Genomic DNA, 288,358 nt, shown 5'->3' with positions numbered 1-288,358 from the left:
GGGCAAACCTGTCAATAACTTTTAGCTCTTTTCTCTAGCTGATCTTTTGCAGGATCAGTCTGGAATATATTTTTCATCAGTCTTTTTCTCCTATCTATTAATAGTGAGGACATTCAGAGCAGCCTGTTTATTTTCATGAGGACTTCTCTTATGGTATTTTGACATTTTTTACCTTTTACTGCCTATCCTCAGGAAATCACAAAACTCTGCAATATTCACATGTGTGCCTGGCATACATTATTGAGAACTGGATCCCATGTGGATAAGTTGTTTGAGGGCTGAAGTTCAAGTTCTCTTGTATGTCTTAGAAGTTTTATTTGTTTGCTTTTTATAAAATTACTTGGGAGGTGGTGGGGAGAAGCATTTGGGTTCCTGGCAATATTGTCCAGGGCTGCCTTGTATGCTTACTTAAGCTCTTTATAATTATGAGAAAATTGACCTGGTAATAAATGTTTCACTTTTAATTTTTCTTGGGCAGCGAAGTTAGAAGTTGCCAGTGATTTGTTGGTAAAGTTCCTGTCTTTATTTCTAATGTATGAAACAGTTCCCTGTGGCCCACTGATGTTACTTATTTCATCCTTATCTATCCTTACTTGCACGGTCACCTTGTCTGTGAAAGGTTTGGTATTATAACCTTGCTGTAACAAAGTCTTTGCTGACATGATAGCACTTGTCTCTATCTTCTTCACTGCACTCTTCTTGTTTAGGAGTAGTGCTGGATGATTTTCAACAGCATAATCCATGTCAAGAGTCTTGCTCCTATTGCTGGTCTTCTTTTGCACAGTGTCGCTCAGAGGCAGGGCAGTGTCCCCTCTTCCTCCAGCCAGGGTGCCTCAGTGGTTCATCACTTTCTTGGTCTTCAGTTTGATGCAACCTACTCCTGGCTGTCTGCAGTCACTCATGCTGAGCAGGTCACTGTTCTCTTCATTTTGCCTATGACTTGAGCTGATTTTCCAGCTGGTGTCTCTGCAGGTACATTCTGGAAACCTATCTGTAATAAGTCTATTGCTCCAGGCTTGCTCTTCGAGGTCCTGACTTTTGGCCAAGACAGTTTGGTTAGGACCGGTCAGTAGAGGACCACTAACTGCTCCAAGGCTCATAAATAGCCATCGGCATGCTCCTTCCTCCACCTGAGAAATATCTGCTGACAGGCTGAGTTGTCAGCCTTGTCCTCCATCTAGAGGCTCCAATCCTCATCTGCATTTCTAGACCTGAGAAACCAGTTTTGCCTGGCCTGTGTGCTTGTATCTCCTAGATCCCTGTCACTGTCAAGGTTAGAAATCCCCCTGGTCCTATGCACTGGGAGTGCGAGGAGGGTGACGCATCTTGAAGTAAAGTGTAAGTAAGTCCCATGTGCTCCTTTCTCTTACGCTTACGGCAAGAGTAATAAGTAGCAAAGAATATGCAAAGCTAAGGAGAAATGGGCACTCAGTCAACTTCTTTGTTGTGTGAGGATGGTACAAAATTTGTTTTGTTTCTTGTTTTTACATTAGCAATTCAGGTCTTGTCTACCCTGTTTGTTTTTTCTTCACTGGAGAACTAATAGTATTATGACAGTGCAAGTAAAAGCTGACGAATTTCGAGTAGAATTGCTTTTCCTACAAAATGTTTTAAGCAGTCTGTATTTAGCTAACATTTATCTAACTCCACTCCTAACCAACAGTTGGAAGAGAAAATCTTTGCAGTTCAACACCTCCTCCTCTCCTCCTTTCACTAGAAGCTGCAAAACCTCCCACTCCACTTCTCTAGATCTTCCGAGGAGACCTCTGCCAAAACACAACTTGATGTTTGATATTTTTTTTTTTAAGTAAGAAAAAGCAGAAAACAAAACACTTCCAGCCTCTCATACACAAAGAATCAGAACAGGGCACGAGTCCAATTTGTTTCCCTTCCCATGTTTCCTGAGCATGTACTCTCGCAGAGGCAACCAAGGCACTCGGCTACATGCTCTACCCACCAGCCTTGCTATGGCTCCCTGGCAGGAGCAGTATCAAGGCTATCATCTCCAATGTGACCCTGTTCTTCAGGGTGGGCACCAAAGCAGGGACTTTCCCAGGCTCCTGAGTGTTTGGCAGCAAATGAGACCCTGTCTTTGACAGCTTGGGACGAACTCTTCGGTGATGCCACCAGCCCACAGTGAAGACTCTGGGTGTCCCTTGTAGTCATCATTTCTGTAGCCGTTAACTGTTTCTCATGCAATTTGTGGGTGTGGAGGCTTTTTTCCAAAGCAGAGCATGGCCAGGCTTCCCAAGGGCTTGCCCAGGAGGTGGCAGGCAGAGAGCATCTGCCCCACAGTCACCTGCCAGCATCGGGGAGAGGCTGCACTGGGGTGAAATGGGCTGTGACCAGGCCTTGGGAACTGGCCTCCTCACTCCACTATGGGCAAAGTTCACATGAAGGAAATGGAAGAGGCTCCCAGTCCGGGTTCCCAGCCAGCCCATGGGTGAGGTCTCAGCTGGGACAATTGAACGAGCCCTGTGCAATTAGATCCTGGCTGGTGTGGGGCGATGCCTGTGCCAGGGCCACTGAGCAGTCTGCAGGGCAGCAGCCTGTGCATGCCAGGCCAGAGCTGCTGGCAGGAAACTGGAATCCTACTTTTTTTTAAGAGCCTATTTTGCTTCTCTTTCCTGTCTAGAAACTCTTTTCCTTAAAACCTGCTGATCAGTTGGGAAACTTCACTGCAGGCTCCTAACCACTAACAGCAGCCAGGCTTGCTTTCTTCCTACCGTGCCCAAGAAGTTAAATCCTGTTCCCATTTACATGTAGGCAATGTCAGTTCCAAGATGGCAGAGAAGACCTCCAAAAGGTCTTTTTTCCACAAGTTTCTTTACCTACAAGACCACAGCTTCCAGGAAGGCTGTTACCATTTTCTAACCTTTACCAGCCACAGGTGAGCAGCAGCTCTGGCATCTCACTCATGCTGCACAACTGGTCCCTGCTCAGCCAAAGCTGCAGGGACAGTCTTGGACAACTCAAAACTGATTTGCCTGGGAGGTGGGCTCACCTCTTCCTCATTTTCAGTCTCTAGACATCCTGAAGGATGCCATAGGAGGCTTTCTTGCATGAGAAATCTCTTGTGCACACCTGTGGATTGGCTTTCCAGTCTCCTTGTCTTGCTACTGTTCCCTTACAGGGCCAAACCATAGTTTGACTGATGGTCAAGAAATACCAGTGCTTCCAGTTAACTCTTAAGAAAGTGGTGTGAATCCATCAAACTCCCATGAGAGACCCTCATCAGGTGCTACAAAGTAAAATGAAAGCTTCAGCATGTGGTAAGCAAGGGAATGCAGAGTCCTGGTGCATCTCTGAATTGAGCATGTGTCCAATTCGCAGTGCTTCTACTGCTAGAAAATGAAATGTCAGCATCTCCTGCTCTTCTCCTTTCTCCTTAAATACCCCTTGGAATCCCATTGTCCCACTATGTGAAACCTGATTCAAGCCTGACTTCTTCTGCAATCTTTCCACGAGCAATAGTGCAACCTGCCAAACATCCCACATCTCCCAGACTTGTCCCTGAAAAACTCAGATGCCACTCTAGGGCTTGCAGGCTAAACACACAAATTCTTACACAAATTTCATTACGTTAGGAAGCACGGGCAAAAAATGCCCCAGTCACTGACAGCTCACACCAGTTGTAGGACCCTTCTTCCCCATCACAAAGGCTGTCAAAAGAGCCCCTCTCCAGAAATGCTTTCTCTGAAGCTCCAGTTTGCAGGTTGGAGGTGGTGGCTGCTGCCTTTCTGAGTTGACTATTCTCTGGAAATCATGCCAGTAACTACATTAGGAGGACAGCCCTGGAGCTTTGCCCTGTCCTATTTAGCTTTCTGAGTGGCTTGCAAAGAAAACCTTGACAGCTTGCAGGTGTAGATGCTGGGAGAGTGGTAACTCATGAAGAGGACCTTGATGCTGAGTGGACCCTCTTGGTAAATTAGGTTAAAGAATGTAGTTTATGTCAGCACGGCCAAATATAGGGACCTTCATCCAGAAGCAAAGAGTTGGAGCCAGGCTTATTGTTTGGGAGGGGGTTTCAGGGAGGCCAGCACTTCTGAAAGCTGCTGGAGATGCAGAGGAGAAGGTAATGGTGGAAAATAAGAGTGGGTATGGGTGCGTGCTGTGCTGATGACTGAGAGCTAACGCAAGTCTCTGGTGCATAAAGCAGACAGCGAGTGGGAGTGGTGAGATTGTGTTTCCTCTGTGTTCAGCGCTGGTGCAGATGCAGTTTGGATGCTGCATCCAGCCCTTGTGCGCCTGGGTTTCCTGATCTGTCCTACCTGCCGGGGGAGGGCAGAGCGGGGAACGGGGGAAAAGATAGGAGACTGAGCCTCGTATTAGGCACCAAACTATAGTCTCAAAAGTAGGAGCAGGATTGCCTTGTATAGTTGGTTGAGAGAGAAGGTCCCGGCCCTGCTCAGCCCTGAGGGGGTGCAAGTCAGCCATAGCTCTGGCTGGGGCACCCTGCTCAGTGCCTAACCCAAAGCACTCAAAGTGGTTAAGGGAAGACGGCATCACACTGCACGTACACATTCACCGGGACCGGGCTGCTTGGTGGTGGAGGAGGTGACAGATGAGTGCATGGCTACATCCATTCACTCGCCATTGCGCTGCCCATAGTGTACTGTGAATTGAATTGCCATTAACCTCTGCACTGTTAACTGCTGCTCATCCATCTTAATTACACGCGGAAGAGATGATGGTGCCTTACAGAGGGGGAAGTGATGCACATAGCAGTTATGGAGCACGGACCTGACATGCACTGGATCTAGCCTGAAACCAGAATGAAAATGTGATTCCCTTCTGAAACAAAATCAAGCCCTTTAAAGACAGAGAGGACTGGAAAGCTCTGAGAGGAGCCAGCTCAGGGCAGGGAATATCCTGGTTTCGGTGGGGATTTTCCATGCCCACAGGGGGACAGTGGCTTGAATGAGGATTTGTCATGGAGCTGTCTGGCTTTAATGGGAGATTCTGTCCTGGGCTGAAGGAGAAACTTCATCAAGAACTTTTATAGCCACAACCGGCAGTGGAGCATTGGCTGGGAAGATGGTGTTTCATGAGCACATTAAGTGCCTTGTCATTTTTTTGATTTTTAATTTTTTTTTTTAAATGGGTTACTCAGATTCTTCCCTCTCCCTCCTGTAGGGTGATGTACTGTGAAGTCTGCGTGATATGGAGACAGATGGAGGGAGGGAAACTTCTGTCTGACCATGTGGTTCTTCACCTGTTGACTTTCTCTTTTCAAGAAAAGAAAAAAGTCAGTTTCAAAGTAAAAATGCCATTTAGACGCTTTTTGTCAGAAACGCTGATATAAAGCTTTGTTATTTTTTTTAAAAATACTTTTTTTCACCTGGAACTGTCGACTTGAACTCAGCGTGTTTTCGTTTGGAGCAGCACAATATGTCAAACTTACAATTCACTGAATAATGTTTTTCTGGCCTGCTCTGACTGAAGAGCCTCCGTCCCAGAGGCTAACGAGGCAGACGAGCTCTGGGACGGCCAGGATGAGAGTGTGGCAAGGCACAGCACACTGCCAGGACAAGCGGCTGGTGCTCGAGGTGATGGGGGGTGAGAGCAGGTGTCGCACAGGCTCATGTTTGTCACCTTGATGAGTGACCTCCAAGGGAGGGCCAGGATGGAGCTGGCAAAGCTCTGTGCCTAGGTTAGCGAGGGACCAAATAAGACTCAGATGAAATTCAGCATTGACAGAGGCTAACTAATGGCTCTTCAGAAGATTAATTTGAAAAGCTTACACTTTATTGGGTTTCCCAATTAACTGTGACAGCCCAAGGAGAAAACAGACCAGCATGTTGCTGCGGATAGCTGGCTCCAGCTCCCTGAGCAGTAGTGAGGCGGGCGCAGCAAGCAGCGTGTTAGGCTGCCGAGGAGATGTGGAAACTCAGGCTGAAAAAACACCACACTGCAGGACTTATAATGGCTGTGATCAAGCGGGTCTTTGATCTTTATCCACAGGCTGGTAGGGGGTGACAGATGTGCTGAGCACCTCTTTCCCCACTGAGAGCCTGGCACGGCCAGGTGCTGTCACTTGATGGCCAACATGATGAGCAAGCATGGCCTTGCAATCCAAGCCCAGGCCAGCAGGAGCCTTGTCCAGGGGAGCAGTGAGTGGCAGGGCTTTTCTTTGGGATTGTAATCACAAGGTCACAGGGATTAATTAGTCATAGCCTCATGTGGTTGAGAAAGAAAGCAGAAGAAATACTTCTGCTGTCCATCAGGGATAGAGCTCATTGGAAACCCAGACCTGCTAATGGAGTGCAGCTTTGGACAGCTGAAGCTGATACTCCTATAGCATCCTGGCATCCTTTCCAGCTCCTTCAAGACCGCCTTGGCAGTCTGATCAGATCCTACATATCCTAGACAAGGGGGGCAGACCCACACGGCCGGGGACCAAGGATGGGGGAAGGCAGGGTGGCAGCAGCCTCCATTTAGATAGCTATAAGCTGCCATGGAAAACGGCACCTTTGGCAAATGGGAGCAAGAAAACTGCTCTTTTTGTTGTTGTTGTTATCTTTTTTTGTTCTTCCACACTTGACAAAACTAGGCTCTGTACTCAGTTGCCGTAAATAAACAGAATTGCACCTGGGACATATCTTAATTGGATTCTCAATTTTTCCGGTGGAGAAACAACCCTATGAAGTCCTGACTATTAGCTAATAGTTCACTCCAAGAGAGTAAGACTATAATAATGCTATTAAATAACTTGCTTTCAGCGTTTACCTACAACTGGGCGTGCAGCTCCGTGACCGTGCTTCCTGCAGGAGCACATCAACCAGGCTCCTGGAGGTAAATGGGGTGGTCCCAGGCTTTGCTTCAGGCCAGGTTTCCCTCCAGGTTTGGGCACCTGTGGGCATCAATGGAGGCAGATGATGTCTCCAGAGGTGACGAAGGTCTATACTGGGAGACTACCCCATGTCTCTATCTTGGAAGGCAAGTGTGAAAAGGGGTCAGGACTGCAAACCATCAGGGCAGGCAATAGGCGCGTAATGCCAACCTGTACAGAGGCAGCAAGTCAGAAATAATTAACCTTATGTAATGAGGCTGAAAGGCAATACACATAAAATTGCTGAAGGGAAACAGTCTTTCCCTGATATGTTGGCTGTGGAAGTCATTAGCTCAGTGCTGTGGTGGCAAGTCTGACAGCAGAGCAGGTAGGTGCTGCCCCTCATCCCTGCTGCAGGGGTCAGGTTCAGGCTAGATGATGTTAGAATCCATTTGAAAGCATTGCTTTATTTTTTTCTATATACTGGAGAATGATACATAACCAATATTGAATGCTAAAGGTTTCCATATGTTGTGGTTTAACCCCAGCCAGCAACTAAGTACTATGCAGCTGCTCACTCCTCCCCGCTCCCAGTGGGATGGGGAGGAGGATTGGGAAAAAAAAGTAAAACTCGTGGGTTGAGATAAGAACAGTTTAATAACTAAAGTAAAATAAAATATAATACTAAAAATAATAATAATAATTGTAATGAAAAGGAATATAACAAAAAAAAGAGAGAAATAAAACCCAAGAAAAGACAAATGATGCACTATGCAATTGCTCACCACCTGCTGACCGATGCCCAAGCAGCGATCCGCCCCTCCCAGCCAACTCCCCCCTGTTTATATAATGAGCGTGACGTTCTATGGCATGGAATATCCCTTTGGCTAGTTTGGGTCAGCTGTCCTGGCTGCGCTCCCTCCCAGCTTCTTGCACACCTGCTTGCTGGCAGAGCATGGGAAACTGAAAAGTCCTTAACTTAGGATAAGCGCTACTTAGCAACAACTAAAACAGCAGTGTGTTATCAACATTATTCTCACACTAAATCCAAAACACAGCGCTGTACCAGCTACTAAGAGGAAAATTAACTCTATCCCAGCTGAAACCAGGACACCATACAAGTCCGTTTCACTGATAAACAACTTTTGAGATTCAATTGCAGTTATAGGAAGGTGATTTCTTGGGATTTGTTGGTAAGGGTAGTGGTCAGTAGAGATATTTGAATACTAGACCTAAGAAGTGGTGATGTGTGGCTGATCTAGGATAGGCTGGATAACCTTATCTCCTGGCACGTTGTTACACTGCCGGGTTCTCTGCTCCGTCCCTGTGGTGGCGAGCTGCTGGCCTGGAGGGGTTTCAGTGCAATGCTCCCTTCCATGCTGACATTTCAGCTGGGTGCAAATGGCATGAAGGTATCCTCTGTTTAATGGGGAAGGTCATGTCTGGGCACTGTTTCAGGCTCTCTGCAGTTCCCAGTTGCTTTAGCAAACATAACAGCTAGGGGATGATGTTTTCATTGCAGCTCGGGCTGTTAAAATAGCTGTCTCCTGATGCCCAATGGAGGCAGGACAGCCGGTTGGGGATTAATCCATAGTGTTTGAGGGGGCTGTATTTTATTTTATATTTTATTTTATATTTTATTCATTTTATATTTTATTTTATTTTAGATTTTTTTTTTTTTGCAGTCTCCTGACATCGTGCACCCGCTTTTACAGGAATGTGTCGCGGCTTTTAAAATACGCGTGGCAGATGTGGAACAGAGCTGTATGACTGGGTACGGCTTGTGTGCAGGCAAAGCTGGTTCAAAAAACTCCGGAGGTAAATCAAGCATGTGAAATTCAAGATTTTGTAAAAAATTTGGCTGAGTTTGCAAACAGTATAGCTAGCTTTAAAAAGACTTGAGGGTTTTTTGGTCTTCAAAATAGCACAACCAGATGGCAATAGGCTATTTTTGAACTTTAGTTACATAATTTTGCTAAATATTTTTCTTCCCTCTGCAATTCGAAATTATCTGTAATTCAGACCGTGCTGGTGCTGTGTATGGTAGTCTCCTGATATAAAGGCATTCATAATGTGGTCCCTGTGTCATGGAGCAGCCAGAGCCAGGCTGCCTGCGAGGGGAGCGGAGCCGGGAGCCGAGATGGCCCCAGGTGGGATGTGCCCTCCCCAACAGCACGGTCCCCTGGGGACCAAAGGCACAGACAGAGTGGGGCTGGCTGTGGGGTCCATCAACAGTCCCAAACACAGCAAGCAATGAGCCAGGTCTGGGCAGGGTGTGGGTCCCACGTGAGACAAGTTGGGGCCAGGAAGGAGTTTTGGTGCCCAGGGAGAAGGTGCATGGACTGTTCAAGTTGTCTGAGGGGAACAGCAACAGCTGGGAGAAGAGAAGGTGATGGATGTGCAATTAAAAAGGGCCTCAGGGGGTCCATAAATGGGACCAATGCAAAAGGACCATAAATACTGCTTTAGGGGAAGGCATGAAGCCGTTTGTTCTCCCCACACCATTCTCCCGCACCAGAATATGATGGTTTTTGGAAGAAAAAACATTTTGTTCCCCTAGTCTTAAGCATCCATTGCCATTACTTGAATGGTGAGAAAGGAAGAAACTGTCCCTTTTCAACTCTGAAGTGACAGGGCTGCAAAGCTCCAACTGAAGCAAGCCTTGCCTGAGAGCATAAGGGCCTGCTGACAAGGTAGAAATCACACTTCTCTGAAAACAATGTAAATAGCTTTTATAGAGCTTTTTTCTTCTTTGAGAGACCTCAGAGATCTTTATGAGAGAGATCAATGTTTATTTTTCTTGTTTCAGCCTTCAACGTGACTAGAACTGAGGAGTCATTTCAGATAAGGAGGGTTTTCCTATTTTTCAGTCTGTTTTTTGCATGTAGCTGCAGTGGGTGCAGTTTGCTTCACTGCTTCCACTGTGCAGTTGGTCACCAGCTTGGTTTCTCCCATGCTGAAGATACTTGCAGACCTTCAGAGGAAGTGAAAACTCAATTATGTTTTAAAGGAGTAGCTTAAAACAAATTTTAGTAAATGCCAGTTAAAGTGTGCTTTCTGAAAGACTGAATTTTGTTTTAATAACGTAAAAAAAAAAAAAAAATCAGGTTGCCAGAATCCTATTACTCCATAAAAATAACCACGACTCATGATAATACAAATAAAATTTGTACCTGGTTTTCCCTCTTCCTAGTAATATTTTCCTGTTGACTAGGTCGTATACATGCATTTGTCATGGGTTCCCTGTTGTGCTGTACATTCATCATACAGAACAGCAAATAACTCCTAGTACTACACCAAGCTGAAAAAATACCAACAGATAATTTTCCCCCAGAAAAATAAAATTTTTTGCAGAAATACTTTTTTTAACGACAATATTTTGATAATCTAACTGATATCACTGGAATGGAATTGCTGAGGATGGAGAATGGTTCAGAAAAGCTTTGTTCTCAAATCGAAATGAATTCCCTAAAATTCTTTCTTAAGTATTTGCATCAAATTTTTGATTGAAATCAGGTCTATTCTTGAGATTTTTAAATAGGCCATTTGCTACAAAGCAGAATTTTGGTTTCCTGCCCAGTGGTGATAAGCTCTCTTCCTCAGGTGGCCCAGTTCTGACCTCTTCACACCAGTACTCCTATATAATCACCCTGCAACAACTCCTGGGTCAAGTCAGTACAAACCCCATCAGTCTTTGGATTTGTGAGACTAGGGCCTCCTTTTAAGCATGGGCTCAGTCTTAATTTTTCCATTTCTCTGGACTCCCTCCAAGGTTACCATTACCTTCTATGTGCTTGTGAGTTTAGCGCTGGCTCTAGTGTTCCTGACCCTGATCTGCACGGTGATAAAATCTTGATCGGGCCAAGAGCCCCAAGACACCAGCCGCTTGCCATGAAGAGCTCAGGGAGGGAAGGCTCTTGCAGTTATTTGCAGCAGCAGGGAAGACAGCCCTCTTTCTTTTTTTCTTTTTTTTCTTTTTCTTCAGGTGTCCCAAAATAAATACATCCATACACAAATATTTCTGCAGTATCACTGGAGAGAAGGAGAGGGATGGGTGACTTAAACCAGTCTACTTAGCCCAAAAGAATAACAAATTTTTTTTTCAGGTTGCTCTGATTCTGATTTCTTAAAATATTTTGATTTGGGATTAAAGCCAAAAAACCTCTGGTATTTGCACAGCCCTAATCTGAGCTCTCTGGAGTGGGGTGTTGCCTCTGTCTACTGGAAAGAGAGATGATTCATCAAGACACAGAAGTGTCATTGCTCAAATCTCCCCATAACATGTCTCTGCTGTCACCCACAGCATAACATTCCCCCACACCACACATTGTATGTGGATCTGCCAGCTCTCTCAAGGTCTTCTGCCTTCTCCATGTTTGTGAGACTACTGACTCTGTACAGGTTGGGCTGTGTTTATGTTTGCATCTTTAGCACCTCATGACAGCTGAGGGCATGGTAAAGTGACTGTGCAGCTGTGAAAATCTTGTCTGGATTTCTAGGTCTGTCCTCTCTCCTCATCTCTTCCTGTCTTCTTCTGTAGTTTCACGGCCCAGCTCAGACCACACTGCCAGTGGCTGTGCAAACTGCTGGCACTTACCTCCTGGGAGCAAAAACACGGACCCTCTGGAGCTGACTTGGCTCAAAAAGGGTCGCCCAGAAACAGTGTCTCCCTAGAAAGGAAACGGTTACTCCTTGGCCCTACTGCTGGCACACCACTGTTCCAGGACCAGCTGAAGCAGTGTGCTTTGCTGCTTTTCTGGCTCTCCTTGCTCATTTGAATCAGCTGGAAGGTGATAAGCAGGCGCGCTCATGTCTCCTCCTTGCAGTTACTACGAGCTCTTTGCCCCTATGTCACACTCAGGCTGGACCTTCTTCCTGCTTCCTTTTATACAGCAAGTAGCCCACAGCCACAAACCAAAACAAAAGGGCTTGTGATCGCACCAGAAAATTTAGAAGAAAAAACAAAAGTTGGTGGCGCTGGGTGAGAAAGCAGTGACACAGGGATCTACAACATCGTGGGAGGACCACAGCATTGCACACAAGCCATTGGGTTTCACGAGCCTGGGATGCTGGTGTGAACAAGCTTGCAGCCAAAGCGGTGGGAATTTGCACTGGAGAAAGGGGAGAGCCTGGCCCACCGCCTTGGGGCGCAGGAGGAGCGGTGTGAGGATGAGCACCTTCCCCTGGGGCTGCTCATCCCACCACCCAGTGAGAATCAGTTGTGGCATGTGAAAAATTTGGGTAAGAGCACACCGCAAGTGTAGGACCAGGGCTTGGAGCCACAGCTCGTGCTGCAGGGAGCGGGAAGGAGAGGCTGCGAGGCCCTGGGACAACATGTGGGGCTCACCATGGAGGGCAAGTCACCTATGGCAAAAAGTGGACGTAGGCCTTCATTAGCATGTTCGGTTAATGTTTTACTGTGTTTGGTGGTGAGGAAGCACCCCACCGTGAACCAGCTGTAGGACTTGTCTGTAGACAATGTCCCTAGGTTATACTTCAGAATGGCCAGGGTGTTAAAAAAATTGGACAACCCATTTGTCTGAGCCTCGGCAAGGTGGGAGTTGCTAATTACCTTCAGGAGAGTGCCCTCAGAAGTGCACTGACTGCTTGCTAACAGGGTGCAGAGCCTTTCTCCTCCACGCCTACAAAGTTTCTTCAGTCTAGTGAATATGGGCTGGATCTCCTTTCTGCCCAACACCTCACAAATGTGCCATTTTCCAAGCTCACTGGCCTGCTCAGAGCTTGTCTGTTTGGAGTAACTCAGGACTAGTTTTTTCCATAGCAGCTATCTGTTTTTATGCATGATCCATTTTATTCTAGGTTGAATGCCCTTTTCTGTTTTAGCATAACACACGTTGGATGAGTTGAGATATATAAGAATGGGGATTGCACTTACAATTAACACCCTACTTGAATCTGATTTGCCTTTCAAGTATAGGCATGGCCCAAAAGTAAGGGCAGGAGCTATGGAGCTGGTGGAGACGGTTGCCGCAGAGGGAAGCCTTTGCTGGAGCGGGACTGAGCTGTGCTGATGTGGTTGGATCAGTCATGTTTGGTGTCAGAAAGATAAATAGGGGGTTTCATTCATAGTGATGGTGAAGAAGAAGTCTTTCACCAGCTTCAGGGCTATGCCATTTTTTTCAGAAGCCAAGTTTTTTTTTAGATGCAGCAGGGCTTACTGATGAGCAGATGACCTCATTGCAATGCTTTACTGAAGCAGTTACGGATAGAGCATGGCTGTTTGCTCCTGGTCTCAAAGCCTATCACTTGGTCCATCACCCAGGTGTCCCTGGGCAGTGACAAACCTGTAGCAGACCTGGCCTGAAGTGAGACAGCTGCAGCTGGAGATCTGTGCTGGCCCCGTGCCTATGAATTGGGAACGCAAATTCTCCAGCACAGACACACTCACCGTTTTGAGCTGTGACTTTGGCAGATGACTTTTCTATTTTTTTCAGGGAGAGGCTCATATTTTTTTTCCCTGGTGGTGTTTAAACCTGTAGGTGAGAAGACTGCTTATTTTCCACCTGTGAGAGGCAGCTACCTCCGCTCTGGTGAGGATGAGTGTGTGGCAGCAGCAATCAATATCTGTCTCTGTCAGGTCAGCAGTAAAACAGCAAGAGACTGAGCTGTGTCATGAAGATGATGGCTGGGAAGGGGCTTAGACTGAGCCTGGTCCCTTCGCTTTCCTCTCCCAAACATAGGTGCCCGTACGGCAGTCAGTCAGTCCTTCAGGGAGAACGATGGCCAGAAAGCATCAGAGATTTGCAGCCCTGGGAAGCGACAGGGCAGAGGCAAGGCCCATGATCAATATTAATGCTGGCCCCAGGGGGCTGCTGGGTCCTCGTTAGAGAAAACAGCGAGTGCTGATAATATTCTCACCCTTATGCTAATGTCTGATGTTTCATTCCTCCATCAGCAACACCTCGCACCCCATCTGAGCTCAGTGTCCTGGAGAAGAGCATGCTTAAAGGTGAGGTCAAGGTAATTTCAAGAGGTGCTAAAAGAAAAAGCAAGGGCAGGCTGGCAGCCAGGAAAGGGAAAATTGGCCCCATTGTTAAAGGAAGAAAAGAACATCAGAGGGCTTTTTAAAATGTCAAGAGTGGAGTATCGCTGTGTGCTCTTTGCTTATTGAGTAGAGTTTGAGGGAGGTTTGCCTTAAATATACCTTCCATACAAATATACAGAAACATGTTTTTTAGTGAACTTTAAACATTAGCTGTAATAGTCTTTGGATAAAAAGGCAGTCATTATTTCTTCGAACACACTCTCTACTGCCGAGCAAATGTTCCAATGTGGCAGGATGGTGGCTTTAAAAATAGCTGTTCACTCCAGAGCCTCCAAGTGTGGCTGGGAGGTAAATTAAATGTTTGACTGTGAGCAGTCATTGATGTGGTCCAAGAGCTGCAGCCGGCAAGCCCTCGTTTCACTGAAGCCAGTGGAAATACGAGGCAGTGGGAAAAGCTTGCAGAAAGAGGGAAGGTTTGGGCGTCTTCAGGAAGCTCCAAGCCTTTCGGGAGCTATTTTTAAAAATCATAACTTGCTGAACTGTTATGACACCTGTCATAAAAATCACAGGAAACTGAGTGGAAGGGCACTGACAAGGTGTTGTCTCAGGTGACATACCTGTGCCATTTCTCAAGGTACTTGTCCAATCTCTTCTTAAATGTCCAGTGACAGAGACCCACGCACCTTGGCTCAGCAGCTCCAGTGTTTCGCTGCTCCCACCGACCCAAAGCTCTGCTGGGTTTTGTCTGAATCTCCCTTGCTGTAACTTATACACATTATTTTTGTCCTACCCACAGTAGAAATGGGGGAAAATGTATTTCTTCTTTTCTTTATGTCCTTTGAATTCATCCTCTCTTCTCCAGGCAGAACAGACCCACTTCTTCTGACCTTCCCACACAAGTTGTGTTTTTGGGTCCTTGCTCACCCAGCTGTTGTCTCCTCTGAACTCCCTCCAGTGAGCTCACGACCTTCTTAAATTGCGTCCAAACTGAATGCAGTAACTCAAGCTAAAATCTTACCAGTGTTGGACAGACTAGAATTACTTCATGTTTGTATGTTTGTATGTCCTCCTGTCATCCTGTTTGTATGTCACAGTACGGTATTCGACTTTTTTGCAACAGCAATGTTGATTCGCGGTCAAGTTGTGACCCACTAAAACCTTCAGATCCTTTCCTACCCAGGTGATACCAAACGAGCTTCTTACGTCCCATAAACATGAATGCCTGTTCTTTCCTACAGTTGGGACTTTGAATTTGTCCTCATTGAATTTCATCCTACCTTTTTTCAGAATATTTCTCTGATTTTTTGAGGTTACTTTGCATTCACTTATGGTCCAGCATGGAGCAGCCTGCCCCATGCTGAAGCTATTTGTGAATATAATAAGTATCTTTTCTATCCCATTATTAATGTTAGTGATGAAGATACTGAAGGATGCAGGACCCTGCAAAAATGTCTTTTGGACTGTAAATACCTCCAGTCTCACCATGAGCAACTGGTCACTGAGTACAGTTGAGTACAGTCATCGAGTACTGTTGTACCCCTTAATTATAGCTGTCTGGTTACTGCAGACTGTTCCCCAATGTGGGGGGTCTCCTGGACACCAGCACCACCGAGCTGGCTAGGAAAGCTGCGAGCCCGCCAGCCCAGGCAAGCAGCATGCCTGCTGTGCTGGCCAGCTCTCCTATGGGCATGCCAGCAGCCCAGCTCACCACTGCACCCACCCCCTTCCCTGGGCTCAGCGCTCCAGCATTATTTTGTTCTTCATCCTGGACTTGATATACATATATTTTCCAATGGGAATATACTTTACTGTGACAAGAGGGAGGGAAGTCATGGGAAAGTTTCTTTTTTGGCAAAACAGCAGTTTCATGAGAAATTTCAGGAAATGTGAAAATATTGATTTTGTCTCCACTTGTCAATTTTCAAAATAATTCATTTTTTTTTTCCTTTCAGTCAGGTTTTTCTTTTCCACTCCCTACTCTCATCACCACCTCCCCTCAACTTTTCCTCCATCTGCTTGCCAGGGAAAGTACAATGTTCAGATATTCTTTCCAAATCTTCCTTTTTCCACTGTCTAACCTTTCAAAACTTCAATTTGGAGAAGTTAGAGAATGGAAAAAAAAAAAAAGGACTGTGAAAATAAAAATGCTGATTTTTCTAGGACATGTGTGGAGCCATTCTTGTGCAGGGACACAAGTAGGAGAGTCCTAGTTAAGAAAAAAATAACATTAATGTCACTCAGTGGCCAAGAGGAAGCAACAGGGAAGAAGGGAAAGCAATGCAAAAGCACAATGCATTAAAAGGTGGGGAAGGGGAGGTGTTCTGCTCTGACATGGCAATGCATGAACACATTCACAATTTGAAAAGGGTTGATATTCTTCCTTCTCTCCCCCTTTCTTTGCCCTGACCAGGTTCCTCTGACGGGCTATATCTCCTCAGTCTGGTTCTGCTGCCCATGGGGGTGCCTGTGATGGAGAGACAGGTCTCAGGCATACTCTCCCTTTCTCGCCCATCTCTGTAGGACTAAATACATCATTTTCATACCGTAGCAGCATTAAGGGTTTTCAGTGACCATACCACAGTATAAAAGCCTATCTTAAGCCTTTTTTTTCCTAATGTTTCATGCAAAGAGCCAAGAAACAACTGATTACAAAAGTACAAGGGATAAACTCTTCTATAAATTTAAAAAATAGCACTATTACTTTTGGAGAGGGCATAAAACATGACTCAGAGCAGGACTGCCGACTGGAGTTCAGCCGGCCAACATGTCATCCCCGAGAGCAACAAGGCTGCTAATCTCATCCACTAGATAATCCCACTCCCTGCCGAAGGCGGTAATTAAGGGCCATGTTTTCAGCAGCCCTACAAAAATAGGTTTATTTGACTGCAGGAACTGGACAAAGTGCCACATACATAGATAGCACCATGGCACAAATGCTGATTTCCCTCGTGCAGACACATGCACCCAGAGACACCAAGGGTTTGTTCCGGGAGACCTGCTGGAAATGTGGCCGGAGCTGCCTGCGTACCCTGCACTAAAGGTTGCAGCTGTATGTACAACCCACGCTCCCGCAGGGAGCACTCGCTGCACTGCCCAAGCTGGAAGGATGACTGTAGGGGTGGCAGGATTTTAGGGCCCCCCTTGCCACCTTGAAACAGAAGTTAGGCTTTGCAAAGTCCCAGTTTGCACCAGTGCAGCACGGGGGGATGGGCTGCACTGCAGTAGGTCCCAGTTCCTGAGGACGGCGTCTCTGAGAATTATTCCTCCATATCCCCATGCTCTCTACCCTTCCATAGGCTCAGGCGGAGGCTATTTATGGGTTATTTTTCTTCCTTTTCCTTCCTTCCTTGCTTGCTGTTTAGAGGATATCTTAACTAGAAACATTTTCTGGTTAAAAATATAAGATGAATGTGAACTGAGAAGCTATGTACCAAGATTCCCTGAAATCTGTGCCAGTTTGGATCAAGGCCTGTCCATGCTCTTAAAAAAAGCAAACCAAGGAGCTCCATTCTCTTGACGGATGGAAATGCCTTCCTTGTTTTGCCAAACGGGAGGCAAGGAGGCAGCTCCTCATGTGCAGCGGTGAGGACAGGAGAGGGTGTGGTGGTGCAGCCCCCCTGCCCCGGGCCATGTTGCGATATCAGGACCAGCCAACATTGTGTGCAGTGAGTTGGGACAATCTGGTCCTTTCTTATCCTGGCTACGGTACAGTGAGTTAGGATGATTAGGCACTCCCTAACCATACCTGAAACTCCTGTTGCCTGGAACCATACCTGAAACTCCTGCTGCTTGGATCACGGTGCGCCTTGGAGGGTGCCAGAATTATCTGACAAGAATTATGGCCAGAATGGAAATCCACTGACCAAAGTCAATGATCTCACGATCCTATAAATAGTGATCCTAAGTAAGACCCTTTGAGCTCTCCAGGATCACAGCAGGCTGTGACCCAGTATCTCCCCCTGAGTTGGGATGCCTCTCAGGGTAGATTTTGTGAGGATTTTAAATGGTAGATTTCACGACGATTTTAAAGAGTAAATTTTGTGAGGATTTCCAAGATTGTCTGCTGATAGATGCCGACGAAGAAGAAGGGGTCAAAGATCGTCTGCTGACAAATACTGACAAAGGAGAATAGTGAGTAATTCACTACCATTAGATTTTGCAAGGTTTTTAAAGATCATTTGGTACCAATAATTTATCATAATTGGCCAAGAGAGAAAAATCTTGATTATAGGTTAACCTCTATATCTCTGTGTGTGTGTGTTTGTGTGTGCGTGCGATTTGTTTTAGGAAACTTTGTAGTGCTGATAGCAAACTTTATTAAATCACTCTAATAATTGGCTGATGATTAAGTATTGTTAAAAATCATGTAACCTAATCTTGTGATTTATCATAACAGTGTTAATAAATCTTAAATTGCTGCTACCTCAAAGTCATATAGGATCCATAATCACTCATTCCCCGACAAATTGGCATAGTAATTTAATGGAAGGTTTTCCTTACCCTTGTATCAATTCCATTAGACATAAACTGTTGTCCAAGTCTGGAACTAAAATTGGATCTAGCTGCACCTAAGCTCCATCAGGAGTTTAGAAAGCAAGGGAGTTCACTCTGAACCTCGTGACTCGACAGGAGGGTCTCCCTTACCCTTTTGCATCTCCGTTCTCTGTGTAAATCATTCTAAATCGATTCTGATTCAATTTTCCTTTGTATGTTTCTTCCATGTAGTAAGTAATTGTCGTGGTTTAACCCCAGCCGGCAGCTAAGCACCACGCAGCCGCTCCCTCACTGCCCCCCCACCCCTGGGATGGGGGAGAGAATCAGGAAAAAAACCTCGTGAGTTGAGATAAAGACAGTTTAATAGGACAGAAAGGAATGAAAAACAATGATAATGATAATAATAATATGACAATAGTAATACTAAAAGAATTAAACTATACAAAGCAAGTGGTGCACAATGCAATTGCTCACCACTCGTTGACCGATGCCCAGTTAGTTCCTGAGCCGCGATCCCCCTCCCAGCCAGCTCCCCCAGTTTATATACTGGGCATGATGTCATATGGTATGGAATAGCTCTTTGGCCAGTTTGGGTCAGCTGTCCTGGCGGTGTCCCCTCCCAGCTTCTTGTGCCCCTCCAGCCTTCTTGCTGGCTGGGCATGAGAAGCTGAAAAATCCTTGACTTAGTATAAACACTACTTAGCAACAACTAAAAACATCAGTGTGTTATCAACGTTCTTTTCCTACTAAATCCAAAACACAGCACTATACCAGCTACTAGGAAGAAAATTAACTCTGTCCTAGCCGAAGCCAGGATAGTAATAGAGTGAAATTTGCGATCAAACTTTGTTAAGTCACACTTTTACAAATACACTTTATGAAATCACTTTTGCTAGTATCTTTGACGGTGATCCTTTAGGTGACCTAAACCACTTCATTCGCGACAGAGGGAAGGGAATATTTCATGGATTTTATCCTGACTCTCTGCCAGCTTCTTTGAAGGCCCCGTTTTGCTCAGATGGGAGTGCATAAATACAGCGGCTTTTCTCTTTGTGCCCTACAAGTGCCGAGGCGCAGAGCTGCATGTTTGGGCGTGTGAATGCTGTTTTGCACAGAGCCACCTCCTGACCCAGCTCACGGCCCCAAACATTGGTCCCCAGGTGAGCTCTGTTGGTAGCCCCTGCGGTCCATCATCCTTCACTTTGACCCAGTATTCCTGTGATAGGTGCTCTCTAAGAAGTTTTCAGTCTTATTTCTCAACCACTATTTGTCCTAATGTTTGCTCTTTACACATTAACACCTCGCCATAGGTGGTAGGTCCTGTTGAACTCTTCAGTGCTCTTACATGGAGCTCTTCTGTGCAGTGGTAGCACAAGAGTAAATGGCTCCAGAGTGCCCTGGCACTGCTCAGGTGGCTCTGTGCAGCAGAGGAAGGCACACCAGGTTTTACGATGTTTGAGCAAGCTGTATGTTGTAGACTGGCTACTGCATTTTATGAACCTATTTGTACTTTCATCTTCAGCCTCTTCCCCAGTACCAAATAAAGAAATCAGGGAAAGCTTATTGCACCAAAGCTTTTGCAATTCACAGCAAAAATGTTCTATACAGAGACAGATAAAAGATGATAATAACTAATCCTACTTGGCCAAATCTTTCTGTTATTACACTGGTGTAAATCACAGTCCAGCCATTGGTTCTTGAGAGGCCTCCTCAGTTTCTCGCCACTTGAAATGACTGCCTAGCTGAAATGTGTGCCCACTGTGGTTGGATTTGCTTGTCCTCCAGTGCTTAACCAAGTACTTGGTTAAGTTGCTTGAGCAATCTCTCTAACATCCTGCCTCCACAGAGGCCATGGCCGAGAGGGCATCATCTTTGCTGTTGATCTCTCTTGGCCCCAGCCTCCACGTCATGACTAAACCCTCTGGATTTCTTCTCACATTACATCTCTACAAAAGGGTGCATCTAGCTGTGCTAGGACCAAAGCTCCTGCCCAGACACATGTTGTTTTGTGTTTTGCTCCTTGCAAGCCCCCTTCTCCTTGATCTGAACAAATGGTCTGTGGCCCTGCCCTGATCCATTCGCACTGCTGCTGCAGAGATCACCATCCTCACCATTGCTTTGAGTATGCCACTCCCTTGGCATCCTTCCCATGCCTCCCTCTTCTCTGTGCCACTGCATCTGACCTACCTGGCTTCCTTTGCAAGGTCCTTCATAGCCCTCAAGGGAGGAAAGCTGGTGCCCTTTCTCTTTCAAAGGGTATGTCACTGATGCTGACCTCTGTAAGCCTTCTCGAAAAACCGTGACCGAGCATATCTATGTGTTATCCCTTCTCACCCTCTCATTTGTGAGGTGCTCAAATAAACGCCCATAAAGAGACATCTTCCTCTTTTCAGATTCTCCTGCAAACCTGGGCAGTGGGATTCAGGATACTACAATAATGCTGTTGCACTACAATAGTACAGGAAATATAAATAAAGACAAGTCTGTTTTCAGGCAGTCTTAGAAGTGGGAATTGTTTCTGTGGTGGATTGCCACAGTTTGGAAGGAACTGTCTTTCAAGAAAAATGGCCTTTCTTTTCTTCTGCTGATTTCTGTCTGTCCTAAACATTTTCTGTATTTTCTGTGTGATTCTGTAAGAACATTTTGCTGCTCTCCAGCCTGATGAAACGTATAGCTGGAAAATCTTACACAAATGGAAGAGGTCAGGTTAGTCTGTCCCAATGTTAAGTAAAATAATTTTATTCCATTTTTATCCCATTTTATCCAAGTATTTAATTGTTCCTTTCTTCAGAAAGTGTTCTAAAGCCTTTCATACCTTTTTTGCCACCATCCTGGCATCCTGGCATCTATGTGCCACATTTGCTCTTGCCTAGTCAGGTGTGACTGCCCTGACTGCCCTGAGGAGCCTTGCTACTAGGATAATGATTTCACATGCCAGAAGGCTCCAGTGGAGATTATTTGTTCTAATTCTCTGTCCATTCCTCCCACTACATTTGCTGACTCTAACACAACAGCATCTTGGATTTATGCTTTTACTTTAGATATGATTTCCATTTTGTTGTCTTTATTCCCATTACCTAGCCCACCTTCTCTATTATTTTCAGCGTCAATGTTCTCACTCAAGCAAAGCATTCACTTGGTTTTTGGGAGACAGATACCTCTGTTACCTTTAATCTACCACGCTCTCACCACATAACAGAACAGCTCTGTCCTTATTCTCCTTTTATTTATGTACCTGAACGACTTCTGTATTATTATTTCCTGTGCAAGGTTTAACTCAGCCTGATACTTGGCAATCCTCATTGGTTCCTGAGCCATGACAGTCAGAAATATCATCACCAGTTACACTTACTTTCTAGGCTGCTGCTGGGGCAGTAGAGCCTCCCACAGTGGTACGACTCTTTCAGTATGTCTCTGCCTGGTATCATTACAGTAGGGGCCCAACACAGTCCCAGTAGACCGTCATTCCCTAAAGTAATATGACTCAACCAGTTTTTACTCTGTTGCATATTCTGCCTCCTTATTTCTCTACAGTCTTTCATAGCATGACCAGAAGTTATACCTTCACCTCCTGTAGTTTCACTATTGCATCTCCAGGATAGTGTGTTTCCTTCAGTGCCCGTGTTGCAGTCAGAACCTCCATTTCTCCACACCCCACAAGCAGGAAATTTTAACTCTGTATTCAAACATTTCTATCAAAAGATGTCTTGCACACAAGGCATCTGTTTCTTCCCACTCTCTCCTAAGCTCAGCCTTGACTGTGACTGAACGCCAGAAGAGGCTGCTCAGGGAGGTTGCGGTGTCTCCATCCTTGGAGATATTCAAAACCTGACTGGGCACGGCCCTGAGCAACCCGCTTGCAGTCACCCTGCCCTGCACAGGGGGTTGGACAGATGGTCTCCAGAGGTCCCTGCCAGCCTCACCCACTCTGTGAGTGGCTCCAGAAACCCCTATGCACTGTCTCCAGCCAGCTGTGTGTGAAAATGCTCCCCTTTGCTGCGGCTATCGCCCTGCTGAAGGCATGCTGCCAGCACTGCGGCTGTTCCTCTGGCTTGCCAGATGATGAAGATCACAAGCTCTGGGATTTTCTGACGCTGAACAACTTGAGTTTCCACCACCTTTTTTCAAAAAGACTGATGGGTTTTATGATGACTGTCGATAAACTGCACTTATTTCAGAGTCATTGGAAATGCCCTGGTGATTTTTTTTCATGTCCCTGTTAGAAGTGTTTTATTTTCCATTTCTAGCTAAGCAAGAAAAAACATGACTCCCCCAACTCTGTTTTCAGATTTGGTATAATCAAGTTAATTACTGACATTCTTTTAGATACTCGGTAATTTCAGCCTAAAGACATGTTGAACTCCACAGCTCTAAATACACAGATATAATGGAAAGGCTGATCCATTCTCAGCTAGACCAAGGTGAAGGCATGGTAACAAAATAAAACTTTAAATATGCTGCTTCATTTAACTATATCTCAGCAGCCATCTGTTTACCATGTAGAAAATAATTTGTAAGGTTTCTTAAAGGTTTGTCCATTGTTTTGGGCATGTTTCTCTTCTTGCTGAATGAAGATCTCATTCTCTCACCTCTCAATCTGATGGAGCTGGAGACTTGGGATAGGTACATGTATAGTAATTGCACAAGACAACATTTACGGAATAACCTGAAGCACAGAGAGGTAAGTGACTGCAGACATCTCTATCGCCTGCTACTAATTGGCATACCTGTTGCACAGACCTGTTGGTACCATGGGATGTAACAGTGAAAGATGAAATCATGGTAATTGCAATCTTCCCATAAGCTATCATTTAATTTACATTTTAATTAATTTTATAAGTCTTTTAGTTATGAAATATTGAAGCAATTAAACGCATGAAGGAAGGAAGGAACATGCCAGTGTCAATTAAGGACAGTGAGTCAAAGAGGAGAGTTTGGTTCAAGACAAAGTTCATATGAAAAATAATGCTTTGTAATTTATAGTTCTATGTGACGCTTTCTAAGTTCTTTGGAAACTTGTATAAAATAAGACATAGTTTTAGAGTCTTAGCCATTGTGAGAGATCACTAGTTTCCTTAGTTTTCAAATGGGGAAAGTGAAGCAGAAAGAGTTTGAACATCAGTTTCCTGAGCTCAGGGAGGAAATCTGCAGTGGAGCTGGGAATCAAATCCTGAGCTGTTGAGCAATCCAGGTAAGTATCTTCCTTACAAGAGCATTCTTCCAAATGGCACTGTCGTGGTTTAACCCCAGTCAGCAACTAAGCACCACGCAGCCGCTTCCCCCTTCCTCCTCCCAGTGGGGTGAGGAGGAGGAAAGAGGGAAAAAAAAGGTAAAACTCATGGGTTGAGGTAAGAACAGTTTAATAACTAAAGTAAAATATAATACTAACAATAGTAATAATGAAATATAATAATAATAATAGTAATGAAAAGGAATATAACAAAAAAGGAGGGGGAGGAAGGGAAAAAAACAAACAAACAAAAAAAACCCCACCAGTGATGCACAATGCAATTGCTCACCACCCGCTGACCGATGCCCAGTTAGTTCCCGAGCCACGATCCGCGCCGCCCGGCCAGCTCCCCCCGTTTATATACTGGGCATGACCTTCTATGGTATGGAATATCCCTTTGGCTAGTTCAGGTCAGCTGCCCCGGCTGTGCTCCCTCCCAGCTTCTTGCACACCTGCTTGCTGGCAGAGCATGGGAAACTGAAAAGTCCTTGGCTTAAGATAAGCGCTACTTAGCAACAACTAAAACATCGGAGTGTTATCAACATCGTTCTCACACTAAATCCAAAACACAGCACTGTACCAGCTACTAAAAAGAAAGTTAACTCTGTCCCAGCCGAAACCAGGACAGGCACACAAAAAGGAATTATGAAAGACGTGTGTGTTTTTGTGAGTAGGGCGATGCCTTCGTTACACAGATCTCATAACCTGGCCTTTAGCTACCCAACCGTTTGGTGTTCTCAGAAAATGGCTGTTACTAATGAGAGTGTTGCTAAGTCTTGTGATTTTCATCTTTATTGTTTTCTTAAAATCCCAGTTCCTAGATGCAGAAGCTTCACTTCTGTTTAAATTAAAAAGAAGTTTCCAGCTGTCAGAGCTGTATAAAATATAAAGCACTGCTCCTAACTGCACAGAAACCAAAACATCAAATTAAAAAGAACTTAAATGTATTTTTGAATCACACCCAGTGTACCGTATCTTGAGTTTTTTAAGCCACCATGATTCTGAAGGACAGATTTGGGACTTTCGGTGTTGCTGATGTTGCACATCAGACGGGAATGAGCCTGGAGGCGCTGAGGTGCTCTGAGCAGTCGTGGTCACACCAACAGTGCATCATCTGGAAGATGCCAAGAACTGGCTGCCTAAGAGTCGGGGACAGCAATGCTGATTTCACCTTTTTGGACTATATATCGGTGCAGGTTTGAGTGCTAAAGTGGGGAAAGAAGGGAGCTGGGTTTGCTATCATGAGAAATGCAAATGTCTGAGAATTAGGTGTTTTCAAAGCAGCAGCTAACACAGGTGACAGCTTACGCTGGTGAGGGGGCTCAGCCACCAGCAGGTACCAGGCTAAATCTGTGCTGAGGTGCAGCAAAGATATGACAAATGATTTATGGTCTTTTCACAGGGAGTTGTCTGTTCCTATGTTATATTCCTATGAAGCCTATGAGGGATGACACAGAGCAGAAAACTTCCTGTTTGCTTGGTAAGGGCAGGGATGGCACACACCCTGGCCTTGGAGGTGATGGAGAGAGAGAGAGCTGGTCCCCAGAAAGGGCTGGTCTCCATGCAGGGAGACACAGCCGCTGGACTGGGGAAACCCGGGGAGGAAAACCATCTTTGCAGCAGCAGTCTGAATTGCAAACACCATTTACTTTTATTCTGACTCATTTTGATTCTTCTCTGTGCCAAAGGGTTCTTTGTTCTCTTCTGCTCACAAAACCTGGCTCTTGAATTTTGGTTTATTTGGAGAGCTCAGGGTGGGGAAAAGGGCCAGGATGGTCCCTTGAAGATTCGTCTGACTAGAGGCTGGGCTGCCACGAGAGGCACCAGCACCTGTGGGGACTGGTCTGCTCCAGGTGGCCGGGAGCCCCATGAGCAGCCAGACTGCAAGGGCACTTCTGCCACCGGCGCGGACATGCTCAGGGCTTGCTCGGACACCCTGTGCACGCTTGCTTGGGCACAGCGTCAGTCCCTTGGGGAGGCAGGATGTTCATGCTCTCACGGAGGGGCTTGCAGAGCCATCGGTGTAGGAGCTAACCCACTTTTTCTGGTTTTCCTCACGGCAGTGTGCCTGCAGGGAGTGTGTCTCCATCGTCCCCTGCTGCTCCTTGTCCTGGGCAGGCTGCAGGTCACTTTACCGGCGTTTGCTGTCTGCCTCCTCCCAGAGCCCTAGCGATGCTCTCCCCCTGCCTGGCTGCTGCCTGGATGGGGCTGCTCTTGCTGCTGTGAACCTCTGGTTAATCAGTATTTTCACACTATTATAACCAGAGAGACGTGGGATCCTGGACCAGTCCTGGGCTGGGGAGAGGCTGTTCTTTACCTTCACAGCACCACGGTGCACAAAGCTGCTAAAAACAGGCGACTCCCGGCTAGCGAGGGATGGGAACAGGCGTGAGCTTCCTGCGGGGTTTCAGGTTGCGTCCCATGGCAGGCTGCCGTGCTGGAAAACAGGAGCCGTGGTGGCTCCGGCGGCTCTGCTAGCACCTGGGGACGCATGCGTGGCACCAGCTTCTGGAAGGGACAGCGAGGGCAACCGCAAGGAGCAGCCAGAGACGTTTATCTTTGTCCTGGAGGGAGGAGGCTGGGTGGAAAAAAACACGAGAGATGGGATGAAAACCAACCAGGAGAGCAAGCTCCATGGGCCAAATCTGCCGCAGCTGCCAATGTCATCAATGGCAGGCCTGGCGGTGGGGTGGGAGCCATCCTTTCCAAACACGGCGGAGGACGTTGGATGCTCTCCCAGAAGCAGTGCTGCAAACCCACCCAGAACGCTCCCGACACAGGCAAAGAGAAATATTATTCTCCCATTTTAAAAATAAAAAGTCTGATAAGATATCCAGAAAACAGTGCCGGCTCAGCCCTGCTCCTGCTCCCGGGGCATCCAGGGTGTCACCTTGCTTTGGGGACAGGGACATGGATGTCGCACTGGGTATGGCAGTGCAAGTGCCCAGGGAATGAAGGGATGCTCTCGCCTGCCCAGGGAGCTACCGGGAGAGTGAAGGCAGAGCAGGATGCACGGGGCCTCTTGGATCCTCCATCTGCAGAAACAGAGCTGCAGCTCAGCCTCGCAGAAGTAACCATCAGCTATGAGCTGCCTGGCTCGCTGCTTCAGCGTAGGTCTGCGTGCAACTCTTCTTGTTAACGAAGCACCCTTTTTCGATATTGCTTATGTCCTGATCCTGTTTCCACGTAGACGGCCCCGGGCCGCTGCTGCAAGGGAGGAAGCTGACCTCCCAAGTCAAGCTGGACACAGGGCCTGTGAGTGTCTGCTTGCATGACTCCCTAGTTCCCCCCCTAGATTTTAAGCCATGCAAAGCCGTGTGCGGCCAGGCCCTGAGCTGCAGAAGGTGTTCCCAGCCTTTTCTCCTCTGCCCCTGCTCCCATGCCATCCTGCCCCTCACCTTCCTTGCTGTCTGTGGAGGGATCCCCACATCTTCCAAGCTCCAGACACTGCGAGCGCTGACACTTGTTCAAATCTAACACTGAAGATCATTAACATGGGAGAGCAGTTTAGTGAGGAGCAGAGAAAATTTTATTAATGTTCTTTTCATGTTGAAATTATGCTTCGGCTCCATAGGCTGAGCGATGAAAGAGAACAGCTGTGTCAATAGTCCATAACGGGAGGGAAAAAGAGTTGTTTACAACAATATTGGCTCTTAGAAAAGGTTTAAAGGCTTTGTTTGAAGCTGGCTCCACCATTAAAGTATCCCCCAGCCACTGTAATGCACCTGTAAAACTGAGCAGCAGAAGGGTCCTGCTCTTCTTTGGTCTAAAAGATGAGACCAAAGTGCCAGTGAAGATCAGAGCTCAGAAGCCAACCAAGATTCCCCGTTTGGGACTTGTGGAATGCAAAATGTGCTCATCTGTGCTGCTGATAAAGTGCTGCTTATGGGGGAAGAGGAGCAGATATGGGCAGATGTCACTGAAGAAGGAAAGAGAAATGTATGAAGAAATTTCATGCAAGAGGTTTATCCTTGTGCTGGCCAGAAGGTTCTGGACCCTATGTACCAGAGCAGAGGCGAAGAGCGGTGGCTGCTCAGTCCTGCAGGGACTGCAGCCTGCAAAAGGGACCTGAATCTACATCCCCTTCAACTGATTTGTGTAAGCTGAGGAGGATTTTGAAAAGAACCAAATCTTTTTTTTTTCTTTCGGATTTTTCAGCTCCTTATTTACCCTTTTTTTCCCCTGAACGCTTACCCTTGCAGTAGCTCTTCCTTGTTTATTTACTCCTCCTACAATCCCAGGGTAATAAGAATTGCTTACATTAGAGTTCAGGTTGTTTATCCACTGCTTTCTTTAGCAGACAAAGCCTTAGAAACACTTTTGTAGGTAAAATACTGAAGCTGCACATTTTAAGCAAGTTGGCAGGTGATGCAGAAAGTTTTATTCTGAAATTTAGAGATGTCAAATTAAAAATGGCATCTCTCTGTCATCTAAATGAATGTTTTTCCATGTCATGCCCAAGGCGATTATGCCAGAGAGGGTAGAGAGAAAATATTTCTATGTTCTTTTCAGTTTTCTTGGAAATCCTTTAAGACCCCCGATGTCACAAGCATTGCATGTAGTTTTCTTTGTATCTTATGTAGTGAGCCTCTTTGTTTCCCTTCATTTTAAACATCTACTGGAAGATGAGATGGATCTTCCTCTAGAAATGTCTGGTTTTCTCCACTGACTACAAAGGGAGTAGCTTGGTGTGTGCAAATCATTGAAGTTAATGCAGGGGGCCTGCCTGCCTGCCCGGACGCCTGCCCTCTCTGGGCTCCTCTTTACCTGCTTTCCAAGAGCTTGCTCCATATCTCAGCCATCGATTTTACCAAAGGCACTAAAGGAAGGTTGACTCTGCTTTGTTGTGTGTGTGTTTTGGGGCCATCTCTCTTAGGAAACCACTGTGTTTGAATGTGCTTGGAGACAATAAAGCCTGAGACATTCAGTAGCCTATTTCTGTCCCTCCCTAGGCAGTTGCTGAAGGCAAATCTCACCCCGGCTTGTTATTTCCAGCTTTCCAGCCCGTCGATGCCTGAGCAGCGAGCGGGTCCAGCAGCAGCCTCTCTTTCCAGCTGCCGGTGCCCTGTGCGGCCGCCTGTGAGCGCGGCTGGTTCCAGCTCAGCCGGTGGCCAGGTACCGGTGTGCTGCCAAGGCATGTCACCATGGGTCAGGGAGCGAGCAAACAAGATGTGCAGAGAGAAAGCCCTCCCTGACCACAGTTATGTCTGAAAACTTTGTTTTGTGTGCCCTTTATATTTCTGTCCTGCCATCGGCACGATTTCATGCAGCTCCTTGGAGGTCCTGAGTTATTTATTCTGGTAGTTAAGCTGCTTGCTGCTCCTCCGGGCAAATCCGCACTGACTCTCCATGGGCTGCGAGAAAGAGAGGAGCCCTTCAGAGCAGAATGGCAGAAATGAAGAAGATGATTGTCAAAGATGGCACTTGATTAGTAACCTCCTTCATGCCCTATCCTCTGCATTTGATGTGGGCAATCAGGAGAAGGTGTTGCCAAGGCTACGAGATCTTGTCAGTCTGCCTTCCAGGTCCTCTGTGGCTTCCCTCTTTCCCCCGATTGTGCCCAGACTTTCTGTTTAAATACCATCTGCTTCAGCTGCAATTTGCACAAGTGTCCCAAAGGGCTTTGCTCTTGATTTTCCGGTAATCTGACTTTTGTATGCTAACGCTCTACAAGATGGTCCTGTTGTTACAGAGAAAATACACTTGTCTTTGAAGAATGATAAAATAAGGATGTGAAGCAACAAAAGACAAGCAGGTCGAATCCGAGATCAATGCTGCCTGAGCCAGATTCTGCTGCGGATAATTCCTGAAGACAGCTTGCGACCAAAGCAGTAAAGCAAAAATTTGTCATAACCACTGAAAGGGTTAATGGAAGATCTAGTCTGTAATGAAGTATCTATCTATATCTGCTGCACATTCCTGCTCACATTCTGCAAGCAAAATACCTGTTGGTGTCAGCAGGGGTGTCAGGTGGGGAGTAACGACTTTGCCATGGTGATCCACAGCACTGATGTGAATCAAACCAGGTTTAAAACTGGCTGAGTTTCAAAGGTTAGATGCTGATTCCTTTCTGCTTTCACCCCCTCTTCCCCCAAGTTTTGTCTCGTTTACATAAAACCAAATTTGAGGTAGGCTAGTGGGGTTGTTGCTGGCAAGAAACATCCCTTAAACAACCAGTCTGATCCCAACACCATTAGAAACTAATTAAAAAGTAGGATTAGTCCCTTCCCAGCAGGTTCACAGTAAGGTATTTTTCACAGTGTGTGACCAGTACCTGTGCACTTCTTGCAGTATTACAGGAGGAACAAGTATTATCCAAATCGATAGAATTTATTAATATTTTCAGGTTCCTTCTTTTTGTTCTCTCTCTTGTACTCCTACAGCACATTTAGGAACACTTTTGCTGACAGCATCATCTTTGGAAAGGCCCATCAGCATTCTGCTGCAGGCCGTCCTGCTAACGCTATCTGTTATTAAAGCTGCTTGCCTGATGCTTTCGATTATAAGACCCTTTTTTTCCCTTTTGTTTAGTTTGCAGCCTTTTCCTGTTTGGGCTGAAATGTAACACTAAGAGCATTCTGGTTGAGCCAGGTAATTTGATATTTACTGTATATGTAAAAATATTAACCTGAAGTAGCAGTTTCTGAGAATAAAGCATAAAAAAGTGTATAGTTTTGCCCATTTTATGAAACAATTGCAGGAGTGATTTGAAATTTGATGGGTGTGTTGTATCAAGACTGCCTTTCTCTGTGAAAATTCCCCCAAAATGGAGCTAAATGTGTGAACCTTCAAAATAATCACAGTTTGCACAGGAAAGGCTTGCAGGAATTTCACAGCTGAATTCCTCGAGAGACTCTCCTTTCCATGAGCTCTGTGCACTGCAGGGAAGGTTGCCTTGAAACTGTCAAAGCAGCGTTGCACTCTCAGTTCCCTGCAGCCACTTCTGCACATCACCAGAGCTTTGGGTCCAGTCTATGTCGGCTGGAGCTTCCCTCAAGATCCAGCATGAGCAGATGTTTTCTTCAAATATGGCCAGCAAAGAGATTTTCGCTTGATGTCCTGTCTTGTATCACTTTGTATCCTGCAAACCAAGCAGCGTGCCTTGTGGCAAGTCAAGGAAGGGCGGTTAGGGAAAAGTTAGAGCTGCTTCTCACAAGGCTTCTTGTCTGAGTGCGACTCAGTCAGCCCAGCAGGGTCTCCCCTGCCTCTTGGACTTGTCCACTGGTGGTCCCATGGATCAAGGCAGGAACAGACCACTGGACAAGGAGCACATCTCACCTTTTCTCTGGCTATTGCCTGAACTTGCTCCTGATGTCTCTGTATGTTCAGTTGGCTCCCTGATTTGTGAGGTGCCTTCGTTCCTGTGTGCCCTGGGTTTTTTCTCTCAGCTAAGGAGGTGGGAGAAGGAGTAATGATGGACAGGAGACACTGTGAGAAGTAGAGATGAGCAGGAGGCACCTCTCTCAGTCATCTGCATGGCTGAGGAGAAGAGGGCATGAGACCCGTGCAGGAATTTCTTAAGTACTTTCCCTTTGGTATGGGACTGTATGTTCAGCATGAGACTAAGGATAAAATGGTCCCTGATCAAGGGAGGCTCTTAAACCATAGGGGAAACAGAAGAGTTGGTTATATAGGAAGAAATTAGTTGCAGGGATCGGGGCTTCATGGGCCTAAGCTTTGACAAACACCTAATAGACTTTGCCTCTTCAGGGGTGTTAGGTGTTTATCAGTGCATTGGCCAGCAAAGCCCTGAGCAGGATGGAGAAGTGCAAACCAGGGAGGAAAAGGGGGCAGAAAGGTCAGAAAGCTGGACACCCTGCCTGAGCAGGACTGGGAATGGTCTCCTGGCTCCCATCTGCCATCCAGGTCCAGGTCTGCCTCTGTGCATGGAGGAGGAAACAGTTCAAAAGACATTTACGGTTGTGACTGGCTCTGGGTCACCTAAAAAGGTCACAGCAATGGGGCAGGTGGTGGCACGCTCTTACAGACCTCTCTTCTCCTGGAAGACCAGACTGTCTTCCCAGGTGGGGCTGACATCTTTCTCCCCTTCAGCACAGGACCCAAGGGGACTGAAAGCAAACGGGACTGGACCCAAGTGTAGTAGCAGTCAAATGGAAGAGATGAGTGGAGGGAGGTTTGCTCTGCACACCCACAGCAAAGGGATTTCTACACTGGTGGATTCTGCTGGGTGTGCTGAAAGGGCAGCAATACTTCAAGTCAACCAGCCAATAGCTATTTTTGGCTCCCATTTTGCAAACACCACATCAGAAACAAAGAGTTATTTTGGTCCATCAGGGTTGCTCTGATAACTTTGCTCAGTACAATGTTAAATAATCAAACCCCACAGGAACAACAGCACTGTTTTATAATCCCATATTATCAGATATGTAGAGGCACACAGGGGTGGGTATGTGCAGGGGAGAGCTTAAATCTTAACGACTACAAAGGAATATTTATATTATTCGTATCATCTGAGTCCACATATTGCAATGATTTGGAGTATTGTGTAGGTGTGCATAGAGGTGTGGATTTTTAAACAAGGGGGTACTTGTCCCAACAGGAGAAAATAGCAATAGCTATTGTCCTCCACCGCTTTTTAGCAATGCCGGTGCACAATGTGGTTGGTGTGACAAGGAGCAGCTGAGGTGCCTGCAGAGCCCCACTCCTACACACACTGTCACCATGGCTTCCTCCACATCTGTGTTGTGGAAACACCTCCTTTGCCCATGAAAAGCCAGGTGGAAGTGGAGCGTATTGATTTGTGAGTCACTGCTAGCACTGCTACAGCAACAACCAAGGAGACAAAGTCCCAGTTTCTGACTTTCTATGTTTTATGTCACATAGGGCCCAAATAGGACCAGAGTTTCCTTTTGCTAAACACTGCATGGACTCAGGAAAGACAGCTCTTGCCCAAAGACCTTGAAAATGTCCCTGGAGAAGACAGATAAAGGTAAGAGAAAGGGAGTTTTATAATGTCCAGTTTATGGTTGGAGAGGATAAGCACAGAGACCTCGCAGACCATCTGCTCCGCACCTATCGCATCCAGCATATTTTTTAAAAATTGCTATTTAGGTGTCAAAGAAATACCTGTATTTTCAAGCATGATCTTCATGGCAGGTGATCATCACATGGAAAAAATCTGCTCCAAAGTGTCCAGATAGTAGCAGTGAGAAACTGACCTCCTCTAGGAACGCAGAGGAGCTGTTCCTGTGAGAGCTGGACACTTTGGAGCCACATTCCTCTGATTACCTGCCAATGGTGTCAGGCAGGCTGGTGTTGGAGCGAGTCACTAAGCCAAGACATCCTGAGCACCAGGCCTGGGTCAATGGTTCATCTTTTTATTAAGCCCACCTTTGCAATCCTCAGAAGGCTCAAGGGAGACCTCCTTTCTGTCTTGTCTTGTCTAATCACCAGTGGGTGGTTATGGAGAAGAGGAAAACTCTTCTCAGGTGTGCACAGTGAAAGGGCAGAAGGTGACAGTCGCATACTGTAGCAAGGGATAGGACATAAGGAAAAAAACTTCTCCAAGAGGGTGGTCAAGCAGGAGAGCAGGAGCCCAGAGAGGGTGTGGCGATTCTATCCTTGAAGGTGTTCAAGATTCAATAGGACATAGCCATGAGCAGCATGCTCTACCACCAAAAGTAGCTGTGCTTTGAGCAGGGGTTGAACCAAATAAAGTCTATAGATCCCTCCCAGTCTAAACTATTCTGCATTTTTTCTCAGTTGAAAAAGGTCGCTGGCATGCTTCCCATCCTGTCTGAGTGGCTCAGTGTTTTCCCCAGGAGGCAGCATCAGGATGGAGCCATCACTTTCAGACCCGGGGCTCAGCTGTCTGGTGCACACAGTGGGATGTGAGGAAGCCTCAGGAGTTTTCATGCCTGCCTGGGGGATTTGACCATGTTTCCTGCCTGAGAGGTGATTGCTCTGTAAAGCACTAGGGAGTTGTGAGGCTGCAGTCTATTTTCAACACCTTAAAAAGCAAAAATCTTACTGCACTTTGCATGCAACATTGAACAGCTGTTCGTCTGAGAAGGGAAGAGAAAGACCCTGTAGGCTGCTGCTTAGGGCAGCCAGCTGGAAGATAAGTGTGAATTAAAAAATATTTTGCAGTGAGGATTCACTAGAGCAAGGGCTGAAATCCTAGAGTCTCACTTTCCCTTGTCCCCAAATCTCCCCAGATACCAGCCCCTGAGCTGTGCTCTTTCCAGCTGAGCTGGTGGAGGGGAGGCCCTGAAATGCCTTTCCCTGCCGGCGCGGGCTGCCCCTCTGTTGTGCTGGGAGGAGGGGAACACTGGGGTGGCCCTAAGAAGGCTCCTGGATGCAAGCACTGAGCAGAGGCAAACACCCCTCGACACCGGTGTGGAAGTCGCTGGGAGAGGTGGAACCAGAACCACCTCCTTCCTCAGGACTTCCTGCAGCATAACTTGGGCTTCCCCATGCGTATCAGGCTGGCTGTAATGAGTCCTGTTTCCCAGGCACTACATCTTCCCGTGTGCCTCCTAGGGAGCCTCCGTGTCTCCTTTGGTGAGTCTACTGGTTTGCAGGATGCACAGCAGTCTGTCTGGCCCTGGGGCTGATGTTTTCGTGTGGGTTTAGCGCAGAGGGACCCAGCGACTAGCCCAGCATCACAGAGCAGGCTTGAAATGGTGGGGGAACGTGGGCTTCCAAGGCAGTATCACTGACTTAGGGATTATTGCTCACTAGATCACTAGATCACGTTCTCTCATTCTCTCTCTGGAAATCCAGCACCTGGAGTCATGAGACTATCAAAGAATCTCAATTTGGGGATTTTCTAAAGGATGTTCTCAGCCCTTTGTGCTGCAACGATTGAAAATGCAGTACCTCTCCTCTTCCCCTGCTGCAAAAAGCAATTAGGGAGCCCAGATCCACTCATTTTAAATCTTGTCATTTTAAGCCAATCGTAGAACTTTTGAACACCTGGAGTTGACAGTCGTACAGCCCAGAGATCCTTGTGCCTAGACCACCCAGCCTTTGCAAATATCTGCACAGATACACATGTCTTCAATTTGTAATGTATTTTGCAAAAGCTGTTTCAATTTCTTGAAACCGGCACTTGATACCTTGAACATTCACATTCCTAAGCACTGGCCTCTTTTGGAGTATTCATGTGCTTTTTGTCTGTGTGATGGAGAGGCTGCTGTCACTCGGTCAGAAGGAAGATAATATATGCAGTTGCATATTTGAGTTGCTCATCTTCTGGAGTGTTGAACAGACTTCCTAAATGATGCCTCAGTCCTTTGTTCAACTTTCAAAATGAATATCCCAGAGAGGTCTGCATTTTCTGGCTCCGAAAGACTTTCAAGCACAATGAATCAAAAAGGGGATGATTTTTGAAGCACTTGTATGGGAAATTTATAGCTTTGCTTCTTCCAAGATAAAAAAACCTGGTGTAGGCTATAAATTTACTTAGAGATTTGCCTTTAAAACTCAGCTTGTGGCTTCTCATGGGAAACAGAGGATGGGTAGGTATAAATCAACCTGCGCTAAATGGAATGGCTAAGAATTCAGAAAGAGAAATCTGGTCCAAAGGACATGCTCTTTGTTGTGGAGTTAAGCTGAGCTCGAACCCAGTGTTATTTCACTCATCTGTGCACACAAGACCCTGTAGCATGAGTTTGGTGGCACTTCCAGCCAGGTGAGCTGGTGTGAGGAGTAGAGTCAGCTTGCAGAGAGGATGCAGGCTAAAAAACCCTGCTTGGAGCACTCCTATAATTTTCCACCTGTGCCAAGAAAGACAGTTTTCCCAGTATTGACCAGGGGAAAGAGCAGGATAAGTTGGTTTGGGGCAGCACAAGAGGCTGGTTACCCCATGACTCACACCCAGACCTGGCTACCCCACAGCCAGTGATGGTCATCCAGCATAGCTGATGTGAAAGCAAATCCTGAACTGCTCTGCTGGGACAGAGAGCAAAAAAAAGTTAAACTGCTATGGAGAAACAATCCCATGTTTATTCCTGATTAGCTTACTTTGAAACATGGCTGCTGACAGGTTATTTTGGTGAAAAAGGCAAGAGCTCATTGTGTCCCTCATTCTGCTGCCTACTCTGCATGGGTGGAGTTTCACTGAAATCAGCTGGAGCCCTTCCACAATGGCAGGATTAACAGCGATGTTTTGCAAATATCCCTCTTACTCAAATAACCTAATAACTAAAATGCTCCATTGAGCTGCAATCACTAGTAGAGTTGTTTTAGTTTATAGTTTCTATGGTGAGTAGTGTGTTTCTGGAAGCTGGGCTAGGTATTTTTTTTCCCTCCACTTGGAAACATCGTGTTGAAGAAAGTGGAGACTGTTAGATGTTTTGAAACATGTTCTGCAAAAAAGTTCCCTTTTGAACCTTTGATAATAAAAATTCATTTGCATGATGCTACAGGGTGTGGGCTAAATTGTGTGGCTGGATGGTTATTTAGCAAGCTATGGAGCTGCCACAAAACTAGAGGCAAGTTCAGAAAACAACCAGGCATTGCCCGAGTTTGCAGCTCCGGTGAATCGTCACAGAGCAGAGGGATGGAGAGCTCGCAGGGTGCTGGGCAGTGCTGGGGCTGAACGCCACACGAAGCAAATCTCAGCATTACAGCACAGGCCAGGAAGCTGAGAGGCAGGTCCCATTGATAGCTCTGACAAAAAGTTTGCTGTCTGTCCCTCCGCTCTGTAGTCTGGAGCAATGGCTCAAGCCAGCCCCAGAGGGGTCCCAGGGGTGTCACGAGCACCTGCCAATGACTCTGGTGGTGGGCGACTGCCGTTGTGTCAGCCCCTTCGGCAGACAGGGATGGAGAGGAGACAGTGCAGAAGGGTGTTAGGTACATGTGGGCTGCGAAAGGGCAACAATTCGGTTTGTAGGTGTTGGTTTGGTGGCACCTGGGGAGGGCTGAGCACCAGCACCTGCTCGGGGCCGGCAGCAAGGTTACTGCCAGCGGCAGGGTTTGGCCGACCATCGCTATAGCCGCAGGTTTGGCTCCTCAGCTCTCTCTTGGCTGTTCATGTCCAACAGAGGCAGCTGCGTCCTGGAGAGGAGAGATGGGTGTGTAGCAACATCAGGCGACTGCTGATAGGAATGTAGAATATTTGAGCTATTTCGCTTTTTGCGTATAAAGTTCAGCATCAGCACCAGAAATGCAACATGAAAGCAAATGTCAAAAAGGAGAAGAGTCAAGAACTGAAGAGTAACAGCTTCTGGTAACTACATGCATGTTTCCACCCTTTAGTTTGAAGATGTAATCCCTAAACCATACCATCCTCACCGGTACGTTTTATGCAAACCGTTACTGTCTCCAGGAGCTGTGAGTAAAAACACTGTTGTTATACTGCTGCTCTTATATCATGTATAATGATTCTTGTCCAATTTGCTAAGCAGCAGTGTTCAGTGTCACATTGTGTGGGCATTAGACGTATTATTTGGTAGTCTTTTTTAATTTTATATATTTCTGAAATGCTAGGCAAATAAATTGCTGCTTTTAAGTTTGGGGTGAAAAGGGAAAAAAAATGAGAAGAGTGTCACTGCTTTTAACCCACGTATCATCTCGATGCCATGCTCTTAGCGGGGAACACTTAACAGCTGCTCAGCAACCTTCCTCCTGCCCTGAGAAGAAGCAGCCAAAATCTGTCCTGTGGGGACACTGTCTCCTGGACCCGACCCCACTGATGAGAAAGTTTGTGAATCCCACAGGTTTATGCGACTGTGGATGTCAGATGTAAAAATGCAGAGCACTTTACTGAAGAAAGGTAGATACTCCCAGGAGACTAAAGACGGAGGAGTTGAAAATTTGGGGACCGAACATATAAATCTCCTTGTGTGACTTCAGCTCAGATAGATGAAGTGGCTACGCCTAAGTTTGTGGTGAAACAAGAACCAGAACAGAGGTCTAGGGACTCCTACAACCCAGCAAGCGACACTTCGCCCCCCTGGTTAATCCATCTTCTTCTGAATCATTTATGGATGTTTTGAGGCTGCTTACGAAGTTCAGAGGCATCAGGCTGGAGAAGAAAGTGCGGAGAGGCGTTGCATGTGCTGTCAGCCCCCCGGCGGTGTGCCCATCTGCTCTCAGGCGCTAACGAAGACCTGCTGCGTGATGCCTTTCAGGAAGCTCCAATCTTCAGGGCCTTTTGCATTAATCTTTAACATGCTCTTTGTGTGCTTGTCATGTAGGAATTCAAAGACAGAAAATAAGCTGCTTAGCAAAGATGGGGCATATTAGCTGATTTCTACTCCAGGCTGTGGGCCAAATCCACCAGCCTCTGGTGCAGAAGAGACCAGCTCGGGCTAACATGCCCTTTTGCAAAATTTTTCCAAAAAGGAGAGGGAAACACACATTAGCACCTTAAGGGATCCCATCCTGTGTTTTTTAATCCTTCCTTTGAGCTACCTGATCTCTCCAAGAAGACACATGAAGAAAGTTCTCAGTGGAGGCCCAGCAAAGCTGCCAAGAAATGCACACCAGATGAACAGGGCCACAACCACTTCAAAAGTCAGCTCCAATAACAGTCCAAATGCCCAAACTCACTGTACTACCCATCTAGAAGCAGGTCCACAAATTCAAAGGAATTACCTCTGTACATACCTGATCTGAGAGGAATATTGGGCTGGAGGTTCATGAGCACAACCTCACCAGACCTAGCCTAGCAGCATGGACACAGCTGGGGTTGGTTTATGCCTTTGTGATAAAAGTTGAGTATCTGCGTTAGCTGTTTTCACATTAGACATCGGAGATTCCTGCTCTTTCATGTATATTGCGTCCGGAGCGTTTCGCTTTGAGTTGGTAGCAAACCACTACTCAGAGGGTAATGGTATCATTCTAGGTAAAAAAATAAATCCACGAAAAGGAGATCTAGCTTAACTATGGGATAATTCAGTGTACAGAGTGTTATGTGTTCCTGGTAGCCTGTAGAAAGACTGGTATATGCAAGTTTTCTGAATTAGTGCTGGCATATACAGTCCTGATAAAATTCAACTTGTGAATTCTAGTCATGATCTTAAAGTTTATTAAAATGGACTGAAAAGAAAAGTGACATTGTAAAACAGAATAAATAGTGGTGCCTTGTAAAGCCTGAAATATCAACACGAGTGTCTTGAGTGCAGTGCTAATCACAGTAAATTTGGTGTGGAAATGAGCTCTTCCGGTTTCTTCTGAAGTCTTTCTCTGGAGCAGAGCTGGTGGTCACTCTAGGAACGTTTAATATTTGATGTTTGGCATCATATGCTCTATGCCAGTATGTCTCATTCAGTTTGTGTGTGTTTAACTTGTGTAAATTAACTACTCTGCAGTGGTACAGTACTTACAAACCTACCTACTGCGATGCATCACCTATAGCATATGTTGCTACAGAAGCTCTGTTGTTTATGAACACTCCAGGTGTGATCGCATTATAGTGACAGCTGTATTCTGCTCTGGTGTAAAGCACGGGCCTTATCCTGCCACCTGCAGTCATGCTTCTGCTAAGAGCTCGCATCCTCTTGTGTTCAAGGCACAAAAAATGTTGCCTGTGGAATTTTCCTTGTAAGTAAGAACAGTTCCATGAGCAGGAAGATTTTGCTAATATGTAGCAGCATCTGGTTCTCATTTTGGGAATCAGTCATTTATCCAGTTTTCTAAGACTGAGACACAAGAGGTCAAATGACTTCAGTTCAGGCACTGAGTTGGTGGATCAGGTTGATTTACATCTCAAGATGCTCTTAGTTCTCTTCTTTGGCCAGCAGATGTTTTACAAACTGATACACAAAAGATAGTTTCCAGCGTTAATGTAGTATTGCCTGTCTCTTCTCCTGTAACCTATGCACGCCCATATATTAAGACTCTGTAAGATCACATCATGGTGTTTCCCAGGCCTGTGTATGTTTTCTGATTAGATATGTATGCTGGATTTAGCCAAATCCCCACTTAAGTGCTGTACTCTATGTGTCTGGGTCATTTGCACGACAATTTTTATCATAAATCTGGAATAACAAGCACAGCTCTTGGCAGAGTTCTGCATGGCAGAAATACTTTATGTCTTTGTATAAATGCATGTGAGCTTTTCTGGAGGGGAAACAAAAAACTCAAACCAAATTAGTTAATTTGTCTATGGTTTTCCTGGCAACTCAAGAGTAACCTGGAAAGATAACTGGAGAGACTCAGAGCTGTTACTTTTACTCTACTTTTAGGCAAACGTGTTGGGCAGCTCTTGGGCCATTTCACCTGCCTCCTTTGGTCTCAGCCCACTCTCAGTTTGGCCCCAGGCACCTGCAGAGGGGAACGCAGCAAAAAGCTGCTGCTTTTGTCCTTGCCAGAGCCAGCTCGCCCACCCGGCTGGGCTCTGCTGGCAGCCCCCTCCCTGGACAGGCTGCGGGGGGGAGCAGGGCTGGTGGCAGCGGGGAGAGGAGCAATATGCCAAAAGCTGCCCCAAAGCGGGGCGGGCACAGTTCGAGTCTCGGGCAGGGTATGGTCCAGGCACCTCTGCGTGGGTACAGGCACCGCTGGCATCTCCTGACGGCTTCCTCCCACCGCAGGGGACCCTCCTGCTTGCAGACCAGAGCCCGCTGCCGTAGGCACTGTGCCGGTATTTCCAATACAAAGCAACAAAAAGGCAGTTGCTACCCTAAAGAGTTTAAAATCGAATCACTTGGAAGGAAAGCTTTGGCTCGGTTACATTAGTGGTTGTCACGACTGGAGCCAGATGCTAGGTTGTGACAAAATCACCTATTGCCAAAACAAGGTAATTACGCATCTGAGTTATTTGTGAGTTGAATCAATTCTTTCCTATTTGCTGAAATGAAATGCAAACACCTAAGCAATGTAGTCCGCTGCGTTGTTCAAACACTGAAGCACGTCCAGCAGCACTGCTGCCCAAACACGCTGTGGCTCTGCGTGGTGAGAAGGGCACACATTACTGTTAGAAACCAGAAAAACTTCGAAGAATGCAATAAAATCTGTACTGCCACAGAGGGCTGGCCTTGCTTGGGACAGCAGCTTAGCATGATAATCACCATCTCTCGCTCTGCTTATTTCAATATATTACTGAGCATTTCTATAAAGCAGGGGTTAAAATACCCTCATTTTATTCCTTTTTTCTTCCTCTTGGTACACAAACTCATCTCAGCTGCAGTGGACCCAAAGCAATGCCTGCAAATTTAAAGGATTTCTATCGGTGGATCTGCAAGCAGGGTTTGTACCCACATGTCAAAACTTGGTATTATTTTAATAGCTTCTTTTTCTCAGAATGCATATGAAAATCAAACAGATGACTTCTAGCAGGACAGTGGTTCATGCTGAGCCAGCAAATAATTTTCTAGTCTTATTTTGAATCACTCTTGGAACAAGTCTTAGCTCTGCATGTACAAACTAGGCCAAAAAAAAAAAAAAAGGGTGGGGAAAAAGACACAAGGCCCTTTGTCCTCTCTGGAATTTGTTTAAAACCTCAGGGATGAATAAGGCACTTTATTTAACCCAGCCTGGCTATAAATAGGAAGCAGCACCTTAGCCTCTGTGTGAACTAGGGAATTCAGATGTGTCTCTTCAGTTACGATCCCACTTGAGAGGCACAGCTTCAATCTGAGACATGTCCCTATGCTAAAGGGTCATTAAAGGTAACTGAGGGCACCGGGTTTGGTCCAAAGAGAGACCTTGAGCTAGAAGGAAGGTGCTGGGGCCAGCAGGAGTCAAATGGCTGCTTTGCCTTTGCTCGTGTTTTCTGGCTGTGCTTTAAGCACCAAGTCCTCCTGGTGTTTAGTGTCCCAAACACCATCGTAATTTTTTTCCTTGTTCCTACTGCAGCAAAATTGGTTTCAGCATGGTGGGAGTGACTGTTCATCCCTGTGGTACCTCAAGGGCTTCATGGTAGAAAAGGCACCAGGAGCTGCTCTTCCCTGTCTGCAGAGGCCCTTCGCAGGAGTGGGGTTAGTTCCTGTCCCCCCAAGGAACACTGTCCCAGCACCTCTGGGCCACACCACTGGGCCAAATTACCCAAAACCAGGATGGACAGGAACACCTGAGATTTAGAGAAACCTCTTCTGCAGCAGGTCCCAGCCCTCGGGCTCATGAGGAGGGGGAGGATGAGCTGCCCCAGCCGCATGTGTATCCTGCTGGGGAACAGGAGGGCTAGTGGCTGGACATGGCCATTAAGAATTAAAAATTCAACCATGCTGCTTCCAGAGCCAGTGCACTCCACAGTTACGTGGAGACCATTTTTGTGTCCAATTCACTTTGTTCTGCCTCATTTGTAAATTTTGGGAAAAAAAGCTACCTGCTACCCCCCGCACAGCCAAGCTAGGAATTAAAGACCAGTACCAGTGAAATAGCACCTGAGTTGCTGGTTTTCATCCCATGTTCAGTTTATTTTGTTCTGCCCATGTTTTCATTTGCGGTTCTGTACTTGCAAGACCTCACCAGCCTGAAGAGCTAATCCAGGAGGACGTACAGGGCTGCCAAGGGAAAGCTGGGTTGGTGAGACAGGTGCCTGTGTTATTTCTTCCTGCTCGAATCATCATCAGTGCATAGTTAACAGCAACAATAAATTATTCTTAGGTTTCCAGCGCTGTGGTATCTGGAGCTTTCCCCAGCTCCTGGGTCTGGCTGTACATCCCAGCAGCGTCCCAGTCCCAGGGGTTTTCATGGCTTCATCACCTACTGAATAGTAATGCGTGGGGGTACAGTTGTCAGGGGTATGGAGGACACATGGGTATGTGACAATATCCAACCTACGTTTCATAAATTAAATGACTAATTCATAAAGAGAATTTGTCACACTCCAGGAGCCATGCCGAAGCTGAATGCTGGCTTGATTGCAAATATCCATTTAATGGCTGGACTCACTGCAATCATGGGCATTTTAAACAGATTTCCTTTGGTGTGTGAGCACGAATTGTCAGGCAGGATGAAAAGATCCTTGTCCTTCGTAGTGTGAGGTCTGGGGTCTGAAAGCTGAGTGTGAGGAGAATAGCTCCTGGTCCGTGTCCCCACCTCCCTGGAGGCTCCTCCACTCCTGCCCACCCTCCTAGCTGGGCTCAGGGAGGGTGTCCAGAAGGGAAGTCTGCTAAGGTTAGATGTGAAGTTTTTGGATTCTTCATGGCAGAAATGTTGGAGAAAATGGAGGAAAATATTTTATCAGCATTCTTAGAGGAAAATTGCAACTTTTTAATGTTTCAAGGGATTTTTTCAATGATTTTTTTCTTTTTTTAAAGAGAGAAAACCAGAAGCTTTGTTAAAATCCTAGTTTTCCAGAACTGAGTGAATTTAAACTTTGGAGAGTTACTGTCTCTGAAATGAAAGCCGCAATGTGTTTTCAAAGACAAAGGGAAGAAGGGTGCCCTGCTCTAATTTGTGGTGGAAGCAGTGCGTATGAGTAACAGCTTTTATAACATGAATGTGAGGGATGTGCTGTTTGTTATGGGAGTCATGCCTCCCTGTAGCTGCCAGGGATCACCTTTCTCCGCAAAAGAATTCACACAAATATTGGATTAGGAAAAAAAAGATGGTAAAAACACAAATTAGGATTGATTTGATTTAGACGTGACATTTTTCATTCTAATGTCATAAAAGCCAGTTTCCATCTCTTACTAGTGGTTTAAATAAAGGCTAATTCCACTGAAAATGTTATTTGCTCCTTTAGACAGGAGTGTCAAGCAGAATACATCTAAAAGAAAGAACTACTAAGCAGATGTCTGATTAAAGATAAATGAAAATGTCTCATAATATGTCCATGGGATAACATTAAACGAACCTGAGGATCCAGTAGGTTTAAGTTTAAAATATAAATGTTAGGAGCAAGACAACAGTGTTCCCATGCTCATCCTATATAATTAATTACAGATAAACTCCCCCTGCCTTCAGACTCCAGAGAACAGGCAGGACTCGGCACAGATCTCACAGCGACATAAAATCGGCACCAGTTGAAATTGCATCCCCTGGAGCCATCAGGTAGCACCTGTTGCATCCTTACGTGGCTGAACACCACGCAGGAAAACCCCAGAAGCAAGAGATGGCTCCTGGGGAGGTGAGGAGGAGGCAGTGTCAGTCCCTCTACCACCCCACCCCCAGGGTAATATATGCCTGGAGATGAGATTTTCCATGCACGGTGCATGGAAATTCCAGTACTGAGTGACATTAAGCATCAGGTTTGCAAGCGCTGCAGTGCCAAAGCTGGGCTCATTGTCTCCAGCCTGGGATACAGAAGATTTCCCTAACCATGCCACCACTGCCCACCAGGCACAGACCTGCAGCGGCAGGTCCCCAGCCCAGCTAGGGAGAAACTGGCTTTGACCCCAAGCAATGCTTTTTGCCATGCTGATATACCCATCCCAGCGAGCAGCAGCTGCTTTTGAACTGGGAAAGTAAGAGGGAGCCTCACCCTCCAGTTATCCGATCCTTTGCTTTTTGGCAATTTGGCATTTTGGGAAAAAACTGGCTGTTCAGTGGCAGACTATCTCTGCCTCTCATCTTCTCTGCCATATGACCCCGCTCTCCTTGCACGGGGTGTAGGCTTCTAGTAATGTGAGTTCCGGCTGGGCTCCACAATAGCCTTTCCAGAAAATGTTAAAAATGTGCATTGCATTAAAAGGTGAATGAAGATGAGCCAACTGGCTCACTGCTAGCACAGCATGCAAGGCAGGGTACCACCCAGGGCAAACGGGCAGCGCCAAGCAGGGCAGCAAGAAAATCCCAAGACAGAAGCAGTGAGCATTGGGCTGCCTGGTCTAGGAAGGGCTCGAAGTAAAGAGACGGAGACGGCAACTGCCATTGATGTAAATCTGAATTTATCTGTGCAGGAGCATGTGGGATGGAGGGCCAATGCGAGTATTTGCATGCCACGGGCCAAAGGCAGGCTTAGAGCGGGCTTTGTTCCCCTGCATTAGCTGTGTTAGTGGTAGGACAGGAGCTGCACACCACCACAAATAACCCTTTGCATTTTTAAACCAAGACACTGTAGGTACACCACTTCTTCCAGTCGGTCCAGTATAGGCATTTAATAGGCTAAATGGTGTAATACATCTACAGGACATACAATAGTTGAGTATTATGTACAGGTGGCATTTTACAAAATTAGAAAGAACTGAAATAGAGCAAAATCCAACAATGTCTTACTCCATAAAACCTCCTTTCTGCACTACATGAAATATTCTACAAGCTAGACTAGAAAAATATGACTGAATGTCTTTTTTTTTCCTTTTTAGTTTCTACAAAGCTTTTAATCCAGAAAAAAATACAAAACAACTATTGAGTTTATTAGAGAGACAACACTTGCACACAGACAAAGTAAGTGGACATTCATAGACCTGCAAGTTGAATAAATAGGACTTGTTTGCATAAAACAATTTTCTCTCTATCTTGCTCTCCTATTTTAGGGCCTCTGGCCCATGTTCAGAAAAATAAAAATGGGAGGAGGAGTTTGGCTTTGCGTGGTTTTTAAACTGAGGCCACACGGCTGTAGGAGAAAGCTTTAGTTTGAAGCATCCATTTCCTTCAGGTAAAATACTTTAAGGGAGCAGCGCAAAAGAGGGAAAAGGAAAGAGAGGAGTAATTAGGCTGGAAGGAGGAAATCTGGCATTTCTATATGGGCGGTAGCTTTACGTACTAGGATGAAAAAAGTAGTGCTGCGTGGTGTTTTTTCAGGGTGTATGCAGAATTTTGTTCTTTCTTTGGGAAACTTATTTAGGGAAGTGCCATTGACCTCAGGTGGAAATAGGATAAGGGCCATCCAGAGCAGGAAGGGAGGGAGCGTCTGAAAGCAGATAGAGAGCACATAAAATTGGGGGAAGTGTTTCAAACAACTGTTTTTCCTTTTATAAAGCAAAAAGCAAATTAAGTGATATGTCTAACGTCATTTCTCACAGAGCTGGGCAGATGCAGATTGAAAGGAAATCACACAGCTAAAAATATGTCGTCACCGTCGTCATGTTCCCCCCAGAGCTTTGCAAAACTTCTTGATGGTTGATGCAAAAGCCGTGTTTAAGAGCACCTCGCATCCGCCCGGCCACCTCGCCAGCGCGGCTCTCCTCCTGCCACGACCAGCTGCAGACGGGTCCGAGTCAGGGACCTGCTCTCGCTGCTCGTGTGCTACCCAAACACGTAGCTTGAGCTTGTTCTCGCTTAATTGGCTTTACCAGAAAACTGTCACCAGTGAAAGGAGTGACGGGGATGGCAGCCAGATTTAGGAGGTGCTCCTGAAACCTTGTTACTCCGGTGAAATTTGGTGCTCTGACCAGAATCCCACTCATCCAACAAAATAATTCCGTGACAGTGTAGGTAAGAAAGTCTACATCAAGAAGGCAAAACAGATTGTTATATAGGTTGAGAGAGCAAAGTTTAACTTAAGTATCACATTATACTATACTACACTGCTTATAAAAAGGGTCCTAGATCCCAAACACCCCAAATAATGAGCTATAGTTTTGTACATAAATTAATGTTGCTTTGAAGTAAAATAGTCTCTTTCCTTTGTATTAAACATTCATTGCACAGAATTCTTTGTAAGTAAATATATTAAATTTGGTTGCTAAGAAGGTATAAACTTATTTCATTAATACATCTGGCCAGTAAATTTTATCCACCATCACACAATTAAAAGTTGCCGTTAGAGAAAATTATTACTGGAGAAAAGAAAGCACTGGGAAGTCAACTTAGGAGTTAACGCTGGAAGAAATCCTGTTATTACATTCCACCTACAGCGAGCAGCTTCTTCCGGCTGCAACATTAATTGGAAGTACAGACCCCATCCAGCCCTGCAGAGATGGAGAAAGCCAACTTCGTAGCTTATGGGACACTCATCACTGACACAGTCAAACCCTTCTGAGTACATGCATTATCTATCTCCACCGACACTGTCCAAAGGGTAGCGTTTTGGGCCAAGATGGGTGCTTCTCCTGGGACGGTGGGAGGGAGTCTCTGGGAGGTCCCCGTGCAGGAAGGGGTTCACCCCTGTCAAAACGGCCCAAGGAAAATCCACTGGAGGCCCGAGGTATCCAGAGACAGCTTATCCCACCGTGAAATCTGGTCTCCAGGAGGTGGCCGTGCGACCAAAGCCGAGGGGGCCGTGCTGTGGGTGAGGGCACCGCCGGCGTATGTGCTCCCACCGGCAGCGCCGCTTGGGCAGGAGGGAGGCGGGTGTGCATCCTGCCACCTCGGCCCTCCTCCATCCCCTCCTACTGCAGGTGGCTTGGCGGGGACCTGGCATCAAGCAAAATGGAGGGCAGGTTTGGGCCGTGCTATCCCATCACCCACCCCCAACCACCACCCGGCTCAGGTCGAGGGAGGAACAGCTGGGCCTCTGCACCTAGGTTATACACAAAACATACCAAAAGAAGAATTGTCACAACAATTTCTATTAACAAGGTGGGACAAATCCAGCCCTGGCGGAAGCGGGAGCCATCTTGTTGGCTTCAAGGGAGAGGAGCGCGTGCCACGCCATGGCTGGACCTGGGCCTGAAGAATGCACGAACAGCACGATCCACCCGACCAAGCCTACAACAGACAGCCTCACTCCACAAACACCAGCGACTAGCTAATCCGCTTTGTCAATGTACAGCGAGAAAGCGTTTCCGAAAGGCGTGAGCCTTATTGAAAAGGCGGCTAAGAAAAGGCTGGTTCATCCAAATTTGCACAGGTTAGCCAAAGGGAGAGAACTGCTCTGGGCCGCCCCGGGGCGGCAGCCTGGAGGCAAATCTTACACTTGTGTCTCTATACAAAAGTTACAAAATCAAATGGTGACATTATATTACATCTATTGTCCATAATATCACAGTGCTAGTTTTAAATGGCTAAAAACAAGAAAGGTTTTAGATTTAAGACATCCCTCCTGTAGAAATGTAACCCCTTTGTCCTGCTGTTGATACCTGAAAGCAGCCTTGCTTGAAAAAGGTAAAACCAATGAAATGTGCTAATTGAAATTAGGAGCATTTTTCCCTTGATAATCTCATATTTCCTAACACATCCCATTATTTCCCAAGGAAAAATTAAACAAATAATATGAATCCCAGCCTGAAAATCAAAATGTTGAAAAGAACAGTTCTAAAGCCCAGATGCTTCTTACCAGGTACTAACTAAATAAAACCCTTGCAGATTTAAATACAGATTACTTTGACATGTCTTCAGAGTGTGTCAGCTTTCCAACAACAACCACAATGAAGTTTCACTTCTGAGGCCATGGAGTCCCTACTCGTCCTCTTCAGTTCTGCTTTCCAGAGTATCTGTACTGTCTTCCACTTCTTGAGCTGCGTGCGCTGAAGTATCTGCAAAGAAATGGCTCATCAGTATTTATTTCCCCATACAGGTACAACAGCCTTCATTTGATTCCCTGCTCCACCAGGCAGTTGATCTGTTAAGGTGATCAGACCTGACATGAGCAATTTGCTCTACTTGCAAACCAGTAGTTAAACCTGGAGTAGGGAACTCTGAGTGCATCACAGGCTGACTTTACAGGGGACTTGAGACCTCAGGACAGATATTAGTGAGATGAGGTGATGATCCCTATGGACTGCCACCGCAGTGGGAGGGCTACCTGCTGTCTTAGTGAAATCTGCTCAAACTCTCAGTCCTGAAGACACGATGAGTCCTAACATCAACGCACAAAAACAACACAGAGGCCATAATGTGCAACCTGGAGGTCAAGCCATAGATTTGGCTCATATTTCTTCTTGAATGATCCAACCCTGTGGTTGCCACCACCCAGAAATGCCAGCTGGAATAGCAGGTGATTTGACACTTCAAGATCAGACCATTTGTCATCGCCCCTTTCAAGGTAAGGGAAGGTGCATCTTGCACCCCATCCTGGCTGCTGTCTCTGGGCGTTTGGGTGGCAAATGTTGGTGCACTGAAATGGAAACCGTGTCGCTCTTTAAGAGAAAAGGAAAGCACTGAGATGAAAAAAAACAGAAATAAATAGACCAGTTCCACACTGGAGCATTCCCTGTGCAGGCTACACTCCAACAAGCTCTTATCTTTAGCCATATTTACCCCACAGTGACCCTACTAGTCATATCTACATATTTGTGAGCTCCGGCTATACTAATGCACTCCTTGGGACACCATGATGCTTTGAAAATGTGCAGCTGTTAAACACTTCACTTCTAGGCTAGGAGATAAGGAGGTAGATAGATGCTATTGAACAGGATCACTGTTTCCTAGAGTGAACTGCTAACGTGCAGTAAACTGCCTGTTGGCCAGGTGAGTGGCCAGCACTGAGACTGATGCGGATGAAAACACCATGTGCTCAAAGCTACAAGGAAATTTTCAGTCCACAGGACTCCCTCTCCAGTGCAGGTGTTTCTGGGCACCTTCAAGCACCTACTGCTCTTTGGTACACTATTAACTTCAGTGCGTGGCATAGCCTGAAGCTGCTATTTTCCTATGGGGAACAAGGATGAAAATTACTCATTCAGACCTTCCAGATCCATCTGCTGCTGCTGCTGCTGCTGCTGGACACAGACTCTTTGGTCACCATGAAGACCCTTGTCTTCTGCTGATTTCAGGTCATCAGGAGGCCAGCGCAGCTCCCCGCTCTCCACCTCCCCAGACTCGGTCGGCTCCACCACGATTGATGGCAGTCTTTTCGACAGCTTGGGGTACTTCTCACGTGAATCTGGGAAGGCCTGGTGAGACATTTGGGGACACGTTATGTCAAAGCCTTGCCCAAGGATGCATATTCAGAGCAAACAGAGTACATGCTCCATCTTAGCATCCTTTCTACATTTGACATGCACTCCCATGTCCATTAAAAACCTCCTTCAAACTGGTGCAGGGCAACAGTCCTGCACAGGGAGGATTTCAAAAGCAGCTGAATCCAGCTCCTTGCTGGCCAAGCATGGATGCAGAGGGGCTATAGGTCCCAGCACACTCTCCTCTGCACATGCTCTCCCTTCCTGGGCAAAGAACCAACTTTGCTCGCCAGCGTGTCGGGCAGATGATTGCCTTGACTTGTGTGATCCGGCACGCGTACTAAAAATGGAGACTTAGGCAACAAAATTCATTATGTTGCCGAACACTCGTGTTTCAGTTCTGGTGGGTTTTTAGGACACTAAGGTCATTGCTGTAACACTAAGCTAAATGGCTGCTGCAGCCCTTCTAGCTGCTGTCCTTTTACTCTGATAGGATATTCATGTTTTCTTGCAGTGATAGTTTATTAAGAAGCCACCATTCTGCAAAACTATTTTCTGTAATGTGAAACACTGTATTTTATGATGCATTCATGCAAAACAGGTAGCCCCAGAGATCATCTTTACACAGAGGATGGTGCCAGCTATTATTTTCATTTGTCACATTGAAGCTGCAGGTCAAACACTATGCAGCGATTAGAGCTTGAAGCTGAACTAGGTCTTTTTAGTGAAGGATATCGTAACACGTTAAAGTGCTTTCTTGTTTTCAACGCCGCTGGTTCATTTAAATCTCTCAGGGTACTTTGTTTTGGATTGGGTTTTTTTCTGGGTTTTTTTTTGAGGAAAAATCATTCCAGCTCCTCCAGGATGTTAACATAAGACAAACTCTGTTGTTGCTTCACTGAAACCTTATCTCCTGGCTCCTCAAACTGCCATATAGCTGCACTAATGGGTTGTAAATTTCTCTGTGCTAGCTGAGTTTTATTTTATTTTATTTTATTTGTAACAATAAAATCAAGGTGCAGACTAGGGGACTGAACTAGGGGTTGAGAGCAAGAACCATCCCAGTTTAACTCCAGGCACTGCCACAGGTTTGCTGTGTGCTGGTGGGAACCTCCCCACACAGCTGCAACATGTTCATCACTGAATCCGGGGTCTCTGGTTAGACTGAGCACTGCTGGTTATGTGAGCCAGTCTCAGCACAGCTCCTGCTACGAGCACAGGCAGAAACACGCAGATATTCCCTAACCACCATAAAAGTGGGCATATCCCCCAGGACATTGCCAGGGACCCGGAGGTGTCATAACCCACTGGAGGTGTTTGCTCCGTGGCTTTTGCAACCTTCCTTCATCCCAGTAGCTGCTCTCTCTAAGAGCTTAGGGTTTAGTTGTCCCACTTGGCATTAGAGCTGGCATGGGGAGGCAAGCCCTTGGGAAGGGCAATTCTCTTCCTATGTGTCCGGGAAGCAGCAAGCACATTTTTATCATTGCTGCGATGCCTGTATCTGACTTCTGGAGATGGGGAAGGACAATAATTCTCATCCTCACGCCCTCGCTCCCCATGGTAGTGTTGCAGGGATTCATTACTCTCTGCAAATCTACACGAAGATGAAAAATGTTGTAATTATTGTTAGTGTTGCAAAGTGAGACACAATTAAGAAGAAATTTCTTTTGTGAGAAACCCCCTTCAGTGCAACTAGACCAAGTGAATCACTGAAGGTAAACCTTTCTAACGTCTCCCTGAGCTGCACCCACATGGGCATAACTCGTCCTGATCAAGCAATGCTGCTCATGCTGCCTATCAGAAAAGTTCCCCCCAACTTCCCATTATACAGCCTCCTCCTGAGTGGTTTATAATTTTGAAAGACATTTCCATGGCAGCTGTCTTGACTGGAAGGAATTTTTTAGAAGCTGCTAATACAATCCTGCTATTTCCAAATATGAGACAAGGTAAAATCTCCTTGGCCAGCACAGATCCAGAGACAACCCTCAGCAGCAGTGTGCTCTTCTTCAGACCCATGGTAGAGCTCAGCTCCCTGAGCCTCACGGCTCAGCTGGCAGAAAACAGCCATAAAATTGTGGGCAGATTGCCTTATTTCCTCCCATGGCTGCACATGCAGGTGCCAGTGACCTCTTCCCCCAGCTGCTGCTCAGCCTCCTCGGGTGGCAGAGGGCTGTGTGACAGCCACCCCATCCCCAAGCCTGCTGGCAACCCCTGGATGGGGGATCCAATACAACAAAATTTCTGCTTTTTCATCTGCTTTCTGAAGCCCTAGGAAATGACACACACTGACCTAAAAATGTGCTAAGAGCCAATTATTACGGCTGCAACAAAATTTAGGAAAGGCACCTGTGCGGCCTCAGCTTGGCTATTTTTGTTTGTGTCATTCTCATATGGTCTTTTCTCACACCAATCACATAATGTTTTTTTCCACCAGAGCCCAGTATTTACCACTTCCCTCCAGGAATGAGTCAGGACTGGCAGGAAGCAGAGCTGCCTGTCAGGCCTCGCTGTGTTTTTCTGCGGAAGCTGGAGTGTGTGATGAGTGGGCAGGAGACTGCAGGAAGAGAAGGATCGGTCTCCTGGCCAGAGCGCTTGGAAGTTGCTGGAAGAAACCTAGTTTTCCCACTGAGTCACTGACTTTGTGCTACCTCTCATTTCTTTTTGCTTTTTTGCCTCAGGTGGCCATCACTAAAATGTGGATGGTACCACCTTCTCCCAGAGGGGAAGGGTAAAGGAGCTGGGGGAAACCTCTGGAGCATATGATCAGGGGCACCATAGAACAGCCCTAAATACATAGGTGGAGTCAGAGCTGGCACAGAGTTTGGGCAGCGTACACTGACACAATAATGAAAACCTGGGACTCAGTGAAAAAGAGGAAAGAGGACATTGAAAATGTGTTCTTTGAGTGAGCAGCATCTATCCCGTGCGGTCGATGAAGCATGGGAAAGCCTATGGTACGCTCTTTAATTGCATACAGCCTTTCATTACATGCACAAGTGATCTGAAAGGAATTTGCAAAATTTCAGTTCTGACTTCCCTGGCTTCCAAATGCTTGATTTTAACCTGCAATAGGCTGCTCCTAGAGTAGTTTTCTAAGTCTGCTTGCAATAATACACCTTGTGTTGAGAAGCAACTCAGGTCCACCAGGACACGTTTAGGTGGTTTGTCCCTGGCAGTGACACTGAGAGTAACGAGCACAACCACAGAGCACAAACCGAGGCACAGAGGTTGTCACAAGGGGGGCTCGGGACATCGTGATCCCTCCTGCTGGAACCAGCACCGCAGGCAGGTACACGAGTGGGTGTGTGAGATGGCCTGGGGACAGAAAATGCTCTTGCACCTGCCAGCAAATGGCCCTGACCAGTGCTACTGCTACGATGCCACAGCCATTTATGCGGATCACACAGTCGTTTCAAATGGTTTCTTTTCTAAAAAGGGAGCTCCCTCTGAGCCTGAGGAAACTCAGCTCATTACAAGGGTGGCTGCATAAAAGCTGTGGTACAGTATTGGCTGGATGTCTTCATCACACGATGGTTGCTCAGATCTGAACTTTTGGTGACAGCCAGCCTCTTTGCCTGCATCCTCGCAGGGGCCGGGTATCGCTGTCACTGTCCCCCGGAGACCTGGCACCTGACAAAACCCTCCTGCCAGAACTCTTACCTTTTAAAAATAAAACCTAAGTAGGATCAAACATGTATTTCAGGCCTTGTTCTTCTGGCAGCTGCACTCTGCAATTCAACATCTACATGTATGGCAGTTATTAGTTGCATGAAATTGCTTTTGAAAAGCAACTCAGGATACTTTCCAGTTTTTCTGAAGTTACCTGGCTTGAAGGGCCTCCTTCTTCCTCAGGAGTCTGGCTGAGCACGAATTCCTCCATCACCGGTTCCCGTGTGTTCATCACCTCTGTCATGCTGCGAATATTAAAGCAGAATGGGAAAACCCAGCTCTGAGCTTTAGCCCCACAGTTACTTTAACAAAAGACACTGGCTTTTCGTATTTGTTAAAATAATTGTGTTACAGACTGTCCTTTCTAAACAGCCCACCGAGAATTGTTTCCTTGGCCCTCCAAGCCAACTGCTACCGCTGTGTGCTGTGACACAGAGCAGGGCATTGACCCCAGCTGCCCCCCCCCCGGGACAGCAGAGAGGACCCCCATAGAGTCCCAGAGTCGTCAGCAGGAAAATGGGAGTCCTCCAACGTTATCAGCAACCAGTTTATTACTGATATATGAGCTCAGAAATTGCATCTGTTGAACAAAAAAAGTTACTCATGGAAATATCAGCCTTGAATTAAATTCTCATTCTAATTCTTCGTAACATCTTCAATATTTGCTCTTCCCGGATGTCTCTTCCACTTAGTCATGAGCCAGCACTTCTTTTTAAACTGTTAATTCCAGACACACCAGCTGTAGCAGCGTCTAAGGGCCAGATTTTCAGTAGTCTTTACTCGCCTGAGTATTCAGAGAGGTGTTGAGTGGGATTTTCAAATGCATCAGGAAAGGTTTGGCACCTAAATCTCATTTAAATCAGGGACTTAGGAACCTAAGCTGCTTATGTGCCCATTAAACATCCCCCTGTGCTGTTTGGCACCGGAGGCACTACAGCACTGGCCCTTGCACTCTCCTTGTTCCGCTGGGCACTTCAGCACCCCGGAGCAGAGGGATGAGAGCCGGCTGCAGTCCTTGCTGCAGGGAGCTCAGCCCAGCCCATGGCTGGGTAGCTGCACGTCTCTATGGCATTAGAATTTTCCTCACATTTGAGATTTATGGATACAGCATTCTATTGAAAAATTTGAGGACGCCTGAAAACTTCATAACACATATTAAGTGTTATGCCTGCACCACTCTGTTTGACCTACAGACTGAAGGGGCCACGTTCATTTTGGATGGGAATACATCAGCCCTGGATGGGTTTGGCCCCAGGCATTTCACTCTCTCTAGCTGGAATTTGTCAGGTACAGCAGCTACTGGCTGCTGGAGCCTCCTGCAGCACGCAGAATGTAGGCATCCTCAATTACACTGCCCTGTCACCTGCCACAGCAAGCACCCCTTTAGGCACGACTAAATGCTGCCATTAATTCTGGTCCTGTTTCACACACAAAAGCCTTCTTTGTAAAGGCTGCTCCTACTGAGAAATGCCAACTAAAACATCTTAAGGATAACTTGTTTCAGGCTTACATTACCAATTACCCCACAAAACTAAATTTTACAATATCTGCAATTACTACAAAACCCTTCACAATTACTTCAATTAGCTGTAGCACAGAGCAGCGTGATATCGCAGAGACTTTCTCTCCCACTGCATCATATTTTAAAAAGAGCACGGCAGACCCAGGAGACACTTGAGCTTAGCTGTGGGCCAGGACCCGACCCCATAGGCATCCATCAGCTTAGGGAAAAGCCCTGAAGCACCAGCCTTGGACCCTGAATTAAATAGCCCGCTGCCTGGTAAACACACACACAACAGGAGAGCAGAACCAGGCTCTGAAATTCAGCAAGAGGCTGAACCAAACCCCTGATCTGGTCATCCCCCAGCTTACACAGCCTGAATCCTCCCAGAGCCGTGGTACAGTAGAAGAGGGACAGATTCTGCCTGCTAGGAAGAGAGTTTTGAGCTCCCTGCCCTTGCTTGGACCTGTACTCCTCTCCAGGGACACCACATCAGGACATCACAAACCACCTAATCAGGAAAATACATTTATTTTCTGGACACATGCTTTTATTCCTGCAGCATCCAGCGGGCCATACCACTGGGCACCCATGGACAACAGCACCAAGGGAGTGGTGATCTGGAAATCGGAGACCCTTTCCCGGAGCGGTGACCATGGGCCCAGCTGTGCCAGCTGTTCCTGCCACCCGAGACAGCGCTTAGAAGTACAGAGCTGTGCCCTTGGACCTTTCCTTGCCCAAAAGGAAAGCAGGACTCCCTCCGTTGCCTCCTCCCTCTGATCACCCGTGGTGCTCATGCAGTTCTTGCCTTTTTTCCCCGTCCTCGTTGTGGTCTTTCCCTTGGTCCCAGAGGGACCCTTTTGCATCCCTCCTGCTGCCCCTCCAGTGCTGCCTCTGCAGATGACCATACTGGGCCATAGCAGGACCCCTCTCTCCCACCCCAACTCTTTGGGAAGAGTTGGTTTGGGGGTTTCACACTGCCTGTTAGCCAGACCCAGTCGTGAGCCTGGAGGAGCACAGGGCCCACCGCTCTGACCATGTCCAAGATGAACATCTTTCTTTTCGGATCCTTTTTGGGGTTCAGTGCCCCATCCCCAGCTGTCCTGGATTGCAGGGAAAGGGAAATGAGAAAGTGTGTGTCTGGATGGAAATAATCTTTGAGGCTTTTTGGGGGCCAGGATTTATGAAGTCTTGGGCTTGGCTACCACAGAGAAGACATGTCCCACTGCTGTGTGTCCTGGGGGTTGGTCCTCACTAGCCAGCGGCAGACTCCTGCAGTCGCCCACAGCTGGCTGGTTTATGTTAGCAACATTTCAATACATACTAAGTGTTTAAAACACTTCTCTGTCCTTGTTCCATGGGACATTAGAGATATACATCCACACATGCACAGTCAAATGTGTCATATGAGCTCAAAGATGTTGTTAAGACCTCATGAAATTCTATTATTGAGCAATAATGGGCTCCGTGCTTCCCTAAGACCACATTACACCCCGCAGATTATTTCTAAATGACAAAGACAAATTATTCTGGCTAGGGAAATGGTGACAGTCCTGCCAGTGTTACAGCAGATGCCTCAGTGAATCAGCTCCCAAGCTGTTGAAGCCCAGGCCATTTCACAAAATCTGTGCAACTTAAGGCTTTGATTGAATAGGATGGCAGAAGTGATTGTACTTGACGTGTTTCAGAAAAGAACATGGGGCCATGCAATTGGCAAAAGAATTAGACTTTAACTGGAATAGATTAATTGTTCTCAGTCTCCACTTAGAAACAGTACAGGAAAGCAGAAGAATCTATATGGGCTGTGAAAGCAGTGATGCTTCTAACAAGCTTAACTAGGTATTTAACGCTAAAAATAACTAGAAGTAAAATAATTGAGAATGCCACTGCAAATCAGTTCATCTGAAACTTCAAAATCACCTGTAGGACATCACTGAATTGTTTATAAAGCCACAGAATCTGAAAAAGGGGTTTAGTGGCTGCTTAGGGCTTTTTTAACTATGATACGATTTATGTGCAGGAGAATTTTTTACTTTACAGCCAGTTTTGATGGAAAAATATTGAGCCACTTTTAGTGCTGCTTATATGTGAGACATACTAACATACAGCAGAAAAGTGGCTGATACAGGCAAATTATTATAAGAACTATATCTCTTTTAAATTTGGTCTTGCATTCATTTTATGTATGGTAGATGCTGATATCACCAATGACATACAGTAGCCATAGTGATGCAAAACAAGGCAATAAATAGCATTTACAAACAAAGAATAAATTCTGTTCTGGTGGATGAGTCACCTACTCTGAACCTTAAAATTCTTGTGGCAGTGAATTAAGAGATGCATTTACTTCCCCTAGGTTTAATTAAGCGCAAATATACCAATTGGGGCGGGGGGGGCAAAATCTGTTCTTGCTTTTCTGTGAGAAAACTACATTTAGAGAAGATTATCTTAAATGCAACTGCTACAGTTGCAGGACCACGCTATGCTGGTCTTTTTCCAGGGGCGTGGAGCAAACGCACAGCTCACTTTCTGCTGTTTGTAATGGTACTAACAAGGTCAGTAACATACAGAGCAATATATAGGTTGACAAGTGCTAAGCCACATGAGAAGGTGCTCAGAAACAACGCACGCATTTTTATTTTAGGTTTTGAACAGAGGGCAAAACTGACCTGTGAAATTCCCGGTGGCAAAACAGTATTTGAATGAAGACTAGCTTCAGGATTCAAAAACTTGAAGCATTTATGCGGCTATGGAAAACAGGCAGGTTGCGTGACGCAAGCAAAGATTTCCTTAAGAAGAGGGGCAAAAACACGTTTTATGGGACAGGCTGAGCCACGGTTAGGAAGAGCTGTTACCTGCAGCAAGGATCAGCCTGGAGGATGCTCAGCCATGCACCAAACTGAGGCCTGATCCTGCTCTCACCTCACCAACCAGGACGGGCAGCAAAAGGCCCCGCCAGAGCATGAGGCTCCGTGGGGGATAAACGGCAAGTACGGGGCAATGACAGAAGAGAGCGCGTTACCTTCAATCACATCAATGGATGTCGCTTCCAAAAACTGTCCTTGCTGCAGGCGTTCACGTTGTTGATGAAGTGTCGTACAAACTCTATCAAATCCTAAAAGTGCCTGAAAGAGACAATACAACAGAGTCAGAGTGTGCAACCAAAGCGACAACGCGGGCAGTGACCAGTGTGAAAGAGTGCTACTGAAAACTTGCTGCAGAAACTCCTACTGTGAAGGTCTGCATAATTTTCTATGCCAGATGGGACTTGATCTCACTAAGGATGCAGCTCGTAGCATACCTTGTGAATTACCGAGGCAATTAATGTTCCAAAAACACCCAAAGCTCTTAGCTGAAATACCTTGCAATCTGACTCTTTTTGTGATGCTAAACCTTATTCCTTAGTGTAAGCTACATAAAAACTGCTGAAACTGGGACACTCTGAAATTCTCCCATACAGGAATTTTGATGATAGTTGGAAAATCAGAAAATAAAAATGTATACCCTTATTTGGCAGGATCAGTATGCTTAGTGAGACATGGTTCAAAACACCAAAGAACAAGATTCCTGCTCAAGAAGCGACTGGTCAAGATACAAAGAAGACAAAATACGCTGAAAGAAGGATACCTTAGGATTACATTACTGCACGTTTCTTTCAGATGTCACAGGAGAAGTGATTTTTGCAAAGGTCTACTCCAAACTGAAGGTAATACTTCCACTGGTATCAGGACAGGGAGCCTGGTGAGCAGAGGTGAGTATCCTATCATTTCAAAGTGTGAATCACTGATTTCTGATGACTTCTCTGTCAGAAAGTCTTAGCTGAAGAGCTTGAGGAGTTACAGTGCTCTGAAATACAGTCAGTATCTTGGCCAAAGATGATTTTCTGAGAAATTTGTTTAGCCCTACAGCTTGCCAAATATATATTCATGCCAGCCACAGCTATTTCCTTGGATGGGAAAAAGGTGTTTTCAGTGAAGTGAATGGCACTAGTGTATATATTTTATATCCTCCAGTGGTTTGGATTCCAGCCCAAGTGATTAAACAAATCTACCTGCTCTGGAAGCCTTCCTACCAAGATTTATAACACTGGATTAACTGCACACTGTTTTTACTCAAAAACAGTGACAGAGGAAAAATTGTGCATTGCATTCTGGAGTTTCTTCTCATGCCACAAGCCACGCATATTGCAAATTAGGGAAGCAAGAAATCACATCTCCATCCCCAGGATTCAATTCAGAAGGTTTAATTCTTGTCTGGCAATTTTCCTTCCTAACCAATGATCAAACCAACTTCAGAGAGGCTAATGTTTTGTCCCTTAAAAATTCACGACTACACTCAGTGCTTGTCTCTCGTATGGAAACCGGACAGCATCCGATACTGTGCTATCCAATACTCTGGGAAGAAGATTTTTATCCCACTACTCATTACAAAACTGTTGCTATTAAACCTATGAAAATTCAGCACAAACTTGTCTACCTTCAATCTCTCTTTTAGAAAAGACTAGATATAATAAGAACAGTTATTACACGGAGTCATCTGTCAATGAGAGACAAAATAGTGTAAGAGATAACGAACCAGGCACCACATGGCCACTGGTTGGAATCCAAGCCAGGCCACTTGCTGTTTAGAGGTATCTTCAGATGCCTGGTTAGCGGTATATAAGGATCCATGCAGTACTGAATGAATTAAACCCACATCCATTGCTTTTCCAGTCTCAGCAAAGGACTTCTGGATTGAGCTGACCCAATCTCCTCTCCAGCGTTTTGGGCAACTCTGTCCTATGGTGCATGCAATGTTTGAGAGGGGATGTCAGCCCCTGGGGCTCAGCTACTTGAAAGCTGTAATAAAAAGAAAATCACTTAAGGACTGCAGCGTGGAAGAAATCCCTTCTCCCAACCCCACAGCCATATTTAAAAATAGAAAAATTTCTTCCCAGTCAAGATTGTTGAAGAGTTCAGTGTTCCCAGTGTATAAAACTACCAGAATGCATGTATTCTCTGAAGAGGAAATACTCACTTCTACCTGATAGATCAAATCTATATATACCTCAAATCTACCTGATAGATGTGATTAGCTTCTTTGGCTGACACTAGAGGAAACAAACTAATACCCTTCCTTCTACGATACTGCTTAATCTTTTAAAAAAAAGGCATGGCTACTGAGACCACGCGACGAGCCTTTACTGCAGTGGAAACAGTCTGGAAATTACTCAAGTGAAGCCCTTCTCTGCTTATCTCTTCTTGTCCCTTCTTACTTTTACCCACCTTTGCTGCTTTGCTGATCAGTCCAGCCTGGAGCGCGTTTGCTCAATGCAACCTCTCCCAACCTACCCCTCTTCCGCCCCCAAAATAACTTGCCCTCCTTTGCCTCAGGTTGATAACCAGCTGCTTCTCTGGCTCCAGGAGCACCAACACAGCTGTGCTGCTATTAACAGTGACCAAGAAGTCTCAAGTTTCAGAGACCAGTGACACTGCCTGGCCACCCCTCCTCTGGGCTTGGAGAGCCCTGCTACACCTCCCAGTAAAGAACAGTTGATTTAGGGACTACTCCAATGAGCTGGTCGTGTCCTGCCTCTTTAGGAGCCGTAGCACCAAGCAAAGAGTGAGGAGATACAACCAAGGGAATGATAAGAGAGCTGGTTCCACCAAGTGAGGCCAAGCAACACTTCAGTGGTGGCCCCTTTGCCCAGATCAAGGGCCCTCAGCCTCCCACCCCACACAAAGGGATGGATTTCCACCTGTGCTGCCTGGCACGGGCCAAAAGCCCAGGCACCGAAAGGTGCTCTCCAGCCTTCTCTCCCACTTCGGAAAGCATCTGGGATACATTCTGTGTTTGGAGTTTCTGCACCACAAGGACACGGTCTGTCCCGGTGGGGTGGTCTTGCCACCCACGGGAGGACAACCAGCGCCAGGGAGCAGAAGCAGGATGCTGTGCTGGCCAATTCTGGCCAGCTGGGGTGTGTGGGAAGCCCAGCCTGGCTGGCTCTCCTGGGTCGTGCCTGGCCTTGCCGTGCAGGGAGAGGACTCCACCACGCACAGCAGCGGAGGCCTTTCCTTGGGATAAATCCACTGTGAATTGCAAAGTAGATGTTTTTAAGGCGAGCGCACTTCATTGGGCAAAAGAGAAATAGGAACCGGCCACAGCTTGCAATCCTAGCACCCCGCAGATCAGCTGCTTGATAAAGGAGCCCCGCATTTCAGAGGCGCCGAGCCCTGAATGCTTCCCCAGGAGGCAGCAGCACCTCCAACATCAGGTCACTTTTATTTAGAGATGCCTCCTACTCTGAAAGCATCACCCCTCCTCTCCCGGCTGCCCCAGTGTTGGAGACAACTGGGTGGCAGAGGGAGAGCTGACCTCAGGGTGCCAGGGCTGCTGCTAGATTAGCAGGGGCTGCGGGACAGCCTCCTCCCCTCCCAGGCTTCTGGAGTTAATCATTCCCCCACTGAGCAGTCATGGAAATATTATGATAACAGCCTAACAATACCACATTGAAGGTGCACCTTCTAACAAATAAGTGTAGATAGGCGGCAGAAATTGGCCTTGAACCACTGCTCCATGTGCAAATTTATCATTTTTCTGGCACCGCAGAAACAGGAGTCCTCCCCTTCTTATTTCAATGGGACAATCCCAGAGGCTTTACCGGCCCCATATTTAAATTGTGCTGGAGAGATGTCCCTCGCATGGTTCTGTGGGCTCAGCCTCACACACAGGAGGGCTGTAAAGACCAAGCTCTGGGAGCTCGCCCATGCAATCGCAGCGCACACGCGGTTCCCACTGATTTCAGATAGCGCCTCAAACAAACCAGGAGTTCAGCCTTGGGCGTCCGGTCCCCCCCGCTTCACCCCACTAAAGCCTCTGGATAAATGCAAACTTTTCTTCATTCAAGGAGTCTAGTCTTTGTGTGTGCTACAAAAAGAAACCCCTGCTATTGATTACAAGGAAAATTGGGACAGGGCATGCATAAGAATGGTGTTAGGCAGGAGAAGCAATGGTCTACTGCTTGATTTTTGCCAAGTGGAAAATTTCAACGGGCCACAGTACACCCTGCTGAGCAATTCCCCAAAAACAAACAGGTCCAAGGAGGTTTTTCCACCCAGAAGAAGAAAGGGTGCCTTATTTGGGCCACTTTGCTGCAGCAGATCGGGCTGCCAGTTCAGCCAGGGTGGATGAGTGGGCGATCTAGGACAGAGCTACGGTCGTTGTGGTGGGTGAAGCCATGAAGGGGCTGCTCACACGGTACCAGAAGGTACACGTCCCTGAAACGAAATGTCAGTTGGCGTTTTCGAGGGCCAGGTGCTTCTGTGGATTCAACTCTTCTATGCCTCAGTCTTATGTTAGTGTCCTAGGAGGATGGAGCTACAGCTTAGGCCCTGCAGTGCTTCAGGCCATGCAGGTGGCCTGGGTCATCCATATGTAGGACCATGCCCAGTACCTCTGCTGAGGGTGGGACACTAGCTTCAGCATCTTGGCACAACTCAAAATAAGCGCCTACCTCAGCGACACCCTGCAGCCTCCAATTTCCGTGACTGCCTACTGAGCTCAACTTTTGGACACTGTGGATAGGAACTTGGACAGCTTCTTTGTTTCCCCTGGTTGCGCATTTGTAATGGATGCACTTTATGAACTGTTGTGGATTCCATGGGACTCGTGAAATCTAAATTACCGCATGGACCACAGAAGATAAATGCGCGTGTGTATGAACTCCTATTTAAACCTCCCACTTCTTTTTGGATGCAAATCTCTTTCCTAAGCAACTGAGAAAAGTGCGATATGTGTCAGAGTCTGGAGATTAGAGATCTGTTCTGTTCCCTCATTTCAGAAGCTCTTGTCTTCGGCCACCCACGCAGTACTTGAGTTCTGCTCTCCGCAGGCCAAAGCTGCCTTCCTCTCCTCGGCAGCGTGTGCTCTGCAGAAGATGTCGATCTCTCTCAGGAAGCAGTGAGATGAAATGACTCTCTATGTGGAGGAGCAGGCATTTCAGCATGAGACACAGCATGCAGTTTGGGAGAGCGAAAAGGGGTAGGAGGCTGCTATTTCCAGACCGTGCTGCCTCTCACTGCTAACTTTGCAGCGAGCTGCAGTTTTTACTGTTCCTGCTCCAAAGAAGCTACTGGGGTAAACATCACCCTGGGGAATTTCTCAAACACTCATCTGTGGACTACCAACACTAGAAAACATAGGCTCGCAAAGGGCACGGTACTGGCAGATCACTCTAACTCAGCCTCCTTGACTCCTGGTGTTGCACAGTGAGGCATCAGGGAGCCGTTGTTCCTACATCCCCAGCTCCTGGAGCGCCATGACTACACACAAACCTCAACTGCCAGTTTGTTGTAGTTGTCCAAGTTCCTACTGTCCCTGTTTGCAAAAAGGAGCTAGAAACTTGACTCATAAATGGTCAAAGAAGGAGGAAAAAGAACTAAAATGTGCCTGTGTTTAACTATCACCTTTTTTAAAGCAATCTCATGATTTGGGGGTGATTTAACTCAAAGGTTTTTGCAAATGATGTTTGCAATGCTGCTTGCTATGGGTGCTTCCCTTGGTGGGATTTTCTTTTTTCCTTTTTCTTTTTCCTGGCTGCTTTAGAGAAGCTCATTTATTTCAGCTCTTTGATCTCAGCACTAAACTACCTGAGCTTCCTTGCAGAAGATGCCACAAGGGATAGGTATGGCAAGGGAGGAGAGCGGAGCAGCCAGCCAGGACGCTCGGAGATAGGGATGAGGAGCAGCCAGCCAGGAAGTATGTGCAGAGCAGTGGAGGGAGGAAGAAGCAGAGCAGATGGGAAGAATGACTAAGCCAGCTCCTCCGAATGCCGGTAGACCTCGGTATCATGGAAATCTCCACAGAGTCCTCATGGAACCGTGTGCCAAGAGAAAGTTTGGATTTATTTTTTCTAACATCAGATTCAGCAGCTAATTGATGGGAGAGGACCTCATTAAGAAAACAGCCCCATCAAAATTAGAGATAAGCCTCAACAAGCTGTTAAATGTTTTTAGAGGTATCTCTTCTGGTACTTGCTGCACAAATACTCTCTCATCTGAGAATTTGCTGTTGGGATTGGAAATGCCTGTGCTCAGCAGAGTGTTTCTGAGCTCTGCTCACGCAGTGAACCTTGCATTGGCTTCAATTTCTCAAAACAACCTTACAAAGCCAGCACCTTACAAGTAAGTATATCATTCCTTCTAATTCAGAGCAACTGTTACTAAAGGGTCTCAGAAAGAAATGGTTTTGCTTCTGGGCTCTTCCCTGGAAGGTGACGATTCTCTCATCCCTCATATTTCATGCCACAATTGTCCCTCACCTTACAGCACCCATGGGAATTGGTGATAGATGAAAATTGGCTTCCTGTGCTTCTTTCTACTATTCCCTAGGTATTTCTGGATGGTCCTGAATTCAGGCCACAGAACCATGAGCAGAAGATGAGTGGGAAAAAACGTATCTTAGAGCATCAACACAGAGTAGGTGATTCTTAGATGGAAATGTCACGGGAAATGGATCACAAAATGTCTGATGTCTTTCTGGCACTGTGAAAGAATACTCCGGATAGTCTATCACTGGGCTCATTTCTAGGTAACAGAATAGGATAAGAGGTTAGGTACAGTCAGGTAGAACAGTATTTACTTAAAAGATAAACTAATTCTTTCCTTGTAACTTTGGGGAAATTAGAGTATGGTGCTATCAGTGCTGTAATATGAGGCAATATTGAGCATTTAGTACAGAATTTAGTAAAGCCAGCGCAACAAAAGTGTTAGATTTAGGAAACAAAAACCCACCAGACACTCCTAAGAGAGCAAAGACAATGAAGAGACTTTTAATGTTCCCTCTTGGTAATTAACAGCACAACTGCAGGTGTCACAGCATCACAACCTAACACCAGAGATGCAGCTGGTTTTCTCTATGAATTAAAACTCCGTCACCTTAATTGAATTTCCAAGTATGGAAAGTTGCCCCAGCCTGAGATGGAGGATATGAGAGCACCGCGTGCTATCGCAGTAGGGATGGGCACAATGGAGGGTGAGGACAACACACAGCTAAAAATAAAGAAATTATTAAAAAAATAAAAATGCAGTATGGTTTTTTTTTGAATGAGTCATTAACGCTGAAAGCAGATATGCATTAATAGGGCTGAGTCTTCCTGCCAACCAATTAACATGCACCTTCCGGATCTAGAGGTCTCCTAAACATTTGCACAGAGGCAGTTTATGCGTGTGCATGTCAGAGACAGGACTCGGCTGAAAATTCAGGTTACATCTTAACAGAAGTTGCAGTGGTCTCAACAGAGGACCTGGACTTGGGCTATTTTCTCCTAGTCCTATGGGGACATGGGCACTATGGGGCAAAACGCTGTGGGATCAGCCAGCGCACCCTGATCAGAGCAGGGGATTGTCCTGCTGGACCACAGCTTCTTCCAGCACTGGTATCTGCTCTGCAGAGGACGGCACTGGTCACACTCTCCCCAAACCATGAAGGAGAGGTGATCCCAGCCCCTAAGGACTTGCGATCAAAGAGGGACAAACGCTGAAACAGGGGGCTGAGACAAGGTTTTAAGGACCTGTTGGTATCAATCAGTCTTTTTCATTCTACGTGGTTGTTATTGGTTGGCAGTTTTCCTGGGGTTTGCAATAAAGCCTTCCTTTGAAGATGGAAAATGCAGGAAATTGATTCATTTACAGATTTTTCCAGAGAACGTATACATGTCTGAGGAGCAAAGGGAAGGGCTGTTGCTGAGGCAGGTGCTGGTCTCCCTGAAGTCCCAGCAGGGCTCCTCCTGTCTTACATGACATAGGATCCGCCCCAGATTAAGGCTTTTCTCACCAACCCCTCCAAAATAGACAGATGTGGTTAAATAGGCTCAAACGCAGGGGCATAATTTCAGAAATGAGAGAGAAGGAGCAATTTCAGCCTGTGACACTGTGGGGTTGATACCTGATCTATGCGAAAGCCTGTTGCTTAATACAAAGAGATCATTGTGAGAAGTGAGGGAAAGTAGTGACTATATTTGCACATTCATTTCTTCTGCTAAAGTAATGTACCAGAGACGTTAGAGGAAATTCCACTTGATTGACAAATTGTCAGGCTAGATTGGGAAAGCAAGGAAACCAGGTCAAGTCGTTCCCTGTTTGCTTGTTTTCTCTCTGTAATCATAATGTTGACTCTGAAAACATGTTTTTTAAATGGAATATTAATTATCGAAATCCTGAGCTGTGAGCTGGATTCTTTTCTGGGCACAAAATTTGTTGCTCATTAAATCTAAGAGATGGAAAACACTGGCTTGAGCCTGGTTGTGTGTAGGCAGATTTCCCTGCTTCACCTTCATTTTCAGGCTATTCATAAGGAGGCATTGTGCAGAGAGCCAGGCTACAGGACAGGTGTGCACACCAACTTCTGGGTCCTTCAGTAAGATTTGAACCTATAACGACGAGGGCTTCCTTCGCTGTACTGACTATACAACTGCAGTAAAGATCTCAGTCAGGAAAAGACTAATGGAAACAAATTTCTCTCTGTATATCGCTTATTGTGGCTTGAGGGGTTAATGCTACATCCAGGCTACCCTAACTCCCCTCCGCGACTGTAGCGGTATTCAGAGATCTACAAACACGGCTCTGTCCCAGATGAAAAGAAAATTTTTGTGGTATGTTCATTTGGCAGCAGGAAAATATTCACACCCCTTGCTCAGAGTGAAACATAGTCCTCATTTACAGAGCAAAGTAGGTTCTTTCTTTCTCTACAAGTAACCATATATGTGGTATTTGCTACCTGATGGGAAAAGCAGGATTTCAGAGTTCTTTTACCCAGTTCAGCTAGGCTGCAAGCAAAAGCACCATTGTCTTAAACTTGCGCTTTGTTACCCGCTTCCTCGGCTCAAAAGTTGCCTTGGAAAAAAAAAAGGAAAAAACGGACAGCTGAGGCGATCGCAGACCACAAACCAACAACTCCCTCAGTGCTACGCTCATTCATCAGGATTCCTTCACACAGCCCTTTCGGCTGCCGAACAAGTTGAGTGGTTTTTTTTAAAGGAGAACCCGTTTTTCAGTGAATTCTCCTTAACATCCTTCACTCAAAAGAACAAGCATCTGGAGAAACAAGCCAACGCAGAGCCGCACCTTCTGCCCGCCCTTCCCCTGTAACTCCCCGCAGCCACGCGTGGAAGCGAGACACTTTTCCCCGGACCGCGCTCGGCCGGCTCCCGCGCCCGGCTCCCCGCCCGCACCGCCCCGACCCGCCGCGCCGCCCCACCGCCCGGCTCCGGCTGCCGGCTCCGCCACCGGCGCGCTGCCCCACGGCGGCAGGCAGCAGCTCCGCGGGGTCCGGGACGCCGCCGCGGGGCTGCAAGCGGAGGACTTACAGGTGGCGGCTCTTCCCCGGGCTGCCGCCGGACCCCGCAGGCGAGCCTGGGGCGGCCGCCCCCCGCCCGCCGCGCCCCGCCACCCGCACCTCCCCCAAGCCCGGCGGAGACCCCCGACCCCCCCCGCCCGCCGGCCCGGCTCACCGGTGGGGCAGGCGAGACGAGGCGAGGCGGCAGCCGCCCGCCGCCCATGCACGGCGGCAGAGGGGAGCCGGCAGCTCCGTCAGCGCGTCCGCATCCTCCCGGGCCGGGCGCTGCCACCGCCGCCGCGGCACCTCCCCGCCCGCAGACCGGCCCCGCCGCTGCCAGCGCGGGGAAACCACTCCCCCGGCAGCGCCGGCGGGGCGGCGCGCAGCCACGGCCCCCCCCCGGCACGGCACGGCCCCCCCGCCGGGCCCTGGGCCGCCCCGCGGGGGGAGGGGGGGCCGGCAGCCTTCGCGGTCCCGGCACTTTCTGCGGACACGCGTGGAACCGCGGGGCCCCACCCAGCCCCGGCCTCCGCACGGTCCCGGCTCACACAGCGCGGGACAGAGGGGCGCAGGAGGGGACACTGCCCCGGAGCAGTTCCCCGCCTTGCCCCGCTCACGGGTGTGGGGCTGGCACGACCTCTCCCGCAGCAGTCCCTGCTGAGAAAACGCTGAATTCAGGAGGCACAAACTTTTTTTGGTTCTTTTTTGGGGGGGTTCTTCTGGCGGGGGGCGGGTGCTCCACCCCAGGGTGAGTTTCCCAGCTGCATCCCCTGCCCGCGGCAGGGACACACTCGCCTGTGGGCAGCATCCCATCACCACCTCGTCCAGAGGGGCCACTAAGCTAGGGCTGGCAGGCAGACTATGCCAGGGCTGTGATAAGGGGCTCCCCCCTGCCAGGGGGCTGTCGGGAGTCCACCTCAAACCCACTGGAGAGCGGCTGTCGGGAGCATTTGCAGCTCCACTTGTATTTGTGATGCTGGGGAAAGAGGCAGAAAACACCTGCAGTGGAGTGAGGCATTCGTGGCAGGAGCCTGGGGAGCAGTGGTGGAGGGATGTGGCCCCGGAGGGCTGTACAAAGGAGCATGGTCCTCCCTGCTGCTGTGCATCCCCCTGGGAAGCAGCTCAAGCGCAGGCGCTGAGAGGTGCGAGGGGGGCCGAGACCTGCCTTCCTCCCTCTGCACATCCAGCAATTGCAGCTGCAGGTTCAGCCAGCAGAGATGCAGCCCCTGGGGTGCTCTCTTCACTTGGCACCAGGGACAGTGGGGCTCTGAGAAGGGACGTGCACCACGGCTGCCAGAACAGGCCTTTCCTTTGATGCCTTTCCTGAGAGCGGCACTTCCAGCACGAGCACACGAGAGCACGATGCAGTAGCATGAGCACTGAAGGGGAGATGGGTGTCAACCAGAGGAGGCCCTTCCAGCGTTTGGTTCATGTGAGATCCTGCGAAACCACTGCAAGCACGCGTGGACAGCACAGGGTGCGTGGAGCATCCAGGGGAGGCACGGCTGCCGGCGCTGGAGCCTCTGCCCGGCCAGCAGCAGGCAGGGGAAGAGGAGGCGATGTGTAACCTCCTCTTTGATCTCCTCTGCTCGGGCTAACATTGAGTTGTCAGGAAACAAGGAGCTCGGCCTCCATTTCAGCATGATTCATGCTTGGCTGGTGGGGAGAAAAGTGTCAGCTGCTGCTGATTTAAGGGAAGATACCCACCTGTTTCTGTGGGCAATGCTGAAAGGTAATTGAATTAGGGCAGTGGGACAGTGCTGGCACAGCTGCGTTCAGCTCTTCATGCACCCAGGATGGTGGAGCGGAGGGATCCATGCCCGTGCCCAGTGAACCCATTTAGGAGTGAAAACAGCTCCTTCCAAAGGATATATGTACACTCTCTGTACAGAGAGTGTACCTACCAGGATATTTGCCAGTGCCAGGGTTATGGGCATGGACTCCAACTCAACAGCCACCCAAGAACTGGTTGTGTCGGCGCTCCTTCGGGAGGTGCTCCTGAACTGTGAGCTTTTATACACTGCGTGCTTTTTACGCGCTCCTTTTGCAAGTGCATATAAAATGTAGCTGTCGGTTTAAACCTATATATGCAATATATAGCTTCAGTGTATAAAGACAGGGTGTTCTGAGAATGAACTCTGCTGTGGCAATGGGCTGGCCATTTGTTTCTGGCAGTTTTGTTCCCAGACTCGTAATAGTGAGTTATTCTTGTCTGAGGACAGAACAGCTGTAAGGGGAGATTTATAGGGTGAATGTTAAAACTGACTACCTAATAACATTGGGAATTGCAGGAAATCTTTAGGAAGGTCTCCCTGTGACTGGAACCCCAGGGTGATATTAGGGAGCCTGGGTACCCCATCAGGCACTCGTGCAGTGCAGGTGATGGCTGGGACGTGGCAGGATCCAGCCATGGGGCTGGGCAAGCTGCTCCACTGGGTGAAAAAGAGAAACTGCTGCTGCTGCTGCCCTCCGTACCTAATGGCACCAGAATCTCACAGGGAGGTTGGTGGGGACAGTGCAGTGCCACCGAGGGACCTTTCCTTCTGCTTCCACTTCTACTCTCCACTCCCCATGAGCAGGTTCCTGCCTGCACTTTTTCCTGAGTTGCTTCACTAGGAGCTGCAAAAGGCAAGGGGGAGAGCAGGGACAGGGGGTGACTGCTGTCAGAAAAAAGATGTTTTAAAGCTATTTTGAGTTTTGCGGAAACAGCTATTTATTTTCGTTTTGTGGCCACAAGGAAGGAAAGAACAAGCTTCTGTCTCCACCACAGGATCTGTGTAGTCCCGGGTGGCAGATGTGCCTCGGTGGCACCCAGCGACTGCACCCAGTACTGTGGGACACGCTGCCTGCCTTCAGCCCCCACGGTACCCTGCAGAGTGTGGTGGGGCTTTGCTCCTGCTCCTCACAGAGATCGTGGCGGGGAAGTGGGCAGTTGTGCCTCTTCCTGAGGGGCTTTCAGGTAACAAGTGCAACTCAGAGCCTCTCTGTCCTTCCTCCCCACCAGCATGCCAGGGTCTTCGAGGGCTGGGCACCGGTCAAGGGCTCTCTTCCCTTCTTTGGATGTCACTGGGCAATGGGCAACTGCTAGCTGAGACTGATTTAAGAGTAGCTGGCTGGAACACTACCCAGATAGAGCAGCAGGGATAATAAGGAATGATGCAGACAACCAGAGGGGATGGTTGAGGTCCCTTTGAATCATGAGAAATCCCCAGATGCTGTTTGATGGTCCTCTTGTAGCAATACCTCCACTGGGTGTTTACCATGTATCTGGTGAGGAAATGTGACCCTTCTTTTCTCACACGAACACTTGTGATATGGTTCGTGCACCTGTTGGCTCAAGATGTGTCCATGGCAGCTAGTGAAAACATTTAGATGAAGCAAACAGCATCTGCCTGGTGCTCTCCAGGAAGGCTTTAGAGTTGTGTTTGCAACCTTTGAGGCCCCGAGTGGGGAATTCACTTCCCCCCATGGGCAAGTTGATCAGACACCAGCTGGGAAAGCAGAGGATGTGGATGGGATATCCCCTGCGTGGGCTCCTGGAAGCCCCATACTGGTGGTTGCTGAAGCCCACTGCAGTTTCTAAAATAGGCTGGATGGCAAAGGCTCTCTAGATGATGAACAGGGTAAGTGCCAGTCAGCCGGTGTCATTCCTGTGGAATTGATTTGAACACTGCAAAGACTGAATTTAATTTCATGATTAATTATGCCAGGAGACCCAAAGTATTGGATAGGTGCCTTTATTACATAAATATCATGGAAATAATTCTTGGCTCCAAGAGAAGGGGCTTGCATTTTCAGATCTGGAGTAAGACTGGTGTGGGAAGGGCACTCATCCTGTACACTAAATCAAGATGAAAACCCATGGTCAGGAGGCTCGGTGAGACATGCCGGTGCTGAGGCCCTGGGTGACACCAGCTGCACACGCCGCCTCTGGTTTCTCGGCAGGGGACCATGTGCAAGCCCCCGGTGCCAGCACTGCTGCATCAGAGAAGCCCCTGCCTTGAGCCTCTGCCAAAATCTGACTTGTTATTATGGCCAAAGGCACCCAGGTTAGACGTGCAATTTCCACAAGGTGGATGTCTACAGAGGCGCTTGCACATGTATGTGTCCATCTTCTGTACCTGCCTGTAGAGCTGTGTGCAAGAGATGCAGCTATCAACTTGCTTGTTCATGGTGTGTATGCTGCTTTTTTCACGTGCCTTAACTAGTCAGTGCATCAGCTGAGCAGTGGCAACTGCCCATCTGCACAGCATATATACAACAGTGTGTCTTACCATAAACCTTTTTGCTATAGATTAAAAGAAACCAATTTCTTTTGCTTCTGTTGCAGGGTAATGTCAGAAGCAGGGACAACCGTGCTGGCTCAGCCGAAGTGAAGGAATCAGATAAACATGCATGATGCTAAGGCGTTATTAACCTTGTGAATTTAATGTTGTAAATTTGACCTTTCCTCTCCCATCTCTCCCCTCTCTGTGGATCGCTGCTGTCCCTCCTGGACACACCTCTCATTGTGAATTGTGAGATGTCGTGCCTTGCTGTTTGCCGTGCAGGTCACCTTGTGAGTGCTCCGAGACAATTAATCACCCCAGTCCTGATTGAAAATTCTCAGTCCTTCAATTTTGTGGTTGCATTCGACTGAGTAATGTCTTGCAGAGACAGGGGAGAGAAGAGTTTCCAATTCATTTGCAGATATTTGATTATTTTAAAAGGTGTTTTTGTGAAGCATCTCGTAATACGTAAAGTCCCGTGGCTACATATCCTGAAGGAAAACCCGGGGAGCACAGCTCCTCGGTCCAAGCAGGCATGGGTGAGCTGGCCAACGGCAGGCTCAGCTCTCACACAAATCAGGCAGCAGCAAAAGGGATCAATTCCTGCCTGGTACAAGGGCTTTTGGGTCAGAAAATCTGGTCACGCCATGGTGCTGCTTGAACCGGAGAAGGTAAGGTGTATTAACATGCACTGAGCATGAGAATCACAGAGGCTTCAGATGCCAGGGTTTCAGGCTGGGAAAGTAATAAAGAATCACACAAAGCTTTCTGATATTAAATATCAAAAACTTACTGGAAGGAGGAGAGTAACTTTTTATTAAAACACCTGTCTTTCCTTGGCTGCAGAGCTCCTCTTACACCCTTTCCCCATCCCTTCAGGCTTCACTCCCTGATACACTTTTGAGGCCACACATCTTCATCCCTTGCTGCTGTGCAGGGAACGTGGCCCTGCATACCCCACCCATGGGTGTGGAACACTGCAGGGGTTGTTCGGGGGATAAGACCTGCAGGGATTGCCATAATGGGGGCCTCTCTGTATAGTACCAAAGGTTCATTTCAATTATTATGCTTAATGTTGGCTATGATAATGAGTTACTATGTATTATGGTACTGGCTTCATTTCCTTCTCCAAATTTGGTCCCTTCTGGTGTTGGAGCAAGGTTTTTTCCGCCCGAATCACTGTATCATCATCAGAGGTGGTCTATAGGCACAGGACTGTCCTCCAACAGCCCGTCTCCCCTCCTGGAGGCTGTCGTTGGGAGTATGGTTGCCATGGTGGTAGCGAGACAATTAAAATGGCTTTATAACCAGCTGAAAGTACCGACTGTTTCCAGGATACCATATATCCTAATCAATCTCAGCTCTGACAGACCTTGGAGCAAAGCCAGGTCCAACGACAGCAGTTGGTGGCATTTAATTTTTTTCTTCCTTCTTCAGTCCTCTAGGGTTACCTCTCCTGCATGGGTTTGAAGCTGCAGTTCAAGGTGAAAAAAACCTCCATCCTTTCTGGATGTGGTATCTTTCATTCCGCATCCTTTTATTTGGGCCATGCAGCACAAGAAATGTATAAAGTTATCACCACTCTTCGGATCTCTTGACCTGCAAGAAGCTGAACTGGCTTCTTTGCATTGACTGATGTGGGTGCTGCCCTTTAGCTGAGTGCAAGGAATAAGGGATCTCTTTGTTAGAGGCTCCTCCTAACAGGCTGTGCTGCTCCCCCTGCCAGGCCATTCCCCGTGGGTGGTGGGGGCTGGAAGCAATATGTTGGAAGTCACACTGTATCCCAACAGCTTGGGATTCAGAGCTGTCAAGCAGTGGCTCATTGTTAGTACAACTTCTTCCAGAACACCAGAAAAAGAAAAGGCAACTTAAAACTTTTTATGACCTGCTGACACATGAGTCTGGTAGGAATCTGACTGTCTGTGAATCCGGAGGAATAGTGGGGCAGTTTGGAGATCTGCTGCTGCTAGTTACAGGGTTATTTTTCCCTACAGGTAGCAATGTGAGCTGGAGAGCTCCTCCACTTTGCATCTGGTCCTTCCAGCTGGCTTACATGGATCTTCTTTGTGGTGTAGGTACTGCCCTGTGCTGGGTCAGCACTTCAGATGGATGTATAGTATTTTTCTGAGGGCTTCTTGTATCTTTGCCATGATTCAAGAACAGTTGAATTCCCATTTTAGAGAGTTTCTGACTTGTACAAGCCCTGAGGTGACTATGTAATCCCAGGTAGGCAGCTGAGCCAGCCGTGTCCTGCAAGTCTGGATGAGTTTGCAGCGTGAGGCTACAGGATGGCACAAAATGGCACTCCTGATTGCTACTACTGTTCCCCACATTTCTAGAGAACTTAGCTCAGGGTTGCTCTGTGTGGCACTGGACACTTAACCGGTGCAGGTGCTACAATGTGTTTCAGTTTCAGGGCTCTTCTGCATTTCATGGTGACACTGTCTATCTCAATGTTCTCAACTTTTCTTTTTCTTGAATCCTCACTTACAGACAGAATGCTTAAAACAACCACAATTATCAGCATTAAAATAAAATTAACCTGCATCTAACTTAGGTTTATGGCTCTGCTTAAACCTTCTAGGGTTGTGAAGCCTGTTTTGGAAGCTGCTGGTCTACATCTTTGCAATCAATCAATAGCATGCCATCAATCACTGTATATCATTCGCTTTAGATTACCAGACCTTGCACAAGTCTCCTGAATTTCTAGCATGCCCATAGATTTGCTAGCTCTTCACTCTCTGTTTGGATTTACCTGATCCCTCCAGCTGGAAGAGTCTGCAAACAGCCTTCACTTCACAGAAGGGGCACTCCACCTGGACAAACGCTCCTGGCATCTGCTGAAACAACAGATTTGGAAGCATTAGCCTGCTCCATTAGTCTCCAGGTTAGAGGGTCATTGAAAGTCCCCAAAGTAAACCAAAAACCTTGTCTGGAGGCTTTTTCTCCCATAGGAACCAGCTACCTTCAACACTTCCTCAGGGACCAAAGAGAACAGCTTGAAAAAGCCGTAATTTTCCAAAGATAAGCAATTTAGCTATGTAAATGGAAAGTTATGGGTTTCTTTAAAGGCTCTGAATGTATTTTTTCCAAGCCTCCCCCTTGACACCATTAGGTCTTCCTGGCTGTGGATGATTTTGTTTCAAAATGTTTAGAAACTTAGGTTCTAACGAAGGACAATAATTACCCAACTAACAATGAACTTAACCAACCACCCGAGGAGTTGGAATGATTTACAGCTTTCAAAGGAGCTGATGCTAGCTTGCCTTTTGTCTTTCTACTTAATGCCTCTCTAATATTCTTCTCTGGACACAATGACTCTCAGAACTGTTTTTTCTCCTTTTTTTTTTTTTCTTAAATAGAATGCTAAGTCCGTCCACCACCTAATTCTCTGCATACAAAAGAAGATTTAATATCCTCTAAATGACTATAAAGAACAAACCTACCAGATGGCAGACTTCGTTGCTCAAGGGGAATGCAGGCTGCTTTTCTTGGAGAAGCATTTCAATGTGGTTTTGAAAGAGAGAGTCACTAGACGTATTAATCTTTTCCTTAGTGGGGTGCTGTGATATAACTCAGGAGAGGTGCAAGAAGAGGGAAATACAGTTTGTGATCCAACAGAGGAAACAAACGGAGCTGCATGAGGAACCTTTTTTTGCTAATTTCTTGAATCTCTTTGAGAAACATGTTAAATATGACCTTGAGCATCCCTGCAGAAGTTTTGAGATGTAGCGCCTGGATCCTACGCATAACTACAAACCTGAAGAAAGATTTAAGAAAGTTACTAGTATTCAAAGACTACTTCTCCAGATTTAAAACAAGGATGTTGCTGACATATAATCAATGCTTTTCAGGAAGAAACTGTTCTGCTTCATTCTCTTTCCATTTTTCCTATGTCAGAAGCCAACTTGCTAACAAGATCAGTTGATTAAAAGGAGGACTTCTTTAAGAGCAGAAGTTTTGCATCTCACTTATTTTCCAAGTATTCGGCTAAATAATTCATCTGACACATAGCTAAATAATTTCTCTTCATAGATTATCTGAGAAGAGATCACAATATTTACATATGGACCTATTGTTCAGACTTATTTTCTAAATAATTTATTGGAATAATCTGTGCTCTGTGTCTCATTTGTGGCCAGTTCCTTGGGAGATGTTGATATTCTGATGATGTGATATGTTTCTGTTCCCAAGTGGGTGAGTGTAACTTTCTGGAATTATTTTGTGATGTAAGTGGTTGTTATTACGAGTTTGAAATGTGTTTTCACGCTAAATTCACACTTGGTGAGTATTCCTACCAGAAAATGTGTTCCCTAGGATAACTGTGGAAAGCAAACATGAAAAAGGAAGGAACACAGTCAAAGAAAATCCATAAAAAGATTCAGATGAACAGAAATGTGTTTGCAGGACACACTTATCTCTGTTGTGAAGCAATGTGATAAAGGAGGAGACCTCAGATTTACAAGGTAGAAATCGCTATACACCAACCAGCTACATATCCTGTATGGACAACTTGGAAGACAATCAGCTGCCAGACCTGCTACCAAACAAATATGACCCACAGTCACTTGTGTTCTTCTTGAGATATAGGTTACACAGTGAAGTGTCAAGCAAAGTGTAAAGTTACATATGAAATGAAGAAAAGCAAGAAAAGATAAGAAGGGCATATTAATGGGATGGCAACAATCTCAGTATTAGGGATGAAGAAAATAGGGTATTTTATATGTCTCCAAACTAACACAATAGCTTGTAGTAATGGCCACTACCTGATACCTTGAAAGCAAGAGAATAATTTCCATCATGATCTAGTGATCAGCTTTCACCCTGAGTTCAGAGATCTGATCCCCTTATCTTTGCAAGTGCTACTGGGAGACCTGCTTGGTAACAAGAAAAGAATTCAACCTAACAACAGCCCATTCATCCTGGTGCTGTGGCAGGCAAAAAATAAGCATTTATCTGGAACATTAATTCTCTGCAGACCTTTGCTTCAAATCATGTTTGCTGTACGCTGGTATGTATATTAATATAGCCAGAGAGAGGCCTTACTCTCACAGAAAGTCAATTGAACTATGTTTCTCCCCACCATGAAAAAGTAGATTCAAATGGTATACCTGTCACAATACGGTCATATAGTTCAATGGGGAAAAACAACTATTGCAGATTTAATCCCAGCCATCAATTGGGAAGACAGGTTGCAGTTTCCCCCCTTTCCAGTATTCACATCTTTCTCTAAATTTGGAAGGATGTCTTTGGGCCAACTAGAAAAGAGATTGACTTTTTTAGAGCTTTGGCCATGTCTATACAGGGATGGTATTTTTCTGTGTGTATATATGTACATTGTACACACTATATCAAACTCCCTGGTCCACCTTCCTTGTTATGATAGTCTAAGATGCTTCTCTTGACAATCCTTGTGCATACACTGTTTGCTCAGTACTTGGGAGATGTCCTGAGATCCGGCAGTCCCTTGCTCTATTCTGTGCTCTGCAAATTTACTGGCAGTACATTGTGGGATGCCTTTCCAAAACTACAGGAATACTGGTCTGGAGGGGTAAGCGTACTAAACTGCCAAACTCCCGTGATTCACATCCTTTCCTGCCATCCATTAATGTTCCTGGCACCATTTTCAAATTACTATTGGGCAGCAGATGGAGGACATGCTGCTAAGTGCTATGATTATGAGATTCATTAATATGGATGGGATTATGCACATGCATTTGTAGTTGGGCAAGCAGAAGAATTTGCATCTGGGGTTTCCTAACACATTGGATACTGAGGTGATACAGCTGTAGGAAATGATGCTGTAGGAAGATGAGACCAAATTTTGTGGAGCGCTTATGTGAAGCAGTTTTACTTGACAAAATTTTTGTTTCAGGGCTCACATAGGCAGCAATGACTGGTGGGACACAGGTAGTGGTGCAGAACTGGATGGCCGCTGCCAGTGGCAAAGCTTTTGGATGACAAAGACCAATTAGAGATGTGAGCAGAGCCCAGAGCTACAAGAGAAGAGCGTAGCCATGAATGTGCCCATCCAAGTGGGCAACCATGCCACCATTACCTCTGGCATCTTACTGCTGATCAGGAGCTCACCAGCTGGGCTTGGGAGATCAGCTACAGCAAACGTTGTCGTGGGGATTTGAAATGAGGAGGTTTCTGCTCCGTCATGTTATAAGCCTGGAAATGTGTAAGAGTTGGTGCTGGCTTTAAAGGGTTGTAAATGATAGGCACACATGTCTAGTCTTTGCCAGCAGGAACAGGTATTTTCCATGGGTTTGCAGAGGCTGACTGATCACTATAAAATATTCACTGACAGTAATGTGAAGTGGAAAGTCTGTGATGCTGTGTTATTGCAAAAATCGGGTCTGGGTGCTGGAATGGAGAGGGACTATCTGCTTCTAGAGAGGATATGAACATTATGGTTCCCCTTCTTGTTCTGGGCATATGGATTCCGTGTATGCTCTCTTTCCCTGGCCAAGGAAGCTCTTTGTTGGTGGTTTCGGCATGAAGGAAGAATTATTTAGCTTTGTGCGGAGTGGTTGCAGATGATCGCTGGCATGTACTTCAGGAAGATGGATAGGAGGGAGGTGGTACTTCATGAGAAGGGTGGGTGTTTCTCATCATGATGTGCCTCATGTGATAAGTGCCTGCAGTTTTTTTGCACATCCGTAAGAAGAGAGACATCCTGAAGGAAATATTGGAGCAGGAATGTGAGTGGGAGCAGGAGGCAGAAATTTAATATTTTAGGCAGATGGGGAAAGCATCTCTGCAAAATGACCAAAATAGTCATGACCACAATATAATGGATGTTTGGTGTGCTGAGGACAGAGAGTGATTTTTGGCCTATGAATGCATTGTAACCAAGGAAATGTCTTCCTATTTGATGTATGGATGGTGTGTGGGCATGATCTGTCATTTACGGGTTGAGCTGGATCTACATGACCTTTTCTAGTCAAATGCACCAAAATGAATTTGAGTGAGGAAAGTAATACACCATGTGTTGAATAAAAACCCAAAGACTGCAGTGAGGAAACATACAAACACAACAGCTGTGAAAGAGATGCCTGGTTGGACTAAGGATGTATAGGACCACAGAAAGGTGCCAAAGCGGGGCTGGCAGGAACGAAAGCCCCAGGATGGTATGTGCCTGGGGTTGCATGGCGTTGTCTGTGCCAAATCCAGTCTGCCCAGATGTTTGGCTCTGCGCTGCCCATACAGTCCCTCCTTCCAGGATGCCCCGTTCCCGTTCTTTGGGAGCACCTCAGGAAGTGCCATCTCCCTGCTGTCTCTGCAGCCCCTCTGCTGCGATGTGTTCAGTCGGCCCTGGCACAGATTCTCTCACAGAGGTTTTCCCATTCAGCTATCTGTCAGCCTCCCTGTGTGTGCTAATGCTCCTCTTCACACAGGTTGTGTGCTACAAGTGCTAAGGGAAATTATAAAACCTCTAAGTGCTTATTGTCCATTCCCAGTTTCCATGGCAACCATGACAAAATGTTTCTTTTCCCACATTTCAGGAATGCCATTCACCTCCTTTCTTCCCACTCTTCAGTTCCCTTCAGGAGGAGGCGATGCTTACCCGGCTGCTTCCCCAGGGACAGACCCCTACAGCAAAGGCTCAGTGCTGCCCGCGCCCCCAGGGCAGATGTCAGAGCGAATGGGGCAGTGCTGGGTAGCTAGAGGACATCACCTTGGTACAAACTCCCCAGACCGCAAACTTGTCTCATCTGAAGAGGCAATGGTCACGCCAGGACCACACCGGGAGCCAGTGTCTGCCAGGCTGGCTCTCCTTGCACCTGCAGGAGTGGAAGGGGAGAGCCAGCTCTCTCTCAGGAGAGCATCTTTGCCTTGCAGGGGTGTGCTGTGACATACGGGCTTTGATTTCCCTTACACAGGACCTACAGATCAGCACAAGGGCACTGCAAATTAAATGAGTTTCCCAGCGGTCTTCCTAAGCACTTCACAGCACCTTAAAATCTGCATGGACCTCGGTCAGCATCGGTAGCTCAGTTGCAGGAGCTCACCGCTGATAGCTCACCTTCTTAATCAGCTGAGTGAAATAAAGAGCTAGAGAACCTTTTCTAGAGAGTTTTTCTGCCTGGGATGTATTACTATTATACACATACTGGGTTCACAGTGTGCTTAATTATTTAACCAATGTGTTGCTGGTGCACTGAACCCTGCATTGTGTGAGCTGCTGCGGGTGTACGCGGCTGAGCAAACTGCCAGTAACGCAGGAATGGGATGCGAGGGCAGCGAGTCTGGCTAACGGCTGCAGGGTGGACAGGGGAGGCAGCAAACCTGTAAGTCTCGGATGACTTCATTTTGAGTTGTGTGATGCATGTACAGAGGGAAAGAGGGTTGAATGCTAAGCAAATAAAGAGCCAGTACCTGGAGAACAGAGGTTTTATATACTGTCTAAATATATATTATATAATTTATATGTATTTATACATATCTAGTACTGGAGGCTGTCTCTGCACCATTTTCAGCGAAGCTCTTCTCAAGGCATTTGAATGCATTGCTCAAATCTGCTAGGTCTTTGCCCATCACTGGCTGCCTTTGCTAACGTCCACCTTGGCAGACCCTGGGGCACTTCTGAGGTAAAAAAAAAGATGCTGGGTGTTACTTTTGTCTTGCTCCTCACTGGCAACAGGGTGGTTCTGGGAAAACAGTTTATCCCACCACTATCCTATCTGACAGCATAATCTTTACAGTGCACCTGTAATATCAGGGATGTTATCTGCAGAAATATAGTCCAGCTCCTCATAAGCTGAACAAAGAGTGGGATCACTGTCTGCCTGCAAACACTTCTGCCAGAGCGGTCTTGCCTTCCCACAGCACCGGACCAGCTCCAGGAGGGCCACCCCTTTCCCGTGGCTCTCCTCATCCTGGCGGTGCTTCTCCAGTTGGAGACCAAAGGTGCAGCTCTGGAGAGGCAGCCTCGTCAGGCCTCTCCAGGGTCCATAGAGGAGCTGTGCAGCGCTGCTAAATGAACACACTCCTCTCAACCACTGGGAAACGATAGCACGGGAGAGCTGGCATCTAGTCAAGAGCTGACATCTAGTCAAGATGTTGCTGAAGCTGTGACACTGGAGAGCTGGCATCTAGTCAAGATGTTGCTGGAGCTGTAGTGGGCACGCAGGGATACCAAGGAGGTCAGTCCCAATAAGGAGCAGTATCACTTGGTTAATGTTTGGAAACCTACCAGAAGTGGCAATGTTAGTACCAGAGCTGGCTGAAGATCAGGAGTTCTGGTTCACCAAAATTAACATTTTTCTTGCCTTTTTTTCCCCCGCCTAGAGTTTCAGCAAGTTGAGGCTAAAGACCCATAACCTCAAGTCTCTTAGCCCAGGAAAAGACTTTCCAAATACATCTTTCTCACTCCACAGTTTGCAGTACCCCCAGCCTGGGGATGCTGGGGATCCAGAGGAAGGCACCCCAGAGCCTGGCCTCAGATTTGGTCGGCTGAACCTAACACGTTCTACGTGAGACATTCAAGACCTGAAGAAAGCAGCTGTTGGCCTGAAACTTTGCTGGAAAGTTTCCAGCCAACCATAGTCTGAAATGAGCCTTCATGAACCCTAGAGACCAAACGACCTCACTGGGAAGTCAACCAGCACCTATTCATGAATGTTTCTTATGGGTCCATGGCATGTGCAAATGAAAGGCCCCAGGTGCAGGCCATCATCCATGCTGTTTAATTGTTGTCTTGCTCCCTGGCCTGGTGCTGGCTGGCGCCAGCCAGTGCTCTGCTGGCTGGTGCCCTGGCATGGCATGGAGGGCAGCATGCACCGAAGACCGTTCCCAAATGAGCAGCGGGGGCCAGGCTGCACCAGCTTCAGTACCGTCCTCCCCACACAGTCCTCCATCAGTGCCACACTTTTTCCACACCCCCATTTTCATAGTAATAAAATATCACCCTGCTCAACTGCAACACTATTTCAGATGCTTTGAACTCGGGGAAAAAAAAAAAGATAATACTAGTAATATCATATTAGGGCCACAGGGGCAGCACGTGGGGACCAGATGAGACCCAGAATCAGATGTGTTATGGACTGGAAGTGGCTAATCTGTGCCAGTTGGCTTCAGGGCCAGAGAATGGTCCCTGACCTGATTTTATTTATTATTTCAGACCTAGACTAGCCAGCAAATTTAGTATGGAAGTGAGCAGCATGAGGACATCAGGCACTTTTTATGCAAACTAATTTAGTTCCTCTGGTGTAACATCTCCTTAATGAAGGTTTTGTGGAAGCACCTGGAGGTACAGATGTGTTGTTTTGCCTGCATAATAGGTTCATAAGGGTGCTCAGGATGAAGTATGCTACGCTAGAGGTTCTTCAAATTGCCAAGGTGACCAAAAACCTCAGAGCTGCCCAGCTCTTCTGTATGTATTGATTGTCATTTCAGTGGTGGTGTTATAGACTGCCCATAATTTGCCAATTTCCTCACAGACTCATTATGGGACAGTTTCTACACAGACTTACCCCTTAGATGGTCAGTGTACAGAATGGGGAGTGGGGTGATCCAAGGTTGGAGGATATTAACTGACATTATTTCGGATTGTCACTCCTCTAGTTTATGAGTAGTTCTTTGTTGAAAGAAAGGTATTTGAAGAAGAACTTGAAGAAGAGGGCTAAAGAAGGGATTGGCTGCACAGCTAATTCCACATCATAGCCATGAGCATCTCATCTATCTCCCAGCCATTCCCATTACATCTAAATAGACTTGTTGTAATGAAGCACTGAGAAGGGAAAGAGGGAGTTAATGTACTAGTCTGTTACTGCTGGAGATATCGTTTCCAATTTTATGGAGGTCACACAGGAAAATAAGTGTGGTTGTCTCAGCTGATTCTTCAGGGCACATGTGGTGGCTAATTTTCCTGAAATCTCCTGGTTTTGCATTAGTTAAGAATCTGCATGAGTGACTTTGAGAGAAGAGATTTTGTTTATATCTTCTTGGTTTTATTTAACATTGTACTTTTATTACCTGGGGTTTACTCTTCTGGTGTGATGCATTTTCCTCCTCTCAGATAAAGCAAAGTAATAGCTACCCAGAAGCCTGTAAAGTATACAAATGGGGCTGAGTTGGAAAGGTCAGCCCTACAGATATGTTGGACCATGCCAAAGAGCAAGGTGAACAGATTAAGCTATATAAATATTTAAAGAGCTGTAATTAGGACTAACATGGCCTCACTCCCAAGGTTCATTATTATACATGCACATGGCAGAAAAGTAACTAATAATGACCTTTTTCCACTTGCTTTTCCTTATGTTTTTGACAGAGTGTTTTTCACTCCCTAAGATGTTCCTGGCTGGCACTGCCTCCCTGGGAGGGGACAGGAGATTTGTCATGGCTTTCTGTGAGGCCAGAAAAAATCCCAGAGAGGTTTCAGAAGCAAGTAAGGGGGAGATGTTGGCTTTCGCCCAGGCATCACCCTGTGCTGCTGGGGTCTGGGGCAAGGAGGCAGAGGTTTCCCAGCATGGCGGAAGCTCTCGTCCAAAGCTCAGCAGGACTGAGGAGCCCTTGCTAAGGACACCAAGTGTGTCAGTGTCACAGACACACACTCTCCTCCTGGCTTGATGACTCCAGCTCCTCCTTGGCCTCAAGACCACGTATTTGTGACTCCTAGACTCAGCTGTTACAACTCTCCTCAAGGCATGCAATCTCACAAGCTAAAAATGCTCTAGTTGGTACAAAGCACAATATCCTCTTTGCTTAGCAACGCACGTTTCCGTGAACACCTCACACCACGAGGCTCGCTGTTGCCTCATCGCTCATCAGCCAAGCGCAATGCAAGGTCTGCATCCTTGGATGGAGGTAACGGGTGGCACAGCACCCCCCCGCTGCTGCCGTGTCCTGCAGCAGCGGCCACCTTCCTGTGACACAAGAACCAGTGGGACAGCCCAGGGACTGGGCCACCATGGCAGCCGTCCTGGGTTTTATGCTCCTTGAAGTGCAGCAGTAGCTCACCACCTTGGTGCCACCACCTCCAGGCAAGGAGAGCATGGGGGGCCGGACGCTGAAGGAGAGTTGCCTTCAGAAGAGGTCTGAGCTGTCTTCCTCAGAAGAAGAGGGTGAGTGAGGGTCAGAGGCTTTTTCCAGATTGCCCACAGGCAGACTCTGGTGCTGGGTGGGGAACAGACCCATAAATGCTCTCTGCAGCAACCCACGGGGGATGCTTTCAGTGGGGACCAGCCCCTGCAGGGCTGCTGGTGTGGGTCAGGGCTCAAGGCATACACCCACACCACATTTTTAGACCTCCTGCTTTTCCAAACACAGCATTTTAAGTCTGTGCCTATGCCCCTTCCCACCACGCTCACGGCTCAGGAGGAAGAACCAGATTTACCAGCTCTACAGCACAACAGGCATGCCTGTTTTAAACCAATATGTGTTGGGTTTGCGTAGTCGGGGAGGGGCTACAGGGGTGGCTCCTGTGAGAAGCTGCTAGAAGCTTCCCCGGCTACAAGTTGGACCCACCACTGGCCAAGGCCGAGCCAAGCAGCAATGGTGGTAGCACCTCTGTGATGGCATATTTAAGAAGGGGAAAAGACTGCTGAAAAAGGGAGGAGGAAAAAGAAGATGGAGGAGGAAAAAGAAGATGGAGGAGGAAAAAGAAGATGGAGGAGGAAAAAGAAGATGGAGGAGGAAAAAGAAGATGGAGGAAGAGGAAAAGGAGGAAGAAGAGGAGGAAGAAGAGGAGGAAGAAGAGGAGGAAGAAGAGGAGGAAGAAGAGCTACAGTGAAGAGAGGAGTGGGATGTGAGAGAAACAACCATGCAGACACTGAGGTCAGTGAAGAAAGAGAGGGAGGAGGTGCGCCAGAGCAGAGATTCCCCTACAACCCGTGGTGAGACGGCAGGCTGTCCCCCTGCAGCCCATGGAGGTTAAGGCTGGAGCAGAGATTCCCCCGCAGCCCATGGAGGACCCCACGCCAGAGCAGGTGGCTGGACCTGGAAAAGGCTGTGACTCCGTGGGAGAGCCCATGCTGTAGCAGTTCGTGGAGGACTGCAGCCCGTGGAAAGGACTTGTGTTGGAGAAGCTCGTGGAGGGCTGACCCCCGTGGGAGGGACCCCACGCTGGAGCAGGGGAAGAGTGTGAGGAGTCCTCCCCCCGAGGAGGAAGGAGCAGCAGAAACAGCGTGTGATGAACTGACCCAAACCCCCATTCCCATCCTCCTGTGCCGCTGGGGGGGAGGAGGTAGAGGAATCGGGAGCCAAGCTGAGCCTGGGAAGAAGGGAGGGATGGGGGGAAGGTGTTTTTAAGATAGGGTTCTATTTCTCATTTTCCTACTCTGATTTGATTGGTAACAAATTAAACTGATTTCTTGTTTTTCCCCACGTGGAGTCTGTTTTGCCTGTGACCATAAGTGGTGAGTGATCCCTCCCTGTCCTTATCTCGACCCATGAGCCTTTTGTTGTATTTCCTCCTCCCCATCCCACGGAGGAGGGAGGAGGGAGCGAGTGGCTGCATGGTGCTTTGTTGCCGGCTGGGCCTAAACCACGACAACGAAACATGATGGTGTTGGAAAACATCAGCTGGACCAAAGCAAAACTTTTGATGGCTGTGAACCAGTTTTCATGACATTTCCATTGAGAAAGACTTACTGGTCATCTGACCAAAATGAAAGAAAGAAAGAGGCAGAGTAAGGGAGGACATGTCCCCAGAGGGCCTGGAAGCCTGCAAGCACACCTGTACTGCACCAGCCAGCAGCCTGCACCCGGACACACGTCTCTGAAAGTGTGCATGGAACAAGAAAATTCACATACATGCTGGGGGGGGGGGGGGGGGGGGGGGGGAAGAAAGGAAAAAAGCTTGTTTGTTGCCCTGCTCTTCCCTGCAGCTAAATTAATTGAGTCTTACTCCTGCCGTCTGTACGCCGGCAGTACTCCCACAGCACTGAGTTTAATAGGAGTGCAGATTGCAGGATCAGGCCCACAGTGTCTTGGAAAAGATGAATAATAATCACTATGTGGAGAAATACTGCGGTTTGCAACTCAAAGAACATTTTAAATCTGCTTAGCAATTTGTAACGCCCACAGTAGCACACTGTGTAAAGCTGCAGTTATGAGACAAATCACTTCTCCATTAACCGCAGCTCCAGGATGTGCCTGATGGCAGCGTACACAGGGAGCGTGGAGGGATGGGGGGGGGGGGACACCGCACGCGGGGCTGTGCGAGAAGCCGAGAGGTTTGCTTTTTACGGCAGCAGCTGTGTTACCCCTTAACGATTATTTTCTGGGCTCGCAGCAATTAATCCCCATACGGCCTGACTCCAATGTCCGTCCATCTGCAGACAGTTGTGCCGCCTCTCAGATCTAACCATCTCTCAGTACTGATGACTTTCCTTCAACAGCATGCCTGGGAAAAGCGAATTATGTGAATTTTTCCAAATTATGGTATTTTTCCTAAGTGCAAATCTCAGTGTTGTTTGATGAAGCCTTCCCTGCCCAGCCCATCGGTGTTCCCTCGGCCACCCAGTGTGCTGCCAGCGGTTATCCGACCTCACCTACACCTGAAACATCCCTCTGCCATGCCAAAGTGCAACAGCAGGGCTATAAAAGCTCATTTGAAGGGCCTTCCTCTTTCTTATTTAAGCCTTTGACATCCTACTGATCTTCTGGAGGCAAAAAAACCTCTCCAGATGCAATATGCCCTTGTTTGACTTGGGGCTGTTTCACACTAGCAGCAGGCATTGAGCTGCTCAAGACAGGAGTAAGCGGCAGGTCCTAGTCTCGGCCACCTCACACTGCTGTAATCAAACGGCGTTTGATCTGCATCCGCTGCCAACCTCACCTGGACCACGTCGAGAGCAGGCAGCCCAGGCAAGCGCTGGGAGCCTGTGGGGAGAGGAGCGCTGGGAGCCCATGGTGGGGAGTGAGGAGTGTTGTTGTCGGAGCTAATCCTCGCCATTGTCGTGGGAGGGCTGGTTCTGGGGAGCCTTGTGATGGCTCGCGAGTGAGAAAAGTCTCAGGAAAGAGAGCCAAAATTGAAGAGGTCACACTGAAATAAGCCAAGAGAAGCCGAAGGCAGACTGACTCCGATGTTCAGCCTCCAAAGCAGGTAAAGGCAGTATGTCATGGGAAAACATCCTGATCCGCGGGACTGAAGCCTGAACCCACTCTCCCCAAATGGCCAGCTGGCATCTCAGGGGACCTCTCAGATTTGTGGGGGGCAGCAGTAAGGGGAGATCTTCCCTTGTAGCCTACAGGGAGGGAGCAAAGCTGCTAATTCTGGAGCCAGCAAGCCCTGCAGCTGAACACCCATCACTGCCACAGTGGTGATGAAGGGTGGATTTAACCCACCATCACCAGCTCAGACCCTCTTGTCCCCAAACTCCCCCACATGCCAGGTGCAACAAGCCTCCACAACCCTCCAGTTATAATTCGATGGGTACCAGGTGGTGACAAAAAGCATCGGCAGAGACACTGCCTGAACCACAGCCATCAGTGGCAGAAGGCCATTTAGAACAAATTCTTCACCGAAGGCTTGGCCAGGGTGACCTTGCTCTGAAGTGCCACCAGAGCAGAGTGGCCTGCTGAGCACAGCTCTCTACTGAGAAAAGGAAAGACCTCGGACACACTGGAAATAAAAGTGTGGTTTGAAATGCAGGGAGAGGGAGGACAGTGAGCTATCTTGAAGCATCTACATGAACCGTACGATGACATTTAAGCCTGACAAGGCCGTTGAGGAGATCTAGGCAGACTGGGGAATTAGACAAAAGGGCCAGGGTTTCAGTGCAAGCTTTTATCTTATTCCTAGGGAAGGTGTTTGGAGACCTTGAATGGGAAGAAAGGGTAGCAAGATAAACAGAGCAGGCAGCTGAATCCTCTCAAGATTTTGAAACAACGATCAAAGGAAAATGCAAAAGAGGAATGTGCCCTCAGAAAGTCAGAGGAAAAAGATTCATAGCTCAGCGGTGGGGATCAGGTATTAGAGGAGGTATTTCAGCTCCTCCAGGGAATCCAGCCTGTCCCACGCCAGGAAAGCACACGCTCACGCTGCAGGGAGAGCATGGACAGGGCTGAGCAGAAAGGCCAAGTTTCTTCCTGCCTAGATTATGGGAAATGCCGCAGGTCCCAAGTGTTGGATCTGGGATGGCATGGAAGGATGTGTAAAAAATATTATATGTAAAGGAAAAAATTTTCATGGCAAGGGTGTTCAAATGCTGGAACAGGTCACCTACAGAGGTGGTGGAATCTCCATCCTTAGAGATTTTCAAACCTTGACTAAGAAAGGCCCTGGGTAACCTGGTTTAACCTTGAAGTTAGTCTTGCTTTGAATGGGGAGTTGAACCAAATGATCTCTGGCACTTCCTTCCAACCTAAATTGCTCCATGATTCTGTATGATCTGAAATGATCTCAGGGTAACATTTTAAAGTTTTAAGATGTTTGCCTGGTATACTGGAAACCCAAGCACTGCAATACTTGGACTTAGAGAGCTGGAAGGGAGCTTACAAGAAAACGCAGGCCATCTGCCAGCTCAGCAAAACCTAAGCCATTCCTAGAATGACTGACAACCAAAGTCAAACTTCCCCAGTTTGCCTGCAGACTGGGGTAGATCTGTGCTTCTGTTGTGAGTGTGAGGGATTTTACCAGCCAGCATTTCCACCGGGCAATGCATCTCCACTTGCAAAGGAGCAAAAGAGCATCTCTACTTCTTCCAAGCAGTCAGATAATTTTACTTTACATCCCATCTTAAGACAAGTTTTAGTGCTGGGTTTGGGTAGTTCTGTGCTGATGGGGGAGAAGCAGGAACATTTTGTACACTCAAGGTCTCTTTGCAGACTTCATCCTGCCAGCCTCAGGAGGCAGTGTTTGGGCATAACGTGTTTCAATCAGCCTCGTGGAAGAGTAAGCCCCAGGTCATGAACCCTGTAGCCCTGGCTCAGAGTAGGAGCCAGAGAAATAAAAATTAAAATAAACCTGAAAAATAAAAGTGGAAAAAAAAAAATCCCATGACACAGGCTAGTCCTCAGTGACACCAATGGCAACATTTGATTTCAAGCTGGTCATGCCTTGCATATCGAAGCATGGCCAGGATGGCTTACCTTGCAGCTGTCAGTCACCCAGGAATGAATACCCCAAACAGATCACATTTGATCATTATTTCTTCAGTAGTATCTTGAGGCTTCACTACAGGACAAGCACCCTACACAGCCAGATATTATGTGCACAAAATATACCCCATCTCCTCCATCATCATAGTGAAATTTCCAGTCTATTTTCTCCCTTGACCCACATTTTTATAGCAGGTGCTTTTAAACGAAGGAAAGAAAATGAGAAGCAGCTGTTTGGTGGCTACTGAAGAGCCCGGGATGGCAGCAGCAGCCCAGGCTGAGAAGGATTAATAGGCAGTATGCACGTGAGGAGGTCAGAGGTGGCAAATAAATGCAGTTTATCAGAGAGTTACGGAAATAAAGGAATGAATCACATTGCTCTCATCACCATAGATGAGGTATAAATAGAGTTAATCAGCACTGAATGAAAGCATATTAACTCAAGGAGAATTATTCATGCACTGCAGGTGTTTTCCCAGTCCCTGTCCACGGAAGTAATGAGTGAGAGCAGTAATTGGTGTCCAGCCCATCTCTAGCCAGCAGCTATTGCCCCTCTGGACTGAATTAATCTTCCAAATTGCTATGCTGCTTTACAACACATATTTCAACATAATGATCTTTTACTTATTATTTTTGGTAGCTAGTGAGTTATCGAGATTGATAGCATCCTTTGCAAGAGAAATAAAGAACCCGAGGGGAACTGATAATTCATTGAACTTTTGAACTACCTCCAAGTCACCTCTCTGGGACTTGAAAATTATGATGTATTATTTATCCAGCCCTGGCTGTGCCTCTCCCAGTGTGGTAGGAAGCTTCAGGAGAGTAATAACAACATGGGCCCTATATGCTTTCCCTGAACACTCGCTGGAGAGAGCCTGCTACTAATTTGCCTTTCAATAAGGGCAGTATTTTTCCTTTTTAGCCACCTTTTAAAACAGCAGTTTCTATGTGTCAGGTTACCAATGCAGCCTCAAGAGTTTCCTTCACTCTGGTCAGCTGAGCTGCTGCCTCCCTGCTGCGGCACAGGCAGCGTTTTGTAGCCCTCACAGGGAGGTGCACAGGTACTGCCGACCTCCCTGCTCTCTGGGCCAACACCACATCTCCCACAGACTTCAGCAATACAAGGACTGATCCCCTTATAAGTGGATGTAGCTCCTCTGAGTCCAGATCTCCCCCTGCAAGGTGCTGAGCTCTGTAGCCCAGACTCAGAAAAGTGCTTAAACAGAGGCTTAACACAAGCATGTCCTCACCTTCCTCACGAGCTTAGAGCTCAAATGATCATCTCTGGGCAAGTCCAAATCCCATTTAGTTCCCAGCAAAGTAAAAAAGTGAAGACTTCAGTGGATGCTGAGAAAGCAGCTTTCATCCATACCAGCAATGCTGAGTTTTCTCACACTCACCTCCTTATCCTCCCTTCATCATGCCAGGCAGGGGGAAGATGATGGCTTAAGGGCTGCTAATGGGACCATCCCCAACCCGTTGGCCCCTGCGCTGGGAGCAGGGCCATGGCAGCGGGACTGAGACCGCACTGCTTTGCAATGGCAAACTCCCATTTCTCTGAAGACCTGAAGTAGTGCAGCAGGAGGAAGAAGGGCGAGAACGAGAGGCATCCACCTTTGCCACTTGCATCAGGTTTAGCCTTTGACAGCAAAGGTTACATACTAAATTTATTCCGTGGGTATCCACGGGGATGTCACCGAGCCCGCCTGCAGCTTTTATCTCGTACTTAAAGCACCAAATGGTGTGTAAATATGTTATTAACCCTTTGGGGGCCAAACCCCAGCTGCGCAGGTCATGCATGGCGCGATGTGGATGGTGCCGGCGGGGTGCGAGGCGTCCCGGGTCCCTCCCGCGGAGCCCCCCGCCCGCAGCCGCAGCCGCAGGCGCCGCCGCCGGGCGGGGGGAACGGAGGCCCCGCGGAGGCAGCAGCCGCCTTTCCTTTACTGCTGGCTCCCTCTCGTGGGCCGCCCCAAAAAGCACAACTTCGGCGGCCCCGCAGCTCCGGCCCCGCGGCCGCCGGCGGGGATCCCCCCGCCCCGGGGAGCCCGGCAGCCCTCCCCGTCTCCTGGCCGTCATTCAGCCCAGGGAGCTCCGGGGCTGGATGGGAAATGAAACTACAGTTTGGGCTGCGGTACCCAGCCAGGTGCATCGTTCTGGTTGCAAGGTAAAATACAGTAATTTGAGTTTTCCAGGGTGTGTTCGGCTTCAAAGCTATGGTCATGCCCCCAGCTATGGGGAGTTGCTCATTTAATGCTCTTGCTTTCATGTCTTACCGCCAGTTTTAGGGACAGATATGCTTTCCCCCAAGCAAAAAGACCATCCATAGTTGTCACTCCTCTGCCCTTTCCGGCACTCCTTCAAGCTAAAGTCTGCAGTAGCTGTGTCCCTGGCAGTGTCGCTGCATTTCCTTCCCCTGCTGCTTCCCTCTGTCCCATGGGGTTGGGCCTGCCTGTCTCTGTAGCATCCACCATCTACCCCACAACCTGGCTTAAATCTTCATCTAAGTCTTCAGCTTGCAGTGCTTTCAGAGAGCTGTCACTTCCTCCTCGTTCCCAGCCTGTCTGCCAGCTCCTCTGCCCCTTCTCAACCGACTTCACCCCGGCTGCCAACTCCTTTTTCACTAGCCATGGCCCTGCGCCTGCTTGGCAGCCCTTTCACCCCTCTTCCTTCTCTCTCAGCACCTTCTACGCTGGTGTCTGCCAGGGCACTGTCAGCACTGCTGTCTGCCTCTGTCGCCTGACCCCTTCCTTTCATCCCTGTGACCCCAAATCACCTGAAAATGTGCTCATCCTCCTTCACTCCTTCCCTTTATTCTTTCCCCTCTTGTGTTTTCATGTTTCGGTCCCAGCTGTATCCCTTATTCCAGCCGTAACTCATTCTGGGACGCAAACGAAGAGAGACAAGCCATGCCACTGAAAGCTGTCCAAGAGCTGGTGTGAGGCTCAGAACGTGCCTGCAGCTGCGGGGCTGTGAATTAGGGTCTGCTGCTTTGCTGCATGAACTCAGGTAGGTAACTGAACCTTCCCGTGCCTTTCTTTCCCTCCTTCGTCTGTCCTCTCTATTTCAAACTTAAGCTGCCGAGTGCAGGACAATTTCTTATTCTCTTGTGGTAAGGTGTCAGATTCAAAGAGGTCCTATTTTCTGTGCAAATCTAAGGCCTGATAACAATACAAATAATAACAGCAGCGTATAGAGCTTGTAAAATAAACCTTTGGCAAATGGATATCTTGTAAGTGAAGTGATGCTTGCTAGACTTTTACACATTAAACACCCGTGAGCCTGCAGCTGCCTCCAGGACAATTTATTTCAATTCCACCTCATTTTCCACTTGTGAGATACTCCATAAGACTTAGTGACAGTATGTGAAAAAAGAGCTAGAAAGCATTTTGGTGTAGAACCGAGCCACTGAGCTATCCAAGACGCCTGATGTGCTTTATTCAGAAACATAAATCACTGAGTACTGAAAATTTGTGGAGAACGATACCATTTGATGATGCTTCTGCCTTGCCCTTCTCACTGGTTAGGTTTCTTTGGGCTCCCTGGTGCATTTAGCAAGGAAGAGCGTGCCCAGCCGCAGCTGGGTCTTCCATGCCCCAGATCCATCCAAGAGCTCCTTTGCCTCACGGTACAAAGGGTGTAAGTAAGTGAAGTGGAAGACACACGTTCTTTCTCTGCAAGAATCACTATTTACATGTCACTTGCTCAGAAAATTTAGCAAGGAATGCGTGTGTTAGAAATGTCTGAAGTCTTTGGAAAACCAAGCAAGGCTATTTCCGAATGGTATCATTCAGACCGCTGGGTTTCCCCATCAAGATGGAACTTGGCTATTAGATAGGAAGATAGTTCACAGCTGACAGAGGAAATAATTTTTGCTTTGACTGGTTTGGTGTCTCTTCGGTCTGGTCATCCAGATCTCAGCAACATCAACTGCACATGAGCTGTCGTGAGGCTAGAAATGCCTTTGTGTTGACCTCACTCATTAACCATTGAAAAGACGCCAGAGGAAGCCCCAGCCCGGTTCTGCTCCAGCACGTCAGGCATTCAGTGAGAGGCAGGATTTCCTCTGAGGAGAGCTCACAGTGGGGAAACAAAGTCCTTGTACAGAAAATGTCAGCAGACAAACATCGGTGGCTCAGCGGGAGAGCTTGCAAAGTTGCTGCCCCCACCCAGCTCAGCATGCCTGGGGACACCTTGTCCCCTCTGAGTCCAGGTGCCCTCAGCTTTGCACTTTGAGGCCCAGCTGTGCTAGAGACCACAGACTAACCCTGTGCAAGGTGGTGCAGAGATGCCTAGCCCTAACCCAAATTTCTAAGCCCATGTAACAGATGTCAAGGGCTTTATGTGCCTTTACAGTCTTGCGCACCCTGTGGGACCAGCCAAAAGCTGAGACAAAATTTTATTAAAATACAGGGTAGAGTGCTGGGCAGCTTATGGGATGGCCGCCCAATGGACCCTGTGATGTCCTCCCACAGCACAAGCCAGCACTTGCACACAAAGGTACATATGCATGAGGACCAAAAAGCCAATGTGTCTATTCTCACCGTATACGTTATTCAGTGAAGTGGCATTGCCAGGATCTGAAAGAAGTAGCCTGCAACAAAATGGAGAGCAAGACAGAAAAGCTGAACTGGGCTGTAAAAGGAGCAGCTATCTGATTGCCTTAAGACTTGCCTGAAAAAGAGCAAAAGCAGAGGAGACAGGAGAGCCCATAGCCTTTGGGAGAGGGGAAAGAGGAAAGGGCGATGGGAGTAAGCTGAGCCGCACGCCCAGAGCAAGAGGCAGATAAGCTAGCTGGGCCTGAGCAAGCAGGGTCCGCACAGGGCAGAGCACAGGCAAGAAGCATCTCCCTGGCTCGCCACCACTCCGATGACGTGTTTTGTTTCTGCAGCCCCCAGGCACTCCGCCGCGCAGCGAGGCCAACCTCACTGGTGAGAGCCACCCGTGGCCTTGAGGGCTCTACACACCATGGGCAACAAGAGCAGCTGGCTGCAGCAGAAGGTAAGTCAGAGGGCAAAAGAGGAAGGTCAGGCAGTTATTTAAAGCATGTCCAGCACTGTGAGTCAGTTGGAAGATGGCTTGAAATCTTTGGAAGTCAAAGCAGTATAAATATCTATCTGCTACAGGTCTCTTCCTTCAGTCTTTCTTTGTTTTGTCTGTTCCCACAACTCCACCTTTTCTTACTCCTTCTTCTCTCTTTTCTGGCAGTCCTCTCTCTCTCCTGTTTCTGGGTTTCTGTCTTCTTGTTCTTAGACTCTCTTCTGCCCTCCCTTCCTCTTGAGCCCCATGCTCCCTCTCGACAGAAAGCTGCCATCTTTTAGCAAGACACCTCACACCCAGCCTTGGCCTCCTGCTCTGCCAGCTGAAAGGAGACAAGATGCAAGGTGCCGGGCTGAAGGCAGGATAAATATGCCTTTCCAACCACCCCAACGAACAATCAAAGCCTGAAGAAGTGCAGGAGAGAGGTGAACAGAAAGACTCAGCCTTTTTTTTTTTTTCCTCGCTTGGTGCTAGTCCTTTTCTCCAACAGATCCTTCCAAAGCTGCCACCAGCGGAGAGCTGACCTCAGGCAGCACAGCACCAGCCACTGCCCACTGCCCAGCCACTGCCGTGAGAGTGCAAACTCTTTCCTCTTTAAGCAGAGATGGGATGCCTCTCATCTCTCATGAGATGCCATCATGAGATGGGAAAGAGGAGCCTGCTCCTGCTGTCACTGCCATCAGTGTGGGGCTTGTTTTCAGTGCTGATGGCACGGGCTCCAGCTCAGAGCTGGCCATGTCAGGAGGACCCAGGCGACTAGCTTAAAGCATCAGCTTGGCTCCCACTGAGTCCAGCTGCCAGATTCCCACTGCAGTCTGCAGACACGGGGTTTGACCACTGCCAGAGCAAATGCAGCGAGCCACAGCCCCTTGCAAGGCCAGCGCCCAGCAAACTCCTTTCCTTGCCCTCACTCCTGCTGCTGACCAACTCCCGTTGGAGAGCCCCATGTGGCTCGGGCACAGGGGAAGGTGTGTGACATTCATTTGCCAGTGTTTGCCAGAGAGAGTAGCCACTCACGTCGCTGCCCTCTCCATCCTGGCAGCCTGCAATTCACTTCCCAACACATTCTTTTATTGGAGGGACAAATGCTGGCCAGTGGCTTGGCCGCTCGGTGCATTTCAAGTAGGGAATGTGCTGCTAAACGAAGCAGCATGTGCTCTCCGTCTGCCTCTCACCATCTCCCTTGTCTTCAGCAGGAGTTATTTATTGCCCAGGAGCAGCAGTGAGGGGCTGGGTGTTGGTCTCCCAGTTGGAGAAAGCCCGCGGCCAGAGCTGGGCTCTGCCTTTTGATTCCTTTGCTGTTGGATCCATTTTCATTTCAGAGGACCAGATACTCTCTTGATGTATAACAGAAATGACTGAAGACATAGTGTTTACCCCAGGATCAGCCTCTCTGAATTCAGATGTTTGATCAGCAGAAAAAGGGGCAGAGAGCAGGGGAAGGAGGGGAGATCGCAGGACCATAAGGGTCCTGAGGAAGCCTTGGCATCTTTGCGCTGTTTCCATCAGTGCGGGAAGTCTGGAGATTTTGATTCTGCACATCAAAGTCAAAGGTGAAGGCAAGTAAACGGAGCTTATTCACTTCTCATTTGGGTGGTAAGAGTTTACTCATTCCTCACCAGGTGCCTAGAGCCCCAAGCAGGGACGATTGCTTACTTTTATTCACCACTGTAAGCACTGATCCTGTTTCAAAGGCAGGTTATTTTTATTTTTTTTTCCTACTTATTTTTCAACTTAATGTTACACAAAATGGCCAAATAAAGTCCTCTCTAGCCTCTGCCCAGGAGAGGCAACCAGCAGGTACTTAGAGGAGACACAAGCACACGCTTTCCTTGGCTCGCAGCTGCAGGACTTTGTCGATGGTTGTGCTCAGACCTTGGCGCTGAACCCCCCTTGGTGATCCCTCTGAACCTGCTGGGTGTGCATGCCACCCACCCTTGCTGTGCCTTGGTGGGCTCCTTTGTGGGCCATGCGGGGTGAGGTGCTGCACAAACACACCCCCAGGGTCGGTCCCGTCCTCCCCCAGGGTCTTCATGCCAAAGGATGGGACAGGGGACTTCAATATGGCCACAAAGCAGAGGGCAGCAGCAAAACCAGCCCCTTTGCTGCCCGTGGTTTGCTGCTCCACTTGTCCTGGTTCACCACAAAACCTCTGTTAGAAAATTGTGGAGATGACTTAAGAGAGACCGGTGCAGCCGGCAGACAGATTTGGGGAGGGCTTTCTAGCAGCTGCTGAGGGGGGAGGCAGAATCATAACCACAAACAGCAGAAGACCACAAATCAGACATTAATATTGCCTGCACGGGGGAAGCAACGTGGCAGAGGCGGGACACAGCAGGGTGCATGATTTCAGGACAGAGCCTGGGGTGTGGCTGGAGGAAGGCTTCTGAGCCAAGAGGCACAATGGCATGGCCTTGGAGTTATGGCAATCTAATGATGCAGCACAAAAGTTACCTTTCCTTCCCTTTTATACTTACTTTTTATTAATAATTTGCAAGGGGGAGGTGGGGAAACTATTTCAGCCTACATCTTTGGTGGCAAGCTGCAAAACTGGACTGTTGAATCTATAAATTCAGGGCTCCTTAGAAGAGCCGGTGGCTGCGAGCTGGATGCCCTGCTCATCCCCACGGCCAGGCTTGTGCTCACACGTCGGCTTGCACGAAACCAGGAGTGGCACCGTGTCTTCATCTGCAGCGATCCTGAGTGCTGGAAACTCTGACTAATTCCCCAGGGACTCGTGGGCTGCTGACTTAGGAGAGCATTTGCAGTTAGTCAGGCTGGAGAAGTCCAGTCACAGGCAGCAATGTGGCATCTTATTGCTCAATTCATTCATCTTATTCGATAACCGTTACAGAGGGAGAAACATCCTGGAAAGACATAATATCTGACAGGCGGAAAGCAGCCAGAAGCCTTGCCAACACGGTTCCTGCTCCCGCTGCAGTTACAACGCAGGGCTGCAGTTACGATACCCATCACGGTTAGAGGGCATGGTTATAGTTTCCTGCTGCAGCAAGCAGGGTCTGCAGCAGACAAGGAGAATCCTGTGCCACCTTGGCTTGCGCTGAGCAAGACACTGTAAAGGCCACTGGATTTGGATTTAAGAGTGGGGAAAATGGCCCTTTGGAAAGAGGGTTCTGGCTGGAAATGATGGATAAATCCTATCACAAGCTCCTGTCCTCTCCCTGGGCTGCTGCTGAGGTGATTTATGAGCTGGTTTATGGACACAGACATGCAGTAGTGATTGCCCGTTCCTCTCTGCAGTACAATGCAGGCTGCAGCTGGCAGTACCTGAAGGGCAGAAAGCGCTGCTGTGCAGTCCCCATGGCTGGGAAGAGACAGGCCCGCCGCTCCTGACCCCAGAGAGACCCACCCTGGGGTCCTCCTCCGGGATAACACCCAGCCCAGCAGTCACAGCCATCACATCCTGGCCTCTCACGGGCAGTCAGGGCTTGAAAAATCATATTCACAAGGCAGCTGCAATATTCAAGGGGTCAGAGCTGCAAGGATGCTCTTTTATAAATCAAGTGCATCTACTGGCTACATCTTCCCAATCAGAGTTCCCAGGGAAAAAAAGCTTTTTGTCTGGAATTAATGTTTGGGGGTTTGCTTTATGGTTCCAAGTCAATATGTTTAAATGCTTTGCAAAAGAGCAACGGAAAAGAAAAAGCTCTGCAAACTGGCCATGCATATTAAAAATCTCATCCTTCAGCAGACTAAAGCCAAGTAATAATCCACTCAGCTCTCGCTTATTTTAAGCTCCTTTTTAAAACAAAATGTGGAAAACCATCAGAATACTCAGAGTGCATTAGACAGCCTAGTATCTCTGACTGAACAGGTTGCAACCTGCAAACCTTCCCAAGGAACTGTGTGTGGCTAATTTGAATGTCCCCGTCTTTCTGCCACTGCGCAGGGCTGTGTGTTGGGACTGCAACCCACTTAGGCCAGGGACAGTTTACAGGATCAGCTCAGCAGTGTTTCGTTCTTTTCTTGCTTTGCCATAATAAACACAATAATTACAATCAGTATTATCACCCTAGCTATTTATTATTGTTATTTGACTTATGATGATAATTTGCATTATCGCATGAGAGCCTCTCTCTATTTCAAGCAACCGCATTGGATCAGGAAGATATATTGGCAGTCAAGCCACCCATTTTAATTGACTCCCTCATCTAAGCAACGGCAGCGCTGGTCCAGCCTGCATGCAGAGCGAGGGCCTGCCAGCTGAGGACGCCGGCAATTTGCTCAGCTGTTCATCTCCTCACTTGACTTATTCCAGTAAATGGATTTCCACCAGGAAGTCAAGGAACAGGTAGGCTCCTACCCGAGCTTGCCGCAGAAACACGTTGCAATAACGTGAATGGAGAGACACACCAAAATCCCAACAAAAACTAGGGACAGATACAGTCCCCACGCAGGGGACAGCTGGAAGAACAGAGATTTCTTTGCCCTGGCTGTGTGCAGGGCTGCACAGAGGGAGGGGAGAGATGCCCTTGCCTGCTGGTCCCCAGCTCGGAGCCCTGAGGCTGCAGAGGCAAGGGGAGTGGGCTGAGGTAAGGTACCGCCGGCCGCCTCTCTTGCCTCATTTATTTGAAAGGGCAGCCGATGACAGAATTGCGAGGAACATTTGTCTGTGACTTTATCACCGGTTTCCATGGAAAATATTGTGTCACAGGGGAGTATGAATTCAAGGCAGGAAAAAGCTGAAGAATCGGAGAAGCTGGGTAACAGGGCTGCTGCCGCTGAGCCAGGGCAGCTGGGAAAGGGCAGGTCAGGGACGGTGCTGGTATCTTACCGGTGGGCTTTCTTGGTGGTTAGCTTGCAACTGCAGGCTGCACGGCTGCCGTGGGCAGCTGGGGTTTCCAGCAGGCTACAGTGGCAAGGCCACAGGTTATTTTTATACATCCTCACCTTTGCAAAGGTGTCTCCCCCAAATCACCCCTCGAGGCCTCCCGGGGCTCCCATCACCCCTGCTCAGCCAGACCCCCGCACCCCGAGTCCACTGATCCCCCCTGGAGCCCCGGCATGGCTCGGATCCCATGTCACTAGAGGGCACTCGGGTTATTTTTTCCACCAAGCCTTCAGTATTAATACTCATAACATGTGCCACGCTCTTGGTGCGGGTTGGCAATATTCTCTTACGGGAGCGGACAATTTTTTTCCAGCTGGTTCGCAGGGAGCAGGAGCAATCGCAAAGGCAGTGCCTGTTTTCAGAGGGGATGCTGCAGGGGCTGACGGCAGCACCAGAAATGGTGCGTGCACGGTGTGTGCTGCGCAGGCTGCTGCGCCCGCCATACGTGGGACCCCTTCTTGCTGTGCCTCGAAGCGGTGCAGGAGAAAGAGATGGGTCCTGGCCCCGCAGGGCTTTCAATAAAGTGCTAATTGCAGCACACTCCCAGCCTCCTGGAGCTTCAGATAAAATAAGAGTACTGACACATCCAAAGCTTGACGTCTGGTGAAGCATGAACTAGCAGTGCGGGCTTTTGTTTACTCCCTCTGAAGCAGATTACTAACGCAGCAGTTAAGTAATGTACTTCTATAGGGACCTGGAAAACATCCCGTAGAAAGAGATGTGAGTGATGAACTGCCTGGATCGAGGGGTTGCACTGCAGGCCTCACTTGGAGGGCTTTTTTCCCCTATTTTGACCTGATGCTAAGGCTCCTGGTGTCCTGCCCCGGCTCTGGTGTCCCCACTGGAGCAGAGGGTCCAGCCGCTGCTCATGCGCTGTCCCGAGCTGGAGCAGCACCACTGCCCTCGGCGCAGGCACCATGGGCCAGTCTCCCTGGCTCAGCGCCATGCTCTGCGCTTCCCCAGCTGTGGGATGCCCCACACCAGGTCCTCCCACCATGTCCTGCCCACAGGTGCGTGTGCATACACACACACACATCAGCACGCAGGGTACCATTGGCACATGCCCCTGGAGCAGCCAGCAGCTGGCACGGGGTACAGCTCCGAGGAGCAAGGCTGTGAGGGGCACTTAGGGTTACAGCTCCCGGGTTCCCCCAGGTGATCGGGGCCAGCCTTGGCCCAGGGGGTAAGCGACCCGTGGCAAATTCACTGATGCCTCCTCCACTGAAGGCTGAGCACTCGGCTGGGGGCGAAGCCTTCGGGCTCCCACGGGATGCTGGAGCTCGCACACTGCAGTCTCAGGAGGGTCGGTGTCACCACGACCCTCAAGCCTTCGCCAGCAGCAGAGCACACGTCTCTCTCCTCTGATGAAGCACATTTCCCTCTCACAAACCACGTCTCGTTAGCAGTAATGCTTTCTAAGCTGTAACTGGTATTCAAATCAAAGAGAAGTAGCGTATTTTCCCTTATTTATTGCCACTTTATTTGCACTGGAGTAGCAGCTAGAGGCTCTGATTGGGACCCCCTTGTGCAAGACATAATGAAAAGATGGTCCCTGCCCCAAAGAGCTTCCGGTTTAATTACAGAACAAGCGACAACAGATGGATGCCCCATACAGACAGGGAGGAGCGCAAGGTAACAGGGAGACAATTACGATTAGCTTAATAAGCCGCGGTCACAGTACAACAGCTGCCTGCCATTGTCACTAATTGTCACTCCAATTGCTATGAAAGAATTCTTTCAGTTTAATCACGAAATGTTCTCTGTCACCCAGGGTGAGAAAACCCAGATATTTTCCTATGCCTCGTGCCTCACTTCTCTGTGAAACCATCCTGCCAAGACCGGCGATCCAGGATGAGTTGCCTCTGGCAGTGGTGCTTCTGCAGGTATCTCCCTGCCCCTGCTCGCTTCCCACCTGGCCCTGAGACATGACAGCAGTTTCCACCCCTTCCGCTCCTGTCCCTGCCTGGTGTCACCATGAAATGGGTGGAGGAGCTACAAATAATCATGCTAGCAGGAGTGCAGGGACAGAGCACCGTGCACCCAGCCTCACACAGGAGTGAGCAGCAGGAGGAGGTCTTGCTGCTGGAGGTCTGGTACTATTCAACCACAACCTGAGGGTTAAATCCATCTTTCTCTTTTTCTCTCTCTTTCTCCCCACCACAACTCAGCTACATCGTATGTGCTCACTCCTAGCATCTCTCATGTGCTCTGACACTGTGACTGTTGTAGCGTAAGACCAAATTGACAGCCCTTTTGTGGCTGAAGTAACCATCACACTTTTAAGTGGTATTTAATTCAAAACTGCTCCCATCTGTAGCTTTCTCGACTAGCTATTTTCTATGTATTTCCATATTTTTTTCTATGTATTTCTGTGTCTACTTCCAGATTTTGACCACTTAGATTAATGTTTCAAATGTTTCTGAGCATCTCTTGAAACTGGCTTGCCCGTGTCACACACACTACGCACACATGCTCAGAGGAAGCGGGATTCCTCCATGCCCACAGAGGAGGAGAAACAGAGGGCACATCTGGCCATCCAAATTGGATTTCTGCTCTGACTGAGCCCCGGAGGAGCCCGTCTCTCTCCAGTAAGCAGAGAGCACCTCAGGAGACTGAAGCTGCAGCTTGGCCTTAAGCCCAGGCTCCACCAGACGCAGCTGCCCTGCACTTCTCCATTTCTAGAGCCACTGGCCATCGCCCCTTCCCATGCGCAAGCATGAGTCCTCGCAGGGTGAGTTGGCCGTGCGGTGACTCCGACCATCCCATCTCCCTTCTCCACAGATGTCCATCCTACCTCAGATTGGAAAAAATTACCTACTGCCTGCTGAGTTACACCCTGGCTCTCAAGGATCTCCACTGGTGTGGAGCCATGAGCTCATTTGGCCATGCCAGCTCTCGGTAGCGTCTCCCCTAGGAAGGAGCAGAGCTGTGAGCATTGCCCTTGCTGGCTGCAGCAGTCACTGTGTTACAGGGACCTGAGCCCACCCTCTCTCCCTTCCAGGGGCTTGTATTGCCTTTGGTTTCCTTTGCTGCTCTCCTCAAGCTGAAGTAAAAGACACCTGTGTAGAAAGCATGGGGTAGGGAAGGAGGATGCACTAGTCTGCACCAGTGAGGACGTGGCCCCAAGCTCTCCAGGGCTCAGGTTGTTACCTGCAGCACCAAACCTGCTGTTGCAGTGTGGCGAGTGACAGCCAGCAATGAGGAGCAGCAGCTGGGCTGGCATCTCCTGCTCGTGCTCAGAGAGGCTTCTCCAAAGCAGGACCAGAAGGCTCCTTCAGCCGCCGCAGCCCATGGGGAGGCAGGAGAGGCTCTGGTGGCTGGGCTAGTCCGGGCTCAGCCAGGCAGGCAGTGGGCTGCAGCCCACCTCTGCACGCCGGCACAGTGTGCCAGCCACGCACACCAAAAGTGCTAGCTGTCGGCACTGCGCCGTGTGGCATGCTGTGTCAGCGTCCTGGAGAGAAGGGGATTGCTGGCTTACCGGCTACGATGGAGCCCGGCCAGCTTTGAGTGAACTAAGTGGGAGCGCTCGCACCGAAGCAAAGGATAAGCCCATGTGCGCTGCACGCCTGCCAAATGCCACGGGCGGCTGCTGGGCAGGCCCGGCTGTGTTCTGCATGTAAAAGCCATTTCAGGGCACTTCGTTTGCTTTGTAGCATCCTAAAAGCAAGAATTAAGTTGCTTTTGCCTTGCAGCTCAGATCACTCTGCGTCCTTGGATACTCGCGTCAGGTCAAGTGTGAATTAATTGTACTTGCTGCTTTCCTAGATATATTGCTTTTGTTGGAACAGTAAACTGCCAGGTTTATTAGCAAGCTGAAGAAAATTTCTGGGTTTTGGTTTGGTTTTTTTTCCTGAGCATTAGTAACTCCTTATTTATTCCACTATCACAAAAAAAAAAAAAAAATTAAAATATTCAAAGATTTTATGGCAGCTGCTGCTGAATCATTGCAAAGTGGAAAAACTTCTCCAGCAAAAATTAGCTCATCACATGTTTGTCTGCTGGGTTATCTGGGGTTGCATTTCTGTCCTTTCCCTACCTGGTAACTATCGACATGACAAGTACAAGCAAGACACAAGATAAAGGGCAAATGTAGTTTTAAAATAAAACCTTCTGTGTTGAAAAGTGGTAACTATATTGCAATCAATCTGCTGCTACTGTTTTCCTTCTGCTCAAGTGGATATAAGTCAGGGAAAAAGAGGATGCCACAGGACATAGCAATGTGCTTGCCGCAGCCTAGGCTGCCAAACGAGGTATCTCGAGGCCTTAAAGACCGTGACAGTTGGAAATGATTTGCCGGCACATATTTTGCACCATATGTCCTAGCAGTTGAAGTACCTATAAAGCGTGCTTAAGCAATGATATGCTGCCAGGACGAAGGCTGGTGTTCCTCAGCCTTTCAGCAACTCTGCTGAGGGGAATGATTACAGAAGCTGCAGAAATGTGTTGTTTTTTCTCTACCTTGGGAATGCAGAGCTGGTTGAACTTGCCAGCCAGCCCAGCAAAAAGGTGAAAGACATTAGAGGCAATTAAAGGCGAGTCAGCATAGAACTTGCAGAGTTCAAAAGTACTTGAGCCGATCCTATCAGAGTGTGACAATATTCCCAAAAGAAAAATGCAGTCAAATATGGGGGGGAGAAACCCAACATAAACATGTATTAGGAAGAAAATACTGTTATTTCTGAAGGATTCAGTAATCTATTTGAGACAGGTCTTGGTAAAGCAGCGCTTCAGTGCCTTATTTACAATGATGAGACAGACAATGTGAAATGATGAGAAGACTTGCATAACTAATTCGCTGCAATGTTTCAAAGCTGTTAGTGGGATGATAGTACGAGAAAATAGAGAGGATGTTTTGTGCCAAGATTTTTAAAAAGCACTTCATAAAGAGAAAAGTTAAAGATTAATTAACTATTGGCCGTGGTATGATAATGCAGTAAAGCATCTAGTTAGATAGACAACTGGCTTAAAAACAGCTTATGAGGGGAGGCTAGGACATGAGCAAACCAGCAAGCATTTGATTTTAAGACTTTAATTATCTCTAATGTCTTGTATTTTTAAATGACTAGGTTGGGATATGAAATATTAGTTACAAAAATTTGCAGGTTAAGACAACAGTCAGATTTAATAAGCAGGAAGGGAGCTGGTCTGTGTGCAATACAGCTCTGCTCTGAAAGGTGACTGTGAAAATTACATACTGGAATTTTTCTTACACAGTTATATTTCATGTACAAGCAAATGACAGTTTCATAACCACCTGCTCTGCAAACTGAACTGGAGATCCTTGAACGTCAGTGGGAATATTTGTAGAGTTGGGTGCTTCTCAAAGTGAATCAGGGCATCAGTCTCTGACCCAAAGCCAATAAAGGAGAGATGGGCTTTAATGTTGATGACTAATGTGAAACAATAAATCAGGGAGAAGAGCCAAGCTGCAAATAGCACTGTCATGCAATATACTGCCAAGTATTTGGGAGTCCTATTCAGAAAAGTTTTGAGCTCATCAGCATTGTATGTAGCTGCAATAAAACTGGGAGAAATAACGCCGTCACTGGTGGTATTGAATGCAGAATCTGCACCATATGGCCTGTGGTAGGTGCATTTTGCTGAGATTACAGCACAAAACAAAAGCAGTAGTTCCATAAATGCTGGTTTAGGACTGGGTTAAATCTCATGAGCTCATGAGTAGGTTTCTATGCTGCTCTTCCATTTAAGGGATCTTTAAGACACAGTAAACGTATGTTTCACATAGGGGAGGCTGGTCAGGAATTTGACTGTTCTGGATAGCATGTTGTTGTCTGGGTAGTGTTTGAGGCTGAGTGACAAGGGTTGAGAGACAAAGAAACTCACAGGCCATCCAGAAAAAGACACAAGAAGATATATTAAAAACACAGCCCCAGCAGTCGGGGGGAGAGTGCGGGGCTTGTGTGTCTGCCCAGCCTGAACCCAGAGAGCTGCTCATTCGGATCAGGGCACTGGCTGAAAGGCCTCCAGGGCTGCTGGCAGCAAAACCATCCTGGACTGTCTTAAGTCCTGTGTTCGGGAAAGCCTGACTAGCTCCTGGCACAAGGGGTCTGCCTCTCCCGGGTGTCATGGTTACATTTTACAGGCCTTGAAGAGCAGTTTCTGACGTTCTCACACTCTCGTTTTCCTCCTTTCTCCAAACTGGGCATGTAATTTAGGTCACGGTCAACCCTTCCATTATTGTTTCAAACCTCCAAGCCAATAAAAATAGCTTGTAAAGGCTTTCATCTTATCTCCAGTACCCATTTTTTAGTAATTCAGCAGGAACACTCTGTGCCCTGCTGCCTTGTTGATCCTGAGCTTCCCAAGCATCTTTTGCATCTTTTTTTCAAAAATTTCTGCTGCAAACAGCTCAGCTGTCTGGAAAACGGCCACTTACTCTTCACCTTTGGCCACCTCTCTGTTAAGGAGCTCATTAAAGTGTTCCTCTGCCTTTCTGCAATTGAATTCTTTAGAACTAAAAGCTCCCATTTTTATTCTTTATCGGACTCACTCCCACTTGCTATCTTCCCTTCACTGCCACTTTTGTAAAATGCTCACATGCTGTTAGGACTTCTACTCTGCGCCGTCGTGTCCAGCAAGCCACAAAAGAAATATCTTTTGCTTCATCCTATCAGCTTTTTGTACCCACTTTCAGCAATATCATATCCCTCTGCAAGAGACTGAGTTGGATTTTGAATGCAAACAATCCATCATGCTGCATGTTAATCCTCAGCTGCTTTTGTGTCATCTTCCCCGTTTTGTGTATATCTTGTAGATACCAACATCTTTCATAACTCTCATACAACACTCAGTCAAAACCTCAAATTCTTCTTAGCATTTCTGTGACATCCCTATCTAGATTTGGGTTCCTCAAAGCCTCCGGGGTATTTCTATAGCTGTTCTTCATCTGCTTCTTCATCATGCAGGTATTTCTGCTATCGGCATTCTTACAAGTCACAGTCAGAGCTCCTCAGGCGCCTGGTGTTCTGATCGCTTCTGATTTCCTTAGCAACCTGTCTTCTGGTTATGTGTCTGGTGTTTCCCCTGCACCAGTAACTACTGAAGCTGATTTCTACCAAATTTGGCAAAAGCACTGAAACAGCAAAGACGCTGTCTTCCTGCAAGTTGTGTGCAAATGGGTGATTTAATAGAGGAGAGAGATGCTGCAGTTGTACCCTCCCAGAGAGAAAGGCAAGACTGCCTCCAGCCCTCACCTACCGGGTCTGGCAATAAAACACAGCCAGGATGCTCGTGGCACTTGGTTGAGAGCCCACAAGAGGTAGGCGGGAAACAAGAGGGGAACTGGAAATATTGTGATTAGCCAGAAGGAAGTGGTAAATGCTTTGGCATACTGCAGGGCTGGAGGACAGAGGCACGGGAAGCGTGGGTGGGAAGGGTGGGTATGGGACTGCAGTGCTGGATGTGGAGCAGATCTGAGGATGCTGCTGTGGAAATGACACAGAGGATGAGCAGACGAATGAGCATTAGTGCACAGGGCACAGATCCACTGGAAAAAGGTTCCTTAGTTCTGCTGCTCATGAACCCACTCCACCCTGGATCAATACTGACTAACTGATTGACATGATTAACAGTGACCTGATCTCTGGAGTTCTGCACAGCCATATCTTTAAGTGTGGCAGTTAGCTCATCTCATTCCCTTGTAACTATTCATAGCCCAAGGACTCTTTTACCATGTGATTGGTTTCTTCCTCTATTTTAGCACTGTAGTTCTCTTGCCCATTTCTTATGACAGGCTTGAGAAAACCAGCATGTATCAGTACAGTTCTTCATGGACTGTTCCTGTTATTTCATCATTCACTTCTACAGTGACTACTGACGAAGCAGATACCGTGCTCTCTTTTTTATCCTGAAACAGTGAATTTATTCACCGAGGGCTTCGAAACTGATGACTGCTAATAACCCAGGCTCATCATAATACATGCTCACATTGCATATCTAGCTGGCTTGCTTCTGCTACAAAACAGTGCGTTTGCTCATTTTGAAAAGACAGTCTTGCAGCTCTCTCAACTTTTGCATGGCTGTGATACTCCTCTGGTTGCAATGCTGTATTTTGCAGGTGGCCTGAACTGCATAAGATCAAAACATTCCACTTTCCAAGTTTCTAGTCCTTTTCCATCATAAGTCATTTGCACATATTATAGTTGGTGCTTTCCCAAGGTGTATTTGAGTTTCTTACAAATCAGGGCTTTTATAGGAGAGATGTTACACATATGCCTAGCCTGCAGTCTAAAGGACCAGGTTTCTTAATCTGGCCACTCTCCTTCAGCGTGATGGGGGAAGGAGTCTGCAAGCAGAACTACTGGAGGTTTAGCTGTGTGCCCATGGGAATACAAATGCCCTTCTGCATGGTCATACACTAACTAGAAAGGGCCATTAAAACACCATTAGAGCTCATACTTTGTGATGAATGAGGCCCACAGCCCTGCCTCAAGGTAGTGAAAATGAAGCAAACCTTCCCTGGAGCCTCAGGAGTTATTCTCAAGGGGAAATGTAGTAGGCAGGAGGAGGTGCAGGCAGAATGGGACAAGCTGTTAACTTGCAAGACATCTGAGTTTAACCTGAGCTGCAGACCAGAGACTGCATGCCAACTGCATTAAAATCATAGAATCATAGAATGATTTAGGTTGGAAAAGACCTTTAAGATTATCGAGTCCAACTGTAAACCTAACACTGTCAAGTCTACTGCCAATGTCACGGCCTGTCCCACACAGACAGGACAGCTACTCACAGCCACACCAACAAAGCTAGAGGGGAGATGGCCAGTCTGACCAGGCTGTGTCTTGGCAAGTCAGGGGCTGCTACAAGGCACCTTAGATACACAAGATTGCCTACATGATGGCAGGGTCAAAATCCTGGGATAGGTGTCCACCCAGGGCTCAGCACGGCGCAGACCTTGGGTTGCTGCCCCATGTTCCTGTGCGTGCCACCAGCCAATGCCATCCTTGTGCTTTGCTAGGGGTCCAGCAGGATCCCACAATGGGGGCTGCACATCACCTTGCTAAGTGGCGGCTGCTCCTCAAGGAGGTTTTCTCAGTAGTAACACACCAGATAGATAGGTGGACATGACTAGTGAGGACCTGACAAGGTAGATCTATTGGTTGGCTTAGTGCACTCTTCATTATTTTCAGAGGAGAGACCATATCAGCCCTGCTGAGCAGTGTCTCAGCAGGTTCTCTGACTGTGAGGCTTGGCTCCAGGGGTGATATGCTCTCCACTCCTGCACAAAGCCTGTTTCCCCCTGTATTGGGTTTGCATGGCAAGGTTTTGGTGGTGGTGGTGGGGCTACAGGGGTGGCTTCTGTGAGAAGCTGCTAGAAGCTTCCCCTATGTCTGATAAAGTTAATGCCAGCGGGTTCCAAGATGGACCCGCCGCTGGCCAAGGCCGAGCCCATCAGCAACAGTGGTACCACCTCTGGGATAACATATTTAAGAAAGGGAAAAGAAGTTACAGGGGAGTAGCAGTTGCAGCCAGAGAGAGGAGTGAGAAGATGTGAGAGGAACAACTCCGCAGACACCAAGGTCAGGGAAGAAGGAGGGGGAGGAGGTGCTCCAGGCGCCAGAGCAGAGATTCCCTGCAGCCTGTGGTGAAGACCATGGTGAGGCAGGCTGTCCCCCTGCAGCCCATGGAGGTCCATGGTGGAGCAGATATCCACCTGCAGCCCGTGGAGGACCCCACGCCGGAGCAGGTGGATGCCTGAAGGAGGCTGTGACCCCGTGGGAAGCCCGCGCTGGAGCAGGCTCCTGGCAGGACCTGCAGACCCATGGCCCTGTGGAGAGAGGAGCCCAGGCTGGAGCAGGTTTGCTGGCAGGGCTTGTGACCCCGCGGGGGACCCACGCTGGAGCAGTCTGTTCCTGAAGGACGGCACCCTGTGGATGGGACCCATGCTGGAGCAGTTCGTGAAGAACTGTAGCCCGTGGGAAGGACTCACGTTGGAGAAGTTCATGGAGGACTGTCTCCTGTGGGAGGGACCCCACGCTGGAGCAGGGGAAGAGTGTGAGGAGTCCTCCCCCTGAGGAGGAAGGAGCGGCAGAAACAACGTGTGATGAACTGACCCAAACCCCCATTCCCCATCCCCCTGCGCTGCTCGGGGGGGAGGAGGTAGAGAAAATAAGGAGTAAAGTTAAGCCCGGGAAGAAGGGAGGGGTGGGGGGAAGGTGTTTTAAGATTTGGTTTTATTTCTCATTATCCTGCTCTAATTTGACTAGCAATAAATTAAACTAATTTTTCCCCAAGTCGAGTCTGTTTTGCCCGTGATGGTAATTGGTGAGTGATCTCCCTGTCCTTATCTCAACCCATGAGCCTTTCGTTTTATTTTCTCTCTCCCCTGTCCAGCTGAGGAGGGGAGTGATAGAGCGGCTTTGGTGGGCACCTGGCGTCCAGCCAGGGTCAACCCTCTACACCCCCAGAAAAGATGGCAGTTACATGAGCCAGCAATGTGTCCTTGTGACAAAGAAGGCCAAAGGCATCCTGGGCTGCATTAGGAGGAATGTTGCCAGCAGGTCAGGGGAGGTGATCCTTCCCCTCAGCACTGGTGAGGCCATACCTGGAGCACTGTGTCCAATTCTGGGCTCCCCAGTACAAGGCAGACATGGACATAGTGGAGAGAGTCCAGTGAAGGGCCACTAAGATGATTAAGGGACTAGAGCATTTCTCTTATGAGGAAAGGCTGAGAGAGCTGGGACTGTTCTGCCTGGTGAAGAGAAGGCTCAGGAGGATCTTATCAACATATATAAGCACCTGAAGGGAGAGTGCAAAGAGGAGGGAGCCAGGCTCTTTTCAGTGGTTCCCAGTGACAGGACAAGAGGCAATAGGCACAAACTGAAACCTGGGAGTTTCCATCTGAACACCAAGAAACTCTTTTCCTCTGTGAGGGTGACTGAGCACTGGCACAGGCTGCCTGGGGAGATTGTGGAGTCTCCATCCCTGGAAATATTCTCTCATCCCTAGAAACATTTCCCACGGTCCTGGGCAACCAGCTCTAGGTAGCCCTGCTTGAGCAGGGGGGTTGGACCAGAGGACCTCCAGAGGTCCCTTCCAAGGAAGGGATCCTGTAATACAAGCAGTGATGATCATGCATAACACCTGGTCTCCCAGCACTTTTAAAAAGGTGACCTCAACTTTCTACTACGACAATCAGTGATTACATTTGGAAGCTGTCCCTGAGATTCTGCTTGAGCTGAAGCCTGCTGTGAGTACTTTGCATTTACTCTTAGAAACTACACCCAGCTGGATGGTTCAGAGAACAAATGTATTTAAATTAGGCATGTGGATTTGCATCTTAATCATGTTATCATGATTAAGTAGTACCTTGGTGTTACCTGAGGCAACCGTAGGCTACACACCTAAATGAAATCTGAAATAGTCAAACCCCTTCTGCTTTACATATATTATGAGAGTGCAGATTTTCACATCTGCAGGGCGAATCATAGATTGTCAAGCAGCATTTTAATGATTGAAAGAGACAGGCACCAATTAATTGCAGTAACGATGGATGTTTTGAAATACTGTATCCTGTTCCTGGACCATCACAAAATTAAATGTAGGTCTTGTCCTACTCCCAGCATAATCAATAACAAAACCTCAGGGTCAGCTGGACATCAGTGGATTTCAATGAAGTTATGACTGTTTCCTCCAGCTGAAGATCAGCCCTGGGGAGTTTAGTTATTGACATAGTGAGTCTCTACAATTTGCTATTGACTCCAATGAAGTCATGACAACTTACTGTAGCTGAGGATCTACTCCCCTCCCGCTTAATGTCAGGAACAGAAGCAGTATCCATTTAGAATAGAATACAATAGGCTATTTCAGTTGGAAGGGACCTACAATGATCATCTAGTCCAACTGCCTGACCACTTCAGGGCTGACCAAGTTAAAGCACGTTATTAACGGCACTGTCCAAATGCCTCTTAAACACTGACAGGCTTGGGGCATTGACCACCTCTCGAGGAAGCCTGTTCCAGTGTTTGACCACCCTCTCAGTAAAGAAATGCTTCCTAACGTCCAGTCTAAACCTCCCCTGGCACAGCTTTGAACCATTCCCACGCGTCCCATCACTGGACACCAAGGAGAAGAGATCACCACCTCCCTCTCCACTTCCCCTCCTCAGGAAGCTGCAGAGAGCAATGAGGTTACCTCTCAGTCTCCTTTTCTCCAAACTAGACAAGCCCAAAGTCCTTAGCCACTCCTCACCGGACATTCCTTCCAGCCCTTTCACCAGCTTTGTTGCCCTCCTCTGGACACATTCAGGGACCTTAACATCCTTCATAAATTGTGGGGCCCAGAACTGCACACAGTATCGAGGTGATCCTCTCAGAAAGAGCAATCACAGCTTCACACTTTTCTGGGTTGTCCAGCCTGAGTACTCAGTCTGTAGCAACGACCACCGCAGAGTCTTCATTTCTGCACTCAGAAAAGTCCCCGTTTCCCCATCACAGCTAACAGAGTCAGAAAAACAAGTGATAATCACAGCAGCTGCTTCCTCTTACACTATACATCTGCCCTGATATCTCACGGTGGGGAAGCAGCTCTCTGAACCCAACACTACTTGGGAAATCCCTCCTTGCTGCTCCTCCCATGGTGCTCGCTGGTTGGAGGACCTCCTCACCTGGGACTACGGGCTCTTGGCACCATGTGGTAATCACTGCCTGGTCTTTTGTCACTGAGAACAGGGCTTTGATAAGACATGTGTGATGCCATAAAATGTATGTTTCACACTGTCTCACACACTAGCAGACGCACCCTCTACCCCCATGTTAGTAGGAATTGCACCCACACCTGTAACACTATGTTTGGTCTTGTCTGCAAAGCTGAAATCCCAACTGAGGCAGCTCATTGCAGGTTCGATTTTCAAAACTTCAAGTTGCTCTAAAACGTGTGGATCATTTCAACATTGTATGGAGACAACTATACAGAGCTAAAAAGAAAACAAAAGAGTGGGGACTGCAGATAACTTTATTGCCAGGGGTGGCTGAGGGCTGGCAACTACGGAGCCAGCTGGAGACCTGTGCAGGACCAGCAGTTGTCCTTTCCTCCTTCACCGAAGCTGGAGAGCGAAGCTTGCCGCTACTCCTTCCAAGAGAGGGTGAATGCCCTCCCAGGAGCATCGCCAGCCACTGTTCAGCCTCCAACCCCAAATTAGCAGGTGCATGTCCAGCTCTTCAGGGTCCTCCCTGGCTTCTTGTCTGCCCTTCCCCTTGATTCCTGCAGACAGCATGATCTCCACAGACCTCTGAAAAGCCCAGTTGGGTGCCACCACCCACTCCTGCAGCATCTGCTACCAGAGGATGAGTAGCTCATCGCTAGTCCTGAAGAGAAGGGGGTTGACATGAGGGATGACAGGGAGCCAGCCCCCAGCAGGGAGGTGGGAAGGAGGGATAAAATTTTTCCCATGGGGTGGGGGACTGGCGGTGGCTGGGAGAAGGGGAGTCAGGCAGGGGCAGCATTCACACTTGCCTGCAGTGCTGTGAAGTTCAGGTCTCTTCTGAATTGCCGTCAATGTTGTTACAAATCTTGGTAATTGCTGGCATAATGTTGTGAGACGGAGGGCTTCTGCGCAGCTCTTTGCTGAGACGGGGTAAGGCGGAAGCCAAAGATAGTAGCATTTGCGTAAATCCAGACTGAACGCCTCTGGATGTGTAATGGTGCAGCCAAGATCAGCCTGAAGCTTGGGTGAAATCTTTATTCAGAGCAAATGAATAGAAGCAAAATGTCTTTTTTGCACATTGTCAGAAAAATCACTTTGTTTTTGGAAGAGGTTTTATCGAACAGAAAAGTGAGAATTATCAGGAGCAGCCTTTCAGGATATTTGATGCTGAAGTCGGTACAGTTATTTTTTCACTGTCCCAGGATACTGTGAAAAAATTGAAGCCATTTTGGTCCCACCTCTGCCTTTCTGAACAGTGCTTGGAAATTTATAATAAAGAATTATCAGCTGAGAATGGTTTGCCAGGTCATCATTACTGAAGAAGTAAAAGTGTTTTCTGCACAATATCTCCTGCTGCTTTTAGGGCAGTGTACAACTGTATTTTTCCTGAATGTATCTTAGAAATAGATTGGAATATTTTCTGATTTCAAATTCTCATTACCACAAAATCATTATCTATGGATTTTCCATTGCGGAGAGGGAACCAGGGAAGAGAATACAATAGAACTTGCTTTTTATTTTGATTATACAGTTTCTGAAAATCAAAGAGCATTTTGACATAGAAGAATGAAGTGTATGTTAAAGTAACATTACTTAAAATGCAAAAATATTTCATTCAAAGCAGATTAGTTCTTTTCCTTGTAGGTAGACGTAGTTGTGCTTATCTCCATGGGAACACTCCTATTAAAGTCAGTGACAGATTTTTAAAGGTTCAAGAGAGAAGACTGGAGAAGTTTTATTTTTCATCTCCAGTCATTCCTCTCAAGACATAAAAAAATTAATAAAATGCAGTATTAATTTAAAATGCAATATGAATAACACTGCTACTCTCAGCAACCCAAGAGAACTAATCCTATAGATTAGCTAAGAAAAAGGAACACATTTCCTATCTATTTTTTGCACATACCACCTAAAACTCATCATATTCTCTGCAACGAACAGTTCTACTGTCAGCTTGGCTGAACCAGAGTGCCAGAGTATCTAGCAAAAAATAAAAAAGCCCACAAAACAAAATCGGATAATCTCAGTCTAGCATCAACTCAGGCGCAAAAAATTGCCTCTAGCAACACGATGCTTTTCACACTTTGTACAAAGATTGATCTGACTGAGTCTGGCAGATGTGAAGTTGCAGTAACACAACACTATTAAATGACAAAATGGCAGCTGTACAGAGAGCAAGACATGGTACTGCTACTTGCAAGATGTCATAATTGTCGACGAGTCTTTGGGTTTTTTAATATCATCTCTGTACCACTGCTGCCACCTCCTTTGAAGATCCCTAAAGTAGCATGAGTCTAAGGGGGGGTTTATGTTTTGTTTTGTCACTGTTTCAACACTGCCATGTGCCTGAACAGACTGGATCATTGAGCCAATGCTTTCCTTAGGATATTGTGGACTTGAAATCAGAACTGAAATAAATGAGCTGTTGTGTTGCCTAAATGTGGTGATGACATTCTGTTCCAGATGTCCACCAGAATGACCTCATCTAAACCCCTAGTTCCCTACACTTCAGTCATTTTCAGACAAATTCTGGGACAAAAAAAGAACAAGTAGCCTCATAATGATTTTGATGGAAGCAGCTGCCCACTTCAATTAATGCTGCTCTCAAAGCGTGAATGGAATGGGAAGCCCATTCATTTGATGTGATCCGTTTCAGGCTCCTTGTATTAAACTGCCTGTAATCAGGAAACACACTGATCAATAAGAGTGACGGTTTCCTGAAACAGCAGCAGGGAGGCAAGTTTCCTTCTTTCAGGTGAACTTTAAATAGGCATAAATTATTGAGTAAGAAAACTATATGAGTAAGAAAAAATACTGAGGGAAAAAACAATGTGTTTGGGAACCCGCTGCATCTAGACTGGAAGAAGTGAGGGATTAGCATGGTTTCTTTGCCCATGATGGCACTCTGCTCCCTAAATCCTGCAAAGCAAACCAGTCAGAAGTGATAGTATCCCTAAAAGTCTCTACTAATACACCTAATGATTTTTTGCTTCTTTTCTCTCTTTAAGAAAGCATGCTCCAAGTGCAAAATCTTTTCATATCCCAGTCTGCCTCACCTTCAGTTCAAAATGTTGGGTTATGCCATCACGAAAATCTAGATACTTACAAGAGCAAAACACAAGCACTGCCAACAAATGCACTTAATGGCAGAATGCACTTAACAGAAGGTAGCCTGCCAAATGGCTTTGCTGCTCTTTTTTTTTATTATTATTGTTATGAGAAAGCATTTTAGTGAAAATTGGAAATGATCAGAATCTCAGCCCTTCCCAGCACTTCTCCGTGAACAACTGCCCTTTCTTTCCTCCCACTTCACTCATCATCATGTGCAACGATAAGAGCATTTGTGAAACTCCCTTGCTCAGCTAGTGCATTACCAGTGAGCTGAAGCAAACAGAGCTCCTTGGAAGCTGAAGCAGAGTTCTAGCATTCACCACCAAAAGAGCAGAGACTTTGTCTTCTTTGAGAAATTTTCTATGTACTTCCCACCACAGCTAACATCACACCAATGGTGACTTAGCTGTTGTTGTTTTTAATATTGAGTACACAAACTCAATGCTCAGGCCTACGTGATGCAATGTCATCAAAGACAGCCCCCACTGACAGACTATTTTTGGCTCCCAGTATGGATGACAGCTGTAGATTTACACTGCTTTTGGCAAGAGGGAAGTTTTTAGAATATTGCCAAATACAAACAGAGCTGGAAAGGTGACAGTTTCCTAAAAAATAATTCCAGGAAGGAAAGTCTATGATAACAAGAAGATATAAACCAGTCGTGTTGCTTTTAAGCATGTTTAACTCTTTCTTATATTCTACCTTTGGAACTCATTACTATGAGCTTTCTCGGATTTCAATTTAATTATATTTTGCATTCTGAATCCTTAGAAAACTCCTCCCTTGCTGCACATTAGTGAACTTCTCTCTCAGTTAGAAATTTCATCTAATTTCCTTAATGAGTGGAATATATTTAGGTCTTCTAGCTAGGTTTTCTAGCTGTTCAGAGTCTCCCCTTTGCTTATTAATGTAAAAACAATTAAAACAAAAAGCAAATAAAAGATTGCAACTTGATTTTTTTCTCTTTTTCTAGAATTATCTGTCTGAATGTGACAAAGTAGATATTTGCAACATCTTCACTTTCTTTTTGTTTTTAGCATGGGGGTCTTCATTGTTAATGAGCTATGTTTGCAATTTCTGTCCATACTCTTCATATTTCTTCATTATTCTCAATGCCAAAATGGTCTGTGGGTGGATTTTCCTGAAGTCATAAAGTGGTGACACAGCTATTTCCTGTTGCCATCAAAATTCTGTAACAGAATTTCTCCCTCTACTAGTTACTAAGTTACTTGGAGTACAGCCAAAGACAAAAAAAAAAAAAAAAAAGAGACCTAAGTTGATTGGATCTGAAAAAACTTTCCAGTAGCCATATGGACTTTGTGCCTTCAGCTCTGTGGGTCTACAATGATTCCGGAAAATATATAAGTGAGAACCCATTCACTTACATTTTTTCTCACAAAAAAAAGAGGATTTTAAAAATCAGATCAGTCCCAGAAAAAGGGGCTGTATTTTTCCACTGAAATATGCCACAGGAAAAAGGAACTGGTAAGATGGATCATTTAATTCATTTTAGCCAGATCACATTTATTTTTAGTATATGGAATTGGCACAGATGAGTAACAGCAGCAGAATACCTTCAGCTACATTTTCAAGCTTACATACATATTCTAGTATGTATACCAAATGTCACTTTTCAGCTAGGTAGGTTTTTTGTAACTGAAAACCTTGCTGTGAAAACCCGGCATTATTTACAGTACACAAGGCTTTTAACTCTTCGCAAGAGTTTTTGAAATCTTTCAACTAATTCTGGAATACCTACAGTATCGCTCATAAATAATCCTGCACGTGCTGGTCCGATATACTAAACCTTCCATAGTTGTTAAAGCAGGCTTCAGTATCATCTGTCACCCATCTGTCGTTTTCCCAGCACAGGACCTGATTCTTCCCTGTGACTGGCCTAAGTCAGGAATAGCTCTTGAAATCCCTGAATTCTACTAATGTAAAACAGAACGAGGAGACTGGAAACATTAGAGCGATTGGTAGGCAGAAAATGGCTAATTCTTCATCCAGCTGCAGTTTCCTTTATAATCTCTTCCTTGCTGAAGGAGATGGTGATAATCACCATCTGCAGGAACAGATAAGAATGGGAAAGATAGATATTGTAACAGGATCTTTAAAACTCTATTCTCCCTAGCCATTACTCTGATCAACTGCCCAAAAACGAGTCTCCAAAGTGGTAATAAGCGGAAAATGTTAAACTCTCCTTTTAAAGCAACAGCACCAGAAAAACAATTGGGATTGTTAAAACGCTAAGGATCCTGCAAATGAATGTATCTGTGATATTAAACAGTTTGAGGTCAGGTGAAACAACTGTAACCAGGGAGGAACACAGGGAGAGAACAATGAAAACTTCAAGATACGCTGTGAAATATTTTTTCAAGTGGATGTTTGCAGAAGGAAGTACAAAGAGATAGAAGTCATTTAGGAAAAACAAAACAAAACTATTTTAGTCCACTGTGGTTTTTCTTTGTTTTAAAATTACAGGTCCTCAGTATAAAAGTATGATTCATGGGATCTTCTATTGAATCGCATTTTTTAGAATTAACAGGTCCCAACATGCCTGTACCTTCTTGATCCAGGTAGTCAGTCCAAATGCACAGCGAAGTATTATTATGACCTGAATAGCTCTGAGATGTAACAGGTATTTGGTGTCAAAGAGATACCTATCAGACATGCCTGAGGGGCAAGGGCTCCTAGAAACAAGCATTTCTGTAATCATCTGCTGGACCTCTCTGTCACGTTGGAAGCAATACTTTCTGCTACACAATACTCCATCTAGCTCTGTCTGGTTATGCTCCTGACCCTTTGAAAAGGGCAGCTCCCTGCATGCAGCACTGGTCGAGTTTGGCCTAGCCATTGGCCCTGAAGGTGACAGTCGAGAACATTCAGGTCTTTCAACTACGACCGACATGTCACATCTGACCATGGATGACCCCTGGCAACTGCAGCTATCACAGTGCAAACCCCTGTCTAGCTCCAGGTCCTAGAGGCAGGGGGTTTCCCAGCCCTGACAGAACCAGTGCTCAGCTGCTTCTCTTTCTGGTGCAATGATTTTCAGCACACAGTGCTCCATCTGCGTACCAGGGGAGACAAGCAAGGAAAAGGCATCCTTCCGAGTTCAGCTTTGCATCAGGACCTGACTGGCTGCATTCCTAGGAGACATAAACTCCCATCTCAAGCTACTCAGCATCTTGCCTTAAGGTGCTGCAGCCTCCAGAGAGAACAGTTCTCAGAATAAGTTGTAACGCAAAAAAAAAAGCACTGCAGAAAGTTTGAGCGCCTTACACCCAGCTCCCTTCTCCTTCAAGGGAGCGTGGACAGCAGCTGCTAACACACAAGGCTCTATTTGCCCAGCCTAGCTACTGCTTTGAAATAAAGCCCTATCAGCAGGTAGGTTTTGAAAGGCGCAGAAACCCACAGCTTCCATGTCCTGCTGCGGGGCCTTGCTACCCTGCCAGCCCTGCGCCTGTTGCCGGGGGCTCCACCGAGGCAAGTCCAGCTGTGGAGCAGGGAACTGCGGCCGAGGCAGGGCAAGGGAAGGCCCTACTCCAGCCGTGGCCAGAGAAGCCTCCTGAGCCCGACATCGGCCCTGGGCAGGCAGCGCCCACCGAAGGCCTGCGGGGATGGCGGCCTCCGGGGTCATCCCCATCCTTCGAGGGAAGCCACGGCCTGGCACAGCCTGGTGTGGGCCTGGGTGGCTCAGGGCAGGCTGCCCGGCCTCCAGGGCACCGCGGTCCCTGCCTGACCGCTGGGGAGGAGACTTCGCCACCGAAACCCTGTTGGGATGGCACAGGCTGCGGCAGGCGGACAGACGGACGGACACACACACCCCTGCAGCCTGCGCCCTGCCACCGGGAGACGAAAGTGCGGATGGGAATCTACAGCTCGCGCTGCCTCCGCTCCTCACGCCCTCCGCGGCGAATCTGCCGAGGCGCTGCCAGAGGCGGGCAGGCACAGCCCCCTCCCCCCCCCGCTACGGCGCGGCGCTCGTCCCAATATTCCTGCGCGGCTTCGCGCGGCCCTGCCCACGTCGGAGCGCGCGGACGCTGCGTGGTGGGCGTGGCCGGGTGCCGCCGGGGCTGCTCCGTGGGACGCGCCGGGCCGCGCTCGCCGGGGCCGCCGCTGCCGGGGGAGGAGGAGCGGGAGCGGCCCTTCCCCGCCGCCGGGGAGAGGCCGGAGCGGGGCGGGGAGGGGTGGGTGGCCGAGGTCCGGCCCATGGACCGTTCGGGCCTGAGGCGGAGCCCGCGGAAGGAGCTGCTCGGCCCCGGCGCGGCCGTGAGGGGCGGGAGGCGGCGCGGGGCGCGGGCGGTGCGGCGCGGCTGAGCGCGGCGCCCCGGGCCTTTGCGCGCCGCCGTTCGCCGGCTTCGCCGCCGCCCGAGCGGCCCGGCCCTGCCGTGCCCTGCGCCCGCCGCCGCGGCACCATGTCGGCCAAGGTGCGGCTGAAGCGGCTGGAGCAGCTGGTGCTGGACGGGCCGCAGCGGCACGACAGCGTGCTGAGCGTGGAGACCCTGCTCGACCTCCTGGTCGGCGTCTACGCCGAGTGCAGCCGCGACTCGCCGCTCCGCCGCGACCGATACGTCTCCGACTTCCTCGAGTGGGGTGAGCCCGGGTGGGAGGACGGGGACGGACGGGGGAGGGGGGGCGGGGACGGGGCCCGGCCGGGGACGTGAGGGGGAAGGGACGGGGCCCGGGTAGCGGGGTGGGGGTTGTGTGGGATCCCCGCTGCCCTGATTCCCGGGCGAGGGGCGGCGAGCTGGCCCGGGAGGGCGGCCCGGCCCGGCCCCGGGAGTGCGCTCCCCGCCGCCGCTGCTCCCGTCTGCGGCCGGGCCGGGCGGGGTGAGGAGACGCCGCCCCTGGATGCGGAGCCTCCCTGGGGAACACCCCCGCCGCCAGCCGGGCCTTGACCCCTGCAGGTCTCCTCCCAGCCCCGCTCGGTCCCAAGCGAACCGCTTGGCAGCCGGCAGCAGAAACAGCACCGGAGTGTCCTTGGCCTGAAACCCTGCTCGGCTTAACCCGAAATGTCAGGCTAATCCGGTGCTCCTCGGAGGGTTTCCTACCTGGGGGAGGGGAGGAGGGGGAGAGCAGCAGGCCCCGGCTTTGAAATACTGCTCTTGTGCCAGATTTGTTGCCGTTAGAGAGGGCATGTGTGTGTCTTGAAGGAACAGCGGTTGCCGTTCATCGTGCAGTCTTTTTAATTTGGGCATGCCCCCGAAGGACAGAGCAATTCTAGGCAGCCTTTGTAACAGCTTTGTTTAATGGTTTCCTACTGTTAAGCAGCCTGATAATGAGAAACCTCCAGTATTCCGGAGCATGCTGACAAAAGAAAACGTGGATACTAGTGATAATGCTTAGGATAAAAGTTTTCTATCCAGTGTTGATTAGTTAAGACCACTGACTACAGGTATGTGATAGTAGAGATCCTTCCCTGCTGCATGCCTAAATGAATTTATGTTAAAATGGCCATGGTGGCTGACTGGTTTATTCAGCTGAGTAAGTTATGAATAATAATGTATGACGAAGGTGACTTAACTTCTCCGTGGAATAAGAATTGGAGGGGAGGGAGGAGAGATCATTGCTCACGAATATATTGTCCCATTTATCAGCTGTTCCATGCATGTACAGTTAATTAGGCTTTTAAAGAGCCCTCTTAAAAAAAAAAAACAAAACAAAGGATTTCCTAAGGGAGAGGGAGGGGCCGATTTACTTCAGTAAATGCAAATGTGTGTCTTTAGCACTACAGACCAGAGCACTAAAATGTAGGGACAGCTGGTTCTCCTTAATTTCTGTGGGGACCACCACTCTTTGTCATACACTAACAAACTAAGAGGATTCACTTCCTGGACTCTTCTATTGACGTCAGTAATGCGATTGCCAACTGAATAATTAACTACTTTATCACATCTGCCCCGCAAGGCTGCAGCCTGGGGAACATTGATTATTTGTTTTGTAGTGGGAGCTTTGTACGTCTTCTGCAAAGTGCAATCTGGTTTTATACTCTTGTTTTCAAGCTGATGGCTTGAATGAGTGAGCACCTACAAACTGTTAAATGTGATAGATCAGACTACGAAGGTACTTTGAGCACTGAAGTTGAGGAAAGGATTTGAGGCAGGCCAAAGAATGATATGTTTTTTCTATAGCACTGCTGGTGGTTGTGTCTTACTGATTGATCCCTGCGTTGTCATTTTCTGTGCGATGGAGAGGCCGATTATCCAATTGTTTATATAATCACTTCTTTTAATTCTATTTATTGTGTTCACTGAATGTGAAAAGGTTACTGACTTGATGAAAAGTATAGCTCGCAATAAAAACAGTGTGTAGTTCTTACTGCAGTGTGGGATTACCCTAGTATAACAAAGTGCCTATTCAATAAATAATTGAAATGTATGTGAGCTACCATCTGGTGCTGCAGAGTAGGGATAAAAGTTTATAATCCAGGCCCTTGATGGTAAGGGGATGGGCCTAAATCTGGACTGCTGTATATTTGTGTTCCATCAGCAAGGAATACCCTTAAAACCAATTACAGTTGATACTGTGTGTTCCTCCCTTTCCTCTAAGCTGTTAAAAACAGATAAATGCCAACAACGAGACACCTTTTATCTGTGTCCTAATGCCCTCGCAGTATGTTTTCACTGACAAGGAACTTGTTTCTGCCTCCAGTTAATAAGGGAAATATCATGCCAAACACGCTAATCTTCCTCATGTCATGATGTGCAGTCTTAATTACAGCCTGAGTCTCTGTTAGAAGATATTCTGGATTGATGTGCACAGGTTTTGTGTGCTGTTATGTGTCTGTAGAAGCATGAGAGTGTAGTTAAATATTTGGGATATACTTTGAAGATTGGTGTTTCTTTATCAACTGGAGACAGAAGGAATTTCCTTCTGACAAAATGGAGACTTATCACTGACAATGGAAATAAGCGGCATAGGTATTAAGGTTAAATTAAACCGAGCTATATAGCAAGCATTTCTTTACTATTTTGGATTTAAAACTGGGTGTGAGGTATCACACACGTAAAATTCCCTTAAAATGATTCAGCGTGGCTAATGGAGTTGCTTGCACTCTTAATTACCAAGAGAAAATACAGTTCAGGCGTGGTAGTTGAGGCAGAGTTTTTTCCTGGCTGTGGGGTGCAGAGGAGATGCTGAGTTGCGTGGTGTAGCTGCTGGATCTGGATCTCTCTGCTCTCTGACAGCAGCATGATGCTGCTCGTATTCTGGAGCTGATGTTTGTGGGAGAAGGGAAGTGGGGAGTCCAGAAAACTAAGTCCCATGTCTATCCTGGGAGACTTATGCCAACTTCTTCCTATTCAACACATGTAGAAGCCTCGTACCTCACCTGCAGAGGCGGTGAGCCCAAATGGTGGATCTCATTGCTTCTGTCCTATAAATCCTACTGCTGCTTCCTGGCAGTCCTGCCACAGGCTTATTTCTTCAAAATCTTCTTCCTATTTGCTAACCATAGAAGAGCGTAGGGTGTGGCGGTTCGCCTTGAGGCAGCTTGTGGCTTCCATCGCTTTAGAAATGTTGTAAGAATCTGCCATTTTAACCTTGGCAATCGTAGCTTTCCCATGGTGAATGGAGCTTTCAAACAGACTATATTTTTTCCCTATACTGGAAGTATAATACATATATCTTTATGCCAGGTATCTTTGGAGAAGAGCTAGCTGAGCTGCAAATGAGTTCAAAAGTCCTTTTCTCCTAGTTATTTTTATTTATAACTCCTATTGAATAAGGTCTCACCCACTTGGTTATCACTGTATTGTTTATATAATAGATATTGAAATAATGCTCAGTATTCTTAGTGGGAATTGAATCCAAGTCTGTTAGATAGCAGACCCATGTCTACATGTTCAGAAAGAATTTCCCAAATCTGTGCTTAGTGTCTTTTGAACTGTTGCTACTTCTGCTGCTCTTAGAGTGAGAAATAGTGAGGAGTCCTGTTTATTCTAGTTATACTTGCTCATTCCTCTCTGAAAGTCGTCAGTGAAACCGGACTGCTGCAACCCTTGTTCATCTGAGGCCAAATTGCTTGACCATCTCTGCTCATCGTTCTGGTTGTCAGGAGAGCAACCTAGCTGACATCTGGGGAGATGCTGGAACTGGACAGTCCTGGACCCTAGAAAGCCTGTAAAACAGTCTGCATGGCCCTGGAAGTCTGTGGAGGTACTTCCCTTGGTAAGGCTGACCTAGGCCACTAGTGAAGACTACCTAAAGCTATCAGCAAGCACAGAGGAGGCTACGTGGCCTTTGGACTAAGCCAATGGATTATGGTGCACACCAGTGCTTGGGTGCTGTGGGGTGGTATTGTCCATGCACTGCAGAGGGACCTCCCAAGAGACTCTTCCTGCAAAAAATGTGTGCTGTCCCTTGTTTCATGTGACAAGGAGAGACGTACAGGAGTGCTGGAGCAGCATGGCTGCAGCTCAGGTGTCCGTGCATCACGTCTCCTTTGGCTTACAGGTACAGTGTGGAGCCCCTTGTTCTGTCATACTGAGGGATCCAAATCTTTCATAATCCTGTGCTAGAATGGCTGCTCACAGGGCACCTTGCTGGCTGGCAGCACATTCATGCTCATCTGACATCACCTTGTTTTTCAGGAGTTATCTTAGTTGGCTGTGGCTGGTGCTTACTGCCCCTTACTTCCAGTCAGCAGGGACTGGCGCAACCGGCTGCTCCGTTTTTGAACAGCTACTTGGCACAGTTTGCAGCCAGTAGGCAAGCATGTTCAGAGAAGAGTCTAACAGGAATAGGCTTTATTTGTATTCAAAATGCTCTTGGTGCTGCATAGACTCTCTTGCTCCAGCCTTTGTTTCCTCTGACCCTGTTTTGTACTGCTGGCATGCTACAGAGGGCAAGATGGCACATGTCCCCATATAGTTCATTCAGTGTTGTCTCACTCCTGGACTATGTACTGGCTAGTCCTCTCTGTGAGAACACCTCAAAACCAATGTCAGTGTAGTTTAGACTGATCTGAAATGTGGGCTTTTTTTTTCTTGAAGCAGGTGCATGGGATACTTCTGTGGACTATTTCTCCTGATGTGTTATGAGCTGTCTGTTTTAATGCTGACTTATTTTCTGCGTTCTCAGTTTGTGCAAGGTCTGCTACCCAGCTAGACTGGTGTTCTGCTTTTGGATGGGGGTGGTGGGTTTTTTTGTTTGGGTGTTTGTTTTTATTTTTCCTGAGAGGAACTTACTTTAAGGGGGCTGAAGCTGTGGGGAGAAGAAAGAAGATTGCAGATGATTAGCACAAGTAGGCCGGCTGGGCACCTGCTGCTGAGCCCTTGAAGAGAGTCTGGCATAATAGGCAGTGGATGCTGGTGTAGTAGCAGCAATATATTCCCAGTCTGGGCTAGAGGAGGGAAAAATGTGCATGCAGAGTGCTCAAAGCAACCTCTCTAGCCTAGGCTTGAGCTGCCACTTTTGGGTATATATCTGTTACACTTGAGGCTGGACCATAGATTGGAAAAATCATGCAGGGAAAGTTCACCTGAAAGGGTTGTTGTCATGCTGCTGGTGGTGCAGTGATTCGCAACTTTGGGTTGCTGTCAGGACTGGTGCTTCAAGTTTGGATCTTGCTGTTGGGGGGCTCTCTGAACTTTGCAAGTCTACTCCCAGACCTACTTTCTCCTCCTTCCAGCTCTACTTAAAGAGGCACCTTAACCTTTCAAATAAAAAAAAAAATCTAATGAGGGAAGGGAGAACCTTGCAGGGTGGCCTTTCTGTCAGAAGAGTGTAGAGCCTGTTCTCTCAGCCTGAAAGCAGTTGTATTCAGACGTGTAGATGCGGACCTGAGAAAAGGTCTTCCCAGCCTGCATTAGAGCATCTTCAAAACTAGCTGCAGGGTAGACCTAGTCCTCTGACTGTCACAGGCACTGATGTACTAGAAAAAGTGCTAGGTAAGGGTGGGGGCACGATGTGTGGCTGAGTGTGCTGCTAGTATAGGAGGCAGAAACTACCCTTAAGTATTTTTGGGACGACCTTAGAGTTGTCAGACTTTGAGGGTTGCTTATGAGGATCTTTTATTTGGCCTTTTTGGGTTACACCAGGAAAAACTGTCGTTTGATAACGTCGTATCTCTTGCCTTGAGGGCTTAAATTCCTCTCTTCTTTCCCTTTAGCCCTCCTCCTCCCTCCCCTGCTTGCAGAAATACACATAGAAAGCCAGGAAGGGACCTCAGGCTCTGCTAGCTTGTATAATGTCCTTCTCTGTGCAGGCAAAAGCTGTGCAGTGAGTTGGGCACATGTGCAAAGTGAGTGTGGTTGGATAATGAAGACAGCTGATGAACAAGAAAACTGCTTTTCAGACTCTGGCCTAAGTTCCTCTACTTCCATCCTCTATCCACCAAAGCCTGTTATGATCCCTTATACTAGAGCTAGTGGCAGGAGGGTGTGGATGAGGGCCCACTGGGGCAGGGTGAAGCTACAGGTGCCTTGCAGAGGTTCTGGAAGGGCCAGTGGTGGTGGTGGACATGGTTTCGTTGTGCACAGTGCAGCGTGGATGCAGCTGGAACCCTTTCTTGCTCCCTGAAGGCCTTCCTGTGGTTGGAGATGGGGCACTGTAGCTTGGGTCACCTTTGCTAATGAGGTCTTTGATGGTCATCTGGCAGAATAGTGCAAGCATGGCCGCCGAATCCCAGTTTCCTGCATTCTCTGCTTTGAGTAAACTGTTTTTGTTCTTTTGAAAAATAGATGTTAGGATTAATTCATGTTGAAGTAGCCCAAACTGCCATGTTAGCTTTGAGAGCATTGTAGTCAGAGCTAGTGATCTGAAGGCATGAGGTTCAAAGCTTGCTGCTGTATATATGATGGGCCCTTTACAGTACATCTGTTCTAATCTGTTATTTTTAGAATGAGGCAGTATTTTTTAATGACTTTTCCTGTAAAACTTTATGCTGTGAAACATTGCCACTGAATGCTGCAGTCATGTTTTGACAGTGGGAAAGTAATGTGGTCTGGAGGATGAGAGATACATGGGCATGTGCTGTTAAAATGACAAGACGTCCTGGGCGAAGCTTGTCTTTTGTCCCAGAGAAGGAAGTCAGTATCGCTTTTCTCCTGTGGATAAAGTTGCTAATAAATAGCAACAGTCTATAGTGAGAGCTTGAGGAGTTATGTGGTGTCTTAAAGGTTGTGACCTATATTTTGTATTTTAATTTTGTTTATATATGAAAACTCAGAAAGGGGTAAATAAGTCATTGATAAATTTGTCTTCATGTAGGAGAAAATGTTTGCAGCTAGTAGTTTCTCACTCATGGTACATGGTAAGGTATAGAATGCAGAAGTAAGGTTTCGTAAGCATCCATAAATCTAACATTTTTTCTGACCTGTTTCACTTAGAAATCTAAATTATTTTCATACTGCTTTTTCATAGGTAATATTAAGATACAATTTTTTGCAAAAAAAATACTTAATTTATGTCCTTAAGACTTCCGTGGTTGGCGCAGTTATGCATTATCAGTGGAAATGGCTTGGATGTTGGTTTAGTCAGCAGATTCAGTGCAATGAACTGTTTTATCAAATGAAGTTGAACTAACCTTTTTTTCTAAATAATTCACATGTGGGAGTGAATTAGTTTCTTCTACACCTACTAGAAACAAATGATTTTAACTGTGTGAGTCAGAACTGAAGAGACTTGTTTCATTAGCTTTTTTTAGCAAGTTGCTTTTACTTTATGGTTATATATTAATGTTTTGAGTTTCAGAAATGTTGATCTGTAGCTGAGATTAGTTGGGAATGTCAAACTACTACAGATTCTTCAAAATTATGAAACTTACATTTTATCCCTTGCTTGTAATTTGAGGCAATTCATGCAAGCTGGTTTTAGATGAGTGTTACAAAAAGGAGGAATTACAATACTTACCTAAACAATCACAAATTTATCTGAGCTATTAACAGAATATAGTGCCTAGGATTAGGAAAAATTTTATGGGTTCATCTTTTTCATTACCCATGTCTGAAAAGATGAATAGGATGACGGACCATGAGCAAATCTGTTTAGAAAAATCAAAGGGACTTGTTAAAGCTTTTTACTGTATTTTTGCCTTTGATAATGCTTTAAACAGAGTTGAGATTTATTTTCTAAATCTTTCATAAGGTACACTTGAGAATTCCAATATATTCTTGATGTAGTTACTAAAGAGCTTGTATCATGCTCATTAATATATCCCACTGAAGCCATAGTGTTTTGTGGGGGTTTTTGTTCTTTTTGTTTTTGTGGGTTGTTTTTTTTTTTAAGAAAAGGAATTTAATTTTAAAAAGCTTTTCCAGGTCTAAGAATTTCTAAGTACATTTAGTCTGTGGTTCAATGTGATCTGTTCATTTTGGCTGTCTCCTAATACTAAAATATTCCACTCTATTTTTCCCATCAGTGTGTGCAGATTAGCAGAATGCAAGCTTTCATTTATAAAGATCTTTGTTCACTATAATGAATGTAGCTTTCTTCAGTAGGAAACTACACACTGTTTTCTTAAGCCCTGATTTTGCATAGACCTCAGTAATCATGTCTGTAGATATACTTAGAGTGCATTCAGATTAAGTGTGTGCATCCGTCATTGCCAGCTGAGGCCTTAGGCATCCTGAAGTGCCTGAGATCTTAATTTCTGTCATTCATGTCATCAGGGTCTTAACACTGAAACCTGTTATCACTTAACCATGGCCTGAAGCTTCAAATGTGACTGGTACCTCTGAATGTCCAACATGAGACCTCTATAAAGGAGTCTGAGCTTTGGAAAATGGTGGGGATGTCTTCACCGAGCATCGAATCATTGAAAATGTATGGAGTTTATTATTCAGGTGTGCATTAATGAAGGCTGAGGTATAGTTCTTAATTTGCTTAAGTGCAGTGCCATTGGGGGCTGAATATGTGTAGCTGCCTTTCCCAAAAAGGCCAAGAAGAGAAAAGATCAGAAGCAGCATCAATTCCAGATATATCCCAAATTCTTTTCACCATTTATAATTGTTCTCCAACATAAAAATAAACATGGATAATTGCTTTGTGAAGTCCTCCTTGAAATGTGTTTATGCCAGTTTAGTGAGACATGCGTGTTCAGGATTTTAGAAAAGTTTATACAAAATTCTGTCTGGACTTTTAATTCAGCTTAAACCTGGGTTATGTTGTTCTAATTTTTATCAAAAAATTCAGTGAAAGATGAAGTAATAAGTAAGATGAAACCAGTTTTAAACTCCCTTCAGCAGATATGTGGAAGTCAGTCTTAAAGGAGTGTTGCAGCTATTCTGGCAATGTTGTACTTTGACTTGGGACTGTGTAGTTCATGGGATGTGGATTCACTCTTTTTATAGATGGTGTAACTTTACCCAAAATATAGCAACCACTATAGAAGTATGGCGGTTTTTAGTATATTATGATTTCCCTGCTAGTAATGGTCCCTTAGCCTAAGAACTAAACTGTATGCCTTCCTTGGATAGATGAGACTTAAGGAAAAGCTTTGGGTCACTGAAATTCTCCAAAGGAGCATAAAAATAGATCATGCCCTAAATTGGTTTAAACCCTGTATTACTGGAAAAAATACAACAAATACCTTCTCCCAGCAAAGAACCTATTTTTTTAATTGAAGGCATTAAAAACTTGAATCCCTTTTAGAGGTGTGCTCGGTGGGGTGTGGGGCGGGGGAAATCTCTGTCCTCATCTGAGGAAGGACAAGGTTTCTGGGAATTGCATGGTACTACTTCTGGGGCATCTGAAACCTTTTTCCCACTCTTGAGGAATTCCTCTGTCCCTGGTTCCCTGCTCTTCCAGAGACCCACATGTACCTTGGGGGTGGATGGGGGTTGTCTCCATTGCCTTACACGCCTTTGGATTTCTGCTGTTGTTACAGCATGACTTCTGTGATCTTCATTTTACACATCCTTCCTCAAAAGTTGGCTTCTTCACGGAGCTTTTCTGTGTGCTGCTGGCTTTACTGCTGCCCATGTGACTTGGATTATCAATACTGAAAGCTGGAGTGTTCCGAGTGTCTTTTACTGTAATTAAGGCAGAGTAGAAACAGCAGGAGGGTAACTTCAGGCATGAAGATCCTATTATCATTTTGAAATATGTTCCCAAAGGTTTGCTTTTTAAGATGCATGTTTAGTCTTTAAATCTAGCTCTTTTTCTGATAGGATTAGTTAGGTCATCATGTGTCGTCCTTCCCTCCACCCCTGTTTCTGTGTATTATGACTACATGGCTATGGTCTCCTTGCCTCTTGTTAGCACTGAGAGATGGACACCTAGTGTGTGTGCTCTGCAGGCTTTGTTCTGCAGGCTTCTGACTATTCTTGGACTGTGGATCTGAAGAAGAGTAGCAAATGTATTTCTTCTGTGGCTAGGTATACTTGAGTAAGAAGTTTGTATTGAAAAGTTTAAATGAAGCAATTGGGTTTCTGTTGTCTAGTCTGTGATCATTTGCACTGCGCCTGAGCGAAACAGGAATGTAAAATCTGTCCACATTTTCTTTCTTTTTAGTTTATGTGTTCTTTAAGGCAAGGAGGGGATCTCACTGCGCACTTGCTATCAGTGGTTCCTTTTCGGATGGTTTTGTTGCCCTGCAACCCTCTCAAGTTACCTAAAAAAAGGAGACTACATTATTGTGATTCAGAACCTCACACTATATGACTTATTACTGGAGGCTGGGAGAAGAAAATTTTTACATGTACAAATGGCTAAAAGTGATCTAAAGGTCCTAATGGAATAACTGGTAGCTAGTAACCGCTACATGTTGGGTTATAAATGCAAAGTGAAGGCTGGAGTCTGGTATTTAATCTTTCTGGCTTTTATGGGTAATGTGGTATTTTTCCTAAACTCACAACACTTCATCTTTCAGAGCAGCCTTTCTGAGAAGTTGCAGATGAGTTAGCCTGTTGTGTCACAGGGAAGAAGCACAAACATTTTCCTTCCAGACCAGCTTTAACTAGTTGTAGCAAAATGCCTTAGTCATGTGGCGTAGTATCGCTGCATGGAGTAATTAAGTTTGACTGTGTTAACTTACTCTGTTATGTAACTGAAGATTTCCATTACCAGTAAGTTCAGCCTTTGGTTTCCTGGACAGTTAATATTTAAGTTGGGAATAATGACAATATCAAACAGCTGTTTTTAAACTGTGGTTCTGCTGGCCTGGTACTCCAGATAACATAATACAGGACAACATACAGTGGGCATACCTAACTGGAGGCTGTATCAGGCCCACAGACTGTCTTTATCTTACCCTTAGGAGTGTTTACTGGTTATTAAGGCAACTGAACTGTGGTTATCACTCTGTGTATGTTATTGTGGGCCAGCAGGATTTACTGGATTGGGTGTATACTGGTCAGGCTTGACCCAGGCAGGCAAGACCCAGTCAGGTCTACATCCATGGCTAGAAATAATCCTTGTGCATCCTGAAGCTGACTGTGTCTGATGTGAATTGTGAAGACAAAAGACCTGACACTTTGAGAAGGAGGGAAGGGGGGATTTTTCATTTTTTAAAAAAATACACTGGTGGAGAGGCTTTTACTGCTCTTAGGAAAGGGCTTTGCAGTAATTATCCTCAATGTTAAAGGTGTGCATGCATTTGAGTGGCTCAAACCAGGAGCAGAAGTGCCCTGGTTGATTTTGAGAGAATCAGAGCTACAGGTAGTCTAGTTATAAACTTCCTGTTCTTGTGGGTAGTATTAAACATCGTAAAGGTTTTGTTTAATGTTTCAGGCACTTTTTGAGGGCGGGGATAGCAGAGATTACATTCTATACTTTACCTTTTGCATACCAGCATTATATTTCCTTCACACTGTAAAACCTCACAAAGTTCAGCATGACAAGTGCGAAGTCTTGCACTGTGGAGCTGTAAAAGTTAGGGAATAACCAACTAGAAAGCAGCCTTGCAGAAAAAGATTTTGGGATCCTGGTAAACAATTAGTTGAAGAAGTCAGTAGTGCATCATTGTAGAAATGGAGGCTGCCTGTGTGTTGGACTGCATCAGCAAGAGTGTAGCTAGCAGGTTGAGGGAAGTGGTTATTCTGCTCTTAACAGCCCTTGTGAGGCCATTTCTGGAGTACTGTGTCCAGTTCTGGGCTTCCCAGTATGGAAAAAACACTAGGAAACTGAAGTGAGTCCAGCAGAGAACCACTGACGTGGTTGGAGGCCTGAAGCACGTGATGTGCAAGGAAAGCCTGAGACACCTGGGTTTGGTGAGCCTGGAGAGGGGGAATCTGATCATGATCCTCAACTGCCAGATGTGTGGTTAGGGAGAACACAGAGGCAGACTTTCTCAGGTGCACCGCCAAGAAGGAGAGGCAATGGACACAGGCTATGGCAAGGAGGATTCTGACTATGTGTAAGGGGAAAAAAAATATTCCTCCTGAGGGTGGTCAGGCACTGGAAGAGGCACCCAGTGAGGTGATAGTCTCTCCATCCTAGGAGATAAACCTCAGCTGGACAAGGCCTTGAGCGACCTGATTGAACTTTGACATTATCTCAGCTTTGAGTGGGAGGTTGGACTCTGATGTCCAGAGGTCCCTTCCAACCTGAAATTATTCTGTGGTTCAGTATAATCTTTTTTTTTTTCCTGTGTTAGAAAAATTTATTTAACATCATGGCTGCTTTAATAGAAAACAGTTGTTCTTCATACTTCTCAGAATGAAAAGAAATATGTGAAATAGAATCTTCTTGTTGTAGATAAAGTAGTTGACACAACTTGTGTAAATTTACTGTTCATTTTTTGGTAATCTTAGGTGTTTACCCTGATTGGTTGGCATTTTGCCACATAGTCTGAACGTAAGTATTGACAAGCTTTTAACTAAATTTTAGGCTTGTAAATGATGGGAAACTAAATTTTGTTCATGTTGTTCTGCCATGTATTTAATAAAAGCACCAGTTTCCTTGTTCCTGGAAGAGAATTGCCAGAACAGGTTTCAAGAACTTTGTACCTATGTTTTATGTCTAGTGCTTTTTCCCAAGTGTGATTTCCTTATGTCTAGTTGTTAGCCTTGATAGCAGTTGAAGTATTTTAAAGCTTTGTTCCATGGAGCTGTCAGAAGAGCCTGCAATCCCTGCACGACTGCGAGCCTGAATCATCCTTTACGAAAAATACAGGTTTAGCTGTTCTGCTAGATATGTTGTCATATCACAAAGGGATCGCTACCTAGCAGGGCTCCTAATATCCTTATATCTGACGTTATAAGGAGTCTGACTAAGCAGTTGCTAACAACAAGGTGAAGCAAATCTTCCTCATAGTTGTAAAGATCTAATGGGAGATATTCACTCTTTTTTGGTTTTCTCTGTAAAACAAGAACTTGTATGACTTGCATGAAGTTGGACTTGCAACATGGATTTAATGCTGATATTCTTTCTTGATGGTTGTGCACTTAGCAAACCAAAACACACCAACTCAGTGTTTCAAAATCATATTGATATATGGAAAAAAGCATGGGAAGTGCTATCAATGATGAGGATAACAATGTAAAAATGGGACAAAAACCAAGAACTGAATCCTTTATTAGTGGTGTGTTGTAATTATTAATAGAGTATCCTAAGTGAAACTTGACTTTCCATACAATGAATTTACATATGTGTGTTTGAGTATGTTGCTTGCAGCAAACTCCTGGGAAAATAATAAGATTTTTCAAAATTCTTATGATTCCTAAATGCCTGGAAGTCTGGTAGACATCCTTGCCAGAGAACATGTACTGTCAGCTATGTCATGAAGGCATTCGTTGACAGTACTATATAATGTAATGGTCCATTACCCTTCTGGGGCAAGGGCTGTGTATGTGAGCCATTTATAATGTGTGTTAATTTTTCAGAAGAAACTTTGCTCAAAGTGTTGTATAGTTGTTTCAGATGCTGTGGTTGTGAGCCCTCAGCTGTGTTTGTGATTGATGTATGGAAGTTGTTCACACTGTGTTCTAGTTGCAGTGTAGTGCTTCCCTCTTGGGAGGTACCTGCACACTGTGCAGATACCGTGGGTGAAAAAGCAGATCGTGAAGTAATGGCAATAACTTCTTTTTTGGACTGAGTCTTGCTGCCTAAAACTACTGAGAAATGTCATCCCCCTCCTCTCATGTCCAAAATTTCCTCTTTCATTTCATTGTTCAGACTTTTTACTTCTTATTTCCTATTTGTATTGGCAGAAGGCACTTTGCAGTGATGTCTTTAAAACAACAGTGCATGCTTGTGCACACATTGCTGCAATGATCTTTTGCATCAGTGGCTGTAATATGTCATTGTGCACATTGGTAATAATAACTCTTATTTCAAGTATATGCTTGATAGCTACAGAATTAATAATACAGAGACTTTACTAGAAAATGTGCTCAAGTAATTTACCTTCAGAGCCCTGTGGGGAGCTCTGAAATGGGTGACAGCTGGTGAAAGATAATGGATTATCTTTCTGCAAGAGAAGCAGCATGGGCAAGACCTACTTCTTAGTTCAGTCTCCTTGCCCTCATCTCTCCCTCCCCCCTCATGTCCCATAGAACACTTAAGAACCTGTCCTCTCTGTTTGCTGAGGGACTTAGGTGGAGACTGTTAGTTATCACTTTTGTGTTTAAAAAAAATAAAAAAATGTTAAAAAAAAAAATTAATTGGCAAGGAAATAAATTTATCTGTGCATAACAATTCGTGGAAGAGGAAATCAACACTGTCTACTTCTAATCTTTTAACACTTGTCCAGAAATGAATTGTTGAGGAGTCATAGTATTTGAATTAAAATTTGCAGTATTGGAATAAAAAATAAGCAGGTACATGAATTAGAAAGGACTGGGAAAAACATCACTTAAAGTCCTAAATATTGATCCATATACTACAAACAGTGGTTAGGCCAGATGTCTTTACCTGGTACTTGCAGAAGTGATAGCCTATACTTTAAGGAAGACTTTAAGTTGAGCTTATATACTAAAATGTCTGTTAAAAAAGATTTTGAAGAAGAGAGATGGAACTGATGATACTCAAAGAAAAATTTTTTATATGTGATAACTGAAAGATTCTGATGACTTTTGGGGGTTTTGATGTGTTAAAATATGTTCACGTAAGAAAGATGAGACTCCAAATTGACTTCTTGGTTCTTTGAAAATGCATTAGAGTGGTACTTCAGAAAAGGACAACTTCTTAAATTTTGATTTCATACAATACAGTTGTAAACACTCCTGGCTTCTTTCGTTCCTTTAAAATACAGTTGCACAGTCAGTCAGGGGTGAAGTTTTCCCAGGAACTGCACAAACTACTCAGCTGTTGTAAAATTTCTTAAAATAATTAGGTACATTTTTGTTCCTGTGTAAGAGTAACTACTGGTGCAGTCTGAGCACCGTAATAGAAATTGTGACAAAGTGACACTTGCTGCTCATGCAAATAATACAGTGGAATAGTTCAACCCATAGCTGTTCCTGATACTTCTTTTTAAAGATTTTGTGGACCTAGATTTTTCTTTTAAATGATTCTGCTGTGAACTTGGTTTTAAAATTCAAATTATATAGGAAACAAGAGTTAAGCTTCAAGAAATTATGATAAAAGTGAAATTGCATGGCTGTTAGGGTATAAACATTAAGACGGTTGCCAGAATAAGTCTTCAAGACTTAAACTCCTTTGCAGAAGATCTGAACAACAAAAATGCAGGCTTTATAAGCACTGCCTTCTTTCCCCTCAATGCTGCATGGTATCTCTGTCTTGGAGACAGTTGTCACAGACTTGTGTTGTGTGTGTACCTGCCCATAAGAACCACATCAAAGCTTGCATGTTACTTTAAAGGCTATGAAACTACCAAGAGATTAAAAACACTTTTGGTAGTATTCATGTCCTTGCTGGATTCACGGTGGCAACCCAAAGATGGAATGATGTGTTACTAAACAAGGAGTCCTGAGCACCTTTTTCATGTAGGTTAAAAAAAAAAAGAAGACATAAGTGGCATAAATACTGAGAATCTTAAGAGATGAAAAAGTAAAGGAAAAAATTAAAGATTACATCTCTTCCAGACTTTTCTGTTAGAAAATTCCAAAGAAGTTTATGGAACAAAAGGATTACATAGTCTCAGCTCCACAATACTAGCATCAAAAATGAAACTAGTGTGTCTGAACTACAGTACCAAGAATGAAAAGTTTGACGATCTTTAAAAGATTGTGGTTTGGGACTGAATGGTTTTTTAAAGTGAGTCAATGCAAGTGGAAAATATTACTTAAGAGCTAAAACAATCACTGAACGGGTGAAGTAGCTAGGTTTACTTAGATGACACTGGAGATAAATTAGTAAAGGAAAATATTAAATTCTGTGTGGAAAAAGAGAAGGGAATGGGGTATAGCTAAAATGATGTGTAAGGAAATAGAAGGGCAACCATTTGGCTTTTCTTTGTGTAAATGGTTGACTCAATGTCTATACTAGTTTGCAGTTACGTTGCAACAGCTTAAAGTATTTTGAAGATTGGCAGAAATTCCTTGTTCTTCTGCTTGTGGTCTCATCTTCTGTTTGTGGTCTCCTCAGAGGCCATGTACTATGTCAGAAGATTTCTGGAAGGAAGTTCATGCATCTTCACTGCTTCCTACTCTGGCAATGGAAAGTTGTAAAAGCAGATCTACACTGGTAGGGTTTTCCAGCTGCATCTGTACTGGCATGCAGGTGCTCACCCTGGTGTTGCATTGGAGCATCCAAACGTTTGGTTGTTATTTTCAAGTATGAGTAAAGGAAGAGGTTGGAAGCCAGCTGAACGGAGCCTGAGGTATAGATGAAGACTTGAGATTGCCAGCCTACTACAAGCTTGTTCTGAATGTCCTGGTAATAGATTTTCTGTTTTCAAATCAACACACCTGTCTAGATGGGTAGTAAATGAGGAAGAAAAAGGAATTCTCTACTTAAATGCATGGAAATAAATCTTAGGGCAAAAGGATTATGGATGTAGTGCTTATTAAACAAAGATGGCATGTGGATAATCTTACTCCTAAATTCAAATAGAGGAGTGTACAAAACTGAAAAGTTGTGTTTAAAATGATAAGCTTAAATGCAGAATGTTCTATCACATACTGCATCTGATATAAAAACTTGTTGGGATGATCTTCACTTGATATGCCTGCCTTGAAAAGCTGAGGAGCAAGACGTAAAGGTGCGACATGTGGTATTTACAACTGTGAGTGTAATGATTGAAATACTTCTCGTATTTTAATGGCAGTAATTTTGATATCAGCTAAGGACAATGAACAGATTTTTGTTTCCTACTGGCTTTAAGCATATGTAAGAAAGAGGGAGAAGCTAGAACCCAGGGAGCTTGGGCTGCTGCTGATCGCGCTGGGGTGTGCAGTAACGGGAGGTATGTTCTGGTTTGGAACGGTAGTGTGGAGGATATAAGCTTCCAGGAGCCTGCAAGAGGATTGGGAATGCCTAGAAGCATGTCCATTACACAGTGTGTCATGTGGACTGGCAGTCCATTGAGAGCTGCTTGTCTAAAATCATGATCCAGAAACTGGATTTAAGAATTTCTGAAAGATATCACAGCAAAGATGTTAGGAAAAGATGGGCTAAAAATACTAAACAAAAGCAGAAGTGTGTTCTTTGATACACAAAATATTGAGATAAGAAGAAAGAGCTTATTCAGTGTACTGTACATAAATTAGCAAAAAGTTGGATAAGAAAGGGTGACAAAAATGCAGAATGAGGGGAAGAGAATAAGGATGAACTCCGTCCCAACTGTACTAGAAAAAGCTGAATTTATAATGCTTGGAAACTTGGAAATGTCTCTAGGAAAAGGCATGGTGGTCTGTTTTTAGATTCTTGTTCCGTATGCTTTGCATATACATGCGATGCTAAAAGTCTTTAGTCATGCTCTAAATCAGCTGGATTTTAAAAATTCATTCTTAACTGTTCCAGGATTTGACTTCCCTAAGGACGACTATTTAATTTAAAGGACAGTTTAAAAATTTGAACATGTATAAACTGTCATGTGTCTAATATTCCAAATTATCATTTATCCAAAAAGTTTTCTTTCAGGGCTATTCAATGTGTGTTTAAAAAAAAAAACCCTGCATCCAAGCAAGCTTTAGATGGATTTTTATTCTTATTTAATAGCAGATGTTATGAACTTGGTCAGTTTGAAACTTCAGAATAGTTAGTTGATGCTGTTTAGCAAACCGATGACTTAGATGGGCAATATTCTAAAACAGGCTTCTCAGTTTATTTCTTAGTAATGACAATTTTTGGCTTTTTTTTGAGCCATGAGCTCTTCTAATGATCCGTGTACCATACAGTTTGACTCCATTTCTAGAAATGTACATGTAAGGCCAGGTTTAGGATCTTCTCATAGATTTCCAGTAGGTTTTTTTTTTCCTGTGAAATATAGACTTTCCTTTTTCAATTTAAATTTTAGCTGTAGTATACGGAGAGCCTGGGGATAGATACAGACAAATTTTGAAATATGCTGAGTCAGTGTCAGACATTAAGGAAAAGTTGCATAGCGAAATTAGAAGCACGTTGCTTTGTCTGAATAAAGTTTTCATCACACCTCGGAAGGCTGAGAGATGTATTTCTCTTCTCTATTCTCTTTACATCCTTTCTGAGCAAGTAAGTGTCAGGAAGCATCCTGCCCTCTGGAGATGTGCTTGCCTTCTGAATACCCCAAAACCCAGGGATTTTTCTGTTACAGATGGCTGACCATGCTCCTAATGCCCTGCTTGCCCTGTGTTATGTTGGTAGTGAGTTTTAGCACTTTGAGTCAGTGAAACTAGTGCTGCTGTAATGGTCTTCCTCTTCATTGCTGCCAGCCAGGGGCACTGGAAGGAGCAGAGCAAGGCAGAATGGCTTTGGCTCTAGAGTTCCTGGTCTAGAGAGCAAGCTGAAGAAGTGAAAGTATTTATAATAATAAAAAAAAACATTCTGAAGGCCACTATAATGTGTAGCAGATCTTAGCATGGGACTTGTTAGTATTCTCTGCAGATTTAAAGACAATCCCCTTCTCTGCTTCTGAGTAACTTGAGCTACTCCAAATATTCTAGTGCCTGGTTACAGTAATTGCTTGTCGCATGTCTTTGTGGCCTTTTCCTACGGCAAAAATCTGACTTTCATTGACCTTTTGATTAGATCTGGAGCTCCAGGGAAGTTCTGAAACAGAGTGAGTAAAGTCTGAGAAAATGTCCTCCTGCCTGCTGCCATTTAAAAGGAAGTGAAGGGAAAGATGTGCCACACCTGTGCTTAAAGTAGCTGTTGCTGTCTGCACTCCTGAAATTGAAAAACAGCTCAGGGTATTTATATGCATAGTGTTGCAGCCATGGGCCATTTAAAAAAAAAAAAAAAAAAAAAAAATCAGGTGCAGTTCTGTAGCACTGTAAGCTGGTCTAATGCCCCATCCCCTTAGTCTTGTATTTCCTAGTTTATGGTGTTGATCTGGCTGAGAACTGAAGTATCAGGAAAAAGATGATTGTCATTTGACTCTGCTCCCTTACCCAACTTTCTGTGCAGCTGCCTGGGTGTTAGCACCAAGACAGGCCACCTCTGCAGCAACTAGACTGCTGTGAAGGCCGTTGCATGGGCAGTTTGTCTCACCTTGGTCTGTGATACTTAAGATGACGGCCTCTGAAAAAGAGCTGCGCTCCTTTACCCTTCTTGCTTGCGCTGGTGTAGCAGCCTCTCCCGACCCTTCAGTGATGATGATTCAATTTGTTAAACTACAGGATGATAGTTGCATTATGTGTCTTGGTAGGCTGGGTTTCTGCTGGTTTAGTGGGCAGAATCAGGTCAGTGAGGTGAGACCAGCTAAAATTGTTACAGCTGATACAAGGGAGAGAGCAGATCTGTGAAACTGCCCCTTTGGTTGCAGCGATCCACTTCAGTTGTGTCACTGAACTACATCTTTACTTCACTCTAAATTTATAAGCGGAGAAAAGGGATACCTCATAAGGGGGATTTCTCTCCTGTCACTGTAAGTGCATTTGTGTAGGGTGCTTTGTCAAGAAGAGCTTATTAATAGAAATCTCTAACCTTTAAAATAAAGGAGGTAGCATGTGGTAAATATAGCACCAATGTAAAGTATGAATTGTTCTGTTACATAATGTATGTATTAAGTTTTTACTAACTTGAGAGAACATCTTGCATTTATCTGGAGAAAACAAAAGATGTGTGTTTACTGTAAATAATAGATAAAACAGTTATGCTGCTTATCTTGCTAAGTTTTACTTTTAAGATGAAATAAAGCATGCAGTCAGAAAACTAGAACTTTGCTCATACGTTTATGATGTAAATGGTGGCTTCTTAATTAATGTAAGTGTATGTAAGCTTATATCAGCACAGTGTGGTCATCAGATTGGAATTGTTTTTTCTTAGCAGGGTGTGCAAGAGGTGCTGGGTCTGATGAAATTTAGATTCATTCATGTGTTGTTATTGAAATTTGAGTGAGCTCAAATTTGAGATTTTCTTAATCTCTAGTTTGAAACTATCTGAAAAATAAGTGACAGTATCAAAGGGTTTTTCTGAGCAGTCATAATTCCCAAACTATTTACAAAAAATTAACTCTGCTTTTTAGATTATTCATCATGCAGTAAAATAAGTGGATTTTTAGCAATATTTACAACTTTGTTATGGAATGAAAGAAATTGAATCATTGAAATTTTACTGTTTGGAACTAGTGATTCATGTAGAAGCCTGAAACAATTTTTCCATTACTGATGTGCTTCAGTATGTGATCGCCATTTGCTGGGGCTTAAATGGCCTCTCCAACACCTGCAAAATCTGGCCCTAGACTAGGAGTACAGAAGAATTCAGGTACAAATCAAGCTATATTAAACAGAGATTGTATTCTCTGGTGTTTGTTGCCATCCATTTCTTACAATGTTTTGACATGTATCTTGGAAGATCCTGTCCTAATGTGCTGTAGGTTGGCTAGAGACAGGCTCTTGCGTAGCACTTCCATGCTAGCTGCAGTCCAAGGCAGATCCACATCAGTTCCAAAAAAGGCCATTTTGCCCTTCTCCAGCCTCGTCCTGCTGCCTGCCTTGGGCTGGGGCTCCAATGTCACGGCTGTATGTGAGTCACATTGGGTGAATGGTTCGGTGGGGGGGTGGGATAGACAGGTTAGCTTTCGCCTGGAAATGTTTCCTGGTTTGACATAACATGTGAACACTAATGATGATCCAGACAATAGAGTGGTGGAGCATGGTGGGAAGGAACAAGGAGGAACTCTTTTGGCAGCAGAATGGATTTCCTGGATTAAAGTGGTCGCATAGCTCCCTGTTCAGTTGTCTCAAATGTCTAGGATGTCAGACAGTCCCAGGGAAAATCTGTAATTCAAAGAGCCTGTATATGACTTGAAGTGCATGTGTTTTCTGGGCTGGGTATGATCGTCTTGAGGAAAATAAAAGGACTGAAGATGAAGCTGAAGAAGGCATTGGATATCGACAGTTATTCAAGAGCAGAAAAGATTCTTTATTGTGGAGTAGTAATCTTTTCTTTACATTTTTTTAGCAAGGCTTAAGAGGAAGGAAAGTACCACCTTTGAAAACCTTATGAAATTCAAGTAGAAGCAAGATCTGGTATTTCAGTCTCTTCAGAAAGTGACAACTTGCAGACGTTATTGGGTTTCTGCACAATAGATTAGTCAGACAAGTCTCTAATGCTGAAGAGGCTGACAGACCACCAGGGAATCCATGGTTGGTGCGTAGTCTGCTGAAAGAGCTGGGAACCTTAGGGAAAGGTTAGAGAGGCATGGCAGCTTTCCCTCTGCCAAACAAATGTGACAAGTTGGAAGGAGGTATGAAAAACTGGACTACAAACTGCAGTCAGGAACACAGTTTCTCTAGGAGCTTTCTTAATTCTCCCGTGAGAGTTGGGCTAGAACGTAATCTCAAGCTGCTGAGTGTTTTTTGAAATGCCCTGGTTAGTACTCATAAAGGTGCAGATTTTCTTGTTCAGAATGTGTCATCCTGCTTAAAAAAGTCTGTCTGTGTCCTGATAGCTGTATGCTAAAATGTTATGTATTGTGAAGCTGCACCAAGCTTGTGTGGATGGTAAGTCACTTCTGGGTTTCCCAAACTAAATGCTATTCACAGTCACAGTTTTCTTCAGTCCTAGTACTACCAGTTCAATCTTCCAAGGTCAACTTCAGTATTAAAAAAAAAAAAAAAAAAAAAAAGACAAACCTTGCCTGAATTGGTTCTAGAGACCAAGTTGTACATTCCTAAATTACGGATCATTCCATGACAGTAACACAACATGAACATGAGAAATTGGGCAGTGAGCTTCCTCCTCTGTTAGATCTCAGATATAAGCTTCTTCCCCCTTGTACTTGCATCCATCGTAGCATTAACATATGCCATTACCTTTAGGTCTGATTGGCGTGTGGTTTTTACTTTACCTGGCCATTATTTTTCCATAGGTAAGCAAGTGTCGTATATGAGTACAGCAAATAGTAATTTGGTGTTTGTTCTTGGATATGTAAGCCAACACTTACTTCCTCTCGCTTGCTAAACTCTGTTGCTGTCTAGTTCTTAAAGAGAAGAACCCTGGCTTTGACAGGAGTTAAATTGGCAATGCATTTTGTCACTTGGACTACTCAGAACCATCTGCATGTTCCTCAGTACTTATCTGTACAAATCTTGAGTATTATCTTTGGTGTCCTTTCATTGTAAGCATGAGAAGCAGTGAATGGGCTAGTCAAGCAGATAGCCAGCTATTAAGTGTTTGTGGTAACATTCATCAACGAGCTGGCAAATGGTAGCATATGGCTGCAAATTGAGTCCTTCTGTGTGGTACTTGCTTTTGGGGCTTGCCACACAAAAAGAATAACTGTGAACACGGGTGATGTTTCAAGGTAAATGCCTTGCTCTTCCGCTGACAAATCTAGCGACACTAATAGGATCAGCACCAGAACTACTACTCAATATTTTTCTTAAACATTTCCCAGTGCCATTACCCTTTAGCATGGTGATAAATTTTTCATGCAGTTATCAAAAACTAGTGTACAAATTCTAAATGCCAGGATCAGTTCTTCTGTAACTGATAAAGCCACTCGTGGAGCAAAATGCAGAAGCTATGAGCACTCAGTCTTGGTTTATGCCTAAAAGTAATGACAGTTTTATCCTTTTAAACCTTTGAGGATTTCGCATGTAATTATCTAATCCAAATCTTTTCCGAACTCATAGTTCTGTTAAGTGCCAGCAAGGTATGTGATTGAAAGTTGTCAGGCACTCTATTTTTACGTATGTCAGAAGGCTTTCATAAAGTGAAGCAAAATCCATAATCATGGCTGCAAATGGCTATCTTTGTGTGCTACTTCTTCATAAAAGTTTGAGGTTTTTTAAAACATCTGTATACCAGATTAAGTATCACAATAAAATATTTAATTTAATAACAGAGTTACCACTTATTCTCTTGAAAAATGCTGGCAATCAGCCTCAAGAAGATTCAGACTTTCTTGGTGTTGTATTAGTGTATATGTCTGTTTCTACTGGCATTTCAGTTCAGATAAACACTGTTAGAAGAGAACATCTTAAAAGTAGGAAGTACTGACTAGCCAGGCACTCTAAAACTAGATGGCCTTGCTTGGGGCATAAAGGGGACTCTGACAGCGTGTGAAGCAGTGTCCCATACCAAGTGGCTGTTCTGCAAGGGCTGGAAGCACTTTGCAAGAGGTAACCAGATTGTGCTTCTCAGGTTTTTAACCCAGTGGAGCTTGTGTCATTGTAATGATAACCAAAGTCTTGCACCACTGAATTTGTCTAATGGATGTTGATGAATGATGAAGAATCAGATCATTGAGCAAGAGACAGACAGAGTAAGTGAAGTGTGTGTATGTATGTTATAAAAACAGGAGGGAGGGCATGGCAGAAGTCAAAGGCCCAGCAGAAAACGTGTCAGAGAACAGAATGTGTCACCTTTTGCTTGTAAACAGCAGAACTTTGGTGAAGTTTGGCTTCCTGTTGAATTGGGATCTACCTCCTTTACTAGGCTCGGTGGAATAACCTCCTGCCCTTCCCACCGTACTATCTTTCCTTTCCTGCTATATGCTTCCTTTCTTCCCTCTTCTGTGTCAGTATCGCTCTACTGTCCCTCTATGACTAGGGACAGCAAGGTATGTCTGCTTTGCACCTTAGTATGTACTGGTTGCCCAGCTAAGCAGGTGATTGCTGCATTCCTGCTGCAGCCTTTCCCTTAGTGGAGATGATACTGTGGGTGTCTTTCCTATTCACTGCCATTTTTTTTATAAAACTTGTAGCAACTTGGTATCTTTGGACAACTTCAGTGAAATTTGGTGAAGGGGATATTAAGGGTCTTCACTGGGATCAAAAGGTACCGGGTGGGAGGAATGGATTCAGACTGCCGAACAGTGTGATCACACATACCTTATTTCCTTAGGAAACCAGACTGAAAAAAAGCATTCACAGGGGTGGACAGTAAGAGGAAACAGGCCAGCACAGGAAAAGGGAGGCAAGGATCTATAATTGGAAAAATTAAGACTGGAGTCAACAAAGGATGGAAGAATTAACAAAAATTTACATTTCTAAAATACAGGGGAAATTTCACAATCAGGTAGGAAGAGGATTGTACTTCTTTAAAACTCAAGTGTGGGTTGTAACAGGTATTTATCACCCTAGTAAGCAGGTTGGGGCTACCTGGGTGTGGGTATCTCCCAAGACATGTATACAAGCACTAACTTGTTAAACCTGTCAGCCTACTGTTTTAGTAGCAATATCACAGGAATGCTGTTTCTTTGAAAAGGGTGCGCAAAGGGCAAACAAGTTACTTGATTTCTAGAATGTAAGTTAAGAGGGGTGGTTGAGGGAAATGGTAAAACTTGCTGCTCTTTCATGTTCTTTCTCCAAAGAAAACATCTTAAATAAAATATTGGATCTGCCTGGTGGGTGTATGGCTCCACAGACAATTATCTGCGTCATTTTGTTGTTTCCCTGACATTAATATTTTGCAATTCACATAGTTTCCTACCACAATGTTTTGTAAAGGGGATGAGTAGATAAAGGGAGCGTGGTAGCAGATGAATTTCTGTATGACCAGACAGTTTGGACGTACCTTCTGGGTAGATCTACCTGAATGTTATCATCGTGTTATATAATGACTTAAACCCCAAATCACTTACACGATCAGTTCTGGACTGTGAAACTGTCTGGTGCAGGCCAGTCCAGTATATGAATAGGTTGTCCAGAGAGGCCATGGAGTCTCCATCCTTGGAAGTTTTTGAGACCTGACCAGGCAAAACGCTGAGTAACCTGGTTTGAAGTCAATATTGACTGTGATTTGAGCAGGAGGTTGGACTAGAGACCTCCTGAGGTCCCTTTCAACCTGAATTGTTGAGAGAGACCTGTAAGTCTGTGTATTATTTTCTTGCAGTTGTCACATTTATTTAAAACTTGAAGCTGCCAATGATACAAAACATCAGATGTTCTTGAACATTTGGCAGCTTTAACTCAGTGATTTTTGTGACTCTGAATTTCTGGAATCTTGCACTGCCTAACAAAATACACAGGAGTCCTCAAATTAGAGGCTTTGGATAACTCCACCACTGAAGCAGTAGTTATCATAAACCCAGTGGGTAGTCCTTTGTCCACTGTAATGTAAAGGTGCTAGCTTTTGTGATTCCAGGTAGTAAATTATTGACATAAATTGAATAGTTCAGAATCTGAACAGAAAGTAAAAATCTGAAACGTACCTCAACACTTCTCATTTTTAACCACTTTCTAGCTTGGGAAAAGTTGTCCTATTATTTTTTGAGGGTGCTGTTGACAGTACTACCATCCTTCCCTGACCTGCTTTCAGAAATGAGAGGAAATTTGACGTACGCTTCTGACCTTGACAGAGGCTGGCGTGCGCCCATTCCTGGGGTAGCAGTGCAGAGTGCCCAATCTCCCATGTCAGGTCGTCTCCACTGGCATTTCCTGCAGCTTTTAGTCGTTCTGAAACAGTCTTCAAATATCTTTTATCAGGTGGCATAATACAAATTGACTGCAGTGTAGATGCACCAGCTCACAAACCTATTTACCTATGACTGTGCTTCAAATTATGTTTTCAGATTATTCAAATTGATGTTTTCTTTTTGTGCAAACAAAATATCCTAGTCCCATCTATCAGGGGAAGAGGAGAATATGATCGGAATAGAATTTGTTTGTGGGTGGAGAATTATGTCTTTCATACATACCCTCTTTTTTGATGAAGAAATAAATGCTGGCATTTCACTTCCCATTATGAATATTGATCAAAACATCGACTGTTACTGTTTTGTATTATATTCTTGAAAGCATATATTTCTTGGCTTCTTAAAATGAGTTGGGCTTTTTTTTTCTTGTGTGGCCTTATGGAGAACACCCTGCTTCCAAACAAGTGTAAGTACAATAATGCAAAATCAGCTTGAGAGAAAAGGCAGTGATGCATACAAATATATTGCACATAGAATGCCTAGTGCAAATTCTGATTACAGCTTCGCAGTCATGAATAAACAAACTCTTGCAATTACTCTCAGCTAATGTTACCCTGACAACAGTATATATAAAAAAATTCAGTAATTGCTGCCAACAAAACCCCCAGTACAGCTAATGCTTCTGTTTGCCAGGATGAAATACTTTCATTAAGTATTAAATCAACTCCAAATCGTAAGTCCTGCTTTTAATATTAGGATCAAAACTAATCAGTGAACTGTAATTATTCATTCCAGTATACGGAGAGAAGTTTGCTTTGAGTTCCCTGTTTATAAAATAGTGATATGTAAAAGGAGAAGCTGGAGCTTTTTACCAGTTATATAGTGTGGCTATATCACTTGGCATCATTCTGGCAAGCACAGCGAACACAGCTCTCTGATACTTTTTGGTGCAAGTTTCTGCTCACTCAATTTTGCCAGTTCTATGCATGCTACTGATCTGGATATTCGAGGGTTGAGGAACAGCAGCCTTCTGGGGGGAGGAGGAAAGCAAATTGGAAATATTTTTTGATTTAACTTACTAAGAGGTAAAAATTGTGTGATCGGTACTTAAAAGAAGCAGGTCAGATCCTGGTGTAAACAGGGTTCTACTCCAAAATGCCAATAAAGTAAATATCAGTTTAAATGAATTACTGGTGTATTGCCGCCTCTGAGCTCTGATCTGCTGCGTAACCTCTGTTGTAGTCTCTGTGATGATGACGTTCTGTGGATATTAGGTTTTATTTTCAAATTTTATTTACTTTTAAGGAATCTTAGATGCCTTGACAAAGACTTGAATTTTTCCATTTCAGAGGAAGTCCTAGCCAATTTAAAATTTTTCTGTACATTCAGATGTTCATGTTTGGTGCTTAGCTTTCCGAGAGACCACTGAAGTTGCAGTGTTTCTGAACACCGACACCTGCTAAATACTAAAAGCCAACATTAGTTAAGTGCCCAAATAGCTTGTAAAAATGGTGACTTCCATTTAGGAGGGAATACTTTTTTTCATTTACATGTATTAAACTAATTCATTTTAATATGTAATACTTCATTTGACCAATTGAGATGGAAAAAGCAGGACCAACCTAGGACTCTTGCATTTTTTGTATTGAAATGGTGGGAAAGAGAATGAGGTCTGCTAATCCTTCCTTCTTGAAGGATACAATTCCTAGAAAGATAGCATTAATGCCCTTCTCTGCAGACACTGTTTCTTCTGTTTACTCAATTTTTACATGCTCTGCTTGATACATAATATTTATTATCTTTTAAAATACAAACCTAATAGAATTCACTTGCTTTAATACAACTTAATGCATTTCTAAACCAAATCCCAATTTTAGTGAGGTGAAGTTTGATACACTTCAAAGCAAGGAAAACTGTAGACAAAATAATAAAATATTTTGTCACCACTTGACAAAACAAGAAAAATGTACACTGAAAAAAAAAACCCCTTACTTCTTACAAGACAGCTTAAACTTGCGTAGGTTTGTGTCTTCCTGCTTTGAAAGTTGCTTGTGAACAATTTACAGCAGCAGGGTTTTTTTTATAAATACTTAAACCAATTATTTTGGTATTCTGTTTACTGACTAGAATTATTGCTAAAATTGGTTATTTCTTTAAAGAAAAAAATTATTATTGGGTTAGTATCCTCCAGAAGTAAAATTACTGGATTTCATTTCCCCTCCCCTTGAATTTTAATAACAGAAGCTGGTGTTCTCCAAAATTAGTCTAATGACCTGCATTCTGTAGTAGTGATGCATAACTTGATAATGGAACTTTCACATTTTTTTCTTTATCTGTAGTTGTGTTTCCTCAGTCTGTCCTGATTTGATGGGAAGGGAGGGAGGCAAGAGAACCTTGCAAAATAATTGATATATATCACAGCCATTGGCAGTGGTATTTACTTGTATAGATGTCTGATTGGACTGGTATAGGTCTGTAACTGGTTTGAGTTGGTGTTGCTGGGTAAGTTTGTTAGAAACAATTTGGGGTTTGGGGATGATAATCTCAATGGCCTTGTGCTGGGGGAGTCCGTGGTAGGCATTTCTGCCCAGCTGAAATGGGTAATCTGGCAGAAAATCTAGTAGAGTCTCGTTCTTAAATTTCGTACTTTGGCTAGACAAGAAACATCCAGTGAAAAGGGTATTGCTTGTGGAGGAAACCTTTTCAGTAACACCGCTCCTAAATACAAAGCATCAGCATGGCTATTCTTCTGTACAGCTATTTCTTCATTTTATTAGCTGTTATGAATTTTTGCTGAGAGGTTTTGGGCTTTCTTGGTTAGACTTCATACTGAAGTCTGTAATCTCCAGTTCAGACTTCTGTATCTTTTGTGTGTTTGTAAGTTTTGGTTTGTTTGTGTTAGCATCTGAAATACATCATCAAGGCAGTGACCCCTCTTGTAGAAATTCTGTTTGGCTTATAACCTATTAGCTTAATCATAATGTAAGGTGAGGTAAAACAGGAGTCTGGGCTGAATTACAAGTAGTAGTTCTGTGATGTTTTATTCTGTTGCAAATGGAAAAATACATGTGTTTAAAAACTTCAGTCTTTTTAGTCTAATAATGTTTATGATGAGGTGAAGAGCAGCAGTCTTTTTTGTGCTTAGTTAGAAGCGTAAGCTGCTGCTTTGTAGACACCATAGTTGCTCTTGTGCAGTTTAGCTCGTACCACTGTTTTTCCTTACTGATTTGGTCCTCACAATCAGAGTAGTGAATTGTAACAAATGTTGTATCTAAACAGTAATTCTCATCCTGTGATATGCTAGAAATAAATAAAATATTCTGAATGGGTACTGGGGAGAAGAAGATTGATGGGATCTGCAGGTACAGTGGAATTTATCGACCAGATATTTTGAGAAATGTCTTGAATCCAGTGGGGCCACCAGAACAAAGTAAGTGTAGGTTAGTTAATTGCTGGACATCTTTTAGGCTGCAGCCCTTCAACACTTGGTCTAATTGAGATCTGGTGAATGTTGCTTAACAGAAAAGATAGTTCAAAGTAAAAATCTTAAATTAGCCACAGATCTTGTAGAAAAGGGTTTCATTGCTGTTGAGTAGACACAGCTATCTCTTGAGAGTGGGTTGTTAAAGCTTTAGCTGGTACTAGCTGAAACAATAAAAAGTAAAGCTGCGCTTTGGTTAAGAAGAGAATTATTCTAGTGGCTGAAGGATAGGACAGATTTTCTCTAGGGTTTACCAATAATGAATCAGTTCTCTCCCTTTCACATGGTCCTTCACTGATTCACTGAACCCTAAAGAAAGGGGGGGGAAAGTTCTTCTGAAAGACAACTTAGCTCTTTACTTGCTGGCAGCAAGGCAGAACCAATCGTAGGACTGAACTTTTTAAAAAATTCTAAGTGTTAATTAAGTAGTGTAATTAATATTTTTTCCTTCTATAGTTCTAATAGTTGAAAAACTACTATTGCCCTGGGTATGCAACGAGTACTTTTGACCTCTGGTTTATGGATTATTTTGGCTTACAATATTTCTCTTCATAATTGAATTTTTTTTTTCCCCTTGAACAGCAAGACCATTTACAAAATTGGTAAAGGAAATGCAACTCCATCGAGATGACTTTGAAATCATAAAAGTGATTGGAAGAGGTGCATTTGGTGAGGTAAGAGGTTTTCACTCTCAGTTGTAGTAATGTAACTTTCATCATTTGTGCATCTAATTTCTTGCTACAGTTGACCTGTACTTGTCCTAAAGACAAAAGATTCACACAGATGCGTTAAAATACTTCCAAATGTGGGATGTAGCTAGGTACTAGTTAAAAGACCCTTTGAAGCAGCATATTTAGTGTCCAGTTCTGCCATTTCTATGACTGGCTCATTCTAACTTCAGTGTAGCAAAACAAGTGTCTCTTCAATGTGCGTATGAACAGGGTGGTCCCACCTAGCAGCTGCACAGCTGAATTTGGGATCTCTTCTCCCACTTGCCATATGTACTCTTCTGTGCTGCTATAATTTAACACAGAACTGGGCTGCTTCTATGGTAGGAACGTGGAGGCTGCTCCACCCATCTGCCTGTCTCTGTAGCAATCTGGTAATGCAGAAAGACGCATTTGGCTGCCTCAAAGGCTGTTCCCTGTCATCTTTGAAGATCAAAGGCTGCTGGATCTGTTTTTTGGACAGCAAGTTGAATCATGCTGGGATGATAGGAACGCCTTGTGTTTTGAGGACTCGCCAGTCCCAGGACCCTGGACTGAAGCTTTACTTCTTAATATGCTTGATGAAAGTCTCATCAGTTACAGAAGTCTGATAGGGCTTGCCACTGGCAAAAGCATTCATGAGCACATCCCCTCCAGTAGGCATAGGATACCCAAGACTTCCGGAGAACCTCAAAGACAACCCTTTCAGCATTTAAGTATGTGTAACTAAAGCCATAGCTGTCAGCAAAAGAGTTTATTAACTAGAGAATTTCTAGAAGTAAAAAAACCCTTAGATTTCTTTCAGGAAGCTTCTTTTAAGTAGTGCCACACTAAAGTCAAATGCAGTGACAGCCATTAGTGGCTCACTTCAGCCCATTAGCAGTTGGTTACAACTTCTGCTGCCGGTGGCTAAGGCTAGGCTTCCTTATTTTCATCCGGTGTTGTCTCCACAGAGAGCAGGACTGTGTGCCGTGCAGGGCTTTCCTTCCAAGCATGGTGTGCCCTGGACACGTCAAACTCTTTCACATAGGGTTTGATTGTGGGACAAAGGTATCACAGGCAGACCAGAAACTAAGCTAGAAAAATGCCAGGACACTACTTGAACTAGGTTCAGAAAGCAATGAGGGTTCTATGTGCATATGCACTTGGTAGTGGGTGAAGTAATAGCTTCATATCCACATAATTTTAAGCTACTTCAGAGACTGCTTTTGAGGAAAGTGGACACCTAAGACAGAAATTAGTGTTTCAAGAACACCTCTTCATCTGTACCATCATCTAATGGTGTGATGAGGTAACATGTAGTTCACATGTAATCATTGTGAGCATAGCTGCTGAAGGAACTTGAGCGTTCTAAGTAAAATGTCCAGATAAATAGTAACATCTTGACCTGTAAGACAAAAGTTCACTTTCTAGTGGATGTAGAACTTGATGAGTTGCAACATTTGTTACAAAAAAGGAAGTATTATCTTAGGGTAGTGGAAATACTGCATGAAAATCAGTTGGTTCTTTCACTTGAGTGTTTGTTTTTTTAGTTGGCGTGTGTTATTTGAACATGGCTTTTAGAGAGAAAAGTTACTGCAAAGAGTTTGGCAGGAAAAAGCAGAAATGGGAAGAAATTTGATAAATCAAAGGGCTGAAAGCTACAAATTAAGTCCAGAAGGAGGTCTGAGCAGAGAAGTTTATGAGTAGGTAAAAGGCCTAGAGAATCAAGACAGTAGTAGGTAACTTTCTGCCTCTCTGTTAAGCTTTTGATTTAAAGCAGTAGCACAGTTTTGAAGAGGGTGCCCCCACTTACTGCAGAATGAAATTGCTGTGCATGAGCTGGATTTCTTTTGGAGGAACTGAACCAGAACCCCTGTTCCAGGTGCGCACCAAATGTGCTTCTGGCCACAAGGAGTACATAAGGATCAATCACTGGGTTTGACTCTCCTAACAGCTTCAAAGCATGTTTGGTCCAGGAGACCAGGCTAGATACAGTCTGAAGCAAAATTCCTGAACTGCATACAGTATAGATGGGAAGGCTCAGCACAGGCTGCTTTCATCTGTTGTTCTGGTCTTGCTATGCCAAATTACTTGCTATAGTGGCTGTGACCACTGATATCTAAAGAATTTTAGATTAGTATTTTGGCAGTTTGTCTTTTGGTGGGATTAGAAGTGGTTTCTGGATCTTTGCAGAACTAGACTTGTGAATGCTATAGCTATCAAAAATGGTTGCAGGTCAAGGGAACCCTTTATAGCGACTTGCAGATGGAGTCAGTGTTGGGAATGCCTTCACACAGTATAAGTTTAAGGAAGGGCTGTTTCCTGTAGTACTTGTTCTGTTCTTTTCCAAAAAGATGCTCTTCTCCACTTAAGGAATTGACCAACTGGAAATCTCAGTACAACAGCAGATGAAGTATTTATATGAACTTCAAGAGGCTTCATTTTATACTTGCTAGGGGGTTTAAGATGACCTTTCTTAGCTTTGGATCAAGAGTCTTAAGGTGTATAAAAGATACAAATTCTGGATGGAAACTTGTATTAATAGTGTTTGGAGTGTCTGAGTCAACAATGTCTTTCATATTCCTTCATTTGGAAAAGCATGGAACTTAACTAAAGCAATTTGTACATCCCATCCCCCCTGGTGGAAATGAAATTTCACAGAAGTGAAATGGAAGTATCTTAATTTTATCCTTCTGTTAGAGCTGTGAGTGCTTACAAAGTCAGTGGTGTTAGTTGTCTGTCAATATCACGTTGTCTTGTTCATCTTTTAATTATAAAAGTTTTAGCTTATAGTTGTAGCAGCTTGAAACCTTTTGATCAGTTTAACTTATGCAGGAATCATTGATTTTAAGTTCATTATACTTTAATCCCACTTGCCAGAGAATATTTCATGCTTTTTGCTTATGAATCAATCTTTTGACCCTTGTGTATACTACACTGCTATAACTGCCAAATATTATAGGCTTTATAAAATAGTAATTATATAAAGGTTGACATTCCATAATAAGAAAATAAAATCTAGTTTCTTGAGAGGGACTTGTGGCATCTGACTTGTATAAAGCAACACTTTAGAAAACTGAATGGGGGAGCTGTAAGTAATTTTTCCATAGTACATTCATATATATAGGAACTATGTTAGAAATTAGCTGATGGGATTCTAGTAGTTACAAGGTTATTCATTAGTTCTTGTTTAAAAAAAAAAAAAACCACAGCTATCTGCTAGAAATAAATTTTAAAAATACCTATAAAATATTGTTAGAATGCATAAAGAAATTAATCAGAATGAAACTAAACATATTCCTATTAGAATTAAGTAGTTTAAATTAAATGCTGAACAGCTAAACAAGCCCAACTTCAAAAAGGATGAAAACTACATTCCATTCTTCTCAGTTTAGCTACTTTGGACTTTTTGGCGAATGCCAGGGGCTTTAGTCTTACCAAAGAACTTTTGCATAAATCGGTAGCTTCGAAGAAAGATAGCTTAAACAAAAAAGGCATGATATTAGTTATTAGTCAGGATCAGTGGTCGATTTTTGCCACACAACATGTAAGCCAAGGAAACATGGTCTTTGCCTGGAGACAGGATTGAGACCACGTGAGCTTGTCCATGTGAACACAACTGCAAAATCAGTATCTAATTTAAGGCAGATTGATCTAATTGCCAGTACATATCTGTACTGGCATGTCAGCGCCTTTTTTTTCTTTCTCCTTTTCAAACCAGCAGAACTCAACCTGGTTCTTTACAGTTTTTCCAGCAATATGAGAACAAAACCCAACTGGTAATCCAAAACCACCTGAGTGAAAGTTGTTATAGCATGGGAGATCTGAGAAAGCAAGAGAAAAAATGTTTCTTAAAGTTCTCATTATTATGCTAGGACAGAAATAGCCTAGCTCAGAACCTAGAGATTTCTTCTCTATCCACCTGCCAAAACACGCAGTTCTCCTCTTCTCGTAAACTAAGCCAGCCACTTTGCATGCAGGGTAAACTGAATGTCTGAATATCCTTTACAGCAACATTTAAGGCTCTGACTCCTGGAGTCACTGACTTGAGAACATAATTTAATTTTTTCAGAAGTTTCATAGTTATGAAGAAAAGTTTGAAATGTTCTTTGAGTGCATGACAGTTAGAATAGCATATAATTTGAAATGCTAGCTTTAAGAAGGATAAACTACTCGTGGCTCTTCCCCATTTCCTAGGGTGTATTTGCCTGGGTGTATAACCAGCTGGGTGGAATGTTTTCACGAGTGCCCCAATGTTACTTTCAGTCTTTCTTTTTTGCGGGTCATATAGGCAGATAGCTCATGTGCAGAGGGGCAACCTCCATGAGGAATAAAACTAATAATAATTAAAAAGCCCCCTGAAATAAAATCAGAACTAAAATGGTTTTCTGTAATCTTAATTCTGGTTTCTATTAATAAAATTAATGTAGAAGTCTGTCTTTGTAGACAAGAATGAGTATGTTGTGTAGGGTGAAGTTTTTTGTTAACTAATGAAAATACCCATTCTTTAGGAGAAGATTTAAAGAATATGAGCACAGAATGGAAAACTCCTCCAGCTGTTAGACCTTTAAAAAACCACACCAAAACAAAACCCAAACCCACCTGTGGCTTGAAGTTTGCACATGCCTGACTCCTTCCATCTAGAAATACTGTGGACCATTATTTGAAATGAAATAATGTCCTGAGAACCTGTGTGTGGTGGGATTGTGCTTACCTGAGAAATTTACACCAGCCGAAGAAGTGCCTTCTGTGTGCTTGGTGTTTGCCTCTGCATGCCAAGGGAACTGGGAGTACTAGTGCGACAGTATGGTGAGAGGGATAGGAGGAGCATCTTGTGTATGGGGACTGTCTGGCTCTAAATACTGGCACTTGCTCCTTTGCAGGCTTCATCTGACCTCTCAGTAATGTACTTGTAAGTCTTTAAGATCACTTTTTCTGGTTTTGTGTAAAGGACCATTTAGGCACACTGCTGTAGATTCATGTGTTTCAATGAAGAGCAGTTGTGAAGGAAGAACGATGTCAAGATGTACGTTGTTTGAGAACTTGGATTGTATAACATGGCTGACACCTCCTGGAAATTTGGCAGCACGGGACTGAAACAATTGTTTTCCTTCCCTTGTTTGTTAGCAAGGATTTCTTGAATGAGCAACGCTTACTGTGGTTCCAGCGGAAGGGTGGAACTGCTTGGTCTTGCTTAGCACAAAAATAACTAAAACTCTTAATGTGCCCCACCTAAGTATTATTGCTCTGGATGGATTAGAAATACCTTTCATATAAACGCTGTTGTGTACAGACTTGATCTGTGTAGTATTTAGTAATAGTACATGTCACCTCGACTCAGGATGCTTAGTCAGAGTCTTAGCTGGAATCAACAGATGTAAAAATGTGTTTCCAGAAGAAAATAAATAATGGTTGAGAGAACAAGACTGATCCCCTGTGTCCCATGGGTTTCTGATAAATTATGTGGTTCCTAATGAGAGATATACTGGCTAAGGGTGCAGTGAGACTCAAAAGTGAATATGCAAAACCTAAGCTTCCTGCGGACAGTCGTGCTTGGCAGTGAGACGCAGAGCTGTTTGTGCCTTTTCCACCTTGTAATCACAGCTGTAGGGTACTGAGTTTAATGTTTTTAGGTACTTCTAGAAATTAACCTGGGGCACAGTGAGCCTACAGACTGCAATTAAGGCTGTCTCTCCTATTCAGAAGCTTTGGTGATTGGTATTAGGTACCCATCAGGGACTGTACCTTCCTACATTGTAGATTAACAGAAGTTGTAAGTATTGCACACAACATATGACACTTTTCATCCAGCTGTTCAAAGAGTCAGAGCGTTCAGAATGCGATGCAGAAGAAATATTTAATTAGCTTTTCTACAGTATGCTCTTCACAAAAAAAAAAAATCAAAGCTAGCTATTTTCTGCTGTGAAGATGGACAAAGAAAGAAGCTGCTTTGTTTTGAAAATGCTTCAAAAGAGCTGGTTGCTGTCTTAGTCCTCCCCAGCTCCGTGTCTGTTTGTACGGCAGCACCAAGTTACTATGGTGACAGGCAGGTTGCAAGGAGCTGGAGAGACAGAGTTCATTGTAGTGCTGCTGCGAGACCAGCCATTTGTCTCTGCAGTCCCCCCGATTGCTGAGGAAGAGCTTAGGTGTTATTCGGGGCCTTTGTTCTTCTTTTGCAGAACCTTTCTGGCTGGCACTTGTAAGTGATTTCTTATTTGCACAACATGAAGATTCACACCGTGTGTTCAAAAAAATGATTTTGCTTTGGGAATGTGCACTGTGGCATATGAACCCTACCAAAAGACACTCAGGTGCTCATTTTAAATGTAAAATAGACATAAAAAAACTGATAGAGCAGTCCAGACCAGTTTTTCCTCAAAGATGCAGTATTAAAACTGTTAACTAATGAGCTATATATCAAAGACTTTTCATATCCAAGAGTATCAGGAGGATAAAGCAGTTTCTGCAGTGTTTTTTCAGTAGCTAGTGTCCAAGATACCAATAGCATGAGACAGAAATAGAAGAGTAAAAGTGGCATATACAAGCTTTAACTGAAGGAAATGACTGTAATATTTAATTGTGAATCTGGTAATAAGGCATTATGGATAAATTGTTTACATCTGAAATGACATTTTGTCTCTTTTCCCGGTTGAAAGGCTTGTTTAAAATCTGTGCTCAAATGTCTAAAGCCATTCCAAGTTCCTGCCAAAGGTTAATTCATGGTAATTTTACACTATGTTATCCATGTAATTTTATTGTCCATTAGCCTAAGCAGATCTTCTATCATCCTTATTACTGATGTCCTTCCTTCCAGTTTTATTTGTAGGTAGCAATCATATCCACTTTTTGACTTTTTTTTTTTTTGAACAAGTAAAGCTTTTTCTGTTCCCACGGTAGTACGAGGCTCTTTAGTTCCTTGATCATCTCAGTAGTCCTCCTTCACACCTGCTCCAGATTAAGTTTATTTCTCTGAGATGTGGCTGTGTGTGGAGTTTCCAGTGAGTTTGTATTTCTACAAGGCAGTAGTGTTTACCCATCCCATCCCTAGTGGTGTGTATCTGCCTATGAATTCCAGAGTTGTGTTTGTCTTTTTCTTTAACTACCTGCCCTTATGAGCTGATTGCATGAGGATTATCACCTGTACGTCTGTGTTCCTCTTCTGTTCAGCTGAGAACTTTTTGCATTTGAGTTTCACCTTATTCCTGAAAGTCCAGTCCTTGAGGATAAGTTTTACCTGAAAGTTTAATGTGCCATGAGCATGAATAGTGTCCTAGTCAGCTTTTTTTATCTTTGCTTTGAAATTAATGCCAGCATGGTTTCCAAGAAGTCTTTTTGTTAACTATCTTAATTGTTTTCTGGAAATCCAGTCTTGCATTTAAATGACTTCTGCACTTTCTTATGCCATACTTATCATTTACATAAAAGAAGATTTGTAACTTGATGCTGCTTACTAATGCTGATCATGTCACTCAAAGGGCAGAGTACAGTGGTGGGAAGTTCTGTCATGTTTGTAGAGGCTGATTTGGCTCAGATTCCCACCCTGTAGGTTTCATCGGGGCACAAGGAAAGGTGGAACTTGGCCTAGGATGGCTTTGCGCGTTGCAGCCCTAAATGTCAATATCAAGTGGGTTTTAAAGACCAAAATGCAGCAAAATACTCTATAAAACAATTGAAGAAGCAAATACTAGCTCTTGCCAAAGTCTAAAAATGTTATTTTAGCTATATTGGTTCTTTTTTTATTTTGTTGCAGTACAAGTGAAACAGAGCTTTTAGGCAAAAAGTACAGAAAGAAAATGGATGGCGGAAGTAATACAAATCTGATAGGGTGTTGTGGTGTGTAGTTACCACAGCTGGCTCTCACTTATGCTTTAGCCCCAGTTCTCATACGTTTTTTTGACATCAATCTGTCTAAAGTTGGTTGAAGTGTAGGCACTAGGATTCATTAGGCTTTCTGAGGTCCTTGAGGAAATATACTTGATCTTCATTGCAGTGTCCCTGCTGCTGTGAATCTTGAGCATGACGAGTCACAGTGATGGTAATCAAATCAGCTGGTGACAGCTTAGACCCATATGGGCTTGCCTGGAAGGAGGGTTGCAGTGGCAGGGGAACCCCTGCATCTGGAATTTTTCCTTGTCAGTGTTTTAAGACTTGGTAAAACAGAATCACCTAAACCTCTCTACCAAACCAGTCTGTGATTGTTGAGTGTTCAGAACCCCTGATTCTCCATTCCAGCCTAGCATAATGAGATGCAAGTTGGGTAAGTTTTAATTTTCTTAATTTGACACAGGTATCAAAGATAGTTGTTCTGGGTCAGAGGTGTATGGATTAGTTAGCCCACATCCCATCCCTTTGGCCAGGTAGAGAGGTGTAGGAAAAGAATCCAAGGACAGAGCAGAGCTGAACCCTCCCAGCTTCCAGCGGCTGAGGGTTCAGGGACTCCCTAACCACACCTGTAACTCAGTGGTCAGTAGTCACTGAGACTTCTGCTGTGTGTGTTACTCGCGTATTAAGCATGTACTTAAATACTTTCTGAATACTTAGGTGTCCACAGCAGCCTGTGGCTGAGTTTCAGAACTGTTGTGTGACAATACTACTTCCTTAATCTTGCTACCTTTTTATTTTATTTGATGCTTTTCAATTTCTGTGTTATGAGAAACAGCAAATAATTGTTCTCTGTTCATCTTCTCTGTGACATTCATGGTTTTGTATGCCGATCATAGCTGTTATCTCTTCCAGGCCTGGAATATTTTAGGTTATTAAATCTTTTTCTTCAGAAGCTATTTTATACCTCTGCTTGTCCCTTTTTTTCCTTTCATTATCCTTAACATACTTTTTTTTTTTAAACTTCTATTACAGTGTAAGTTGTAATAGCCTTGGAAATGAAGAGTGAGTGTCAAAATTAAATCCTGGTATTTTACAGTCTGTGCATAACATGAGCACTTGTTCAGCCAGTAGACTTTTAAACTTTGAAGACAGAAGCAATGCTTTTGTTCTTAAAGTAGGCATTTACAGCAGTGTACAAATCTGCGTCCTTTGGAATACCTCTGAACACCAACTGAGTATTTTTTCTTACGTTAGTAAATGTGGTGGATTGGTATGTAGTATAGGAGCTATTATATTTAAAACCTGACATCTTGCATGGTTAGCACAATTGCAATGTAAGAGGTTTCTGTTTGATCTCGCAAAGTGGTCAGTGTGATTATTATAATTGAATTTGAGGTGTGCCAGAGAAAGAGGAATTAATGCAAAAGTAAGAAAAAACAACTATACCGCAGCATCTCAGAAGCCACCAAAGCGTTATATGACAAATGTAAACTTAGAAATACTGCCACCTGATGAAGAAAGTAAAAGAAAGCTAATGCGAGGAAACACTGAGGTGTTTTATGGAACAAAGGGTGTAGGATTTTTTGCAATGTAGCAACAATATTCTTGCTTATAGTAGTACTGAGTTTATCAAGGCATAATTTAGTTCGTGCTTCCCTGTTTCAATTCAGACATCAGTGAGGTTTGGGTTTTGCATTTCTGTTTGTTTTCTTAAAAAAAAAAAAAAACAAACCCTAATGATTAGAATGGGTTGAGGAGTCAGGTCCAGTCAGGCCAAAATTCTGTTTCTTCTGTGAGGCATCTTCTGCACCTTTCAGGTTTATTTTCAGAGATAAAATTATTGGGGAATTACCTATTTTGCTGTATGGTTGCATGAATTTTTCTGCTGGCACAAGAAGCTGTCCCACTGTTGCTCTTACAACTAAAGCAGCAGTGTGTTTACTGGTGCCATAACTTGATAACCACTTAATGTGGAAATATGAGTCAACTTTCCTTTTATTAATTCTACTTTTTCTTCCACAGAAGACTATTATCTTCATCCAGAAAGTTTAAATTGGGATTTTTTTAAGCAGTCCCTTCAGTTGAAAATAAATAGCACTAATATAGATAGCAACTGAGGAATTGCTAAGCAGGTCCTACAGATTTAGCTTCCTTTTTCTTTTCTTTTTTCCAGGCCTGTTCTCATTTACTACTTTGTTCTAACGTTTGCACAGGTCCTCAGCTGTGCATGTCCTCAGCGATGCCAGACTCCCATCATTCCTCAGCAGTTGAGCATGCTTCAGACTTCCGCCATCCTGCAGTGCTTTCAGACAGTGATGGCCTTAGATAAAGTGCAGTAGATGCATATCTGAGTTCTGATTTGTGCACTATATTTGTACTGAAATCGCTGAGCAGTTCTAGTGTTGTGGTGTAATGAAACTTGAATGTTGCTACTTCAGGGCTCGCAGAGCTATGCTTGCAAATTGCTCCTGCCCCAGAGCTTTTGTTGTGTCTGCAGCAGGTAATTGCACTCAGTTCTGGTCTGTCCCTTCAGTGAAGATGGGGGTATTTCCTGAGTCATCATGTTCTGTATGGAACAGAGTTTAAAATGTATAGTGGGTAATGTCAGCATCTTGCAGTTTCTCAAAGCTTTTAATGTGTAGTTTGACTTAGTGTGCCTTCAGCTTTATCAGAGTAATGATTCAATTAAGTGTATAGAGGGAGGTTGTTACAATGGCTTTTAACTGCAAGGCTGTGATGAGGCTAGGAGCAAGGCTAAACGTTTTAGGCCATTACTGAAGGTCGGTGTTGAACACTTTCATATGTGCCAAGGAACTTCATGTGTTTGGTTGAGACTTTCTCGTCTTAGTCATCCTTCCCACACAGCACGAGCAGTGTCTGCAGGAGGTGTTTGTAGGCCAGGAGACACTGGGATGTAATGTAGCTATGGATATTCTACATTGCTTACAGAAGCTGCTTCTTAGTGCCGTGTCTTTCCCAGCTGCGTTTAAGGCCAGATTCCCATGTCTTTCCTGTGATGGGTACCTGCTAGTCCTTTCCTTAAGATATGTTTCTGTTATGTGACTCTATGTGCAGGTGTGTACTAGGTGTCACTCATCCGTTACGTGACCTGGTGAGTGGAGCTTCACGCACTGAGGGGTGGGAGGCTTAGGTATGCATCTGCAGAGTGAGGTGTCTGTCTAAATGTGAATATCCTATTCTTGTGTTACTGGGGGAGCAGTTGTCTCCCTGCCCCTCATCTGGAACTTCTTTACTGGTAAGGTGCAGGGAGGTATTATATTTTCCTCTTCCCTCCTCAGGACTTCTGACTTTGTATAGTGTTGCTCTGCTTGACACGCTATTCCAACCTTGTTTTATAGTCAGTGTCTTCTTAGAGCTGCTGTAGCTCCTGGATCTCTTATGGATAAGAGTTTTTAAGCAACAGAGAGGCGAGCTGATGTGATTCCTGTTACTTTTCCCACTGCTATTCAGAGCTCTGTTGGAAGCAATGAAAGCTGGTTGGTTTTCTCCTCCTGAAATAGAGACGAGCTGAGAAGCAGCAGAAATATTCAAGCAGTCTATGTATAGTCCTGTGAAAATGTTGCTGTCTTAGTCGTGATGCCTGCTTTTCTTTTGCCAACTGGAAGAATTTTGTGGAAATGATGGCTTTACTACAAGAAGAATTAGTTTTGGTCTTGGAGAATACAAGTCTTGGTCAAAATAAAGTCTTTGCATTCCTAAGCCTTGAAGTTTTTGTATTCTTCTGGTTTTTCTTCCACTGTACAGCTATGTGCACAGCTACTGTTCGTAATAGACCAGTCTAAGCAAGTCTAATACACAGGATGCATAGTAAAATGCTTCAAGCAAAATGATGAATAAGTAAATGAATACTGTTTTTGCTTCTTTTTAAATATCTGCATACAGTACACAAAAGCGTGTTAATTTGCAAATGTCTTTCAAGTTTCTGAAACCTGAAATGTGACAACAAATTAGTTAAATGTAGTGTATTTCTATTGACAGCAGCATTTCTTGTTTTCTCAGGCTGCCCTTTTAAACGTTGCCTCATTGGCTGAAGGCACTGCATACAAGCATCGCTTGTTCTTGGCAAACAATGCAGCTTTACTACACATCTTCATATGAAAAGCTTCATGTTCCTCCTGTATCATCCCCTGTGTACTTGATCATGAGCACTTGACCACACATGGTGTGCTGTGCATCAAGCACATAGTAGTAATGTAGGAGGAATATAGAAGGAGCAAAGACTCAAGCTGTAGTTTATCAAAGTGTGAGTTGATTGCTGATGACTCCTTAGTAACTTACTTTATTAATTTGTGAACATTAAGCTGTTTGAAAATTGTATTTCTCTGACCATGCCTTTGTGTGAATATTAAGCTGTTTAAATATTGTATTTCTCTGACCATGCTTTTGTTAAATAAAGATGTCTTATTATTTCAGGTTGCAGTTGTTAAAATGAAGTGTACAGAGCGCATTTACGCAATGAAAATTCTAAATAAATGGGAAATGCTTAAAAGGGCAGAGGTAAGTAATATGGTTCTTTAACGCATAGAATTTTTAAAATGACATTAGGAAAATTACATTGAAGCTCTTCCAGATTAGGAAGAATTATTTCATAAGCATAGGAGCTTCATTCTTTTTTCTTTTTTTCTTAAGCTGTTTTAATGCAATCAAGTCTGACAGTCCCTTCCAGGCGTCTGTTGTTCTCAGCATTACTGTGTATTCGTTTACCAGACAGTCTGCCCTAGTTCTTACCCTGAATTTATTGGCCAGATTTTTGTTTACAATAAAGGCAAGTTAAAGACTGCATGAAAGCTGAGATTGGTGCTACTATGACATTCACAGCTGTATACAAAAACATTATGAAAAGATCTTTTTTGTCTTGCATTCAGAAAGCATACATTAAGGAGCTTTACATCCTACAGTTTGTAACAGGATTTATATAACTGGTGAAACTATAACTAAATATTTTGGAATCACAGATTCAGATTGTAAAACAAAATGTGTTAAGAAGGTAAATCTGTTTAAGAAGGGTATTTTTGGTGAAAGGAGATATACATTGTCACAACAAATTATGGAAATGTGAATGATTACTTCACAGATTAGGAAAGGACCTACTAAGAATATGCCATGGGAAGTGGCATATTCCTAAGATGCATACTCTTGCACAGTAGAGGAAAACCTTATGGCAAATGTAATATTACATAAGTCAGCAGGTGAATGAGCAAGAGATTTGAGGGGAAAATACATGTAGTGTATCAATACTTGCAGCAGTTCTGTTAAGGGGCGAAAGCTAGCTGCTTGCTGAGGACTGAGCCTGCTGACCCTTCCCTGTCCCATTCTTCTGTCCCCTTCCTGACACCTCCTGCCCGCCAGCCTACCCTTCCTAGTCCCTCCCTTCCTTTCAGTGAGTCAGTGCCAGCTCTTTTCCTGTGAATAAATCTCCTCCCTGTTGTTAAGTCCCTCTTCACCGTTGCCTTTGCCCGATTTAGTCACATTCCGTCCATCGCTCCATGCTCCTCTTTACAAGCGGCTGCAGCCGCTGCCGCTCGACTGTTCTTTGAGCTCTCAGGAGAGTTCACACTCATGGCTGTGCTGCATCAGCAGTTCTGCATTAAGCCTTCCCCTGTATGGGGGAAATTTGGTGTCCTTTCTGCACAGATTTCAGTTGGGTTAATTCATCGGTCCGTATAGAATTGTTTTAAACCGAAATGCTTGTAGGCGGCTCCCAAACTCTAATGGAAATACAGCTATGCTGGCTTACTTCAGTCATTTTTAAAGTGACTTAATTAAATGGCCTACCTTAATAGCTGAAACTTTTACATGTAGAGTTGTCCTGAGAAGACAGCTGTTTACAAATTGTCTTCAAATTATGTGACTAACTCCTCTTAGCCTCTTAAGCAGGCAAGAGGTGAAAGAGTGTTATCCACCAAGAAAGATGTATAATGAGCAATAGTTTTTCCAATACACACCTAGGACAAGTAATAGTCCAGCTAAGTTCTTTCTGCTGATTTTCCCTATCTACAAAAGACAATGAAGGAACTGTCTTCTCTGCTGTGCGCCTTTGTCTATTCCTGTTTGGTTTGCTCGCTTCATTTGGCTTTTCTGGATAAGCAAGACTTTATAACCTGCATATCAGGTTCATAAAACATCTGGATGTTAAAATTTCCCAAATGTGGTAAAACTTGTTAGTTTTTAAAATGAAGCCTGCAAGAATACAGTAGCCTCTTAAGTGGGCAGCTCCATTGAAAAGCAGACTTCAGGTGTTATATTATCCACTGTATAAGTGCTCTAAGAAGCATGTTGTTATACTGGTTTACGTTTTGTTTGTATGACTTATTAAACATAGGGAAAAGTTATCTAAATACTGCTTATTTGTGTACTAGCTGCAAGAAAAAATATGGTCAGAAGCCACTGAAATACAGGAAAGATTAGTGAATATCAACTGACATCTGTAAATGGATTGTAAGCAAAAATAGGCATGACATTTATGTTAAGGTGGACCATTTGTATTCGTTGTTCTGACAGCAAAATACATAGTCGTTAGTGTATTACTGTTGACAGTTCCAAATAAGTCCTGACTGGCTGATTAGGCAGCCTGTCATGCTTTTTCAAGGCACGTCTCAAGGCCTTTTAAGCTAGTGTAAGCAGAGAAGGAGCGTTTTATACTTTGAATTCATGATGCAAAGTATTCAGCAGCATTACTGGTTTTGAAGTGTTCATAACATTCCCTCGCTATTTGAGGTTGCACAGTGAACTGGATCAAGGAACTGATGTCTTCGAAAATAAACAAACTAGTTTTCTGTGTTGGCAGCCTCCTCACATCGTGATGCCAGAAGAACTGAGAAGTGCTGTGCTCTGGTGCTGCGGGCAGGCAATAGGATTACTTGGAACTGCTGTTGCTGCCAAACTTTTTGTAGAGTGATACTTTGGCCTTGCGTTCGTAAACCGTTAAACCACTCTCAGTTAACATTTAATTACAATTTACATCTCTGCACCAATAATTACTAACTTTACAACGTGGCCACAGTATGGTCGTCTTCAGTAGAAATGTAAATTGACTTTTGCTTCCTTAGGGGGAAAAATGGTTGAGATACCTTTATAAGATGCAATCAGTATATGGTAAGGCTTGAGCTTCACAGGCATATTCCTTCTGTAGTACATTTTCTAAGACATCTGGACAAGTGGCAATGACAAAAAAAAAAAAAAAATCAATTATTATCTAGAACCCAAACGCTTGAATCTGCAGCTACTGAATATCCTAATAAAGGCTCTTTGAATTAAGAGTAGTGGAAGAGTTCCACGGTCTGCATCTTGATGGTTCTGATCCAATAAAAACGTTAATATATTTTTATTAAGGAGGACTCGCTTGAAGTTTATGAAAGTTGGTTTTATGTAAAGATGCTGAGAAAACCTGTTGCACAGAGCTTGCTTCTGTGAAGTGTTGCAGTGTGCTATTTGAAGTAGAGCAAAGATTATTGAAAATGAAAATATATTATACTGGACAAAGATAAGACAGTAATAGTAAAATCTGCTTATTTCCTGTAGTGTGTTGGCAGTGTCTGGAACTGGAACTGTAATGTAAGAAAAGTATACATGAAACTCTATTTTCACAAACGTCTTTTTCAGAAGAATCAGACTTACTTCCCTAGAGCCATTATCTTTCTGCTACAGGTTGCAGTGACAAGTTATCATTTTTCTGGCTTTTAAAAATACATTATGGAACAAAGATTCAGTGTTGACTTGAATTGCTTTGTGGGCTTTTTGGTGTTTTGGAAGGTGTGTGTTGTGTGTTGTTGGTTTGCTTGTTTGTGGGGTTTTTTTGGTGTGGTGGGTTTTTTGGCGGGGGGGGGGGGGTGTTGGTTTTTTTTTAAGGTCACAGTCAGGATTAGAGTGACTGAATGCCTGACTACCAGCCTGCAGAGATTCCCTGGCTTGTCACGTGTGCAGACTGTATTCCAATGAATAGAGACCTCTGTTCAGTAATTTTAAATATGCCAATAAAATATCCATATATATTCATCCTGTGAAAACTACTTGTTGATGTTGACAATGGCTTTTTTCTCTCTCTTCCTTTAGACAGCTTGCTTCCGAGAGGAGAGAAATGTCTTGGTGAATGGAGATTGTCAGTGGATTACTACATTGCACTATGCCTTTCAAGATGAGAACTATTTGGTATGTTTGATTCATCAGCAAATAAAAGCTTTAGGTTATGAAAGAACTTTATTTTTGGTACTTTTAAGGATATTAGTGCAATAAATCAGTCCACCTCATGCCTCGCAGCATTGTTTCAACATTCTTGTTTTCTCCTTGAAGAAAAACTTCAAAGGGACTGACTGTAACTCCAGGAGAATGAGAAAGTCATGTAGTACTGTAGTATATAGAGGTTTAGTTAAGCACCTTAAATTAACTAATCTGCCCTTACATATCATGCTTAAGTTTAATGTTTTGGATAACATTGCAATTAAATAATTTGAGAGGTGTTAACTCTGTGAAAGTAGGGAATATTTTTATTTTATTTTAAACTTTCAGAATGTCTTTTGAAGCAAGATTTTGTTTAAAAATGGCAAAAGTAATTTAAAATTTTATTTAAAAAAAATGATTAAACTGGTATTTTAAAAGCCTCAGGAAAAAAAAGTCTATTTCTTAAAAGTATTTAAATAACATACATTTTAAAATCAGCAGATTGGTCATCTCAGTAGTTTGAGAGACTTTAGCAACTGTTTATAAAGAAAGTCATTACTCCTATTACATTTTTTAATGATGGGTTACTAGAACATATAAGCTATGTTTACTGTAGTCACAGAAGGCAGGAGAGTACTGGTCAGGAGCAAAGTCAGTGAATCTCCAACATACTGCGGTATACTGTACCATACAGCTTCCGTGTGGCTACTTGAGGCTGGGTTTGCAAACCTGCTATTTCTGTAACAACTGACATAGTTGTAATGTGAAAGTTTTCACCTTCTTAACACCTTTTAGATAGTACCACAGTAGCAAGTCATGATTATAAATAAGACAAAAATGTGTTGATAAAAGGCTGACAGTGAGTTCAGGAACTAAGCATATGAAAGAGAAAATACTCAAACATTTTCACAGGTGCTGAAACAAAACAAATTATTTTCACTGTCATGTTGAAAGTATTTTCGGAATAACAAGCACATCATAAACAAGTAGTTAGGTCTCAGACTCTCATTTACAGGCTATTTCCATTGAATGCTTTGTGATAGATTCAGATTTTCAACCTCTCAAAGTTTAGTTATCTCTGGCACTGCCTCATGAAGATAGCTCATAATTTCAAATTCCCTCAGAACCAGCCTTCAGACTTGCATAAAAACCTAAGACATCCTATAACATATTTCCAAGTAGCTCGTAAGAATGGAGCTACCTAAGAAAAAATTGTTAGCTGTGCAAGAGAGCGAGCAGTAGTAAATGACAGTATAGAGAGGGATCTAGTGTTGCTAATACCGTTTTATACAAATCTGTTCCAAGCAAGCTATAGCAGTATAATACATTTCTTTTCCCCAAGTTCCCAAAAACATTTAGATGTTGAAGTTTCACTTGACAGCAGAGTTTAGACATCTAGCATGTAATTTAAGATCCAGTATCTAAGAAAGCAACAACTCTGCCTGGCAGCCAAAGTCATCAGATTCCCAGCTTGCCTGAGGTCTGGTTCTGCATGTGCTGAAATGCTGCCTTCCAATTTGATCTGTTACTCAGCATCCATCTCATGTAAATGTCTTGTGCTCACAGATGGAGTGTATCTGCATCTCAGTCCCTCTCTTGTAAGTGATGCTTGAAGAAAAGGTGAAACACATCAGGAAGTGACTTTCATCCAAAAACCTGGATAAAAGGTTCTCTTCCATACCGTCTTAGTGGTTCAGTTGTCCAGGGGCTAAAAGATCTCTGTTATTTCTCTGCTCAGCTTGAAGAAGTTTATAGCCACGTCTTTCCACATCTTGGGAGAGTGTTGCTATGTTACAGAACCTGGGCAGATTTGGTTTATTTTTTAGCTGTGCTGTTCATCCTTGATCCTTGTAGAATGGAATGCAAAGCTGAGAACAAAACAAGAACAGACAGCAGAGCTTGGTTCTCCAACCTGGAGTGGACATCGGTTCTCTGAAAGAGAAAGGTCTAGGTTCTGGTATCTGATCACAGTGATGTTTGTGTATTATAGCTAGTGATTCTTAAATGCAAAACCACGTAAGCTAACCCTGAAGCAGAGAGAGAACCTTGGTGTCTTCCCACACCTAGGGCTTTGCCATCCTCCTCTAGCTGCATGATAAAGGGTTCAGAACGAGACAAATAAAGAGGAGGTAAGATGTTAAGGTAGAAAAGTAGTAGCTGCCCTTGGAGAGTCTAGAAGTAATTGGGGTTTTATTCCCTCTGTTTAATATTAATAGAGTATGTGATGATACAGAACTTATATTTAAGCAAGAAACACAAAATTCTACAAAATGTATATGTTCTGGAGTTCATTTTCTGGTTCTGCTCCTGTAGTTTTAAAATGTTTGAGGCAAATACACCATGCGGTAGTGTTTTCTAAACAGCAAACTCTTAAATGACATCACATGGAAATGCTAGCATGGCTTTTTTTCTGGTTCTTAGAAAGCTTTCATAGAGACAGTTTGAGTCAAGATGGGTTAAGTAAACCTTTTGTGGTTTTGCTGAAGCAGATATGCTGTAGGTGAAACATAGTCCATGAATATTAGAAACATGTATGGGACCTGAAGTTCTTAACTCTTCCAGATTCAAATCTGCTAGTTTTCTTGTGACTTACCAGAAAAATTTTCTTTCCCAGTCTCCTTCATGAAGAAGGGCATACGTGTGTTTGTCTGCTATCAGCCTCTTAAAGGCTTCTGAGTATTCATGAGAGTATTTTGATGTCTTTTTTCCTTTGATTTCCAACTACTCTCCCCCTGTTTGATGTAGTCACTTCCCTAGAAAAAATGCCATACCTCTAGATTTCAGCATTAGAATAGCCTTTATTTTAACCTCATGTGAAGGGAGAAGTGCCTCCTGGCAAGAAGATCGTTGTGAATTGGAAGATGAATAAAATTTGACTTTCTTATAGAAGAGGACTCACCGTCTTCCTCTGATCCAAGTGCCTCATTTCATGGGTCAGCTGAGTTCTTGATGAGTTATGAACACTGTGGGAGCTGAGGGAAGTGCATTACCATGTCTCTTTGACAGGGAGGATATTTCAGCTCCCACAGAAGGCGCTATAAGCTCTCTTAGCCTTGAATTTGAGAGAAAATACTTTAATACAGTATCCCTTTTAAAAAGATTACTAGTTCCTGTCTGTAGCCTATTGTTTTCAAACATAATTGTTGCACGTGTACGGTGTTCCAACATGTTTAAAATTCCTTGATGGGTTGTGCAATACGGACTGATTGATTTCAACATAAGTGATGAAATTTGCCTATCAGATTAAGCTATAATTTAAATAAGATGGAGAAAAATATCAAAACCTATGCCTTTCGGAGTCGCTCTTTTGAGCCAAAAGACAGCGAGGAAGTGGTTAGTATTGCACTTTATGTTCCTTTGGGTTCCTGTCTTCTTTAATTTGCTTCCCTTATGGAAGATGAATCTGTGGCAGGGAAAGTGGATTGTAGGTTGCTTTACCTTGAGGAGAAAAATAAGATGACTGCTTTGGAAAGTTGATTCCAGAATAAGCAAAGTTATTCCTAAAACCATGTATCAGATCATTTTGGGAAGCATGAAATAAAATGGCTCAAGACTGGTAGTACTAGATAAAGTCATTATACTTGAAGTGATGGTCTGGATTTAGGTGGATATTGCTAGGAAATAACTAAAACAGAATCCTCGTTTTGTGATATAAGAAACAAATAGCAAGTCTGAGTCCTTTTCTTTAATGTTATCCTATCTGTGTTGGTCCTTTCCATGGATAGGATAATGGCTGATTAGCCTAGGAGGCTGTTTACTTTTTCATTGAAATATATTCAAAAGAACATTAGTGTTTCATTTTTAAATTTCCCACTGTAGTGCCTCTGGCTTGACAGTGCTTCTAGCTTGTCATGGGCATCCCTAATGTATAGTGTCATCAAGCTCCTGCCAGCTATGTTATGCATCCATGATGTGGCATGTGCCAAGATGAGTATTTGAAGATGTTGATGTGATAAGTCCCACTTTTGGAACCACTAGTAGTATTGAAATGGTACCAAAACTAAGAGTAGTAATGAAATGTGTATTTTAGACTAAGCTAAGTTCAAGTATTGTTTTTAACTATAGTTTTTTATTCCTGCATCCTCTGGGAATTCTCAGTTTAAGGGTTGATAACCTACATTAGTTTTAGTGATATTAGATCATTTTCTTTGTGTGACACTAGTTAAGACAGAAATAAACTCACCCTGATTTACTTGTTTGTTTGCTGCTGTATCTTGGTTGGTTTTTTTACGGTAAGAACTGAATGCTGATGTGTCATCCTTACTGTGATCATTAAAGGACTATGATATCTTTTTACACAAAATAAGCAAATAAAAGTAACACAAAAGATTACCAATTTTGACTACTTTCCCCAGGCACAGAAAAAAAATCAGTGAAAGGGTTTTTTTCAGGGGTTAGCTGAGAAACTTTTTTTTTTTCTTACCAGCTGTCTCTCAGTACTTGACTGCTTTATTTCTCCCTTTTCAGTATCTAGTGATGGACTACTATGTTGGTGGTGACTTATTGACGCTTCTCAGTAAGTTTGAAGACAAGCTTCCTGAAGATATGGCTAGGTTCTACATTGGTGAAATGGTGCTTGCTATACATTCCATACATGAGCTGCATTATGTGCACAGGTAAAATACTGTCTCACTTGGCAAAAAATACATGTACAGTTATATGAAGTTAATCCTAAAGATATTGCTACGTGTACAAATGGGCAGAGTAGCCCCAGGCAAACTACTGTGGTTACTTGCTTGCTATATACTGTATAGTAGCTATATAAGCTATTACATTTTAAATATCAAGTTTTGATGGATTGATATTAGAAGCAGTGACATTTATCTGACTAACGTTTTACTAAAGCTTTTATTTTTAATCAGGCTTCTTGACTTATTCTCAATTCACTTCATGAATATTTATCTGCCTTTGTCCAAGCCAACCTAGAAGTTTGAAGCAGTTTGAATTCTCTGCAAATGTTTAGACATTGAAATTTTAGACGTTTAGACATTCATGTTTAAAAGACACAGGGAGTTCTCAAACTATAATGCTTTGAACTCTTCTGTTCGACCTTTGATCACTGTTTCAAAAATTAAAAAAAGAAAAGATACATAAACTCTGTAATACTCCTGTGAGTAAATGTGGACAATGTGTGGGAATTTAAAAATGTTATGGACTTGGAGAAGTTCACCAGAGGCACTGTTGCACCCATTTCTGAGGAAGGTGGCCTAACTAACTGACCAGCTACATCTTTGCATGGGGCTGAATGAATGTCTGTTGTGGCAATAGGACTGATTGGCTCTGAGGCCAAAACGTACGCTTTGAATAGGAGATGTACAAAAGCCCAAGAAATTACTGCTTGGCAACTGGAATGGATTAGGAGGAAGCATGATTGCTTTGGAGAGGATTTCAAGGACCCTTTAAAGGCTTATATGACCTGTTAGCTCTAGATAGGAAACAGTGGAGCTCAGAGATGAGGCATTAAGCTTTTCTGAACAGAAACAGTGTTCCGTTAGGCAAGCGAGATCTGCATGCAAAGCAGAAAAGCAGAGATGCGTTGGATGAGATTGGCTTATGCTTTGAATGACACTGTGAGCAGTGTTCTTTAAAAAACAAACAAACAAATTGGTTTGTAGTTGTATATAAGCTTTATAGTCCTCTGCACCTAGTGAGCTTGACTTGTGGTTATGGGACTGTAAGGGAATGTTGACAATATCTGGAACTGAAACGTATGGAATAAGTTTAATAGAAAATTACTACTGAGTTTATTGGGAAAGCATAGTGAGATGGTCTGATTTTCTGGGTTAGTGCATATTTTTCTGTATTATAACAAGTAAGTATGCATTTAATTTATGTTGACAGGTGTAGATTGGCATTTACTATTTTGTCTTAATACTGCTAATGAGCAACAGTATTAGTGAAGTTTCAGTAATTAATTTCAAAGCATTAGCCCTTGGTTAAAAAGTGTTAATTCAAGTTTGTGTTGGAAAAATTTATCAGATTGGCAGGATTTTTACATATATGAGGACCCTTTGTTAAACCTATCATGGTTTTTCTCATAAGTCTCCTCAAGTGTGAAACTGTGGAATTCAGCACCTGAAAAATCAGACATTGTTAACTTCCACATCTATGTCACAAGGTGTATTAGAGCACAGGTTTTTTTCCTTGTTCCTAGTAATTCTAGTCTCTTCCTCAAAAATTAAGCTGAAGCTATTGTACAATTTTTAAGTTTTTGAGCACATGTAGTGGCATTTGGAACTTTCCATCTGAAAAGGAATACAGGATTTTATGGTGCAACAAGACTGGTGGGTTTAAGGTAAAGCATATGTGGTTTTATTTATTACTAATAGATAGTATTATTTGAATAAATATGATATCTAAAAAACCCCCCAAATCAACACATTTATAGGTTTGGTTATCTTTTTTGGCTAGCTCAGATAAATAATATTTCAAAATGGCATGATGATATGGTAGCATGTTGGGAGCTGATCCTGGATAGTGTTGGCTAAAGAAAGGGAAGGAGACTGGTATATGTTACCTTGGAAGACTTGGACGTTCTCCTTTTTAGCCTGCATAATTGATGCATAACTGAGTTGGTTTTGCTTTCTGCACTTGCCCTTCTCTCTTCCTTTCTCGCCACCTTCCCAACATACTGGCTAGGTGCTCTTAAAATCACTTGGGATATTCTGAGGCTATTAATTTAAAAAACAAAAAAAAACCCCAACAGCATAATGTGTATCAGGGCTCTCTTATTAAGTTGTTTGGATGATTGATCTTTTACTGATACTTTGTGTGAATTTGTGTCCAAAGTGGTGAAATAAAGTGTGGTTAATTGTGGTTAATTGGTGGACTAAATTCAATTAACATGCTCTTCAGTAAATCCTTTTTGGCTACCTTCCTGATATCAAAATATCAAGTAATGAGCTAGAATGAAATGAGAATCTTCGTTCCATGTCATTTAGTAGCCTTAGCGTGCTGTATATCGTTTTATACCCTGCTATATATACGTAAGAATAGGAAAGAAACGGTTTGATATTGGAGACTTTGTAATGTTACTGTATCCTATTGAAATGGCATTGCCCTCATCTCAGAGCTGGAGGAGTTCAGTGGCTTGTAGTTTATCTGCTGCATGTGCACAGGATGCAAAGGTCTTTAGGTATCCGTAGAAGCAAATGTGCTGTGCAGTAATGTATAGAAAGTCTTGAACAGCAAATGAAAAATATTGGCCAACAGAAATGCTGGACAAAATTTAGAGAAGCAGTAAAAAAATCTTCCTAGATCAGAAGTTAGTTATAAGTCCTGGCAAAAACCACGAGATTAGAAGATTGCCTTTTCTCTTTTATCTTTCTTGCCTCTAAACGATATATTGTGATGCTTATAATCTTGAAATTATGTTGATGAAGTAAACTGCCTATCTGTTACAGTCGGTATGACTCACTGTAATTGTTCTGCTTGGTTGTTTGACCATTCAGAGTTCAACTTCGATGAGCTTGAAAATCTGATGTAATCTAAGGCTTCAATATTGCGGGCAAAGTTTTAAGTTGGGCAGGAGGAGAGGGTTGTAAGCAGTGCAGTAAAAAGAGTTTGCATCAGTGGGTATCCAACATAAAATTCTTTGTTATTCTGATGCAAGATTAATCTTTACAAGCAGAGCTAATACTATATATTTAAATCTTTCAACTTCTTTCTATTGTAACAGGGACATAAAGCCTGATAATGTTCTTTTGGACATGAACGGCCACATACGACTGGCAGACTTTGGGTCCTGTCTGAAAATGAGTGAAGATGGCACAGTATGTATGAAGCAAAATTTAATTGGGTCGCTGGTAGTGGGACCTTGTGAGTTGCTGGTCTTAAAGCTATTAGACATTGCCAGTGTGCATCAGGGGTGTGATAGATTCTAAGCTTATTGACGTGCTAAAAATTGAGGGAAGAGTATAACTCAACCTACTTATAAAAACATTTTTGACATCTTCATCTCCTTGTTTTACAGGCTACTACCTTTTAAAGTTATCCTTTGCTATGTTTTTCTGTCTTTCACCTTTTCTCCTACTGGCCACTTGAGTTCTCATGAGATTTTTATGAACTGTCCAAAGACCCTTTGTTAAAAAAGGACAGAAATTTGATATTATTTATGTGTTGGAATAACAGGTGACCAGGACCTAGAAGCCATGACAGACTTGAAGTATAAGTAATCCAAAATGAGGACATAACTAAGCCCAGCTAGAACTTAATCTGGCTACTGCTGTAAAAGACAAGGAAAAATGTTTCTATAAATACATTAGCAACAAAAGGAGGGCTAAGGAGCATCTCCATCCTTTATTGGATGTGGGGGGAAACATAGTGACAAAGGATGAGGAAAAGGCTGAGGTACTTAATGCCTTCTTTGCCTCAGTCTCTAATAGTAAGACCAGTTGTTCTCTGGTACCCAGCCCCCTGAGCTGGAAGACAGGGACGGGGAGCAGAATGAAGCCCCCATAATCCAAGGGGAAATGGTTAGCGACCTGCTACACCACTTAGAGACACACAAGTCTATGGGGCCAGATGGGATCCACCCAAGGGTACTGAGGGAGCTGGCGGAAGTGCTCACCAAGCCACTTTCAATCATTTATCAGCAGTCCTGGCTAACCGGGGAGGTCCCAGTTGACTGGAAGTTAGCAAATGTGACGCCCATCTACAGGAAGGGCCGGAAGGAGGATCCGGGGAACTACAGGCCAGTCAGTGTGACCTCGGTGCCAGGGAAGGTTATGGAGCAGATCATCTTGAGTGCCATCACGCATCCCGTACAGGACAACCAGGTGATCAGGCCCAATCAGCATGAGTTTATGAAAGGCAGGTCCTGCTTGACTAACCTGATCTCCTTCTGTGACAAGGTGACCCGCTTAGTGGATGATGGAAAGGCTGTGGACGTTGTCTACTTAGACTTTAGTAAAGCCTTTGACACCGTTTCCCACAGCATTCTCCTGGAGAAACTGGCTGCTCATGGCTTGGACGGGCATACGCTTTGCTGGGTAAAAAACTGGCTGGATGGCCGGGCCCAAAGAGCGGTGGTGAATGGAGTTAAATGCAGCTGGTGGCCGGTCACCAGCGGCGTTCCCCAGGGCTCAGTACTGAGGCCAGTTCTGTTTAATATCCTTATCAACGATCTGGACGAGGGGATCGAGTGCACCCTCAGTAGGTTTGCAGACAACACCAAGTTGGGTGAGAGTGTTGATCTGCTTGAGGGTAGGAAGGCTCTACAGAGGGATCTGGACAGGCTGGATGGATGGGCCGAGGCCAACTGTATGAGGTTCAAGAAGGCTGAGTGCCGGGTTCTGCACTTGGGTCACAACAACCCCATGGAACGCTACAGGCTTGGGGAAGAGTGTCTGGAAGGCTGCCTGGCGGAAAAGGACCTGGGGGTGTTGGTCGACAGCCGTCTGAATATGAGCCGGCAGTGTGCCCAGGTGGCCAAGAAGGCCAGTAGCATCGTGGCTTGTGTCAGGAATAGTGTGGCCAGCAGGGCTAGGGAAGTGATTGGGCCCCTCACTACAAGAAAGACATTGAGGTGCTGGAGCACGTCCAAAGCAGGGCAATGATGCTGCTGATGGGTCTAGATCACAAGTCTTATGAGGAGCAGCTGAGGGAACTGGGGTTGTTTAGCCTGGAGAAAAGGAGGCTGAGGGGAGACCTTATTGCTCTCAACAACTACCTGAAAGGAGGTTGCAGCGAGGTGGGTATCAGTCTCTTGTCCTATTGCTTATTATTTGGGAGGAGAGGAAACGGCCTCGAGTTGTGCCCGGGGAGGTTTAGATTGGATATTAGGAAAAATTTCTTTACCGAAAGGATTGTCAAGCATTGGAACAGGCTGCCGAGGGAAGTGGTGGAGTCAGCATCCCTGGAGGCATTTAAAAGATGTGTGGATGTGGTGTTTAGGGACATGGCTTAGTGGTGGACTTGGCAGTGTTAGGTTAATGGTTGAACTTGATGATCTTAAAGGTCCTTTCCAACCTAAATGATTCTATGATTCTATAATTAATAAGCAGTTTGGTTTATATGCCTTTTACAAATGGAGCAGCAACATTATGGTAGTTGGCCATCTTGTGCACCAGATTGGATACACCCCTAAAAGCTAAATCACTCGTGATGGTTTTTGTTTGTTTTGCCTAGTTTAGGGTGCTTCCAGGGGTGCCAGTCCTGCCAAAGTATGGCATACAATATTGTTCACCGACTTTGGCACAAACTCGGGTCTTGGTGACATTCTGTAGTCATAGAATGCCTGCCAAGGATTTACCATATTAAAATGCAAAATAAATTGGAAGGAGCCATTGTAACTCTGTGTGAAACCTGAGCACATATTCCTCGAGATTAGAGCTGATCTGCCACTGCCCTGATGGTCAGGGCTTCCCTACTACTTGGACACAGGGCAATTCCCCACCTTACCCCTATATTGCATCCAATTGCACATGACACAATAAGCATTAAACCAATTTCTGACATAATAAAAATAGGAGACTACTTGCCCAAGGACCTTGTTTTGTGATATTCAAATGAAAATGTAAAATTCGGGCATACGACTTGAACTCCCTACTTAATCATTTTTCATTTCAACTTCTGGCAGCTAATTGCAATTTTAAAGTATAAACAGACACAAAGGCAAAACATATTCTCCTCTTGTCTTTCTGCTTTCACAATAGCTGTGATTATTTTGGGTTTCTACTGTGTTCAGAATAAAACATATCAACTGATTTTATGTAGAAGTAGACTGGAACTTAATCTTTGCAGTCTTTGTTACTTTCTTAATATTTTCTTTATTTTGTTGCTGTGATTTTATAAATCTCTTCCTTTTCCAAAATCATGTCCTGGTGTCTGTGTTTGTCAGAAGTACTAGTGTATGAGTGAGAAAGTTGCTGAGAGAACCTGAAAACTTACGAGAATTATGTTTGCTTTTTTGTTTTGTTTTGTTTTTTAAGGTACAGTCATCAGTTGCAGTGGGTACGCCTGACTATATCTCCCCTGAGATACTGCAAGCAATGGAAGATGGAATGGGAAAATATGGGCCTGAATGTGACTGGTGGTCATTGGGTGTCTGCATGTATGAAATGCTGTATGGTGAAACACCCTTTTATGCAGAGTCGTTAGTGGAAACCTATGGGAAGATTATGAATCATGAAGTAAGAGCTATGTTAAATCTCTATGTATTCACTGAGTTTATAATGTTTACAGAGGAACTGTTATCACTTAAAGATATTGAAGTGATAGTACCATATTTAGAACCATATTGTGTAGATTTGTTGGTTCAGGTTTTAGGAATGTTTGTTTCTCTGAACTGCAGAAATTGAATTCTTTGTCAAATTGAAATTTTTCTCTAAATGCTGAAGTTCTTGTTGGAAAATCTAAGCAGTCATCACAAAATCGAAATTAAAACCAACTCTCGTGTTAGGCCCATTGAAAGTTTACTCTGGACTGTGCAGGAGAAATGAAGCGATGCATTATTTACACAGCTGTGCACATTTTCTGTCACACTGATAACAGTACAAAAGAGGGAACAGGCAAGTCAACCAGTGTAGGCATGAGCTGCATGAAGAACATGAGGCCGAGGGAGTTGCCCAGAGTGGAAGTGGTAGAAAAACGTGAACTTGAGCTGCATGAAGAACATGAGGTCAGGGGGTTTGTCCAGGGTCAAAGTGGTAGAGAAGTGTTGGAACTTCTGGGTGCCTTTTGAACATTAGAGAATAAGAATAAACCAGTTCATGGTGTCCTTTCAAGAGCTGTATTAGGAGGATGTGTTTATGTGCATACTCATCCTAGGTAGCCAGAAGCTGTTGCATAGGGTGTATTGTTGCATTTTCTTCTCCCCAGGATGAGTGCAGTTTACTGGTGTTTAGAATGCTGCGCTCTCACAGTGAAGCAGTGATGGATAAGACATGAAATCCTTGCAAGAGCTTACACCCTTGCTGTGATGAATATTAATCTCTCTCTTGCTTTAATTTCTTCAATGAACTAACTGGTTGCAAATGTAACCAGTGTAAACTCTGGCTACCTGGCTCTTAAACTACTTGGGAGGAAATTTGAAGCTGTTGTCCTGCAGACTTAATATTTTAATCTCATTTGGACACACAGTCAATATGATTGTATGTTTTTCAATGGAAATTTTGAAGTTTAATTTCAATTATGCTGGTTTGGTCCCTGATGATGTCATTTTAAACTTGAAAAGCTGTATTATAAAAAGATAGATATATGCTATTGTTTATTGAAAAAAAAAAACCAAACCAAAAACCCTTCTTGACTATACAGTGGTAGTAGTAGCAAGCTAAAATACAGAAAAATTTTTCCCGATTTTTATCTAGAGTAATTTCAGATGTTAGTGGTAAGTACAATTTTTAGATCTTCTGTTTGTTTATGATAATATAAATCTTTGCTAAATGTAGATTATATTTCGGTAAGAAAAACAAGTATTTAACCAATAAATTAGAAAAATACATCCTTAAATATAGCAATGTTTTGTAAAGAATTGACTACCATCATGGGTTTTTAAGAGTTGAAATCAATAAAATCTCAAAGAGTACATCTTCAGGAGATCAGTGGATCTGTGACTAAGAATACCAGTGAAGGTCTGCCTTTTTTTGTATAATCTTTAATATTTTGTAGTGTGTCAAAATTCCTGTCTGTCTTAAAGTTTGCTTTTCCTAATAGGGTGACTGTAATTGCAGTTAGTTTCAAACAGATCTGTATTAAAGAAATTGAGAAATGATTACTTGTCCTCAAAATCCGTTTTAAGACAAAAAGTCTTATCATTGAATGTATTGCATTGTGCTCTGCCACTGCTCACTGGAACTAGAACATTTGACTATTCATTTCCAGTTTTATTGGTGTAGTTTAGCATGTTCTTTTTGAAACTACTGTTGAAAGTTATGGAATGGATTCCTTCTCTAAAAATTTCTCTTATTTGCTTTTTTTTCTAGGAACGATTTCAGTTTCCATCCCATGTTACAGATGTATCTGAAGAAGCAAAAGATCTTATCCAGCGACTTATCTGCAGTAGGGAGCGTAGACTGGGACAGAATGGAATAGAAGATTTTAAGTCTCATGCCTTTTTTGAAGGACTTAATTGGGATAACATCCGAAACCTAGAAGCACCTTACATTCCAGATGTTAGCAGTCCTTCTGACACCTCAAACTTTGATGTAGATGATGATGTATTAAGAAATCCAGTGAGTCTTTTTTTTTACATATTACTAATGCAAGTATGTGACCTTGCTGCACTATAAGGTAGTAGTGAGAACTTATTTCAAAATAAATAATGTAAGAGATGAAAAATAAGTCATTTCAAATGTGAAAAATTCAAGTTTTTCATCTCTCTGGCACTTTGGGTTATCGGAAATTGTGACCTGCTTTTCTAAATGGTAGCACTTGCCAAAACAGACTACTGTGACGTGGTCAGTCAAAGTTAACATATTTAGGTGGGGGAAAAAAAACTTTAGTTGCCCTTTTAGCTTACCTTTACAAGGAGCTAGTATTTGGATTTATTCCTTTTCAAAGGTGAAAAAAAAAAAAAATCTGTCTTCAGAAATACACATATATTCTTCATGCAGCTTGCAATCGCGGCTGTCCAGGTGAGAGAGCTCACAGTGCTACTTCTCCGCTCACTTAAGAACCAGGAGGTTCGTTTTTGGAGTGGGGACATTGGTGTTCCCCTCCTCCATTTCTGTTGTGTAGTAGTTTACAAAGTCGGGTCAGGAGGAGCAGAGGGCTTTTGTGGTAATTTATTCACCAGCTTGTATTCCAAGAAGTGAAGAGCTTTTGGCATGTTTTTTGATTACGTATCTAACAGTAACTAGCATACTAAAACTGACAGCATGCATTTTGGTGCCAGGTCACTTTTAATTAGGAACTTGAAATTTCAGGTTTTCTTTTACTGGTTGCATTGTGCTTGGAACTTGTTGAAATGCTGCCCTTTCAAGTGCCAGTTCAAGAGGCTACTAAATTATGGTCATTATATTAAGTGACCTAATCTCAAATAAAGTTCATCCAGGGACATTGGAAGGCTATACAATGAAGCATAACTGCCAATTGTCAATTGGTATGCGCTAAGAAAAGTCTTTCCGTTAGCTGTCTCTCTTTAACTGTTGAGGCTAAATCAAATGCCTTTAGCTCTGTATGGGTTCTTTTTTGGGTTTTCATGCATGTTGTTTTCATGCAGGAAGTGGTGCCACCAAGTTCTCATACAGGCTTTTCTGGATTGCATTTGCCATTCGTTGGGTTTACATACACAACTGATAGGTAAGCAAAGGATATGTTGTTCATTAAACTTGTTTCCCAAATGCAGCTCATTCTAGGAAATTCTCATTTTTATAAACATTTAGAAAGGTTGATGTCCCTAGGTGTACCTGTGGATAAACCTTTATCCCTTTTTTTTCCCCCCAATATCTGAACATATTTTGATCATGCTTGCCAAGTTTAGGTGCTTTTGTATTTAATATTTTATCTATTTGAAATGAATGAAAGTTAAGGGACTAGATGTGTGACTTGCAATTGGGTATAAACTTGCTGTTGCTGCATTGAGAGGCTGAGAGCAAGTCTTGTCCACGTTGCATGTCTGCCAGGAACAGTTCAGGATTAGCTCATTGCTCCAAAGTCCTGCTGGTAGTCTAAGTTAACATAGATGGTTCTGAGCATGGACAAAGTGGCTCACTTTGCACATCTTTGAAATGGCCTCCATCTGACTTCAGAGATCCCTCAAACGTATACTTGTCTCTGATCTTAAGGTTATTCTGCCCTGTTAGTTATTCCGTTATTTCCCTTTGCTGGGGTTTGTTACCCATGCAATACTATTTCAGAAAGAACCCAGTACACACATCTCATCCTTTTCAGAGTGAGATCATGTGGCTTAACTTAAATCCATCTTTGTCACGCTTTAAACTTTTGGGTTTGTTTCTCAGCTCTCTCAGTGCAGGTACACTTACCTGCTTACTTCACTGTCAGGTAGTAGTAACCTTTGGCATGGGAGAGTTAACATTTTCAATCATTTAGGCAGTTTGTAAAGTGAATATACGTCCACATCATTAAAGTCCTGAATGCAGGTATCTTAATTCTACAGCAGCATACACAATAGCTAGGGAATAATAACTTTTATCTACCCTGACAGTTGTCTCAACAGTAACAATTACTGCACTAATTGTTCTTGTAAATTTAAGGTGTCTATTTGGTGGAATCCCAGCATGTCACTACTATAGACTGCTGTGAGTATTTATTAATATGTTCTAACTTATGTATTTGTTTTCAGCTCTTTATCAGATAGAGGCACTTTAAAGAGTGCGATGCAGTCTGACACTGTAACCAAAGATATGGATGTACAGCGTGACTTAAAGAACACTTCACAAATAGAAGGCTATGAAAAGAAAATACGGAAATTAGAGCAAGAAAAGCAGGATTTGAACAGAAAACTGCAAGGTTAGTGGTTTATATTTGTTTGGATTCTTAGCTCTGCTCATTAGGAGGATTGGAATGTATTTTATTGAAAACATTTTCCTTCCTTTTCTGATTTTAAGAATCTACACAGACAGTGCAGAACCTCCAAGGTCCAGTGTGTGTTACAGTAAATACAAGCCGTGATAAGGAGATTAAAAAATTAAATGAAGAAATTGAACGGTTGAAGAACAAATTAACAGGTAAGCCTCTGGCATGCTAATTCTAGTAATGCAATTTATTTTGCTACTCCTAGTAACATTAGGTACTGTGTTTTTGCAATAAGTAGAATTAATGTTCCCGAGGTGCTAAAAAACCTCAATATTAAGAGGCATTTCAGTTTTTCCAGATGAGCACCTAACTTTCTTCCACTTGCTTGGCCTGATAGCGTATACTAGCATGGGGAGTCTCGAGTATGATGAATTGTGTGGATGGATTCAGTTAAATATTTTGTGGGATGTTCGTTTCCCTAAAAATCTCAGGAGATCCTGTTCTCTTACTCCTCCTTTTTGAGGGGAGTATTGTTTTGGAGGGGTTTTACGTGAAGGCAGGTGTAAGAGACAGTGGGCAGAGAAGACTATTTGCTCTTTAGTAACATAAGGGGATAGATGGGGGCGGGATGTATAATAATAGTTCACACTTAAATATTTCTGAGCTCCTGCTCCCTTTGTGTTTCTGTCTGGTGATGCATTAATTAGGAAGCACTGAGCATTGCAGAAAAACAAATACTGGCATCTGTCCTGAGAGAAGACTGACTCATCCATATCACTGAAAGTCTGTTGCTTGACAATGCTATTAGTTTATCCATACAAACCTCCTGTTAGTGTCTAATTTTTAGGTGGGAATCAGTGATAAACAAAGTGTTAGTTTTGAATCCTAATGACTTGGCTGAGAGGTTTATAGGGGCCTGTAGTATAGCATAAGTGAGTTCAAACACCGAGTTGCTGATGCTGATTTCCCCCCCCCCCCGCAGTTTGGCAATATACCCCCTTTGTAGGTGCATGTATTGCAAAAATCAGCTCAGCTCTCCTATGTAGATTATCCTTCCAAAAAAACCTATTCTTGTGTATTCTGGAATTAGGTTTGAGTCAAAATAGTTAATTAAGGTGCTACTTCTGCAAATGGTTCAGGTTTATCTAGCTCTTCAGCCCATGGTGTCCTGTTAAATATAAAAACTAGCAGTATGGTCTGGTTTAAAAAGAAATAGTATTGGTTCATGTAGGGTGGGAGGAGGTTTGTGCTGAAGTGAGAAAAGGAATAATACTTTAATCATTACAGCAGTGTTTGGGATCCCTGAATACATAGGTCCAGTTTCCTGTTCTGCCACAGGCATCAGTGGAACTTGAGTGAGACAGTTATTCCCTGTGCAATTTCTTATTTATTTGTTTAAAAGAAGTAGTAATTAAAACCAAATGGAGAATCACAGTTCATTCTCTTACCATCTCTAAGACTGAGCAGAAATATATAAAGGTGGTTAGTTTGCGCTTAAAGACGATAATTTCAAATCAAATTTGTTTAATTTTCTTTGAGAGTAAAGAGAGAACTACCAGGAGAACATACTGCCAGCAATATGGGCAGTCGGGTCTCCAACCCGTCTCATGCAGGATGGTATTTCCTTCCCAGATTGTTAATTCTTATCTACTCAAGGAAATAAATAGTCCTTTCCTGTCTTGCTGGACACACTAATGACTGACTGTAGCCTTGCTTGTCATATAATGAAAACTATTTAGGAGGCAAATTACTAGAACTGGAATTAGAACAACTCAAGTTTATTTCAATGTTTGCAAGGGCTAGAAGTTGCATTCCTCAAAAAACAAACAGAGCCCTGTGCTAAGGCTTCTTCACTTAAAGAGATCCCAGTCTTTGGGAGGATTTCTTTAATAGGCTGAGAAAATTGAAATTATTTGGAGGTGTCAGTGCCCCAGTATTACCTTAAACAGTCTAAAGTGGTGGGAACGGGAAAGAAGTTGATTTTCCAAGCAAAGTGATGCCAGTTTGCTTGAGTAATGTTGCTTGCTTTATTGGTGTAAATTTGGGACCAGTTACCTTTAATATGTATTAATCTACAGATATAAGTAAACTGGAAGGACAGCTTGCAGATGCAGTGGCTTTTCGACAAGAACATGAAGACTCTCTACACAAGTTGAAAGGACTAGAAAAACAGTGCAGAGTACTGCGGCAAGAAAAGGAGGACCTTCATAAGGTATTGATCCAAAGATAGATATGTTTAAAAATGATCATGTAAAGTAGTTACAGAACAGTTCTGTTGTGATTGCAATATTAGTGTTTTAAATGCTGCTTTTTAAAACTATACTGAGATGTTAGTGAACCTGTTAATTTCATTAGCAATACAGTAGTTTTCCAAAGTAGCACACTTTGTTTTTTGGAAGTTGATAGGCATCTTATTTATTTCAAATGTGTTCTGCTAGATGGAACAAACACCTAAAGAATGGTTTTAGTTTAACTGTTTAATTATTCTTAACTGTTTCAGTAGAAGTCCAAGGGCAATCAAGACAGATTTCAGGGCCTTGGGATGACTGGTTAAGGGATCAGGAGCACAAGCAGTGTTGTCTATCCTTTCAGTTGCAGGGAATGATGAGGGAAGAAACAAGAAGAGCCAGCAGATCAATACCTGGCTCCGAGCCTGGTGTCACTGGCAGAATTTTGTTTTTTGCTCATGGGTTGGTTTACACAACACCAGGCCTGCAGGCAACAGACAGGGTACACCTGTCTCAAAGAGGGAAAAGGATCTTTGCGCAGGAGTTAGCAGGGCTCGTTGAAAGAGGTTTAAACTAGATTTGAAGGGGGAAGGGATAAAACCAGGCTCGCCAGAGATAAGCCTGTGGGTGGCATACCAATGTTTGAGGGATGGTGTGCTAGCGAGGTCTTTCGGTCTGCCATCTCAGTGGAGGTACGGGATGGAGAGCCATGTGACAGCAAAAACGGAAGGGTTATTGATGTCTTAGAAACCATGGAAGCACCTGAGAATCGTCATGTAGGAATTAGGGCTTCTCCTCCCAAAAAGGTGGCGGGATCAATAGCCCAGATCAAGTGCATCTGCACCAATGCATGCAGCATGGGCAACAGAGGAGCTGGGAGCCATTGTGCAGCAGGAAAACTATGATAGAGTTGCCATCACAGAAACATGGTGCGATGACTCGCACAACTGGAGTGCTGCAATGGATGGCTATAAACTCTTCAGAAGGGATAGGCAAGGAGGGAGAGGCAGTGGGATAGCCATGTATGTTAGGGAGTGTTTTGACTGTCTAGAGCTTGACAATGGTGTTTGTGGGTAAGAATCAGGGGAAAGGCCAACAAGGCAGATATCATGGTGGGAGTCTGTTATAGACCACCCAACCAGGAGGAAGAGGCAGATGAAAATATTCTGTAAGAAGCTGGGAGAAGCCTCACAATCACTAGCCCTTGTTCTCGTGCTACACCACTTAGAGACACACAAGTCTATGGGGCCAGATGGGATCCACCCAAGGGTACTGAGGGAGCTGGCGGAAGTGCTCACCAAGCCACTTTCAATCATTTATCAGCAGTCCTGGCTAACCGGGGAGGTCCCAGTTGACTGGAAGTTAGCAAATGTGACGCCCATCTACAGGAAGGGCCGGAAGGAGGATCCGGGGAACTACAGGCCAGTCAGTGTGACCTCGGTGCCAGGGAAGGTTATGGAGCAGATCATCTTGAGTGCCATCACGCATCCCGTACAGGACAACCAGGTGATCAGGCCCAATCAGCATGAGTTTATGAAAGGCAGGTCCTGCTTGACTAACCTGATCTCCTTCTGTGACAAGGTGACCCGCTTAGTGGATGATGGAAAGGCTGTGGACGTTGTCTACTTAGACTTTAGTAAAGCCTTTGACACCGTTTCCCACAGCATTCTCCTGGAGAAACTGGCTGCTCATGGCTTGGACGGGCATACGCTTTGCTGGGTAAAAAACTGGCTGGATGGCCGGGCCCAAAGAGCGGTGGTGAATGGAGTTAAATGCAGCTGGTGGCCGGTCACCAGCGGCGTTCCCCAGGGCTCAGTACTGAGGCCAGTTCTGTTTAATATCCTTATCAACGATCTGGACGAGGGGATCGAGTGCACCCTCAGTAGGTTTGCAGACAACACCAAGTTGGGTGAGAGTGTTGATCTGCTTGAGGGTAGGAAGGCTCTACAGAGGGATCTGGACAGGCTGGATGGATGGGCCGAGGCCAACTGTATGAGGTTCAAGAAGGCTGAGTGCCGGGTTCTGCACTTGGGTCACAACAACCCCATGGAACGCTACAGGCTTGGGGAAGAGTGTCTGGAAGGCTGCCTGGCGGAAAAGGACCTGGGGGTGTTGGTCGACAGCCGTCTGAATATGAGCCGGCAGTGTGCCCAGGTGGCCAAGAAGGCCAGTAGCATCGTGGCTTGTGTCAGGAATAGTGTGGCCAGCAGGGCTAGGGAAGTGATTGGGCCCCTCACTACAAGAAAGACATTGAGGTGCTGGAGCACGTCCAAAGCAGGGCAATGATGCTGCTGATGGGTCTAGATCACAAGTCTTATGAGGAGCAGCTGAGGGAACTGGGGTTGTTTAGCCTGGAGAAAAGGAGGCTGAGGGGAGACCTTATTGCTCTCAACAACTACCTGAAAGGAGGTTGCAGCGAGGTGGGTATCAGTCTCTTGTCCTATTGCTTATTATTTGGGAGGAGAGGAAACGGCCTCGAGTTGTGCCCGGGGAGGTTTAGATTGGATATTAGGAAAAATTTCTTTACCGAAAGGATTGTCAAGCATTGGAACAGGCTGCCGAGGGAAGTGGTGGAGTCAGCATCCCTGGAGGCATTTAAAAGATGTGTGGATGTGGTGTTTAGGGACATGGCTTAGTGGTGGACTTGGCAGTGTTAGGTTAACGGTTGAACTTGATGATCTTAAAGGTCCTTTCCAACCTAAATGATTCTATCATACACAGGAGTTAAACTCAGATCTATGGCTAGTCATCAGTCCTGTAGATACCAAAAAGCGCGCATATATATATATATGTATGAAAGAGTTAATAGAGCTAGGTGACTGCTCCAGCTTGAGCCCGCTTACTCTTTATAATACGAAAAGGTTAATTATTGCTTAAGGCTGAGGATGACTTTTATGTAATTGCTGAGTTTATTTACTGTTGTGTACGTTACACCTTTGTTTGCCTCCTAAAATGTAACAATATCTTAGTTTAAGTCAGGAAAATATTTTACAGTGAAGTAAATAGGGGTTTGCATATACTATGTACCACTCTCAATAATATCAAAAAAAGCTACTTGTATTCAAGTAGCTAGTTTCGGAAAAGTCTAGCAGCCGTATTGTTCACGTGGCATTTAGATGGACCCAAAAGTAATCCACGGGCCAAAATCTCTGGGGTTTTTGTCCACTGGAATTTAACAGTCTCTCTTCTGTCTGTTAACCACTGGTAAGGGTTATTTACCAGAGTGTATGAGTAGCAGAGAAGGTAAATCTGCGCCTCCTGGTTTGAACACATGCCTTTTGGGAAGTTAATGAATGCTCCTGCCATACTCCTACTAACGGCAGAAAGTTTTAGAAGTCCGTTGGCCGGTATACATTTATTCTGTTGTCTAGTTCTGCTCTTTTTCTCCCACTCTCAAATGATTTTATGTAGAGCATTCAATCGGTATTTTAATCTTGTTAATTTTTGTTAACTACTTGCTGTAAAGGAAACAGCTTTTATACTTTCAATTAAAGTATTAGAGCTTCACAGTTTGTTCTAAGGAACATTCCTCAGTTTTCTGAAGAATTTCACGAGATTTGTTGCAGCATCTCAGTGCTAGTACAGTGTATTTGATGGCTCCCCTGAATGTGCTGTCTGCTAAAACATTCCTTTAAAAAAGGTTACTATTGTGCAGGTACATGGTAGTAATCTAAAATTAAGTTATTTAGAAGTGAGGTGGCCTTGTGCAGTCAGACTTATAAGAAAGATTTCTGAAATGCCAAAGGTACTCTTGGAGCTGCCACACTAGAAGCAGAATAACTGCTGTCTTGGTATGTTACTGCAGCTGCTTAGCCAGAAAAAAAAAAAAGTGTAAATTAAGAATTAGAAATAATATTTAGAAGTTATGTGAGGTGGTTGAGCTTTCAGTTCATGCTTACGTAGGTCCAGTTCCTTTCTTCTTGGAAAGAATATATGGAGCTCAAATGACTCTTTTTATTATATTTTTTTTTTTATTTAAACCAGCAACTTGTAGAAGCCTCAGAGAGATTAAAGACGCAATCCAAAGAATTGAGAGATGCCCACCAACAAAGAAAGCTAGCTGTGCAGGAGTTCTCTGAGCTCAGTGAGAGGATGGGAGACTTGCGGTCTCAAAAGCAGAAGCTGTCCCGGCAACTTCGTGACAAAGAAGAAGAGGTGGAAGTGAGCATGCAGAAAATTGATGCTATGCGACAGGACATCCGTAAATCAGAGAAGATCAGAAAAGAGGTAACTTGATCAAATAGCTAACAATAACATATTTCAGCAGCTGCTTATCCAGTATCTCATATGTGATTGTATTGAAAAATTGGGACTGTTAACGATAATTTACTTTGTCCATCTGTAAGAAGTTGCTCCAGTAACTCCTCCATATAACTTTGCTACAGTTCACAAAATGGATCTTGAATTTGTTTCTAAATGTTTTACTGATGTTTCAGGAAACGAACTGAGTCTTCTTTTTTGTTTGTACTCAGGCTGATGTTAATCTGGAGGAAACTATTCTTGCTATATGCCCAGCTTCTTAGTTCTTGTGTTTTGATTCTTGTAGACTGACTCATAGTCAGCTTGAAACCTAGAAAGCTTAACGTCTTCGTGTGCTTTAAGACTGGAGTATTCTGACTTCTTTTTTTTTTTTTTCCCCAACTGAATTTTTCTCTTCAGCTGGAGGGAGGAATAGTGATACAGACTAAATATGTGATTTTCCTTCCTCTGTAGTTAGTCATTGTAGGGAATGTCTGTAATACCTTTAAGCAAGTTAATTTCCAATTAGTATTCTAGGCAATTTATAGTTTTACTTAAGATGAAGTGGATAACCAGAAGAGGGCATAAGAAACAGCTACTGTGGTTAACCCAGAGTCTTTTAATCACTGAAAAATCATCAAATCTTATGTGTTCTTTGGGTGAAGTGTAGAAGAGAAATTCAAGAGCTTTATAAACATTGCTAGAAAACTTCTAGCAAATTGAAGGGCAGTCTATGAAAATGTAGTAAGAGATGAAGTTTCTCAGACTTTAATCCATGAATAAGAAGTGGTAGTTAACTGGGAAAGGCAAAGGGCTGTCGCACCTTGTCTCTAGAGCAGAATGCAGCAGGCATTCAAGTGTTGTTGCTTATTCAGTTCGATATTTCCATGCAGGGCTGGATAATCTCCTGTCTGTTCTTACAGATTCCTCTGTTCTCCCTTTCCTAACAGCTCTATCAGTCTTCTATTCAGAACATAGTCTATAAGTTCATTATTTTGGCCCACAATTCTAAATACAATCCTTTGAAAAACAACTTTGCTAGTTGAATTTGAATGCAGAAAAACAAATCTTACTCTTCCTGTCAGGTTTTAAAACTGTGCCACTATTGCTTGAGTTGCAACAGTTGCCTTAGTTGCCACTAAATCTAAATTGTCTTTCTGATAAGCTTCCTGAAGTCACTAAATGGATGATCAAGCTTGTTTTGTTCCATAATTGCAAGGTAAAAGTGTTCGGTGTTCATATTTGAAGTATTTTGCAATAATTTGGCTCAAAGGTTGGGATTTTTAAGCTGCCTTAGTAGATACTGAGGCATGGAGCTCACCTGTAAATGTGGGAGACTTTCTTCTTTCGCAACTGCAATGACTTCCTAGCGCCATTTCCTTCTCTTAGCATTAATAGGAAGCTGTGCAGTTATCGCTGCATGTACTTGCTGTAGTTCACATCAGTACAAAAAGTCATGTACTAATAGTTCTACTGCATGAGGCAGATGGATGCCTGGATCACTGAAGGCAAAACAATTATCATGACATTCTGAGATGATTATTATAGTGGTGTAACTTAAAATAGAAATAAGGAAAACTTGCTGCTCATCCATATGGAGGAAAGGAAATGAATGATACAGATAACACTATCTTGTGTTGAAATGACTTAAAATTATTCTTGTTACAGCTGGAAGCCCAACTTGAAGAAGTTGTAGCAGAAGCATCAAAAGAACGCAAGCTTCGTGAGCACAGTGAAGTCTTCTCCAAACAACTGGAAAATGAACTGGAAGCTCTAAAGGTTACATGTTTTTTGACAAATGTTTACTCATGGCACAGGAGCTGCAATAGTTTTGCTTACTCAACTGTTAATACCTGTGGGAGACTTAAAAACTACAGCATTACTAGAAACCTGACCTAACCTGTTCAACTTCATTTGCTTTTTTGCTTGGAAGACTTTAATATCTCATTGGACACTAATGTCTTGAAAATGTCCAGTTTATAGAAATTCTAAGCAGATACTGAACCAATGTGGTCCAAACCTGTTATCTCTGCAACCCGTTTGAACCCCTTATTAGGGTCATGTAAGCAGAGCAGTCACTTATGGGGCTTAATGGTTGGAGACAGGCACTGTTTAAATCACTCAGTGCCCAAATAAAAATTTTTCCCAAGTGCCACCAATTGGACAATTCTGATTTTAAATAATACTCCCAAAATATAAAGATCATAGTCTCTTCCTGATGGTTTCTCTTCTTCCTCTGCAGCTGAAGCAGGGAGGCCGGGCAGCAGGTGCCACACTAGAACATCAGCAGGAGCTTTCCAAAATTAAGTCTGAGCTGGAAAAGAAAATCTTATTTTATGAAGAGGAGTTGGTCCGACGAGAAGCATCACATGTTTTGGAAGTAAAAAATGTGAAAAAGGAAGTACATGATTCAGAGAGCCATCAGCTTGCACTGCAGAAAGAGATCATGATATTAAAGGATAAATTAGAGAAAACAAAGCGAGAAAGGTAAGCTTTTGGGCATGATTCATTAACTATGGATTTTTTTTTGTGTGTGTTGCATTGCATAGGTATCTGTGCAGGTTGGTATTTCACCTTAACTCTGTTTATTCCTTTTTGAAAATCCCAGTCTACAGGTTCAGCAATGTTATAAGTGTTTCTATTTCTTGTCCTTCTCCTTAGGCACAGTGAAATGGAGGAAGCAGTAGGAACAATGAAAGAGAAATATGAGCGTGAAAGATCTATGCTCTTGGAAGATAACAAAAAGCTAACAACAGAAAATGAGAGGGTAATTATTTTAGGAAACATTTTAAAGCAAACTATAGTTCTTACTTCGTTACTTTCTGGTGTTGAAGTAGTCTACTCATTGATCAGAACAGGATCTGTGAATGTTCAGGCAGTATCTGAATAAAACAAGTGTCGTTTTCGCCATATAAATGTCAGAGATCTGGCTAAATAGTAACTTTAACATCTCTGTAGTGCTCTGTGTGGGATTAATACCCACAACTCAGAGGGCACCACCTTCTGATTTCTTCATGAAGGGCGCACGGAGAGGGAAGCGTTTACAAAGACAGCCTGTTTTCCTGATGGCTTACAGTTAAACCTCATTCTTCTTGATGACCTCTACACTTGCTTTTACTTTTCCTTTGTTTTGGATTGGTTTGTGTGAACTGGCAATGTGTTCTTCTATACTCAGGAGCTGGTCTCCGGTTCCACAAAAAAAGAACCCCTTACAGTTCTTTGGTCTGTGTTAGAACTTCCAGATAGCCCAGGGTGGCTTGTTCAGATTCTGTAGGTGTGTAGACATACACATATGTAAAACATCTGAAAACTGACATAAGTCACAAATGCAATTAATCTTTTGTTTCAGCTCTGCTCCTTTGTTGACAAATTGACAGCACAGAATAGACAACTAGAAGATGAGCTCCAAGACCTAGCAGCAAAGAAGGAGTCTGTTGCTCACTGGGAGGCTCAGATTGCAGAAATTATTCAATGGTACGTGCTGTTTAGAGATCCAGATGGCCACTTTCAACTTTTGAAATATTGATTGGCTTTTTTTTTTTGTATAGCTAGGCCCTTTCTCCATGTCTGGGATCAACAAAAGCATGGTACTTCTGAGAGTTGATTAACTGTTTCTCTTCTGCTTTCTAGTATTGCTGAGTAGTAATGACAATTGAAATTGCTATTAAGTATGAAGGAGAGGGTTTTGGTGTCAGCTTGCTTCAGTCTCTAAAGTGATCATTAAATCACCCAATTTGGAATATTTTGATAAATTTATTCAGGAAGATGGTCATGATTTAAAAGGTCCATGTTAACGTATAGAACCTCACTAGCTGTACTAGACAAGCACTTGCACTTAAATCACAGGTCAGTCTTCCCTCTGTTATTTGCTGTTTTAGCAAGCTGTGTGCAAGTATTTTCAGCATGCAAGACAAGAAGAACTTGAAGGTAGCCCTTATAAAAATTGAGCAAGCAATATGCAGATCATGTTCCAAACAATAACAGTGAATCTCTGCAGAACTCTTGCTGATGGTGGAAGGGAAACTTCAGTTTCCCTAGCAACTGCCACAATCAAGAGAATCAGATAAAAGAAAAATCTAAAGCAGACAATCTAAGATGTATTCAGTTTTCTGTTGCTGGGAGAGTTTTCCCTGCTCTGTCCATTTCTGTTGTGTCCCTAAATCCAGTGCAGACACTGATTATTTGGTGGTACAGTATTTGGTGCTATGAGCCATGAAACTGTTAAGTAACAGTTTTTTGTAATTGCACAACAGGGTAAGTGATGAGAAGGATGCTCGTGGCTATCTCCAAGCATTAGCTTCCAAGATGACAGAAGAACTAGAATCATTGAGAAGTTCCAGTCTGGGGTCACGAACGCTGGTAAGAAAATAGCAAGCATTCAGGCTGTCCTGGGGATGTCTAAGAAGCTACATTTTTAGTTTCAGCTATCTGTTCATAATCAGAATTCTTTTCTAATAAATCCTCTGCTCTGCTTTCTAGTTTTTATCTATTGCTTGTGAAATCCATCTAGGTAATCTGATCAGAATTTGATAATTACAGGGGGTGATTGTTTCTTACTAATATCTCCCATCACAAACTGCTTTAAACAGTACAGAGGAGAGAAGAAACAATAACTTAAACCATTAAAGGGGAGTACAGAAATGTACCTCATCACGTTAGATGCAAGTGAATAATTTTAATTGCCGTTACACTGAGATAACAAAGTAAGTTTTCTTTTGTGAACAAGTATTAACTGGTTGATACTGTTACAAACTAGTGACACACTGCGAGCATGTAGCTTTATTTACATACAGAAAAATGAGACCTTATGCCATAATTTTCCCATACAGTAGTAACATGAATTCCAAAAAAAATCTGCAAAATAGAAGAGCTCTCACAAAGGAGTATGGTTTCAAAGATGAAAACACTGTTTTGCCTTGGCAGGTACTAAATACCTGCATAAGGAAAGGGAGAGCCATTTGCAGCTAGGCATGGAAGCCCACGTCCCTAGCGATGCCAGTCAGCACAGTCTGCCATGCAAAGAGTCCATCTGCTGCTGGTTTATACAGATAAGAAGGTACTCACCCCTTCCAAACCTATGAATAGGGGAGAGTAAGAGAAAGTTATGACTTCCTATAAGCTAACATTTGCCTACGTCATCAAGAGACGGTTGTAATATTGAGAGGTTTAATAGGAAGAAAGATCAGATCAAATGCAGTTGGCATTTTCTTCTTAGCTACTGCCAGAATAAAGAACGCTGTCTGTTCTTTATATTACAACCGATTTTGTAACTTCAGCAGAACCTGATCTAAGGCAATTATATCTCAACATAAAAAATGCCTCTCACTTTCATGACTGTTTGCAAGTTCATGTGTGACTAGAGAGGTATCCATGAGGGAATATCAAAAATGTAGTCCACACTGAAAAATGCCTGGAAAAGCTCAGAATATTAGCTTCTGGGGGTAGTAGGGTGGAATTGCATGGTGCATGCAGAAGTATAGTGTTTGCTACTTAGCAAGCGTGAGAATTGTTTAGGCAAACGTTCTAGGTATCTTGGGTATCTCAAGACCCGGATTATTTCATTTTTTTTCATGGTTTTGTCACTCTTGGTATGTTTTAGATTAGTATGTTTTACATTAAATATTGACATTTATCTCATGTTTGAAAGTCCAGCATGTCACTGTGCAAGTTTTTTACTCTTTTCTAGATTGGACAATGAAAACTAGCCATTTTCAATGGGTTCTCTGTTTGACTTTCATGCTCAGTGATCCGGCATACTGGTTTCAAGCATATTGTGTTAGTGGTTTAACTAATATAAAAATTGCTCATTACTTCATTTTTGTGTAACAAAGTCTGACTATCAACTGATTTCCATGTAGCAGGTACACTGTCCATGACTAATTAGAAGACCATTCTCTGAACCAGTGTGAAAGCTAATTTATGTCTTTGAACAAGAACAGAAATATCTTTAGACAGTTGATACTAATATTCAGTAACTTACTGCAACAGGATCCACTTTGGAAAGTACGACGCAGTCAGAAGTTGGATATGTCAGCTAGGCTGGAATTACAGTCCGCCCTTGACGCAGAAATTCGTGCCAAACAACTAGTTCAAGAAGAGCTACGAAAAGTTAAAGATGCAAACATATCTTTTGAAAGGTAATAAGGGCTTTGGTTCTGTTTGGGTTTTAATGTACTGCTCTAAACTGCTGATTAGAATAGTAACAACTTTCTTAAAAAGGCCTCTTGTGCCTGGGATATTGGAGTTTGCCAGAAAAATCCCATTCTACAGACTACACATTTCTTACATAGTCAAATGAGAACTGCAAAAATTTCAAGTAAACATTTTACTGCTGTGAATAGCTTGGTAATAAGATACAGATCTCAGGCACCTGAGGGGAAAAAAAGCATAAGAGCAAATTCAAAACCTTTTCTTAGACTGACTGGAGAGTAGACATATTCTTGGGAATTAAAAGCCAAACTAGTATTAGAATAATTTTGTTTGGCAGATATCTGCAGTGATAGCAGGAGCCTCAAGTACAGTTTTCACTATCTAGTCAAGTAGTGAGGTGCCTATTTAGGGGAAAAGTAAAATTAATCAGCCTTAAAAAAAAAAAATAAATTAAAAAACCACCACTCCTCAAAAAAAAAAAAAAAAGGCATTTTCCAAAACTCTGAGATGTAGGACCAGAAATTAACAACGCTGTGCACTGGCATTCCTGCCTTTGAGGTATTTCACATTGCATTTTGTGTTGTTTTAGTAAATTAAAGGAATCGGAAGCAAAAAATAGGGAACTGTTGGAAGAGATGGAAGGTTTGAAGAAAAAACTGGAAGAAAAATACAGAACAGATTCAGGTAATTAAAGTTAATGTGTTTTAACAGAGTTCTAACACCACCTGCAGTGTTGCCTTTTAGCTAAGCCTGTTCTGCTTTGGGTTTTAGGTCTCAAACTTCCAGACTTTCAAGATTCCATTTTTGAATATTTCAACACCTCTCCTCTTGCACGTGATCTGACTTTCAGAGTGAGTTATTACATAAAATAACTATAAAAATGTGATAACTGAATTATATTTTTATTATGTAAAAGTAACACTTGGGCACTATATGGTACGTTTGGATCTGGCATATTAGCCAAATTAGTGTGACACAGAATTGGACGCCCAGTAGATGTCAAATTGCTTGGCATTTTGTAGAGAAGCTGGCACCTTTGGGAAATATTCCCAGAAGTTCACGTTAATTATTACCCATTCTAGCTTCTTTGTTTAGGTTAATCTCAAATGTTTGGCTAAATAATATATATTCAGGGTTTTTTGGAAAGGCTGACACACCCTGTTACAAATAAGGAATTAAATGCTTTGCAGTTGGAAGATGCTGGTTAATACAATGCAACATATTCACACAGTTCAAGGAGTGTTTAAACAGATGTGTAAAATTGTTGGCTCCAGATCTTAATGGAGTGGTTAGAGTAGAAGGAACTGGGAAGAGAATCAGAGGACCCACTGATGTTGGTATAATAAGTTTATCATGACACACCCTCTGATCCTTAGAAAACTAATCATACAAATCACAGCTCCAGGTGGGTGTTTCACTTTAAAAGGTTTGTGAATTCCCTGAGGAAGCAGCTATTAAATGCAACATTGAATCACATTTCCTTACTTCATGAACTCTTGATCTGTGAAGATTTTCTGGGATTTTTTTTTGCAAAACGTACAGACAGTTTAGGATAAAAGCAAGAACTTGAACTGGAAAGAATAATCTGTTAAGTTTATGGAGCTGAGTTAAAGGGGCTCAGGTTAAAACTTCATCAGTCTGGTTAGATTTTTATATCTGAAATGTGTAATCTCCACCACCCCCCCACCCCCATCCCCCAAATTGTCACTGTTGCTAAAAAGAAAGCCTGTGGACATGCTGTGATATTTGTATACACGTTGTGTATGTGCTGTTCCCACTCAGAAAATGTCCACGCTGGCTTTCTTGCTGAAGCGGCAAGATGTGCTATATGGATGAGATGAAGGGAAGACAGAGAAACATGATATATGCTACTATCTGAATAATAAGTTTTATCTACTGACCTTGATATTTTAAAACATTGCTTTAAAAAGTACCAGATATATTTAAAACACTAACATGTAGAATACCAAGCCCATAACTAATCAAGATTCCATTCTACAGATCCTGCAATAAATACATAGTCGCTATGGAAATGCAGGTGGCATTTTCTGATGAATTACATTAAAATTGCTTTTACTGTACTTAATGACTTCCATTAACAATTTTTTTTTTTCACATGTACTTATAAAGATAGTCCGTGTCATCTTCTCTGGGTTAATTTAGTTTGAATAAACATCATTTGGCCATATAACAAATTTTATTTAGCTAGCCTACTAATACTCTATCTGAAGTTTTCCTGTGGGTGATAAGTGATCATTTTTATCCCTCATATCTGTTACAACAAAGGATTCTGTTTCTTCTTCGTCTACATCTTCTCTGCTAGCCTTTTGGGAAGAAGTAAGTTTTTGCTAGTAGTTTTGTCTCCTTATTTTGTTGTGACCTGTCATAGTAAAAATGGCCTTCTAAAACTAGATATTTTGCTTCCTTAACTTCTCTATAACTTAATCCACTAAATAGAGCTAGTTTAGTTTTCTTTTAATACCTCTTTACAGGCTTACTATTATGTATTTTGACTATCTGTATGGCTAAAGCTGAATCACACTTAGCATTTTTAAATAGTTCATATTACATAATGGTACAATTTGGTCTTAAATGGCCTAGCCCTACCAATCAATTCATAACAAAAAAAATAACATATCTGAACATATTTAGTGAGCTAACTGAACTTGAGCCATTTTCCTGTCTAAACTGGCTGGGAAGTGAGTGGTTCATTACTTGTTGCCTTTAGTGCTAATTACATCATTGATGTGAAGTCTAATCTGATGTTTGTTAATCATGATTTTCATGATGTCCTCAGAGTACAGTAATACAGTATCCTACTTCCACACCCAGCTTCTTTAGCTCTGGAATTGTAGCATACTTCCCCCTTGTGCTGGCAATTAGTAGTTGCTAATTTAAGTGTGAAATTAATAGAAGGCTTGTAATGGATGCTAGTCTTAAATTTTAGTGAAATAAAAGACAATGTGATTAAGTAGACATGATTCTTTTAATGACAGAGGCCAACCATTTTTAAACAACTTTTTAAAAGATTGTGTAGTACTACTTTAAGAATTTTTCTTGTGGCAGAATTGCTGGCTGCTGTGTGCTAGAAAAATCCTGGTGTAGGAAGCTACCATGAGAAGCAAGCTATTTTATGGATGATTGCCAAGCTTCTCAAACATCATTCCATACCTGCATGCAAGAGATTAGACACAGCCTGGCTGGGAGAAGGCAGCTGTTACAGCATTTATGCTGCCTACTATCAGGTTTTGCATTTCAGTACTTCCAGCTTTACAGCTTTTCCATGAGAGGGCAGGGTTTGTTTTGAGGAAAGTTTTTGTTGTTTTTTTTTTTTTTTTCCCCCCAGAGTGGAAAGTTGTTAGATGTATGTGTACTGCATATAGAAATCAGCATTGTTTTTTGTTTCCATTTTGTTGACGTGAGAACACTTCATCAGATCTGTGGTACCTGATCTAACATGTTTGCTGTCACTTTTGCAGACCAGTTCTATTAGTGAGCCGGAAACACAGGGTCCCAAGTCAGAAGTTTCACCGTCTACTTCAGTTGTAACTGCAGAGCAACAACAAGAAGTAAGAGAGCCGTTATTTTACCCTGAAGAGTAATTCGCTAGAAAGTCTCTCTGTCTTGTTCATGATAAACATATATTGCAGCATTCATTATGAAGAAGCAGGATTGAATGTTGCTTATTTGCAATGTGTCAGTGTTAATTGCACCTGCTTTGAGGACAGTTGCAAATGAAACCTTTTCGCTGGCTCTGTGTATGTTGATGTACCTCATTTTCATATGTTTTCTGTATTGCTGGTTGTTTGTTAGTGTGCAGGCTTTCCTGTGAGTGCTTTAAAACACAATCTGTTTCTATTAAATCAGAATGGCGATTAAAGTTTTGATAATTTTCAAAAAGAAAAAAAAAATCAGAAAACAAGCTTTGCCACCCCGATCTTGAAGCAAATTCTTGAAGCCTCATTTTGCTCAATTGCAGTTTTTTGTGATTCAGGAACCAATTCGGCTTCAGAGGATGCCTGCTGCTCCTTCCCCCACCATTCAATCCATTTCTCTAGCTGTACCAAAGGTAGGGGGATTGTGCTAACCTTATTCTAAAGAACAAAGGAAAAAATATCATTTATAAATTAGCCCTCCGTGTTTGTTCTTGTCCTGTTTGGGTTTGTCATGTGTGTGTTTGTTTAGGTCTGTGTTTTTAATCAAATGTTTCCAAATGCAAGTTGATGGGTTTTGATTTGTCAGAAGGGATGACAAAAAATAGTTGGTTATAGGTTTGGGTTTGAGTGTCTTATGCAGTTGGAAATAAAACTGTTGCTGTTGACTTGCAGTACTTTTTACATGCTGCACATACTTAAAAGAAGCCCAGGTTTAATAATATACACTCTGATATACTGGAGGGTGGTGACGGGAGATGCTTGCATTACATATGTACAGAAAGTGAAAAGTTATTTTTTGTCCTGAATGTATCTTTCAGCCTAAAGCTCACCAACTCAGTATCAAGTCATTCACAAGCCCTACTCAGTGTAGTCATTGTACCTCTCTTATGGTGGGATTAGTTCGACAAGGTTATGCCTGTGACGGTGAGTCAGTTAAACTTTTTATATTTTCAGCAAGACCCTGAAAAAATCATCCCAAAATACTAATGTGTTTTAAGGCAACATTTCTTTGGGGAGGGAATGAAAGAGAGAGGTGGCTGCCACTGAATGGTTCTCCTTTCTTTTGCATCATCATCAGACTTCTAAAGTCAAAGAATTAATATAAGCCCTCATGTTTCCCTTTCATATTACTAATTAATTCTGCTACCATTAGTGCTGTTATAGTGTGAGTTGTGGGGGGAGGCGGGAAAGGCAGGACGGTTTTCAGTTTCCATAGTGGAGAAGACTACAGGAATGCTGTAGTAACATGAATCTGAGTCTGTCTCTTTTGTGCTACACTGATCATAAACCCCATATGTTGGGAGGACCATTTGCTAGGCTTTTTGGCCTGTAGCCTGTCTTGCTGTCCATTAGTTTTATTTAAAATGCTTTCTCTGATGCATGTGTCACTATTGAATTCCATGTTTGAGTATATGGAGGTATTTTTATTTGAAAATACTTACCTGTATCTTGATTAGACACATGAACTCAGTAAGTAGTCCACAAATCTGTTGAAGACACTACAGTATAAATAACCTTATTGTATTTCTGTGTCCAGTGTAGTTCTTGCTAGTGACACCCTCTCCACTGACATCTTCAGTATCATATTCAGATTGCCTCATCTGCCTTCAGGGCTTTTTTTCCTGGCAGATCTTCTGGTGGCGGTTCTTCCCCAGGAGCACCTATCACTCTGCCAGCACTTGCCCTGGGGCTGCCTTTTGTCTCCTGTTGCTGACAGTTCTGAACTCTTGTTTTGCATCTCTTCCTGCAAGTTTGAAACGGTCGTTTTCCCTTAGTGTAGCTATCAACTTCACTCTTTTTTTCCTTGTGTATTTTGATTAAGCTCTGCATCATTAGTTTTCCAGTTTGCCTCTTCTACTCCAGATCTTGATAGCTACAGAAAAAACTAGAATCACATTGACATAAGAATAGAGATGACTCCAGTAGAACAAAACTTTGCCCTGTTCCACTCGCAATCACTTGCTTTTCCCAATTCCTCCTCTTTTCAATGCTGGAGACTACGGAAAAATACAGCGGCACTTCCAGAGGCCTGTGGAACTGGCTATATCCTGTGGATTTTCCTTATTCTGCAACTGGTGTGCCTCGATATGTAGTCACAAATAATTATGATGCCTCCTGAAAGAGCTGAATTTATTATCTGGTCTTGGGGAGCACCTACAGTACTTTGCGTGCATGACTTTTTGGTAACCCCTGTCCTCCTGGGAGCAACTGTAGCTCAAAGAACAAGCCAGGCAGCCTGCTCTGGGCTGCCCTCTCTCCTGGCTGTTCCCTTGGGCATCGTGAGGAGGAGGTTTGTAGGCCAGTCTGTGGCTCTAGCAGAAGCAGGCTGTTTCCAGGTTTTCTGGAATCCTTTGAGCCTTTGTAATTACGGGACTAGATGTGCATAGGGTATCTGCCAGATGCCCAGTTCTGAGAATATGGTTAGGATGAAGCACAGGATAGATCACAGTGCCATGCCACTCTCCCACTGCCTTCCCAAGCCTACTCGTAGAAACAGGGTAGCTGGGACCAACCAGGCAAAATCTCTGTGGAAGGATCTGGTGCATAAACTGTGGGTCGGGTGCCTCGATATAACATGTTAATTCATTCCGCAGTTCTTGTGGTCTGTCTCATGTGAAGTGGTGTATATTCTGAGTTTTTTCTGTGTAGTGCTTCTGTGTGAAGTGCTCTATAGACGAGACCTAGAGACCTCTGTCCCTTGCTGGTGCAGCACAAAGTGGTACAAAGTGGTGTAAATGGTAAGAAAGGATGCAACGATTAGTATAGATGTTTGCTCCTTATTTGAACTCTGAGATATATATATGCCCCTTTCACCATACAGTGTTTCAGTCCTTGTCCCCTCGTTTCTACTTTATTATGCTTTCAAGTCTATTGCCTGTGTTTAATAGTTTAACCCTTTCTGGTTTTATGATCAGTTTAGTTTTAATTTGTCTTTGCAGTATTCTTGCATACTTGGATCAAATTAAACACCTACTATATTTATCTTGTCTCCTATCTCTGCCCTGTAATTTTTATTCCTCCTTTATTAATACTCTTTCTCTTCTGTGACTGGGTTAGTTACTGCTTAACACCAGTGAGGCTGACCAACTCCTTTTCCTTCTGGAAAATGCTTTCATAAGTTGCCTTGAAATGTGGACTCAGTTCTTGCCCTTTATGGAAGTAATAGGCTTAAAAGAGAAAATAAAAGCACTTTGGAGAGTCTCATACAATATCTAGGTGTGTTCACTCCTTTAGCATAGTGGGCTGTTGCAATATTTGACTGCCAGTTTCAGTGTGATTAGTTAATTTGCTGAGTGTAAGGGTAGACTACGTTAATCTCCTGTTATGATTGTCTCACACACATTTCACTGTGAATTTTCTCTTTTGTACTTAGTGTGTTCATTTGCATGCCATGTTTCCTGCAAGGATAGCGCACCTCAGGTCTGTCCCATACCCCCTGAGCAAGCCAAAAGGCCTCTTGGAGTAGATGTGCAAAGAGGAATAGGAACTGCCTATAAAGGTTATGTCAAGGTAATAGTCTTTTGTTCTTGGACAAGAGAAAAATACTAAACTTCACTTACAGCTATGCAGCTTGGAACCTCTGAGTATGTTTAAACAGATCTCCTGAATTGTGCTAAAGCCTTAAGGCTTTGTGTGCCATATATGTAACTTATTTAACCTTCGTTGCTTTAGATGTGGGAGAAACAGTTGGTTTTACTACAAGAGCTGAAGGTTAGTAGATTAGTAGCTACAATGTTCATAAGCGGCAGGGGGGGGAAAAGCATGCTTTAAGGAAGAATTTCTGCCATTGTTGATGTAAGCATAATATGCAAGGTAAACTGTCCTGCCATTTTGGCATTTGTGGAATATACAAGTCCCATTGTTTGTCCTAATACTACCTAATGTATTTATTAAACTGTAACAGGGAATGGTTGGACTTAAGGGGGGAAAAATGATTGCTTGATTATTTGACATTTTTCACTCTGTTTTGAAGGGCAAGTAGAACGTGTTCTAATTCCGTTGATCTAAGTATAAGCTTTTCTAAATGTCCCTGCTTTCTGTGTCTACTGCATGTGCTTACATTTAATAAGCAATCAGTTATTTATACGCAGGTCCCAAAGCCTACAGGAGTTAAGAAAGGGTGGCAGAGGGCTTATGCAGTTGTCTGTGACTGTAAACTGTTCTTATATGATGTGCCTGAAGGAAAATCCACCCAGCCTGGAGTTGTTGCAAGTCAAGTCTTGGATCTCAGGTTTGTATTATTATGACAGAGTAGAAATCCTCTGTATTTTTTTCCTAACAGGAATATTTATTTATAGTACACAAGAAACTTAAAGATCATGAGAGCTCTGGTCTGAGAAGACCTGTGTGTTCTTTATATAGACTGCAGCTAAGTTTAGGCTGAACGAGTTGGCTCAACAAGTCGCATAAGTGACTTTATAGTCACTTATACTACAGTCACTAATATTTACAGTATTAGCATGCTTCTTCATAAAATTCCACATGCACACATGGAAAACAAATAGACTTTGGTAGTTTGGTTTTTTCCCTGCACTCTGACCTCAACATTGAGTCACAGATCATCCCATAGCCAGTAATTTCAGGAATGTTAGAAAAACTGAAGTAGTCTTCAGAAAAGCACCAACTAATTTACAGTGCCAGTGGCTCTGACCCTGCCTTCTCACAGGAGTTATTTTTTCATGGTGAACCATTTGAACCACTGAACACTGTCTACAAAAGATCTGAGACTTACATTGATCAGAGTAACCAAGAAGGTTTTTTATTTCAATTTATGGAAATATCAAGAAAGCGTAATACCTTTTAATGTTACAGCACCTTCTCTCTCTGTTGACTATAAAGTTAGCGTTCACAGGCACCTTGATTTATATTTTTTCCAGACAGTAGTACCGTGGGGTTGCACCACTACTGCTGTTCTCTTCTCATATTTATTCTCTGAGAACCGTCAGTGTCAGCTCTCTCTGACATGCTGGCAGCGGGAGCAGAAGCGCGGAAGTATTGCACATAACAGCATTCACATCAGTACATTGCTTGAAGCAACTCAGCCAGATATTATACCAACTGTCCCATGCTTTATCTGCTTATTGTAGCTACCTCTTTGAGTCTGTCTTCTGAGGATTCTTAGATGTTTTAATAGACATTAACCACCACAGCTATGAATTCTAGCATGGGCAAGTTTCAGGCATTAGTGTCATCTTTACACTAAAATTGGCAATTATGGTGATCAACTTGGTCAAATTCAGTTAAAAAGGCTTGTGTAGACAAGCCCTCTGGGGTGGAGCACTCTGAAATGCAAAAGTTGTTCTGATGTCTGTTTATTTTACTGTAATAGAGAATAAAATCTAGCTGTTTTGAAAACCCTTATTTGAATCTCACAAACTATAATTATGTTGCCAAGAGCTTTTTATGTGATTTTTCTTTTTTTCCGAAGGCCCCTCTCTTGCTACACATTGAGGTATGAATTATTCATTTCTAATGTGTCTGCTGGGCTGGAAGAGCAATATTCCTGCTGCTAATTGTAGAATAGGTGTGGTCGGTAAACCAAAACTACAGAAAGCCACCCCACGTAACTTCAGGTGGACTGAGTTACACGTACTGAATGCCGTAGAAACATAACTAAAGCTTGTGAGTTGTTTGGGTCAAAGGTGGTTAGAGCAAAACAAAGCAGCGATGGCAGTTGTGACCTCTGTGCGGTGTTAGGAGATTGCAGCCTATCGAAACAGTTGTGATATCAATTAGATTTTGCTGAATGATGTTAGTGTGTGCATGTATGTGATTCTCTTCCTCTCTTTTTTACTAGAGATGAAGATTTTTGTGTGAGCTCTGTCCTAGCATCGGATGTAATACACGCAACTCGTAAAGACATCCCTTGTATATTCAGGGTATGGTTACCAATTTACTCTTAAAGAAAGTACAAGTTAAATACCAGTGTTTTGTTTTGATAGTAAAGTACGTTATCTATATTTAATGTTTATGAAATGTGTAGAAGAACAATGTGATACTCCTCTTATAACTGAATTGTAAAGAACAAAGTTCTCCTTCTTTTGCTGCTTCCTTGTACATAAAGTTTGGCGCTTTTTATTTTCTGGATTATAATTCAGTATATTTTTGTCTCCTCTTCTATTGGTATTACCAGATGCTGGTTTTTCTTTCTTAGCTTTGGAGGACTCTTTAGGAACTGATGCTGTAACAGAGTAGGCTGAAGCTGGTTTGTGCTCACTGATTCTAGTTTGCCATGTATTGTCTTCTATAAAAAAATACATTTGAAATTCCAGTTTCCTTCATTGCATATTCAAGTATAGTAGAAAAAATTTAAAATAAGAGAAAATAATTAGCTTAGTTATAATATCCTCTTTGATGTATGTTCTATCTGAATGCTGTATTTAGTTTTTAATAACAGGAACTTCTTTCCTAGGTTTCATGTGAATTATATTTAGTCTGATGTTTTAAAGTATAGAGAAGAGTACGTTAGTAGCCAATATCTATAATCCCTTGCATTTGAATACAGAAACTCACTGTTTTCAGCATCTCTGATCCTCAGTCATTTAGAATCAAGTCAGTGGAACATGGAAGCCAAAGAGCTGACAGTCACATGCAGTCCCAATCATTTGGTCCTTTAGGGTTTTACTTAAGAAATATCTTGGCTATTTGAATGCTTCTGTGGCTTTGCTTTTCTGCTTTTTGTAGAAATAATTTCTGCAGTGGATTTTCATCCTTTAGGTTACTACTACTTTTACCTTCATTTTCCTCTTACTTGTTTCTAAATGTTTGGGGTTTTTTATTCCCATCTGCCTGCTCTTTTCTCAAATTAGCAAATGTGGAATACAATGGGAAAGAACTTCTGAGGAGAGAAAATGAGCTATGCAGAATGGTGGTTGATTCATTTAAGAACAAGGCATCCATGCAGTTTAGCCTGCCTGACTTGCTGCTCTAATTTCTGCCTGCAGTTTTTAACTGAAAGGGTATCTTAAGAAAAAAACTTTTGTCAAATATCCCCACGTAAGAATACTTGTGTGGGTAGACATGACAAAATGTCTCCATGGTTTGATCAGATTATCCCCTACTAAAGAGATCTGATGAATTAACTGGAAGCCTGGTGTGTGAGTATATCCATTTAGACACCCTGTTGACAGGGACCAGAGAAGATGCTGACAAAGTCCACCTCTTTTCTCAGTTTTATGTCCTCCTTCAAAAGAAAGAATTTCTAAAACTAGAAACCAGTAATATCTGATGCAAGAGAGTCTATTTTCTCAATTTCATTTAATTCTAGATTTGCATCTTGCTGACATAATGACATAGAGTGGCTTCTACACAACAATTAAAGCTGTTACTTTGTCACCTGTGTAAAAATGTGGTCCTTCTTTCCTATGTGTTATTTCACATAACACTTGATGATATTGGTGGCCCACCAAAGACAGATTTTCATTTCTTTTGGATCTTCCACCAGCAGAAAGCAATACCAGAATGCTCCCAAACAGTAAAATATTGCCACCTCTGACCCCCCATGAAATCAAGAAGAGGAAGAACTTGTCTCAGACTCCAACATCTCTCCTTGGTAACCAGTTTTTTAAAGCTGGATGTTAGGCCGTCCTGGCATCCAGACACTGCAGTCTAAGTGCTGCCATCGATACATTTTTAATGATAGTATAAGAGTGTCTGTAGAGGAGTCCTTCCACAGCTTAGCCGTTTGAGTTAAGAAACCTTGAATTTCATAGCAAATACTGGATTTTTGTATGATGAATAATGCTAGATATATTATGACTGACTTCTCCCATTTTTTCTGCATTTGACTGCATGTAAGATGCCACCTTCAAAAGACTGAGGAGTAATATGTGGTGGTACTTCAAAGGGAAAACCATAGCTCAAGTCTGGTTTGGTTTTGTTTTGTTTTCAAATTTAGAAATATTATCCATTATGCCTCCATCCATCTTTAAAATATTAATGCTTAGTTACAGTTTAGACACGAACAAAGCTTGATGCAGAGTAATAAGAGCTATGAGCAATTGCAAACTAAGTTCTTTTCCTACCACTCTCCGCTTTCATCTTCCTTCTGGAGCTCTGTCTTTGACATCCTATTGTCCCAAGTTTACTTCAGATATATTTTATCTTTAAGAGGAATATTATTGCTTAATTCACTCTTTCAGGAAGTGTATGTTGCATAACCACATCATCTGTCTTTACGGTGATTTTCTTATCAAGGCATATAAGCTGAAGGTGTCTTATTCCATGTATGAATAGTTACAGCCTTCAGTTTTACACCTTTGCACCTTTTGCTGCTTTTTTTCTGTTTAACTATTGTTATTCTAAAAGTCTGTTGTGAGGGCTAATACTGGCTGATGGCCTGTTTGTCTGTGACTAAACGCATAGTTCCCATGATCTCACAAACCCTTCCATCTATTCATACAGGACACAAAACTAATATTAAGGATTAGTAAGTGCATACTTTGGGCAACAGAAAGTTCCTGGATAGCTTTTCTATTCAGAATACATTCTGCTTTGAGATCTATAGGATGATTTACGTGAAAATTAAGTGAAGCCGTAGTGATTTACTTTTAACATGGGGAAGTGGGAGAATGCAGTACTTAAAACGTTGCTTTCCTCCAGAGCTTTTAATGCAGATATGATGTGCTCTTCCCCCCAGACAAATATTTTGAAAATTAAGTAGCAAAATAAAAATCTAGAACTGATCATAGCAATGCTATTGGGTTTAAATGCATCTGACTCAGAAAGCATGTGTGTCATTGTCAATAAGTTATTAAAAGATGATGGGGAGAGGGATCAGGACAAATTATGGCATGCTACTGAAATTCCAGGTCAGAGCAGAAAGGAGCCTTTTACTGCCATGTACTGATTATTGTAGTAAAGGAATGTAGTGTTCCTTGCCCATATTTTAGGATTCAGAATGATTAAGCAAAACTGAGTATTTTTAAACAAAACCACTGCGGCTTGTGTGGCGTTTTTTTCGAAGCACTGTGGCCGTATTAGCTGTGTGCTGTGTTGTGTACCCCTCAGGTACATCATCGTGTTGTTATGAAAAAGTGTATTTTACTTTCACAGTTCTGTGAAGTATATAATAGTGACAAAAAGGGCTTTTATTACTCTTATTAATTTCACTTTCTCTGTCTGTTAAAAGGTGACAGCTTCTCTCTTAGGTTTGCCTTCAAAGTCTTGTTCTCTACTGATCCTGACAGAAAATGAGAATGAGAAGAGAAAGTGGGTTGGAATCCTAGAAGGGTTGCAGTCTATCCTGCACAAAAACAGACTGAAAAACCAGGTTGTCCATATTCCACAAGAAGCCTATGACAGTACACTGCCTCTTATTAAAGCAAGTTTAGCTGCTGCTATTGTAGGTATGTTTGTTTTAACTTTTGTAAGTGTGTGAGAGTTGTTGGAACTTTTAGATGGGTTTCTGTAATGAGAGCACTGACACCTTGAAATAAATTCCTCAGCTGAATTCCTTCATAGGAATTTAATAATGGGAGAAAAATGCTAATCTTGCATTGATATTCAGATTTCTTCATCCACTCGGAGTAATACTGTTTAGTTGTTTAACAGGTTGTTTTAGCAATACGGTATATAGCATGCTTTTGACAGACTGCGTGAACTTAAGTAAAATTGATTTGCTGTTGAAAATCTGTTTGTCCAGAAATTTTTCCAGCTGTTCAAAGTAAACAGTGTGTTTTAAAGATAAGATTAAGTGTAGCTGAATTAATAGCCTTTTTTTTTCCTTCCTGGTTTAGATCGAGATAGAATAGCAATTGGTTCAGAAGAAGGACTCTATGTGATAGAGGTGACCCGTGACGGTAAGTTAGGCCATAATGCATGCAGTAATTACATACAGAATAATGAGCTCCATAACTTTTAGTGCTGTTATAATACAGGTTACACAACAGCCCTTCATATTTAGTAAGTATTAAGCACTCAGTTAATTGATGAGAAGGAAAAGTGAATGTGAGATACAAGCACTAATTTGGTCATTATCATTACATTCAGTTGACTGGCTGAAATTAAAGGGATGAGTTACTGGGCATATTCTGACACATTCTCACCTTAACTGTGTTCCCCCAGCAGGTAGCAAAATGCTTCAGCACACAGCGCACACAGCAGCAGTTGATGCACAGTGAATTATCAGGCACTTAGTAAATAGAACTTGAATTGAGTGAGAAAAACTTGACATGGAAACAGACTTGTTCCAACGTGCACAATCAGAGGACTTAAACTGCCGTGAATTAGAAGTTAGACAGCCAGTGCAAGCAACATAAGAGTTTGTAGACTTTCCGTTCAAGCCACCACGTATTGTTGTCTGTTTCTTCCAGAAATTTGACAACCGCTTATGTTCTGTTTCAGACTGATGATGGCCAAAGCAAATGCCTTGCTTGCCCCTTTCCATTATCTCTTTATTTCACTGACCACATGCTTCCTCCTGAACCTGCTTTTTCCTTCCTGTTCTTAATGCACTCTGCCCTCTGCTTTGGGAAAAACGGGATCAGTTTAGCCTGTTCTTTCTGAAGACTTACCATGTCCATTCCAGAAATTCACACAGAGCATGCTCCAGGTACCACAGCAAAGTGTATGCTGGGTAGTCACTGGGCAGCACAGGCATATCCCTCTATCCTTGAATTATTAGGCATCACAGCTAGGGAGTAAGGGAAGTGTGTTTGCCTTTAACTTGATATACTGAGCACAAACACAAATAACAATGGGAGACATGCCTTGGTATGGTGGGGAAAGCATGGAGGCCAAAAGGATTACTAGCATATGAGCATGGGGATCGTTTGGGGTCAATCCATACAAAATGCAATTTTAAACATGGAAGAGCAAAGAACAAGTCTGGTTGATTTTGCAATCTGCTTCCAAAATAAGATATTCTTATTTTGAACAAACAAATGAACAAAAAAATGAAAAAACTAGTTGAGTTAAACTGAATTTATAGAAGTAAAGAAATATATTTCTAAGAAGCAACACAGATTTAAAATACAATAATCTACTACTATTTACCCTTTTCCAAGTTACTGCAGGAAATATGAGTTATTTCTTTCTCTCTGACTTTAAAAGCCCCAAACATACCCTGTGAAATCCATGCTTTCTTATAACTCCTGAGGCACTCTAAATTTAGACAACACTCTAAATCCATGCTTTTTGTAGTATAAGAGCTAACAGTCTTGACTCTCTGATAGGATTGTTTCTAACAAAATACTTAATGCTTTCTTCACCTGTATTTATAAGCTCTGAGCTTAGGTTCTTCTGGTATCTTTAACTATCTGGGAGTTGAGGATGTTGAGGTCAGTGATACAGATTTATAAAATTAAAAAGTGCCCTTTCCAACTTTGAAAAAAATCACTGAGACGCTCCTGAAATATCCCTTTGATGGTTTTTAGTCATTGTCATTCAAATTTCAAAAAAGATATTTCTTTAAATTTAGCCTTGGTGGAAGAATTTGAATTTCCTTTTTCAATGCAGTTTAGTTTGTGGCTATTTGAAAGTTGGATTGCAGTCATGCTGAAACTTGCATTTCAATGTAAAATAAAGCAGTGAATACAGGTTTTTAAAGACTTACATGACTTTCAAAATCAAATGAAGTCAGGGATGTGGTTTTGGGCCAAAAAGCAAAATGTTATTACTTCCTTTTGCTTAGAATAAGCCATTGCCCAATTCCAGGAGAAACTGCTTTATACATGGAGACAGCAGATATTTGAAATTCTTTTTAGCAGTAATAAATGGCATTCCTTTGAGTAAACTTCCAGTGGTCACCATTCTGTAAGTACTTAGATATAAACGTAACTTTAGATGCAAATAATTCCAGAGATTCCAGTACAGCTTCTTGCATAAAAGAAAATTGTACATTTAATTTGAAAGGTCATTTCATAAAGGAACGATTATCTGCATCACAATGTCATATGTAAATGTGAAAATGAATTAGCAATTTTGGTTTTAAGTTAAAAGATGTTTTGCAGGAGTTTTCTATGGCCAGTTCCTGTGTGCTAATACCATTTTTATAAATTGTAATCTCTTTTTCATTTTATGGCAGTTGTAATTTTCAGTGTTAATTAACTGCCAGCTGCTTATATCAAAGGTCTTTGGTTAGAATATCACTTAGTTCTTGACAAATAAACTAAACTGTAAGCTGGAGTTGGAGCTAGGGGAGAAAAAAAAAATCTTTTCTCTGTGGCAAAGTTCCAACAGCTGATTATTTCATAGAACATTTCTTCAGATGTATCACTTATTTGTGCAAGTGGGGGGACACCACAAAAGCACTTGGCCTCATGATCTAAACAGCCGAAGTCTTGTTACAAAGTTTACGGAATTTGGTAACTTGGCTAGGTTACTCAACTATTACTGAAAAAATGCATATAATTTCCAGTTAGTATTTCTTCTTTTTTTAAGTATCATTCACAAATATTTTGAATGCATTCAGCTAACAGAAAAATGGAAGTGTCATTTTAATATTATTGGCTTACGCGTATTATTTCCTAGTTTGGAATTGCTTGGTCTCTTCTATTTGTACCCCATGAAGTACTCACCATTTTCTTGAAAGTGCCTGTATACCCACGATCCCAAAAGCAGAACACATTGTACCTAACCCCCTTAGCTGCCTCTAACCCAGTTTTAAAAAACCCTTCAAACAGTGAAACTCCCCAGCTTCCATGAGTAGCCTAATTGGTCCTTACTGTGAGGAGGCTTTTCCTGGTGCCTGTCCTAAACCTCTCTTCCTACAGCTTAAGCCCATTCCTTCTTATCCTTTCCCCGTCACACACAGCATTTTTTGCCTTTTCATATAGGTGTTTTAACACCCACTTACTGTATTGCTTTTGTATTTGGCTGAGATATTTGCCGACAGTACAGCATTTTGTATCCTCAGTTAGCAGCATTAAATACTTTATATTTCTTCTCTTTGTGTTCTACTAACTTGGTCTTCCTCCATAATTTACTGAAGATGCTGATATTTTCCTGAAGGTGAGACCCATTTCAGAAGATACAGCATCTTGCAGTGTATAGATAGTACAGATATTATTATATAAAAAATTTTCTCCGTTTATGCCAGATGTTAAGCAGCATTTTCCTGCAAAGTGTTGCTGAGACTTTGTATCAATAGAGTTACAGGAATGCTTTGTTTCCTTGCTTGTTCTGAGAATGAATAATGGAGCATCGAACATGTGTAATAAGTGCTTTTTCTTACCTGGTATGTGTCTGTGTTTAGATTCACTTTGACATCAGTATGTAACACTGCAGTGCTTCCAGGCCTGATGGTTTTCTTGTTTAACTTACAGCAGCTCTTGTTGCCTTTGCAGTGATAGTCCGAGCTGCTGACTGCAAGAAGGTGTACCAGATAGAGCTTGCTCCCAAAGAGAAAATTATCATCCTCGTCTGCGGTCGGAACCATCACGTTCACCTTTACCCCTGGGCCTCTCTGGATGGGTCGGAAGGAAACTTTGACATTAAGCTTGCAGAAACTAAAGGCTGCCAATTGATCACAACTGGAACACTAAAGAAGGGTTCTTCGACTTGTTTGTTTGTGGCTGTCAAACGACAGGTTTTTTGCTATGAAATTCACAGAACTAAACCTTTCCACAAAAAATTCAGTGAAATTCAGGCTCCAGGAACTGTACAGTGGATGACAGTGTTCAAGGACAAGCTCTGTGTTGGCTACCAGTCTGGGTTCTCTCTGTTGACCATCCAGGGAGATGGACAATCTATAAACCTGGTAAATCCTAATGACCCCTCGCTTATCTTCCTCTCACAGCAGGCTTTTGATGCCCTTTGTGCTGTGGAGCTCAGTAATGAGGAATACCTGCTTTGCTTCAGCCATATGGGAGTATACGTCGATTCGCAAGGTCGAAGGTCACGCATGCAGGAACTAATGTGGCCTGCAACTCCTGTTGCCTGTAGTATGTATATGTTTTTCTGTTGCCATATCCCTGTTGCTGCTTTACTTGTCTAAAAATAATCAGCATTGTATTCTATTTTGCTTCGGTTTGTCTTTCAATATCTACAGTTTAAGTTTTGATGAGTTAACAGGATACATAGTTCTTCCTGATGGTAGTTTTGGACTTGGTGATCTCCTGGGCTGAGATCCTGGATGCTGCAAGAAAAGAAGCTCTGTCTTGTTACAGGACACAGAAGAATGAATAATGGAATGCAAAATAACTTTTATAGAGTAGTCCTGGATGCAGGACAGTGCAAGACTACCGGTCTGTGAAACTCTGTAAAGATTTTTGCCCCCTAGAGAGTGTAAATGTCTAGTTGTCTGTAGGATGTCTTCTGTGTCCTGTACTCAAAGTACAATAGAAAGTTGAAGAAGAAATGCAACTGCGACTCTAAAGGTTCATAAAGATAACAAAATAAGAGGTAAAAATACTGCTTTTGGCAGAACTGGTAGCAATTTTTCTCCTTTTGGTTTTATTTTTAGGGGGAGAATTTCCAAAAATAATATAGGCAGGTGGAGGGTAATTTTTCAACCGCTCTGCTTGTTTCAGGAGCGTTGGTTTATCAGCTAGTTAGGATAGAAGCACATGCAGAGCATTTTTCAGTATTCAGTAGTCAAAGGCAGTTCATGATAAAACCAGGATTTCTATTTGGAGCTCAAATAGCAATTTAAATGTTTTGAATGATTGAAGGCAGGAAATAGCTTTTTGTTTAAATAGTACAGCGAGCAGTTTAGGTGCCTGTTGGTTTGATCAGGCCAGGCCTTAATAGCAGTTTGTTTAATTTTAATTGTCTTGAACTGAAATTGCTTGCTTTACTCTGACCTAGTTCTGTACAGAAGTCTGAAGCAAAGACCCAAGGAAACAATGTAGTTGCAAATTTACTTTAAAACACCATTAGCCAAAGCTAATGTTTCCTTTTCCTTTATCAGCTTTACAGTTTTTTGCATTTCAGCAAACTAGACTTGCTAGTTAATGATTTTGTCTGTAACTGTTAGAAGCTGTTCTTACTGTAAACTATTTTATAGCATTCTTGTATGTGCAATCCTCAGTGGCGTTGGCCTAGGGCTGTTTTTGTAGATAGAGCAACTTTTTCTGCTGCCAAAGGAAACTGGATTACTTCCCTTTTTATTAGCCTTGTCCTCCCTCCTCAGTCCTGGTGTCTGTCACTAGCGATGGTGGCTTTTTTTAACTGTCCCATCAGGAGATCATCAAAGTGGAAATAGTTCTCCCCCTGTTGCAGTTTCTGCTGTGGTAAAGGACCATGTTGTAGAGAGGTTTTAGGATATGATGGAGAATTTGTCTCCAGGGCATTCAGTCCCCTCATGCTAGGAGCGGCCAAGGTCTGCACTAAGACAGTCAGCTCTGTTATCTTGGGTGGCCTGTCTAGGTTGCAGTTAAACCAGCTTAATGCACTGGTTCTGTGCTGAGTCAGTGTAGGTGTTGTGGGGCCGCTTAGCTTGAGTACAGCACAGTGCAAAGACTTGGAGCCAGCGGGTCTCAAAGCTATAGTTTGGGCAAGCCCAGTGCACACACTGACGTGTCTCTCTGGGAACTGGTTGAGATCTGATCAAGCTCATCAGCTCTGACTGGTAAGTGCTGGCCTTGGCTACAAGCTGGCCAGGCACAAGCAGTTAGTGTTTCTGTCTGATGCTCGGTGGTCATCCTTGATTTGGACATCCAAGCCAACCGTGACCCCACATAATAAATACTTGACCATAAATCACTTCTGGGATACATATTGATGATAACTGTCCAAGGCTTTCTGTGAATGAATTTAAAAAATAGCACCACAAGCTTACTTCAGTTCTTCTAAGAAGATTCTGTGATGTGTTTAGTGTCCTACTGGGTTATTTTCCTTTTGTTTATTGAAGCAGCTCTTTTCTCTATTAAATCCCATAAATTTCTAGTAACTGCTCTTTACATCAGGACACAATCTTTACATGAGCAGAAGTGTGTTGATATGAAGCTCTAGGGATCTCCGCTTTTCGTTTGACCTAAAATAAACTTGTCTGCTGATGCCTTTTATACTTTAAAAAAAGTTGAAAAGACAAAATGGATTGTGGGCTTTAAGCATTGTGACATTTTTCTGTTAACCTGATGAAAGCAACCCATACAAGAATATCTAAAGCTAGATAATTGTTAGCAAAAGAGGAAGGAAATTGAGAACAGATCCGCATCATGACTTCATGACCCACCTCACAGATGGTGCCCCTCTCTTTTCCCCTGCACACAGCAGATGTATAGTTAGTTTGCTGCCTCTAAAATGAAGTAATCTGCATCTGTAGAAAAGCTAGCTGCTCAGTTACTATCAAGTAGCAAATTTGTATGCATCTGAAAACTTCAGATGCCATTTTGCAATTTCATGAAATCATAATTTGAAGTTTAAAAATACTGAAAGGGTCAAATTTAAATCTTTCCATGATGCTGGCAGTTGTTGTTAGTAAATCTGTTATCACAAAAATATCTGTTTGAAAGTGGGGCTGGGAAAAAGTGTTTTAAAATGTATCTTGCACATAGTGGAAAACTTATAACTATTGAAATTTGCTCAAATGTATGTCAGTTCTGGACTACTGAAACCACATTAGGGTTTTCTGTTTGTTTTTAATCTATGCAGGTTGCAATTCTTTGTATGTAACAGTGTATAGCGAGTATGGTGTTGATGTATTTGATGTTAACACTATGGAATGGGTCCAGACTATTGGCCTGCGAAGGGTAAGTAATTTTCTTTGAATATAGAACTTAATTTGGTTAATTCCAAATGAGATGTTTCCTCACAGTGTATGCTAGGCTTGAGTTAGTTCTCTGCCTCCTTTCTTAAAACAGATCAGACCATTAAACATGGACGGCACGCTGAATCTCCTTAACTGCGAGCCACCAAGACTAATATATTTCAAGAACAAGTTTGCAGGTGAGTATTGAGCAAGGGGAGATATGGGAAAATGATACGAAGCTAACTGGGTAATTTTAAGCAAGGTTACCTTTGTATGAGATGAAACTTGTATTGGATGCGTCTGGGTCAACATGTACCTATGTATGTGAAATTGCATTGTGATATTACAGCAGGAGCTGTCCTCAGCGTACCAGAAACATCTGACAATAGCAAGAAGCAAATGCTTCGAACTAGGAGCAAAAGAAGATTTGTATTTAAGGTTCCCGAGGAAGAGCGATTACAACAAAGGCGGTAAGAACTTAATCATGGTATATAACTTAATATACATGATGACATGCAGAGACTAGGAATGCTAATAGTAAAAATAACTCTGTTCTTTTAGGGAAATGCTTAGAGACCCTGAGCTAAGGTCAAAGATGATTTCTAACCCAACGAATTTCAACCACGTGGCTCATATGGGACCAGGAGATGGAATGCAGGTTCTCATGGACCTCCCACTGGTAAAATACATTTAAAAGGGAGGGAGATACATGTGCATTTATTCTTGCTCAGAAAAATTGTGAAGATGAGCTGTATGGGGTTCAAGTATTATCTCTGTACCAAATTCTTCTTTTAATCATTTTGAGAAAGGTGAACCTTCCTGATGTGCAATGCTTCTAAATCCTGTGCAAGGAAATACTGTTAGCTGGCTTATGAATGAGACACTGAAAGAAACAGATATCACTGCCAGGAGCTTGTTAGTAGTTTTGTAAATAATCAGTCTCTCCTCCTTCCTTTTTCTTGTTTGTCTTCTTAAAATAACAGAATGAATTTCCTTCCCCCTCATCCTCTCAACTTTCTGCTCTGATATCACCTCCAACATGCTTTGAGCACGTCTATCACATGAGCCCTGTCTCTGCTGCAATCTTTCTCCAGAGTGACCATTCCTCACTGCAAGGCTCCCCTCTACTTTCTTCCTCTTCCTGTCCCTCCTCTGCTTCCCTAGCAAGGGTAGGAGTAGCTGCAAACTGTTAGGAACTGGAATGGTGTGCTTGTGGCACTTCACCAATTCTAGAGCAAAAAACAAGGGGGAAAAAACCTAATGCTGTGGAGGTAACTAAAACACATGTAAGTTGCAGTGCTTTATAGCATTATTTTTATTTTGTATTTAAAAAATACAGCATTTTGTGAGCTATTTTAGTGTTAAATCCACGAGAGGAAGGCGCGAAGGTATGCTTTTATGTTCTGTACCCTCCATTTTATAGCTGCTAGTCAGGGTTTCTCTTGTCCTTCTCAGCTAGCCCAGATGAGGGTAATGCATTTGTCCTTTCAGCAGGAGGAGGGAGGAGAGCAGAGCTGTTGGTACAGTCCCTGCCCCTTCATAGAGGGTTTGCTGGCTGACAGGTTCCAGTGGCTGCTACGGGGCTTAGTTCTTTCTCTGTCTTTCTCAGGGTTTGTGTCTGTTACTGAAAATATGTGGATGTGGTCAAGTAAGTTCAGAGTTTTTCTACCAACACTGGGTTGTAATAGCTTCAAAAGCACAGTAAAGTTCTCATGAGTAACAGCTCCTAGTTGGATAGCTCTTGTTGCTGACTAACAAGGTGTTTCATTTCAACTGTAGAGTGTCCTACCTGCTGCACAGGATGAAAAACCATGTCCATCTACAGCTAACCTCTTACGGCAGCAGCAGCAGCAGCAGAGAAACAAAACCTATATTTCATGGCCCTCATCAAGTAAGGCTGGAAGAAAGCTTGTCGTTCTGAGCTGTAATTTATTGGCTTCAAGAAGAGGTGTAAACCTGCCTTTTTTCCTTCTTTCTCTACAGGTGGCAGTGATGTGGGAGGAGCCATGCCTTCCCGAAGTATGTCCGATCCTGACCAGGAGTTTGACAAAGAGGTAAAATAGCTTTTATTAAATGGAGACTGACAATATCCTGTTGCTGTAGATTGTTTTCTTTTTCCAATAAATTAAATTTCTGAGGAAATACTTCATAAAGACCATGTTCTTTATGGAGATGTTTTCCTTCCACAAATGTTTTCTCCAGCCTATAATATATGATTGCAAGTTAGACATGCCAGCCCAAAAGCAAAGCTGTGAAAAGATCTTTTTATGGTGATATTTTAAGAAGTATATTATTTCTTGGATTAAGCTTTGTAGACAAGGGAAATTTGACTAATTGATGAAATGTCCTCAAACCTCCTAAAAATGTTCTTTGGGCTATTAGCATAGAATAGCAAAGTAATACGACTAGTTAAGTAATTTTCTGTGCTGCCTTAAGGAAGACTTTTTGTCACGTAACTTGAGAAGGAATCATATTTTAAAATACGTAAAACTGCTTTTAGCAAGAGTAAAAGTATGTGCCAGTAGTCACCAAACTGAAAATGTCCTGGCTGTACAAAGCTGGTGTCCCTGCATCTAAGGAGAGAAGATGTATGATTTTTGTTTCCTTGATTTACTTTGCTCAAGCATTGCCTGTGCAAGGAAACTGTTAGGAATTATTCCTGGGAGGCAAACTCCTAGATCAAGATCTTTGCATCTTTTTAGCGCTTTTTGGTACCCAACTACAGGCCCATGTAACGTTCTGGATTTTGAAGGGTGTTTTTCCTGAAGCTAGACCTTTGCAAGCAAGGACTTCCTTTGTCGCCTTGAGTAAGCCATTAAAAGCATGTGAAAATAGGGATCTCTAAACACAGATATTTTTAAAACTGTCTTGATTTTCAAAGGTGCTGATGATGGACTATGTCAGTTGACTTAGTTATTCTGCAGCATCCTTCCCAAATTCCATTACATTCCATGCTCTAATGATAATTGCTATTTGTAGGCACAAGTAGTGGTGGATTCTAAGGTTTTTACAACATTTTCTTTTTCGGTAGATCTTACAATTTCTTATGACTTCTTAAATTAAAAAAAAAATAGTAGTTTGAAACTTGAAAAAGGAGGCTCTAATAACACCTTTTGGCTTTATACTATTTTTCCCATGGCTTTTGGCTTTATCGCAGCATGAACTGGATCATGTTAGGATAATCTTGTTATAGATGATCTTATTATTGTTTGAGCCATGCAAAACCTTGTGAATAGCATTCTTGAAGGATGTTACCTTTCAATCTACTTGCTAAATATATATTCCCTTTCTTGAAAATAACTTGCTGCGATGGTACCAGTTTTTCCTGTGCAGTATTTCATTAGCTGTGAATGTGTGCAGTGCTCAGAGTTGTAACTCACCAAAATAGTGGGAAACTTGCCAGCCATCCTGTTGAAGTGAGACCAGTGTGTGAAGGCAAATATCCAACAACTAGTCTAACGCTCGGGAAATAACTATGGATAGACTGTCTTTATTAGATATTGACGTAGGGCGTCTCCAGTAAGTATGTTCTGTTTCCAGATCTCCAGCCTGATACTTGGCAACCTTCACTCTTTTGTCAGGCACTTCACATGCTTGTCGCTGTTGCTGTTTTGTAAACGGTTCATATGCTTGTTTCCTTCCTTCTCACCAAACTAAAGATGATTTGTCCATAATTGTTTACGTGTTTATATGGGCAGATAAATCTACTCCTGGGCTATAAAAATTCCTTAAAAAGTGCAGGCTGGTAAATCCAGAACAACAGTGGACAGATAGATGCATTCCATCAGGAAAGCTTTGCCATGGCTGAAGGAGAGGAGCCTGAGACTTAGCCATTTCCACGTACTTTGCCTTAATTGTTACATCAGAAGGTCACCTTCAGGACTGCACTATGGCCTATTGACGATAACAGAAGTATTTGCATGAATGTTTAGCTATGAAATGAATCTAATACACACTGCTTCGTAGGTGTTGCTCACCCTAATTTTTGAGTGCCTTTGAAAGCTTTTGAGTGTAAAGAATTGATTTTAAGCAAGCATCAATTTTTTTTTTAATGTTTCTCATTAACAGCCTGATTCAGACTCCACCAAACACTCTACTCCATCCAACAGCTCAAATCCAAGTGGTCCCCCAAGTCCCAACTCTCCTCATAGGAATCAGCTTACGCTAGATGGACTGGACCAGTCAACTTGTGACGCATAACACTACTGCTCTCACCATTCCGGCTTCGATCATCCACTACTCCGTGGAGTATTCAAGAGCAGGGCAAAGCTGTCTCAGATGCTAGTGCCAAGACTGACACTGAATCTCTAGTGTTGTACAAGAATAATTATATATCCAGATTGTAGATACAAACTATTGAAATGAAGAAAATTCTTTACTAAATAGCGATCGAGCTTTTTATGCAGAATTGTTCACTGCTCAGTTATGGTTGATTCCTTTCTGCACAGCTGTGACAGTTTTATTGCATAGGAGCATTGAAGGCCACCAGTAAATAGTCTTATTCTTATGCTGAAAAAGAAATAGAGAGAGATACTGATAATGTTGCTACAATATCAGGAATATTATTTTTCTATAGAATGATGCAATGTCTCATTAGCAGGAAATCCTTTTAGACACAATTTGGACCTCTAAATAGGAAATGCGAGCAGGTCTAGTTACATCCTCAGATGAATACACTTTTCCCTTTTTCCCATAACTGTTTGTTTCCTAAATCTTAAGGAGAATGCTAGGAAGCTGTAGGTCGTTTCCAACATCAATAGAATCACCAGGAAGTCAAATAAAAGTTGGTTATAGTTTTGTGGCCTTTTAATTCATTTAGCCATTACATATACAGCTGCATAACTGTGTGTCTATCTTTCTACCAACTTTTTAGTCTTGTACATAGGACTACTGCCAGTTATCTTTTACCCGTACCCTGCTTTTTAGTCCTCGTCAATCAGTCATTAGTCAGGGCTTTTAAAATATTGGTAATTACTGCTGTGACAAAAATTTTACTCCTAGTTCCTGCCTATCTCCTTCTGAGAAGTTGTTTCTCCTGGGTTTTTTGGTGTAAGGACACACTACATTGTTTAGCTAGCAAGCCTTCTCATGGACGCATTGCCCTCGAAGTCTGCTTGATCTAAGGGACTGTATCGCACTAAAACATCAGTCTGTTTTATTGGTTACCAAAGTGGAACGTGAAGGATGTGTAACTGGGGGTGCTGCTTTTCTCATTAATTGTATCCTCACCTGCATGAAGACCCCATGGTTATTAATCAAGTATTGATCATGTAGAAAAATGCACAACACACTCCTGTATATTTTGCTATGGCCCACGTGCAGTGGTGATGTTTTGCGTGTATATTTAATCTCATGCTTCCATGTATTATACATTTAGTAATCAAAGATTTGTGACCATGTTTCATTAAAAACTTGTAATTAATTCAGTGGCTGGCATATCCAGTTTGTCATTGTCACACTAGTGTGCCTTCTGTGCCAATTTTATGACAGTTGGATGTCACTTATTTAAAATTTGGTTTAAATGGGCTAATGATATACCAATGGCTAATGTTCTTTTCTGAAACACTGTATAGGACGTGCACTTATCTTTAGTTTAAACTGAGTGTTCTAGTCAACATTTAATCCTGTTACGTTAAGTGTTCGACAGTACTTGCTCTTTTTCTCATTCTTGATAAAGGGGCTCAGTTAGAGCTGGACACTACTGCTTTGGGGGTTTTCTGGTTTTTACTTTTTTAATGTAAGTCTAAGTCTTTGTAATTATTGAATTGTGAGAACATTTTTGAACAATTTACCTGTCAATAAAGCAGAAGAGGGAGGTTTTAAAGTTCATAGTCGTCTGTCTTGACATGTGAAAACAGTCTACCACCGACACTTGCTTTAGTTTCATGGTAAATTCACTTTGTTCACATGGACATTTTACATAAACTGAAAGATACTTTGAAGCTCCGTACCTGAATGCTGCGAGAAAGGTGTGTGTTTCTGCACGTAAATGCATGTTCAGGAGCGATGGAAGTCCTTTTGGTGGAATACAGTGTTGAAATTTTGTGCCCTCTGTTTGTGTTAGAGTTGTCATTTCATCAAGTCGCTGGCCCTATTAATTCATTTTTAAATGATTTGTATGACTATTTCCTTACGGCCGAAGCATAGTAAGAAGCGCAGGATCTATTCAGGCATCTGAAGTGTGATAAAACAATAAAGACTTTTGACTTGTTGTCAAAGCGATAGCCCCAAAGAAACACTTAGGAACATTTCAGGGATTGGTGTGTGAATGATACCGGGGGTTTTTTAAAGTTCCCCTCATGCTCCGGTATTTGAGCACCGCAGAGCTCACTGTAGCTAGAACAGAGCCAACATCTTCTCGAGCGTGTCCTGGGTAAGCATCCCTCATTCCTTATGGAGTGCCTAAGTGCTCCTGGATTACTTCTTGGTTTGTCTCGCCCATCTTACTCCAAGTTATTTTAACGGGGAAGGCCTAGGTGTGTATTTTGGCCCCTGTTGCTCCTTGCTTGACCAAACCTACCTGGGCAAGGCCGGCAGGCTGGGGCGGGTCGGCCTGGGAAAGTGCACCTGCACTCTGCCCCGGGAATGGGGCTGATAGCTGACAGGAGGTTTGAGGGCTGTGTGCCGGAAGCCTTCTCACAAGTATTCATGCTAATCAGCCTTTGACTTTTAAAAAACATTTCTACTGCTCTTGAGCTGATTTTTCTCTGCTCAGTGAGGACTTCAGATGGCAACAAAGTCCTTAATTATGGGGGTATTAAATCATAGCACTCAGCAGTGCCAGGGCTTGGTTATAATTTAAGCAGGAGAACGTTTCTAGAAAAATAAATTAATTGCTCAGTATGAATACATTATTCTTTCTTTCTTTTTTTTTCCCCCTCAAGTCTGGCCAAGCAGAATTCCTCCTTGAGTCCTCCACCACAGCCCTTTGCAAATCTTCTATTCCCTTAAGACTTCTGATTCTGGTTACCTAAAGAGTCCTCCTAAGCCCTCAGGAGAACTTCCAGAAATGCAGAAATTCAAGACTCGATGTGAAATGTTCCTCTGGCGGTGCACTTTCTACTCCCTGGAGGCTACCAGTCTAGTATCACAAGTGAGGAACTGAGTTATGCAGGGAACAAGGATAATTTGGTCTCTGCCTGTTCCTCTGCCCATTCCATTTTCACAGAGGCATTACGTCAGGTCCCGAAGCTGGGGCAATGGCTGTACCACTCACCAGAACACGTTGGTTGCTTCTAGCACAGATCTTCGCCCCAAAAAGCTGTGTATTTTGGAATACATCCTGGTGTCTTGCGACCCAAGAACTAAACTCATCTGCCAACACCTGTCTACAGCACAGATATGCTGAGAGCAAACAGCTTCCTAAAGGGGTGCAATCTGCTGGGGGGGGGGGGGTGTAAACACTTGCTTTACGTTTGTAGGGTAAGTGCTTAACACAGCTAAGTCAGAGGGGGGAGTTCAGTGTGGAAATGCTGAAGGTCCAGGCACCCTTGTTGTTCTGCACAATGCCAGATTAGGCATCCCTGGGAGAAAGCAGATGCATAAAAATCTTAAGAGCTGGCACTGGTAGTCTAAAGCACTGAGAAGCAGGGAAGCATTTGAGGGAAGAGATGACTGTGGGAACTGAATTGCACCTTTAGGTGCAATTAAGCAAAGTAACAGTCAAAGGAAGGTGTCACATCATGACCACAAACCTTGTCTTGCTGCCTATTTTAAAAGGGAAAAAAGAGATGGTATTCTTGCATGCCAGGCTACTAGAGCATCTCATGTTCCGGTTTGCACCCTGCCTGCTCTGTATGAAGCAGCTCTGGCAGGCAGAAGTGAGGACATACCAAAAAGTAGAGTTCACCTGCCCAGCCTGTGCCTTCAATTGCAGTGGCAGCAGGTCTGGACCGCCTTCTCCTGTCTGCTTGCACCGCTGTAAATGTGGCTCCCCTCTCAATTTCCCTGTACGTACCTCCTCTGCAGCCTTGGGCTCCTCGCAGCTCGTGGGGCAAGAGCTGCAGCTGCTGCCACCCTCACCCAGTGCAGAGCAGCCCCTTTCCTACAGGCTGAGAGCTGCTGCCCCATGGCCTGGGCTCACCGCTGGCAGGGCAGTGCAGCAGCGCGGGGTCGGAGGGGCTCTGGTTCAGGGGAAGGGGTGCCGCGGGCACAGGTACCACATCAGGGAGGCAGGAGGGAAGGCACAGTGGTTGGAAAGAGCCGGCATGATCTCCGTGCTCCCTTGCAAAGCCCTCCTAAACACGTTTCTGGGGATGTGGGGTGATGACGAGACCGGACATCAGCTGCATGCCTGTTGCGGGATGCCGGGGAAAGCCAAACGTTGGGAGAGCGTGTCCCAGTGGCGAATGACGCTCAGACCAGCGTTGCCGGCAGGGTTAGCTGAGGACAGGAGCAGAAGACAGCAGGACGTGCTCAGCAAGCAGGAGCTGCAATGCTGCGCTCCAGCCAGAGGAGGAACATGAACTCAGGAATCAGCCGGTTCCCTGTCCTTGCAGCAAATATTTTCCCTGCTCCCCAGTAAATAAGCTTCAGCACACTTTTGTCACCTGACTACACAGGTTTATGCAGCTTTATTGGTTGTTTTCTCATAGATAAAACCCTCAGATTTTTCGCAGCATCGCCTGCTTTCCAGTTTCTTATGCAGTCCCTGCTCTGCGGTCCGGTGAGGAAGAGCGGTGTGGAGCCCTGCGTGCTGATGGAGGAGATGGCCGCAGCTCTGCTGCCACCCCACAGCGCCTTGGCCAGCTCCTGCACTCCAGTGGTGCCAGCCCCTGCCAAATCCCCTCCCTTTCGCTGCTGCTACCTCCTGCTAAAAAAAAAAATAAATTACAAAAAAAGCACTGGGCCAAGTCTGTTTGTAGGCTCGGTGGTATTTTGAGCACTGCTGCCTGCTGCACTGTCTGAATCCAGATTTGCACGACTTCTGTGAGCGGCTGTAACGCATGGAGGGAAGTCACAATGATACGAGTTGATGTCCATTAATAGTGTGCAGGTTGCTTTTTCTTTTAAGACCCCGGGAAGCAATGACTCCTGAGATCTTGTCATTAACACTAATGCATTTTGCATTAGTCTGTCACAGCAGGGGACCCTTGACTCTCAGGACCAAGAGCAAAACAAAGCCATCAGGTGCCCAGCCCTGCTGCGCACAGCCTCGGCGGCATAAACTACCTATCTAATGCGCTGCTTACCAAAGATGTCTGTGAATTAAATTCCTTGTTTAGGCAGGATCCCAGGAGAGACCCTTACGTACCGAAACCCATTGCGTTACCCTGCCTGCACCGTGGGCTGTCTCCGTGTGCCAGTGCGCAGGGTAGTGATCATGGATACAGCTGCTTTTCCAGCAGCTGTTGGCCCCCGGTATCGCAAACTGACTCTGGTGCTTCAGTTTTTTCTGCAGAGCTCCCCCCTCCCTGCAGCGCTTTCTGTACGAGCGAGCGAACGTGGCTCCTGAAGGAAAAGTACAGAATGTGCTCTGCTAGCGCGCTGACAAAAATTGATCTCTACTTTAATTAAAGCCTCTATTGTAAGTGACCTCGAGCTGCTAATGCATTTTAAAAATGAAGCCTCGCCAGCAGCAAATCCATACACCCCAATACGGAGGGGTGACCAGGCGGTGAGCCGTGCTGCAGGGCGGCCTGCCTCCCTCCGTGCTGGCTGTGCAGTCAGCTGCGGGTCCCCGGAGGCTGTCCCACCGCACGGGCACACGCCTGCCCGCGGCTCACGCTGAAATCCCCGCGTGCCCAGGCGGGACGCAGAGCTGATGTCCTCAGCTGCTCGCAGGTGAAAGATACCATCCTGCCACCATCTTGTGCAATGGTCCCTGTTGCCGATGGGTTATCTTTTCCCTCCCCCAGCATGTGGCCACGGGATGCTCTTGCCTCTTGCCTTCAGCACACGTCGCGGGGATGTGGCCACCGAGACCCCTCACAATCCTGGAGCGAGGGGCCCAAAAATAGCACAGGGAGGGAAGCGATTTGCTCCGGGGCGAGCGGCAAGGGGCTCCTTGGGGGATGGCCCTGAGCACTCTCCTTGCATGGGGCAGTGCTGGGGCGATGGGCTGCCTCATGCAACGGCCTCCAGCATGCAGCACTGCATTGGCCTCGGCCGTGGAAAAATAAATCATGTGTATATGTGTATTTAAAGGCTTGTAAGCTAGAGGAGATTCAGTCACTTGCAATGAACTGGTTTGAAAGGGGAAGAGAGCACAAAAAGGCTCTTACAGGCAGGAATTAAAACACCCATACGGATACGAACGCCTCCCCCTCCGCAGCAAGACCCAGCCACGGTGCGAGGCCAGCAGATGCTGCGGCTGCTCTTGCAGGCACCATGGTAACATCGCAGTGCCAGCGCCTCGCCGGCAAGCAACACACGGGCTGACCGTGCTGCATCGTGTCTGCACAGACCCCCCGGCTGCAGGGTGTTGTCCAGCCTTGTGAGGTCCAGATGAGGGCTTGGGGTGGGGGGGTCTCCCTTGGGTTCACATCCTGGGGGTGACTGTGTGCTGTGGGGTGAGTTTTGGGGACCTGGCCCCGGGTCACTGCTGTCCACGGAGTTGCACGTGTTGCAGGACCACAGGATGGTGGGACTTGGGTATTCCCAACCTGCCGGTGTCAGCCACCGCCTGCAGCAGCCGACGGCTTCCTCTGCTTTTTGACCTGGCTGGTGACAGCTTCATTCAGCACCAAGTGCCTGACAGCTGCAGCAGAAGCTCCTGCCCGGGCAAGTTGCTTTTCATCCCAGTACTGCCGGAGGGGCACCCTCAGGAGAGATGTGCATGGTGAAATCCCAACGGTGCACCCGCCAAGCACAGACCTCCTCCCAGCCCCGACTCTGCCCCGCTTGCAAAGTGACAGCAGCAACCGGGGGCATGGAGGTGGTCTTGTTCACTGCCTGGCTTGTGTTTTGTGTCCTGCCTGCTCGCAGTGCCTGTCACCGGAGGTCTCTCTGCGGGCAGGGGGGCAGCAGGGCCGGTCTCACTGCCACATGCTGCCCATCACCCTTTGTCAGGGCTCTGATGTGCTTAATGATGAATTCCCAGGCCTTTGAGAAGGGATTATGTCTTCCAGAGACTAGAACAAAATATAATAAACTTAAAATAGCTGCTTCCTTATGGAATATGCCAACAAGCCCTACTGAAAACCCAGTAGAGTGTAAATTTGCATAAATCTGCATACATCTCCATAATTTCAGCCTCACCCATCAGACCTGCTCCAGTAATGAAGTGCTGCCTGACATTGCGGGCAGCCGAGGGTATTTGACACACGCCAGGCCACAAACGCTACTGCTAACGGGGCCCCTCAGTGCCGCTGCCCCAATTCTCATTAGAGACAGGCCACCATGACTGTCCCCAGCCATTGGGTTCCTGCCTGCATCCCTCCCCAGGGACCCCTAGCACCGGCACCAAACCTCTTTCCCCTTGTACCACGAGAAGATGCGCTCTCTCGCCGCAGGGAATAACGTGCTAAATCCCCAGGTAGGTCCAGGAGGGTCTTAGAACTGTCAGCCCAGGCGCAGAGGGAAGGAGCAAGCTCAGGCGGCTCAGTGGAAGGGATGGGGAGGGAAATGTTCGCTCAGGACTGCACCTCGTGCCCAGGGGATGGGAGAGAGGTCCCCGAGAGGAGGAACGGGGGACCCTGAGCAGAGATCTCCCAGCACTGAGCACACTGCTGGAAGGCAAAATAATCTGCTTTTAAACCCAACTAATGGGTCCAAGCACTGAAGGCTCCAGGCCACAGTCTGAAATGTGTTTGAGCACTGAATTTCCATCATGCATCCAGGGATGCATCCTTCAACCTGCTGTGTGCCCTGGGCAAATCCAGCACGGTGCTGGCTAAAGAGCAGGGTGCTGAGTTAGACCCCGACTTCCCCAGGTATCACCTGAGACCCGAATCTCAATGTTGAACTGTCTAAAAAGGACTGATACCTACAAAACACAGTTTAAAAACCAGAACCAACACCAGGGAGGCCGTGCCTGTGTGGCTGAGCCCTTATGGTAAAGGTTTGCTGTGGTTCCTTCACCATGCAGACACTTTTATTCAGGTGGGATGTGCTTGCTTGTGGTTTAGAGCACACCAGGAGTGACATGAGGGGCTGTAAGGGCTGGAGAGGCGGCGGTGTCCCCAGGGAGATGGTGGCTGCCCCCGGCATGAGGCCACGCTGTCAGATCTCCGTCTCGCTTGCATCATACAGAGGGTTGAGGTAGAAGACCTGGTGGTCTTTAGGAGCCATCTCCTGTGGCGTCTCCTCTCCAGGGTCAGCGATTGGTGGCTCCTGCAGCAGCGAGGGAGGGAAAAGCAACCGATGGGGAAGAGAAGCAAAACCCTCGGCAAAACCCACCCAGCACTGAGTCCCTGCGGCAGCCGAGGAGCTGGTGACTTGCGGGAGGACGGGACCGTCCTACAAACCCCTCCTGGCCTGGGGAAAGAAGGAGCCCTGCCAGGCATGTTGTACCTCCACCAGCACTCAGGAGTGTCCTGGCTGGGGCCATGCCACCTCCTGCCCACATTCCCAAGCATCCCTGTGTCCCTGGGCAGTGGCAACTCACCACATCGAACATGGGGTTGTCGAAGCCTTTGTCACTGGCTGCCTCAGGGGACACGGGCTCCTCCGCTCTGTCCCAGGGCCAGGGGAGACGCAGGGTGGGCAACCTGGGGAGAGACCTGGGCATTGCTCACCCGCATCCCTCCCGTCCCAGAAGCTCCCCCAGCTGAAACACTGCATCTTCAAGAGGTGGATGGGACAATACGGGGACAAAGTTTCAGGCTGTCCTTCAAATGGGATCTTTGTACCCTTTCCCAGGGAAAAGCTGCTCTATCCAGCAGAAACCATTAAGCCTGGAGGGCTGGGACCTGCATCCTGGAGGGAAGAGTTTGTCAGAGGCAGACAACCCCAGCACAGGCTTCGCTTTGGAGCCATCACTCTCCCCCCATGGCCTAAAATGAATTGCCACAGAGCTGACACCTGTTCCCACTGCAGTCTCAACAAGCACTAATTACTTTTATCATTACTTTTATCATGTTATCATTTTATCATCTTAATCACTGTCACTACTTCTATTATTTTCTTCATTACTCTTATCCTAAGGGTCCCAGTCACCAAGCATCATCCCCTGCACCAGGCACCTGGTGTGGGTGGGCTCAGCAGTGGGTCCGCACACACCACCGCACGTCCTGAGAGCCCACTGATACTTAAACACTGTGACCACAGCCTCTATATATGCAATCGGAGGAGCTGTGCTATCTGCAGGGAGGCTGTGCCAGGCCCTTTTTGTGGAAACAAGCTAAATTTGCTGGTTCGCTGGTGGTCAGGACAGCTCTGCTGCATGGAGGCAGACTGTTCGCAGGCTCCCAGGGCCTCCTGCCTAATTTGCAGCACCCCTGCTGCTGTCGGATGCCTCCACGATGCCCGGCAGCACTGCCCGAAAGGGCCCTGCCCCAGAGCAGCTCTGGGACACGCAGCAGGAGCGGGTCGGCCGGGGACGTGGCCTGGGCTCGGGTTCAGCTCCATCTCCTGTAGCTACACGAACTCCCTTCTGCTGCTGACGGAGCCAGTTTCAAAGGCCTGTCCGGCGTCCAAAGAAGTGTCAGTGGAAGATAAATCATCAAGTAGCAATTATGGGGCTGGGAGTTTTATTTAGAAATTAAATGAAGGCGCGGGTTTATTGCTAGGAAATGTCATGTCAGCACGTGCCGAGCAGCAGGGCAAGCATCCCTGGCCACGGCTGCTGCTGCGTGGCAAGAAAACCCCAGCAGAGGAACCAGGAGGGAAGAAACAACCTGACTTGTGAGCCTGCAACACGGCTGGCATGCCCTGGCAGACACCAATGCACCTTGCACACACAAATTAAAGCAATTCCCACCCCCTGGTTATAAAAAGCATAGGATCCATCGTGTTTGCCTGTCAAGTAGGTGAGATGAGCCACAGTGGCTCAGCAGACAGCCCCCCCCACAAAGACGTCTGCCAATAAACCCTGCAAAACCATCCTTGGGAGAGGCAGTACCCTGCATGAAGGTGGATGCATGAGTGAGGAGCAGAGGTGGGTGCCCCAAGTGCCTGCTGTGGGCGCTGCCGGGATGCCCTGTTCACTGCTGGAGCCTGTCTCCAAGCTGTGAGGGGAAAAGGTGATGGAGAAGGATATTTCTGATCAGCTCCCCGCTGCGGTAAGGTCAGGTGCCGTGCACCCCACCGTCCCTCCCCTGGGACCTGCACACCACTCTCCACACTGCATGAGCAACTAATGCATCAGAAGCTGCTTTTGCTTCTGGATGCTGTCACTCCCTTTCATGGCTACAAAGCTGTGGGACGAGTGCTTTGAATTATTTTGATGCATTTCTATTTAGCAGCTGGCAGTTTCAGTCTTCCATCCCCCCGCAGGACTACAAACTAACAGTTACAAGGAACAGGAGATGTCCCCAGGCAGCACGACCAGGCTGCGCAGAGCTCCAACCGAGCCACAGCAGCCCCACTCCCGCCAGAGCACACTGTGCCACATGGCACCAAGAAGCAAGTCCTCCCAGCCAAGTACCAGTCCAAGAATATGGAAGTGCCTTTCAGCCACCTCATGTCCAATAAACTGTGAGGAAGAACGAGGGCAATGGTTTTAAACTAAGAGAGGGTAGATTCAGATTAGATATAAGGAAGAAATTCTTTAGTATGAGGGTGGTGAGACACTGTAACAGGTTGCCCAGAGAAGTTGTGGCTGCCCCATCATTGGAAGTGTTCACGGTCAGGCTGGATGGGGCTTTGAGCAATCTGATCTAGTGGAAAATGTCCCTGCCCACGGCTGGCGGGGTAGACTAGATGATCTTCAAAGGTCCCTTCCACCCCAAACCACTCTGTGATGCTATCAACTAGTAACGTTGGGTATAGCAGACTGCCTGGCCATGCCCACCACCATGGGAGCTCTGGGCAGCCCTGCATGCCTCTGTGCCACCAGGCTGGCTGGAAGGACAGCCTTGGGATGATAGCTGCCCCCAGGCAGGAGAAGCCTGGCAACATGCTGCCAGCAGAAGCCTCATCCCTACCTTAGCTTTCCCTTTCTGTAGAGAAAGAGAATCCCTCCAAGCAACAGGAGACCGAAGAGTAGCCCCAAGATCGTCCTTGCTGTGATCCTGCTCAATACATGGCTCCCCACTTGCCCGCTGAAAGTGCTGCCAGTGGCCACCTCCATTTTGCCACTTGAAATGCCAAGTGCTTCACCTGGGAAAGGGCAGGAAGAAATAGGGGTGAAGACTGGACAGGGCAACACAGCCCCGCAGTGGCTCACGCACAGGGCAGAAGGAGCCTGGGGTTGGGTCTGGCACTGCTCGCTTGGTCGATCACCTTTCCCCGGCGACAGGGGGTGGGATACACAGCTGGGTGGACCCAACTGGGACAAGCCCATGTGGGTCTGCTACACACACAACAACCACCAGGTCCCCTGGCTGTGACCTACATGCTCATCAGCATCTGCCAGCTTACATGGCTGCCTCCACACGCAGCATTCTGGCTGGAAAGCAGCTCTGCAGAGAGGGACCTGGGGGTCCTGGTGGGCACCAAGCTGACCATGGCCAGACATGGCATGGAAGGACAATGGTATCCTGGGCTGCATGAGGAGGAGGGTTGCCAGCAGGTCAAGGGAGGTGACCCTTCCCCTCTGCTCTGCCCTGGCGAGACACAGCTGGAGTGCAGAGCCAGGCTCTTCTCAGTGGTGGCCAGTGACAGGGCAAGAGGCAATGGGCACAAATTGAAATACGGTAAATTCCACTTCAATATGAGAAAAAACTGTTCTACTGCAAAGGTGGTCAATCGCGAGGACAGATTGCCTGGAGATGTTGTGGAGTCTCCATCTTTGGAGACATTCAAAACCCAACTGGACACGTGGGTTGCTGGTGGGGGACAAGGAGCTCCGGACAGCAGTGGCACCTGCAGGGGAACCCCCAAGGACAACAGCGTTACCGTGCTGTGCTATGTCCTCCATGATGTCTGCTGCCAGCTGCCCCGCAGTGGTGCCAGTCTGCGCTCCTGCTCCATCATCGATCAGCACGATTTGGATGACAGGAGTGGAGCTTCGGGGTATGACTCCCAGGAAGGTCTGCGCTTTGTGCACCTTGGATATGGCCATCCGCATGCTGGCGTACTTGGGCTTTTCAAAACACAAGGAAACATGTAAAGCCCATGAGAGTGGTAGGCAGGAATTAGTCACCTCTACAGACAGCCACGATGGATGCACTAGCAAGGTCCACCTATAAATCTTCATGTGAGCCCCATCACAGAGCTGCCATCCCTGTTACCGCAGTGCTGCTGTGTTTCCCAAATGAGAGGTTCATACCTCCCCTCCCTTCCAAGCTGTGACCAGCACCCAGCATGCAGTGTCCCCCTGCGGAGGCGAGCGCACCGAGAAAGCAATTTCATGTAGCACACCCATTAAATGCTGTATTAAGACATGTGCGGCTGCAAGGACGGCAGGCAGCAGGCTTTCAGCTCGGGATCAATACAGCAATACTCTGATATCGATCCTCCTAGTGTAACTCGGAGCACGCCTCCTCCCCCAGCAGCTCCCAGCCAGGAGGAGGGATGTCATGCTGTGTCTGACAAGCACCAGCATGAAGTGATGCCTTGTAGAGCATGCATCTGAGTGCTGACCAGTGCCGGTTACCCACCCAATGCTTGCCTACTGGGGAATGAAAAAGCAGCCCAGCATTGGGACCCATCTCCCAGAGGCCATGGGATCCCCTGCTGCAGGTTCACATGATCCCAGCCACATGGGCTGACCTCCCATTTTATCTAGACCTGACCTCCTGGCTGACCTCCTGTGTTTTCTAGGCCGGCGTTTCCAGCAAGCCCCTCTGCATCCTTCCCCATCTGCATGCCGGCAGCTGTTCCTGCCCTGCGTTGAGAGGGGCAGCGTGGCTGTGGTGGGGAGCAAGGGAGGCTGCACCAGCCCTCACAGCAAGTTGGCACATCCAAGGGGCCAAATGTGGGGGAGTGAGCCCTGCGGGGTGGTGGGGAGTGAGGCTGAAGCCCCTGCGTCGCTGGGACCGCATGCCCCCCCAGACAGCCCCACCAGCATCGAGTCACCGGCAGATGTGGCCAGTGGCTTGTGGTTTTGTTAGCCCCTCCCAATCCGGCGGGCTGATGTACCTGGCTCAGCAAGGCTTGGACCAGTCTGTCCCGGTACTTCTGCAGGTCAAAATCAGGAGTGAAATCCAGGTTAATGGTGGCTCCTGCAGCCCGAAAACAGACAGACATGACATTGTCACCGAGCCCGGGCAGAGAGCTGCTGCAGCAGCACAGCTCCAACTGCCATGAAAGGCACTAGGGACCCTCCAGTACCTCTGCGCAACTGGTCTGGCTGGGCTCAGGAAAGGTGGCTCCACAGCCCTGCCTGAGCAGCGCTGCCCCAAGAAACCTCTCCCTCCCTCGCTCGTCTTTTTATCAGCTGGGTTTGATGAAAGGCTTTTCATTTCCACCATATTCCAGACAGAAGCTTTCCCTGGAAAGCTTTCTCCCACGTATCCCTCCAGGAAGCTCTGCATGTACCTGGTTTTGGGGCTGCAAGACTGTGATTCACCAATGCTACCCTGGCTTTGGAGGGAAGGCAGAGAGGAGGGGACACCTGTGCTCGCTGTACCACTGCACTGCAGTCATTGAGTCAAATATTTTCCTCGGAAAAAACGCAAGTAAGTATTTGTTGAAATATGAAATTCTCCTAAAGGCTTTAAGGGGCTTTGCTTTTAGGAGCACATTGGAGAAACATATGGTGCCGTTTTAATGAATTTGGTATGACATGCCAAATACGATATACCAAATATCTAGGTACAATTGTGCATGAAGAATTCCCCTTAGAAACCTTCCAGGTGGATTAATGGAGAAGCGCCCATTGTAGAGGGAACGCTGTCAATCTGCATGTTTTTATCATCTTAAATGAAATAAAACGAATTTGCTGTTGGAAGGCTGACATTACGGTGAAAAAGATACATTTCCTCTGAGTGTTTTCCACTGCATAGATTCAGCACAGCCCTATTAGCTTGACGAGCTGTGACATCCTGACAGGATAAACCAGAGGCAGGGACAAAGGGCTGCAACTCAGAACAGGCTCCCAAAAGCCAGGCTGATGCTTCAGAGAGATGTCCTGGGAGGGTGGCATGTGGGATGCAGATGGGACCTGCGGATGGGACCCATGGGAGCAGTGATACAGCAAAACTTCAGCCCACGACCAGCAGCACCCCCCACACCCAGCTTTCCCCCGCGGAGCCCGGGGAAGGGGCTGGGGCAGCCAGGGTGGCAGAGAGGAGGAATAGGGCCATGCCCCCCACTCACCGCAGACCCCGCAGCAGTGGCCAAGGGGTTGCAAAGGGCTCTGGCATGCTGGCACTGGGCACTGCCTCCCCGACGCCCTGAGCAGGGCTGCGCAGATGCGGTGGCTATCCTAAAGGAGAGCAGGGCAGCGTCAGTCCCTCGCCCCACAAATTGCAATGGCACCCCCCTAAATTGCAATGGGAGGACTCACCGGGGCGTTCCCGCAGGCACAGCCGGACTTGTCGGGACAGCCGGTGCCCGTCACCTGGAGAGTGCCATTGCCGTGAAACTGCAGCGGGGCGGAGGGACCCCGCAGGTACCCTGCCCAGGCCTCGGGGCTGCTGAGCTCCTGCGCGGGGAAGAGCAGCAAAGCAGGTGAGTATCCCCAGCCAGGTCCCAGCGCTGTCCCCAGGCACCCGGCTGTGCCGCCTGGACGCTGGGTGCCATGTCTGACGGCCAGCTTGGGGCAGCCCCATTGCAGGCAGTGAGTGCAGCAGGAAAATCCTGCCAATACACCCATTCAGGTTTTTCCACGGGGCCAAAAGAAAAACCCTTTCTAATTTAAAACCGAAAAAAAAGGACCACAAATAAATCATGAGATGGCTGGGCTTTTTTTTCTTTTTGCTTTCCCTCTTTCTGTGGGCCCAGAGAATTCAAGTTATCAGCTTTTAATTACTGGGAGGAAGGGGCTGGATCTGAGGTGTTTTCCTTCAATATGGGAAGTGTTTCAGTGGGCTCGGCATTAGTGAAGGCTGAGCCGGACTGACCAGCCTCATCCTGCCAAGCCGCTGGTAATTCCCTCACCCGTTTTCTTTCACAGGAGGCTTCTCCATGCCCTGGCACAACAGGAGGATTTCTCAGGCCCTGGGGTGAAAATACCCCACACAGAGCAAGGAGTGGGCTGGCTACAAAGGGACAAAGTAGCTTATAAGGTCAGTTTTTAGGAAATACGCTATAATCACAAACATAAAAAGCACCTTCTCCTTCCATCTCATTGCTTAGCAGCAACCTCCACCCCAGGGCACAGCCAGCTGCAGTCCCTGGGGGGGTGGATTTAGGGGGGACAATGTGCCATGGGGTAGTCCCCAGGCATCAGTGGGACCGGCATCACTCCGAGCACCCAAGACCATCCACCTCTGCATCCCTGGGGCTACATGTGCCCGAGGTGAGCTCTGTTGGGATGCTGCCTTGTCCAGACTCGCCTGTACCCGCCTGGACACCGACTGAGTTTATTACTCAAAAAGCAGTTACCTAATGCCTAGTCCTGAAATGGCAGATCCCAGGCAGTGCAGCAGCAGAAATAATAAATAACGTATGAAATGTCTGCCGCATCTCCCACTCCTGGAAGGAGCCTGTGTTTACTGCTGCAGCGCCTGTGATCTTTCACTACTCTGACTGGCGAGGGACAGGGCTCGTCGTGTGCCTGATTCCCGGGCTGAAGCACAGCAGGCTGCCAGCGTTTCTATAATTATCCCTCCAATCAATTAAAGAGCAGTACCGAAGCAAAGCTGGGAGATGATCGCTGGGCCAAGGGCCATGTTAAGGTCAGGGGTGGGAGGGAGGTGTCCCCAGAGGGTCCCTGAGCGGCACGGTTGCGGACACATGCCTGGGAAGAGGGCAGCCCCTGGGTGCCGGAGAAGAACCGCCACTTGCGGGTGGTTTGACCTGTGCACGTTGGCCATTTTATTTTAATGTGAATAGTGAGAAGGCCTGTGCTCCCACACCGCAGAGAGGGAGGCGATAACAAACCGGTAGAGGGAAAAAATCATCGAGGCCATCCACAGCAGTAGCAGCCCATGAAGCTGCAGTGCCATGGGAGTACCCCATCTCCCCGCACAGTGCCGCTCCTCCATCCCCCGCTGATCCTTCCTCTCCTGACCTACTTTGGGGCCGTCGCAAGGTGGCATCGAGCCAGTTTCTCATCATCCCCACGTTACCTGGCCCATGAGAGAGATGCTGCGGAGATGAATCACTCGGCGCGATGAGTCGACATTTACCCGGAAGGAAGTTTCGGGCTGGAAGATAACATCGTCGTAGCGGCACGGGACACGTTCCTCATCCACAGAAAAGATGCGCCCACTTGGCTGAAGCTCCCTGCCGGGGGACACATCCTGCCACAGCGTGGGGTCGAACCACGCGTGGTGCTCGGCGTCGGCAAACCTCACTGTCGCACCTGGAAAAGCAACAGGAAAGGTTGAGCACGACCCAGACCCAAATCCGCAGCCTCAACGGGTGCATCTGGGTTGGTAAAACCAGGCGCTGCTTGGCCTGAAGCGGAGGAGCTCACCCCGCGGGCAGGGAGCGAAGGCCTGGCCCTGGCATTACCCTCCCCGGCATTCGCCGCAGGCACCTCCCAGAGCTCAGCAAAGCTTTCCAGCGCTCAGGGCTGGGGTCTCAGCAGCTCAGCCCGGACCCCACTTCTGGCTGCAGGCCTCCGGCCCCAGATCCCACAGGACATTTTTCCCCCCCTTCTTTAAAGCTCACCCTTATGGTTAGGGAGGAAAACAGCTGCCCAAATGCTGAATAACAGCTAAACGGGATAAAAATGGGTATGATAATTCATGTCCCAGTTTCCAAGCAGCCTAGCAGGCCTGCAGAAACATGACCGGCCCTGTTCCCCATAGTGGGTAACCCCAAAACCAGTGCCCCATTTAACCATTAATTATTTAACCATTAACCATTTCCCTGCTGGTCACAGTTAGTATCATCACGCAGTGCCCTGCTTCCTTCCCACCCTTCCCCAACAGCTGAATCTTTACCGATTCAGCTAGCATGCAGGCGTTTATTGACTGAATTATTTGCATTCGTTTTAAAATCATGCTTTAAAAAAATCCATTGTGAAAGTTGCCCCAGAAACACCTGTTGATTTCAGGGGAGCAGCACACGATCAGCAGGAAAAGCCCAGTGCAAAGCGCAGCTGCCAGAGCATCCCTGATGGGGGGAAACAGCCCCAGAGCAGAAAAATGATAGCGATGAAGGATTTTGGAGTGGCTCCAGACAGCCTGATGCTACAGTCCTTCCTCTGGGCAGACCCGTTTGGGCTTCTTCTCTCTTTTTTCTCTTTTTTTGCTGGTCAGAGCGCAGGCACAGGCGCTCTGCTTGGACTCTTCCTTTCCTGCAGCCGAACTAAACAGTTACTTGCCACTGAAAGCATTGGGTGGCTCTTAAATACCCCAAATACATCCCCCTAGCAAACAGCTTTCAGACTAATAACAGGCACTGGTGAAACAAACGGGCTGTCTCTGTCATGGCAAACCTGGGCTGGAGGCTAAGAGGGGAAGGAAGGATGCGCTCGTGCCGAAATGCCTGTGCACATTGGGCCAAAGGCCAGCTCACTGCGATGGCTGTGGTTCAGCTCACCGGTGTGTAATTCCTAACCAGTTTTCTTTAGAAATACCATGGCAAAGAAAATAAGGGCTTTGATGTGGCTACGTGCTTAATAGGCAGGGTAGAATACAAACATTATTTGCCTCTCTGCTACAACTTCAAAGGCTTCCCTACTATAATTACTTTTTTAGAAGACAGGTGATCTAGCAGGAAAAAAAGATCTGATGTGAGGGAGGTCATCAAAGAAAAGGTAGGTATTAAAAGAGGAGTGATTCACTTCGCTCTGAGATGGGACAGCAAAGACCTTTGTAGAAGAGTTTGGGCTGAATTTGCATGATTAATCAGGGGCTGATGGGGTGACTGGCCTGGGCACAAAATACCTGAGTCACAGCCTGGATCCCAGCTGCCATCGAAAGCTGCGAATCCTGCACCAGATGCCAGCACGAATTCTCCATTCAGGGGCAGGTACTAGACGAAGGGATTCAGAGTATTACTGTGCGGTCCCGCTGCCAGCCACCCAGGCTTGTAATCAAATAACAGTGCTAATTATTAGGCTGCCTATTACACTTGCTGTCTCTGAGGCACTTTACAGTCATTAGGAGTTACCCTCGCCGTGCCCCACGTTAATGGGAAAGTATCAGCTCCTGTTTTTACAGATGGGGATGCTGCGATGGGGAGAGGCAGTTTGACATTATCTTCCAGTAACACAGAAAAGCATGAAGCGTTCAGGGAAGCAAGAACAAGGAAAAAGCAAAATAAGCTCTTTTGACAGCTCCTTCCTCCTCTTGCACACACTCCCAGCAGCTCAGGAACGGCTTTATACATTGGTATGCCATGAAAAATCCAACCTTACTCTGCAAGTGCCCAGAGGTCCCCTTGCTTAATGGGTTCCCACCTCCATGGGCTGTGCTTGCCCCACAAAAAATAACTCAGGGGCCCAAGCAATGCTTGGTGAGGTGTTAGCTAGTGGATTCGCGCTTGGCGCATGCTAAGGAAAGGACACAGGGGCATTTGGCGTAGCTTGACATAGCTAGACACTCTTCTTGTTGGGTAGGACATCACCGGCAGGTCATCAGGGTCACCACAGTTGCCTGGCTTCAGCCCGGCCAGGTTTCTGCTCCAGGGCACAAGGACAAACCTCAACAGGCGCAGCTCTGCCATGGGAGCCCTTTCGGCAAGGAGCTGCAGCCACCCGGGTCACCAGCTGGTGCTGCCGACGCCGGGACAGGCCTTGGCAAACGACTGAATCAGGTGACTCGTTAACAGCACACGGGTTATTCAGCCCAGTCCATCTTATTTTACTTTTAGAAATTGCCAGAGAGAAAGTTGGGTTTTCCCCCAATATTTTCACGTGTCAAGGAGTGAGTGATGGTCAAGGCTTCCTTCTCCTCTAACTCGTTCTATCCAGGATTTTAGCATCACTCCCCAGACAGCAGCTGCAAGCCCTCCAGGACTGCATTATGCTGATGCACTGGGTCCTGTGCTCAGGCAGAAGCACATTAGATGGGATTTTAAGGTTTCATCTACTTAATTGGTCTTTAAATATGCATGTAGGTTAGAGAAAGCAAGACTTATGAATGACTGCTGCGGGTGGCTGCGATGATAGCTCTCTGTCTTTGGGGCAGTCTTGCCTGAGGATGTTCTGTCCCACACAGGGACCACCTTGGGGGGGTGGGGAATGGACATGGCAAAAAGCTCCTCACCCCAAGCTGTAGGCAGCTGTTTAGAAGTTTAGTGCCTTGGTGGTGTGGTGCTTTGAAGGCCATAGCCCAGGTCCCCCTCTTGGTTCAGGAACTGTGAGAAGCCAGGGTGGAGAGCAGAGGGTGGCTGCCACCAAGAAGAGCCCTGCAGTGCTCCTGTGCACCATCTGCTTCAGACCCAGCAATGTTGTACGTTGGGCTGGACAAGAGGGGATGACGAGGTGAATAGCTGAGGTCTGGGCAACGTCTGCCCCAAGGGTATGGAGTCTCCCCACCAGCCAGGAAGAAGCCTTTGCCTATGGACACTGCTCCATGTGTCATGCCTAACTGGAAAGCACGCCATCATGTTCTCTGAATTCCTATTACTCTTGAGTAAACCCGATTTTTCCAATACTGAAGCACTGAAAGAGGCTGAAAGGTCTGCCAGGATATGAATGGCAACGTGCCCTTTAGCTGCAGATATAAAAGCTGTATCTAGTGGCGTTTTGAGGCTCAGGACTTGGCCTGCTTTGAGCTGGGCAAGGTCTATGCAACCAGCTTCTTTCACAAGGTGCTTCACTTCAGAAGTGCCCTGGCTTGTTTTCCTGTGAGCCCACGCAGGAACGGGTGGTGGGACACTTTGTAGCAGTCAGCTAAAACGCCTATACTCAGGGCAGGTACCAGGAGCACTGCTGGCCAAGTCCCTTCTCCCAAACCCGCTGGGCCATTTCAGGCTGGAGCCACTCACCCCTGCCTCTTGCCCAGTTTGCAGGTTGCCACCCTGAAGCCTGCTGTGCAGGACGGGGCCAAGCAGGGAGGGTGGCCAGCTGGCTGCTGGGGTCCAGCTGAGCTGCTCAGGGTGGGGTTTTGGATGGGATGCAGTGGATCGTTTCACCAACGCAGAGTACCAGCTCTTCACAGCAGTCACTTGTGGGCACTCAGGCCTGTAGCTGCAGGGATCTTTGGGTGGAGGAAGAAAAATGAGACAGCAGCTGCTGGTGACAGGGATGGGTGACACAGCAGGGCCATGACTGGCTGGCCTCTGCTTGCTTTCCCAGGCTGCAGAAGTTGGCGTTTGTGACTGTTGTAGCTGGATCAAGACCACTGGGTTGGGAAGTCCCTGCTCGCATCCCTGCCTAACTGACAGCTCTTTCCCCTGTCGCTACCAAACACTTTGACTATGGCTGTGGGTCAGAGCTTCCCAAACGCCCTGCAGTGGCCACGCAGGACACAATGAGCTTTCCTGTCCAGGGGGTTGTTTGTTTGGATTTTCACAAATTAACTAGGGGGGAGAAAAAAGCCAGAGACAACACTTAGACAAATACGTGCCTACATTTGTAAGCTGCATCACTCACGCTGCTCCAGGGAGCAATGCAAGAGCATTGTGTGCATGCATTATGCACAAAGCAAAGCAAGGAAAACCGGTAAGGATTCACACAGCATGGTTGAGTTCAGTGTGGCAAAGGCAGGGATGAGGTGGGCTTGCTTGGTTAGAGATACACACGCTTGCACACACAGAGATGCACAAATACTGGTCCAATGACCAACCGAGGTCATGTCCTCCTGTGCCTGGGAGGGCCCAGGTGAGCGGGGTCTGGATGGGGTGCAGAGCAGACGCAGGGTCAGCCGTGCACGGCACCAATCCTGCCCACAGGGAGAGGTGGGAGAAAACGCCTCATGCTAAATCTGCCCCACGCCTGCAGCGCCTGTGCAGGGCTCTGGAGACACTGGCCTCTGGGCTCTCTGGAGAAGATGCAGCTTCTCCAGCTACCACTGGAGATCCCCCTCTACCACTGAGGCCAAAACCCCAGGCTGGCTGGACTTCCCAAGCCCAGAGGAAGCTGTCCACCTGAGTGTGAGTTTGGCAGGGAAATGACAGTCCCACAGTACACACAGCGTCCCAGCTGCTGACCCCTTCACTCTCTGGGACTGCCCAAACGCTGTTAGCACCAGCCCTGGAATTAAAATGCAACACAACGCGATGCGAGCCAGGGGATGGAGTCCCCTCATCTCCACAAACATGAAGTGCAAAAAGAGCCCTGTACTTCTGCTTCGTAGCAGGAAGTTCTGAGGCTGGCCCCTGCAGCTACGGCTCCTTGCCCACCAAGGCGGACATGTTGTCTATCCACCACCAGCCCTCCCCAAGATGCACGCCACTGGGCAGCATTTCAGAAGGTGCTCCATTGTCCATTGGATCTTAGTTTGTAAATAATTTGCCCTTTCTTTTTTCCTAACATAAGTTAAGCCTCTCAGCTCGCTGCAGAGGACAAATGGAGACTCCGTTTGGGCAGTGGTTTTCTGCATTTGGGAGTTTAGTATAGAAATTGCATATAGGTTGGGCCACTTTCCAAGTACATTTTGAATTGAGCAATGACATGTACGAAAGGACCAGAGCCAAAAAGCTGGCAGTTTCATCTGCTTTCCCTTGCTCCTGCCAACCTGTACTCCAGGGCCATTAATACAGCGAGCTTAGAGTCCCATTAGTCATTTCCCTTCCCTGATACTGGTAAATGACTTATCTCCTCGGTCATCGTTATCAAGTGTAATGACAACTGAAACACAGCCATCATTCTTCTCATGAAAGTCAGCAAAAAAAAAAAGAGCAAAGACCCCATGTGGCTCTTGGCCCAGAGTCATCATGTTTGCAACCCCAGCGTTGCACCACTGAGAAGAATTCCCACTGCCCCAGTGCGTAAGTGAAAATGAAAGTAACCTCTGAAATGCAAAAGAAAAGCTGAGAGGCGGCTTTTGAAGTGGGTGGCTTTGAACCAGCCTCCAGCACATCCCGGCTCTGCTCGATTCACGAGCATCGGGCTGAGATGACTGACAGCAGCAGTGTGACCAGCGTGTCACCATCATCAGTGCAGGAAAAAATGCAGCACTTCTGCTTTGAACCCGGGTGAGCGATGCTCATGATTGCAGCCGGCTCTTCGCCCAGCCTTGTTTTAATTTGCAGCATCAACGGATTTGAATTTCTTGCTCAGGGGAGATGGTGCCACCATCCCCATCACGCAATGCCGGCACTGTCCGGGCATGCTGGGCTCCGCAGCGCTGCACCCATGGGTGCACCAGCGAGTAGATCAGTAGCCATTGGGGCTGCGCATATAGCTCCTGGGTACATCCCCTCGCCCAGCACCTGGCCTGGAGGCAGCTTCGGGGCTGGTGCTGGTGGCACCCTATCGAAAAACATTGCTGGGGTAGGATGCGAGGGGGTTATTTCTCCAACACAGAGTCCTGTAACCCACCACAGGTGTTAAAGTGCAAGGAAAATTATTTCTGTATCATCTCTCCCAGTCCTGCTTTGCTGGGGCAGCGGCAGCCCACAGATGGCAGCAGGCAGCCGGGGCAGCAGGCAGCTGGGGCAGCAGGCAGGCAGCCGCTGCCCATTGCTGCCCGCACGTGGGAATAGTGGGGGTTTTCCCAACACCCATTGGGGCCGGGGGGTCTGAGCGCAGCTGGGTGTGTGGGTGCTTGGGTGGGATCCAGCTGCTGACTGAAGGCCCCAGAAAGGCACGGGGCCAGATTCATCTGCAGGTGAATCCCTTTGATGGCTCTGGAGCGTTGCCAGGGGCTCGCTCGCCACAGGGTTTCTTGGATTTGTTAGCGGGGATTCACTCGCTCGCTTTCCTGCCTGGGTGAAGCTCCCACCTGCATCCTCGGGTTGGCATCCTTCCCCCCAGCCGCACACACCACCCCATGCCCCCAGCCTGCTGCCAGATCTGGCCTGCCCCCGCCATGGCCCCCAATCCCACACTGGCTATTGCAGATCCCCCATGAGAGGGGCCTGCAAAGCAGGATGACCTGCGGCCACCCCGAGGCCTCTGGGTGAGCGAGGAGGGTGACCTGCTGCTGGACTAGGACCTTGCTGCCCAAAGAGCTCCCTGCCCAGGCACGTGCCCCCATGAGGAGCGGGGCTTTAGCATCCCAAGGAAACCAGGCAAGAAACGCAGTTTCTATCCCCATGAAACACACGCTCAGGCAGGCTGGTGCAATGCGGAACAGGGCTCAGAAGCTAGTGCTCCTCTCCACAGGACCCATTGGCAGCGGGCAGAAGATGCCCACCAGCCTTCCTCTGCTCCTAGCAATAATTCACCCCTCTGCTTTCACCCCCCAGAGCAGGCAGAGGCCACAGGCAAAGGAGCAGTGCGCCGGCAGGACGTCATCATTTCAGTGTCATCCCCTGCAAGCTAACGAGGTGCTTGGCTGCTCTCCCCTGCCTGCATCCCTGCCTCCCTCTCCTGCAAGGCAGGGTCCTTTGGCAGCAGTGCGGCCGCGCTCTCATTAATGCAGGAGCCAGTTCCCCTGCCGCGTCTGCTCGTCACGTTTTATGTTGCATTTCGGGGTGCGGGCTCCCTGCATCACCTGCCCAAGCTGGCCTTGCCACCGTGTCCCCTGGCACAGAGGTGGCCCAGCACATTGGGTTCCTGAAGCATCATGCTCCTGCCCATCCCCACAAAGGAGCTGCAGCTCCCGGCCATCCCGCGCAGGTGCTGGCCGGCACACCCCCTGCCAAACCACCCTGCAGACCCCAATAAAAGCCGGGGGGATAAAAAAAGCAATGGGCCCAAAAAGGCCATTAATTTGACTGCAGCCCCCCAGTGCACACCTCCAGATGCGGAGCCAAACAGGTCCCAGCAGGGTGCAGAAATTGGGTGTCCCGGGGAGACACAGGGATGTCAAGAGCCCCTCAGGGAGTACATTGAGGTAAACCAGCCCAAGACACTTGAGTTACGGATGCAGAAGGCACACAGAGGCTTAAAGCAATTTGCCAAATCTATTTCAGGTTAGTTCAGCTCATTTTCCTGAAAGTCCCTCCACAGACAAGGTCAGAGAGAGCTGGAAAGCGGCTCGAGGTGCAGGCAGGGAAGCCATCCCCAGCGGCGAGGGACGGCAGCTGATCCACGGAGCAGCCACCCAGCCAGACCTGCCCCAGCATCCGCTCCAGCCTGGGATGCCAGCAAGCTGCTCCGCTCATCACAGGCTTTCCTCCTGCTGGAAACTAGACTGCAAGGAGCAAATAAACTCGGGAAGGCGACTGTAAAAGGCTGTTTTACTGCACTCCTTTCCTAGGGCAAACCTTCAGCGGGAATGCTGCTGGAGAAAAGCCTGCAGGATTCGGGCTCGTAATTATGTGCTGGCACACACGCATGCACACATGCACTCCTGTGAAATTTTTTACCTTCATTTCAGGAGAAGGAAAAATAATCCCTTTTCTGGGTGTCTCATTACCCTGCTGTTTGGGAAGCAGGGGGGAGGGAGTGCTGGTGCCTGGGATGAGCACAAACTGTGGCAATTCATTAGAGCCGGCGCCCCTGGAGAGCAATTGGCATTTCGAGATCAATCTCTGCCAGGAACCGAGCGGGAGCATCCTGCAGCAAAGCCGAGTACATTCTGCTCTCGCAATTAGGCAGCTAAAAATATAAGGCTGGGCGAGGCGTCCCTGGTTAGACCTCAGTGCCCCACACGCTCCTGACCCTCGCCTGGCCTTTCTGGCCCCTCACCACGCAGGCAGGAAGGAGGTACGGGCAGCTGCCGCCACCGTGGCAGGGCTCGGTGATGGGGCAGAGCTGGAAAGGTGACATCGGCGCTGCTGAATAACCCCAGCCAGTGCCTTGACCCTGGCACCATGGGGGTTGAGAGAGGCTGCTCTGCCCACGTGGCTAAACCCGACTCCTGCCACCCCAAAAATAGCAAGTGGCATCATCCATCCCTGGCCCTCGCTGCGGTGCTGGCTGGCTTGGGTACAAACTGCACCAGGGCTGGTGTTATCGGGGCAAACATTGGGCTCGCAGGCACAGCCTTTGGAAGCGCAGCCCTAGCCAGAGGGTCCAAACCTCTCGGAGGAGCCCTTCTCCCCCAGCAGGGAGACAAGCCAACCCAAAGCCTGCCTTGCCCTGGAGCACCCACGTCAGGCACTGCCACCCTGAGCACCTCCATCTTTTTTGTGGATTTACCCCCAGGCGCCTCTGAAAGCCGGCAAAATACTGATCTGCATCTTTAAGCAGCTAAATACCATAGAAAATCCAGCCTAATCACAATGGTTGTGCTTCAAAGTCACTTACACTTAAGCTGGATTTGGATTTAGTGTGCAGCTGAATTAGGGACCCACTCGAAACTTCAGACCAAATAACCACTGAGCTGGGCGATAAATGGGTTTCCTCTGAGCGGGGAGGCAGGCTGCATGCCCCAACAGCCCCGGCCTCCTCCAAGAAACCAGCTCTCAGCGCTCAGCTGGTGCCCGCATGGGATGGATGGGGAGGGGAGCTGGAGGGTTCACCATACAGAAGTGTTTCCTTTAATATAGGTGCCTAGCAGGGGCTGATGGTGGCACACGAGGACCCCCTGCCACCCCAGGTCTCGCTCCACTCAGCTGGGGAGTTGGGATGGGAGGTCTCATGCTGCCCCTCCGCCGGCCGGGCACCGGCACCGAGCATCCCCTCCCTGCACCCGCTGCGGCCGGCACCGTCCTCATGAAAGTCAACGAGAGCCCAGCTCCTTCCCCGGCCATGAATTTCCTCCTGCACTACTACAGCAAGCAACGCTCTCTTTTTTTTTGGCCAAAGGCTGTATAGCATCTCCATGGCGACTCTAAAGCTTAATGTATTCCTGCTGATTTAAGTGATTAATGCTCCGGCGCAGCGCGGCCGGCAGCCGAACAGGTGCAGCCCAGCCTCTCTGCAAAAAGCCTCACGACCAATTCATTTTCTAACCACCTGGTTGCCAAATTTCACACCATCCCCACAAGTGGCAGACCGGCTCAGGTGCTGGGTTTCATTCCTGTTTCATCCCTAATCTTGGCAGTCCCCCTATCACCTGGTGACAACAGAGCACGGCAGCGCACGGGAGGGAAGTGGCTGAGCTGAAATTAAAAAGAAATATTAACCGCCACGCTAGGAAACTTGCTGGGACAGTTCATCACGAATCGTTGGGGCGGTGATGCTCAGAAGGAAGGTCTGAGCTGCAGTACGGGACGAGCAGCTTGCTCGCTCACAGGTGGTGCAATTCAGTGCAGCAGCGGGGCGAGCCCCTGGCTGGAGGGGAACGGTGCCATGCTCTTACAGCTGGTGCTGCTGCCATGATTTATTCCCTCATGGGCCCCCCAGCCCTCCTCTCCTCCTGCACAGCAGTGGGACTATAATATTCACTGTAACCCTGGAGCCCACGCAGCTGCTGCCCCGGGGGCTCCCACGAGGACTGCTGGATCCTTTAATTGGGATGAGTTGGGGGCTAGTCCGGCACCCTGACCCCGTCACTCAGTCACGATGGGAAATGTCCACCTGAGCAGCCGGCGTACGGTCGGCACGGCGGCGCAGCCACGGATGTCATTAGTTGTGCAAAGGTTGTGTTGCGCCTCCCTCTCCTTCGGCCAGCCGCAGGGCTGCTCGGCTCGGCTCCTTAGCTTCGTTGTGAAAGGCTCACGCCATAATGAATAACGCTACTTTGCAATTATGCACTTTGCAGGCCTCTGATGAAAGTACTTTAGAAATATTATACATTCATCTGTAAGTAAAATAAAATCTACTGGAGTGATATTTTGCTCTTTTCTTCTCTGGGTAAATTCCACATCATTTATTACATTATATTCGTACATATTTCCCCAGTACATTCTTTCCTTCTAAAATTCATATTTAAAATGCCATATAAATAAAGTAACTCCTCCAAATATTTATAGAGGGATTAAATGTGGCACATGGCGTTATTAAAGCATCAAAACTATTAGTGGCATAGACAGCCTGAACAAATTACACCACATAAATTTCAGGGGCTTGTTTGGATTTAATGGCCGATAAAAGAGCAAAACCGCCCTAAAACCGAGAGAGAAAACTTGGCCACAAGCTTGTCCTGTCCAGGAGAGGAGGTTTTACAAACGGGATCCAGCCCATTTTGTGCCATCCCGGCGCTGGGATGGGACTCGCCGGCGACCCGTCCCGCACCAGCATGTTGGGGCACCAGGTTTGCTTTTCCCTTTAATTCCTCCCTGTTAAATTTGATCCTCCAAACCATGGGGATCGAGACCCCGCGCTTTCATGGCTGCCTGTCAGCCTGCTCTGGGCAGGGCTCCTCTTTTGGGGGGACACTGGGTTGCTCAGAAACTCCTCCAAGGTGAGACCCTCCAATCTTATATCTCACCCAACATATGCATTTCAGTAGGGTTTCATGCCCATCCTGCCACAGCCAGGTTAATAATAGCACAGAAAAATATAAAACCGAATGGCACTTGAAAGAAAATTTCTCAAGCAACATTCTGGGATTTCCCAGAATGGTTTGTTTTCATTTCGAGATCTTTTGATGTCAGCTTCGCTTAGCGTCTGCCCGGGGCTAGAGCCTGCTCCGTGTCGGCAACGCCGTGGGTTGGTGCTCCTCAGCAAACTACTGCCAAGGTCTCAGTCCCATGGAGGAGGTTTTATGCTTACTTTGGGGAGGAAAAATTAATTTCTTCCAAATGAAAGTGGTTTTTGGGGTGCTCCCCCTCTTAGCCGCCAATGAAAAAAAAATAATCCCAGAAATGGGCTTTTTGGCTCCACGGTGCAGAGATCCCCGGGCTCCTGTGACTTTTGTTCCCTGCCCCAGCCGAGGCATTCTGGGCGAGTCTGGCTGGAGCAAAATGTCAAAGTCCCTGGAGAGGGGGACAGGGGGACATGCCACCCGGCTGGCAGTGCTCCAGCGCCAGCCCTGCCCTCACCCACCCTCCGGCGCCGCCAGACGCTGCCTTACCATGTCCGTCAGCGCATGGGGAGACCTGACGAAGACTGAGATGACCTGTAAGAAAAGGAAAAATAAAAGCAGGCTTTCCCCCAGCAAGTAAAGGGCTTTTCTGAATGCCCAATGGCATTTTGCAAAAAAAAAACCAAAAAAAAACCCCAAAACATAAAAATGGCCAATACCTTGTTCTTCTCAAAATGAACCACGTCGCTGGCACAGGGGACTCTGCCTTTCTCCCAGTTGGAGGCGGTTTCAAAATTGGTGTTGGGAATCCACTGCTTGTACACGGCGGTGGCAGCAGCTGGGAAAAGCAGGGAAACCAGTGTAACAGTCCGTGGAAGGCACTGGGAGGCCTCTCCGGGATGTGCTACGGGATGGGTTGGCCTTTTCAGGCCACATTTGGGGATTTTCCACCCAGGAGCAGCCCCTGCATGTTCCCAGTTGAGCAGTCACAGACCTCCTTCCTGCACAGGGGATTTTTTTGGCTGGGTGATGGCTTTTACCCACCCAGGTAGGAAGAGGAGTAAGGGACAAATATTTGGCAGGCAGAGACAAGGCAGGAAAGTCCTGCAGGCAATGGGCAAGAATAACATACACCCGGTACCTAAGCATTCATTGCAGTGGGGTTTTTTGCCACTCAGACTAATCAAATGTGCAGAGACCCCTCGACCTTGGTGTTTCCAGTAGGTACAGAGCAGGCACGCGGAGCTGGCAGGACCACGAGGACAGGGCGAGAGGAGAAAGGGCATTTGCTATGGGACATGTAGCACAAAATATGGGCTGGTTTCATGTGTTTGGGGCTGGAGGGGGGAGGATTCAACGGTGTCCTGCAGCCTGAGGCACCAGCAGGTTGGGAAATAGAGATCTTCCCCACGGGGCTTGCTGGGACGGCAGCGGTCCTGCCCATGGGTCCTCGCAGGGATGAGCCCGCTGGCCGGGGACGGGCCGTGGCAGAGGTGGGTTTCCACTCTGTTTGCACGAGCGCGATGGAGCCGCACGCCTCCAAGCCTGACATTGCCCAGGCTTGGCTGGGAGATGCACGTTCAGCTGAAGATGAATCTGCAGCAGCCTGAATTAAACAGCTTCAGGCAAGTGAGTTACGAGACAGAAAAGAGGAAAAAAAAAAAAAAAAGAAAAAAACTTTGCTCTTAACGTGGATCATCTTTTCTTTAGTGGAAAAACCCACAAAACTACAAAACACGTAGAAAGCCAGTCGTGGAGGGGACCAGGCAGTGGAGTGGGACTTGGGCACTGGAGGTCAGGTGGAGAGGGGGGCAGGAGGGGGCATGGGGACCCCCCGGCCCGGCCTGGGGAGGGAGGGTGGTCTGAATGACTCCAGCTGATGGAGGAAGATGCACTGCAGAAAGCCTAGGCCCTGCTAGTCCAAATGATGGGGAGGGATGTGGCTGGTTGTGCTAAATAAGCTCTGCAGAGGCTTTATCAGCACACAACGATTGCCTCAGAGCATAATTTGCACTGACTCTGCCAGGGGCTCTGCTGAGACCATTTGCTGTACGTAGCCATGTCCGGGTGAAGAGGAAACGATGTATTTTTAACCAGAATGAAAGTCCCAATGTACTACCAGGGGCTGGTGCAAGGTGCAGAGGGGCTCCCCCAGCCCCGCACCGGGCTGCAGCCACTGCTTTCAGCTGCCTGAAGGAGCCCTCGGGCAGAGCAAACACCCTCCTGCCCCATATCCACTTTAAAAAGCCACTGAGAGGGAAAAAGACTGGAACAGTGATGAGAACAGGACCCAAGCAGCTGCTTGCAGTGTTGTGGGCACAAACACCTTGCTGGCTTGGAGTCGAAAAGAACTTAAGAAAGGAAAAAGCCCCCAGATGGTAACTGGAAGTTGTTCTGTTCCTGCTGCGGTTGACTTGTGTCCTTCCCATCCCAGGAAGCCAGGGAACGGAGAGGTTAAAGCTCCAGCTGAAAGGCTCAGCTGGCCCATTGCACGCACACCTCATGTTTCTGCAGCTGCAAGGTGTTGTGTCAAGCCAGCTCGTGCCACCCCACACCACAGAGATGGCTCTGCGTGCCGACCCAGCTGCATCGGCAGCTCCTCCAGCCAGGGGCTCTGGGGCCACGGAGGTTAATCTCCTGTTGCAAAGCCTTTTCCCCCATGCAGGTGCGCTGATGCATTCCTGCACCTTCCACAGCCCTGGAAATATCAGCGTGCTATTTAATCAGCCTTGTCTCCAGGGAAGCGCAGTCCTTGAACATCAAAGCAACATGCATATTCAACAAAGAGTGTGTCCTGCTGTGCAGAGCTGCTGGCTTCCAGTAAGAGCAGGAAAACCCGAGCTGCAGAGGTGCAGCGGGCATGATACAGTAAGCCCAGCCTCATTCCCCTGCCTTCTCTCTGTCTGGCTAGAAATGCCTTTTCCCTTTTGTGTTACAGATACGCCTTAAGTGACAGAGCCTGCAGCTCTGCTCCGAAACAGGATTGCCAAAAGCACACTCAAAACGGGGAGGTTGTCCAGCGGTCACCCCTGCTCGCCATGGCAGTCAGGCCCTGGGCATACTCACCAAGAAGCTGCAGGACACCGAGGAGGAAGAAGAGGCGCTTCATTTTGCAGCAGGCCACCAGCCCTCGCCTCCGCAGCCCCTGCCCGGCTGGACCTTGGACCCTCCCCGGGGTCACGTGATGGGTTCAGCCCGGAGGAGGCTGTAGGGAGAAGGGAGTAAACCAGTACGGGAGGCAGGTTTCCCCCAGGACAAACCAGAGCCTTGCTCAGTTCCAGAAGCTGGTTTGCTCTCAGCTCTTTTCCCAAGCTCCCCACTTCCTTGGCATCCGTGGGTAGCCTGGGAGAGCCGCTGGGGAAGGGGGCAGGGAGGCGAGAGCGGTGGTCCCCCCAGCTCAGCTCACCGGACCTCGCCACCCACACTCCCTCCACCCACCTGGGTCCTGCTAAAGGGTGGCGAGTGCAAGCGCACCGCGTGCAAGTCCCACGCCGCTCTCCCCTGCAGAACGCCGGCTACCTTGTAATTACTAATAATGGTCTCAATGTATTTTCAATTAGCTCACTTGGAGGAGAGCAGCTCCCAGCAATGACTTGTAATTGTACTTTGGCCACCAGCTGATTTGCTCATTACCCGGCGCACGCCGTTGCAGCACCAGCACAGCCCCACGCTGCTTTTGTTGAAGCTGCCGGGGGTCAAAGGGGGCAGCTGGCGGTGGCACCAGTGCACATGGCTGCAGGAGGAGGAGGAAGGACTCCACCATCCCCGTCCTCCGCCCCAGCACAGAGTGATGCTGCGTGCAGGCCCAGGCCCATGTCTTTACAAAGGTGCGTTAGGAGCGGAAAAGGACAGGAGGAGAGCAACGACATCCTGGGAAGGGGACAGCGTGGGGATGGTGACAGAGGCCCACGCCATGGGGAGAGGTGGGGGCTCAGCACCCCTCCAGCAGGGACCCTTTGGCTGATGCTGGTACAAGCAGGATGAGGGCTGAAGATTGTGAATGCAGGGATTTACAGAAGCCCAGGAGGAGACTGGAGGAGTGCTTGGAAGGGACATCAGTGGAGGGGTCACAAACCACAAGAAGCTCTGACCTGACACCAGAAAGGATTTAGGAGCGCAGGAGGGGGAACAGGCCATCCTCATCCCACCCTTCATGCTCCCACTGCTTCCCAGCTTCCAACTGGGCAGACCGGGGGAAAGTGGGGATCAGGAACCCATCACTCCTGGGTAATCTTCTCTCTGTCTCCCAAAACCTTAACCCACTTGGTGCCATTTCCCACCTCTGCTGCAAGCACAGGAGTGAGAAGAGCAGCAGGGCTCCTGCCCCCAGGATGCCCCAGCGCAGCCCCGGGCGATGCACCATGCCCTGCGAAGGAACATGGAGGTGCTCCTGCCTGGAGCTCTGTCCCCACTGGTGTCGCGAGCATGGCCCACAAATTGCCAAGAGAAAAAGCTCCTGAGCAGCAGCTCTCAGCCTGGGCATCAGCCAAAACGTAGTCAGCACTTTCTGTGCAGGGAGCTGGATGCTGAGAGATGTCCTCGAGGTGAAAGGCTCCCGTGCTCTCATTACCACTCATAAATCTCTCACAGGGGACTCTTGAGGTGAATGCTGGCTGCAGTGAGATGTCCTGTATTTTAATAGAGGGGGAAAAAAGTATAAATCATGGATACTCAGCAATAACAGCTTAGGGAAAGGACTGCAGTGTGCAGAGGGCAGGGTGCATGCTTGTCTGCAGCCTCAGAATCCCGCAGCACAGCCAGGGCAGGCAGGAGGGGAGAAACCGGTCACGGGACCCTGTGCAAAGAGTGATGCCATGGCCCCCAAAACCCAGGGTTTCAGGGGGTGCTCCACATCCTTATTTTTACTTTTTGTACCCTGCAGCTGCTGCTTTTGGCGTGCTGCTCGTTTCAGCTGCTTGGCAGCTCCGGTCCCACCAAAGCTGATACTTGTTTGATTTTAAGTGAGCCAGGATTCTTCTGACAAGCAGGCAGAGGTCTAAAATACCCAATCTGCCCTGCGTTCGTCAGATGGACCGTTCCCACTCCCCCTGCTCTAGCATTAGGGTAGGACAGGGCAGGGCAATTACAGAAATCCCAGCAAAACCTGTGTTACTGGGGACAGCTGCTCACTGCAGCATTACTGCTGGGAGTGAGGGGACAGAATAACCTGGCCCTTGCCGCTGGTCTCTCCCCAGGGCCAGAGCATGCTCCTCTCCAACCCAGCTTTTGTCGCTGCTACCGCCCCAAGATGCTGCTGTACCCCAGGACCAGGCAGGCACAACGAAAGGCTGCAGAGGAGTGGGATTTGGATCAGGCGGTTACAGGGAGAGAGAAACAAAGATGAAAGGAAGCAGAAATCAGTCCCCAGAAATGAAAGCGGCTGCCCTAATGCGGAGATCAGCACATTTTACTCCTTGCCACCAGCCCGCCCTTCTGCTCCCCAGCCTGCTCGCCCGGTGCTGGCTGCCTGCGATGCCCCTGGGGAGGGTGAGCACGTCACCACTGCAGAGGGGGAAAACAGCGCACAGCGGATGCTTGACCTTCCCAGCATTGAGTTATAAACCGGTATCAAAGCCAGAAACACCATTCCCCTTAGTCAGTCAGCAAAGCCACCTCCTAAAGCCCTTCAGGGACATCCAGCGCCTCGCTGAATTTCCCTGTTGTACAACTGCATCTCTTCTCGACGCTTAAAACAGGTGCAGCCTGCGACACAAGGGATGTCTCCTCCCACATGAGCCCTCAGTCCTGGCACACTGCAGCTGGAAAGGGAGCCCAGCACTGAGCCCATCGGCATGAAGTGCCGACAGTTGTGACCACCAGTCCCCGAGGTGGGTGATCGCTCCTAACTCACACACGGTCCCTGCAGCCCTCCGAACAGTCAAGTTGCAATAGCATTGTCCCCAGAAAGTCATTAAGCGCATGGAAAAATTATTCTGTGATAACCACATTAGGCCCCGTGGCCACAAACAGAGAGGGCAGAAGCATGCCAAAACCAGCTGGCTCCAACCCCCCCGGTGCCGAAGCTACCTCCCTGCGGGGGCTCGAGGCTGCTCCCAGGGCATGCTGACAGGCTGGGCTGTACCCAGGCACACGTTATTTGCCAGTCTCCTTGGCGTGATGCATCATTCATTGCTTAAGGTTTGGACACGAAGCTAATCCTAAATAATTGGGGAGAAGTGCCCTGTCAGGTGACAGCCCCTCTAGCTGTTAACATCATCTCATGGCTGCCCTCAAAGCAGGCAGCCCTGAGCAGTGGGATTTCCTTTTTAAGAAAATGTTAAAGTCTCGGGTGCAACAGCACAATCTATACTGCCATGACAAATCCCCGGTAGCAGAGGAGCTGTGTGTGCTGCCAGGAGAGGCACAGCCCTGTATCAGGGCCGGTCGGGAGCTACAGCTGAATATTCAGTCAACCCACGGAATTAAACCCTCTTTGGGACTCTGTGCCGATTCAGCAAGAGGAACTCGCCCAGCGCTTACAGGCCTCCAGCAGCCACACGGTCACCTTCCCCTAGGAGGAGCAAGGCAGGAGAAGTCACCGGAGGGGATCACATTTGATCTCAGAGCTATCTGGCAGCCGTACTCTGACTCACTTCTTACCTCGTAGTCTGAAGCAGGAGAACAGGGGCTTCCTGCTGAGGATGACTGCAAGCAGCAGCTACGGAGCTACACCTATGTGGATGTGGGGATCTGAGCAACCAGGCCTGTTTCCCATGTCCTGAGCCCACAACCTGCTGGACACTTTAACCGGCCCACTTCATCCAGCCCCTGCGCTTGGGTTAAGATTTCTTTTTATGCTCGGAGGACTGAGTGCCACTTACCAGCCACCACTATCTACCCCCGGGACACCTGCTAAAGGGGCAATGGCTGGGGACAGGCTCATGCCTCGTCTGCATTCCCGCTGGCTGACGGCGCAGGCTATGCCGAGACAGATGCCATTTCTACCAGCCAGGGCTGATCCAAATAATCTCCTCTGCGGGAGCTTCTGTGTTGGCACAAAGCAGCCACCGAGTGTCCATAGCAATGTCTGCAAACAACTCCTGCCTCTAATCAGCACAGCGAAGCTGTCAAAACACACATTTCCACCAGCTGCAACCGGTACCGCGAGCTGTGGCCAAACACCGCTTAACCCAATTTGCGGCCCACGGGGTGGAAGTCAGTCCCCAGGGTCTCTTCTGTGTTTGCCAGCCCAGCCAGTGGGAATTCAGCTCCCAGCTTGGGCCATTCCCTGTTCTTCAGAGCCTACGGGACACGCGAGAGCACTCATCGGGGTCCAATGTCCACCACTGCCAGAGGTTACCTCGAAGGAGCAGAGCTGGGTGGGCTCACCCTCCCAGGTGCCACATTCGCCGAGGCAGACAGGGGAAGACACTCAGGTTATCCCCTGTTTTGGCCAAACAACAAGGACAAGCCAGATGCGTTACTCGAGGGCGACAGCCTCCAGGGCTCAACCCAGGCGTGCAGGAAGGAACCGCACAACTGACTCATGGAAAACTGGCTTTGGGGAAGGATGGGGGAAATCACCTCTTTCATCACTTCTTTTGGCCACTGGGTATTTCCCCCTTCCTCAGACAATTCCAGGACTTGGTCACATCGAAGCAGGCTATCCCAGAGAGCACAAGATACGTCCATCTGCAGGACCAACAAGTCAGAGGTTTTGAAAATGCTTCTCCTTACCAGACAGCAAGCAAACCCAAGGCTTGAAACACTGGAAAACTTCCAAAAATTTTTAAAAAACACCCCTGCAATCCTTTCAAGAGATGGCCCCAGCAGCAGGTCCAGGCTCAGGCAATGTACGTGTCTGCACAGCACCCTCTGTAGACCAGGAGAGCTTTTCACCCCGCTCTCCCTGGCTGCTCCACGCTCCCAGAGCCAGCACTCTGCTCCCATCACCCTCAGTACCGTATCGCCCACCGGGAGAAAGTATGCTCCAGAGGTGCCAGTCGCCTTCTGCGACCTGTCACAAAGAAGAAACCTTCTATAAAGACTCATTCTTGCCAGGAACAGCATCATGTATCATTTCAATTACAATTCATTGCTGGAGGAGGAGGAGCAGGGAGGCGAGGAGAGAATCGGTGTTTGCCTTCACATTTAAAGCAATTTGTTTCTTCTCCACCTATCCTGCTGCACTGTAATGACACAAGTGTCACATCTGAGCAGCACCAAGCAAAAAAATTTGGAAAGAGGAGGAGCTGCAGGGATAGCAAAGGCTGCTCTTCCTTAAGAGGGCTCTGCTTGAAGGTAACCAACTTCGTTAAGAAGACAAGGAAGTTCACCGTGTTTTCACGTTCCACAGCAAGGAGATGTGAAGAGCTTTAGGCAGCGCAGCCTTGAGTGCCAGCCGTGGGAGTACGAGTGGAAACTGTCATGAGCAGGGCAGGGGATGCCAGAGCATCCAGAGAGTCACTTCCAGTGACTGCTCTCAGCAGCAGAAGGGAACATCCACCTCAGCACATCCTGCGCGTGCGGAGGACAGCATTTCTTAGCGACCCTTCCCTCTCACCGTGCCCTCCTTCCTGCATCTGCCTTTTCTCTGGCGCCCCTGTTTTATCAAGAAAATGCACTCAGGCACCCAGCACTTTTAGACTACCTGCTACAAAAGCTGGTATCAGCTGGCCAGGTCATACTCACGTTCAGGTGCCGGCAGCGTGGCAGTGGCTTTTGCCGAGACACTGCGGTCTTGGCTCTGAGCACAGGCAGGACATTCCCCCATTGCTAAACTCAGTATTACCCCTGCAGTGACGTGAAAGAGGGGAAATGGGAATTTCAGTAAGAAAGGGGTGGGAGGGAAGAAGAAACGGAAGGACAGCCAGATCAGCGTAGCGCTCGGTAGAAGTGACATGCTTCATACACCACCCCTAGGCATCACGGTTTTCATCACTAGGCTGAATCTGAAATGTGGTGGAAATATTACTGCTTCATTCATTTCAAAACGGCGTGCTGCTTTTACAGACTGCACTGTGTTCCATGATTTCAAACACACACCTGAAATGCATTTCGGAGTTGAGAAGAGTCACTAATGACACTGGAGAAGAAAAAGTATAAGTTACATTTTCAGACATTCAAGCCACACTCTCTCTCCTTTCCTGCACCTCTTTGGGAAAGCAGTGTACCACAAATGCACGAAAAGCCGTTTCAATTATTTCTACTCTATTTGCACGAGGACTCTTGACACTGACGTTAGGATGAACACCATCACCTACTTTATTCTAGCAGAGTTATCGCATGGAAAATAGGACTCTGATAAAAGTTATGGCAAGTTTCCTGTGAAGAGGAAGGGAAATGCCACAATAGAAGTCCATCAGGTGCATAAGCGTAAAGCACTGAACAGCCAACGTACAGTGGGTTCAGAGAGGAGGAAGGATGCACCTTGGCCAGTTGTAAGTCAACAGCAGTCATTCAAATTCAACACACCAGTTTTTTTTAAAAAATATGATTTCCTACTTAGATTTATTTTTCCTTGAATAACACAGTTTAGCATTTCAGAGTTCGGCATTCTACACTCTTACACACTGTCCTTGTTTATTAGCATTTAAACACAAAAAGACATAGCAAGACCTCCAAACACAAATAAATACAAAAACACAATATACAATAAACTGAAATACAACATATAATAATGCTATTGGGAAATTAAGACATGTTGCTAATTCCTTTTTTTTAATTATTATTTTAACAACATGGTTATTGCTGAACAATAAATTATACATTTTAAAGTTGTTTTTCCCCCTAAAAGAAAAGGACAAGAACCACTGGTTACCAGATCACTTGCACTGTATCCTTACAGCTATTGATAATTAAGACAGGCAGAATATACACAATCAAATGAGGTTGGCCTTCTTTGGTCTTTGTTTTTGATCATAAAACTGAACACAAGTGTACCGTTCACTGAAGAGTATGAGATTAAAGAAATGGATACACAAGTTTCAAAACACATTAATTTGTACATTATTCTTGATCACTGATGTCTTTTCCATAGATATTTCTTACAGAATTTCTTGGAAACAAATGTCAGCTTTAGTTTTCCCGATTATTATGTTGTTCCATGTGTCTTAAAGGTTATCCTACTTGTCTAAGAGAAATGGACCTACGTTTAGCCCATCATCTCCTAATGGGGTATTTTTCACAGCTCTCTAGTCACAACTAAATCATTGGAGTTTTATACCTTGTAGAAAAAATCCTGAACTTCCCCTGTTTTTTTTTTTCTATAAAACTGAAAAAATATATAAACCAAACAACAGCTATAAGAAAAACAAAATAGGTAGATCACATGATGCATCAGCAACGATGGAAGCTTGTACCTTCCCATTCCACAAGTACAGATTATACAACTCTCTGCCAGTGACGCAGGTCATAGTTGGAAGATGTGTCCTTTCAGATGTGAGCTATATTCAAATCCAAAGCTCACAACACTATGCAAGAAAATGACCTTTACGAATGATAATGCTGGTTTATCTCAGTAACCCTTAGACAGAGTCAAATTTTATCACTACGCATCACACTGCCAGCAATGGAGCGTGTGAACACCGGCATTGCTAAGAAGTTAAAAAGTCCTTGCAGAACTGGCAACCAAATTAAAAGCTTAGTTCCAAAGGACCAAAAACACAAACACCACATAGACACAACAAACCCTTCCCTAAATGGGTAGGTTAGTAAGCCACAGAGTTGGGATCCAGATTTGAATTCCACATCAAGTCTGGGATGTTTGGATCCAGGATTTTGGTTCAGGTGCTTCTCTGTGAAATTTAGAACTTACTTGAACCCTAAGGAACTAATCCTAACTTGGAGGGAAAAAACTAAACAAACACAGCCTAGTATCTACACTAAGATCATGAAATGGAAGACAGAAGCTGCAGTCTTGACCATAAATTAGAAGAGAAATAGGAATAGTCAGATCCCTTACACGTTGTATATCTCTACTCTTCTAAATCTTGAAGAGGATGTCCCTGAATCAGCAGTCCAAAGTTTTCCACAACCTTCCTATCTGGTGCTTCTCAGCAAAGGCCTGGATTAAGAGGCAGGAAAGAACAATTAAGCCCTCCATATTTTGTTTTAAAGAAAAAGGGAGAAAGCCTGACAAGAAAGAAACAGTCAGTCACGCTACAGGCTGGTAGAACAAAGATGAACCCACTTCACATTAAAATGGTATTCTTCCTTCTCAGTTAAGAGGAGCATCAAATGAGACTTATTTTGCTGGGTGATTCTGAACAAATAGAGCAAGACATACATTTGCTGCTATTATTCACATTGTGCTGGCCTTCCACTCTGCAGGCTGTGCAAAGCACCGCCAAGTAGTGAGCAACGTCTGGGCTACCATACACGTACAACCCCAAATCACGACAGCTTGTATGTTTAATTCTAGCCCTTACTGTCCTGATGTGGGTCTTTAAGGTACATCAACTTGGTTTTTTGGTTCCTTTAAGGGACAAATGTATTAAAAGAGTAAAACCTAGTGATTTGAAGGTAACACTAGGGAACTGGAACCTCTCATTCAGTCCCGGCTCCAGGAGATTCCTTTCATGACTCTGGGCAAGTCACTTCACATCTCATCCTTGACTTCCTTTTTCCAGAAAGGACAAATAGCACTTGCTGTACGAACAACATGTTTGCAGATGCAAAGTGCTTGCTATGCTGTATATAGCACTAAAAAGTATTCTCAGACAGACTGAATTCCCAAACCGATCGTTTTTATTGCAGTAGCTATGATTTCTAGGTCAACCAGAATATCGAGGTACTGACTGAACAGGATAGGAATTCCAGGAAGAGGTCCAGCTGCTTTTTATTATCTTTTGTTCCCAAATTAAAGGAAAGAATTTGCAATTAACAAGTTGCCCATCACTGTTTGTTTAAAATACAGGAATCTCCAAATTAGCAGAGTATGAGGAAGGACATGTGTCCTAGATGACACTCCAAGGTCTTCAGAAAGGCTAACCAAACTGTTTGTTTGCTATATACAGGTCTTCAAACCTGGAACATATGAATCCAAAGTTTGCCCTTAGCCAAGATCCTCCCTTAGCAGCAGCAAGTTATATTTGCACCAATTGGTCAAGTACAACTTGGAGGAAAGGGTTTTGTTTCATCACTTCTACGTAAAGACTTTGCATATATATATGCATGCATGTCTGTGCGTATATGTATGTACCCACACACGTACGAGTAATTTACAGAGCAGAAACTAAGAGATTAGGTATGCAACCCAAGAATTTTCCCCCCTCACCTATTTGTATATTTGCATAGTTAAATCATATCAAGGCATCAATACTGCAGTCACATTTTTCACTCTTCTGCGGTGCAAGCAACTTTTCTTGTCGCTCCCTACACACTTCTGTGTCTTGGACCAAACAGCACCAGTGTTTTAAAAACAAAACAGAACAACAGAAACCCTGCATTGTTGGTGAAATGCCTATCCCACGTGATGGAATACAGATACAAATAGGCGGTAGCTTTTAAACTCCATCTCAACAAGCCATAATCGTGGCAAGCTGAGAAACACGAGCGATACAATCACAACCTAACATTCATGGGTTCAACACTTAAATTACAACTAACACAAATCTCTATTACCTTTGCATTTGAGAAATTCACCAGGCACAGAAGCAGGCACATATCTTCAGCCTTCCTTTTCCAAGTAGGAAAACCCACGGGAAAAGGAAACAAATTGTATTTCATATTTATAAGAAAGCTAGCATGTTACCCACAACTTTTTTTTCCATCAAAATTATGCCACCCATCATCCCCTTTTCCTATTGCACATTCTCTTTGTGAAGAACAACATTTACAGTACAAGGCTGAAATCAACATTGCATATTGTAAGTCAGCAGTTGAAGGTGTACCATGTAGACAGTAACTGAAACAAGACCCCTTTAATTAGATCAGAGAAGTAATGCAGACATGGTCATGCATCATAATTGCAGGTTGGTCTTTAAACACCCAAATAGTTTCATCCTGTTTAGAATTCAAGACCTTCTAGGTAACAGATGCACTCACCCTGTGCTGAAGAGTGTACAAAAAGGGCAACATCCAGATTGTCACACACTGGAATCTCCCTAGAGAAACCTGGAAACGGAAGAGGCTTGTACATAACTGGGAGCGTCATCGTTAAGAAAGAATACCAGCAAGAGACTTCAGTTGTGTGCTGCTAAGAATTACTAAGCAGAGGAAAAAAAGGTTCCGTTGAAGAAACTCTGTTCAAAGTAATGCAAATACTCCGGGACCCCCTTGCAATAATGGCACACCACAGGAGTTAGCCGGGATTCAAGAGTATATGTGGGGGCAGACTGTTGCCCCATGAATCACTTTAAACAGATAGTCCCTAGAAAACTTTGGATATCTGGGTCAGGAACATATAGAAAAAAGGATAAAGGGCATTTCAATGATGAGAGAAAAAGTTAAATAATTTAAAGCGTTGAGTAAAGCACCAGGTATCTTTTCCTTTCAATTTAGAGAATATACAGTGGCCTTGTTTTCACAAAATGCTACATACTCCTTGCTGGAAAGCAGAGGAAACCGATTTCTATGTACACAGTAAGAACTCTACAGAGATGGCCCGCGAGTTCTGTGGAGAAAGGGGTGTTACAGTCAAGGCTTCAGGTATTCCACAGCAGGCGGTGTCTACATTTGTGTAGCAAGATCCTGGATTTCACAGTACGCAGGGTTGGCAAACTGGAAATTCTCTGGCAGCTTCATGTAGTTTTAAAAAACAAGTGCAGTAGGCCTCCATTTTATTAATTGTGATAAAAAGCACATATGCAAAAATATTTTTATATCGATAGCACATTACTGCATTATAAAAGCTGCCCAAGTGAAGCTGAAGATTCTGGCAGCTGGTGCTTTTGGCACTTGGGAGATGTGGAAAGCAGCATAGAGATCTGTGAAATACAACAGTGACTGATGTTTCTGCTACAGTGATCGGCATTAATATAGTTAGCAGTGTTCATATTTAAACTTCTCTATGAAGTTTTGAGTCAATATCCCACTAGGAGGAGATATTCAGATCTCTTAAAGCTACTAGTTTAGGCTGTGTGCAGACTCAGGAAGACTTCCCTATTAGTTTACACTTTTCGCATATTTCAAAGTCCTCTTTCAATCACAAAGGCTGGAAACACTTTTTTCCTCCTCTTTTAAAAAGCCTGGATTTAGAAGCGCAATTCTGTCACAGGAGTTGGAAACTGTAGTCACAAATCTGCAGAATATGCTGGGCCCTGCTTATACTAGAAATCTCCTCCAAGTCCCAGAATGAAACAGGATATAAACTGTTTTGAGATGGCCAAACGGTTTCATTTAAGATTACAAGACATGCATTAGCAATGGGAGGAGAGTCCTTTGGACATTTCCACTTGGGAATCCTGTTTTCAGTAAAATTCTGTGATGCACAAACACAAAAGCTCAGCTGCCTACATTCACAATTATTAAAATGACACAAGTTGAGCGAACTTTCGCCCTGAAGCGTAAGTGATGGGTTTGCTTATGCAGCCTGCATAAAACTGCAAGTGCCATATAATTATATCTAGAGATATAGATGCGGGTATATCTATAGATATTTATCTCTTGTGCAGAGCATCCTCCTTCCGTGCTAGAAATTAAACGCTAGCACATGCCTCCATATTTGAGCTTGCACCTGTTGACAGCTATGTACCATAAAGGGAGTACAGTACCTGGACAATGGAAGGCAAGAAAAGGAAGACAAGTTGCTGCTGACAGTTGTGACAGTCAGCAGCAGGCAGTATTCTAGCAGGTGCCTGGAAAACCCATGAAGACCACTTAGCATGCATTGTATATTCATAAATACTTCTTGCAGGCACTGTGTGTGAAGGCACAGCCAAAAAAGACGACGGCAAAGACAAGCTGAAATACAAAAGGCATGAATTCAACTGCACCTTAGACAAAAAATTGTGACTATGCCTCAAAAAGCAGAAAACTGATAGAACCTGACATTAAAGGCTGAGATGCAACATCTTCTTTCAAGCCCACAAAGGCTAAAAACACAGTGGTGCAAGTCCACTCTGCTTAAGTGGTTCTTGGATTTTAAAGAGCACCACAGTCAGGCTATGTCTCTAGATTTGCTTGTCACAGGCTATTAAATAGAAGCAGATGAACACAGCAGGTTGCAATCAGCATGTTTCAGGGCTAGCAAATGCTTTCCACTACAGTTCAGGCTGTTCTAAGAAAGAAGCCCGTGCATTCCCTGTTAGGATGCTTGTCTGCTATGAAAAGCTGTCATGAGCATATACATTCACAGCCCCCAGGAGTTCTCAGATGGGACCGTTTCAAGTGATGTCACCTTACAACCACAGGCACTAGAGGAAAAATGTCGCCTGCCTTCACAGTGGCCATGGAGACTGTCTAGTCCAAGCTCCATAGGAGCACTGAGCATAACGTTTTGGCACCTGAATAAGATGGATTCCACCATGGCCAAGTCACAGAAGCTCCGGAAGTCAAATAAATGGGCTTTGGCTTCTATTTTGTACATCACAAGGTACCTAAGGGCTCTGAAGACAAGGCTAAACATTATGCCTCAAGTCCTTTTAAACTACCATTTCAGATATCAGAATTAATCTGAATAAAAAGCTATGGTTTATAAGCAGCACAGCACATCTAAGGCACATGTATGCATGCAAGCCACCATCACTGTATTAAGACATTGCTGATTTGTCCTTAAGAAGCAATGGCTGCTAGTACAGAACAAACATATAGGCTTTTTTCAGCACTAATCCTCCTCCCCAATACTGAAAATACTATATACTGCTGACAGCATAATGTGCAACATATATAGCTTGATTGGAAAGCATGGGGCAGAACTTTAAAAAATGTACAGGATTCCGTTTAGAACTCCAAAGTTCAACAAATGCCCTATTTTAGGGTGAAAACAATTATAAATCTGATAATGATGCACAGCATCCATGAGTGATTTTTCCTTAATTTTGAAATAGTGTCATTAACTACGACATATATTGTAGGTTTACATTTCTAAAGAGAAATAACAGAATTGAATAGTTTTTTTTCCTATCACAAGTGATAACCAGTGTTTGATAACTTCTATTTTTCTTCCAAGAAATATCAGTCTATCAACAGTTTTAAAATAAAATGTTTTTTGTAACAATAGAACTTTAAATAAAAATATGATTTTGATTCAGATACTTTTGAGAAGACATGGATACTTTTCCAAGATCTTCTGACAAAGTAATTATTAAAACAGAGACCAGATGAGGCCTTAAAAAGACAATATACTATATTTCAGACAAGATTGCACCTCAGTTTTTCAAATAATACCATAATTGCAACATTACTTCATCATTTCTTCTTTTAACATGCTGACAATTTCCAGCTAGCCCATGTGTGAAGTTTTTTTTGTTTTCGTATTCTAGCTTAAAGAAATAAAAGTCAGTAATTTATTCAGCACATACTGTATATGTCTTTTCACCTCCAATTGACTAGATCATTAATAAGTTAAAAAAAAAATCCTCTCTGACCATAATCATTATCCTCATGAGGGATAAGTGATTCTTCAGAGCTTAAGTGTTGCTAGTTCTATTAAAAAATATACCATGGTATGATTTCTTAATGTGTTGCTACTTTCGCAATTGGACCCTATGCAGTTATGCCTTCAAACTCTTCCGTCTGTTCCACAAGGTGGTTCTGTGAGCTTTAGGACCTCTGATTGAAGACAAACTGATATAAAACCCCCAAACGGAGTTGTCTTCTGTTTAATCCGCCTCCCCCATTGTATGTCAGGGGTCTGGTAGATCAGATGTATCCACTATGACTTTAATAAAAATAGTATCATCTTTAATATACGTTCCATTCTCTAGAACAGTTTGAGCCACAAAGACTGGGCAGCCAGATGCAATGTTCATTTCTCCAGTTGGCTTCTTGAAACTGCTGCTGTTTGGATCTGGCTTGAAAGCATCTCCTAAGTGGCGTCGAGACGGTCCCTGATCCATTAGCATGAGGGTCACTTTCTGTTTAAATGGCCAAGGAAGCAACGCATCATATTCTCCACGCATTATGACAAAAAACAGTGACAAGTGCGTCCCCTTTCCCATGCCATCTCCATTAAGGTAGACTCTGGCACACATCTTGTAGCCAAAGTATCCAGTATAAAAGGGTTGGCTGTACAAGGACAGAGTCTTCCCCATGACTGCCTCTTGCTTCCGACGTTTATAATCTCGAATTTTCCAAATTAATACTCCGTTGTAACTGGCAGTTTCTAAAACTTGGAATCGGAGGTCCATGTCAGCCAGCCGAATATCATGAACACTCAGCATCTGATCATGTCTGCTCAGCTGTGTCTCTAGCAGGCCTGTTAGAAAATGGAAAGGATGGAGGTGAGAAAAGTGGTTTTTTTCTAAAGACTGTAAAAGTCAGTCGCCAATTGTATATGAAAACACTTTCCTTCTCAAGAACCAAAGTGCATTCGGCCACTGATGAAGCAATTTCCACAGACAATAGTTTGCCAGCTAGTATCTAGGTTAACTGGGATTTTTACAAACATGGGTGTTAAACACACATGCAGTGAAAGTCACATATTCAAATCATCTAACATAAATTTTGTCTGATCACTAAGCAATATAACTACAGAAGCTTCCATTTTTTGAGAGGAGACTTGGTAGCATTATCTGTAGATTGCTATTAGCAGTGAAGACTTTGGAAGTGGTCACACATCCTACATAATCCCTCTGAAATTCAGAAGCACCACTGATCACTCAAAATATTATTCTCAGACACTACTTGTCTCAGAAGTGTAGTGCCGTTACCATGTCTAAAGTTCATCACAAAAGAACAGAAAATTCAAGCTTAGCTCTGTATTATATGGTCGCTTATTCAGTTTGGAGGGAGAGCTGTTTTTAATGTCCCCTTTCCCCCACATGAAAACGTTACTCTTTGTCTTTGCACACTGGCAAAATTGGCCAACATACAATACTGAGAAGCAGATGAATTTGTAAGGCAGGTTTGCTTTATACAGATCTATTTAAATGTTAAGTTCTTTGTCCCAATCATTTAAACACTTACATATGATCTACACTATCTTGCTAAACTCCAGTTTTCACTTTATTCAGCAAGCACGACAATAACCTTATTCTCAAACAGATCTCTCAGTTTTCTTTGGATCAAATACACCTCTGTAATAGATAGCAGGACAGGTGGTTTCAGGTGGATAACCATACTGTTGATCCATTCATGGAGGAGAAGAGTAATAAAAGACGACTTGTCAATATACCGAGACTGTATTTAAAGAAGCTGCTGAAAGCTATTAGCTGTCAAAGATCAATTGAGAAACCATTTATAATGAACTAACATTGTAATCAAGACAAGGGTCCAGAAAACAAAAACAAAAGACAAGAATCAAGCCTAAGAAACAGCGTGGAAGCAATGCCACATCATCAAAGGGATTACGCAGTTTCCTATTCAAAAATCAGAAGAATCAGCATTATTGATGCTTCCACACAAAAATCACAATGCGAGTGCCATCCAAAGGACACCATTTTTCTCTTGACAGCACGACTGAGTACTTCAGTCCATTGTGTTTACACTTACTTGTATTTCGAGCTCCTTGCCCTGCAGTTTTATCAACACTTTCCAGCTCAGTCACTCTGTTCTGGAGGGATTCTACGCTGCTCTTCATGCTGTCAGCCTCCTCCCAGTTCTGTCGGAAGGGACGGATTTCTTTGTCCAGTTCTTTCAGTTTCTCTGCTTGACTGTCTATCACTCGCTTTATAAAACAATAAGTTACAAGTTAAAATAACAAAAAGACATTAATTTATGCAAATTAAACAAGGATTATATATCAATAATAAGATGCATTTCCAATATAAACAAGTTTCACTTATGTCAAGTATTTTAATAACACAAACCTTGAAAATTTAGAGGAATAGCCCAAATATTTATAACACACTTAAAATCTTTAGTGCTACATAGGTATTAATATTAGAGCACTATTAGAATTATCAACACTATTTAAAAAAAGGAATTGTTAGTGTGCTCATCTATTTTTTAAAAACCTTTCAATGCAAGAACAATATTCTGAATGTCTCTATATTGATATTATGGGCTGATATTTGTTGGGTTTCGTGTCAGAGTACTTAAGCAACAAAGTATGGGCACAACAACTTACGATGGTGTGAATCAAGTGGCTGCTCGTATGCATGCTTGTATCATTGGGTAACAGCATAACAACTTACCCCTCCAGAAAAACATCAGTACTCTTGCACACGTGGAGCAGGAGTACATACATGTACAGATACAGTGGCATTAGCAAGCTCCAAGCTCACATAAATCAGTTATCAAAGCCTATGTTATTATGTGCCCATAACTATAGCAGAAACCCTCAAGAGTGTAAGCAAAACTACCACTTCTATCCCCTTAAACAGTTTTAAAATTCCCACCCTTACTTCCTAAATTGAATAAGCCATGCGTCCAGAAGGTGCTTGCTGGTTGAGTCTTTTTAAGAAAACAAAGAAAAAAAACCAGTTGATTTTGGAAAGGCATGAAATATAATACTCAAGAAAAAAAAATATATAGAGAGGCTGGTATTCTCTGAAAGAGGGACATTGCAAGCACCTCAGTATATTACAAATATAAAGGAGAACGTATTTCCCAGTCTACCTCAAATCTGATGCAAGAAATACATAGCACTTCATGTTATCACAGCTAATTTGGACTAGCAGGAATTTTAGCCAGAACCCCATAATCAGTTGTGAAGTTCAAATGATAACACAAATATTTGAGACAAGAAACTACTTTTGCTACCACCTACAGTTAAATTCCAAATCTAACTTTATAGTTTATCATCACATAGTGCCAACATGTGTAAAAATGATTTTTCACTTCTTAAAAAAAAAGTAGCACTTGAGTACAAAACAAGAAAATAAAGTTATTTTGCATTTGCCTTCTGGTTAGCCATGTGGATTCAATGTTCCCCGCTGATGGGGAAAACCCTTCTGCCTCATGCAACCTTCATTTCCCCTTTTAGGCATTTGCTTTTAATCATGTGGTTTCAGTTATACTGAAAGTCTGTAACAATTAATTGAAGGCTGTCAATTTGATATGCCAGCTAGCAAAGTCATGTTCTAGGAGTGTTTTATTTTGTTGTGTCTCAAAACCACCGAGTAATCTAACATATTTCAAGATTAACTATTTATTTCTATATTGGTGTTTTAAAACAAGCTTATATATCTCACTTGCAAAATTACAACTTTGTGAAGGAAAGCTGTGTACTGAATCATAAATGCAGGGTTATGGTCCCATTGAATAGATTAAGCAACTTGCTTGGACGTACTAATCATCAACTACCAACACAGTCACACCATCTCACTTGGACTGATGGTAATCAGAAAATAAAATAGGGAAGGGCTGTTAGCAACACATATAAAAGGAAACACACCATGGAATGGCCTGAATGAATGTTGTAAGAGCAGACCCACAAGATCTGGCCATTAGTTCACAGTTAACGTGCAAAAGTAAACTCAAGGTGTGCCCGAGTGATCTTTTTCCTCTACTCACACAAAATATGAACTCTCCAAGGCAAGAACAATAACATGGTTGTGGGTTTGTACAGTGCCTCACAGAGATGCTCTAATTTCCAAATGGGACCTCTTGGCACTAATACAGTATCAAACAAAATGAATAAATAAATTTTTAGAGTAACTGGGAAAGTGGCAAAGATGCAGAAGAATTGTAAGCTATCCTTCTTTTGGGAGAAGTTTACTAAAAGCTGTTACTAGGGTCCAACTTCTCTCCATCAACCTGCGTGCAACATTCTACCTTTGTACATGCACAACCAATTCTGGTTTTTAGCTGCTTCTACCACACGTTAGAAAGGTGTAGTATTTTATCTCCTGTACCTCTTAATGAGAATTCAAGAGATACAGAATAATCAGAAATAGACTTGTATTCTGTTTTTAAAAAGCAGTGGGATCTCTATCTTTTTACCCTACAGGGAGTCAACCTCCCTCATGCTGGGAGATACTGATGTACTAAATCTGAATTTAATGCAGCAGTGGAGAATTTCACTCTAATTATTCCATTAGAAAGCACACAGATGCCTCACATTGTACTCATAAATTTTCAAGTAGATACCAATTTTCTGCATGCACTTTTTATTCAAGCAACTGACCTCTCCAGATCATTAATCCAGAGTTATATGCCTGGCAAACCATTGAGGGCTCTTCTTGATGTTGATTTTCATCTAGGTTTCTTTTGGTATTTCTAATAATAGTGCTAAAATTCTGGAAATTGTTTATTACTAAAAGAATTTAGAAAGTGTCGTGAGGAACTGAAGAAAGTTATATTTGCAGTTCTCTCTCTTTCAGATGCTCCTAATGGACCTTTCCGTTGCAACTGATAGAGCAAAACTGAAAAGCTAAAGAACACGCTAGAAAAGGAACCAAAGGCACTACCTGACTGCGAAAACAAATCATACATCCTACTCCTTTGAAGGAATGTATTACCAGTCAAATCATTTTATATTCATAAGGGCATTGTTTCTTTTGTCTTCAAGTACTTCATGTCCACACTCAGCTTAAGGCTTACTAATATGCTTCCATATACTCATAAGAAAGACTGGACACTGGATGTGAAAGTGCCTTTCCACAAGACAGCAGTCAAAAAAGTATCACATACTCCCTTGGTAAAAAGACTTTCCCTAGAGACCAGTATATAGAAAATTAATCTGAATCAAAACATCTTAAGGTTGAGGTTCCTGCCAGTGTCCAGACACCTTAGATGCATTTACACTAGTTGTGTTAAATGCCTCGCAGTGCAGATGATGTCAGCTGTGCTCAGCGAAACAGCTGTTCCCAAGCCAAAGAAGGTTACATGGCAACTAATACTGAAACTGTACTAGAAATTACTAGCATGCATAGGACTTGGCGGACTAAGCAAATATCGTTTGTCCAGACCTGAATTGGCTAGTTCTACGCTGGAAACATCTCTGGCTCTTGTATAGCCATGGCTGCTCAACACAACCCAGGCAACAGAAAGAGGCTAATCATATTGCCCAGGCAAAACCAAATTTGAGATGTGTTTCCAGGATGCCCTTAACAACCTGCCTGAACCAGGAAGTTCCAGTAAGTGGAACGAATCAGGTTGAAATAACTGTGAAACACAGTTTGGCTTAAAATAACTAAACTAAAATAGCTGGCGAGAAGATGTAAAGGCGGGAGGGGGGAGGGGGAGGAGAGCAAAACACATCCTCTCCAGTACTTATTACCACCAAAAAGCCACCTGTTGGCATCTGCCAACCATATTGTTTTGTGGGGTTTTTTCTCCCTAAACATAAATCATTTGAAAATTGATTTTGCTAACACTTACAGCTTGAGGAAATCAAAAGATATTGCAATCTGTCATCAAGACAATCATGAAAAACTCTGCTCTACGTTTTTTCCATTTCCCCTCTCATCACTGGTTATTGAGACAGCATGTGTAAAAACCCCAGGCTTACAAATTAACTTACCTCCTGGTAGATTCAATCAGCAATATCAATACATACAAGGATTAGCTTCCCAGTGTCAGAATGCAATATTGTAAGCATGCAGCCATATCCCAGACTATCATCAGACCAAATAACAATGACTAAGGCAGGCTAAACTGGTTACTACGTGGACAGAACATGGAAAGAAGTAAATGCTATAAGGAGAAACGTTGCTGTTGCCGAACTTAAAGACTTCCTTATAAATCGACATGGAGGATCTCAAGGCTCTGAGCTCTTGAATGTGCTACCCTTTGAATTTCAGCCATACGCTAGTTTGGATACTTAGATCTTTCTTGAGTATCAAGATTTGCAGTTTAATATGTGAATAGTAAGTGAAAAAGATAATTTTATTCACATTCCTTTAAGCTGGATGCTAAAACAGGTATCTGATATTCTAGCAGCAGACATACTGAAATAACATGGAAACGATACCTTCACAATAGCTTGCTAAATATCTCCTGAGGTTTCCCTAATTGTGGTTAGTATCACGCAAGCTAACACAAATTCCCAGCATTCACATTCCAAGCCAGCTCTGAATGCAAAGCAAAGAATTTCAGCTTGGGCTAAGCACCATGCTAGAGCATCCAGGGGTTTTCTAGTTTGATGCTGGCTTGTGGCCAGGTGATTCAGACCACAGAATAAGAAACTCAGACCTACCGGCAAAGGAATAATTAGATACATTTTCCTCAGAAGAAGATAACAGAAACATGGATTTTAAAAAGTGTATTCAAATGCATTGTACTACATTTGGATTAATTCCACACCAGACTGATTTCACTCATGATTAGTTTGGTTTTTTTTTTTAATACCAGCAAGTAGAAAAAGAAATATATGTTATACATATGACAGTTTTAAGGTGCTAATCTTGTCTTCCAGTTTGACAATAGTTCCTCAAGCAGTTATTTTTTGCAGAGAAGAAAAAAATAATTATGATTATTCTTCAGATAAGATTTGTAATTTTGTTTTCAGTCTTTTCCCTTTTTAAACAGGGGTTTTTGTTTTAACATAGGCTAGGCAACTGCAGTGTTTTAGTGAAGTATCTTACTCCAACAAACCAGCTACTGACCAGAAGGGGGGGAAAAAAAAAATATATCAGAATAGCTTTATAATAAGGTAAACTCTCTCCCCCCTTTTTTAATTAGAACACCTCACTTCACAAGTGTAAAGGCACAGAACAGAAGCTACTACCATTTCTGCTTTAATGGGGAGATTCTAAATTTCTTACCTGTAAATGAAGTATTTTAGATTCATTATTCCGCAGCATTTCCTTCTGTCTTTCAATTTCTATTTCAAAGCTACAAATCTGATTATGTAAAGTTTGTATACTCTTGTTCTTTTCCAAACTTTCATTCTGGAGCAAGGCCACCTGGAAAAAATGCTACAATTACTCCTGCCAAAGTTTATTAAAAATACCTATAACTTCATTAGTTTTAAACTGTCTTACACACATGAAAGGGATGAGATCCTAGTAAAATCTCTCTCCATGTCTTGCAAATAAATAAATAAACCCCAACCTTCTGATAGCTACTTTTGCACTTCCACAGCATGGTATTGGTACAACTTTGACTAATGGAAGCGCAGATGGGATATACAAACAGCAAAAGAACTTGTGTCTAAGCATAATCTTTTCTTTATTCAGTTATTTAACAGCTTGGTTTCCTGGTTGCCACTAACTGAATTGGGAGTTGCTTTGAGTTTGGAAGAAACAACCTATTTAGCTCTAGATCAGTGTTAAGAACTCAAGCCCTGCACAGAAGGGATACCAGAGAGAAGCCGAGCAGCTGAAAAGCTAGTCAGGCAAGGGAACGTTAGTCTTCCCCACCTACTCCAATCTATCCTGATCCACTGCAAATTTAAGGAAAAACATCGTCTGCATGGGATTGGCTTAGCTTCATAGAATGTGATGGTGATGAAAACTCCTGAAATGAGTGAATACAGAAGGGATCCATGCATTTGAAGGAAAATCCAATGGTGCCTACTAGTAGAAAAGACTAAAGAGCTACAGGCTGTGGATTATATTCTCTCTCTGTATTGACATATTATGAATTTATTCATTAGTGACTCATTCTGGTTTTAAAACATGAGCCTTGTTGGAAGAATATCATATAATGTATCTCCTTGAGGATGAAAGTAATACAGTAAATATTCTCCATCACACTATTTTGTGCTCTGTTCATTAATGTGGTTTGGGGAAGGGGGTTGCTTTGTGGTGGTGGGTTGCTTTTTAAAAAAATCTCATTTTTTTCCCAGGCAAGATTATTCAGCAGCAAAAACGTAGAAAACAAACACTTGACACAAAATGATGTTTGGACATGCCCTGACTAGTTCCACAGGTAGATCTTTATATGGATAAGAAGCAGCACCATTTTTGACTCAGGAAAATCCTGATAAACGTTCCACATTAAGACCGATTACTTGGATGCTTCATGTTCCCCCAAAAAATCTACACCACCACACCCCCCCATACAGATGCTAGTTTGAAGTCAAGCCATTTTTACCTCTGATGCAGGTACCACTGTAGAATTTCACCACCTTAACTGCTCTCTAATCAGACATAGTCGAATCACTTATGTGTCACTGCATTCCTAGACTCAAGAAGCTAGCCTGTTTAAAAAGGTAAATAATTTCAATCTCTATACTAGCCTAAACTAGACAAAGGACTGCCAAAGTCCACAGGCATTCAGCAGGTTCATCAGACAGGGGCCCAAAAATACAGAGATACCATAATATATATGCATATCTACTTTTCAATATAGCATAGCATGTGTGCATTACACACATACATTAGTTCGGCATTTTATATATGGAAAAACTGGCAGGAGAGGCTCAACAGAAATGAGACAAAGCTAATTTTGCCAGTGCAGAGAGAGAAACAATCTTGAGGCTGAAGGAATGCATGCCTAGGTACTAGACAAAATTTTCAAGAACAAGTTTTAAATTTAAACTAGTACCCCTGCCTCCCACATATTTCAGTTCTGCTGGGCAGCCACTTTAATTTTTTGCATCCTCCTTTTCCTTAATGAATCTGAGGTCTTTAGTTAACTGTGATCTTTACATTCCCCTTTTCTCATTGTTTCCTCCCCAGGCCTCCCAATCATAAGGCAGTTACATTCTGTGTCACTAGCATTACATTTCCATTTTTGTACAACTTATAAAATGTGGGCCTGTCTTGTACTGAGATTTTCCACACAGTTTTACAGAACACAAGAAAAATAGAATTATGTCCTACAGCCCTTAATCATACAGAACTGTCATTGCTAAGTCAGTAATTGTAGTTTGGTGGTAATTTGTGAATAAGAAATCTTTAAATATAGTTTCCTAATTACATTTGGGATAAGTCTTTGGAACTTCAGTTAAAAAACAGGGTAAAGGAAACATAGCATCTATTTACAAACTGCAATCAGCTTCCTTTACTTTCTTGTCATATTTAAAATATTCCTAGGATAAGCATGCTCTTATGCAGCAGTTTTTCAAATTAAGCTATTGCTTATTATTGCTCACTAAAAAAGAATGGAAGAAACCTTATGCCACAAAGAACGGGATTAAAACAGGTCCCATATTTAAGTCACATATTAAAAAAGAAGAAACAGTTTATACCAGGATTGCTTTAAGAATGTGATGAAGCCACAAAATTATGTTCAACTCACTATTTCCAACATCACAAAACCCGTGGGAGTTCAGTCTGCAAGTCTGTCCCATCACAGAGTGAACAAAACACCAAATTTTAATTCGCCCCACAAAGTTTTGATTCAAGATTTTACATCTGACCTTCTCTTACTACTCTTTGCCAACAGCACCATTCAAATACCAAACTCATAACTTGGCACAAGCTTTGCAGCTCTGAAGACTTTCAGTCTGCATACTCCACAAGCACTGTTAAAAGAATGTGGCGACTGGGAGAAGGCAACTTCTCCTTTCCCCTCCATACATACTACAGTGAACACCCAAATGAAATCTTGACCCTACAGAAACCAACAAGACTTCCACTGACTTCAGCAGGGCCAAGATTTCTGCGACGTTCATCAGCTAAATTAACTTTGCACTGTTCTTCAGTGCATCGATTAATTTTTTCTCAAAGAAGAGAACAACAATGAAGTTACAAATCATTTTGTTACCCTTCTCTAGAATAAAGTCACTGACATATGATATGTGGTTAGCTATTCTGGTAACTTGGCACGGTCTTGGGATTTCCAGTGATTCAACTCTTTATTATGAATAGGAAGAAGCCTACAAAGCAGGAAGTGAAAAGAAAAAAAAAAAAAAAAAAGGACAAACAATGATAAGCAGTTATGTCCTAAATGAAAGTTAAAACAAAAATTGAACATAAAAAAGTAGTAAAGTGTATATTCTCTTAGCTCTATAAGAGACAAACATAGAACTGCTGGGCATTTTTTAAATGACAAAGCACCTCTCAGGACACTGACAAAAGGCAGAACATGATCTATTCTGGAAGTCACAGGGAACATGGTTTTTTCCTATGATGCAAAATAAATTGTATAGTTTTAATCAGACTAATGAAAAAAGAACTAAGGATATGAATTTGTATCTGTTAAAACCGAAAAATGTACAGTTCCTGCATTAACAGAGAGATTCAAGTGCAAAAGCAAACTTAAGTATTGTTATTGATCATCAAACTAAGACCTACACATGTAGCAAAAATTCTATCTAAAAAAATGACACTAGACCTCTCCCAGGTTCAATGGTTTCCTTACAGGCTTCACGTTCAAAAACAACCAGTCCAGGGACAAATCTGCTGGGGACAAAAATCAGATCTTGCTGTTCCTGTTAACTTCTGCTTTAAAACTATACTTCCTGCAGCTGCAGGACCTGGCTGGAAACCCATGCATGAGAGATCACTGTAGGCCAAGAAGGGAAGATGCTTTCTAGACAGAGTTTGCTAAACTAAAGCTAGTGGTCTGCTGTGAGATGACAGAAGTCACAAGCCACACACACCATAACTGCCGCTGAGCTTACACTGAATTGTTACTCTTATTTAACTCATTCTAGAAAAATCTAAAGGGGCTCCTGACTCCTCTGCCTGCATTTGTAGAATAGCTTGATAATTCTGGGATTCTTCTCCCCCCAAAAAAGCAGAAGCATTATTTTAATGGCCATGTAAAACTTTTTCAAAAAGATTTAAGAAAACATTGATTTGTTATGAAGTTTTGTATTTTTAAATCAAAGTCTTAAATTTTATTTGCGGAACAGATGGTTAAGTTGTTCAAATGATTCACAAGATCGTAGCTGACACTGATACAATTTCCAGCATCTCCCAAATCCCAAACAATCTAAAACCAGGAGTCCCAAGGAAGCACTGCAACACGAACTTTATTCTGGTCTAGCACTAAAGCAGAAATCATCATGCCCATGAGTTACAATATGTTTAATTGAATTAACCTTTGCAGGTCATTAAGTTTGGAGAGCAAGAACAAAAGTAAATAAAATAACCAGTTTATTACATGATATTTCTAATAACGTTATCTCTGGAAAAATAATGAGGTAGCTCATAGCGCTGCCATAGCTTTCTGAACCCTCCCTTTGTAAGAAGGCAGCTCAGAGAGGGAATTGAAGACTGTTTATCTATGTGAAGAAAGTGTTTTAATTAAGTAACCAATGAGGAAAATAATATATGGAGTTGCGAAGCCAAGTTTCTCACAGCATTTTATTATAACAAAGGTACCAGATATGCTAAATGGCTTGATTGCTTTTGGAGCCTACTAGTGCTTTAGCTGTACTGTTGAACAGCTGTTAGAACAGAAAAAAAAAAGCGCTTCTTCCAGTACTTTTATATGATTTAAAGAAATCAATGAAAATTAGAAGTGAGTAGAAGATATACCTTATTTTCTAGAGCATTGCTCCACTCTTTCAATAAGTTAACATGCTGCACTGCTGAGCTGGCTTCATGTGCTTTAATTTGTTGGTTTGTTCCCTGTGACAACAAAGAATTTATACATTTTAGCCAATTCCACTTCTTTTAAACCTACAAAGAAAGAGTATATCAAGACATCGAACCAACACTACATATTTTGGTTCACGGATGCATGTTGCAGAACTGTAGAGAGAAGGGAAATCTACTTGGGAATTTACAAAAGTCAGGAATACATTTAATATAGCAAGTGTTTTATACAACTGCCATATATCTCCATCCAGTGTGCTTGATACGTCAGAGACAATAAAGATGAACAAGATTTACAAAATGAATTGTATTTTAGAGTCTTCTGTGTAGCTTTACACTAAATAAAGCACAATAAAACTCTTGAGTCATACAAAATCTAAAATGTCCAATTCCCCAAACCGTAATTTAAAACTTCTGTTGTATTTCATGAACAGCTTCAAAAGCACTAAATTTTCCCTCAGTTGAGTATTAAAGACAAATATTTAAGATAAATTTATCATCACTGGAAACTGCCAGCTTTATAAACTACTTTGAGAGATACTACAATGCCTAGTTTGTCATCCTAAGATGTTACCATGATTGCTCTATGATATTCAGATATGCTGCCTCTGCACAACCTATAAATGCTGTTACAAATAACCACTATATAAGAAGTTTACAGAACACACATAGATCATATACAGAGTACATAAGATGCAGACCATATTACTTTATTTGTATTGTGTTGCATTATACCTACTTCAGTAAGTGTTTTGCAATGCAGAGTATATTAGCTTTGATGGTAGATATGCTGCAAAGCAACTGAAAGGGTTTCAATGATCCTCAAGGTATGTACTCTATATAAAATACTAAAAATATATATGTGGATATATGTACATATATGCACACATATACATACATAAAATGAATGGCAATACATACGACATAACAGTGGGCAGGGTTACAGCATTGATCAGTTCTACCACTAAGAGCATTACTGTTAACACTTAAAATGATGAATGCTCATTATTTAAGGACCTGAAAATACCTGCAGGAAGTAGTTTATTGAGAAGTGTTGCTGCTTACAGTTCTTGTCTCTAAGTTATCATGGGCTAACAAATGAATCACACTATCTGATAAACTCCATTTTTTCCTGTCAGAGGTTTCTGAAATTTCCTGACTAATCTCTTCATTATATAAGCATCCAAATTCCCCAAAATATATGGTAAGGGAAGCAGAATATTGGAAGAGACTGGAGTAAGACTACTGAAACTAAACTCTGAGGTTTGGCTTTTTATTTTTTTAAATATTGCAGGGATTGCCAGGATTAAAACCTAAACCTTTTTTTTTTTTTAAATAGATTTCATGCTATGCTTCGATTATACACCTATGTGCATACAGACATATGAATGCACATAAAAATACGTTTTAAGTGTGCTAACCTATGTTTAACCTTAATAAAAATATTGACACACAAATGAGAGAAAATATAAACATACCTAGCTCAAGAAAATAAATACTTTCATAGAAACAACTGAAGTTACTAGTCTATTTTCTGAAGAACAAAAGTGACTTTCCTGTTATTCTAAGTTAAAAAGTTCTTCAAATGTATCATCTTCCTATTGCAACAAGATGTACCTAATAACTGAACTCCCAAACCACTGCAGGAATGTGTGGGCTTTTTATATAGTTTATTTTTAAAATGCAAAACCAAACATCTGCTGCATAATCACTTGGTGCAACTGGATGACTTTTTCTTAACCGAGACTAGAGAAGTCCAGAACTTTCACGTTAAAGAGTTAGGTTCTATTTGCAGACTTTCATCAATTGGGAAGTATAATTGTTATATACTGACCTGAAAAGTGCAGCCATAACGCTTAAAACTACAGGTACTTGGGGCATTAATACATTCTGACAAATGTGCATTCAACTGCAATAGGAAAAAAATGTGAGTTTTGGTAAAAGACGTTTGCATGATAATGCTCAAAACATAAAGGGCACAGGTTATCAGGTTTGTATTGTGTGCCAGTTGCAGAACATACAATACACGTGTGTATATTTTCTCCAGTCTGATCTAAAGTGCAAATACTATATATACACATATGTAAACCACACACACATGCCAATACAGTATACAGTGTGATACATTTAATATACAGTGAAACTTCTACTAAAGACTATTTCAATAGGCAACCCAATTAAAAAGAACACACTCTACAATTATTTAATGATTTCATTTGACTTTAGTGAATGACTAATCTTTTCTCAACAAGTGATTTTTTACTGGTGTTCTGAGCAAGTCTTAAGATCAGTTTCACTGTAGTAAAGTACATTTTTTCTAATCCTAATTTCATGGGGAACCAATTTTTCAAAACATAACATGCAATTCTCCGTGCCGAAATTTAATGGTTAAATTCCACAAAAAAGACTAAACAAGTACTGCATGAAACAGACAAAGAGTTTTAGAATAGGTACAGTTAAGTAACTTTAAAAAAAAAAATGCAGTACACAGGATTAAAACTGATTAGTAAAATGCCTGCATTTTTCACAGATTGAGATTTATTCCAATATCTTGGATTATTATGAGCACAGATCACTTTCCATTTAAAAATAAACCAATTCACAGAAGCATATACATATATACAGACAGCAGCCATTGCAGCACAGAGGGCAGCAGCTGCATGCAAACTGCCTAAAAGTTGGAGCAAAGAGCCATTTTTGGAAAGGATAGTGCAACAAACACTCTCTCTTCAAAACTATGATCTGCAATTTGTATTTCCCACAAAGCAGACAGGAGCTAGAGTCTAGCTCCTCAGCTGGCATCACTCTTTTGGGTTTCAAAATCTCATTTGAAATTCCCACACCATAAGCCCCACATGACTCAGCTCATCCACCTCCATGGAAAGAAGTGGTGAACCAATTCTGCTTTGAACACGTAGCTCTGGAACAGACAGGACAGTCCTTAAAATCTGATACTGAGATGCAATCGGTCACTCATATCCGATATACACCTATTATGTTCTAAACACTACCTGTAGAAATTCACAGTATAGTTTCAAAAGACACGTGGTTCAGAAAAAAAAAATAAGACCAAATAAGAAAGAGACATGTGGTATAACAGGCTTTACAAGAATGCCACATTTTCAACTTCTCAAAACTAGAAGTCTGCCAAAGAGTTATGAATTAAACATGAAAAATTGCCTTTTATTCTACAGCAAGATATTCACTTGTTGTACGCTACAGAATTTTCTCAAACTGTTAGGCAGGCATTTTCCCATTTTCTGCATTAGAGTCATTGTCCCTAACCATGCAGCTAATATATACATTTTCACAGTATCAGAAAAAAAATTAAGCAACATACAGCAACAGATGATGCAGGGCAAGATGATCGTTTAAAGTTCTGTTTCTACCAGTGGTTTCAGAATCCAATTCTGACTATACGTGTAATGACCCAGGCTTTAATGGGTCAATTCTTATTAGCACTCAGACATACCTCTTCTCAAAGTAACTGCTGAAGTCAAGATTTAAGAATATGCCTAAGTGCTGGAGAACCAGGATCTAAACTCGGAAGCAAGCACTGATAGAATTGGCTCAGTATACATATTTTCTCTTTTCTTAGCAGCTCAATTTCTCTTAATAGGTACAGTATCTGTCATGTATTTTATATTTCATTATCCTGGGGGAAAAGACTGCCCCTGTGCTTGGCAGATGCCTTATGTGCCTTGTGCACTATGACATGATTAATAATTTACAAGTGTAACTGAAAAATAGTACAAATCCAACTCAGGAAGTAAGTATCAGTAAAAAGAGAAAAGCTTATCCTCAGATCAGAAACTTAACTTTCCTTAAGTGAGGCTTACAGAGTGCTGAAGACTTAAATAAGCTCTTCCCCATCCTTGGCAAGTTCTATTTTTAGGAAAAAATAATGCACATAGACTTTTGACAGATGCTCCTTATATCTTTTAATGTACAAGAACATGGATCTGTTCAAGGAAGACAGGCTTTAATTTTTATTTTAATCTGGTCTATATATTACTGCAAGCTTCTATACATTAAGAGAAATTTTTATGCATTGTTGCATCTGGCTGTTGGAATGTTGTACTCGTATTACCCTGTATCTTACACTAATTCTTTAAGTGTCAGTTATTATTTTTTCCCAAATTTAACAGATTTAATAATAATTTAAGTTTTTCCATGGAATGATTCCATACATTTATATGATTTTTCTAGTCTTTACTAACTCTTGTCAATGTGCACTAAATTTTAATTCTCTCTTTTTATTTTAATATAAGCTAACTACCTCAAGATGCTGCTCTATTGTGCTCAAATGCTTCAAATGGGGAAGGGGAGGGGGATAGCTAGTAAAAATGAAAGCAGGAAAGACATGCACTAATCTTGGGCAAGCCAAGTGTAATAATGACAAAAAACTAAGGAATTATTTCTTTTTAAATAGTTTTTCAAGAAATCATTAAAAATATTTGAGTGTTATCACACTTAACTGTGTGGTAGAAAAAGCTTTTCTTTAGATCTCACATTTTAATAAGGAAATGGCTTCTGGCAAAATTCTTGCGAGATCTTATTAAAAAAATTATTTAATTTTTCAGCACAACACTGGACATGACTTCTTACCTCGCTCCTCATGAGTGTTTTAACACTACATTTATGAGGACATGAAACCATGACACACGGGCAGTCTGTATCTTCATGTTTCTACAGAGGAAAAAGCAAACAAACCACAAATCAACTCTTACTCTGAAATTAAAGAGAGGACTTACCTGCAAAGAAAAGCATCCTACAATAATTAAAAAAAACACACAAGATTTTTTTCAATGTTTATCCCAATTGTGCAGAGTTACAGAACTGCAATTGCTCAAACATCAGTTTATGCTTTCGATAGATGTGTTGATATTCTGAAGCAAAAATAAGGGTTTTCTTGTGTTTTCCCAGGCAGAGTAAATCTATTTGCTTCCCATTTTATTGTTTTTACTTAGAGCAATGAAACAATAAGTCAAGTTTTCTTCCCCAAGAATTACTCACAAAAATGGGCATCTTTAAGAGTGAGCAGAACTAAGAAATGTACATTGCCCACTCTCAAGAGAATCTCTCTTTCCTATGTATGGATATTCCCCTTCCAATTCTTTTCTAATTTTGATTCCCAAACATCTGATACTAAGTCTCACTGTTATACACCCAAAGTTCAAAGAGATGTTGAAATTTTATCATGATGCTGGGCAGGCATTTTGATCTGAACCTAGATGATGACAGATACTTCAGTATAGCTGTCAAACCATATCACCATAGGGAGGGAAGAAAATCAGGCCCAAGCTAAGTGAATTTACATTTCTTCTCAGTTTTTCTCAACAAAATGAAAAATCTGGAAAAAAAAAAATTTCGTTTCATGTCAAGTGACATGTCCCATTCAACTTGAAACAAACTGTTTCATTTCTGGTACTTAAGAAAAGCAAAGGAAACAAAGGTCTAGATTTATAAGCTTGTTAGAAAAGGTAGCATGCCCTTTTTGCCTAGTAATGATGTCTATTTTTTGAAACAAAACCAAGACGTAAAGGAGACCCAAGCTCTGAGATGTGAAAGGCCTTGGTTCAGAACTCTGTCATAAATCTGCAAATCTTTGAAAGTGTATACCTCCTCACTTTTAAGAACAGATCATCAGGTATGCTGTTCTGAAGTAAGTCTGTCCTGCCATTCTTCTTATTCGCACTAGTTCACTTGGTGTAGCACATGTAGACAGTCACAGCGACAGAAAGCAAAGAAGCCTAAGTTGCTCCTTAGCCAGAGAGCTGGGACAGCCTCCCAAAATGTGGGGGTGAGGAGCTAGCTTCAGTCCTTCCACACCAGGACACGGATACCCAACCAGAAGCAATGCTAACAGACTGACAACACCTCTCCTCAGAATAACCTCTGTCAGGGTGACTGCGGTACTCCTCTGATAAGCAATGGCCCATAGGACCATTTCTGCTTAGACTCAAGAACTGGACCATGGCCCCCCTCATTCTGAACACATCTGTAATCATGTTGAAGAGAGACATCACACTCTACCATGCAGCTTTAGGAGCCTACTGCCCTACAAACTTCTTTAATGGTTTATCAACTACAAAACTACAAAAATAATACTCCCTTCTAACATTCATTCCCTAATTTTAATTCCCTTACTCTCTTCTCTAACCTACCCAAGCTATCGGGCAAAGGCTATGACACTGACTCTCAGTTCATGATAAAAAGGCAACATGCAACTTTTTCTCAGCCCTCTCCTCCAGTTCTCCTCCTCACTCCACATCACAGGGCCCACCCACTGAAACCAAGGGGAGCTTTTCCAATGACTTCAGGATATACCAGAGTAATCCCATTCCAATGGCAGAATCCTCTTCCTACCGACCAGCTAAATTCACACAGTCGAGCACACAAAACCAAAAGCCAAATGCAGCATAGAACATGGGTGACACCACATGCAGGGTACAGATGAGGGGAAGGCAGGATATTAATACAGCTCCCCAGAGAAGCCAGTGCCACATTAGGAACACGTCTGGTTCCAGAGCAGTGACAAGGGAGCAGGATGACTATGTCTGGTGTCTTCCCCAGGGGCTGCCCCAGTCAGCTCAGTTGTATTTCTGACTACCGAGCAGAGCCCAGATTGCCTTGGCAGGGTCTGCCTGGGACAGCCTTTTTGTGGCCAGGGTGGCAGTGAAGAACCTAGGCACTAAGTAATGCTGTCCTGCCAGATCTGTATCATACTACTACTGCCCAAGTATCAATTTTATAGGAGAAGCACTTCCAAGTAGTTTTGTGGATTATCCACAGAAAAAAAAATAATAATTCAGAAGCATTTCAGGCTACTAATTTCTTGTTTAACAATGCACCACCTTTATCTGCCAGAAGTTATAGGATGGAAAAGGTAGCTTTGTGACAAAAAAAACCCCAACTTTTTAGATGGTTTAAACAAAAGAAAAGAAATTAAGAAGTTAACTCACGTAGTGACAGTGCAGGCAAGACAAATGCAATCTAAAAAACGTGTATAACATTGTTAACTAAAGAGTCTGCCTCCAACAACGGGGATTTCCTACCCCACAGGTCATGGGATTCTATGAAGACATGAACCATACGTACTCGGGTAAAATTATTTTTGTTTCCATTTGCATACCTTTTTCTTGGTACGCTCCCTCTATCTCCATTTTCAGTTCAAGTCACTGAGGCCTGCTTCAGTCATTATTACATTAGAGAAAATTTTAGGCTACAGAAGCTAGAGATGAACTCAAGCTCTGGGTGACAAAACTCAAATGAGAAGTCAAAAGGAGCCTTTCATTCAAATGTACAGTCTCATTAAGCTTCTGATTCTCATTACCAAAGTACAATGTGGTAATATTTTATCAGGCCACAACAAATAAAACCATCTGCATTTCTGTCATTATTGAACTTTTAAAAATGTAGGCAAAAAAAATTAAAAATAGCAGCCAATTGCTAATCTTCTAATTGCGGAGCTCTCTGCACCCTTAAAGCAGCATGGAAGCAAAACTGTCCTTTTTCTATGTACTGAAACACATAAGCCGATGATAACATGAGAACATGTAACACTGCTTGGAAATGTCCTGATTTACAAATGTAGATTTGTTTAGTTTAAGACAATCAAAATAGTGACATCTCAACATAAAACTACATATTAACAAACCTCTTTGGTTCTCTGGATAAGCCAATTCTATTACCTCTTAAAGCAACTCAGAATTCCACCACTTAAGATTTTGGAGAACAATTACTTTATTTACACACACTCTTTTCTGTACTTCACAGTAATATGCCATTCTTGTTTCCAACATAAATGTCTACAATAGGTTTCGCTAAGAATTAAAAATCTGATAGACTAAAACTTGTCTCAGCTTCTGAGGATCTTGAAAGCTACCGCTAGTTCAAAGGTTTCATAAATGTTAAATCCACCAATATCTCATAAAAGAGAAAGCTCTTAAGCTAAACCAGAGTTCTACATTCCTCAAAACATAAGGATGACTTCAGACTCTCAAAAATATAACTACATTGCTCCTATAAAAAGAAATTGCCTACAAGGAACATGTGAGTATGTTGCTTAGATATGGAAATCCAGTTTGTACAAGACATTTAATACTCATTGATGTTGTCTGTTAAGACACTACACATTTTTTAGTATCACTCTGCCTCACATCAATTCCCAGCCTAAAGAAAATTCTGGGAGAACAGCATCCATAATCTAACTAAATACAGTTTCACCTCTGTATCAGAATGTGCAAGAACAAACACAGTGTAAACTTAATTTTCTCTGTGTATTTTCATGTCTCAGCCACCTTATGCTAGGTAGTGCACAATTATTTAAGTACCAACCCTTGCAAGTATACACTCAAATAATTGAAAGCCAGATCTAAATCAGAACTTGGTGAGATTCTACCTATGCCTTTTTGTAACGACATCTCTGAGCAAAGAATGCTTCTCATCATTGTGAGACTTCACCTAACAAACAATACACAAGAACACAAATGAAAATGAAATTCTCATCACTCTTACTATACTAAGAAAGTCCAAAATCAAAGACTGTCAAACTATGGAAACTATGTACACAGTTTTTTTTTTTAAATATTAAAATTACACCAAGAGATTCAGCATAATACAGTTCCATGCAAAATAATGCATACACAGTCAAGTTACAATTCTATGTGTAAAGTTAGTATGACTTTCTCAACCTCTGCTCTATACTTCTAACTCACAACATGCTGCTTATCAGCCTACTCGCATGCCAAGAACAGCAATAACTCTGCCTAGGCCTGTCATGTACCATTCCTGGTTATGCCAAGACACAGTGTGTTTTCACATTGTTTCCTCCTTTCCTCTCATAACAGATCACACAGTATCCAAGAAGGATTATATACAAAGATGCTATTTTTCCAGTCAATTGCTATGCTTATGCTTTTCCTGCACAACATTTAATTGTTATCATGGTAGTTGCATTTATTATATCAATTTAAGTAAAATAAAAAAGCATAGCAAAAATTACTTTAGTATCAATATTATGCAGTGGATCTGAATTTTTTTTTTAAATGCAGTATCTGAACATCAGAAAAAAGAAAATGTTTCCCAGTCAATGCAGTAACTGGTGTTTTCGCAGAAAAAATAAACGTGTTTTGAAAGTCAGCCTATTTTCTTTTTTGACTTACTAATTCCGGTTGAGAGGCCAAGGTTCTATTGGCAGCTACATAGAAGCACAAGAAGGGTTATTATTCCACATTAATGTATCGAATCTTGCTCTATATACACAAGAAAATACTGCACCTGCAACATAATCATTGGGACTTGGCTTTTACAGTATTTACAGGTTGTCTCCCGGTATTTACAGGTCTTCTCTACATGGTCTGGCAGATCTTTTCTCAGTATTTTTTCTTTGCAATCAGCACGAGGACATGAGAGTTCTTCAAATTGACAATCAGTTTTCAAATGCATCTGAAAGATCAAAAAAAAAAAAAGGTCAAGCCAACTAAGTTTTGTGTATGTCTTCTATCCTTTGAAGACATCTCACATTAAATAACTTCAGAACCAAAGTAAGCAAATTTATTTTGTGCACTATATTGTGCAAAAGCAAACACTAACAAATCTATGCAGGAATACATTTCTGACTTTACACTCCCTTTACCTAGACAGCAGATTTCACTGTATTATAGATGTACACAAGCTACTTTTATACTAAAAGCATTCTAACCCAGTCCAAAAATCCACACAGGCTATTTAAACAAAAGGTAAGCATTCTTTTTCAAGGTATATTATTCCATGTAAACACAGATGCTGCTTTAAGTTGTCTAAGTACCTGAGCCTGCTCATTTAAAGCAAGTACCTACACATCTCACTGGAAACTGCTGTATAGCCATACGTTACAACTGTTATTATGCCTTCATGAAACAAAGCTACAGGTTATTTTGTACAAGTCTGGAGAAGCCAAAGGTTTAACGCCATGCATAAACCACCATTTACATGAGAGGATTAAGACTGGTAAATAAAAACAAAAACACACCAAAAAGGAATTCAAATTTCTCACGTTTGTAAAGTACACATTAAGATCTTTCCTGATTTTAGTTCTCCCTCCAGTTTTTATTTGCTTCATGCATTTACATTTCCGAGCTTTAGTGTCACACAGTCACATGATTTTTTTACTGTAATTCCTTATAGCTCATCGAAAAGCTGAGTTTCAAAACAGTTTAACTCTATTCTGACATTTATAAATCAGATTAACCACTAGTGTGAGCAAGTCAAGAAATGGACCGAGGCTTTAATTTGCAAGATTTCTTCTCATTCTTTAACTCAAAAGGAAGCTTATGACTATGTTAGATTACTTACCAGTAATTGACCCAAAGACAGTTGTTCTTTACAGCCCTTGTTTTCATTTCTGCAGTATATCTGAAGGGCAAGTAGTTCTCTCCTGCAACAATTATCTTTAAATACCTGAAAAATCAAAAATCACTTCATTTTAGAAATTTAAAACCACTCAAGAATATGCAAGTTCAAATAAAGTAGAAGCCATGCAATTTGGCTACAGCAGTGTCATTTAATTCTAGCTTTATGTGCCAGAAATAAAATCCTACCATTCAATTTTTCTTGAGTGTGCACATCACTGAGATTTGTCCACTGTGAAGCAGCCCAGTGAAAGAGAATATTTGGACAGATGCTCTACTACTGTTTCCCTTTTACTATAAATACAATAAAGGGAAAGGTACAACAAAGGACTAAATTTTTTGCTATTTGCTTGCCAATTATAGGCCTGCATAAGCTAGAACTCTCTACATTGTTTGGGAAGCTGGTATATTAGGCACAATACTATAAGACAAAAAAGAGCCAAAGCACAGTGGTCCAGAGAGGAAGGATTTCATGGAAGGCAGTCCCACAATGGCTAGACTGGTTAGTTGGAACACCTACTTGCACTTCAGTGGTAAAACATTAATAAAGACATTTTCTAAGGTCTTAGACTGGAGAAGGTTTATTATTTCACAGATAAGCAAGCTTTAACTGTCTCTCCATTTTAATGTTTATAAGCCTTTCCAGCATTTTTTGTCTATAATAGAACTGCAAGAAGTTAGAAATAGAGAGCTCGGGGTTTGGATTTTTCACCTCTTATGGGTGATACCCCATAAAAGATAAAGAGACAAACACAACTGCACTCTCAAGAAGCCCCACTGCTAAGGGCAGGAAATGGAGATAAGGACTGAAAACCATTACTACTATTTTGAAGTCCAAAACAAAGGGCTAAAAACTTCTAGTTATTTTGCAATTGCTTTCATGACCATTAAGAAATACCAAAGAACCAAGCCCAACCTATGACTATTTCTCTGACAAATGGAGTTCCGTGATACTGCGTACACTGCAGGGTTACTGCAATTACAGAACGGTTCTGCATGCTAACATTTAACAACAACAACAAAGAATTATGATCAGATCTGTCTACAGTGACTAGGAATCTATCCCCAGTATCAGTGAAGAAGGAAACACTGCAACCATTCGCATCCAATCTCATCTGACACAGGTCACTGATTTCTGTTTACTTTTCAGATGCATATGTGAAGTTTAATGAATAAACAAATGTCACTTGAATAATCAGTTGCCAGTACTGTAGTATTTTTTCTAAAGTAATTCAGAGGGTTACTAGGCACAGTTTTGCTGACTGAAGTTAAGGTAAGAAGACAAGTTTTTCCAACACTAAAAGCTCTTCAGTGAATTTGGACATCAGCATTCTATGGGAAGAGAGAGGTTTCCAGTTTCATGAAAATCACTGACTTGCACAGTTAGTCTAACATGTATTTAATATACACTGCCCTTCTTGTCCTCCTCCTGTTTTAGAGATATTTGACATTTCATAACGAATGTACATGTTTATGTATATTGGGACCTAGAAAGTCAGAGTTAAAAAGACAAATAAAGTAGGCATCATGATTATTGGTCTCGGCTCCTGGAGAGCCCATCCATGTCAAAACTGAATTACGCTGAGCACTGTTCAGAGAACTATTTTGAGTTAAGACAAGGAGAGATTAATGTACCCACTAGACTTTTCTTGAAAATGGTTACTATTACCAGTATTCATTTAGGCAGGAAAGACTACTAACACATAGAATTTACTAAACACTTTAGAAAAATCTAATGTAAAAACTGCATAAACCATGTACTAAGTCAAAAAGAATTTTCTCTACCTTCAACCTTTCAAAGGCAACACAAAGTTTTGCTGTGAAAAACAGTGAAGAGTGTATCAGTGAAATAACTTATCCATATAAAAAGAATCTGATTCTATTACAGTTACTGTAACTCCACACCGTTCTGGTTCCAGTGTGGTTCACAGAACAACATACTGTAAAAACAGACTAGTGAAACAGTAGACACTGGTCTGGAGCCAAATCAGGAGTAAGGTTTACCTAGATCTGTCACATCTCTGCATCTACAGGAGATGCAATATTTCTTATTATCTTCCCGGTTGATGGGAGGACAACTGCAATGTGTTGCTGCAGCTCCCAACTATGAAAACAAGATGTGACACCTGGCTGGACCATTAGGGATGAAGCTGACATGTTGTTTTCTACCATGTGGTTAACAGTAAAAGTGAGCTGTCTTCCTATACAAAATACATGGTTTAGGTTTTATAATAAAACTGTTTTCCTCAGGAAGCTTATTAGGCTTATGAAATAATCACCACAAAGCAATAACACATCTTATGTACGCCACACAATACAATCCTCTTGAATAAGAAACAACTTTAACAATACCTTATCTTTTACTATGCTTTCTTGACACGCTGTACATTTTGGACTAGAAGAACTGGAGAAAAAAGAAAACAGAAAAACTATTTTAACTCATCTGAATTTTTGTAGTACAAAAGTTTCTGTTTATGAGGCATTTTAATTAGTTATGTTTAGTCAATATATTTTAAAATCATTAAAAGTGGATATAGTTCATTATAATGAGATAACATGATGTTGTTTCAAAAAATTTGAACACTGAGTTTTCAGTGAACAGTATCTGGCATCCCTGAGGAAATAAGACCACCACAATGCCTCCAGCCAACTGTGCAGTGGTTTTCTTCAAGGCAGCAAAATTCACTCCCTATTTTATAGTCTGTGCCTGATCCACAATTTTTGTCACTTCTCAATCTATCCGTGCAAACAGGCAAAATACTGTCTCTTCAATCATCCAGTCCTTTTTCAAACAACACCTAATTAAACTTTACTTTCTCTGACAGTCAATTATACATCCTTTTAGGGTAAAAAAGTGTTTATGTCCATCTCCTTCAAGTCTGTTCTGGTTTTAGCAACTGTTACAGATCCTTGCTCCCTCCTTTATGCGAACTATTGCCCTGTAGCTGTTTTGGTAATCTAGTTACCAAAGTTGCAATCTCTTAGACAACAGGCAGGCTGAGGAGCAGAGCAGTCTTTGAATAGAAACTGAACTGCAATGTAGGAAACCCGGGGTTCCTATAGCTGTTTCTGGCTCTGACCTGCTAGGTGTCGTAGTGTAAATCCTTTCATTCCTTTTTAGCTCCTTTTCCCCATGTAAAATGGGGACACTCACACTGATCTCCCTTGTAAAGCACCAGGATCTATGGATGAAAAGCACTAGGTAAAAGCTAGTAAAGCAACTCATTGACAGGCTACGTAAGTTGTGGCCGCTAGCAGCAGTGCAAATCAATGTAAAAGGCTGAATAAGTTTGATTATGTTATATAATCAGTACGGTTATTTCAAATCATCTCACTGGCTTCTGCTCCTTGAACTGATCATTCTGTGTCTCATCACATTTCTGAGCATCTTAACTACCTTGCAGCTTCAATATCTGTAATATTTTTCTTAAGTAAAAAAAAAGGGGGGGGGGAACTAATCTACTTGAGGACATATAGTGTTTAATACAATGTCATGCTTTCCTCGCTCTTACTGAATTCACTCAAGCATCCCACTTGCTCTTTTAAACTACTGCTGCATACTGAGCAGACATCTTTACTGTGTTATCTACACTGACTCCCAATTCTTTGTCCTCAAATAACACTGGAACAGAAGCTGCTAGCATATAATCAGTGTGTGTGTGTGTGCAGCAGCATATCAACACTGAATGAAAAATTTTTGTGCCAAATACAGAAACAACGTAAACTTATTTTGCTTCCAGTTTTATGGCACACTTTTTATTTCTCAGAAAAAGGAGCTGTAAATTTAATTTTAATAAAGGATTTGTTTGCAACAAGCACTTAAATACAGTGAAATAACTCGAATGAAAGAGCAGTGTGGTAGATGGTCTTAACCATGTGTCCTTTTCAATAACAGACTGGTTGGAAAGTCAGGAAGGTAAAATTACACATATTCTAGCTGCACTGTAATAAGCACACATGCATGTCTCACAGCAGGGAAGGAAAACTGCCCAGATTCCGGCAATGCCAGAATTGTTACTGCTTAGATTGTTAAGGATCTGCTCTGTCCATCTGCACACATCCAAGTATGGCAGGTGTTTGCTTTTCTGCAGTCACTGTTATTAACCATGTAAGAGTCTTCCAAAAACATATATTCAGAAAGAAATAACTGCATTTCTAAAATACAAACTACACCTCACCTGAAAATGCGTATTGAAAGAAAAGTTGGTGGGGTTTTTTTGTTATTGTTTTAAATTTGACACGCTGTAGCACAAAACCTACAGGAGTGGATTAGTGAGCTATGGACCCTTGTATTTGCCCAGTACAGAGGCTACTCTTTATCATGAGACAGAGTAATGTAATATCCTCCAATCTCTTTTGCTATGCTGCATGTAGTCTTGACTTATATCCACCTGAGATTACAGTATTTCCAAGTGAAATATAAACTAATACCTAGAGCAGGATGGCCACAAAAAGTAAACAGGAGATCACCAAGACTGTCCAAAGTCAAATCCTCTCTCTGTTAGTAGTCCAGTGTGTGACATCCAGTGAGCTCTGTCTCTTCTGTACCTCTGCTTTCCCGGTAGTAAATGGAAGTATTGACTGCTTATTTACCCCAGGAGATTAAAGCTTGCAGAATGGTCTCCAAACGTCAGACCAAGTTTTCAAATCTCACTGCTGAATACAATCAGTAGCAATGCATCAAAGTTGAGAGGCAAAGAAATACACTTCTACTGATGCACAGATACTTCTTAAAAGCTAGATACTCCTTGAATGACCGCACTTTTATTCTTATCTAGACTGGGAAAGATTGCATCTCTCAGCATTCATTTTACATCTACAACGTTCACTTATCCACTTTGCACTCTGGTCCAAACATCTCAATAATAGAGAAACCAGCCTTCCTGACCCTCCTGGAATCCACAAAACATACAAGCCCCAGGACATTCAGCTAGAAGGGTTATGGGGAAAGGGAGCTCCACAAGCAGTTACATTTATTCAAGGGTCCCACCACTCAACTGTAAGGCTGGGTCCACAGCTAGGTTAGGTACCATCACTCTAAGGAGCCTCTGCAGGCTCACTTCTTCGCACAGCCACAATTTACTAAGCGTATTCTACACCAAACTAGCCATGTTAGCAGCCATGTGAAACAGCTACTCAGTCTAGGCTCCACAGGCAATGAAATTCTTACCTAACACATCACTACATGGGATTAAACCACTTTAACAACCGTTTCAACAATATTGATGGAAAGCTCAGTTGTCTCATCCTGCCCCAGAATAGAACACAAATGTTTGCACCAGCATATGGATAACAAATAATCAAGCAAGCAACAAGTGGAAGGCTGCTTCGAGCCAGGGTGTTAGCTTAATGTATTTTTAAAACTACAATGGTATTCATGCTATTTTCAGCAGTTCACAAGATTTAAAGGTATCAACATGTTCTATCACAACAAAAAACATACCTTAGCAAGGCATTCATGCAGGTCTCACAGAATCTGTGTCCACATTCAGTCTGTTTAGGATTGCATAAGATGAGGTGACATTTTTCACATTTATACTTATCTTCCACAGCATTTACAAATTTCTCTTTGTAGCCACCTTGCTCTGGAACATAAATCGATGCTGAAGGACTGCGATCAGGATTGGCCCTTTGTTGCACCATTTCTACAGATAAAGGGGGTTCTGTCTTCTTACTGGTGTCCATGCTCTAAGATAGTTTCTGTGAAGCAAAAATGAAAAACTTCTGACAAATGAAGACCTCTTTTTCCATTTAAATAAAATAAATACAGCATCTCTGAGAGACTACATAAAAATAGAGAGCACTAAGAACAGATGCTTGTCCACATATCAAGTGAACATAATACATACCTACCTGCCTAAGAATATTAAGCATAGCATTAAGCATAGCAAATCCGTAATATATTCTACATTTTTCAAAGGCTCTAGAAGGTCAAGAATTAGAACCTAGTCCTGAAAGCCAAGTGTTAGTTAATTATGGGCATCACTCTAGGAACAAGTAAGAACAGAGCTTGCATTCTTCCATGTCTTTCTCACTCTCTCTCTGAAAAATGTCCTTAATATTGAAGTTGTATCATCAGAGGAAGCAGCAACGGGTGTGGTGAAGAAGGTGCACTGGTACAGTACTATGCACGATACTACTCAGATACTACTGTAAAAAGCACACAACCACCAGTGTCCTATACAGGGTATCTGGAGTCTATGCAGCTCCACTGCCAACTTTTCCTGTCTATCCCATACAATAGCAAAGTGTAAGATATGCTGCTTTAAGTCTGTTTTAGAACAACACAACAGGTTTCTACTTATT

General features: G+C 44.3%; 4 protein-coding genes across 13 annotated transcripts; 1 reads left to right on the top strand and 3 right to left on the bottom strand.

Moving 5' to 3' along the window:
- Positions 1-47,134: 47,134 nt before the first annotated feature.
- Positions 47,135-66,789, bottom strand: LBHD2 (LBH domain containing 2). Its single transcript, XM_050898365.1, has 5 exons — positions 66,740-66,789; positions 57,275-57,377; positions 52,906-52,996; positions 48,869-49,076; positions 47,135-47,717 (listed from the first exon to the last, which is right to left on the bottom strand). Exons 3-5 carry the CDS (start codon positions 52,993-52,995, stop codon positions 47,641-47,643), a joined length of 375 nt encoding a protein of 124 aa, XP_050754322.1. The 5' UTR covers position 52,996; positions 57,275-57,377; positions 66,740-66,789; the 3' UTR covers positions 47,135-47,640.
- A 51,143-nt stretch (positions 66,790-117,932) lies between these two features.
- On the top strand, positions 117,933-217,890 carry CDC42BPB (CDC42 binding protein kinase beta). 6 transcript variants are annotated; one of them, XM_050898325.1, is made up of 37 exons: positions 117,933-118,147; positions 147,409-147,500; positions 159,774-159,857; positions 163,413-163,508; positions 167,985-168,133; positions 171,196-171,289; positions 174,449-174,649; positions 176,441-176,689; positions 177,679-177,758; positions 178,762-178,928; positions 179,027-179,146; positions 181,013-181,146; positions 185,147-185,389; positions 187,070-187,180; positions 187,644-187,888; positions 188,063-188,168; positions 188,751-188,875; positions 189,655-189,760; positions 191,390-191,538; positions 192,141-192,235; positions 192,323-192,402; positions 195,031-195,120; positions 195,546-195,620; positions 196,026-196,131; positions 198,581-198,717; positions 199,299-199,438; positions 201,005-201,086; positions 204,338-204,554; positions 204,945-205,007; positions 208,494-209,090; positions 211,744-211,841; positions 211,953-212,037; positions 212,190-212,310; positions 212,402-212,519; positions 213,620-213,731; positions 213,824-213,894; positions 215,909-217,890. In XM_050898325.1, exons 1-37 carry the CDS (start codon positions 117,970-117,972, stop codon positions 216,038-216,040), a joined length of 5,148 nt encoding a protein of 1,715 aa, XP_050754282.1. In that variant the 5' UTR covers positions 117,933-117,969; the 3' UTR covers positions 216,041-217,890. The 6 variants fall into 6 exon arrangements, with proteins under 6 accessions (XP_050754282.1, XP_050754283.1, XP_050754281.1 ...); XM_050898326.1 differs by having other exon boundaries at positions 195,531-195,620; positions 208,494-209,087; XM_050898324.1 differs by having other exon boundaries at positions 195,531-195,620.
- Positions 217,891-224,002: 6,112 nt separating this feature from the next.
- Positions 224,003-247,057, bottom strand: AMN (amnion associated transmembrane protein). The gene is made up of 13 exons (XM_050897915.1): positions 246,928-247,057; positions 246,361-246,453; positions 244,014-244,132; positions 243,844-243,888; positions 233,830-233,917; positions 232,060-232,295; positions 230,334-230,471; positions 230,144-230,252; positions 228,965-229,047; positions 227,780-227,966; positions 226,867-227,041; positions 224,388-224,490; positions 224,003-224,113 (listed from the first exon to the last, which is right to left on the bottom strand). Exons 1-13 carry the CDS (start codon positions 247,055-247,057, stop codon positions 224,003-224,005), a joined length of 1,617 nt encoding a protein of 538 aa, XP_050753872.1.
- A 12,736-nt stretch (positions 247,058-259,793) lies between these two features.
- On the bottom strand, positions 259,794-287,740 carry TRAF3 (TNF receptor associated factor 3). Of its 5 annotated transcripts, XM_050897378.1 has the most exons (10): positions 287,496-287,740; positions 284,405-284,456; positions 281,997-282,101; positions 280,941-281,108; positions 276,267-276,347; positions 273,493-273,567; positions 271,599-271,691; positions 266,988-267,128; positions 261,829-262,003; positions 259,794-260,593 (listed from the first exon to the last, which is right to left on the bottom strand). In XM_050897378.1, the coding sequence occupies exons 1-10, from the start codon at positions 287,735-287,737 to the stop codon at positions 260,022-260,024; spliced, it is 1,704 nt and encodes a 567-aa protein (XP_050753335.1). In that variant the 5' UTR covers positions 287,738-287,740; the 3' UTR covers positions 259,794-260,021. The 5 variants fall into 5 exon arrangements, with proteins under 5 accessions (XP_050753335.1, XP_050753338.1, XP_050753336.1 ...); XM_050897381.1 differs by lacking the exon at positions 266,988-267,128; XM_050897379.1 differs by lacking the exon at positions 273,493-273,567.
- Positions 287,741-288,358: the final 618 nt, after the last annotated feature.

This window comes from Gymnogyps californianus, chromosome 5 (genome assembly GCF_018139145.2).
Source record: "Gymnogyps californianus isolate 813 chromosome 5, ASM1813914v2, whole genome shotgun sequence".
NCBI classification, from domain to species: domain Eukaryota; kingdom Metazoa; phylum Chordata; class Aves; order Accipitriformes; family Cathartidae; genus Gymnogyps; species Gymnogyps californianus.
Note: the sequence above shows the minus strand (reverse complement) of the source record. Positions and strands in the feature narration are given on the sequence as shown.

Bases quoted from the DNA above. Each gene is read 5' to 3' on its own strand.
- LBHD2 (XM_050898365.1), bottom strand. From the start codon at position 52,995: ATGACAGAGGTGATGAACACACGGGAACCGGTGATGGAGGAATTCGTG. The intron at 49,077-52,905 runs GTAACTTCAGAA...ATGTCTCACCAG, and splicing joins AAGGAGGCCCTTCAAGCCAG to GCCTTCCCAGATTCACGTGA. The intron at 47,718-48,868 runs GTCTGAATGAGT...ATTTCTTTGCAG, and splicing joins GCAGCAGATGGATCTGGAAG to ATACTTCAGCGCACGCAGCT.
- CDC42BPB (XM_050898324.1), top strand. From the start codon at position 117,970: ATGTCGGCCAAGGTGCGGCTGAAGCGGCTGGAGCAGCTGGTGCTGGAC. The intron at 174,650-176,440 runs GTAAGAGCTATG...TTTTTTTTCTAG, and splicing joins GGAAGATTATGAATCATGAA to GAACGATTTCAGTTTCCATC. The intron at 181,147-185,146 runs GTATTGATCCAA...TATTTAAACCAG, and splicing joins AAAAGGAGGACCTTCATAAG to CAACTTGTAGAAGCCTCAGA.
- AMN (XM_050897915.1), bottom strand. From the start codon at position 247,057: ATGGTGGAGTCCTTCCTCCTCCTCCTGCAGCCATGTGCACTGGTGCCA. The intron at 230,253-230,333 runs GTGAGTCCTCCC...GCTCTCCTTTAG, and splicing joins GTGCCTGCGGGAACGCCCCG to GATAGCCACCGCATCTGCGC. The intron at 224,491-226,866 runs GTAGGGATGAGG...GTCTCTCCCCAG, and splicing joins TACAGAAAGGGAAAGCTAAG to GTTGCCCACCCTGCGTCTCC.
- TRAF3 (XM_050897378.1), bottom strand. From the start codon at position 287,737: ATGGACACCAGTAAGAAGACAGAACCCCCTTTATCTGTAGAAATGGTG. The intron at 281,109-281,996 runs GTAAGTAATCTA...TTGATCTTTCAG, and splicing joins TGTCTTTGGGTCAATTACTG to ATGCATTTGAAAACTGATTG. The intron at 267,129-271,598 runs GTATATCTTCTA...CATTTTTTCCAG, and splicing joins GCAATGCTCTAGAAAATAAG to GTGGCCTTGCTCCAGAATGA.